The sequence below is a fragment of the Chaetodon trifascialis genome, chromosome 23 (genome assembly GCF_039877785.1).
Source record: "Chaetodon trifascialis isolate fChaTrf1 chromosome 23, fChaTrf1.hap1, whole genome shotgun sequence".
Taxonomy (NCBI): domain Eukaryota; kingdom Metazoa; phylum Chordata; class Actinopteri; order Chaetodontiformes; family Chaetodontidae; genus Chaetodon; species Chaetodon trifascialis.
This window is the reverse complement of record NC_092078.1, coordinates 17351631-17630811: the sequence shown is the minus strand read 5'-3', so window position 1 is coordinate 17630811 and position 279181 is coordinate 17351631. Positions and strand designations below refer to the sequence as shown.

Here is a 279181-nt window from a genome sequence, read left to right as displayed (position 1 = left end):
GAAACAGCTCTTATTAATGTTTTTGGTTCATTTTGTGTACGTTTATGTGCACTGTTGAAATAATTAATGAGTTTCTTTTGAATGTCAATCTGACTGTGATACACAGGTCAGTTGTTTTTTTTTTTGTTTTTTGTTTATGTATGATCCGGGTCCAGTCCAAAGATGGCGAGTCACCATTCCAGGATCCTCTGAGATGATGATGGATGTTAGGAAGATTTGAGATTCTTTGGATGGACTATGAACTCTGCCGATTCTGCTTGAGCGGTAGGACAAAATTAGACTTTGCTGCTCCTCTGTATATCCTACAAGGAGTAAAGGACATTTTGACACTGGACCAAGTTAAGGGTGTTGACTGACACTGCAAAGACTAAATTAGGTACCACGGGGTGTATCCTGTTTTCTTAATTTTCACGGACTTGGGCCCTTTCTCTCTCTTTTTTTTTGTAATATTGTTTTTCTTTAGTGTAATTGTGTACTTACAAGTTGAGGTTGTGCCATATTTGAAATATTTTCAATACATGTTATGAAACAAATTTTGGTTAGTATGTCTCATTTATCAGCCATCGTGCTCCAGCAGTCGAATCTTAGAATCTGGCCTATTCATCTATAGAATTAGGACGTTACAAACAACAATTAATAAACAATTCTTTAAAAAAAAAAAAAACCTTTCTTTTTAACAGGACCACGGCCCCTCGCAGAGGTACGCACAAATCAATAATAATATGCCTATCCTGACCACATTCTTTTCTGGAGCGGAGCTGAAACCAGCCTTCAGGCTATCCAGGAATAGAATCACCATGCTGCTCCAGATGCTGCCCTGGGAAAAAGCCCATGGATGGAGCCATAAAGTTGAGGTGCTGGTCACGCTCTACTGGCTTGCCTGTGGAGCCTCCTACAGAGTAACCGCAGACATATTTGACATGCCACTCACCACAGTGCGCAGGACTGCCCACAAAGTCTCTGATGACCATCCTCCACAGAGTTGTCCATTTCCCGAAAGAAGAGCAGATGGAGGAGGTGGGGGCTAGCTTTGCTCACCTTGCTGGCCATGATGGTTTTCGGTCTGCTGCTGGTGCCATTGATGGGTGCCATGTGCGGATCCTTCCTCCTGCAGAGCCACAGAAGAGAAGCTACATAAACAGAAAGCTTTTCCCCTCTATTATCCTGCAGGGCATCTGTGACGCTAAAGGCACATTCCTTGATGTGTTTATCAGCCAACCAGGATCAGTGCATGATGCACTTGTCCTCAGAAGATCACCGATGTACCACCAGGCCCTGTATCCACCAGCTGGGTACTTCCTGTTGGGAGATGGAGGGTACCCGTGCCTGCAGTGTCCTGTTGCGATCATGACACCATATCGCCAGCCTGCAGCAAGTAAGAACACACTCTCACTCTCTCTCTCTCTCTCTCTCTCACACACACACACACACACACACACACACACACACACACACACACACACACACACACACACACACACACACACACACACACACACACACACACACACACACACAATGTTGTTACTTTGGTGACTTTGAACAACAACAATACATTTTCTACCTGGATTCTACATAACAGGCCAAGTTGAAGCCCAATACAACAGGCACCATGCACGGGCACGCAACATCATCAAGCGCACCTTTGGGGTCCTTAAAACAAGGTGGCCCTCAATATTCTTGAGGGCCCTTAAGATCCGGCCTTGATTTGCCCCAAAGGTGGTTGGTGCCTGCTGCATCCTGCACAATGTCTGCAGGGCAGCAGGTGACATCCTGGAGGAGGAAGAGGAAGAAGAGGAAGGCCCGGCCCCAGATGACGAGGATGACCCAGGCAACACTGAGATGGATGAGAGGGACCTGTCTGGGAATGGTGTCTGCAGAAGGCTTGCTGCCCAGCTCTCTGCTCTGAAGGAACTGCCTGCATGCCTGAGTGAACATGATTACATCTGGAGAAAAACCCTCTCCAGATGTAGTCATGTTCACTGGAGTTAAACAATATTAAAAACATAACTTAGATGCTATTATAGATACTGTATAGTATATATTCTTTTCTGGTTCTGGTTACATTAAATTCAACTTAAGTTCTTCCTTCTCTGCCATTTTCTTTCAAAAAATCCAGCAGTTCACTCTCCCTGGACCTCTTTCTGCTCTGCCTGGCCCTGCTCTCTCCTGCAGAAGGAGCAGAGGTAGGTGGTGCTCACCACACCACCTATAGTGGCAGTGAGGTTTGCTGCAACAACCAGGGGCGGACTAATTGAGTGCTGCCCCTGGGGTACAGCATCCATTTCACTATACCACTGCCAGGTGGCAGCGGTCACACTCCCGGCCTTTGACTGTTGGTGGGTCTCTTAGCTCCTGAAATAAAGTTTTTAAATATTAGATTGTAAAACTGATTGGCCTGGCAAACCTAAGTAAGTAATTTATTTAAAATAATTCTAAGAAAGGCTCTCAGAATAATATCAAGCACAGAAACAGGGATATTACCTTATATCTTTCAAATTATTCCTTTTTTTTTGTTTTTTTTTGCTTGCTTAGCCATTATGGCCAAGCCCAAAGTGGCAACAAAGTCCCTGGGAAAAACAAATACATGAATAAGTGAGGTGACAGACTACTTCAATAAAATACTAACCATTATGAATGAAGACTGTAAAAATCTGGCTCTAATCCTTGCCCAGCTATACAAGCAATGATACAAGCACTCAAAATCAATACTCACTCCCATCCTGACTTGGCCAAATTTCGTCGGCCAGTGAAAAGGGCCTTGTTTCCCACCCGCCACTGAATTAGGGCCCATGTTTCCTCAGTTGTCCCTCAATTAAAATATTTCTTATGATAGTCTGAATGTACAATGACGTTTGTACGTTTGTGCAGCATGGAAAATGGACAAGCAAACAAACATTTGGTCGAAAGCACAAAGATAGCGCTCTGGTAATAAAAATCATTCATCTTTATTTTGCCCTAAGCCAAACCAATTTCCCCTTGACAAATAATACATCAGTTTCCAAGACTAAAGATTGCCTGCTACATGTGCGGAAAATGAATTATATCCCATGTTTTACTACTACGGAGATATCAGAGCCAGAAGCAGATTTCAAAAGGTCATGCCGAGATAGGGCTGTTTTCAGCGGGGTAACATGTTACCTGCCGGTCATCTTGCTAGCTGGTGATGTATGCTGGCTTTTCCGTTAGCAGGACGACTCTCCAAATCTCTGAAAAACTTTGGAGCAAATTTGAAACTACACGCTATCATGATGAATCGACCACAGATTTAAAGTTTTAACATCCACTTTCTCACATAAAATAATCTTAAAACCACATTCCGTACTACTAAAACAGTAGTATTTTGAAACTTGTAGAAGAAGAAGAAAAAGAAGAAGAAATTATTTATCACACACAAAGGTTAGTTGCACACTACATGCACACACGCCATGCTTCCGTGAAATTATTTTCTCCGCCTTTAACCCATCCTTGGGCCGTCCTTCCTCCGCAGCAGACCAGGAGCAGTGGGCTGACAGCTGACAGCGGCGCCCAGGGACCCAACTCTGTTCGTCACCATTGGTCAGGTGGTGATCTTCTTGCATGTTTTTAGTGGGGGTTATTTAAGGAGGATACCCCGGGTGAACACGGGGAGAACATGCAAACTCCACACAGAAAGGCCCCCTTTTTCCACGAGCAGGAACCGAAGGCATGGTAAATAATCAGATGGAAACAAAATACTAATATTTTTTGTACAAAGTATTTTATATCTATTGCTCAGGTTACATTCCAAAATCAAACAAACCAAAAAATACACTCCCAGGCTAAAATGTTAGTGTGTGTTTACACAAGGTGTGTCCAAACTGTTTCAAAAGGCTGTATGCAGGTTTTTGTTCCAGCCACTCAAGAACACACAGTTTGACCAATCAACTTCTGAAGGCTGAGACCAGTTGAAAACTCTGGAACCCTGGAAAAGTCTGGTGTGCTGCTTCATGGTTGGAAAGAAAACCTGCAGCCACACTGGCCCTTTGTGGAACACTTTGGACATGCCTGCTTTCCACAGTCTGATGGATATAATTAATTGTTTTCAGTTGTGATTTTGTAAAATTATGCAGTGTAGTTTGTATGCTGACCTTAGTACAGTCCATTGATCATGGGTAAGATTTTCTTTAGATTTTTTTTTTCTTGTAATGCTGCTTACATTCTGCAAGCAGGAATACTTCAGTGTAAATTATCAATTACAAACTACAATAACTTAAATATATTTACATCGAAATAGGTTGCCACCCCTCAAAAATTCCTGCCCCCCTCTTGCAACGCGATATATATTTTTCTAGATCCGCCCCTGCTTATGGTAGATTAGGCAGGGAAATCTGTTGGTACACCAGCCCCACCAAGAATTTTCTTCACCAGCCGCCACTGCCAAATAGTAACAAAACACCGTTGGAGGCCTGAATCGTGGGAGCGTGGAGGCCTAAAACTGTAATGGCCGCGTCACTTGTTAACACAAGCACTGAAAATGCAATGAAAATAAAATGGCATGCTAATTTAACAGTACTCACGAATCCATAGACATTCAGCGGAGCAGGTGAGTGGAAACGTAGTAATGGACAGCAGTCAGAGCACAGAGGAAACAGCAGCGACAGACTAGGGCAGCACACCGGCAGGGGGGGAATTACTCTCCATAGTGGTCCATAGTCCATACACTATTTAATGCCGATCTAGCAATAACTTGTCTTCACCAATTTAAGCACATGCAACGCTAACAGTACGACAGCAGTGCTAATGGCAATTACGCTAATGCTATAGCTAATCGCGATTAGCGACACACTCACTTTGCACATGTAACATTTAGTCAGGGTATAAAAACAGTAGAAAACTCGTATTTACTTCGTGTAGATCACGATAAGTCCAACTGTAGGATAACTGGTGGTCAACCCTCGAGTTAGGAACTCACTCACTCACTCACTCACTCACTCACTCACAATACGTAACTTTCGCCCGTCGATAATAATTTGTTTCTGAGTGACTCCAAAACTAGAAAGTTATTCAGCCTACGACTAAGCCCCACCCCTTTCCCTAGTCACGCACCTGAATTGGCTGTTAACCTTACGACCTTCCAATTAAAATAAAGAAACACAGAGATTGACATTGGGCTGCGATCCAAGTTAGACTGTCATACTGGCTACACGTGCTGGTCATACTTATCAAACAAACTATGCTTATGCATGAACTCCAACATTTGACCTGTGAAGATTATGTCTTACATTTTTAAAAAACATAAAAGCATAAATATACATTCTAAACATTCATTTTGCCTTTCTTGAACTATTTACATCCTGTTGTCTAAATTAATTTTAGTCAGGGCTACACAATTCATTAGCATATATAAGTAAACTGCAAGACAAAACATGTAAGTTGTGGCATCAGTAAGCGTCTTTAGCCTCCATCATATCAGCTTGGACAATGGCCATAGTGCACAGGTTTCACTTCAAACTAACAGAGTAAGGTGCCTGGGATTTTTTTTTCCATGATTATGTTGTGTCTAGTTACTTTTGTTACTCACAGCTCTCAAGGGGGAAACTTGTGGTATAAATTACAAGGTCAGTGTCAGAGAAGCTCTGTCCTTACCAGTGAATAATCTCATTCCCAACACACACTCCAACAAAGACACACACTCTCCCCCACATCAGCTCTTCCATTAGCAGGCCTTGGGAGGGAAAGTGGTGGAAGTAATCTTCACACACTCGATGCTCTTGCTCTGTTTCTGCCTCCTGTTCGCTGAGGCAGAAAATCAAATCAGCATTCAGCCATTTCTCATCGCAATCAGATTCTTATTTTCACGCTATAAATCTGGGGATGTAAATGAGATGTTGACACCTGAACATGTCATGCACAAAAAGCGCCTCTTTACGTACAACATGACTCACTGAGAGGTGAAACATGTTTTCTCCTGCAGCATATTTGAGATAAAAACATCATCATCACAGACTCCAGGTCAAGGCCTTTCACATTCTCCACCATATACAGCTATCATGTGACCCAAGTTCTGTTTGTCTGTCTGTCTGGGTGCTGACTGGACTCTGAGTTAAAATTTTCTCTTCAAACAAATACTTATCGTTACTTTCCATGAAACAATACTGACTGTTCACAGTGAGAAGTGCAACCTCCTACTCAGCAGTTTCCACATGTTGGAGACCAGTTTAGTTGAGACACATGTTTATTAATGGTTTGGTCACAAATACAAGTCAAATGGATTTCAGCTGCTCAACACACTCATGCACAGCTGCACGCCTAATGCTCTGTAAAATTGAGGAATTATTGACCCTCTATCACACAGACACACATAATAACCAGGTTCAGTATGTCTTGACTGATCTCTCGATGGTTTCAGTGATAGTAGATTGCTGCCACTTTTTTGTATACTGTAATTTAAAAACTATGCATGGAACATGTATCCAAAATTCATATGAGTATATGCAATTATATAGAACATTTTACTTCTACAAAATAATTAAAGTATATAATTTGATATTGTTTATTATATCTCAATATAACTATTTCTTGTACGTTTGATTTTTCCATTGCCTGGGGCAGAGATCTCGACAAAAATGACCACTTTCAGTTTAAACAACATTTGAAATGAGTAGCATGTTCAGGCTCAGGTGGCCGATGGCTTTGTGAAATCAGCAGAGTCCTAAAAAAAAAGCCACAGATTGCCTGATCAAAGCACACAGCTGTAATGTGTCGCCCTGAAATCCATGCAGGCAGGGGGTCTGCCTGCTCTTAATAACACCTCATGGAGACCTCTGTGCTTTGCGTGAGGCTTCACTGCACTTCAACACACACACACACACACACACACACACACACACACACACACACACACACACACACACACACACACACACAAAATATGCATGCATGTGCACAAGGGAAAAAAACAAGTCAAGCTCTGCAGTCATGTTTTGTATAATAAATGTATTTGTCCAGTCTATATTCAGTGCCCATTCTTCACGTGTTGTTTGCCCAATTAGAGACCTGTTCATCTGTTGTTCCAGGCTGTTGAATGGATCTTGTATAAACCCGTCGACATATGGAGCTGTAATTGCTCTTTCATTGGACAAAAGCCCAGCTAGTGATCCATGCAGGCTGCAGTTTAACCTCGTCATTTCAACTATAAAAAATAGAATTGAAACCAGCTCATCACTCAGTTGCTTCAATCAGTAGTCCATTCAGTAGTTGATTTTTTTTTTAGCTTACTTTCGATCAGAGTGATCACATAATCATCAACAGACAGTTTGACCAGAAATCATGCAACTGCAGGGGTTTTAACTTGCATTTTTTGTGGCACTTTTTTCAGTTTCCTCATTTAAGAATAGATTTTAAATCAAATTTTGTTTCTTCATGACCAGAGTATGAAAAAGAGACAAAAACAAAAAACATCTAAAGTGTATGGGTGCAACAAATCTGGAGTGGAAGGAAGATCTCAACATAGTAGAATACAAAAGTATCAGGAAGAAAGAACCAGAACTGCCAATGCTGGTTCAAATAATGCTCCAAATAATGTATCTATTATCTATTCTACAATAAAAAAATGGCCTGGCTATTCTCTCGCAATACTCTCCCACCCAGAGTGTTTGGTGACCTGTCAAATACTTCTACTCGTGATGGCCGAGCAAAAACAAAGTAGTCTTTTACATCCCCAGTGCAGGAAGGAGCGCTACCACAGGTCATTCCTGCCCACAGCCATCAGACTGTAAGACAGTGCACAATAAATATCCACTCAAATACAAGTTGTACTGATAGCCTGATCACATCTCACATTTTTCCTGTTTTTCATGTGCAATTGTAATTCTTAAATAGGTGTGTACGTATTGTATATATTGTAAATTACCATAAGGTATATAACATTTGTGCAATATTTTTTATTCTTGTTATTTTTTTTGTCTTCTTGTCCTCTGACTTCTTGCAGTCTGTCTTGTTGCTGCTGTAACGTGAATTTCCCCCATTGTGGGGTAAATAAAATCTTATCTTATCTTATCTTATCTTTCATATTTGTCTGCATGGTTGACAGCCTGTTAGTTTTTGGTTTGTTTGTGTTCCTTCTCATTGTGGCTTTTCCTCCAGTTGCTCTGAAATCCATTTCGAAATATGAATTCATCAGAATGGAAAATGCAATTTGCAACAAATCAGTGGCCAAGTTCAAGTAAATTCTGTGAATTCCAATGTCATGAGCTCTCAAAACAATCAACAAAGACAAAATACAGCTTCAAAATCTTTTATTGCCAGCAGAACATTCCACTGCATGTGAATCAATGTTGCTGATTGACAGGAAATCAAGGAGAGCACTTGTATTCTTTCTACCTATCAAACAGGAATAAGGCCTGTTTTACAGTCGAAATTTTAAACTGATGTGAGTGGATTTGTGTGTGTATGTAATTGTGTGTGTGTGTCATTGGGATTTCTGTTTCTCCCACTGTTCTGGCGTGAGGGTCTTCTGTTCAAAAGCATGGATCTCTTTCAGCTCCTCGGCTAAGCACATGTTCACCATCCTGTTGAAACACAACACACAGGTCTGGACTGGAAACATGTTCAGTGGTCAAACCAACATTTTGGATCTGATATCAGGTGTGCTGTGCTCCTGTTGGTAACAAACAAACTTAGCTTACCTACAGGCAATTACATATTTTACCTGGGCTCACCTGACCTGTAAGCCAATCAAAATTGAGACAATAATCTTATTCATCTTACAAATATGTCTTTAAGGCTTTGTAACGTGTGTATTTTGCAATATTGTAGTTGAGCAATGGGGAAAAAAGGACATTTTTTAGTCCAGATGTTTTTTAAGGTGTAGTTCTGGGCAGTAGAATCTAAAACATTACAGCATAAGAGTCAATATTAATCATCATAATAATTAATTAATAATCATTTTGTTTTTTCCAGACAAATTTCTACAACATTCAATCAACAGACTTCAATCAACAGAAAAGCTTTAGCATTTCAGAAAAATAAAGCATGTTGGCCTTGATAAACCCTCAGCTTTGGGTAAGAAGTTTCCAAACTCTTAAATTCTTTGGAGCTACACAGCGGAAACATTTTCTGGATCAGTTTCAGTTATTATTATATTAAAATAAATGACCAGGAATGATATGGCTTACATGTTTAATGTATGTCCATCAAAATAGAGTCAAGTGAGGGCAAGACCCTGAAAATTCTGGGTTTTCAGGGTTCAGATTTGACAAGTGCTGACGTGGCAACTGAAGTCACACTCACACAGTGCTGACGTGAAGGCTTTCCTGTGATTAGATGTTAGGATTGCATGATATCTGTGTTTACATGTGATGCTGCATTAGTGCTGTTAGCAGTCAGTGATGCTGTTGTTTCCTAACCTGCTGTAACAGACTAGCTCTGCATGTATCCACACAAATATTATGTGATGTCATGTTGCATAGCTGTTATATAATAATTTATCAGAATAAATTATATACTGAGCTATATAGATAGATAATCTTAATCTTCTGAATCAAACTGATACCAAAGATCTGACCACAAACCAAACTGCAAACATGCTTTATGTAACAGTTACTGCAATGTGTCATACCTGTGTCTCTGTAACAGCTGCTTGCCCTCAAACTGGGACGACACCACCAGGACTTTGAAGCTGGCTGCACATCTGTTGGGTGAAGTGTCCTCCACATCCTAGAGAAGACATGTTCAATTTAGAACCAACAGTTAGCTTATTACTGTACGTATGATGATGTGCTCTACCTTCCTACCATACTTTAACAGACTGGCCTTTGTCTAAATGAGTCATATAAACCAATAAGACCACAGGCTGTTGACACTCTACCCAGTTTGGTGAGCTGGGGGCCTTCTTAGCACCATATAGCATATAGCTGAACCAACCTCCACTCAAAAATCATTCAATTTAGTGGTGGAGAACAAGCAATACAAATAATAGCCAGAAACCTACCACATGCACTGCCGCGAGCTCCTTTATTAGTTTATCCCGGATGTGATCAGCTGTTACAGCCATGTCTACATGAACAAAGCATACACCGTAACGTTAGGATCAGTTGTTAGTGAGACGCCGGCTATATTTTATAGATTCCTAACTGAGTCTTTTCAAAGAGACACAGACATGCTGACACCGGAAGTAGCGCAGTATTTTTCAAGACTAAAAATTATATATTTTTTTTAAGTATTACATCACCGTTGTGAACTCAAGTTTGAATTTAGATACTTATCATTACCAAAGGTGTGGTGTTGTATGGTGCTCTTCCTAATTTCTGTCAACATGCGTGATGAACATGCGTGAAGGTGTTGTCACAACCTAATAACTGACAGAAGAAATGTCCAATTGTATTAGGGCAATGAGGACTAAGGCCAATCAGATGGGGTATATACACATGATGGGTGGGACACATTTTTCAAAGTAGCGAATCATAATATTAGAGGTCCTTAGAGAAAGACGAACAAAATATTAATAATGATTAACGTAAACAAAAACATACGCTTAGAGTTCACGCAGTTTAAGATGTAGAGGTACTCATTAGTTTTTGTTTGTACTGGGAGCTCTTTTATTAGAGTCGCAGTGAGACACTTTGAGTCCTTTTGAAAGGCATTCTGTCAGGCAGTTTCATGGGCTACTAAGACATACACCGTTTACATGGTACCGGGATGGAGTGAGGGATGGAGAGAGTGATGGCGTTGTGCGTGAAAGTGTATGAAGCATTAATCTGTGAGAAAATTTTACTAGTAATATTGCTGTGAGAATGGTATTATTACCGTTATTAAATTCGCTGATATGTTCTAGTACTTTTAGCTTTCGCCTTTTTGTAACCCTGTACACTAGTCATACAGTCAACGTCATGCTTATACAAAGCTAGTAACTTAACGTTAGCTAATTTAGGATCTTCAGAACAACACTCCACTTGTTTTCCTCCACAATGGTTGTCGAGGTGGAAAGCTTCTTTGGTGTGTACATGCTGTACTGCACCAATCCTAAATTCAAAGGCCGTATTTATATCGGCTTCACTGTGAACCCTGAACGCAGGATCGGACAGCACAACGCAGGAAGGCACAGAGGGGGAGCCAAGAGGACCAGTGGAAGAGGACCATGGTGTGACACACTGCACTCACTGAATGATACACACGATGGACACTGTGTAGTCACATAATGAGTGATTTCTGCATATGTTTGTTTTGTTCAGGGAGATGGTCCTTATTATACACGGCTTTCCCTCTGATATTGCAGCCCTGAGGGTAAGTATGGCTTTTGAAGTGACTGCATAACGTTTTGTATCAAAGTGGATTATATTAAATGTGACGACATTCCATCCACAATATGAAGAATTGGTATTTACCTGAAATCTCTGTTGGTGTCACAGTGTGAAGGCCCCTGAAACAGAACTTTACCTGTGTTTGGAGAAGAGGAACCAAACTTCCTTGACATAGTTCCCCCTAAAAAGTCCCTGCTCTGAGTGATGTACTTTCCAGTGGGTGCTGTTTGAAGGATTGAATGTTGCTCACAGGTCAAAAGACTTTGCAGCTGCGTTAACATGTGTACAGTGTCATTTACACTGGTCTAATAAATGCCATAGGTGCCTCTAGAATCGATATGGATGCTCATTGTTAGTGCTCATGTTCTAAAGCAGAAATAAGTATAATCAAATACTCAGCTGATTGTCTACTATGAAAACATGTTGCAGAGTTTTAAGTCTCATTTACATCCAGTCATTACATCCACTGAAACATCATTCACTTCACAGCAAAGAACATTCTCATCAGTCTAGTGTGACTGATCTCCATGGATCAGTCAATGGACTTTAGTTCCAATGTTAGATTCTGAGTTAAGGTCTGTGGCTCAGCAGTTTCTGGAAATATTTGGTCCAAAAATAACTCCTCTTTTCATCCTGGAAAAAAAAAATGTCAGAACTCAAAAAGCAACGGCATCTACATGATGCAGGTTCATTCTTACTGATGCAGAATAGCAAGATCACCTCAACTACAGTCTTTTCACTCACACTTAATTTACTTCCATAAAAAGCAAATAAACCCTGTTTACTGTACAGATTTGCTCCTAAGTAGCTTTTTTGTCTGGTAGCCTTTAAACTATGAATAATTCCAACTATCATTGTTACATTTCTCAGTTTGAGTGGGCATGGCAGCACCCTCACTCCTCCAGACGTCTCTCCCATGTCTCACGGCGCTTCAGGAAAGAGTCAAGCCTGCAGTTCCACTGGCGCGTTGTCTCCAACATGCTACAGGTGGCGCCCTGGAACAGACTGCCGCTGACAACCCGCTGGCTGAAACAGGAGTACAGGATGGACTTTGAGCCCAGTCTGCAGCCTCCGCTGCACATCCCCATTGCTTTTGGGAGTGTGAGAGCCAAGAAGAAGCTGCCGCTGCAGCCTACAGGAGAGGAGGAGGAGACATCCAGGTGTTTCCTCTGTAAAGGGCAGCTGAAGGTAGAGCCTCTTCACATATCAATAAGAATTTTGTTCTGTCTAAAGATTTTTATAGCTTTTAACCCTTAACCTGTACATGAACAGACTGTAGTGTAAAATTAGCTATTTTAGGAGGGGATGATCATATAGAGCTCTTCTTCAACAATACTTGAACTTGATAGGCTCACTAGCAGCTCATGAGGCTGTAACTAGGCTGGACAACAAAAAACATTTGCTCCATCATTCAAGGGTTGAAAAACTGTTGTGGTTCTTACACTCTGACTTTGGCTCAAAGCACAGTTCAAAGAACATTACATAATGCTTGGATTCTTATGTATGTCATGTTACCATGTCACCAACTATTGGATGCCATCATGACATCTAACATACAAAATGTTGCATGGTAGCATGCTAGCATACTATTATTTGCATGTTAGCAAATTGCTATAACATGTTAGTTTGTTAGCTTGCTAAAATACTGATATTAGAATGTTAATATGACACAACACACCAAACAAACAAAACAGGTCAAATCCAATAAGATATAATATGAACTTAGAGCTCAGTTAGACATTTAATTTTACTTTGGGTTCACAGTTGAAAACTTGCTAGCACTCTCACTTGTACTGTCTGTGCTGTTTCTCTCTTCTTCTCCTTAGGTGTCAGAAAAGCTGACCTGCTTCCACCCGTCCTGTAGAATGAGCAGTCATGTGATCTGCCTTGCCAAACATTTTCTGAAGTCAGAGCTGTCCCACCTCCTGCCAGTGGAGGGTGAATGTCCGGCCTGCCGCTGCTCTCTGCTGTGGGGGAGTCTCATCCGACACAAACACGGCTGCTATGGAGACCTGGAGGAGATCGCGCTGTCCGCATCCCAAGTAAGTTATTGGCCACTTAAGTTACAGAGGGTGTGCAGCTCAATCTGTTCAATGCTCAGCCCAAATATGACCTGTCTGTGTCTGAACTTTTCCTACTTTGTACATATTGTACATTAAAAGGCTGTTTGGTAATCCAAATAAAAGGAAAATAGATCCATAGAGCCATCTGTACTAAAGCAAAGATTTATTTAAAAAATCTGATGTATTACAAGTGAATGCAGCTTTTGCTTTACTGTTTTTTTTCTTCTGATCTCCCACAGAGCCACTGGGCAGATGAACTGCTGATATGAAGGAGTGGAACCTTCAAAAATGAACTCCTATTTCCTTTTTAATGAACTGTGGTGACACATGACATGGAGAATTATTTATAAGGACTTAAAGCTAAACAAACATGTACAGTAGCTTCATAACGTCTGTCCTGAGGCAATGAGCACATGTCCAGCATCTCTCCAGGATGCTCCATTGTTGCAATTCTGATCATGAAGCCAGTTCTGTTCTAATATATGTTTAATAAAAGAAGATTGTTTTGTACTGTTCATGAAGTCTAGTTTTCTGTCACTACCTGAAAACAGTTAATATTTAGTTTTACTATGTGACAGTTATATGGAAGCCCTAAGAGGCAAATGAGAAAAAAGATCTGGTGACTCATTTTCTAAGTCTGGTCTCAATTGTTTATATCCTCTGTTTATGATTTAAGAACAGGTGAAAGAAAGGTTCCTTACCTTTTTTTCATCTGTGAAAACAGGTGAGAGAAAACAGTGTTTGTTGTAAAACCCATTTTTGCCACAAGGGGTTGAAGTGCACCACACATGGCAGAAGTTTGCTCTCAAGGCCTCCTGCCAGAGAGCTTTCTGGTAGAACGTCATTATTTCACCTGTTCTTAAATCAAGAACACAGTAGAGACAACAGCTTAGATTTCACTTGCCTCTCAGGGTTTCTGTACAGTTAGCCTTCAAATCTCTCAATGTGTAATTACAGATGGTAAGCTGCTCCTCAGGTGGTTAAAACCAGTGTTCCCACAGACAACACTGAGGACATGACCTCAGTGTCCTCAGTGTAACTACAGACCTGATATATTGTGGACCTGTCCAACCTGCCTCTGAGACACAGTGCAAACAGACAGAAAGGGTCAAAGTGGAGCAGCACATGGACAGAAGGTTAAATAATACCAGGGTCTCTGTAAAGTGTATGTGTGACAGTCTCGTTTTACTGTCCAGCGGCACCGCACCCTCTAAAAAGACCAAGAAAAATAACAACTCCTTCACATTTGTTAGCTTTTTATTATCAATGGTTGTTAGGTGCAGTGACAAAGAGAACAACAGTCAAGCATTATTCAGGTTATAATCATCATAAAGTAAGCAACAATCTGAAGAAAAACATTTTCAGAAAAGGATTAATGTGCGTCAGTGTGTGATTTCCCTCATGTTGCAAGTGGTAAAATGAAGTTTCATCTTTATACAGTTGAGCCTGTGTGATGTTCCTGAGTACATGTAAAAGTTTTACTGTGTACCACTGAAAGAAGAACTAATACAGTCTTCCTCTTCCAAAAGAAAAGGTGAGTTCAAAAGAAGTGAAATTCACAGTCCTCTTGGGGGTTTTGCTGCTCCGCTCTGGTCTGATGTGACCAGTGGCTTATGGTGGCTAATGTTCACAAACTCACGTCACAGACCTCTTCACTGCTACTCTTACATGCTATAGAGATGCTTTAATGTCCTTCTGTTCATGCATCAGGCATTTGTCCCTTGTGCCTACTGTGGCATTAACTGACAAAAACAGCCTTTGATTAAAGTGAACATTAGAGGAGCTCGTATAAAAACATATCTAATATATCAGTGTATATATACAGTAATATGCAAAGTGTGAAGACATTGTAACTGTACTAAACATCCTGTTCATTCTTAAAGCTGCATTCATTGCTTGGGTACAGTGGACCAAGCTGTAAACACAAATTGGACGTGTTTTCACCTTATGTTTTTATGGTGTGCGTGTTAGCAAAAATTTGCATATTTGTTCAGCAGACACAGAACAATATTAGCATTCAGTCATGTTCCTGTCAACGTGATTGGAAGTTCAATATTCACTCCTTTTAGCTCTTTTTTGGTCTCCTTTGGCTCCTGAGAAAAATGTCTGGCTCAATAAAACACTCCACTATGTTCACAGCTAGTCTCAGATCAGATCTGTGCTGTGTGGTGCTGGGCGGCTACTGTCCGGTGGCCAATAAGGAGGTTGATAAAAATGGACTTTCTGGGCCATACAACCAAACCAATGAGCTAAATGAGGCTAAAAAGATCTGCAGAGCGGAGGGGAACTGCAGAGTAGAACTCAGGGTGTGTCACTACTAGCAAACCCTTTCACATTACACATTTGTCATTTGATCCATCGTTAATATAAAAATACTGATTAGTATAGCTTTAACTTGATAGCATTTGTATGTAGCTGTCCATCTGTCTCCTCACTGTTGAGCAGGGGGGACTTGCACAGTGATCACCGGCTGAGAGGGACAGAAAACAAAGAAAAGAACAAATTGAAGCCATGGAAGCAGACTTGGTTGCTAGATTTGTAACACTGCGAGAAAGTCTTCGCAGCTCTGTTGCAACAGTTACTCACCATTTTGGGAGCCGGCAAACAGCAGTTGACCACCTTGCAGCAGTAGGCAGCCAGAGTGATAGAGATGGCCATGAGAGCAACCTGAATGAGCACACTCTCAGCAAAAAAGTGGGAGCGGGTGCTCTGTAAGGGCAGATTTAAGGGTCATTATGAATGTACGGTGTGTTATGACTCATCACTGAACAATACAATTTCATTACTGGCCCAATCCAAGCCTAAAACATGGAAATATTGTTCTTATAATGAGCAAACGTCACTCACCTCAATGTTATGACAGGTTTCACCGTAATGTAATGTGAAGTTGTCGTAGTAGTAGTTCCAGCAGAAAGAGATCGGCTCCCCCATTTTAATCAGGACTAAGACAATGTTAAAAGCGGAGGCACCACTGGCCACAATCTGCATCCCCAAGCAGGCCCTCAGCTGAGAGACGCAGGCGAAAACGGGACATTAAAAAGACATTTACAGACTGGACAAAAGAAAAGCAAACGGCAATTTGTTCGATTTTGTTGATATCTAAATCTTGAGATAATAATTACAATTGTAAATCATGTTCATCTTATATGTTGTGCTGTGCAGAGTCACAGCTAAGATGAATCACTGCTGGATCAGCAGGTTTGGGGCGCAGGGCAGACATTTGCAGCTGCTCACACATGCAGGCCGGTGTCACTTTGATCTGCGGCTGATGGAGTCTTTGAAACTCGTGCATTTAGCTTCTCGTCCCTGTTCCTTCACTACATGCTCCGCTCTGCTCCTGACAGCTGTGCTGTCTACCCCCCCGCCTGATGCCAATCACAGGAGCAGCACGGCTGAGTCTCAATCCACTGACAGGCTCAGTGAACTTGTGTAACAACCAGCTCAATTCAGCCTTCCTCAGCGACTGACGTGACTCATCTCACAGAGGAAGTGGCAAAGACTGACGGCAGCTCTTTTCTGTGGCACGGTGGGTCCATGCGTGCAACAGTCTTCATTTCTCATGGCAGCCATTTTGGTGAGTGATGTTAGTTTCTGTCTGCTGCTCTGAGGGCAGTAGGCCTGGATCTGTATGTGGTACTCGTTAATATTGCTTGTGTACTATTGGTGATCATTCTAGTGGCTCCTCTCCACCCAGGTCACTCACCGTTGGCAGATGGAGGTTCTGTGCTGCTATAGCCACGCTCCCAGCTATTGCCACCTGTGAAGAGAACACAAGTCTCAAACTCAGAACAAGCTCAACATCAGGACTAAGTCTGGAATTTCACGAAAAGCTGCCTGCTGAGGGTAAAATGGTCGTTTGAGCAGGAAATCATGAAGGGACAAATAAAGTGGTCTGAACACAATTTGTCATTGGAGAGTCAATCAACTGACAGTCCCAACATGCACCAGTGGAAAATTAAGAACTATGAAAATCAGCGGTGATCATTGTTGATTAGGAGTGACTAATGAGGAGAAAATCTGCTATCATGGTATGTGTAATTTGAAATCATCATGTCAACTTAAATACATTTTCTGGATTCTCCGTTGATTAAGTGTTTATGGATAAAATAGCCAGACAAGAATAATATTAGTATACTTAACATGATAGGTTCTACTCATCCTGTGAAAACAGTAGTGTTCTGCAGCTGATCATATTCACTGGTTCATTTATTTACGCAGGGCCCCATTAATCACGGTTACAGCAACATTTGGTACTTTTCCTGACGCTCACATGAATGAAAATTCTAATATTGTCAGTTAAATTAAATAAAGATGGTGAAAATGGTACAAACATCTAACATTCACAATAAAAGTAAGACTTATCAATATCAATAACAAACACTGAGACTAGTACAAAGGACAGCTCTACGTCATGTCATCACCTCTGAATTGAAGCCATCAGTGAAGCAAACGTACATCTCTTAATGACAAATAAAAGCAGAATGATTGGCTCTCTTCATCAACATCACATCTTTTAAGAACCAGACAGGTCCAGTATTTAGCTGCTGCACTTCTTGTGCAAACAGAATGAATTTAACATTTCAAACTTGAATTACCGCCTTGTGGAGGTCTGCCTCCACCAACCAGCCAAAGTGCAGCTTTCATCCATGACTGTCCAGACTCATACAATGTCTGTAGTGAAGACTTTGAAGGAATTTAATAAAAGGTATTGAGTGTGTTTTTTGTTGAAATGGAAGTTCTCACTTAGAGGCTGTTTTTCCAGAGGACTGACCGAGAGCTTCATCACATGGTGCAATGACAAACACCTCAAGCTTACTATCAGCAGAACCATTGAGCTTGTGGTGACAATGCTTCAAATATGGATGTTGCTGCAATGAAGGTACAAACTGTAAAACGTGGATGCTTCACACACATCTTCAACCCGACGGCACAGAAGATCTAAACAATCAGCACAGTGTGAAGGTTAGTGTCACCGATTCAGCACCTGTCCATATGTGAAATATGGTCTCAGTCTCCTTCTGTTCCTGAGTTATGGATAGAAAAGTGTTTCTGTAGAACATCATGATGTCACAATGAAGCTGACCTTTGACCTTTTGGATATAAAATGTTATCACATCATCATTTTATGCCATGAGACATTTGTGTGAATGTTTGGCATAATTAAAGTCAGAATTTCCTCTATTTGCTTGAGGCATCACATTCACCAGAACGGGACGTACGCACCTTCGCCTGGACGGACGGAAAATCTGGAAACATAATGCCTCCGGCTGCTTATCAAAACAACCTGCTAATGAATTCCATGCCAGCATTGCTCGATCCTCAAAAGTTTGCATAGTAAATAATGATGTTAGTGCAACAGCTTTCTTTGAGGTACCTGGAGTTTTGCTTAGAATGATATTTCTTAAAGGAGACAAGAACCTTGTTTTATTGCCACCAGTTGCATTATGGGAATTGTAGGATGCAGTCAGTGGTTTTGGAGTCCATACTAGAGTCTGTAAGTCAGCTTCTGCTGCTTGGATTTTGGTCATTTGTCTCCCAACTTTATGGAAGTCCAATACTCATTCAGTGGCCTGGAGCTTTAAAGACCTGACAAAACACTGATCCATCACATGATCTAAAAATCATTTGACTGTCAGTTTGCATCATTGTCTTACATATATTGTCACATCATCCAACCCTCCGTCTGATCTGAGGTTTAAGCTTTGACTGGGCCGTGTTCTTACCAGCAGAGATGAAATGAATAAAGGTATGTCACTCTCCATGTGAGTCAGGCCTTTGGACAGAAACACAGCCACACAGGTGATCTGAAAGGCGCTCAGGCCAATCTGAGTGATCTGGACAGCAGAGAGAAGAGATGCTAAGATCGCAAACCTGCTGTCAATTTCAGTTTGAAACACGCGCACACGCACGCACGCACACACTGTACCCCCAGAGCTTTGGGTTCACCCTCCAGATACTTCTCTTTCCTGTGGACGTTTCTCTGGAAGGTAACTGCGACCAGCGGGCTCTGAGCTGCACCGGTACCTTCTTCCATGACTCTTGGTTCATCTGAAACGGCCACAAACCAACTTAACTTCACGCATAAGTGGAGGCTGGAAAAGAGAAGCGCTTGCACTGCAGTCACATGTGCTGCGGAAGTTCAGCTTTAGCGTATCGAGCAGAACGCAACATCTGGATCTCATCAGCTCTGTACAAAACATGGATTTTCAAACACAGTTTTGTCAATATTAGCTCAGATAGGAAAAAACGGATAAACAAAGCGTCTCCGTACCTGCCATGGTCACGATCAGCCTGCTTCCACTTCTTGAACGGATGTCTTCGCTCTGTAAACGTCTTTAACCGCTAATCCCTGGCTGCAGATTGGAAGTTTTGCAACAATTTTGTGGATGTGGGTGATCAAGTCCCGCCCCTGTCCCTGCAACATGACTCCTGCTGCGCATTTCCTCTAACCCGGTCCATGAGCTGGCCTAAAGCAGAAGGCTGACAGCTGCTGTGACTGCAGACATGTTCGAGCCCAACAGCTGCAGCGCACTCAAGATTTGCGAGGACTCGTGCAAAGGTTTCGATGGAAGCTATGAAAGGGAAAGCTCACAGCAAAGCTTTCCTTCAGCAGGACAAATATTTGTTTTGAGGAGGCAGATTTGACCCACAGGCAGCTGAGCATCTGTCAGCCACACTGAAGGTCCACCGAGGCCCTCAGGCAAACGCTCCTGATGGAGACAAACTCTGGCTGTCCTGGGTCCAACTCCGACATTAGTGATCATTCTCAGATCTGTGCTTTAACCTCCTAAGACCCGAACTCTTGCATGGCATGCATATTTAATTTGTCTTTTCTATTTGGGCAGATTAGGACCTGATGAGTGTAATGTCCTTCTATGTGGACACCAGGCCCTTGTAGAGCAAAATTTAGTATTGTGGTCTAGACAACCCAAAATGTGATGTCCACACATGCGGACGCCAGGTCAAAGGAGGATAAATGTCATCTCAGACCACTGGTTATATACTCAGGGGCATTTTATTGATGCAACACTTTGATCATACACTTCAGCAAGTTTAGCTTCAGATATAAGCCTCAAGGTGAACTTCAGGAAAACCTCTTCATGTTTATTCTGGGACATTTCTAAACTGTGTTTAGTAAAACACGATACAAATAAAGGAATGAAAAGAAACAATAATACAATTCACAAAAACTCCTCTAGTACGGATACTTTGAGCAGCAGGGAAGTGGATTAGTGTAAACACTGAACACCTTCCCTGGGGATCAGAGGACACTTTCCCACATCCTGTTTTGTCCCCTCTTTATATATTGCTCCAGGTTGCTTTCTTAAGATAACACTTTATTAATCCCCCGCAGGGGACATTTGGGTGTTACAGGCAGCAGCAGCAGCAGCAGCAGCAGCAGTATCAAAAGTATAAAAAGTCTCTTACTAAAGACTCTTTCTTACTAGACTCTGTGATCTCACTGTTCTGCCACCACAGTTCAAATCAATCTGAGCTGATAAAAATGTTGATATGTTCATGTGAGCTGCCTTCACTTAATAACACTGTCATTCAGCATAAACTGAGGAGCAGCTTCAAGGGCTTACCAACATGTTTGCCCTCAGTTTTGACCCCTATAACAGACCCTGTTATATGTTTGAGGGTTGCTGGAGCTGTATGTAGCCTGGAAGGAAAACCTACAAAACAAACAAACAAACAAACAAACAAACAAACAAACAAACAAACAAACAAACAACTATTTATTCAGTTCATGTTCTGATTAGAAGATGCTAGAATTCAAGACCAGTCAAAGATAAAGCATGAAAGCACCTAGCTCTTTATAGCAAAGATGCAAATTCAACACCATCCATCAGAAAGTACAACAACCTTAATATGGAAGCTAAAAATGACTTAAGTAGGTTAGAACATTAACAACACAGAGCGTTCGACTTTTACAGTACAGCTCTGTTTGTTTTGTTATGCTGTTACACTATCATTATCCTCCTGAGAACCAAGGAAAAAAAGAATCTTTCAATTAAATTTTTTTTTTTTTTGTGATTTTCTGCCTCTTTGGAGCTAAAACATCAACTCACAATTTAGACTTTTGTAAAAATATTTTTAGTTTAGATTTTACAGCACGTCCATTGTAGTGGACTAACAGAACAATTTTACCATAACACAACGAAATCATAGAAGGCTGACAAAAAAACAAAAATGTCCATTTTTTAAATGAAACTGAACATTTGGCCTGTATCTTTTGTTGAACAAAAATGACAAATTGACATTATTAAACATCCATAACATTGCTATTATTTTTCCAAACAAAAAGTTTAACTGAACTCTGAGTCCAATTTTATGATTCCTGACATGTTCATAAACAAGAAAATATATGATTTCCAAAAAAACCCCAATATCTATTTGACTTATCTTTTCTCTTTTCCTGGCATTTGCGTTTTGCTGCAGTCTCCACTTTGTCTCAGCATGAAAACAAAGTTCCCCTCATCCCACCCAAACACATGAGATATCATTGGAAAGGCCAGGATGTCCTCTACTGAGGACACCAGGACTTAGTCGGGTAGCTCAAATGAATCAAAAGATAAAGACAAAAACCAAATGTCCACTACAGAGGACACAAATGAATAGGCTGGGTCTCAGGAGGATATATAGATTACACAGAAAGCACAAAAACCAACTTTAGATGGATTGAAATGTATAGAAATACATATAATAGCATATGTGTGCAGGTTAAGATGCAGGCTGCAGATCAAACAGGCACACGTTTAGAAATACATTGGTCTTTATTGGCACAAGAGGTTAAAAACAGGTAAAAGTGCTCACACTGTGGATAACTGTACAGACAGTAAGGTCCCTCATTTCTGTCCACTTGCTATCTTCACAGCATCACCTGATGGACGAAGTCTGGAACTGCAGCTGCGAGCTGCAGGTCTGATCTGTCATCAAATCAATAAATCCAACCGTACTGGTCTACAACTAGTGCAGAAGCTGAGTCACTGAGAGATGCTCACATGGGGATGGACTGGAACCAATATTTCAGACTGTGAAGAGAGACTCCTGCGATATGATGAATGTATGACCCATTATAAATCTACCTGTAATCAGACTAGACTCATTACTGACCTGCATGGATGGTCCATCCCTGCATTTCTATGAAAACACAGCATCAGCTACACATAATATGAAAAAGACAAAGATAATCAGTTGGGACAGCAATCAGTGCAATTATTGTTGACCAGGCAGAAATAATCCCTGACAAACATCCTTCTAATTTCCCTTTATTACGATTGATAATGTAAACACACTCAGAATGATCACCTTTAAAGGTACTGATTGGATTACTGCCCTTCTTTTTGAAAATAAAATCCCTGACAGAATACGCACGATTTGACCAAATAAAAAACACATAATAACGAAATATTTTGCTCCTTTCAATTGAACTGACTTAGTTTTGTCCTACTTCAACGATTCCACTGCGCAGTGACAGCATAAAGTCGGGTTAGCCGAATAAAAGGAGCCAATGTTAGCCTAACGTCAAAATACATCACAGGACTGCCAACGAATACATCTGCTGTTGAAGAGAAAACAATACAATGAACTGATTCTAATGAGACATTTTGGTCAGTTTGATGAATGGCCACGTCAGTCTGCACAGATGTGTCATGATTAGCATCATAATTGTTAGTGTCCCAGTGTAAAAATGCTGTTTCAGAGGCTTGTCCACCCTGAACAAAGAGAGTACAATTCTGGGGTCAAACTCTTGTGGTTTTGTAATTCTAAGGCATAAACGTTCTCACATAAAATGACTGGCTTTTGACATGTTAAATTTAAAGGCAACTTGTTTTAAATTGGCTTTTCAAAACTTGTGTGTATGGAGTCTCAAGAATGCCACCGAAATAATAATACAAGAGTGATTCTAAACTGACAAAATCTGACAATCACTAATGCCAATTCCTCGTTCTCTCCTTTAAGTAATGCTTAATAACAATAATTATTAATCATACCTTGTTAATTCATTATCAGTTAATGGATCAATTATTCCAGTGGCATTCTCCACATGTGGGACATCTCATTAAAACACTGTTAATACAGCAAACTGGGTAAACCAAAGACAACAGGACAGAAAAATGGCAGGTTAGGCTTTAGTGGAAGAGCCCTTTAGCCCCCGAGAAAGATCACAGCCTCACTGACTTTGGACAAATAATGGGAGTGACCTCTGGTTGACCTCTTGCCAGCCTCTCTCACAGAGTCTGGTAGCCATCGGTCCTCTTCCTGCGGCCCAGCAGGTAGGCCACCACCACGATGACGATGAGCACCAGCAATGTCACTCCCACCGCGATGGCCACACGGTAATCCGGCTGGTCAGCAGCGCAGCGGTCAGCTGGAAAACACACACACACACACACACACACACACACACACACACACACACACACAAATGACTTGCTTCTGATAACCAGTTAAACCAAGTCAATCATTCTATGTAATAAATACAAACACACAGGAGATGCGGACGCTTGGTGCGTGGAGTGGATAAACACTGAGATCAGACATCTTGTGTCTAGCAGTTAAACTTTTCTTCTTTGTTAAAGATTTCTTTTTTCAATTTCACTTCATTTTAAGGATTTTTTTTTGTGGAAAAACTATATCAGACACAATTTATTATTATAAATAAGGTTATTTTACAACATGTTTAAGGGGGATCTTTGGCAGCCACAGACTTCCACAACTGTTGATTCTGTATTATGAAAATTTACTTTACCTTCCACTAATTCAGATCTGTAATTGAAAAACTAAGCACATTTCTCCACCATGTTTAATGTCAATGCAGAGCAGTGTGCAACGCCGGGTTCAAAGTACAACAAACCACGACAACTTTTTCTGCACGCAGCCTGATGCATGCACGCGTCCAAAGATCAGTACTTTCCATGATGGCCCTGTGCTTTTATCTAACATGTAAGTTGAAGTGTATAGTATTGGTATTATAGTATTATTTTATCCAAAAAAAGCTCAAGGCTAAAGCATCTGCATGTAAACATCCCCCATCAGAGACATGTCATCAGACTGTAGTTAAACCTGCTATTCCGGTGCTGCAGCTGACTCGTGATACATGTTACTGAATGTGCTGACACCCGTGGGATTGAGAAGCGATTACTGCCCAGCCCTGCTATCTTTAAAGTACGAATAATTAGTAATGAGTTATAACTTTCATTTAATAATAAATCTACTTTCAATGTGAATTAGAGAAGACATTTCCCTCTGTCTGTGATTAAAGCTGTGTTCTCTTTGTCTTTCAAATCTAAGGGATTATGAGAGCACGGTTGGTCAATACTCAGAGCAACCAAATACACTGTTATGGATAACTGCAGTATGAGCAATCAGATGTGGAGGAAGTAAACAAAAAGCTGGATTTGCTTTACTGAAGTAAAGTAGTTTTACCAAAATGTAAATTCATATTCCAGCAGCATGGCCCTCTTATCATACTTTATACAGCTGTCAGACCAACGTACTGGAGAAACCAGTGAAATATTTCCCTCTGAAATACAGTGGAGAAGCATAAGAGGAAGGAACCGAGGAACCGACAGAAGGATTTGTGAACCACGAGGAACCGTGTTGCCGTCAGGACATTGTGATTTGTGAAAAGCTGTGAGATTGTGTCACAATCAGCACAAACACTTCAGTTCAAAAAGTGCTTACACAGCCCTAATGTGACACTTTATTTGAAGAAATTAAAATATGTTGAAGTGTGAATTCAGAGAGGGATTTCTGACACTCTGCACTGTTGGGAAGTCTGAGAGCTCATGGCATTCTTTGTGCATCAGTGTTGTGTGCTGTGCACCAATGAGATACCACTTGCCATTCATGCATACATACAGATATATCTACTGCTGTAGATGAAGCTTTTTTTAGCTGTGGCTGCTATTTATTCAGTAACCAAGAGACAAAAATCTGGAATTTGTTCATATTAAAAAGCTGTGAGTTATATAATCCTAATTAATGACTGACATTCACAGTGAGCCCTTCATATAGTATATGGAGTACTTCCTACATTAATGGATCTACCAGTGCATTTAAGAGACAGCTACATGTCTCAGCCAAAAATATGGATTGTTCCTCATGAAGACACTTACGCGAGCCAAAGTCGTTGCTCTTGGTCAGATTGAAGGCCTGCATCCTGTCTTGACTGACATCCAGGTACAGTCCACTCCCCATGTACAGTGATTCGCTCTTGCAGGAGTAGGAGTGTCCGACCTTTGCATTGAAGAGATGCACTGAATCGTTCTTGGCACTGTACTGGCTGTTACCTGCAACAGTTAAGCAAAGCAGCGTTCATGTCCCGTCAGGACACAAAAACAACTCCCAGAAGAACAAAAGTCGATGATTGGAACTAGGTCAAAACTTGTTAGACTGCATCGCACTGAAAGCAGGTTGGCTGTCAGTGGCATCACATGCTTCACAGCAGTTCTACAGGTCACTTTTATACCGAGTTGAACAAAGACAAACAAGGAAGCTGTCTGCTTAATATTATCAGTCTTGCGCAACCTGCAGCACTGTGCAGTGCACAAGCAGTGACCCAATTAGAGAACATGTTAATCAATAAAACGACTGTAAATCATATGTAGACTGGAGAAAAATGGGAGTATTCCAGACTTACCTCCTTTGCTTAAGGGGTAGGAGAGGACAAAAGACAGAGCATTAACGTAGACCATGTCTTCAGCAGTGCTCTGAGGACAGAAAAGAAATCAGTTTTCTCTAAGGTTGTTATCCACAGGTAGATGGTATTCAAGGCCTAAAATGTTATTTTATGAACAAACAAGGCCACGACAATGACTGTTTTTGAAACCACATTTGGACGGACTGACACTCAGTAACATAACTGATAGTTGGTTTTTATTGTTAACACACCCTTGTAAACATAATTTTTATAGTCACTGAGCTATAAAATGCAATGGGTCTCATTTTTCTCAGTTGGGTTGTTCTTTCAGTTTCATTGTTAGTTGTTTAGATCACTAAACCCTTGAAGATTCAGATTGAATGAGCAGATTTAGAGAAAGATCAACAAACGAATCGAATGAAATCAGAAACTATTGTGATTCCTGATGATCGTTTTCGTGCCCTTTCAAGCAAAAAGTTGTTGACTGGTTTCTGCTCCTCTGCTTTTCTCATGGTGAAATGAATATTTTTGGGTTTTGGACTATAAGGCAGACAAAACAAGACTTTCCACAATTCTTTGCCATTTGGTGCATTAAACGACTCATAGAGAAAATAACAGGCAGATTAATCCATAGTGATTTTGACACTGGATGCACATTTAGTAAAATGCTATACAACCCAAACCCTGATTCACAAGTCCTTCTGTCGTGGACAGTTATGGCAGCCGCTGTTGTTGTTGAGCCTTTGCAAATGTAATTAATGTGAGATAAAGGTTACCAGGCTGTATTTCTTAATAGCTAAATTATGTGGTTCGTTTGGCAGTAATACGTTAACACTCACAATGCGTTCATCTTGAGTGTCATTTAGAAAACAACTAAATAATCACACAAGTGCTGTGGTATGAGGTGCTGTTGTATGCTCTTAGAACAGGCTTGTCAACTAAACTTCCCTTTTTTAACACTTCTCTGATTCTGGTTTCTATGTGAGGTTACCAGTCAAACAAGCTGTTTGCATAAAGACTGAATTGTCTCAATGCCACAGTACTTAATAGCTCAAGCCTTTTAGTAAAATGCCTATCAGTGTGAGCTGATCAGAGATAAGGTACTGCGAAGATGAGGGCTAATGTTGTTGCATCCCCTATCGCCAGCTTTCAACATTATACTTACGTATTTGTGTCAAATCTTGAAAACAAAAGTACCTTGTTGAACATGAAGGTGATGAAACCCTCTTTGAAGACCAGGGTAAGGTTGGCCTTGGTTTCCTGACAACCTCCTTCTACTTTGGTCATATTTGGCTGAACAATGAAGGTTCCATTGCCCTGAAAGACAAACAGAGAGAATTTACCTGGATGGCCACCTTGTATAAGAAGATACCATGGCAACTACAGAGAAAACTAGTTCTTTAGGGAAACACTACCATCTTGTTGCGTAGAATTCGCAATTGTCATATGACACAAAGATGACACATATCTAACCTTCCACAGTCATCAAACACACCACAATGAGGAAATCAAAACTTGCATGAAACATTTTCTCAATTCCTGAAATTGTACTGCTGGAAGCTGAGTCACAGGCTCAGACACAAAGTTCTATCCAAGGCCAAGTTCTACATTTCTACAATCCAAGTTCAAGTGTGGAATCTGCTCAAACGACCAGCTGAACCTTCAAGTCTTTTCTGGGATTCTTCTTGACTCTATTTTAACTAATGAAACGTACCAGACGGATCTGTAGTGCCACCTGAGCCATCACGCAAATCTCTTTTTTGTCTGTCATCAGGGTGTAGTTTCCTGCAGTCAAGGTGGTGGAGGGAGTAGGTTTAGGAGGAGGTGGGGTTGTAGGCTTGGTGGTGGTGGTGGTGGTGGTGGTGGTTGTAGGTTTGGCAGTGGTGGTGGTTGTAGGCTTGGGGGCGGTGGTGGTGGTTGTAGGTTTGGGGGTGGTGGTGGTGGTTGTAGGTTTGGGGGTGGTTGTAGGCTTGGGGGGGGTGGTGGTGGTGGTTGTAGGCTTGGGGGGGGGGGTGGTGGTGGTGGCTGAGACGTCAAACTGACCAGCAGGGGACACGGTTACAGAAGGACTGGATTCCTTGTCTTCAGCCAATGATAACGCTTCATTCAAAAAGACAGAGAGGGAGAGACAAATCATTTTCAGTGTTCATACATGGACCACTGCCCCATTGCACAGCATCGTACCGACATCTTAATGGCTTAAATAAAATTGTTTTGGCTCCTGGGTTAGCAAGAAATGACCTATTTACACATCTAGCTTCTCAGAGCCATATTATAGGCCACATTTGGAGTTGTGCCACCTTCTGAATCTAAGTCCAATTTTCTCTGTTTAGCTTTGTTTGGATCGCCACCATCTCTTGAGAAAAACACTTCCTGTTTAACCACTCCATGTTTTTCACCAGCGAGTCACTGTGTCTGCCCTCTGCCTGCCACTGCTGGAAATGCAGCTGATGATAGCGGAATTTAGCTGAGATTGCTGACTGTAAAACCAAAACAAGATGCTAGAGCAGGCTAAAAAACACCCAAGAGCAGGGTTTTCATATTACAGTCATTTATTCCACTGTTTGCTTTAATGCCACCAGCAGCCTCGTCCTTCAAACAAACAGTAAACTTAGCAGACCGATTTCGATAGTGCGACTGTTTTTCATGTTGACCTAAGATGACACTACCATACTGTTTGTGAGCTCACAGCAGATTTATGACACTGTGACGTGCTTATCTGCAGCTTTAGAGACCAAATGACCCAAGATAGAAAAGATGACGACTTTCTAGACTTTGAAAAGAGGTTAGTGCTATCATGTTACCGGATGGATGGATGGGGGATTCAAGCAGGAATAAAAGTGTAAATACAAACTATGACCTCCACTCAGCATTAAGTAAACAACCAAGTGAACACGAACATTTCTCAAAAACCCTGATTTAACTGCCATTTTAGAACAATTAAAGAAGATTACTGATGCAAACAACTAATATTAATTCTACTCCCCAAAAGACTAATTCCTTGTTGTTTTTACAGTGGAGTTCGGGCTCATAGCAAGCTGCAGAATCATCCTGTCCTAAAAAAACACAGCAGACATGTGACTCAGACCTGCAACACTATCGAAAGACTGCGGAAATTTCTGTTCCCTAAACCATCCAGGAAGTCACACAGAGGACTCCTAAAAACATGCAGTGTCTCATTTCTACACCAAAGAAAGAACATCCAAACACTCTCTGATGAACTGAGCCTGAAGGCGACAGGCAGCTAGAACACCCGAGGGAAGCGACTCCATAGTGTTTAATAAAACGCTCATGAGAGTCAACAGAAGCGAAACTGTTTTTGTACAAGTCCTTCACTAAAGTGCTAAAACTAATTTCTACACCATGTTTGTATTTTCAGTTGGGCTCATTCGTCCACACAGACAGCGTCTTACCTGAGACAGCGCAGAAGGCTATAAAAAGGAAAACAACAGGCCCCTTCATGGTCACAGACTTCAGCTGAACTTCCTCTGACACTGCTTCACTCTGATGCACCCGTGCGGCGTCTCCGCTCATAAATACACAATCACGTCAAGCTGCCGCAGACACGGCACTTGACCGGAGAGACTGGATTTAAAAAACAAAAGCATCCTTAATTGTTAGTCGATGGTAGACAGGGGAGCCAAACGGCCTAAAAAAAAAGAAAAAAGAATAGGATATTATTAATACATTTTTATACATATATTTAAATTAAAAGCTATGTCATTACAATAGTATTTGTCATATTAATTGAATATTACATTAAAAATAATATTAATTTTTTTATTGGATTATAGTTTTTGTTAGTTTATGTTAGTAGTGCAAAATAATTACTTCGACTAATTCTTATGCAGCCTCCAGGTAGGTTTTCCCCAGCTTTGTGGTAACTTAATGGACTGTAATTTATTACAAGGTTGTAACGGTTTTCTGTATGGATTAAGTAGTCCTGAGGGTAAAACGATATATAATGGGGTGCTGATGGGCATGAGTCTAAAAAGAGTTTGTACCGTAATGTTTTAATTCAAGTGGAAATCCAGGGTCCACCTTTGACATTATGCAATTGAAAAATTATTAGTCACAATATTTTTTCTCAATTTATTAATATACAATATTTAAATGCAAATCTGGCTTTTAGCTTTCAAGATATCTCCTCAGTCAAGTGGTAATTTTTAATAAGTTAGTGGTGTTAGACAGAGGGAGAGTAAAAACAGTCTAATGTAGAATAAACAGAGGTGATGAATGAAAATAACCAAATTTTTACCATACTATTGAGTAAGGAGTTAGGATTAAGTATTAAGAATTTTCAAGAAGCGTTGCAGCGCGCTGTAGCGATTTTATTTTGAAAGCAATAACCGGAAAACCTAGTGTCGATTCCTATATGCTAAAGATTATTCTTAACATGCCAATTGATATCAATATCCAGGAAACGAAACCGATGTGACAATAGGGAGGGAACCGACGAAAGGTCGAATTCTGAACACACACACACAGACACACACACACACACACACACACACACACACACACACACACACACACACACACACACACACACACACACACACACACACACACTTTAGCCTTAGCAATACTTACGATCATTTGTCAGCTATCAACATGACATACATTTTCCTGGAGGGAGAAAATACTGTTAAAATACTGCTTTCTTGTACTAGGCACAAGCAGTACACTTTCAGTTGCAAGCAGTACTGTCAGCTTAAAGGTGGCGGCAATAGTAATTCTGGTTGTAACAGTAATAGTACCAGTAGTAGAAGTAATGCAATAGTAGTAGCCATAGTAGAGCTGCCATAGTCATAACAGTAGTAGTGTTAGTAGTGTTTATATTGCAGTAGGCTAGCAGTAATGTCATAGTACTTATAGTAGATATAGTACGTGACTCATAATAGTGGTAGGAGTGGTAGCAGTTAAAGTAGAAACAGTAGTATTAGTATAGGAGTAGTACTGTAGTTGTGACACTAGATGCAGCTGAAGTATAATAGTAGTAGCAATTGTAGGAGTAATAGTAGTAGTAGTAATTACAGTCTGGCAATATAGTACGTCTGGTAATCATAGTAGTGGTAGCTGTAGTTATAGTAGCAGGAGCTGTACTAGTTGTAGTTTTTGTAACATAGTTATAGAGGTAGTATTTATAGCAACAGGACTAGTAGTTATAGTGATTATAAAAATAATTCAATTGAATTCTATTTGTATAGCGCCAAATCACACCAAAAGTTGTCACAGGACACTTTCCATATAGAGTTGGTACAGCTCTAATAGTAGTGTTAGTAGAGTCTTTAGTAGTAGTAACACAATTAGTTGTAGTAGCTGTAGTAGTAAATGTGGCTGTAATGGTTGCAGCACTTGTAGTAACAGAAGAACAAGGAATGTAGTAGTTGTTCAGGTGCATGTAATGTGAGCTTGCTTTTAGCATCAGTAGACAGACCAGTGAGGATATTTCCTGACCTCATGTGACACAGAAAGAGGAAATAAGTCATTTCCCAAACGCACACAGACACAGCGAGCATGTGGTCGACAGTGATACTCTTTAATTATGAGCTTGGCTTTGACATGTGCAGCCAGTCAGGCCCTGCTCTCACCTCAACCATGTGACTGAGCGGATTAACAGGTGCGTCTGAAGTGCTTTCAATGTACCCAAACACGTGAAGGATTTAGATAAAGAGCAAAATTTATTACAGTAATAAATATGGCAAACAAAAGCGCACTCCAAAAGAGAGTGGGAAAAATGGGTCAGAGGCAAGGCACATGCTGACAGGGCAGGCAGGCAACTGAAACACAAAAACACACCTTGAGTAGCAGTTCATGGAAAGACATTAGCAAACTCACAAGGAGAGAAGGTGGTGTGTTCAGTACTCACACTAGTAGGAAACACGATCACGCCAAGAACTCAGGGGCAGGACAATCCAGCAACAGAGGAGGGAGCTCTCTCCTTTTACCCTGTGCCTTTAATCAGTGCCATGCACATCAGGTGTGCACCTGAGGAGGCGGAGCTGGCTGGGTGTAGTGTCATGAAGATAAGTAATGAATAAATTTGTCATAGCTGCTAGAAAGTCTATAAACTTTCTAAAAACTGGAGTGATTAGAGAGATCAAATGATTAAAAAAATCAGGTCTGGGTCAGCATCAAAATTATAAGAGTGAAGTGCGGATTGATCAAAGGGTTTAAAGATGTGGCCTTCACAATCTGATTTACTGTAGTCCACAGTGTGGAAGGGATTACGTGCTGTGGTGAAGTCATCAAAAGACTGTGGAAATGCTGAACGGTGGAGACTAATCAGCCAGACCCTGAGCTCTGGCCTGTCCTCATTGTGGTGGGTTTTGTGTGGGTGGATGGACAATACGTTTATCGTACTCAAATATGTGATGTCACCTCTCGCGAGCTGCCTTCATTTCTTGGAGCAGGACTTTCTTGCTTTGCTGATCGGTTTCAGGGAAGTCCTTGCTGATAAAGATGTTGGAGCGCTTCAGGTGTCAAGCTTTATCCAGAACAGCAAGTTTGTCCTGAAACCACAGAACTCACAACAGGGCAAGGATTTTCTGATGATGACATTAGCTTCCCAGACCTATGAGCCCAAAGCAACTCCATGTTCAAAACATCCACTTTTCTCACTTTTTCATCAAGCACACAAAACACTTTTCTTTCACCTTACTCTTTAAAGTCATCTGTAACAATATTATGGTGTCTTGACTGGCCTTCCAGACGCTGTCTGTACAAATCCATCCTGGTATCACTATGGCTGTCAAATTCAAAATTTCCAGACTCACTTAAAGATTACCGACTTTGAGGAATCAAGTATGATCTGTATGCGAATTTTGAAGCAATCTTCCTGTCGTTCAAGCAAAGTTCCATTGAAGTCTTTTTGCTGGTCCAGTAATTCATGCTCTGGAGCCATGGTGACATATTCCTCTGCCATTAGAAGCTAGAAGCTTTGGCTGACATCATTAAGTCATTAGCTACAACTAATCTCACAAAATATCCAAAACTTAAGTATTAAGTACTATGTGAAATGTATTCATCATTTCAGCTAAGTCACCAAACTCATCTCAGCAGCCACACTGAGGTGGAATGCGCTTCACCAAGTTTTTACATCAAAGTCAATTACTAGCCATAAGGAGTCCTACCCAGCCTGTGAAAACAGTCGTATAACATCCTCTGTGGCTCTGGAGGGAACTTTCTACAGTTTCAGAGAGTTATATTGAATTAGGATCAAGACTTCCAAAAATGTGAAGTCTCAGGCCAAAATCAAAATGACTCCTTCTTTTTAAGAACATGGACGTTTGCCAGGCTGGGAATACCTAATGACAGGCTGCCATAAGAGAAGTGTAGGGTCCATTTTTTTTGGAGCCTAAAAAACAATGCATATTAGCCATGCACATCCAAATACCTTAGAAAGGCAGGTGCTGAATCAGTGGAAGACAGCAATGAAAACATGAAAAAAGGTCCACGCACTGTAGCTCCCTTCAGTTACCACCCTGTCTGAAAACCTGGACCCAAACTGAAACTGGCCAGACAAGGAAGAAGTCAGGCAAACAGATGCAACTGCCAAGCAGACAATTATAACACTTCAACCACAACAACAGCTACCTTTGCTGAACCTGGGGGACAGTGTTCTCATGGAACTGGACAATGAGAAATAATGGACAACACCAGGGACTTTCCAAGGAGCCAGTTCCACTCCAAGATCTTATGTGGTGGACACTGCTCAAGGACAGTACAGGCTGAACCAACATCACCTGTTGAGTTCACCTACAGTCCTGACTCTCTCTCTCTCTCTCTCTCTCTCTCTCTCTCTCTCTCTCTCTCTCTCTCACACACACACACACACACACACACACACTGAGAGTTAGTTTGTTTTCTGGGTGGTGATAATGTACAGGACAGCATATATTTGATATAGCATTAAATGTCACTGAGGCAGACATTGCCTCATTTAATTTATGTCATGAGACTAATTAAACTATTCATAATGTACGAACGTGAATGAACCTCAGATATATAAGGTCAAACTTTGACTCATTGCTGCTGCTCTGCCTAATATGAAGCATAGACACAACGTGAAATTTGTTCTCCATTTGCGCGATGGCAGCTCTGTGTTTTCCATTTCTCCATTGGTTCAATTTCCCGGGAAAATGTTATGATAATGAGGACTCTCTCTGCCAATCCCGATGCCTCAAACCCATCTAGTCCCGCCTTCGATGACGACAAACGAGAGGAAACTGTACAATGCCATAAAAGGAAACTACTCCCGCATGCGCAGTGGCTTGAGTTTTGTTTGAAGTGAACTGCTGCCTGGGACTGCCCTACAAGCTGCAAAGTCGCCAAGCAATTGATTTTAACAGTATATTTTTCACATTTCCTCCATATTCTTTCAGCGCCTCTATGCATCGTAGAGACGATGTTAGGCCATCACTACCCAAATGCCGACAAGTCGCAACAACTGGTCAACTATGTGGAGGATTATCTGGAATGTGTGGAGTCCCTGCCTTTGGACATACAAAGAAATGTTTCTCTGCTTCGCGAAATTGATGCAAAGTATCAAGGTATTGTGTTAACATGTTTTTATCACTAATTACAACTGCGGGTATGAAACTGGCAAACATTAGCGCCAGTCTGACGGTGTGCTTAAATGGTGGAGCAGGCGCGAGCCTTGTGTTCCCTTTTGGCAGAAACCGAGCGCCCCTTGTTCATACCTGCTTCGATAAAACAGCTCTGTGACCAGCTGAAATGTGCTTAATTATATTGACGAGCCAAGTGTTAGTGAAACGAGTCAACCATCCGTCCATTAGCATAGCCCGGATACACTCCGTCCAGGTTCGAGTGTGTCACCGACCTCAATGGGGAAAATTGTGAAATTTGATATTTCTTTATCTCGGCAGTCGTACATGTAGATTTCGACCTAATATAAGAGCTGTTATGAATACTTTGTGTTAAATGGCAAATTCGGCATCGAAATTATTTAAAAAATAGTTCTGTGTAATGATAAAATCTCAACTTTTTTAATAGGTACACACTGCCGCCCACTACGGTGTTTCCGCGGTGGATTATTGTACGAATACCAGTAAAAACAAAGAATTAACTTAGGCATTTATTTGAATTAAACGCTGCCGTGTGTATTTAATGTATGCTGAAGCCCAGGACGTAAAATAAAGATGTGTAAAGGATCCTAAATTGTGTTCATTGAGGTGTGAACCCTTGCCCGATGACCGTGGTTAACAACACTGCCGTTTTTTTAACGTAACAGTCCTCATTGTTGCTTTCTGCTGACGCAGAGTGAGAAGTGGCTTACAGCCCATGTGTACAGCTAATGTTACCTACACGGACGATAAACGACGCGTTAAATGTAGGCTTTTAAAGCGAAGCACACGGCTGCGAGGGCTTGGACGATGTTGGACGCTCTGAGCAGGTTACCCCGTCGACTATGAGCCGCAGAGCCAGATGGCTCCTCTTCTAGGCAACCCCCTTCAACACGTGACGGTCGTCACTTCCTGTAGGCAGGAGCTGACTGCGGCTCAGCCCGCCTCCTCTTCCTCCTGCTCTGAGGCGTTTTGAACGTTGCCTCACTGGTTACTTGTGGTTTCTCCACTTGCCCTCTTTTCCGTAATTGTGTGAATATCACTTTTCTTTCTTCTGTATATTTTCCAGGTCTGTCTGCACAGCTGTTTGTTCCTTCCTGTTAGTTAGTTGCCATGTCTCGCTGCTATCAGTGGTGTGAGTGAGCGAGCGTGCGTGCGTGTGTGTGTGTCTGTGTATAGTTCTGGGTGTGTATATGTACATATGGAGAGTGGGAGGGATGGGTTTGTGTTTTTCTGTTTTCCTTTATAATATTAACTGTACTGTAAGCACCTTGTGTTGCATTTTATTATGCATGAAAAGTGCTATATACATATGGTTTGATTTGATTTGATTTGATTTGATTCCTGTCCTTACCCTACCATTACTTTCGACAGAGTGGAGATGTTGTCCACCTGTTACATTTTTCCAATACTGTTGCTGTGCTTTTCCCCTCTGATTTTGAGAAGTCTAATATTAATTTTGTCAATTTCTCTTTTGAGCAGTTGTTTTACTAAATTGTGTGCTTTTTGCTGAATGTGATTTTCCCTTGACTAACTGTTATTGAATTGATGAACAATAGTTCTTAAAGCATACTAATATCTGTATCTGTTGTAAACACAGCTGATGCGGTCTATAATCTGACTGTATACTGGTTGATGAGCCTCAAATGAAATTAATGTGTCTCCTACTTCACTTAATGGTCCATGATCAGTGTGTGTGTGCTGGAGGCTTGAAGCTTCCACGTTACTCTTGTGAAAGTTACATGCTGGATGACCGCTGGCTCACAGACGAAGTGTGATGTCACAAAGTCTTGCTGGTACATCCAGGTGTTACAGTGTGATTTAAGATCAGCACAAAGAAACTCTCCCCATCAGCAGATGAATGTACATACACACATAATTCTGTCATAGACAAATAAAAAAAACAAGTTTTTTTTTTGTTTTTTAGTGCAGGGGGTTTTATATTTTTTAATGCTTATTAAGTCATGGGGTCAATAATGAGTAAAAATCTGCCCGTTTGTTTTTTTTTTTTGCAGAGGTGCTGAAGGAGGTTGATGAAGTATTTGAGAAGTACAAAGGTGAGCAGGATGCAACACAGAGAAAGCGGCTGCAGATCCAGCTGCAGAGAGCGCTCATCATCAGCCAGGAGCTGGGTGACGAGAAGATCCACGTCGTGACCCAAATGACGGAACTGGTGGAGAACCGCTCCCGCCAGATGGACTCCCACTCCCTTTGCCTCCAGGAGCCCAGCGAGGCCGAGCGTCTTACTACGGAACGACGCTCCAGTGTCCAAGACTCCCCGGCCCCTGAACGTACCTCAGCCCGGCGCCCACGCCGCCAACGCAACAGTGAGAGCCGTGACTCCAGCCACCCGTCAGCCAACGGCTCTCTGGTGGATGACCCCGTGGAGGAGCTGTCCATCCCTCCACCCAGAGAGAAGAAGTCCAAGTCTGCGAAGAAGAAGAAGCGCAAGGCCAAACAGGAGCGAGATGCCTCGCCGGTCGACTTCGCCATCGACCCCAATGAGCCCACTTACTGCCTCTGCGAACAGGTGTCGTACGGCGAGATGATCGGCTGCGATAATGACCAGTGCCCCATCGAGTGGTTCCACTTCTCCTGCGTGGGGCTGACCTACAAGCCTAAGGGCAAGTGGTACTGCCCCAAATGCAGAGGGGATAATGAAAAGACCATGGACAAAAGCTTAGACAAAAACAGAAAAGACCGCAGATCCAGGTAGTGACCGGTTTTCAGTCAGCCCTCTCTCATCTGGAACATGTCTTCAGTGCGAGGGTCAAGACTGTCAGTAGTTGATAACGTACTCGTGATGTTGTAAGAGCACAATCGAAAACCATTAGTAGCAGCGCTTATTATTAATCAATGACGAGTTGTGATTGAACTTGTGCTGTTACATCACTGATTGTTCCCACTGGCTATAACTGTATTGTAGTCTGCAGGGAGTCCAGCTGCTGCAAGAATCATCAGCTTGATGCTGCCATCTTCCTCAAGTGTTTTGCTCTTTGTGAGACTTTAATTTTTATTTTGACTTTCGAGAAAAAATGAAAGCATCTTTTGGTTTACTGTCCCTTTTCATTCTGGACAAGATCTTAATAAAAAATATGGTATTCCTGCTAATGGTCATTATTTTCGTCAGTTTTGGCCTCAGTTTTTTCTTTATTTTAACTTTCTTAATTGTACCCAATTCTTTGAAATCGGTGTCTGTCTTTATACAGTGATGGCTTGTGGAGAATAACCTACACATGTAATTTGTTTACAAGAGGTAAATATTTAATTGAGGAGATGATTGTTGATGGGACACTGGAATAGGATGTCATGTTTGTGGACTTAATGTTTTCACTGGTTCACTATCACTATTGTGTAATTTTCTTTTTATATTCATTAAAACAAAGTATAGTCATTCAGTTACTATTCAGCTCTCTTTTCTCTTTCAGCATGAAGGGTGCAACAAAGTCCCTGAAGCAAGCTGGTCCAGTCTGCTGTGCCTGAGCAAAGACTGTCTGTTGCCCTTCACTTTACGCCTGGACAGACCGTGTGTTTGTCATTGGTCAAACATTTGGTCCAGAGTGAAGTGGCTCCTTGAGCATTTAATAAATTGCTATAAAATTTCAAATAGACATTGATGCTCCAGAGATTAAATCCTGTAGACACTGGAGATCCTCTGACTTTTCATGTTGCACATTTATCTGGTTCGAGTTTCCTGCTGTCCACCATCAGAACAATAACTGCGATCCATCAGTCTCGGCTCTACTTTGACATCAGGGCTAACGTGTGTAGCATGCTAAATTTAAACATGTTGACACGTTAACATAAACATGTAAACATGCTCAAAGTCTTTCAGTTAGCGTCTGATCCAAATGAGAATGTTAGCAGCCTTATGGAAACTTTTACCTCGAAGCACAACTGAGCTTCAGTCCAGCTGAGGCTGACAAACAAATGCATGTAGAACAATGTGAAAGCTACTACACAACAAGCGCTGCATTCAAAGCTCTACATAAGTGAAAGCACAGAAGTGTTATCAGTCTCAAGGTAAAAGTACTGGTTCAGCAGTGAGTGATGTGTGATTCTATTTGATATTATTAGATTTTTAATATTGATGTATTCATGTTTCAGCAGCATTTTACTGTTGGAGCTGCTTGAGGTGGAACTAGTAAATTGTTTTAGATTCAACTTTGTCATTTTGGGGACTGTTGAATGTGCAGAATGATACTAAGATGTGTATAATATTTAGTTTACACTCAGTGATACAAAAAACAAACAAACAAACAAACTGGTCTGTAGCTAGTGGATCATGTTGGAGCTAACTATGAGTATTGTCCCTCAGATCCAGTCGATCAGTGTCATGCACATCAGAACTTGAACATTTGCTGATGTTCATGAACTTTCATGGACATGATAGAATTTGTCATGTCCAGGTTTGATATTAGGACATCTTTGTTACCTTAAACAGCAACTTTTCATGTTAATGTATCTTAAGAACATAAATAATAATTACAGAAATGATTGGGTAGCAAATGGAATACAGAAACATTCATAGGTTATGACACAAATATATCAGTTTAATGGTGTTTATCAGCACAACAATGAATATATTTTTATTGAGTTTTGTTCTGTCATGTAGTTCACTTCACACTCTGATGTCTGTCCATCACGTGAGCAGGACAACACTGAGTGTTCCCTATGAGTCCTCCTCCTCCTCTTCACTGCTGCTGGACTCTCCAAACAGGTCTCCATCGGCAGAGACTGGACTTGCTGAGCTGCCAGTCCTGCATGCTGGCCTGACGCTGATGAGGGCCGGGCTGTGGCTGAGGCCGAGCAGGACGCAGGCGTCACGTCCACAAAGCAGCCTCAGACAGCGGACATGTGCATCCAGAGAGAGCACCGACAGGACGCTGCATGCCTCCAGGTCCCACAGGCTCAACTGTCCTGGATTATTACAGCAACATAAACAGTCACATGGACACATTCTGCTGTGTGTGATATGACAGTGAAGATGTTTCCTAAGGTAGTAATGGGCATACTTTTATTCTTAGGCTGATTTTTAGTAGATTTTTAGTGGTGATGTGCGGTAATTCTGAAGGTTTCAGTTCTAGATGATTAGGCAGCACCTGGTCACTGCTGGTAACAGCAAGTCTGTTTTAACAATACCGTTCCCAGAGTTCTTTCAACCTGACAGCTCGACCGGTTCAGGGTGTACCCCGCCATAGATAGATAGATTCTTTATTGTCTGTCTCGAGTAAAAACAGAAATGCATCTTTAAAACAGCTCACTGAAGCATTAAAACATAATTAAGAACCACACTCAAGCACATTGACTAAAACACATTCAACAACAGTAAAAAACAAACAAATGCAAAAAACAAGGAAAAAGTCTATGAGTTCTTATTAAGGGCAGTTATTGCAGATGGGATGAAGGATTTTTGTAAATGTTTTTCCGGGCCAGTGGGGTTCTGTAGCGTCTGCCTGATGGCAGCAGCATGAAGGAGTGGTGGAGGGGATGGGAGGGATCCCCAGTGATGAGGGTGGCTTTCCTCATCACTGAGCGCCTGTACAGTTCACAGAGAGGATGTTGAGATGTTTCAGTTATTTTGCTGGCTTGATTTATTGTCCGGGAGAGTTTTGCTTTATGTTTGGCAGTGAGAAAGTTGAACCAAGATGAGATGTTATAACTGAGAATGGATTCAATGAGTGATCTATATACCAGTGTTAAAATGTCTTTGCTGATGTTAAAACTTCTCAATTTCCTGAGCAGGTGGAGACGCTGTTGTGCCTTTTTGTAGACAGAGTCAGCATGTTGTGTGAAGGACAGGCAGGTGTCGATTTCTGTTCCGATATCTAAAACTCTGTACCTGTTCCACTAGCTGACCCTGGATGTTGAGTGGTACAAGTAGATCCACTGGGTTTTTCCCCATGGACCCACAGCAGAGCTCCTTGGTTTTTGTGATGTTCAGCTCAAGTGAGCTTTCGGCAAAGGTTTGGACCAGGGTATGGACTTCCTGCTGGTATTGCGTCAGGGACAAGGTGTCAGTGAGGTGGGCTACCAGGGCCATATCATCTGCGTACTTAAAAAGTGTTATTGTATAATGGTTACAGCTGGAATTGCAAGTCACTCTAAAATAACTAGTTCGATCTTTGAAGGATGCACACTCATAGTATACACTCAGATCTTCAGGTCAAAGTTGATTAATCTCAATTTCACCAACGTCGCAGTCTAGCGGTCTTCATCAGAGCATGGAGGAGTAAGCAGATTATTAAATGAAAAGGTCACATTGTAATTAACTCCCTAAGGTGACATATACATGACTGTGGGACCTGATGAAGGCCAAGGGGACAAAATGTCTGAGCGGGTCAGCATGTTTGTTGACGTGGCCAAAATAAATTGATAAAACTGAGATGAATCAATATTGTCCTGAAGATCTGTGTGTGTGCTACTGTTTGACCTTTGGATGTTCAACTTTGAAACTCTGAAATATCTCCTTGTATTTTCAGAAATTAAGCCTTTGGTTCCAAAAAAAAAAAAAGAACTGAAAACATTGCAAAGAGGCATAACAGTAAATTATTTTCATGCCATTCATGTGGCAAGTCAGCAGGCAGTCAACTGGCTCAGCTGCACAGAGAACATAAAAGGACTCCAGGGCCGTGGTTAGACCAGCTTTGTCTCTGCATGGAAAAACACAGGCCTCTCATTCATTTGAATGAGACCAGTCCAGCAGCACAGCGGGGGTGCCAATGCAGGGGGCTAAGGCACAGAAGTGCAGGGTTGTCCTGTAAAGAAGTTGAACCAGGCTCAACTTTTGCTGCGACACAGTGTGATCCGGTGTTGGTCACATGGTCCTCAATAAATCTCTGCCCACCTTCCTTCTGAGGATAGTTCTAATCAGGGCCTTTAAGTGTTAGTTGGCCACCGTTGATTTAAGCAGCTTTAATAACAGCTGTCAGCTGTAGCTAATAGATGTTTCTGTGAGATGCACAAATGATTTAGGTGGTCGCCTCACATCAATAACAATTTCCTGTTAAACCTCAGCACATCATGTCATCATTTTAAGCTAATCAGCCTCAAAGATCTGAAGCTCTGAAGTGTTCGTCTGAACACACAGGCCACTGTGTTATCTCGTCTGATTCTGTACATGCGGACGCATGATTAATTTACCGATATTCTTGGCACAGGACAATCAGTGCCTTGTTTAAAATGATGTAAACCACGAATGTTGGCCTGGAGTTGAATTTATAGAAAATACTTGCAATTTAAATCACAATCATTAAAAAAAAAACCCTGAAATAATGGCAATTTGAATCCCCTCCAGGAGAGGCGGCTCTGCCAGTAACAATGAAAATTACTATATACAGAGGCAATTCTTTTCATTCACACACCTCTTAATGCTGCCGGGAATAAGAATCAGAGAAAAACTGATTCCAACTCTTTTGTAATTACTTTAGCATGAATGACTCAGTTCACCCAAATTAAAATAAACTTGGAATTCTCCATGATTTGTTCTTAGAAATGTGGGTCAATCAACCCTTTAATGTGATCAATTACAAATATAATAAAGCATAACAGCACATAAATCGTAAATGGCCTGTTGGCAGCTTCATTAACTTAAAATAGCTGTATATATCAGGCTGATGTTTTCTTTCTACAAAAATATGGCTCAATCAACCCTTTAAAGCTGCAGTAGGTAACTTGTATAAAGTAATTTTTGTCATATTTGCTAAAACTGTCCCTATGCCCAGACAGCAGTGCATGAAACATGTAATCTGTGAAAAAAAAACAAAAAAAACCCCGGCTCTATTGGTCCCACCTACTGCTCAGTGGCGTAGCCACATAAGGGCCAATGTGGGCCAGTGCCACTATGATTGACAGCTGGCCAACCCTATCAGAAGTGCCCGGTATTAACTTGAAATTCAAAGAATGAAAAAACAGCCAATAATAATATCATACAAAATTGTGTGAGATCAATTTTGTTTCAATAAAGTATCATTATGTTACAAATATTTACAGAAATGCTCTTTTGTCCATTTTTAATATTATGTGCTTCATTATGATTGGGTAAAGCTATGTGGGTGGCTGCTATGTGGGCATCTCTCTCTCTCCACCCTCCCCATTTTCTTCCCAATTCAGTTGCCATCGGGACGGATTTAGCTCCGAGTTCATCTCTCTCTCTCGCTCCCACACACACACACACACACACACACACACACACACACACACACACACACACACACACACACACACACACGCACGTACTCACGCACGCTCTCACGCACAGCACTCACAATCAGCCACACACACACCGAATTGAACAACCCTGAAATGTTTGTTGAACTTGTTTTGTAGAACTAGAATCCATGTTTTGGGTTCAGGCTGTCTGACTGTTTTTTTTTTTTTTACATGTTTACAAAGCACTGACAATCACCTACAACGTTAGTCTGGTGTACGTGTTTTTGCCCAGGCTACTTTATATGGTTCTCTTCTCCATGGTCTTGACTAGCTATTTGACAAGTCTTTATGTTCGATGTTAAAATCACATGCATGCATGTATGTCGTGCCTTAAATTTCCCCCGGGATGAATAAAGTATAATCTACTTATCAATGTAGCCCATTATTGTTTGCCATTAATCGTCTGATCTGTGATGAAATGACGTGTTGTTTATTTTTGAGTCAATTGCTGTAGGCCTACTGCCTATATTGGAATAAAAAAATATGTAAAAAAAAATAATAGTGGCCCATACTACTTCACAAAAGTCCACCCGCAAAAATCCTGGCTATGCCACTGCTTCTGCTCCTACAGCGATTTGCAAGAATCCACCGTGCCTAACAAAAAACAACCAATCAGAGCCACAGGAGCGTCTGGGGGAGTGTCTGAGATCTGTCAATCACTACTCACACACGCTGTGAACCGCCCCCTCCCTCTGCTCATACTGCAGGCTGCTGCTCAGTCAAACAGCTCTGTGAGTGGCGTCAGGAAACTGCCCATACCGCCACTGCCAACAACAGCATAAATAACCATAAAGCTAATATGGTGATTGTTACAGTAACACTCCGCAGCACGTAGGTTATGTTAGCGACTGTGATGTAGCGGCTGGGCAGAGTTAGCTTGTTTCCGATGCTAAGGCTAATGTTACTGGTTGTCACGGTAGCCGTGCAGACGCTGCAGGGAGGAGGGGCTTGGAGGCAGGGCATGAGTGCATTGGAGAGGGAGGGGGAGTGACGTGAACTTGTGTTGGTTCAAATTTTCAGGCTAAGTCTGCTCTCTACTCCATCTTACATGCTGCAGCTTTAATGTGATTTGTTTCAAATAGAGTAAAATCATAACAGTATGTAAATGAGCTGTTGGGAGGTCCATTAAATTAAAATAACTGTACATATCAGGCTGGGACGGCACTGATACTCACATGCTGTAAAATGGCACCTTAATGTGAAAGAGCCTTGAGGAAACAGTTGGTTTTTAGCACCAGAGGGTGAAGACAAACACACACCTCAGTCACAGGTAGTTCACATAAATCTTTAAATTGCCTTAAAGGAGCTATTGATAACTCTTAGTCGTGTTTCCTACCTGACAGCAGAATGGCTTTGCTTCCTCCCTCCGTCATGTACAGCTTACTGGAGACTTCTATCGTCAGGTTCCCATAGCCACAGATGCTCCTGCAGCTTCTGTTGATGGTATCCCAGACTTTTAGCCTGTCAGAGCAAACATGGAGTACACTAATTCTTACAAACAAGACAGCATTTCCACATGCAAACAATTAAAATTGAGTACAGAATTACTATTGGGTTTATCTGATTAGCAAACTGCTGCAGTGCCTGCATGATTAGCATGATTACAATCAAGATGGCACCGCGGACAGCTGCCTCGGTGTGTTGGTGCGTGTTGTTTTGTTTTGTGCTTTAATTCTCTTTTTTGCATTCATCAAAACAAATTTCTGGTATGTGTAAAATCGTACTTGTCAATAAAGCTTTTTCTGATTCTGTGATTACCATCTCAGACAACAGTAGGTGTTTGGACTGTGGTGTGAAAAGTAACAGAGTGTGAAAGGTGACCGCAGGGCGGGATTTACCCAATGGAGGGCCTGGAGGAAAATTAACTGCAGGCCCTTATTCACCAATAGAGAGTATAACAAGTGGATGGAGCTTCCGGGTCTCAAAAAAGATGGCAAAATGGTAGTCCACAAACTATCGGGTGACATCACAGTGGTTCCATCCACTGTTTATTACACAGTCTATGGAACCACCTTGAAGCTTTTACCATTTTAGTAATTAAAAGTCCATTTATCAAATTACCAGTCATTGCCACACAACAGCTGACATCTCAGTATGTACAATATTTGGTATAAGCTCATAGATTTCATTGTCAGTGAATAAGTTTTCAGTAAACTCGTCTTCCAGTTTAGCAACAAACAACAACAAATGGCCCACTTACTAGCCTTTTCCAAAGCTTTCAACTGCATCGCACAGTCCACAGCTTGCGTATTTGTCCTGAAGGTATGTCAGCTGCCACCACCTGACCATGATAGAATCTTGGTTACGTGAGCCACTGTCACTGTTAGATGCAGTCAAATGCTCCAGATAAAGCTACAGTAGTGAATGGACCTTCAGTTAACATTGTTTTTATTCTTTAAAATATTGCCGTCATGGTCAAGAATAAAGTTTTATGCTGAAAACATTCTCCACATTTGATCTTTGTTCAGATATGTCAGTGTTGCAAGCAGCCCAGCAGCTTCACACTGCAGTCGACCTTTGTTTCCCCTGCAGCAGCTGTGAACACACATCAGCTGTTGTGTGGAATTCATTATCTGAGTAAATGTTGCTGTTGAGCACAATGTCCCTGTGAAGAACTACAGTAGCATGCAAAGTGGAGCTGGATAATCCTCTGATATATTAGAACGCTTTGAAGAAATGAAACGAAATACAGGGCACGCGAGGGACAGCATAACATTACTGGGATGGGGAGTAGGGCTGAATTTTATACTTCACTTTATACTTCAAAAATAAGAAAGAGGTGAAAATACAGCCACTCTCAAATCTCAAAATTGCAAAATAAATGATTTAACAGCTACCAAATTTGGTAAGAATTGCCTGAAAATAAATAGGATTTCTATCAGATGATGTTGGAGCCTGATGTGTATGATATCAGATGTCAGACTGTCATCATCAGAGTGATATGATTCCAGGTTGTGTGGCCAGTCCTGTCGGAGACCTTTCATCCAGACAGCTGTTCCAAAGAGCACACAGTTAAATATCGATATGCATGTTAATACTGTCAATAGCTCTTACACATGCTAACATAAACAGGTGTTGGCTCTGTAACTGAATGAGAAAAATACAGACAGGTGACAAATTAGGGTAAAGGAAAAACCTGAATAAAGGAATGGAGAAACATAATGAATGCAGATGCTTGCACACACAGGTGCTCTGCATGGTGCAATTAAGCACTTAACATTCGTCCATGCTCTGTGGCATGTATAAAAATGCTGAGTGGGCCCCAATTTATTCTTATTTTGTATCAAGATGGCAAGAGGAAAAGATCTAAGTGCCTAAGAGGGGTCATTGTTGGGGCACAGATGGCAGGAGCTTCAGCTGCAGAGACTACTCAACTCACCGTTCTTGACATCTGCATTTAAATCTAGAAAACATCAGTCAATAGGGTCGGACACTGTGGTCAGCAGCGCACATTTGATGGCTGTGGTGCTTGTGCGTTAGTGCGATGTGTCAGGAAGAACAGAAGAGCAAGTCTTCCTCAGGTGACTGAGAATGTCAATGCAGGACGTGATCAGACTGTGTCAGTAAGAAGAGTCAATCACAGAGAGAGGGATAATGTAGCAGAGCTGCAGTGCATGAATCCCTCATTCCAAAGATGAATACACATTTGAGAGTTCAGTGGTGCAAAATCCATCGAAGTGATATGGTCAGATGTGTCATCATATTCTCCACAAGTGGGTGAGTGCATGTGTGGTGTAGAGAGATCAGCACAGGCCTGAATGAGCCCAACAGACCACGAGACCGTTTGATCAGGCTTCTGAGCTAATTCATAAATACAAAAAAGAAAAAAAGAAAATCTCAAGACAGCAATCAAATTTTTTCTGCAATAAAAGAAAATAACATAAACTGGAACAGTGGTTCCAAACCTGGGGTGGGGGTGGCGGGGGGCGCCAGGGATTGCAGGGGGTGCACATAATTCTGTCTGCACTGAGGTTGTGAGGTTACAAAAATTATATTTGCAAAAGAAAGAAAACTGTGTGTGTGTGTGTGTGTGTGTGTGTGTGTGTGTGTGTGTGTGTGTGTGAGATATACCTGATGACATAAAAAGGGAAGAAATATGTCTATATACAGTGTAAAACAAGGAGGATAAGAACAGAAACCTACAACTGCTGTTTTTTTTATTTCTTTTTTCTTTATTATTTTTGCAAATAAAAGTTTGTAGTTAATCACTTTATTCTTTTAGTGCGTGCATGCGGGTAGGAGTTGGGGGGCCTGCCTTGTCTTGGACAAAGGCAAGGAGGCTTCAAGGAAAAAAGGTTGGGAACCACTGAACAGGAAGACTAACACATCCCTCTGGATCAAGTAACCACATTCTGACAGAAACTGTTATCCAGGCAAAGAGCTAAGAAGCTGAGACCTCATTCAGATGGAGAGTGGGTGAAGGAGAGCCTTGTTGCAGCTACGGAGCTGCTCAAACTTGACAACATAAAATTGTTCCAAAGTGTCGGTTCATCTCTGAGAATTCATGGAAATGACGGAAAAACCCTAACGTGAACAGTTAGTGATATCAGGCACCTGAGTGATTTACATACCTGTCAACACTGGGATTTGAAAATAAGCTTTCAAAATGTGAAACCATTTGAAGCTAAATTAAAGCTGTGACAAGTGCAGCTGGAAAGAGGAAACCCTGTGCATTTTCCTACTCCTGCTATGACATCTGAATATGTTAAGAAAAAAAAAAGAAAAATTAAAACTCCTTCAGCCATTTGGTGAGAGCTTTAAGGACATGGAAAGCAAACAAACACAAACTCATTGAGCTGTGAGGCAAAGACGACCTCAAAGCTCTGCACCACAACCTGTTCAATGACACATTTCATCAGCCATGAGCCTCTTTCACACATTGTTCTCTGAGGTGACTGGGGTAACCTTCCAGGCACCTCTAGTGATTTTCACTATTCATACATGCAGCTGCATTCAGGAACATTATCATCTGGTATGTTTCCACACATGCCATGACAATGCTGGAGTAGATGGAGCAACATGTAGCAGTAATGCAACAGTTTTATATGCTGTTTTTCTGATGTCACGTGTTTTAAGTGTCGAGGATTTGTGTGTATCAGTGTGTGACTGTCTGATCACTGAGTTGTCTTATCTTACTTGTAAAGGATGAATCAGAGGTAAATCTTACAGGAGTTCCTCATTTGTACAAGTTAGAACCAAATTTGTGTGTACAAGTGTTTTGATTTGTCAGTGGTCCAAAGCTCAGTCTTATCTGTTCAGTTGCAGGAAGATAGAGGCTGTTAAGTCTTTGCTGTGGCTCAGGAGGTTGAGTGGTTGTCTGCCAATTAGGAGGTCAGCAGTTCGATCCCTGGCCTCGGCAGTCCACATGCTGAAGTATCCTTGGGCGAGATACTGAACCCCAAAATGCCCCCGATACTCGGTGTGTGAATTCACATGTACATCGCTTTGGATAAAAGCGTCTGCCAAATGACTAATTGTAATACAACTGAAAGACTAAATGTCGCACATACTGTACCTGTTGCTTCCTGTGACCCCAAAGACAACTCTGTCTGCACTGTCTGTGATAGCAACGCAACAAACTCCAGCCTCGTTCCTCAGTCTTTTCCTCACCTAAAAGAATTTGTGTAAAACATAACATGCAGTTAATACGAGATCTCAAATCATCCACAAGGCCATCACAAATTGCTGATTTTGGTCATGCATTAATTTAAAACAGAACAGTTGAAGTTCAAGCAAACTGAAACCAACAGTGACAACCCACTGCTCCTTTGTGCAGGTCCCACAGGGTGATACAAGGGCTCCTCTGCTCTTGCTTGTAGTTGGTCAGCACCAGGTGGCTGCCAGTGTAGGTAAGAGCTGAAGTGTGGAGGCTCAGCAGGGATGTTTTATCCTCCAGAGTGTAGAGGTGTTCCTGCGAGACCACGCTGAAGACATTGAGGTGGTGAGCAAAATAGGAGCACACCACCACCTACAAAACAAAGGAGTGGTACAACTACTTGATGTAATAAAGACAACAATCTCCAAATCTATGTATCTATCTAAAACACATCAAGTGAATAAGTAGAAACCACATGCTGGTTGGGGCAGCACTGATACCACATAACGTCCATCACACTGATGGGTCTAGGTTTTAGGTCCATTTTCAATCATCTCAACAGTAAAGTGTCCAGAAATATTATGTTGGTTGCCATCGCTTTTTCTCTTCCTGCATTTCCTGTCATCTTTCTACTGTTGATATCAAATAAAGGCAGAAATGTCTTAAAACACAGTTTCAAGTGTGCAGAATAATACAAATATACAATGCCCCTTTACCAGCCTAACAACATGGCAATATTCTCTGCAGATAAGAGTTTAGATACTTGTTCGTCTCCACTGAGGAGGTATTGGTCGATGCAGTTGTATTTCTCTCTGTCCAGCCTTCTCATCGCCTCTTTCTCCCTCTGTGCCTCCCTCTCCAGCCTCCTCTTCTTTGCAGACTGGCTCTCTGTCCGAATGTCCCACGGCATCACTGTGGCAGAGCAAGAGCACTCAAACTCACATAGCACGACAGGCAGAATGTGACCCATCCAGACCCGTGCTATCATCTAACCAGATATTAGAGACTGATTCTGCAAGAAGTTTTTATAGCAGCAGAGCATCCATTATTTAGTTCTTCAAATTAAAGAATGGGTTGACGATTTTTATATCCCCACAGTTCACTAATGGAAGGGATATTATCATGGCACTAAATACTTACTATTAAAGTGATCTAGGGGCTGTAGATACTGATTCTGCACTCTATAAAATATCCCACAGTAAAAACTGAGCATTAAAGAGTCAGATTTTTCCATCGTCACCATGACGACAAATATCTGTCTACAGAGGGAGGATGAGGCAGCTCACATGTTGCCTTCCTGTGTGGTGTCATATCAGGCTGCAGGTCCAGGACAGTGCTGCTGTTCACAAGTGACTCTCTGTGGGATGGTTTGATCTTATGTTTGACAGAGCCAGAGTGCAGATCCCAAAGGATCAGCTGATCTCTACGGAAACACAGAACAGACGCAAATTTAACTGAGGTTTTGCTAAAATGGGTTTTTGAAGGGCCACATGATGAATATGCCTGTAATTGAAGACTTTCCATGCTCCCTGTGTGTCTCACATGAACTCTCACCTGTTCTCTGATAGGCCCAGAAGAGTCCGCCCATCCTCCAGAAGACGGTACTCGTGCTGAGGACAGGGAATAACTGTGATCCCAGTCAGCCTCCTCACATAGCTCCTCGTAATCAAATCATACACCAGAAGGGTCTGGAGGTCAGACATGATGTATCAGTGTTACTCTGAGAGGAGGTATGGTTCAGTAGCTCAGAACCGACTGAACACGTGTACTTAATATTAGTAGATAAAAATAACAGAATTAACATCAAGGTCTGACCTGGAAACCATAGGAGGGGGTGTCCATGTTGTGGGCTGTGCCTTTGTTTGTCAGGATATAAAGTTTGAACTCATGGGCGAGCACCACATCAGCACTGCTGTAGAGGCCGTGCTCCACTCTGACTGGTCGGCAGATGAAACGCCGTCTGGTCAAGTTCCACACATACACCGTCCCAGCTCTGATGGAGCGGCACACAGCATACCTGCCAGCAGAGGGAGCCAGAGTCCAGCAAAGGAGGATAACGCCACAAATGTGGACTGTATGGCACATCAGGTGTCAGTTTTGATGGAAAGCAATGATCCTGATATTAATACTACACAGTTCAATGCAGAAGAAATATTTCATTCTCCTCAGGTTGGAAAATTCCCGTGAGAAAACAGAAAATTCATGTTCCCCACTGATGCAAAGCGCATACAGCAGGTTTGGGGTCAGACTTGGAGCAGAGCATAATTAAATTATTTAGTCTCATGGCATCCTTACTGAATATTGAGATAATGTTTTCTGCATTTCACCTTGGAATTACGACAATTGGAATTTTGGTGTTTTTTTGTCTCACAATGAACAAACTATTACCCTATCAATAAGTAAATACTAATATTTTCTATACTACAAAAATATAGTTAATAGCTGTTGTTATAGCATAATTAACAGTGTGCACAGCACAGTGTGAACTTAATATTCAGCGATAATCACAATTCATAAGTTTGTTAATGGAGTATGTCTTGTATTAAACCCATAGCGGACATGTGGTTATGTAATGCAGATAAAGTTTAATGATATTTAAAGATGTTGTTACTTGTCACTTTATTGTAAATCAATGCTTTTGTCCATGCTGACTGAGTGTGTGCCATTTTGGCCAGCCAGACCCAAGTAGATAAGGTGGCAACCTAAAGGTGCAGTCACTTTAGCCTTCAGTACAACAAAACTGGCCTACAGAAAAAAGTGATGTCACCAATCTACCGTGGATAATAAATATTGAATACTGTGAATGGTCTAAGAGTACGATGAGTTGTATGTGATATTCTATACAACAAAACAGTGATGGAACATTGCTAACAAAATTTCTCAATTTCAAAACACAGTCTATCACTGTTTCTATGGGTTACTGCAAAAGTGAAGCTTCCACGAAATCTCTGAAAAAGTAGCATTTGAAACAGACAAGTGTATGAGTGGGCAGTAAACTCCATCCAAACCCAGGACACTAATGACATTAATTCTAATAATAACCATCATCATTATGACTAGCGATGAGATCAGGCTAACTGTCACGTCTGTCAACATGCTGACATTCCAACCAGACCGTATAAAACAGGTTCCAACCCATGAGTACTCAGTGGTGATTGCTAATATTTTTACATAAGTACTCAGTACTCAACAGACAGACCACAACCACAACCAGCTTCAAATTTGGCCTTCATTTTGATCTCAGCTACACACCTGTGAAACTTGCACAGTTGTGATGCAATCGTGTTGACAAAATCACACACACACACACACACACACACACACACACACACACACACACACACACACACACACACACACACACACACACACACACAAGCACACATTTGTGCAGCTATCCTTGTAAGGTGTACCCCTGTTAGTGTTAGAGTTTCATTCATTGTGAAATGATGATGATCTGTGACATAAAATACATGTGGGCCAGAAACGTCCAGTGCCCTTGATTGAGTATAGGTTACTCAAAAATGCATTGCAGATAGAAGGAAGCCATCATCATAGTGGACCAGAAGCTTCATGAAATGAAAAGACAAAGCGGCGACTGTCAGTGGTGTCAATATGTACCTCTGGCTTTTCCCCATAGGGATGACCTCCTCTGTGCCGTCACTTCGGAGCTTATGAATGTTATAGGTAAGAGTCTGGTCACTGATCCTGGAGGTCAGATCCCATAGGCGAAGGTACTTCTCTCCACGGCAGACCCCCACACAGAAGCGCAGATCAAAGCACAGGCCTGAAGGGAAAGGAAAATGTCAGGACCTTTGGGGTGGAGGAAAAACAAAGCTGCACTGACCTCTATAGTCTGAAAGGTTCAGGCCTGGTGCACCTCTGACCACATCCAGCTGTGATGTCCTATGGGACATTAGCAGCTACACTGTGGCCCCACTCTCAGTGTAGGAAATGGGGTCAAAGCATCTAGCACCCACAAAGTGGCAGTTCCAGCAGGATTGTTGAGTGCAGTGACTGATGAAAATAAAGGAATGTGTATTATCTGCACATCGTTTCAGTGCTCCCCAAAACAGCTCTGCCTTTTCACTTGAGTCAGTGATGCAGTGATAATGGTGCCAGATTCAAAACTCAAAAGTCATTGTTACTTTTGAAACAATGAGCCTTTGAATTCAGACAGAAGCACCTTCTCTTTGATTGGGCAAATGCTGATTTGGCAAAGGAATTAGAGAATGACTTATTGATCATTCTGTCCTGGGTATCTGCATGCCACACTTTGACTGCTGCTGTACACACTAACCTTTCATCAGTACTGCGGGGAAACGAGTGATGTGCTTGTGGTCCTCTGTCTCCAGGTTCCAGGTGACTAGCTCAGTGATGCCAGTACGAGGGGAGGGGCAAAAGGCCACAACGTGAGTCCCTGCCTGGTTGACAGTGATCTGGGAAATAGAGTCCTGGCTGCAGCCCAGTACAGACCTCATGTAGAGGAAGGAGACAGTACTGAAGAGCTCGATGTGAATGATTTCACCGCCCTTCTTGTATGGGTATCTGACAAAGTACAAATTGATGGTTGTAAGAGGATGATGATGTGATGAAGTGTCACTGATTGTCAGAACGAAGTCAGGAGACATCAACACATCTCAAGGGAGGCACCACAGGTCCCAAAGTGTTCAAGTTTTGCTTTTATCCTGCTAAGCATTTTACCCCTCAAACAGTATTTGGTTAGAGTTGCAAGCCTTTCAGTACCCTGCACCCCATCCTCCCAAGTATTTCAGAAACATCAACATCTCCTATGATATACAGCATTTTTTGACAAATATGTGCCTTTTTGTACTTTGTACGAGACACAATGCAGACACAAACAAATTCACAGAGAGCTGCTGGATTTTATAACAAATGCAGGAGTTGTACCTGCATTTACCCTGCAGGATGTTTGTGGTGTGTGTACCTGCAGAAGAGCAGCAGGTAGTCTTCTGTCATCTCCACAGCTTGTATAGAGGCAGCACCTTGCTGAGCAGATAGGACAGACATCACAGTGCCCCCCCTGGCGCTGAATACTGCTGCCTCACCACCAGACCTCAAACACAGAGAGGTATCAAATGTTCCCACTTCAAATGATATACTCTAAAGCAGACTAGCACTTGACAGCACACTGTTGTGGCAGATGATTTATCTGAATCTGTTGTCTAATTTACTCTTCATTTCATTTCATCACATCATTTTAGACATCTGAGATGTTACTGGTGCCTCATACCTCCATGTACACATGTTTCACTTTCTATTGGCTGTGAGCAATGGTGTTCACACAATCCTAAAAATCAGCAATTTTAGTTTGCATCCTGGCTTATTCAAAGGTCCATTTTATTTTTTAACAGCATAAATTTGAAGTACATGTAAACACAATTGAAGGAATAACAGGTTAATGGTAAATGCTGTAATGTAGTGTGACAAGTAGAGCAGAGTTGTAAAGTCAGTAAACTTATTTAGTAATGTCAGTTACACAGCAGCATATCTACCTAATGTTTGCAAACATCAGCTAGTATGAGCCACCTTAAGATACTGGTCATACCAGACCAAGGTTACAGCAGTAAAACCTCTGAGTTTATTCAAATGACCCAATGTCTGAGTAACAACAGGCTCCAACCCTGTACTTCTGAAGTTTGGTAGTTGTCTTGTGTTGTGTTGAAACCCTGTGCTGACTTTTGGATCAAAAATTGTGTATTTATATATTTCAGCTTTTTGTTTTCCTCATGTAAATACAGAACAAAATATGGTGAGAATTACTACACTGTATGCAACAAGGCAAGCTGCCCCAGAGGTGGATGCATTTAGCTACAACATGTAACTCAGGAGCAACTTCTAGTCCGACCTAGAGACAAGTATCAGTTATGTAAAACTGAAGTTTATTTTGAAAGCTTTGAGAGGCTTGCACTACTTGGCCCAATATACATGTTTTACCAGATCTTGAATCTCTACGATTGTGAACACAAAGTTGGTGAGATCCAGGATGAAAAACACCTGTAGATCACCGCAGGGCGGAGATCCCTTTAAAAAAAAAAAAAAAATCTGTGGGACATTGCAAGTCATTTGTGAGAAATGTGTAAATGAGCTAATGCTGAGGTGTTCCATATTATTACCATCCCTCTTGTCTCATATTACCACCAACAGTGACCTCGTTTGTTGTTTATCTGATACCTCTTCAGGTCAGGTGTGAAGGAATGGCCTCTGCTAATTACTCTGAAAGCATCCATGCCAGGGCTTTTGATGCAGTTTTAATTAGATGGTAACAGAATGAAGAAAACTTGTACTGTATGATCTTGTTATCAGCTGGCCATTAGCTTCAGTATCATTTATCTATGCCACAGGAGCAAAGACATGAAGGCATCACCACTGTGCTACATTATACTGGTGAGGCACATGAGTGGTGGCCTGTCTTAATAATTCACAGCTGTTTCCAAACCCACTGGTGAAATCTGTCTGGTTACTATGGTGGCCTGATTTCACAGCCTGTTAACAGATATGTGATCTATGTGTTTATTTAAAAACAAGGTCACTCGTAGTGACACTTGTGGCTCATGCATTGTGAATGTGATGCTGCTGAGATCACCATCACTTGTCAGAAGCTCCTTTTACACAGCTTGTTCAAGGCAGGAACGTTGCACCCCTATTCTGCATCACCGTGTTTTAAAAAGTACCAACACGGAAAGGGGGGCATTGTTCCGATCTTAATCCGGCAGAGGAGGTAGTAGCAAAACCAAGATGACATCTGCGTAAGATGGGGTCCCGGCAGGATGGGACACACAGCCGTCACTGTTACATTTTGACTCAGAATTTCTGTGGACTGTGTTCTTACTGTCTTCATAGTACAGCTGAGGGAATTTCTGAGCTGATACATACATTGGTACATTTGGATTTCCTGCAGTTATTACTGTACTCTTGCAGTGTGGTGAGAGTGTGGTGTTTTGTTTTTTTTGACCTATGTTTTGCCTTTCAGGACGGGCCTCTCTGATTTTATTTGATGTAAACTGTTTTTCAGTCCTGAGGTGCTTTCAGACAGCAAGCAGTTGTGCCACCGTCTCCACTGTAGACAAACATGTAGACAGGAAGAAATTGTTAATTCTAATTAGCTTGTTGCTACGTTAATTTGAGCATGGTGTCGAGTTCCAGGTGCAGAACATCATCACAGGTCACCTTCATATTACTCAGTATATTGCAAATGACCGAATGTCCTGAGGTGGTCAAGCCTGATTCTGTCTTACCTGTAGGCAAACAGTACATAGTCACTGATGGAGTTGTTGGACAGCAGAATGGAGCGGTCTTTGTGGATTGCCTCACACTCCATGTGAATATTAACACAGTGCAGCAGAGAACAGGAGGAGGCCAGGTCAAAAACCTAACAAACACACACAAGACACACATACCAGTTTTGTCCACTAAACAGAATATCTGGCTCTTTAGCTACTAAATGCTCCACTATGTTCACCAGCTAGTCGTGGGTTGTGTCTGTCTGCTGTGAGGTGATGAGCAGGTAGTGTACAGCTCTAGGTGTCAGTACCTTGACTACATGACTCCCATCATAGAAGACCACCAGCAGCTGTCCTTTACAAGCAGTGGTGACTATGGGAATGTCCACTGAATCACTCTCTGAATACACAACTCGCCCGGATTCAACTTCTCTCACCTGGAACAGAGTCGCAACTTATACATCCCAACATTTCATCTAACAACTAAACTCTCAGTATTTTATACAATACAAAGATGGTTTTTTTTTTCCTAGAGTGCTACATATCAAAATGATCTCAATGTTTGGATCCTATGGATCCTAAACGCTAGCAGGTTATTTTTAAAATGTTATTACCATAGTTTGTAATTACAATGTGGTTACAAGCTTCTTTGATGTGATAAGGCAGGAACATTGTAGTTCCTCTATATCAGACACAGACTATATCCACTGAAACCAAGCAGTGAAGCAAATCTTGTCCAACCTGCAGACTTTGTCCCATGCAGACTATAAGCATCCTATCATCCAGACCCAGGGTGACTGAATCTCCCACAAGTCCTCCAACTGGGTCCAGGCTCCTGATGATCCGCCTCTGTTGCAGATCCCAAAACCTCAGGCTTCCATCTGATTCACTAGTCACACACAAAGGTCCACTCTGGCCCCCTCCCAGGGCAATCACATTGTTCAGGTGACCTGGTTAGTAAACACACCATCATTCCATTTAAATACTTCATTATACATTTATAACAAGCAGCTGCATTTACACTTACATGCACATCAAAAATGTAGCAACATTATGTACTTTAGCTAAATCAGGTGTAGAGTGGACAAGAATAAATCTTAAGTACTGAGTGTATTCATCAAGTAAGGTCAGGTAAATATAATTTATTATAGCCCAGCATCACAAATCACAAGGCAGGCACAATGGCAGGGTATGACACACTGTAATGATAGACCCTTGAAAAACTCCCCCAAAAACCAACAAAAATTAAAAGGCAAAGGCAAGGCAGTATATTTGTAACATGTTACCAGCCAGCAGGATGGGTTGGAGGCTTCCTGGGGGCAGCAAATAGGTGGAGGAGGGCAGCAACACAGGCAGGGAGGAGTGAGTACACTGATCCAGTAGAGCATGGAGATAGCTGAATGTCAGCAGGTCACCTGGGTCAGACACAAGGCTTAGAGATCAGAAACATTCATATAATGTAGCATAATATACTCTGTAGAGCTACTGAGGGCTGATACATAAACCTTCAGAAAAAAAGTTAATGGTTAGCTCACCTGCTACAATAGTTGGCGGATGAGCCCTGTAAGTATTCACTGTCACCGAACTTCTAGCACCATGTATTTCATGAAGACCTCTGAATGCTGTGTCACCTTTTGGTGTGACCACAGCTTACGGAAAGTTTACCAAAGGTGTATTTGACACAAATGATGTACTATTTAAAATGCTGGTGTAGCCGGGCCTTTAGAAATATAGAATTCTTAGTGGATAACCAATCTTTAAGGTAGCCTAAAGCAGGTTTCACTGCAGATTTCAGAGACGAACTCCCCATACCAGTGATTATGTATGTAAGACCAATTTACCCCATATATTTACAGGACCTGTGGCCATAGACATTTGTAAATCCTCCTGAACCCTCTTGATTCATGTAGTACCTCAGGGCTCAGTCCTTGGGCCTGCTATTCTCCATCTACACGCTACCTCAATCAGCGTTCAGTTCTATGCCAATGACTGCCAGATCTACCTTTGATTTTAACAAGACCACTCATGCATCTCAGCAAATCTATGCACCCTTACAGAAGCTGAACTGGCCATCTCAAAATTTCTGCAATTAAATTCTGATAAATCAGAAATTATTGTCAAAGCTCTTGCTGTATCTTCTCTGTTTATTTGTTGAATTCATTTTATTTTATTATATCTTACAGCATTTAATCTGTATTTCATTCATCAATGCATTTTCATTTTTTATTTCTTTTTGTATAACACTTAGTACCACCTTTTTCTCCTTCCTCACCTGATTCACAGGCACAGGTCGAATATCATATACTGTACATTTTATGATATATGACAGACACTGTGAATAAATACTGACTTGCATAATTTAGAGGCAGATTGTGTCAAAGTATACCTTTAGCAACAGGGCGGTCCTCAATAATCATTTGTCCCAGTCGACCCACAAGTTGAGAGGCCAGCTGACAGGGGTCCTGCAGCAGTACTTCTCTGGACATTTCCAGAGCAGCTGACATCACCTCCACATCCACCAACTTCCTAGAGAGAGATACAGCGTATTTACAATGACAAACTAACAGAGGAATGACCGCTATATATATATGTGTGTGTGTGTGTGTGTGCGTGTGTATATATAGACACACACACACACACACACACACACACACACACACACACACACACACATATATACACGTGTGTGTGTATAATCAGCGTTCATATATATATATATACACACACACACACACACACACACGCATATATAAATATATCATTTATGTTATGTTCTGTCTGTCCTCTCGTAGGACCTACTTGTCTGGTAGCACAGCCTTGTTCAGGTCCTCCTCGATGTCCAGGACAGACAGACCCCAGGCCTTATGGAGCAGGAACTCGTAGTTGAAAATGCATTCAGACAGGAAGAGCAGAATTTGGCCTGAGTGGACCAGGTGGTAGGGCAACCCATGAAGCTTTCTCAGGTTGAATCTGTAACTTTTAGTCTTACCCTCACCACAGTTTTGCTCATCCAGTGTCCATGCCAGAGGTTGAAATATGTGTTTGTGTTGTGACTTCTCTCTATAGTAGTCAGCGTAGTCTGCATGCACAGCCTTGCGAGAGTCTTCTGTTTTTAAATAGTGGTTTATGCAAACGTGGCTCAGCTTAGAATGTGTCCAGCGGTACACCCATGTCCCATCTGTACTGACTTCAGTTAGGTGACAACCGAGGTCACGTTTCAGTCGCGCCCACAAGACATAAGGCACTCTGGGGTGGCCGGAAGAGGACTGACATGAGGTCACTTCCTGGAGTACTTCCCCATCTTTGGCCAGCAGGTCCAGTAGCTCCTGATGATGGACACAAACATGACTTGAATCAGAATTTGGGACATAACACTGTCTTTCTGAGATTGAGATGAGAAGGTATCAATCTTATGTCTGCAGGGTTGGACGTAGGACATTATTAGCCTACTTTAGCATAAAGACTGGAAACAGGGGCCAGCTACTGTACATATGGCAGGTAGCCTGGCTTTGTGTCATCTTTGGGTCATCTGCATAACAATGCAGGCAAGGTACAGCATATAGCAGTTCTTGATCATAGCATGGGAACAAGATGGGAGTCCAAGCCAGGATGGCCTGCATATTATCACTGGTACAGATTTTACCCACGTCACATTATCAGCCTGAAAGCTATAAATGTTGACTGTAATAAATTACATACCTCAAAAAAGGCTGAAATATCTTTAAGTTGATTTTCATTGTGCACTACAGGAATCCTGAACCAGTAGCTGCTTGTAAGGTGGCAAATCAATCTAAAAACATATGCTGTGCTGTGGAATGTAATTAGTGATAATGTGTATATGCAGGTTATAGTTAAATGTAGCTTCCCCCACCTGTTCAGTGACACCCCAACGTGAGATGGATATCAGAGATGCAGCCCGTCTCACCAGTTGCCTCCCCAGCTCTCTCTCCAGGCGAGCCAGCATGCCAAGGTAAAGGCCCTCCAGGCTAGATGGAAGGCTGAGGCTGGCCTGGGAGGAGTGGGAGGTCCAGAGCATGCTCTCAGAGTAGGCTGCTTCCAGGTACAGAGGACAGGGACAGGACAGACAGGCCTGGACCAGCAGCTGCCACTGCTGCTCTTGCAGACACCGCTGGTCAGTCCACAGCTTGCTCTCTAATGCGTCTGTGATGTCACCTGGACTGAGTGGAGGGAGGGACAGGACTATGGGATGGGCTGACTGTGAGAGAGAGAGAAAAGTCTGTGTAATCTATACTGTAAATCACATATTTATTTATGAGTATTTAATAGTGCTGCAAGTATCATTTTAATAAGCAATATGTAAAAAATGTGTATGTGGACATTTCTAATTAGCTGGTTCAGCTGCCTCCCCCACATCCATCACTAACAAGAGCACAGAAAGCTCACAGAAAGGAATCTGCAAATACTGAAGTCAGTGGTGTAGTGCAGTGTATATGCAGGTATACGGCGTATACCCATTTTTCGGTCAGCCTTGCGTATATCCACTTACAAATCCCCTCTGACCATTTAGTAGTGTGCTGCAATTATTTTTTCCTAGAATAGCAAAGACATGACCCACCTTACTCTGCCTCTGATTGGCTACTACTCATTGTTGCCTTGGTTGGTTGGTTCAGTAAGAATATCAACATATCCAATCACAGCAGAGTAGGGCGGGTCATATGTTGCCAATGCCATCCTAGGAAAATAAATGTGGTGTGTGGTTTACCTGCTTGCTCTGTTGGATAACAAATTCATCCATCCATTTTCTATGCCGCTTATCCCTTTCGGGGTCGCGGGGGGGCCGGAGCCTATCTCGGCTGTCAACGGGCGAGAGGCGGGGTACACCCTGGACCGGTCGCCAGTCGATCGCAGGGCACATACACACAACCATTCACACTCACTCCCGCATGCACGGGAAGAACATGCAAACTTCACACAGAAAGGCCCGACCCGGGAATCGAACCTGCGACCTTCTTGCTGTGAGGCAAGTAATGACAGAATGAATTTGTCCCGAGGCCTTTCTGTGTGGAGTTTGCATGTTCTCCCCGTGTTCACCTGGGGTGTCCTCCACAAAAACCCCCACTAAAGACATGCAAGAAGATCACCACCTGATCGAATGGTGACAACAAGGAACTGGTCCCCGGGTGCCACTGATGGCAGCCCACCACTCCTGGTCTGCCGTGGAGGAAGGACTGACCAGGATGGGTCAAACGCGGAGGAATAATTTCACCAAAAAGCATGACGTGCATCTTGTGTGTGCTGTTGTGTTCACTGATGCATGGCATGTTGTGTGGTGATTAATAAAGCATGGATCTTAAATCTCTTTTGAGTGTGCCTTATCTGTGTGTTTTTTGTTGTTTCACCTCTCGTGTTTAAAATAAATTGTATTCGTTGTTATATCTTTGTCTCTGTTCAGCATCTTTGGGTCCAAACAAATTACTCAGGCAAAAAGCCTAACAGAGTAATGATCCTTACTCCCCGAAGTCAAGCAGCAGAAATGACAATGTGCAAATACTACTGCCACATTTTTGGGTGAACTAAATATGCAAAAGTAGTTTTACATGTCAGTGTTAATAACAAAGAGCATTTATCCTTTGCTGGATGGGTCGCTTTCAAAAACAAAAACAAAAACAAAAACAAAAACAAAAACAAAAACAAAAAACAATTAAGAATGCTTCTTCAGGCACCACTGCACTTCAGCCTTGCGTAAGAATGGCTTGTCCTTGGTTTCTCACTGCCCAATTCCAAAGCAAACTAACTGTTCATCCATAGCTTCATGACATGACCAGAGACTTAAATAGAGCAGTGTGAAGAGCGATAATCCTTTTGCTGCAGCACACAGAGAGACATTAGACAATGTGCTATCTTCACCAGCTACAAGCCAGGGGTGGATCATGCATTTGGTTGTGTGCCTGTGTGTGTATCTGTCTGTAGCTAATCTTGCATACTACTGAACTTACTGTATGTAAGGACCTCTCATGGTTGTTGTGAATGACAGGATTTGACTTTTGGACTGCTTTGTTTTGTACCATCCTTGCTGCCGACTCCTCTCTCCTCTTGACCAGCCAGTGGGGCCGCGATTGATTAACAACTGCCTGAGTTTGTAATCTTGTTTCCACTCGGGACAATATAGCAAAATCACAGCATCTCTGACTATAGCATAAGTTTTAATATTGTTGCGATCCTACAGACCTGTTCTAGTCCTAGTAGTTCTTTTTCCTGTTCCCCAGTATTATTGTTGCCTGTCTGTTCTCCTCTGTCTGTCTAACTGGGTGTTCACCTACACCCAGCCAGCTCCGCCCCCTCAGGTGCACACCTGACACGCATGATCCTGATTAAGGCACAGAATAAAAGGGGAGAGCTCTCTCCTACCTGTGCTGAATTGTCCTGAATCCCTGGTGGTGTCTTTGTTTGTGTTTTGTAAGTACTATGCTCTGCTTTCTCCTCTCCTTGTGAGTTGCTAATGCTAACTGTCTTGCTTCAAACCTGCTTTGTCTGAGCTTCCTTAGTTTCTCCCCACTCCTTTTAAGTGCGCCTTTTGTTTATTTCTGTATCCACTGCGTATAAGTGCACTTTGTGTTTCACCCGTTGTGTTTAAAATAAATTGTGTTTTTTTTTATATCTCAGTCTCTGGTCTGCATCTTTGGGTCCAAAACAAATTCTCAAGCATTAGCCTAACAAATACAGGACTCTACACAGGAACAATGGCTCCAAACCTGGTAACCTCGATGTAAAGACCAGACACTGGGAAGCTAAGCATAGTAACCACAGCTAGCCACAGATTTTCATTTGTACATTTCTGTTTGTGTACAGATACAGATGTCCCAATGTTTCCTGTAAGCTTAGCCATAAGTTCAATTTTACACTGCCTTCACGTATGGTCATTCAGAACACCTTTGCCTTTTGACCTTTCACATACTATTCCTTTCCTTTGACCTACTGCTATTATTCTGTGCACATGCCTGAAACTCACATTTGATTGTGTATATATATATTAATACATAAACTAATGTGCATTTCCTATTTGTTCTGTTTTTATGTTTCTTTGCTATATCATCCTTCCTGTTGCCAAAGTGAAATCTAAAATTTCATCTACTTCAGTTCAGCTCTACTAACCTGCAGAGTGTGAGAGCAGGGGGAGTCAGTGGTTGCAGATAAGATGAGATGGACATTTGGAGGTAGCGGGGTTGAGATCCAGGAGAGGTCTGCACCATGTTCGTCTGACAGTTCATCTAACCCATCCAGCAGGACCACTAGGGGCCTCTCTGCTTCGACCAGGCCCAACAAAGAGTGGAACTCACTTATCAGCTGAGGAAGGCCCTGGAAGAGCCAAATAACCTTTAGGACATAGAATCTACATGTATACCTTCCAAAATCTTGTTCAGTGTGGTAAAATATGATGAAGCCGTGTTTATTAGAGATGGGCCAGCACCTCTGACAGCTGTGTGTGAGGACAATAGGTTACAGCCAGCTGGACACAAAGACTCTGCAGGATGAGACGAATATTCCTGCTCTCACCAGTGAAGCCAATGAAGTGCACCAACGTCTTCACAGCTCTGAACCAATGAGGCATAAAAAAAGGAATGGTTCAATCAATCATACTCGGATGATTCATTTATTTGATTTTGTTTGCACTTGAATGTATATTATCTATATCTGTCAATTTTTGGTTTTAGATGTCTGTCTGCAAATCCATATATTGAAGACTACAGACCAAAATACTTTGCTGATACCATGAGATCTGCTCAACTAGCATCTCACCCAGGCAGCCAAGAGGGTGCTAGCTGTGCTACTGCAGCGATGGTGGTGCTCTTTCCCCAGCCTGGTGGTCCTAACAGGAGGATGGGTCTGGTTCTTGACTGCCCCACTGCCTTCTGCACATCATCTAAGAATGTGTGCCTCAAAGTGCAGCCCTTCCACCTGAGGAACAGAGGCAAATCTCAGTGTGCCACTTTCTGGTGTGACCAGGCCTTAACATTCTTTGTTAAAGTACTTTACAATAACATTGAATATTCATGAATAAATAAGCAACAGTCAAAGTTTTCAAAGAAACATCTTTTGCCATAATTTATTAAGACTGACTTCAATCTAGTGGGGAGAGCACAAACAAAAACAGAAAGACAGATTATGGTGTGCTAATGTATCACTCATAGTAAGAAACTGACTGAAAAATGTTTTGAGGAGCTTGAAAATAACCTCACTTTTAAAACCACTATGTGAAGAATTGGAAGCGAAACAATGACACCTTCCAAAATATTGTCTAAGAGTATGGTGGATATTCAGCTGTACAGACCGGTAGTGGACAAGAAAGGCAATGACCTACTCACAGATGGACTCCATAGCTGACATGACGCTGTATCTCCTCCTGTATCTGCACTCTGACAGCTTCTCTCCTCACAGTGTCGAACGGGCCCTCAGTTTTGGTGACCTTCATTGCTCTGGAAAAGAAAAAGCACATAATGTATATGTAGTTGACCAATACAGTACAGAGACATTCAGTAGTTTAGAAAAAGTTTATGTGTTGTACTTGTTGAGGGAGTTGATAACAGTCCGTTGAAAGTGGGAGGAGATTTGCTCAGTGTAGAACTGGTGTGACCGATGGTGTTTGGGACTCAAGCCTTTCTGTCCCCATCCCACATTACGCTCATAGATGTTGGTGTGACGCAGCTTCATGATGTAGACATAAGACATAAGAAATGAAAGACAAAGAACCAAATCTATAAAGTGACCAAAAAATCCATCTGGGGAAAACTGCATCGCTACCAGAATCTTGCAGGCTAGATACCCATTAGTGTCCCCACGTCATTTTGATGGGGCTTAAGCCTTGACGGGTTGCCCAAGTGGCAACCTCCCACTGAATGAAGCCAACGTTTTATCAAAGTATCAAGAGATAATTGATAAGATAGATGTTAAGTTACACATTATTGCACATAGGGAATATTGTTATTACACAGTTTATTATTCACTGATATTGCACATGAGTGAGTTTATCAGTTTTGGTATGTGTGGTCTGTGGGGAGCAGTGTTGATTGTAAAGTGTAACAGCAGCAGGAAGGAAGGACCATGTCACTCAAACAGCTCAGCAAAAGTTTGTGCAAGTATCTCACCGAAATCAGAGGAGGCTCATTCGTACATCTGTCAAAGCCACGTGGATTTTACTTACCACACATAGGGAAAATCAATATGCCAATAATAATAATAAATAATAGTAATAATGTATAAGTGATGTGTACATATCCTTCAAGTAATACATAAATAAAGTGCTTTGGTGTTTTTACATGGATGTTCAAAGTGTTCTGATTCTGACCACCTAACTGTAGTCACTTCATGCACAAACTAGTTAACCTCATCCGTGTTGCTCTGATATTTTAAAGAAAGTGGTTGTCTAGTGGTGAGTTTAGGATTCACTGTGTGTCCTTGTTTAAATGTAAGGGGCATGTGGACAGTTTTTCTGAAAAAAAGCATGACTAAATGTGATATCAGCTGGAGTTTATAGCAACAGCAACCATATGTTTGCTTGCCCTTATAGTGAAAATACCTTTTCATGGAGCCGGCTCATAAACTGCTCATGTGCTGCATTGAGTATTGGATCAAGCTGAGTTCGTCCCCTCAGGAGGTCGATGTACTGAGCGACGTGTTCATTCTTCAGGTTGTGGTAAAGATCTGGGATCAGTCTCTTATAGCAATGGCAGTGCTCCTCCGGCGGAGCCTCATCAACAGACTGCAGACCTGTCTCTACTTCCCAGTCAAGAACTTAGCATAGAAAAAGAGATAAAGATAATGCTGACCACTGTTATTTGTCACAATAGTCATTATCATGCAATTGAAAAGTTTCATGTAAGTCTGCTGAAACCCATAAATCTGATTGAAGACCTGATTTGTATCTACTATTTAAAGGTCTTACCCATAATCCATCTATGTTGGATTTAACTGATTTAACTGCTCCTGTGAAAACCAACCCAACACCACAGTGGAGTGGTTTCTGTGGTCAGAAGGATTAAGGAGAAACCTCCATTATATAACAGTGTATGTTTCCATCTCCACCTGTTCTGAGTAACACTGATGCCTCCTCTTGCCCAAGTGCCTCAACCGCGGTACGTTGTAGTATTCCCCAAAGTCTGAGGCTGATAGCGCTCCAGTCCTTCCTGGCCTGCCTCCTGTGCTCCTTGTTCATGCTCAACACGTCAGGATGGTGAGAGCTGTGAACGTGACCATGACACAATGAATGGGGTTGTTAAATCTATGTTCATGTTCATCAGATCAGATCCATGTTATAAGACTGAACATCTACAGTCATGCTAGTGCCTCTGTGAGGGCGTACTTTGGCACAGCAGTGCTATGAGCTAAAGGCTAATCAGCACGCTAACATACTCACAATGACAATAACAGCTATAGTGTTTACCACTGTCACCATCTTAGTTGACATTGGTATTAAACATGAAGTACAGCTGAGGTTGATGGGAATATCACTGATTTTGAAGGTATTTATTCATGAGTCAGAGTATTGGACATTCTGAAATTTTGTCCTGCTGGAGGTGCATGATGAAAGTTCAGGGGATCATCAAATTTATTACAGGTTTGTCTGTGGGGAACAGGAATGTCTGGACCAAGTTTCATTGCAATCCATTCAATAGCTCTCGACACATTTTGGTCTGAGACAAAATGGTGGTGCTGATTAAAAAGAGATCAATAAAGTTATTAACATGCATCCTCTAGGGCCAGAGAATGTCTCAAAGTTTCTGGCTGATTTAATAGCTGTTGAGATTCAGCATGGACCATAAACTAACTGACATTGCAATTATTTTATAGAAATTAGAAAAAAAAAATATTACAGAGTACAATGTCACACCATAAACTGTCATCAGCAAGTTTGTTTTCACCTGATGGGCAGTAAGCGGTAGACAGGAGGGAGACAATTCTCATCCAGCTTGTAGTACATCTGGAGTAATGTTAGGTCTTTGTCCAAATCCCCACAGCTCCTTCCACCCACAGGGCTGAGTCTGGCCTCCTCTCCTTCTGAAAATGAGTCCACGGAGGTCTGGCTCAGCAGTCCAGAGTTTGTGGCCTGATCTGCGAAACTCAGATAATTTCTGTAAATGGGATCCTGGATGAAACTGCCAGAGCTGCTGTCTGAACTGATGCTGGACTGGGAGCCTGAGGCAGGAAAGTCCACCACGGGTTTGTTCCTGGATATCTGCTGTCGGTCTCTCTCCACCGCGCTAACTATGGCCTCAAAGGCTTCTCTGGTGATGGTAGAGGGAAGGCTCTGGACCTCATACTTCTGTCCTACAAACACCTGACCAACAGAACAGAGACTCATACATGAATTCATCATCTGAATACAAAGATGCTCTTTGTTAAAAATCTGCACTATTATATTCTGTATAATAATACTACAGGGTGAAATCTTACAATGAAGTTGGGACCCTGGCTTTTCTGACATTGCCGGAGAGTCTCCACATGTAGCTCGACAGTGTCGTGGCGTTCAGAAACAGGTGTTCCAACGCCCCAGCGAAGGTCAACCATCCTGAAGTCATAGCCCCTCTGCTTACAGTGCAGATACAGCCTGGGATAAACGTTCTCCATGAGCGCACTTCTCTCTGCAACTGTGTCTGAGTAACACACACACACACACACACACACACACACACACACACACACACACACACACACACACACACACACACACACACACACACACACACATGTAGAAAACAACTGTTACATGTTTTGGTTGTGGGGAGTATGTTCAGAACTATTAGCACTCGAGAAGTGATGATAGGCAGGTTTTGTTACCGTTAGACACAACCAGGCAAGCTGTAACCCCCTTTTTCTAGCCTTCATGTTAAGCTAAGCTAACTGCCTGCTGGATCCAGCTTCATATTTATTATGCAGTCATGAGAGAGAGATCAGTCTTCTCATCCAACTCCACACCACAAATAAGGAGTAAGGAATAAGTATTCCATTGATTTCACATGAAAACTGACTTCAAACAGTGAGTGATCTCAAAATATGCTTTTGACAAACCCTTGACAGTTATTCAGAAAAAGGTATCTTTAATGAAATAAACCTGTCAGATTTGTTCATTCTTACCTTTGTATCCACCACATATGTAGACCATGAATCTCTTCTCCTCAATGAGAGATGGAGGCGCCTCCTTTCTTTGAACTTCATCCGTCTTTGTACCGCACAAGTTTGCCTCTGGGATTATCACCACATCATCTCTGTTTGAACAAACAGAGAGATGAGTCCTGCTGTCTGTCTGTCTCTCCTCCTTGATACAATATTTGTCCTTTCCCTTTCTTTCTTCTCCATCTTCGTCTTCTCTAACAAGTCCGTCCATGGTCTTTGGTAGCTTTGGTGAGTCCTCAGCTGATCTCCCATATCCATGCTGGTCTCGAAAGGCCTTGGCAGCCTTAACCTGTTAAAAAAACATTAGGTCTGTATGATGAGAGCTTGGCAGGTAATTTGAGTTGAGCACTACTCTGTACTCTGACAAATTACAAAGAACCTCCCTCAGGCTTACAGCTTCATGTTTTCTATTATATTTTCACTCAGACTCATTGCAAGTCCGTAAAGGACGGACCTTGCAAAAATGGTCCTGTTGTAGTACGTCAGTTATTCTGTCTTCGAAGTGAAGATCACTTTGGATTTGGCCTTTTTGCTGTGGCTGTAGTTGATAATGAAGACAAACAGCATAAATCAGCTGCTAAACTGGGTTTAGGGATTGTTTTTGTCGAGAATGAATGAACAAAGACCAAAAAATACATCTGCAGACAGGTAGTGCTTCAGTGTTGGGTTTTGGCCAGAAGCCCTTACTCTGAGGTGATTTGAAATATTGCACTCCTCCTTCAGTTTAGGCTCATACTCCTTCCTGTTTGTCCTCTGCAAAATAAGAGCACCAGAGAAGCACAGTGTGTCTATGTTAAGGCCTGATAACTGTTTTACTAAAGCTTCTAAACAATAGCTTTTTCACTCTGCAAATAAAATGATTCTCCAGTGATTCAGTATTGAACGTTTTGAAAGTCTGGCCGTCTGCTGGGTCGCTAACTGAATCAATAAACCTTCATTCTGAGGGAGTAGTGTACTTAAGGATCTCCATGATTTGATGAGGAATAAATCTTTTGTACTCTGTGTCGACAGTTCTGTCTACATTGTCCTTGCTAGTTGGGCTCTGGTGAGAGCAGCACACAATGCTAAATGGGGAATAGCGATGTGCAATCTCAGTGCCAGCACTGAACAGGCTGTGATAAAAGAGACATGAACTTGCCTGATCAAGTCCACCGCTCTCATACCCAACAGAGCCATAACACACTCCAGATTTGTTGCAGAACACATCAATTCTCTGGTCGCTGAAAGGTCCTCAGTGGGTGTAACACTTTGTGTGTCTGATTTTGTCAAAATGTGGAAGTTACCTTTCCCATAACATTCGAGCTCTCACAGAGACTTCAGGAAGGCATGGGTCATCCCATTCCCACTTTCCAGACTGGTTTGAGGTGAATGGGATGATGAAACCAAGTGGATCATACTAATCTGGCCAGTATCCTATACTCATTGCAAAGGTTAAGTACTCAGTAGGTCAATGCAACAGCCAGTGTCCCTCTCCATGCGTCAGTGCAGTCTTGGCTAAGCCACAGTCTGGTGCACTCTGATTGAGGTTTTGAAAGATGATGGACCACTAAGGGGAGGTTAATGGTTCATTGTTGGATCTCAGAAGCACCAGAAGCCAGCGATGCTCACAGACAGGCTGGACTGCACCTCAGTGGGTCATCTCTACAAAGAGTTGTCCACATGGAAGGACAGTTGGACCGAAGTCATTCTGACGCACTTGGTCGTCCCTCACATGTCACTGAAGGACTTATGTGACACAACAAGAGCTGCATGTGCTACCAAATGGAATTTAAGCTGCTTCCCCCCAAAGCCCTCGAAGCACTTGCATCACGTTGTCTGGAAATACAGCGTTTTCTCTTGCATTTGTTTTCAGAGTGATAGATTGTATTTTAGACTTTTCACTGTTTCCGTATTTGCAGCATAGTTGATTTTAATGTATTTGTTTTGGCTTTTGCAGCACGGTTTTTCATTTGCGGCACATTTCCATTGTTCTTCTTTTGGATTTTCTGAGGCTCTGTCGACCCCCGCACCACTGCGACGTGGTGAAAAACAGAAAAGGTAACTGCCAGCTTTATTTAGTGCATAAAGGGCAGATGAGCATTACCTTGGGAACATCACTGTCATTCACTTGACATGGAGCTAAAATTAAAATCAAATTGCGTTAAATGTTTGCTGAATGAGTTAGTGTATGTTTATACACCATAAGAAATGATAAATCATGTTTTTGAAGGACTAGATGTGGACCATGACCTCATTAAATGAAACATTTTTTTAATGGAGCAAGGCAAGATAATCACAGCCTGAATCCACAAAGAACTCTGAACTTCACTACCTAACTTTAGTCCTGAAAGGGAATTAACATAAATACGTTTTCAAATTAATTAACATACATCATTGACATTTACCTTCGCAGACAGTGCAGAATGGTATGTCTTCAGGTGTCTTTTTAAATTGGTTGTATTCTTAGTGCTCATAACACATCCATGACATTCACAGTGTGGGACAAATTAAACCATTCAGTAAATAAGATGCATGGAGGCAATAAGAATTTGCACTTGCACTTCAAATCAATAATTGCTTTGAGATACTGTGAGCTAATTTAGATTGTCTGCCCGAACAGAAGCAATTATTTGTCTCAGCTTTATTGGTCAGGGCACAATGATCAGAGATCTCCCCATCATTTTTGTTGTCAATATTTTTTTTTATTATTATTGTTGCCTGAGAGCTAAGCCTCGTCACATATCCACAATCTGGCAACTTGTTGATCTCATGAATATAAATGGCTCCTTGCTCAGGATTTTTTAACAGCTTCCTTTCAGTGGCTGGAAGGACTGATTCCTTTTGAGCCTGCAGTTTAGGTGCATTCATTCATCTTCATTAACCTCCTCTCTTATTGTTTGGCTTTCAGGACAAGCAAGTGCCTCCTTGTCCTTGTCCTTGTCCTCCAAATACCTGGGTGGTTTTTGAGAATGTGTTGGCTCCATCTCACCATCCAGAGAGCAGAGAGAGGCAGGTGGAGGATGGTTAGAATGGGAGGGGATTTCCCACAGTGGGGATGCCCTTTTTTAAAAAAAAAAATAAAAAAATTACAGTCATGATGCATGATTATCATGACTGTGAGTATCATGACCACTGGAGTAATTGGATTCATGGTGCAGGTATGATGAATGTCAAATGTTACAACAATCCATCCAATAGTTGTTGAGATATTTTAGTGCGCACCAAACTGGTGGATGGATGCTCATTCGCTCTCTCTCTCTCTTCAAAGTAGTTTCCTACAATCACACAGCTCCTACCTAACAATACCTGTAATGTACATAGATCACCTGACACAGTGAAGTTGGGCCATTGTTTATAGGTGGAAATGTTACAGCCTCTTTGTACTCCTGCAACACAGAGAGTGTACAATATCTCATCATTACCATGTAGACTGAAATTCAGCTTTTCTACATGATCTATGATACAAATTACAACATAATGATATATATATATATTTGCATCCAGTATTCCCCCAACAATAAATAAGCAATGAAATATAACAATCATCCATTTTTACCAGTATTGGCTCACTAGAAACTTTTTTCACTCATCCAGGTGTTGTATAGTCATATATTCTGCACTTTCTTCAGATTGCTTTTAGCTGCAGTGTTGCAGTTTATTACTTATAAAAGCCTCAGTGAAATGAAGTATGTAGTTTTCAAGCAAAGAGCCAGAATGAATTATTGTTGACAATTCAAACTCTATCATTTGTGGTAAAAAACACTTACTTTCGTCTTCTTTCTGGGAAAAAGCTCGTCTCTGTAATAGGTCCACATTCTGTCACCTTCGGCCGCTTTGACAGACATCCATCTGTCAAGTAAGAAAGAAAGTGCCCAACTTCCTGTCGTACATTTCAAAATAAGACGTCTAAAAGGGATAATTTAGAGACCGTCTAACAAGTATTTTCCCCCATATATATGCTCATGCCAAATGAAATAGGCGTCATTACTTTAGTTTACAGTGTTACAGTTTACAGTGTTTGTCTGTTGAGTATGTGCACAAATAAGTAGACATTTAGATTTGGTTAGCACAGATATGCTGATGATATATGCAAGTAGAGAAACAGGTAGGTTTACACTGTAGACAACATCAGATGTTCTCCTACACGTGTTGTCTGTTCAACTGGTGCATTCAGCTAACACAGCCTTTCATGCTGACTTCACACTAATTTTACATGTAATCTGCTTTTCTCATCTGAACCAGGAGAGTAGTTAATTAGTTCAAATTTCCTTCGTGCTGAAAAAATACTGAAAACTGTTCTTCACATTTTATTTATTCACTCACCCTTTGGTTGTACTTTCTGTAAAATTCTATATACACATTTGTTCCAATAACAGTCAAAATTTATAATGGAGTCTGTGAAGAAATAATACCCCACTCTGTTGAACATAGTGTTACCTGTAAAAATTACATCTTCTGGGTAAAATCCTTGTAAAACATGTATAAAATTCTAATAAATGTAGAATTTCAACTACTCATACCTCATTAAACTTTCAAATATTACTGTGGCGCTGACCTCTGTGTTAATATACACCAAACTACTTAGGCACTACTTGCCAATTACCCAATTGTTCTATTTTGAAGGCAAAAATCAGTCAACAACGCCTGTACAATTTTGGTACTTCACACTTTAAGCCCAGTGGCAAGAAATATAGACCATACTGCGGCTGGAAAACAGTCACCGCCTGTAAATTCAATATAAGTGCTGGTGAATTATGTTATACGATTAAGTGCTTGACTTTGAAGACAGCTGTTGTCAATCTTTGTTAGCCAAAGTTCATACACAAAACTGTTACTGGAATTTATCAAAGCAGTGGTTAAAAGAAATCATTAGACAAGCCGTACACCAAATATGGTTTTATTTATATATAAAAACTCTGAGGTTTTCAATTCATAGGGAGCAGGAAACGTCAAAATAAGAAAATGGGGACAGGAGTAACATTTTGTGTTCTTAAAAATTTCTCTGCCTTCACAAAGTAACAGGATAGCCTACAGTCACAGCAGGATGCTACCTCACACTTTGACGCATCCATTTTGAACTGCACTCCAACATTTATGGCTCAAGTGCGTGGCAGCTGGGCTTATCTGACAGCCTGGAAACATGGCAGTGACAGCAAATACTTCAAGCACACTCCACCCTGACCAACATCTGAGCGCTGTGTGACAAACAAAACCCGACGCTGTGGTCCTCTTCACCTGGCTGCATCCCACAGACACAGAAAACACAGCAAGGGCTTTTACAAAGCAGCTCAAAGTCTCGGTTTAGCTACAAGTGTGTGTGTGCATCTAAAAGTCCACCATTATCGAGCCAGCTTTGGTTCTCAGGGTGGAAGCGGCCATGCTGAGTGTTAAACATTGAAGATGAAGGATGTGAAGGCATCCAGACAGGAGTGGCAGCAGCATCGACAGGCTGCAGCGACTTCACTGCACTTCTGTGTACAAAGCAGCACCAGATCTCCGCCTGCAGGCCTAATCATCGTCCTTTCCTCCCGTTTTGCTCAGCTGCAACAGAAACACAGAGGAAAACAGTGAGACGTGGCAGCGTGTGAAGGGTTTTAAATGGGTTTTAATGTTGGCGCCTTTTCACTTACATGCTGGAGGATTGGGACGTGGGGATGGCGAGAAAGAAAAGGAACACGGAAAGGTTGATGAAATGTCACTTCAGGCTGATTAAGTGCATCATTTTGAGAAGAAAAGATAAAATGCACCTACTTTAATAACGTCAACCCAGTTCCATCCTCTTGGCAGTTCCCCTTTGTTATCTGAAAGCAGAAATCACTGTGACGTGTGCTTGTTACACCTGTCTTTAAAATACAGGCTGTCAGCTTCAAACTGCTGAGACCTCAGAATCCTGCAACACTGCTAGAAGAGGTCCTACAGGCTGAGTGAAGGATCAGGCTGGATGTAAGTTAATCCACTTTATCTAAGCCACTTTATTTGGAGGTAAACCTAAAAGTGAAATGACCTAAAATGCTGCTGATAAAAAATGTATTTGTAGCTGATTGGCTGAATCACACACAGACCGTCTGACTCACGTACCTGTTCTGCTGATGATCCTCCTCTTCTGAGCTTTCGTCAGCTGCTCCTTCCTCTCCTTCTTCTTGGCCGTCGAGGTGGTCGTGGTCACCTCACTACTGGACGTCATCGTCTGCAACAAGAAGAAATAATCACCTGTGTGTATGTTCAAACCTGATGACCCCGGCTATTAATTCAACAATCGTTTAAACATTAAGTGATCAGGCTTTTCGAATTTTGGCAGAAGATATTCCACATGTAACTGTAGAAAATCTACATAAAAGTGAAAATCCTGCAGTACTTCTTCTTTGCTGTGAATATTACAATAAGACACAGGACTTGAGTCAGAGTAGTGAAATATGCTGACCACAGCAGTGACTACAGGCTTGTGGTTCTCCATGAGGGCCTCCTGGTTCTCCTTGGCCCACTCAAACAGAGTGTACATCATTGCAGTGCCCAGGTTAGCCTCCACCTGCTCATCCAGCTTTGACAGGATCTGCTGCTTTGTCTCTGCAGAGCTGTTATTAAATGAACAGAAAGGAAAGAAACAACATGGCCATCAGGAAACATTAATACTCTACATATTCTAATCTCCTACAACCACATAAGCGTGGAGTGTCAACAGATAATGGCATTGACACTCCTTAAAGCTACATCTGTTAATGGTCATGCAGTCATACGGGTTAGAGGCCTGCAAAAGCCACAAAGAGTTGTCATCCTCTCACATACCATCAGTGCTTCCAATGTAAGCTAATGCATGTTTTAAGAAGGATATTTCAATACAGCACCAGGCTCACAACTTACATTCTGTTGTTGAAAAAGGCATCAAGGGAGATTTGTGGCGCCGTCTCAGGGTATGTCTCTGGCCATGTGGCGTCCAGGATGAATGCTTTGGTGTCCTCGAGGTCTCCTATCTGTTGTGTAACATTAAAATACAGTAGAGGGCGAGACCATGTGTTACTGAGTGAATCCTCACAGTTTGTCAAAGGCCAGAAAGTACAAGCGAAAAAGCATCTAGACCTGATTTGATCTGATGTGTATCCTGTTGATAGTACTCACCCTAAACTGAAAAGACACTGGACTAATTTCCTTGAAACACTCATCCCCTTCATAGATGGAGCGAAGAGCCTCCAACTCCATCTGTGAGTGAAGAAGAGAAGGAGTGACGGTTTGTTAGTGAAACAGCTTCAGGAATATGGTAATTTCAACCGGACAAAGGTATGCAAAATAGAACCAGGACTAATGGCCTGTCACAAGATAATGTTGACTTATTTTTCAAATCGGCATCCATGTAAACCTCTAAACAGTAATGGACTTCCACCAAATTCAGCTTTTGACTTAAGAGAGCTAGTGTCTACCGTTTGGCCATTAACGTTAACGTTACTGTATATGACTTCGGTAAAACACCATTATTGACTGATATATGACGTTAATGCTGCTGTTTGATGGATAACACACACACCGAATATCTTCGAGCACATTTTGTCATCGGAAATGGTCTTGACTTGTGGTTTAGGTGGAACGCACTCTTCCTAATAATCAAACCCCATAATTTGGCAGACTTTTGAATAGAGTGTGGCGTGACATTTTCTGCGTTATGAAAGGCTCTTATCAAGGCTGCTTAACAACAGCTAGACAGACACTGGACTCTCTGGTCTGACTGTTTTAGCTTCACGTAGGTATTTGCACACTGAATATAAGCTGCCAAGTCAAGCTTTTGCTGTGTAGTTTACAGAAAAGCTGTGAAATGAGCTCGTCAACACTCACTAACATATTAGTAGTCACGCTACTGTCAAGTGATTAGCATTTAACCGCTAACAGCAGCTAGCCGACTACTGCACCATCATCCATTCATACCTCTTGATCCTCGTTCGCTGTCATGATTTTCCTTCAGTCTCTGTGTGACACACTCTGTGTAAACTTTCAAATGTATAAAGATTCCAGAGTCAACAACCCATTTCTATCGTTAAAACTTTACTATGTAATATTCTCCCAACTTCCCCAGCTGGTACCACTGAGAGTGCCACCATGATAATTCACGCATGCGCAGTTGGACACTCCACGTGAACTTTGAACCACATCATTAGTTGAGGCAGTTTCTATTTATTTATATTAAATTATATATATAAAAAAACCCTGTCTCTTAGCAGTAATATAGTTTTTACTTAAACGTGGCTGCAAATATCTAATTTAAATAAACAAGTAACATGAATCACGTATTCAGGAGGCCGACAAAAATATCTCAATTAGAATTGGCTTTATAGACCAAGTGTGTGTACATATACGCAAGGATTTTGACTTTCTGTCAATTTTCAGGAAGATACAAAAACACATACAGCAAAAAAAAAACAAAACAAAAAACAAAACAAAACAAGGACAACACAGCTGAACATAAACATTCACGTATAATGTACATGTGAATATGTGAAAAAAAAAAAAAATCTTGTCATGCTCTGTATAATGGCATTATATGAATTGAACGTGTAATGTCTGTATTTAATTTACCTGGCCCACAAAGATAATAAGATTAAGATTCTCTGTCCAGGCGTTTGCTAGTTTCTTAGAAATTCTAAATCCAGTGGTTCAGCTTCAGATACATTGGACTTCAGATATATATATATATATATATATATATATATATATATATATATATATATATATATATATATATATATATATATATATATATATATATATATATATATATTACAGCGAAATCTCAGTTCATCATGCCCTGACGACTAAAGACGAGACGAAAAGTTGTCTCTGTTCAGGAGGACAACCTGGTTGTGTTTTCATTTTTAACCAATCACTTCTGCAAGCGCAAGTCAAATTCTCTCACAGCTCCATCTCACTGGATGTTTTTTCCACCTGCTTGGTCCATGCCAGGTGCATGCCAGGTGCATGCCAGGTGCATGCCAGGTGCATGCCAGGTGCATGCCAGGTGCATGCCAGGTGCATGCCAGGTGCATGCCAGGTGCATGCCAGGTGCATGCCAGGTGCATGCCAGGTGCCCGCTGATAGATAACAGCAAGACAAGGTAACGTTCACATGTCGTCTAAGCTAGCTAGCTTAAAGCCAAAAGAGCCTATTTTAGCTGCTGCTGGCCGCTCAAAAGTCAGTGCCTCATCTTCACCAGCATGTCAGGTGGGAGGGAAGAGGAGAGACGACCCCTCCAGTCAATGAGTAGGAATATTAGTTGGACCAAATCATTTGACAGTATTCCTCCAGGTCGTATGCAAATGAAGACGGGGGTGTGCCATGTCTGCAGGGTCTGCTTCTCTTTTACTGTACTTCCAGTCACAGTGCCATGTATGCAGAAAATAAATAGATGACCTGTGAGGAAACAGAATTGTTTTATTGCACTTTATCGAGCACAATTTAGGCATCCATTTTTAAATACTAAAGACTAAAGAAGACTAAAACATTTGACTAAAATTAAACAAAAACTGGATTCCACGGACTAAATCTTGATGAAAACAAAATCAAAGACTAAAATGTGACTTAAACCAAGTACAGTTTTCAGTTAAGCGACTAAGACTAAAACTAATTTTAAAATGATTTTCAATAAGCCACTAAGACTAAAACAAAATTTAAAAGTCAAAATTAACACTGACTTGATATGTTCACCTGTTCACCTTTACATACATTTATACTAGAGTCAATTGATTAAAATATTTAATCGCGATTAATCTCATGAATGTCATAGTTTTCACACATTTTTATCTATTCTAAATGTCCCATTAATTATCATTTTAATACTCTTGTCAACATGGAAAAGTGGATAGGCTTGCTTTGTGCAAATGTTTTTTATTGGAAAAAAAAACAACAACGTGTAGTGTTATATTTCACACTAACATTCTCACTTTGAGCAGTCACTCACATTTGAAGCAAAATCTCACACAATTTAACACTGTCAATAAACAGATGACACAAAAATATATATTACAAAAAAGCCCCTTCAACAACCCTTTCTAAGGGATCAAAACAGGGTGATACAAGATAAAGTTACAAAGTGCACATCATTGCAAACTAGGACTCAGGCTATAGTGCACTGAAACCATGGCTTAAACTTTCCTTTCTTAAGTTTTCTTTGAACATACAAGCGGTCAGACTATGATGCTCTTCTGTTTATTCACCAGAGGCTTATCAACACAGCCTCTTATTTCTCTCCAGAAACAATGAACATTACTTGGCTATGACTGCAGTAAGCTTGTTCTTAGTTGCGGTATCCATATGATTCTGTCGAAAGCCATCCATTGTTGTCTGGTTTTGACAAGGAGGCGGTGGAGAATTTGCATTAGCCATGTGTTTAGCCATCAAGTGGTATTTCAGACTGGATGTGCTACGGCAATAACTCAGTTCACACCAACAATACACACAGATAACTTTGGTCTTGTCAGTCGACCCATCTGGCAACTTTTTCAAACTAAACTTTCCATTCAGAATCTATTTTGGCGTTTAGCACTTGACATCCACACATAGGCGTGCCTATTGTTTTGGTTCCAGTTTACAATTGGATCCTGTAGTTTTTCTAACGTTACTAGCAGTGGCCACAGCTCAGAAAAAATGTTCAAAAAAGTTCACTAGGTCACAAAGAGCGTTAATCTTGCAATAAAAAAAAATGACGCTGTTCAAATTGATTTGCCTTAACACGTTAATAACGCGATATTTTTGACAGCACTAATTTATACACATACTGTCTTCCCAACTTAAATATTATAAATATTGTATCATCACTTTGTTGTCCTTGTTTTAGCTGGATGCCTTTTTCTGCCTCCCTGTGAATTGTTCTGGGAACTGTGTGAACAGACCACCAGAAAAAAACCAAATACATTTCCTGTGTGTGTACTCATACTCAGCCGGTAAAGCTGCTCCTTATGTTGTGTGATACTTCCACTTGAAACACACTGGTTTGAAAGTCTTGCTGAGTGTCAAGAAAAAAATGGAAACTTGGTGTCTGTGTATGTCACTCCTATACAAACTGCCCTGAGACTGTATTGCTCAGTATGACTCAGTATTATCACAGCATCAGTTTGTCTGCCCAAGTGTTTTCCTAGAATATGTATGTGGGTTTCTATGCCTAACTGGCAACATTGCACTCAACAGTCAGCTTTTTCAGTAAGGGCATCTCATACATGGAACAGTTTGCCAACATCTATCAGAAACAATGACACATATCATTCATTCAAAATGGAGTTAAAATCGTGGTTAAAAGACAATCAAGTGTGTGACCATACTCTGCGACCTGCTCATATAACTTGAAGCGTGCTTTATTTGTTCAATGTTTTATGTATTTATTGTCTTTATTATGTATTTTATGTGTGCTTATGAAGTGTACAGTATTGTTGTCCTTGTTTTAATGTATTCTTAAGTCCTGTAGTTGCCATCACACCTGCCCAGGGACTGCGGTTTAAAATTAGCCAGGATGGCTAAACTGGCACATTTACAGAAATGTTTATTAATGTGCATTGTCCCTGTAATTTTAAACCAAATAAATAAAATAAATAAACCATGGGAGGCGCATTGACCTATAAAAGGGGTGATCCCCACCTGCTAGTTCTCTCTGTCTCTGCTTCGTTTGTGTTGGTATAACCCCACTTAATCCCCCTTTTTTTTTTCCTCTTTTAGTTGCTGAGGTCCGGTGGTGGTGCTGGTGATCTGGTGGCGGGATCCCCCCTTTCGTGTGCTGTGCTCCTCTGGGTTTGGGGTTTCCTCACAGAGTGTATACGTGTGTGACTGTCATGAGTGTCTGGGTGCTTATAGTTTTGGTTGGGTTTTCCCCACACCAATCAGTAGCCCCTACACCCTGGTAAGCCTCAGCCTTAATTCAGTTCCCCTCTTTCTTTGGCCCTGTGTGCATGGTGTTTTATTGTTGTTTTTAAATTGCATGTTTGTAATGATGCATATGTTCCTCTTTTAAAGTGGAATCATGTCTCATCTGCCTTGAGTAAGCCTTACCCGTGTGCCTTAATGGTGGCTTAGGTTTAAACATACTTCCTGGGGTGAAATTCCCCAGGCGGTGTTGTTGGCAACAATTCAGTCAGTGCAAGTTGCAACTAAATTTACAAAAACTTCCTATACCGACCGACTCCCCTCACATCGCCACATGTAGCAGAGAGTACTGTAGGGTATTTAGTAGTATATGATTGGGCAAACATAGAGCAGGTGGTAGTTTGCTCTCATCAAAGTTTTTCTAAGATGTACCACAATATGCTATAACACTACATGGAAACATTGTGTGTTAGCATCCAAACCACTCTGACAAAGACAACTGGTACAATAGTCACATGAAGTTACAGTAAGTCTGCTTAATTCAAGCCACAGTGTGAGAGTGAATTAGTTTTGATGTAATAATCCAATAGTACACAGACTGATGAGAGTGTAAGGTTAAATTCCCGCAGCACTATGGAGTGTGGGGGAAGCTGTGATAATTTCCACTGTGCAGCTGAGAATGACACATGGTGTGTGACTTGTGATTATGTTGATCCTCTGAGTTATTCCCCTCAGGTGAAGAAGACAGCTGTAGTGGAGGAGGAGGATCAAGAGAGATGAAGAGGGAGGAGGTTGCTGAGAAGGATCTAGCTTTTAGTGTGAAGTGAATTCAGTTATTGCACTCCTCTGAAAAGATGGAGAGGTTTACTTCATCAAATAAGGCTGAAAAATAGAAGCGAGCTTGTTCTCTTCCGCAATAATTGTTAGTTAAAGGACAAGGCTGGTATTTCTTTTTAAAAAACATTTTTCTTATTGTCAGAAAATCCCACGTAAAGAACAAAACTAACAATGTTAGTCCGTCTCTCTGTGCGCTCTGATTCCCCACTCTGTCTGTGGCATCACTTGTTTCCTACTGAGGATTTAAATCTTTAAAAAGGTCTAACAAATGTTTTCATTACAATAAAAGACTAGTTTCCACAGCTGGTTGCTGTAGTTCTTATCAAACGTTACTCAATCAGGAGAAAAGAGTGCACTTGTTAGGGACTATTTTCAGCAGCGGATTAATCTACATTTGGTGCTCCTCTGAGTATTTGGGGCAGCAGGATGGTTTTGTGTGGGACTGAATCAAAATGAACTACAGTGTGTGTGTGTGTGTGTGTGTGTGTGTGTGTGTGTGTGTGTGTGTGTGTGTGTGTGTGTGTGTGTGTGTGTGTGTGTTTTCACACTCCAGTGCAACAGTGTGGCTTATTGATGTTTTTAAGAGGAAGAAGATATATCAGGCTTTGAGAAACACACAGGTCTTGTTAATAGGACCAGTCCATTGTTGTTTGGCTCTGCACATGAAATTTCAAGAAAAATACAGACTCACAAGATTTATCCTTTAAGTCACAATAAGTTTGTGGCTTTGGTTATTGTTGGGTTACATTCACATGTTAATACAATCCTCACATGCCTACTTGTGCAGTGAAAAAGTAACTGATTGCTGTCAGTATTCACCTGTCGATACAGACCTTAAAGTGACTCCTAAATAACTTATTGGAAGGCACAGGGACAAAACCAACATTCCTTGCTCTGTGTCAAAATTGCTTCTAAAGTTCAGCATAAATGAGGCTTCAGCAGTTTGAGTTTTCCATGTTGAATTGGTATAGCAAAGCCGTCGCTGCAATCCTGTTTTCAGCAGGATTTTAGAATTACTGAGGCTATGAGTTCTCCAACATATCCCTCCCAACCTTCAGGAAAATGTGACCTAAACCAAGTTAACACTTTTTAAAATGATTATTTGGACTTTTTAGTTTTCATTTATCCAGTTAACTGTTCAATGGTACTTTCTGAAAATGTAATTTAGCTTCACAAAGAGGGGAATTTGTTAAAGAAACATTAACTACAGAAGGTGTCCACTTGATTTGCTTGCCTCAGATGTGTGAGGCCTCACAAGCTTCAGTGGATCTTTTGAATGCATTCTTACATAAAGCAGCAACTACAGACTTTGTCCCCATCACTTATATTGGAAGCGCTTTAAGCAGGGATTTCACAGGAGGAACAAGTGCAACTATGTCAGAGTACATAGGGGTATGTGACTGCTGTTTGAAGATAAGTCATTTTTTAAAATTGAACTTGCTGTAGAGATTTTAATTGTTCTTTTCTTCTTCTTTATTATCAAATTCTTCCCCTTATTATTACTCTCTGTGTTTCCTGTCAGAAAATCAATCATCTGTTGCAAAGTGCTATTAAAAGTGCAAAATCTTTTTTCCGCTGCCAAGGAATTAATCAAATGTGTGCTCGTTTGCCTTCTTGAACCCCTGGAATGAGTGTTTCAGAAACCCAACTTGACTCTTGAATATAAAATGCATTGTAACAGCCTGATATCAGCTTGAATTTGCTTTGTTCACACTGCAACAGAATGGTGTTTAATCAACTTCATTGTCAGTTCTGAGGCTGTTTGTGGTGCTGTTGTATGGAAGACATTACAGTAAAAACCTGAATAAAGGAATGGAGAAGCATAATGAAAGCAGATGCTTGCACACACAGGTGCTCTGTATGACACAATTAAGCACTTAACATTCGTCCATGCTCTGTGGCATGTATAAAAACGCTGAGTGGGCCCCAATTTATTCTTATTTTGTATCAAGATGGCAAGAGGAAAAGATCAAGTGCCTTTGAAAGAGGGTTCAACTGTCTGTTTTTTCAGTGGCTAAAGTAACATCTGCATTTAAATCTATGGGAAGGAAAACATTAGTCAATAGGGTCGGACACTGTGGTCAACAGCGCACATTTGATGGCTGTGGTGCTTGTGCGTTAGTGCGATGTGTCAGGAAGAACAGAAGAGCAAGTCTTCCTCAGGTGACTGAGAATGTCAATGCAGGACGTGATCAGACTGTGTCAGTAAGAAGAGTCAATCACAGAGAGAGGGATAATGTAGCAGAGCTGCAGTGCATGAATCCCTCATTCCAAAGATGAATACACATTTGAGAGTTCAGTGGTGCAAAATCCATCGAAGTGATATGGTCAGATGTGTCACCCTTCATCATATTCTCCACAAGTGGGTGAGTGCATGTGTGGTGTACCAAGAGATCAGCACAGGCCTGAATGCTTGACAGTGAGGGCACCCAGTGACTGCTGTGCTGTGGGGGGCATGATTTGGCATGGTTTCTTAGAGGGGTTTCATATGAGGCAGTATCTTTAGGAAAAACGGTGTTCCATCCCTCCAGTGAAGCTCCAGAGACTTGTAGAATCAATGCAAGGCACCCAACATCTTACTAAGACATGTGTCTTACTGTTTATGTGTACATATGTTTTTTTTTCTTTAATCTTTTAACCTTCTGGATATGCTTTTGTCTGCATGTACAGATTGTATTCTCCGCCTTGATAGGAAAGTACCTTTCAGTGACACAAGGGGGCGCCTAGAGCTTAATTTTCAGAAGGTTTACACAGTTTAGAGGACCGGCTGCCTGGTGCTGTGTTTTTTGTCCTAGTTGAATATTTTCATGGCCACAGAACCTCCAATCTGTCCATCATTACAAACTGTGTGGTCAAGCATTGTTCAAACCAATTAAAGGTCATTTTAAATTCTGAATTCAAATTCAGAAATTGTGATGGCATGGCTTATGAGATATCTTGTCAGAAATTAACAAGCGAGAGCTGCGAAATACTGCAGAAACCAGGCACTTACTGTAGCACCAGAGATGCGCACATTTATAGACGTTTGCATTCAGTGTGTAACCTGTAGTGTGTGATGCTGAATGCAGATATAGAAAGGGGAGTGACCCAAATGTATGTGGATAAGTCCAAGGCTCCACAGGTCAAAACCGACTGTTTACCAATGTTAACAATCCTACTGGGATGTAGTATATGTGTACAAATGGGTGTGGGCTTATGAAAAATAATAATTACGATAAGGTACATTTTTCACAAAGGCAGTGGTGACACAGTAAACAGACTTTTTATGTTTGAGCCACCACATTTCTTATTGAGAAGTTACTAAAAAAGCTCACAAAAACCAGCTAGACTGCTTGTAACACTAAATATTAATTAAACATTCGGACAACAATAATTACATAGTATTAAAAGAAACGTTTTTGCAAAATAAGTAGTTGTTTCAATACTTAACTCTGCGTTCACTGATTTTTTAGTGGAACAAGCTGTAAACAGAACACAGTATGATCACCTCATAAATTATGGTGAACGTGACAGAAAATAGCTGCTTATTTACACAGAAATATAAACACAGACCAACATCAGAATTTGCTGGGAGCTGTGTTTCCACTCTGATGAGTCCAGTATTATGTTTTGGTCTCCAAGAGCGCCACCAATATGTATCTTTATACGGTGGTCTTACATGGTCTGCGTGCATGCTGATTCCAATTGGCTGCACAGTGTTCAGAATTCCTGACACCTACTAAGAAGTTCCAGAGCAACTGGCTCTTCATCATTCTAGATTATAGTGCTGACTATAGAGTAGCACCAAAATGAGTAACCATTACAACAGGGAGACAGTCACAGCTTCCATTTACAATTCATCGCAACATGTTAACAAGTCCTCTGCATAAGAAAGACATGAAATGGAAAAAAAAAAAAAAGAGTGAATATCTTATTGGCAACACTGAGTGAAGTCCTTCAGAGCCTCATCATCAGAGATTCATAGGCTCCTTGCCATCCATTAATCCCTGATAAAGGACACTTGTTCAGGCATTATCCATTACAAACAGAGATATTTAGCGCAGCTTTAAAAGTCTTATTCATGGAAACGTCTGAATTGACTTTCAAAGCTGCATTACTTTAAAAAGCTAAAACGCTGACATGTTATCGGCTTTTAAAGTTGCTTTGATGAAACTGTTAGCATAGAGTTGCCTCTTCACATATCCAACTTATTTTTACAGCAGCTTTAATTTGTAATGTTTCTACATGCTCTTATTAACCATCTCATGTCCCATGAAAAGCTCTTTCTCATCATGCAATCCTTGGACCCATGTATAGTGTTGTGATGGCCAGTGACTTATTTTGTCTGACGTCTCTATTACTGCGGATCTTACTGGAAAGAAATGCATAACCAGACGAGTCCAGTCTTTGCTGCTACCCCCCTCAGTTGAGATCAATTGGTTTGGTCAGACCAAATCAACCTCAGCAAGCCTGAGTGCCTCGCTTTACTCCTCAATATTAACATTTACATGAGAGAAGATATGGCGCAAGCTTTCATGTCAATTTCAGTAAGATTGGATTCACTGGGAGAGGTAATTGAAGAGAAAGCCAGTGTTTGTTTTTGTTTTTTTTCCTGAAGCAGATAGTGAGAGAGAATACCTTCTATCCTCCATCCTCTCCATACTAATGTGTTTGCACTGCCTGTACCAATGAAAGCTCCAGCTTTACTACGTGTTGATGTCCATGATAAGATCTGCCTTCTACAAAACAGAGTGTGTGCAGTGGACACACACATCAACATTTTTGTAATGGACTTCTGATAACCAGTGTTTCATGTATATGTATTACAACGCATCCTCATACCTGAATGACTCAATAGGTCTGACCTCCAAAATGACATATGTCATGGTTGAGAGTTGGAGGTGAACCTCTGTTGTACTGGACCTTTGCCCCTGGTTAACGCTTTGGTGGTTGCAGTTTGCTTAGGAACAAAATAAGTGTATTACTGTTACGTACATGAGCATAAGAATGTTGGCAACGTTGACTTTCACAGAGGAATTCACACAAATGGTCTCCTGAATGAAAGTCATGTGTTTGTTTGACTCATCCATGCTCATAAATCCTCTAAATGTGGGCTCTCTTGCTCTTTATATTACATCATCTAACTTCCTTCTTTGCTACTGTCATAGTTACCATGGGCACTTGAAGTTGTCACAGAACAATACATGTAAATATGGGTCATAATAACCTGCTTACAAAGGTTGTTTTAAGGTTTCCTTTGAACTGGCTCATGTCAAAAATGTAGCTTGTATGTATGCACAAACATGGTAAGACAGGAAAATACTGATATTTTCAGATATGTTTTCGCTGTTGAAATCATGTAAACTTTGGTATGTGGATGCGATTGGAGCCATCTTCCTCTCTGGTGTCTCCCAACTAAACAAAGCATACTTCAGGATGCTTTGTGTGGGATGATCTAACTTTATGACGATCTAAGGTGTGAAAGTAAGCTTGGTTTGAACTTCACTCTCAAGCTCTCTTTTCCATCCTTCAAACAGCCCCCTCTGTCAACTTTTGTGTGAACAAAAGAGTGCAGCATCATACGGATGTGTTTGAAGAGAGACTGTTTGAGAGTGTGCAGCGTTAAAACCATTTACATGACTCGATGCATCTCGTACCTCTCTATGATGGCGGATTGTCGTGTGTTGTGTGGCCATTCAGAACAGCTGTTAAGACTTTTGCCATTAGATGTGTTTGGCATCATGTTGTACAGCCCAGTTTTAACTTTATCTGAAAGTGTTAAACACACTGTACTCCATACCATCAAGACAACAGAACTACAGCAACGGACAAGTAGACACTTTAAGGGGAACTCCACTGATTTTAACATGCAAGTGTGTTTCCAAATGTACTGAATATGTTAAAAAAGTTGTATAAAGCCTCTAGTGTCTGCAGAGGGAGCTTTGAGGAGACTGCATCTTGTTCTGCTTGTGCCATGACTCCAGCATATCTCTGCCAGGGTTCAAATATCCATATTAATGCATGGTCCCCTGAAGATGAACCCTAAGGACATTGGTGAGTCCCTGACTTTTCCTATAGTGGAAAGGGTCAATTTGTGACACAACTGGAACACAACAAAGCTACAAGTGGTGGACATTGAGCTTTGGTGGGAGGAGGTGGAGAATGATATTTGCATCCTGTTTCCTACCAGCAGTCAGTGTTGGTTTATTTTCACCATGACAATAATCTTTCCCTGACCTTAATCAAGCAGTTTTTGGGGCAGAACTTAAACCAAACCTGAGCTGGAAGGGGAAGTTAAAAAACAATTACATGAGCAGTTTTTATTGGGGCCATTTGTAACGTTTTCAGAAGGCACTGACAAACAATGCTGTCCTGCTGATAGGGCCAAATCAGAAAACACTCTATATGAGCCTTCCTGGAGCGCAGTGACAAATGACCTTGTTATTGTTTAGGTTGGAGGGCTTGTTGCAACCGTTCCACCTCCTCCCTTCAACGATGAAGGCCACTATAACCTCATGATGCCTCCACCTTTGCCTCTCATCCACATTAGTCATGATTAGCATTAGCACAAGAGGTCAGCTGTCAGAAAAATGTTAACATTGTCCGAAATGTTTGAACAAATGACAAACACTGTGGGTTTTCCGGGGGGAACAATCTCACCCTCCAGCTTCAGCTGCTATTTGAAAATCATTCATGTACATTCACAGGTTGTTTTAGGTGTAAACAAAAATCAGGTAGGACTTACCGTTGAAAGCCAATGTAAACAGGTCAAAAAAAGAGGGGGATTGTGCACCTGATGTGTAAATTTAGCATGAGACTCTGGGGTACATTACACTTTAAAATGAAGCATTACCCTATGAAACAAAAACACATTTGCTAGTTGATTAAAACATTCAAATAAAAATTATTTTAGAAATTAATGCACTATGGTTGGCTTTATATTTGATAAATGTAGTAAACTCCAAAGTCATGTCAACGTATTTGTAAGCCACCATAAGTCTAAGTCTGCTATGATTTAATGCTGACAGGCCTCACTGGTCATAGCCTTTCTCGTGCCATTTCCTTCAAAGCAAATCATAGTCAATAATAAAAGCACTGGGCCCATCTGCTTTAGAGACAAAGACATTTCAGAGATTTGTCAGTCAGTTGGCTCTGTTCCACTCTGCTCTTGTACAATAATGATGTGTTTTTATCTTCTTAGAGTGTGGTCCTCTGATACACAATGACCCCCTGCCACAAAAACTGGGTATGAAATGCAATTATTGTACAGCAGGAGCAGAATACAAGGCCATTATCATCCCTTCACTGTTCTTAATTAACTTATCCACTCTGCAAAAGATTTCTGGCCTATAGGGCAAATTCCAAATTGGCTGAGGGAGGCATGCTTCCTCTTGAGATGTGATAATCCAAATAAACATCTCTCTCACCAGGATACCTCAGAATAACTCTGCGTTTTTGTGCTCTGCAGCGGAGAAAAGAGTAAGGAGCAGAGCTTTGTTCTTGTGTTTTAGCAAAGGAGGGGTAAACTTTAGGCAGACTTTCTGCCATTTGGGGATCCAGCTAAACCCTGATTGATAAAACTGGGCCTGTGTTGTGAGAAGTGTGTCATGCTCCCCAGACAGGTTTGCTAATAACATTAGTAGAGAGGAAGGAAACATTTGACTCTATCTTTCACACACAGGATGTCACTCGCACATTTGAATCCTCTTCAGAGAAAACAAAGCGAATACACAGAACGCTGTGAAACCATATGGCATGTATAAATAAGTCATTTGGTGGAGAAAGAGCATTTTCTCCAGGCTACATTCACATAACAGCTTTATGTTAGCAGATTTCAACTGCCAACCCTGTAATGAGATGGTGCCTGCAGCTCACACCCAGTGTTCGATGGTTTCTTCCTGCTGGATACAGCAGCTAAGAAAGCTGTGTGCTTGGAAACAACCTTGTTGTCCCAACCATTGGGGTTTACTGAGGCTGATTCAATGTGTGTGCCAACACATGAGGCAAAACTGCTGTTTTATTAAAGAAAGAGTTCAGTTTGAGGGGAAATAGTTTGTCAACTTTCTTTCTGACAGTATGAGATTATTGATATCAGCTGGAGTCAGGGCAGTTAGTTTAGCTTAGCAAAAAGACAAAGCATGCAAAGAAACACACCTAGCAACACCTCTAAAACTGTGAGTAACACTTTGAGTCTGATTTGTGTAATCTGTACACAAACAGCAATGTGAAAACGACCTAGTATTTCTTGGCAAACAAGAGCATGTCCTGAAGTCTTGTCATTACAGAGAGGTTGTAAGGTCTGTTAACACTGTTCCTGCATGCAGTGTATGGCAGATAATCACAGCAAAACTTGTGGTGCATTAGAGATGCCTGCAGGCACGGTTTCACTTTGGAATGGGTCAGACTCGCTGTAGCTCATTGCTTCCAGTCTTAAGGTAGATTAACTTCCTGATAAATGTGAATCCTCATCTAAGGTTTTTTTTTTTTTAACATTAGACATATGTGGGCTGCACGGTGGCACAGCAGGTAGTGCGCGTGCCTCACAGCAAGAAGCTTGCTGGTTCGATCCCTGGGCCGGGCCTTTCTGTGTGAAGTTTGCATGTTCTTCCCGTGCATGCGTGGGTTCTCTCCCACTGGGCACTCCGGCTTCCTCCCACAGACCAAAAACATGCTCATTAGGTTAGTTGGTGACTCTAAAATTGCCCCTAGGTGTGAGTTTGTGTGTGAATGGTTGTTTGTCATGTGTGTTTCCCTGCGATCGACTGGCGACTGGTCCAGGGTGTACTCCGCCTCTTGCCCGTTGACAGCTGGGATAGGCTCCAGCCCCCCCCACAACCCTGAAAGGGATAGGCGGTATAGAAAATGGATGGATAGACATATGTTGGAGCTTAATATAAGAAAACATATCCTAGTGCTTTGTAAGAGGCTTTTACAAAATAGTAAACAATTTCAACTAATGTAACAGGTCAGGTAGTGGGAGCGCTGTAAACCAGACTTAGACAGCCGAGCTAAACTCCAATGGACAGAAAGGGAATCTATCAAATGCCTTTTTAATGGTTAGCATTCAGAGACCTGCAGCTACAGTTGTTGCACACTTGTCTCTACTAACCTGATGACCTCTTCCCCATCATTTAAAAACAGCTGTCTAATGGTAAAGACGTGTAACAGGTTTTGTTGAAAGGACCAGTCTTGATGTCATAGCCAAGCTAGCCACGGTGCCTCTGTGTGTCTTTACTCTGCGTACTTTCTATGGCATTTGATACAGAAACTCAGCAGTGGTTAAGGAATCCAAAAAATACTAATGAAGACATTTATAGCTCCTGTGACGTTTTTGATTTAATAATTTAATCACGATACCTCATTTTAATTGCTGGTTTTATTTCAAATGTGATTTTAAAACGGAAGATTCTGATTTTACTTTGACTCTCTATAACTTTCATTAATAGCTCCAAATTTCCATCAGCTCTCTCAGCCCGAGCTACTGGGTGCTAAAGGCATTAGAATGTCATTAAATGCCCTTTAGCCAGCTTTGTCTTGAATTCCTTGGACAGCAGAGAGACACCCACAGCCTCAGAATGCAAACAGCTTAGTTTTGGTTGGTTTACTGCTGAATCAGTTGTTGTCTTGTTGTCTGAGAACTGGACATAATAGCCAAGCATGTCAAATCTGTACCCTTATTTCCTGTTTTTCCTTTTAGCCCCAGCTAACTTCTAACTAAGCATAAATGGAGTTGTGCAGCGTTCACTGGTAAACAGCTGAAGGACTTCCAGTGGAACAGATGCTACTTATCTGGTGTCAAACAAACCAGTTCTGAGCCGTTTTGTCTGTAATGACAGGGTGTCTGTTCACCCCACAGGCCTCCTGACAGCTTCATCCTCCTCCCCATGTACCGCCTTAACGAAACTGGCTGTATTCCATCCATCCCACCATCTTTGAAGACAAGTATTTTTTTTGACATACATACATTCGTTTCATAAGGAAGTAAACAGCTGCCCCCATTTTTCTTTGGCTGCTTTTGTCTTTTTGTTTTGTTGTGGTTGGATCTTTTTGTTTCTGTGGACTGTTAGTGTTATGTTCTGTTTGATGAAAAGCTTTGGGCTTTCTTTTGCAGTTTGTTCTTTTCAAGAGCTAATAATTCAGCAAAATGGACTTTGGCTTTAAATTTAAATTTAAATTAAAATTGAAAAACTCTGGGGGTGAAAGGGAAGCATATAGGATAATTCTATGAAAAATAATTTCATTTAAGATTGTAATTTTACTTTATTAAATGGCTACTGCTATACTCAGAGCATCAGGGACAATAATAACAAAGAGCTGTTGAATGAAGTTCAATTCAATTCAATTCAATTTTATTTGTATAGCGCCAAATCACAACAGAAGTTGTCTCAGGACACTTTCCATATAGAGCTGGTACAGACCAAGCTCTTTTATCTACAGAGAACCAACAATTCCCCCATGAGCAAGCACTTGGCGACAGTGGCGAGGAAAAACTTCCTTTTAACAGGCAGAAACCTCGAGCAGAACCAAACTCTGGGTGGGCGGCCATCTGCCTCGACCGGTTGGGTGAGAGAGGAAGAGCAAGAGAGGGAGAGTGAGTGAGACAGACAGACAGACAGACAGACAGACAGACAGACAGACAGACAGACAGACAGACAGACAGACAGACAGACAGACAGACAGAAAAGCAGTCAGAGAGAGAGAGAGAGAGACAGAGAGACAGACATGCAGTCACAGTAACAGTGACAGTGGATGTAATAACAGCAGTAGCAGTTTCAGTGGATGTCAGGCAGGGCCAAGGCAGGAGACGCAGCTTCAATCCACAATCCAGATTCAGCCACTGTCCATGGGAACCTGCAAGACGACAAAGCACAGAGACTCCGGGGAAGGAGCTAAGTTAGTAACACGCCGTGGTGGGACATGAGAGCGTGCGGATGGAGAGGGACAGAAGGACGGAGGAGCTCGGTGTATCTTTGGATGTCCCCCGACAGTCTAATCCTATAGCAGCATAACTAGGGGCTGGTCCAAGACAAGCCTGAGCCAGCCCTAACTATAAGCTTTATCAAAAAGGAAAGTTTTAAGCCTACTCTTAAATGTAGAGACAGTGTCTGCCTCCCGGACAAAGACTGGAAGATGGTTCCACAGGAGAGGAGCTTGATAGCTAAATGCTCTGACTCCTGTTCTGCTTTTTGAGACTTTAGGAACCATAAGTAGACCTGCATTCTGGGAACGCAGTGTTCGAGTGGGGCAATAAGGTACTATGAGCTCTTTAAGATAAGAAGGTGCCTGGCCATTGTAAGTAAGGAGGAGAATTTTAAACTCTATTCTAAACTTTACAGGGAGCCAGTGCAAAGTGGCGAGTATTGGAGAAATATGATCTCGCTTCCTGGTTTTTGTCAGAACACGTGCTGCAGCGTTCTGGAGCAACTGGAGAATATTCAGCAGCGAAGTAAACAATATACTCATGATTTTCTATTCTTTTAACCTTGTTGGGCTGGAAATGCCATGAGGTCATTAAAATCAAAGGCTGTCTCCCTATGGGAATATGAACATACTCAGAAAGTTTCATGAGATATACAGTGTATATTAGAAAGGTTAGCCCTGAGTATCCCTGATACTTTGAGTGGATGGTTAAATAACATGCCTCATGTGCCAAGTCTGCTTTCTTTGCTTTTATTAATTCACTTCCTCAGTCAAGCATTAAAACATTTAATGGTTAGCATTCAGAGACCTGCAGCTACAGTTGTTGCACACTTGTCTCTACTAACCTGATGACCTGATAACCACATAAAAACAGGATGGAAATGTGCTTGTTATGAAGGTGCATCCTCTTGCTGGGATGTAAGACACGGCTTGTTGTGCTTACGCACAGTGAACTTGGAATTCAGACAGATCATCACAGTATGAAAATTCAATTTGTATTAAATCTGGCTGGTAGCTGTCAAGATATTTTGGCTTCCTAACCAACCCTTCTGCCAGCAGGACATGTCACCATGCTCGGTGATGTACATTTGGTTAGCTAGCTAGTTGTTGACCAGTTGACCTCAAGAAATTCCACAACTGTGCTAAAGAATAACTAAAAAGGAAACTTTTCCCAACCTACTGAAATGAATTCTTCATGGCTGGGGTCCACAACATGCTATTATGGCTTTGTTCCACACGTTTCTTTCCCTCCAACTGTGGCTTCCTATTTATTCCTGTTTAAAAAAACACTTGGCAATCACAGAATGATGAAACCTGCTATTTGAATTTTCCTTTTTGAAAATACTTGGTTCATATCTGTCAACACAAAAGGGTTGCACATGCCTTTCATGTCTTCCAGAAGTAATTGAAATAGAAAAAGCAACTTTAGAAATGAAACATGAGGATAGGCTTTAAACTTTTAGAGCATGGAGTGGTGAAACATAATCAACAGTCACATCAGTGTAGAGGAAAAACAATTTAGCCACAGAAAGCCTCGCTCTGGTCTTTCAAGCAGAGGGATGCTCTCAAATACATGAAAAAGTGCAGGAGTTGGGGTTATTTTTAATCTTCATGACCTGTGCAAGCGAAAGCCAGGTGAGGCTGATGTGACATGAGTCAGACCGCTTCCTTCCCTATGTCCTTGATTTTAACATCTGAGAAGCGCTAGAGGGAAACTTCTCATACACCACCAATCCCCCTGTGTGTGATCAGCTAAATGAGCTTCATAACATTACAGGCATAATTATCTGCTGCCAGCCACTAAAACCACAAGAGAGTACAGAAAAACACCTGGAGAAAGCAGAGAGAAACAGTACTTGGAACAAATGAGGACCTCATGGCCTGTAAAACAAAGAGGGGACTGGTTAACCACGAGATGCTTGACACCTTGTTACTTGACAGCAATATGTCCTGGTCATACATGCATCAGTAGGCATGTGTCAGTGTTTGGTTGCACACCAGAAATTCACAGTGTTATCAACTTTAAGCTACACTTTTAGATCCTCAGTATCTTCTATGTGTATATGTGATAGTTCTCAGTTTATATATTTGGTTTGGTGGCAGGGTGGTGCAGCAGGTAGTGCGCGTGTCTCACAGCAAGAAGGGCGCCGGTTCAATCCCTGGTCGGGCAGGGCCTTTCTGTGTGAAGTTTGCATGTTCTCTCCGGGTACTCCGGCTTCCTCCCACAGACCAAAAACATGCTCATTAGGTTCATTGGTGACTCTAAAATTGTCCTTAGGTGTGAACGTGAATGGTTGTTTTTGTCTGCAATCGACTGGCAACCGGCTCAGGTATGTATATACACACACACACACATATATACACACACACACAGATACAACGTGTGTGTGTGTGTGTGTGTGTGTGTGTGTGTGTGTGTGTGTATACATACATACATACATATATATACATACATACATTTACCATGGACCTGAGCCGGTCGCCAGTCGATCGCAGACAACAGACAACCATTGTCTGTATATATATATATATATATATATATATATATATATATATATATATATATATATATATATATATATATATATATATATATATATATATATATATATATATATATATATATATATATATTCTAATTGCACTACATGTTACATCTCTTCTCTCTCTTCTATTCTTGTAAGGAGCACCTGTAACGAAAACAATTTCCCATCGGGGATCAATAAAGTATTTCTGATTCTGATTACCTCTATGTTATAACAAGGTAAAAGATTTCACTGATCATATGTTCACATCTGAAGGTTACTAGACTGCTTCAACTGTTGCTGCTAGCTTGGCTAGGCTTGTTTTTATCCGAGTGGTTAAGCTCTAGCCGGTCACTTTTATTGAGTCTTATTTGAGCTTTTAGCACTTTCAAGGATTTTTATTCTTTACTCCTCTCTACCTTATCTCAAACTTTGATTACTTTTGGGCTAAATCAAGCCTGTACAGAGTGGACGGTGTGCAAACTAACCAAAAGGGGATGAAGCAGTTGACTAATGTTGCAAATTTTACTCTGTGTATAGCTTTTAACTTGTTCTGATGTGGACCACAAAAGGACTTGATCCAGACCTGTGTGTCTCCCTCTGTCACATCCAGTTCTAACAGTTTGGGTCCTGCTGTTGTGTGCTCAAACTCTCAAACACTGTACCTGACAAACTAGAGCCATCTTCGGCCTGACTCTTCTACAGCTGGCAAGTCCATCTATGGCTCCAGAGGTTGATTTGAATTTGGAAGAAAGTTATTATGTTGATTTCAGCATGCATTGCTACTTGCATCACAACATCTTGGATATTGTCCATATGAACGTACGTAGCATCACATCCAGACTGAATTATGTTAAGGTTTGGGCACAGTTTATGTTCATGCCCATTTTATTGACTAATTTGATACTGTCGACAATCAAATTCTTTTGAAACATTTGGATTCTATTGGATTTGATGAAAAATCATGTAATTAGTTTATAAATGACCTCAGTGGTACAACACAAGCTGTTGATGCATACAAAGGTGTGCCACAAGGTTCTATTTTTGGACTGTTTTTATTCACAACTTGGGTAAATTAATCAGGCATTAAAGCTAGAAATGGTAGAATGTATCTGTATGTGCATGGCATCATTCTATATACAACAGCGCCCTCTCTTGTTGAGGCAGTTGAACATGTGCATTTTGATTTTTGAACTGTACAGAAAACTTTGATTGATCTTAAATTATTGTCAAACCCAGATAAAACATGATGCATGCTAGTAGCTAGAACTGACTAATAGTCCCACTGAAATGAATATTATTAGACTTATTGACATTGGACTAAAATTGGACTAATAAATACGCTGGTGTCTTTAAAAGCACAGCTTGCCATGACTAAGGCCTTGTTCACAGTCAGTAGTCAGTTCACATAAAAATGTCTTTAAAAGGAAAAAAGGACATTTTCTTAGGTAAACAAGACTTGTATTGGTAAAAAAAAAAAAAAAAAGAGAAAGAGAAAGAGAGACAGAGAGTACTTGAGCAAAACACTGCGGCCTTCATTCAGCATGACTGAGCTGCAAGGTAAGTACGTGATTTTTTTTCTCTTCATTAATTCATGTTCACTTAGAGATTCATGATCTTATTCTTAATTTGATTATTTGTAATCAAATTGTGACCCAAAATATCCTCTTTCAAAAGCAGTGCACAAGCTAAAGAGCCCCTTCATCATCAATTTCAACCACATATTAACTTCAGAAGCCTAACAGCTAGAATTGCAAACATTCTTTACAGTTTGCATACTTAAACTCACTGTAGTGGTGCACACACAGTTTTGCTAAGGTGCATATATATATAATAATAATAATAATATATAATTTGGTGGATTATGGATCATATTCACCCTCAATGTTTTTACCAATCCGTGAAGTGCTGAATTCTTGGACTGCACAGAGGTTGTAGAGAGATAGTTGTGGTGGATGAAACCCCACCCCGCTGCCACCATGACCAGAGACAGTGCAGGGCTGAGGCTACATACCATTCTACTTGTTGAACAAATGCGGTCCTTGGTCATTCATCATTTCAGACCATTAACCTGCAGTCGTAGTCACTATTCTTACAAAATATCAATATTCTAAAAGTACACCCATCATGAATGGCTTAAAAAGTTTCACATCTAGTTTCAATCAAACTGGTCAAGTTTAGCCTCATCAAGCACAAGGAGGACAATGAGTTGGCCTATGGGAAAACTGTGCCACACTGGTGTACTGATAATAACCTGGAGCTCATTGTCAGCAAGACAGTGGAGATGGTCATGGACTTCCAGAAACACCCACCTTCACATCCCTCTCTACTCATCAACAATGTAGCTGTGAAGGTGGTGGAGTCTGTTAAGTTTCTAGGTACCACAGTCACATTCAGTGGCCTGGAATGGAGACATAATCATTTCATGTCACCAGAGGAGTTTCTTCAAACATCTGCCTGGAAATTCACACCCAGTCATACAAAGCCACCATTTAGTGTCCTTACCTCTTCCATCACTGTGTGGTACCCTGCATCCCCTACCCACAGCAAACACAGACTGGAATGCCTCATGCAGGCAGTTCACAGGACAGGATCAAGTGTCCGAGTGTGTTCTGTATAATCCCAGAGCCAAACAGTGGGCTAGAAGGATAGTGGCAGACCCATCACACCTGACTTGCTCCCATCTCAGAAGGTTCCCATCCAGCACGTTCAGGTCATCAATGTCAATAACCCATCCTACCTGCCTCCCTCATCTCTGACCACCAACCACACATCGAAGGTAATCCCCCCCCCCCCCCCCCACACACACATGGACTTCCATTTTTTCTTGTTCACTGAGCTGTCCCTCTAAGTCACATTCCTGTGTACATTGTGCATTTGGTGATTAAAGCGATTCTGATTCTTTGCTCAGTGTTGGATCAAACATCACCAAATTATTTAATAATACACCTGGAACCAGGAGAATGACGTGATTTTTTGGGAGTTATTTAAAGCAACACTTTTGACTGTTTTAAGTTTAAACAGACAAAAATACCCCAGTCTGGTGCATGTTGCAAGTCCCCTTTACTGGGTTACAAAGCCCCTTTTAGATCCAAAGGCTGTAAGTTTGAATCCTGCTCAGGGCTGCAAAAATGTAGATGCACCCATGTGCTCCCAGTTGGTTGATGGAACTCATTCTTACGCGCAGTATTCATCCAATTGGGACATATGACTTCATCATAACATTGTGCCTTGACCTTTGACCCTCTTGCTCATACATCTGTTGCGGTCCATAACACAATATGTTTGAACTAAAAAGAAAAACTATGCCATGATGATGTGAAATATCTTCCACTGCACAGAGGATTGTGGGTAAGAACAGCCAGAAAGGCATGGTGGCTTACATATGGCAATATGTGAGTGGATACAGTAGGATATCCTCGATTTTTCTCCACACTGTTACATACTAAATCTCCTCCTGGTATACTTGATATGGTAGTATGGGTATTGGAACTCAGCAAATGTCCTTCTGATGAGAGCCTTCTCTATATATTTCTCTGTTTTTAACTGTTAATCACATGAAACCTTCAGCTTTACAGTATTGCAGTGAAAACTTCCAGAAATCATTTCGAGTTCACCATAGGTCCAAGAGCGCTGACGTTTCCTCAGCTCATCCATTGATGTTCGACAAATGTTTGTCTCATTGACCTATGGTCAATGTATTAAGGGACATTCTGTGACATTATGCTCACTGAAGCACATATTTCTGTGTAACGTTCATGCAGATTATATCCATCACAGAGGGATGTTTTCAAGCCCTTTTGCAGTGAGTGTTTTGGGTCGCATGAAGACGCTGGAAAGACATGCCTGCTTCATTATGTCATGCTTCACTGCAAGCTTGATTACATCCAGTGCGGTTTACTTCCAGAATTAAATGTGTCCAAGAGTGTGTGTGTTGATATTTTAGAATAAATTAACACCTCTCCTATTGCATCATGTAACACTATGAAACGGTGACGTTAACTGGGAAGTGGCTGAATGCAAACATTATGTCTGGCTGTATGACATTATGCTTTATGATAACAGAATTGGCGCTTCCCACCCTGAGCATGATGTCAGAGGAAAATGGCTGCCATCTGAATATGGTTTATTGGGAACAGTCTGCAATACCTCTCCTAGAAATAAACATTTTTAGGATTCGTATACAGGGTTTATTTAGTTGCTCTTATTGTGCACAGAGTATGAATAGTTTGGCTTTCTGATTTTTAATGGTGACATACATTTCTTTTTTGCTCAAAACATCTTAAACTGAATCTGCCCTGAATTTCTTCCTCTCCAGTTGAAACGCTGCAATCATATATTAACTATAGTGGGCGTCCCTATGACTCAGCGTTCTACCATGTAATCACAGCATTTCTGGCTCTGTTGCAGTAAAAGTCCTTTGTTGCATGTCGTCCCCTTCACACTCTCCCCAATTTCCCGTCTTTCTCTGCTGTCAACTATCCATTAGGCAGAATGTCAAAAGAAAAAAACAGCCTATGATTATCCACTGCATCCTTTCAACTACATTTACAGCTCATTCATCAATGAACGCTGTCTTATACCGACAGTAATGCCTACTACCACAAATAGCCAGAATAAATGAGAACATGTCTGACGTCAAAAGCACCTCTGTAAGCACACAATTGTTATTCTTTTTTTCCCCAAACCCCCAGTTTGACCACAAAATCACTACTTTCTATTTTCAAATTAAATGTGCTTCTGAAACAAACACAGCCTATAATACTAACCCGAAACTGAAACTTTGAGGTCAACGTAAGCCCATTGGGGCCATAATTGAGAATGTCTGGGAGGATAAGTCAGAACATGGAATAGTTAAATCTGTGCTAAATCCAACAATATTGTTGTAAATGCAGATACCCTTGAAGGCTTGGTTTTATCCCACTAACATAACCTCTTAGTGATAAACTGATGTTGTTCATGTATGCAGATGACATGGCCCTAGAGGCACAGCTGAATGGCATGAATATCTTGGCATACCACCAGTATGTAGATCCCCTGATCACACTCGCAAATGAGAGCTCTTTGGCGCTCTTCAAGAACTTCAAAACAGCTGTGTTGTGGGGGGAGACTGGTGATCTTGTAATGCTGCCCGTCCACTTTCTGGGTCCTTGGGACTGGGAGGGCAGGTGGTGGAGCAGTTGGAGGCTTTAAGATACTTGAACAGTGAGGTCTGTCCTCTTCTCTAACTCTGTGTACAAGAAGCTAGTCTTTACTTTAAATATCACATTCTGCTGCAACTTTCTCTCTGTTAAAAACAATCCAAGCTTGCAAGATTGATTTTGCATAGTTGATGATGTCATCAACTATGCAAAATCAATCTTGCACTAAACCCAAGTCAGTCTAACATTTGCCTTCTGGTTCCTTTGGTTGACACAGCACTTTTCTATCCCTGGGCAGCATGAATGGGATGATGCTTTTGACCTATCAGTGTAACAAGTGGTGGTGACAATATCCCCCCAAACAGAGCTGAGCAACAACAAAAAAACAAGCCATTTGTGCTACGGCTCAGTGAACAAACGCAATGTCCACTCTCCCACTGGCAGGATAAAGAGTCACTGAAGTGGTCGTATGGCAGAGGAGACATTTTCCAGATGAGGTGAAATAAATCCGTCTTATCCAGCAACCCCCCCTGCCAGCTAAGTCTAAATCCTTGCCATAATTCCAAAGTCAAAGAGAGTGAGCATGACACCAGCACGCTGCTGTAGCAGGGGAATGGATAGACAATGACTCTGAGCTTCATCCTGGCCTGCCGGCATGCTCTGAGTGCTACACATGCACTCATTATAGAGTAAGCAGCTCGCCAGCACATGATCTGAGTCCTCTGGAAGAAACAGATAGCTTTTCTGAACTAGACCAAGCTGTGGATGTCATTTTGTGCTGGGCCAGATATGACAGAACAGAGGGCACAGCAGCCAGTAAGCTGATGTGAGAGCTGAAGCTTTTCAGATTGTTTGATTTTGCATTAGGCTGAGAGATGCAGTGGGCAGAGGGGGGGAACACCACTGAGAGGAAGGAAGATAAAATTGGAGTTGCACAAAATGTTTATACTCAGTGTTGCTACGGGCATAAAGCTCAGTGCTTGAATTAATATTGAATAGGTCCACTAACTGTGCTGGTAAGTCAGGCAAAAGAAAGCTGAGATGCAGTCTGCATTACAGTACTGAACGCCCTCCCGCACAGCTATGAGCTTATAAACAGCCAAACTGTGTAACAAATAGGTGGGACAGAGTACTATGAGGCCAAATAACATTCCAAAACAACAAAGAAGGAATTAGTATGGAGACTACAAAGTTCTAAAAGGAATAATAATAATAAAAATGTATTGTTTTGTCAGCAGTTTATCTTGTTCGCACATCTTGTGAACTTGTTTGCTTAAGATGTAATGTTGCTGCACAGCTTGATATCTTGTCCAAGCCTGGTCTCTGCATGAGGGTGGCAAGCTGCTGAGGAACCATGATGGACAGGGATTGATAAAGCTCATCCATTAAGTATTTTGGTTTAGGTTCTGTCTGCATTTATTTACCAAACTACATGAAATGAATCTAACACCGAGCTCAGTGCACAGTGGGCAACACCAACCCGGTCGAGTGAGTGATGTTGTGGAGTGACTGTGGAAAGCAAGTTGACCTCACAGCAGGACACCAGAGCACGGAAAGCCATGATGCATTTATGGTGAAACAGTTAAGAAACCCAGGTTAAGATTAAAACAGTTTTATTATGTGCAGAGAACTACGCCACCTCTATAATAAAAAAGACAGGGAAGTATAACTTTGTTTCCCAAAGACACACGCGATGTCAATGAGAATGAATGTGTTACGATCCCACTAACCTGTTCTCTCCCGGTGTGTCTCCTTGTCCTTTCCCTGGAGTTACTGTTGCCTGTCTGTTCTCCCCTGTCTGTGCAGCTGGGTGTTCCCCTACACCCAGCCAGCTCCGCCTTCTCAGGGGTTCACCAAACATGTTTCTGATTAGGCACAGTACTTAAGGAGAGAGCTCTCCTACCTGTGCCGGATTATCCTGAATCCATGGCGGTGTCTGGTTGTTCTCATTGTGAGTACTGCGCTTCATTCTCTCCTCGTGAGGTTTGCTAACGCTAAGTGTCTTTAAACTGCCACTAATGGTGTGCTCCTCTGTTACAGTGTCTACCTGCTGCGTCAGTGCGAGCCTTGCCTCAAACCCGCTTTGTCGGAGCTCCCTTTGTTCTCTGCCTCTCCTTATGAGTGCGTCTTCTGTTGCAATTTTTGTATTAATAAATTCTATTTAACTGTATTATACTGTCTCGGGTCTGCATCCTTGGGTCCAAACAAATTTACTGGGCAAAAGCCTAACAGAATGTCGTGATCAGCATCAGTTTAGAGAATGAGCACTCTGCTGAAGCTGTGTCACTGACAATGTGGCATTTATTTTGAGGAGCTTGGTCAGGGTGGGAAAAATGGTGTCCACATCATTGACTTCAAGGAACCTTAACATAGCTAACACATTGCTGGCTGGAAGAATAAGTGGAACACCTTGAGTTCAGTGACAATGTTTTCTTCCTCCACATCATAAAACAAACAGCAAACACCTCTAACAAAGAGAGCAGCTCTGTCATCTGTGAAACGCAGTCCATGTGCATCAGTAAGATGGAATCTTTGCACTGCTTTAAACGTAAAAAATATTGCTGTGTAACCTTCCTCACATACATCGAAGGATATGAAGGTTAGGAGCTCATTCTGTACTAAACCCACAGACAGCTAAACACAGGATGGTGTTGCTGAGTGTGTGAGGAGTCTACAAAAATAAAGGGCTACTCCACCAAAACAGGATTCTACCTCTTTTTCACCCTCTGTGAGAACCAATAAACAGATGTAGACAGGCAGAAGTGAAGTGAATAGTTTGTGCACACAACTTATTTTTTTTGCTCAAGAATAAAGTGAATAATAATTTTGGGGACGCTCAACATTCAGTGGGCTCTTTGGATGTGAGTAACTGGCAACCAAATTGAAAATGGAACTGCAAGTGGTGACCTGCGATGCATTATTCATTCGCTCTCATTTTCAGGACTTTATGCAAACTGATGCGCAATAATTCATACACATTAGGAGGGGGTGGTCGTGCTGTGTTTCCGACATCCCTCCATCCTCCACCCACCTTTCACACTGTGCTGGCTTCCACCTTTAAACCAGACTACACACCTTCCAGCAGGTGATATGGTCTTCAGCACACAAAGATTTGCATATTTGGGATTAAAATAGAGCTCCAGCTGCCTCAAGCTACAGATTAAGCTTCATGTGTCAATCTGGCCATTTTTTAAACTTTGGGTTTGCCAGATACAGCCTCTGGAAAGAAGATTCTGATCTGAAGAAGATTCTGGTCCCGGTACAGGCATGGTGGTCCAGAATGTGGCAACTTCAGTGTGATGATAAGACTTTGGGAGGCTGCATTGTAACGGGCGGTTGATTCCCAAGAAATAGCTTCATGGCAAAATGCTGATTTAACATTTCTGTTTGTGTGCGGATTCAACATACGAGACAAATAGAATTACTGAACTGTTGAACTGTTGGTATATTTAACCTCTGGACAGAGTTGTGGTCGATGTTTCCTCCTGCGTCCATTTTTTATGCTAAGCTAGGCTAACCACACCCTGATTCATCCTTCTTCTCATCGCGCTCTTGGACAGAAAGCAATTCACAAAACGTTGCTCAATTATGATGATTATTTCAAGCAATATTACTCTCATAAATGCTCACGTAATGACACAATATTTTAAAACTTAAGATTCTTAACATTTCCAATACACTGTAGAGCATGTTTTAAGCAGAATTTAATTTATTTGTGCCACTTTTAGTTTAATTGATTGACTTCTGAAACATTAAAACAACGTCTTTTAATTATTTTATAACCTTGATAGTTCATGCAGATTGTTACAATTTGCGGCCAAAACGAACACGAGTCCCAGATAAGTGTGTCTGCATTAAGGCGTGTTCAAGGAAACGTGAAAGCAACATTAATCAAGTCCATACCTTGTTTTCTCAAGCGCCAAGAGCCGTCAAGTTACAGGCTGTGAGATTATTACCGGATGATAGTTGATTTTGGCTTCAAAATAAAAGTCTAAAATTAAAAAAAAAAACAAAAACAAAAACGTGGCACACAAGTCAGATAACGTGTATGCAGGCTCACACAGTTAGTGAAATCATTATAAATTACATCAGACACTCGCTAGTAAGTTGACTTTAAAGCGTGTTAATATTGCAGTTGATGGTATTTAAGTGCCTGTCCAGTTTCTTTTTCTGAGGAGCTGCAGCTGCGGCATGCAGCAGTCTGCAACAGCAGGTGTGACAGCTGCGTGTTATCAGACTGATTAGCTGGCTGATAATTAGGCCCGGAAATAGGAGCTTACTCTCTTGAGCTTTGCAGTGAGTTTCAAGAATACACAGCAGAAAGACACACAGGTGCAGGTTAAACTGCACTTTTTCTGACATGGAAAGTGTGGACATTTTATCCTTTTACCAGTCAAGAAAAATAGAGTGGGGGGAAATACAGTATAAATTTTGAATAGTGTAAAAATGGAGTGGAAAATTAGGCAATTTGATCTGAAAAATGTCAGTCCAGTCATTGCCATTCAGCTTTTACCTCAGATTTTGCTGAGAGAAAATGTAATTTCCAATATTTGGCTGCTGAAGGGCGCTGTTTAATGTCAATGGTCCATTTGCAGTCTCTTGGGTGTGTTTTGTAATTGGCTGTATTCCACACAGAGCTGAGCTTTTGAATTCACTGCGTCACATTTCAGATGTCCCTTAACAATACCCAGATACTTATATCCAATAAGTATCTGATACTTCTGTCCAATAAGTATTTGAATATTTGAATACCCAGATACTTATTGGAGTCCTCCAAATGTGCGTGATCTTGTTAGTTATAGTTATTACGATAGGCAAATATAGTTCAAGAAGACAGACATGAAGTGAAGGAAATGCTTTGTTGATCCACTGAGAGCACAGACTGGTTTGGATGGCCTGCTGATGTGGTGCATGTACAGTTCTTTGTAGGAGGCTGTGATACCTGAGCTTTGAGAGATTGTTCAGCACTTTCAGCAACAGGCAACCTAGATGTATGACCGGTTGTTACATCACAGGAAAATTACTGGCACCGACATGTGAAGAGAATCCTCCTTCAGTAATACATAATGAAATGCATATAGTAAACTGTTTTTGCAGATGGTATACAGGAAGTCAGCATACTGAAATGACAGGAACTGAGTAGGTAGTGACACAAGACTGGAGCTGATGCACAGCAGTCACTCTGTGACTTTAGGAGTGGTTCTGCTAATTGACGTTGACGAGGAGGTAAAATGTTTTCCCAAACATGAGTATTCCATGTTTCCTGTGGTGTTCCTAGAGCACCATGGCCTCTCAACAGGCTCATGTCCACAGCACACTCTTCTGCATCAACTTTCTTGGAATTATGCCAGCCAACTAAAATTGGTCTCAATGTGTAAGCAGCTCAAGGTTGATTCTGAGGTTTCTAAATAAAGAAATAATCTTTTATGATGTTTTTTTTCTTGAGATTGCGGTTTTATTTTGATGAGTCACACAGGAAGTGCTGTATTTTACTGCCTTGTGTCTGATGCTCAGCGGAGTCAGAAAGAGAGGCAGAGTTGAACAACGGCGAGGAAAGGGAGGACGGTCGGCGGCACCGAGGGCCACAGGGATGTACAGTAAACACAGGCAGAAAAATGCCCAAATATCACCGGCAAAATGTGGACGTTTGCTCGTTTTTCTTTCTTTTCTGCTGCTGAACGGCACACTGGAACGAGCCAGCGGAAACACTGGAGAACAAGGTAAAGAAGAGAGCGGACATGCTGTAAAACTTCTTTTAGCATCTACCAGTTGCGTGTTGAAGCGTTGAAGCTCAGCAGTTAAACACGTATGACAGCTTTAAAGTGTGTCTTTCAGGAACACGGGTTTCAGATGAAGCAGGAAAGGTTTGGTGTGACAGCGCTGAAACTTTTCTTAGAGTAATTTGCCCTCATACGAAGAAGAAGGCTGCGTACACCAAAACCCATTTAAAAATCTGACAATTTAATACCGCGTTTCTTATCGGGCCAAGGCGCAAGCCACACATCACCCGCTACATGTAAATGAAATGGTAAATAGCACGGATTTAATTTTCGTCTTGTCATAAGCTACATCCAAAACACGAATCCATCCATCCATCCATCCATCCATGACCCTGTGATAACATGAATATCTCCGGGTCGGTGGGTGCTCCTACAGCTCCCCCCTCATCAGATTGAAAGGTGTCGGGCTTTCGGGGGGAATAAGAGCAAACTACTGGAAAAGTTTATTTGACTGAGTAGCAGCCTTAATGCCGAAGTTAACGGAGGACGTTAGTTATTCAAAAAACAAGGACTAACCTTTTTTCTAACACGCTCATATTTCAATGTATCCAGAGCAACTTACAATTCAAAGAGTTTTCAAACTTGTTTCGGGTGAGTGTGTCTGATCCAAGCCCGCATCGAGGCGAGCGCCTTCCCCTGAACCACTTTTAAAAAAAGACTCATTTTTCAGTTTTTATACTTTGGTATCGTGGACGATCAAAGTTGTAAAATGTATTTAAGCTCATTTGTTACTTGTGTATGTATGTGATTTGTTCAGTCGGAGTACAGACTCAGCTCCGTCCTCTGTGTGTTGTCCATAAAAGGCAGTTTAAAGAAACAGCAGAGTGGTACAGCAGCACACACCTCACACACACATGTCACAGAAAGCCTGCTCTTTATGGGCTATGAATGAAACCACAGCAGACACTCCTGCTTGAATTGTCTGTCCCATCCTGGCTGTGAAGGCTCTGTCCTGGTGGCACAGTGTGTTGGGCATGACATGAAATGAACGTGTTCAGCAGCTTCCTGCTCTGAGCCGGACAAAGGTCAGCTCGTGTGATAGGAGCCGGTCTGAGGATGCACCACCCCGTCCAGTCATGTGGACTGATCCACGCCAGGGCGAAGTTAGACTCCAACAATACCTCCATTGAAAAAGATGTTCCAAGTTAATGTAGTTTGCGAAGCGTGTGTGTGTTTGGCGTCTCGACTGTCAGATAACAGCAGCCCTGCAGACAGTCTGGTTTGGTGTGATCTCTGGTGTTCAGACCTGGACTGGCTGCGGGGTGCAGCGGGAGAATTCAAGCTGATTTCTGCCTTTAGTGTCAGGCCAGCTGTCGTGCGTTTGGAGGCTGAAGTTAGTGGCAGTGTTGCATTGGTCTTCCTCCACTGTTTGTAATATGACTTACATCACACACTGTCTTATATCTGTATGATGAGTTGATCCTTTGAGTTCTACCCTGTTAGTTTAATAACTTACAGTCAGTGTAGACAAACTAGCAGATGAGATGCAAAATTCATGACCTACCCTCTCAAAAATCATTGAAACAAATGGCAGATAATTGTGCAGCAGTCTAATCATGTCGTGGATGAAGCCAGTTCAGTGAATTTGATGTAACACACACGCCTCCATATGCAGCTCGATCACACCGGGGGGAAGGGGTCCGCTGTCAGTCTGGGCAGTGCCTCTTTACAACGCCTGACCATAAATGGACGTACATTTTTCATGTTTTTCCTCCAGAATATTTGAATCAGCACTTACAGCCACAAAGTCTTCAGCTGGCTTACAGGTTATGATCTGTCAGTGTGGTCGCACTTCTGAGAGTGTGTTGAAGTGATGAGCTCTTGCTAGCAGACTGCTTTTCCCTCTCAGAGACCTCTTCAGCATGACTCTGTGTGTGTGTGTGTGTGTGTGTGTGTGTGTGTGTGTGTGTGTGTGTGTGTGTGTGTGTGTGTGTGTGTGTGTGTGTGTGTGTGTGCGTGTGTGTGCATGCTTCACACCAAACACAGCAGTATACTTCTTTTCTGTCTGTTTGGCTTAGGTGTTGTGAAAAAATGTTTATCATGGCAGGCGCCTGCCTTGTCCCACAATGCAAAGCGCCGCTCTCTCATCACTAAAAGTCACTTCTGAGAATTTCTGATGAGAGAAATCAACTCTGTAGGTTTAGAAAATGGCACTTTAACAAAAACTGATGTTGAACTGAAAGGTTTTTGGAGTTGAGGAGCTCCATGAGCAGCTAGTGGCGAGGAAGCAGTTAATTTGTGCTACTTGTTATGTTTGATATAACACCACATGTCCCACATTTGTTTCCCGTTGCTGGAAGCAGGCAGCCGGTCCAACAGAAGAGGACTGTGCCACTTTTCCTCTCTGCTCCCCGACCAGTCTGTCGCCCTCCTCCCGTTATGTTTTAACCATATTGTGTCATTTTTTTTGTTGATCTGTTACTTGTATCAGCATTTTCTTCTGCAGCACGGTGCCAGCCCGTACTGCGCCAGTTAATTGGCCGCAGATCATAACTGGCCAAAAAACACTAACTAGAACAGTGATAACTGCCTGTTGGTCTGTTCCAACTGCCTGCTTTAAAGTACCCTCCAAAAAAACAATGTGGACATCAGCAAAGTAGTGATTGTGTGCCATTAAAACTGGGAGCTGATTCGCAGCAGTCAGCAGAACCACAGCCATCAACCATCACATCATCCATCTGCCATCAACAGTCCATCTCTGAACGCAGCCTGTGATTATCTGAAGTCCAGAGAATCAGCTGCCACAGTGAAAAGCACACGGCGCTGTCAAGGTTCCTCAACTCAGTCATCAGCAGCGTAGCAACATTTAATAACTAGACAATACCAGTGTTGATATATGAGTTGATAATGACAAATTCAGTATGAGATCTTTTTATTAACAAAAACAAAACTGCACAATATAAATACCCAGAATGCACAGCAGGTGAACTGCATGCAGAGGAGGCGTGTTGTTAATGATGTAGCCTATCAAAACGCTCAAAGCTAACTTAGTTCTGAATGACCACGAAATACCATCTACAACTGGCAACATTATGATTTTGAGGTGCAGTTCATGTTTTTGCCCACTTGGGGGCAGCAGAACAACCTGAAAACACAGATTTATTACTGAGCTAGCAAACAGTCGCGTGGTTACACGTCCAGCAGACATCGTTAGCATTCGTTTAGAGTTGTGCTTGTGTGATTAATGTAAGAACAACATTCACTCTCCTTTTAGCTCTGCTTTGGTCTCCACCAACTCCTGAGGAAAATATTCTGTTTACGCTCTTCAGCAGCGACTCTCTAACTGTCTGCCTGCTGTCTTGTACCTGGATTTTGTGATTTGTGTACCATTATTCATCTCCGTAGATGTACTGTTTTCTGTATTTATCGTGCATCCTTTTGTACAAATATACGTTAATACACACATATCTTGGTAATTTAATCTTGAATGTATGCATTCTCAAGCTTAATGCTTGTAATGGGAAAGGTAGGCTTCCCATTTGTGTTCAGCTCATCAGTGCTGAATGTAGTATGCACATCCATTAAAAAATGATTATTCAGTATCATTCCCCTTCTGTGCAGCTTTCTGTACGCTCCCCTGAGCACAGCCTTTTTTTTTTTTTTTTCTTTACTAACGGCACATAGTCGGGTAATCCAAGATGAAAACATTTTTATCTGCATCATGATATTTGATTTGACTAACCATGCTCACGCATCTCATTCTCATTCTTTACTGTGGCAAGCAGCAGCTCGAAGAAGCATGCGTCATAATATATGGAAGCTGACATCAGCTGTGGCTGATAATGAGCTTTTAGGACCTGTTATCTGGAGCTCCTGCCTTGTTTATCTGTATTAAGATAAGAAATGGTCCCATATTTAGATTTTTAAGCCTGCTGCCTGAGGGAATTATGGAACATTGACATTGTTCTGACATATCATACATTGTTTTCTTGTAATCGCTTCTTAAATGTCTCAGTGTTCATTATTTTGATGTAATTGTGGTCTGTCCAAGTCATTTGTGTCCACTTTGGGAGAAAGACGTGACTAGAAGAGATGAGCGCAGAAATAAAGGGCTGTAAAGGAAGGAATCTCACACCTTCACTGATATTAAAGGACAGTATTTGCTTTCTTGAGATGAGATGTGCTAGAGGTGACCACAGCAACGTTTTACCTTGGACAAATATTATGTTTGTTTGTGAAAAAAGTACTATAGCACCAAAAACAGGGTTTCTAGGTAAACTTAGAGAAGTAAGCTGTGCTCACTACATGTTATCTTATTTTAAAATGCCTATGTGTAGATTATGTAGCAAAGTTTTTTGGGTGGCGTAAGTTTGTAAAGCAGTCTTATAGAAAATTGGGGCTGTGTGTTGTTTTCAGCCCATTCATCTGTGCATTGCTTCCTGCTGTACTGTCTTTTGAAAATAAAATTTAGATAATTTAAGACAAACCCTTAGAGAAGCATCACCTGATTCTACAGTTCTCTTTAGCTCTGTTGAGCATTTTAGTGCTTTTCAAACTCACTATTTTGATTTTGACCTTCCAGATGTGTTCTTCTGTCCAGGCCTTGACTGCATGTACACGGATATCTTCCATGATGTTTTCCTCTGTATTTAGGCCTCTTGTTTATGCACCAACAGCATTTTAGGCCACTGGAACGGAGATTTGTACGCATGCCCATTGTTGCTTTGTGACATGAGCATGCCTCTGAAACAACCACAGCGGTGGACCAGTGGTTAGTTTAGGCCTAGTTAGCAATACTAGGTCATATAAATAATTGGCATCAAGAGCTGATGTGACTAAAATGCTTTGAAAAACGCTTTTTTGTCTGCCCTCCCGCTCACTCCTATCCCGATTCTGTGGATTAAGTTTTTATTATAATTGAGTTTATTTTAACCAAACCAGAGTTGGTGGTAATTGTTGGAACAGTGTAAGAATGAACCAAGATGGTTTTGGTGAGTTTTAGTTTGTTTTTGTCAAGTTTGAATGAGGTGCGTCTGGTTGCTTTGGGGAAAGTGATACAGTGGCTGTCTCTGGTTAAATAAAGAGGATGCTACTCGTTAACGAAAGGTATCTCGGGATCTGTTCTCTAATATTGTCAGACACATAGAATAACAGTCTGAGCCTGTCAGTGGCAATACTGGACCAATTTGAAAAATGGTTGTCCCCATTAGTTAGATACAAAAACATGTGAAATAGAGTCCATAAACACAGAATATATTTTTCCCATTTGTTCAGGACATCGAAATCTTCCAGGTAATGAATGAATGTGTGCTCCTCAATGCAGAATTAACTGGTGTGTTACCGGTTAATGGCTGTTGGGCTAGAGAAAGCGAAATTAAAAAAACATACATGCATGAGAGACTGACCAGCACTGATCAGTAGTCCAGTCATGCAGATTAGGGATGCGCTGGTCTGATGTTGGAATCAGTATCGGTCCCGATATTAAAGAAAATTCTAGATTGGGTATCGGTGACAATGGAACCGATACATAGGGGCTGATCTATTCAGTCTAACGCTATGCTATAGGCGCTGTGAGTGGGGTCATGTGCGAGCAACATGCAGTGCTGAAGCGCACATAATGTGGAGCGCAGTGTTTTCAAAATACAGCGAGTGAAAGGATCGGCTATATGGAACTTTTTAAACTATCTCAGCCTACAAACCCGATGGCTACTTGCTATACCTGCGCAGTAAATGTTCCAAGGGCCGGTGGTAAAATGTCAAGTTATAACACGACCAACTTAATCAAGCACCTACAGAGATTTCACAGCAGGAAGCACGCTGAGTTCATAGAACTGAATAAACAAAATGGAGGCAGTATGACGCAGCTAACTTTGAAGGAGATGAAGGAAAGAGGTGAAAAATTTAAACCTAATAGTGTGCAGGCAACAAAAAGAAAAACAGGAAAGAAAGAAATGTTAAAGTCAAGTCTGATGCACAAAAGAATGATCCCAGTCTTTTCCACACAATGAGACATACCATTTGTTAGGTAATTCAGCGCTGTTTTTCTGGATTACTGATTCGGCTGATTACTAAACCTTAGATATCGGTATTGGAGGTGAAAAAAGTGGATCAGTGCATCCCTGATGCAGATAGCTGAGAGAAAAATTGAGTTGAGGACTCTTAAAAACATCACAGTTCAGTCTTGTTCCCCCCACTAATAGGCTTTAACTAATGCATTTTAAAATTGAAACTGATATTATCTCCATTTCTTTTGTCAATGCACCGCTTCTTTGTGCATGTTGTGTCTCGGTCAAGCACACATTGACTCCTTATCCCGCAGATTGTCCTTCTCTTTTGTGATGTTTTACACTGTTTCTAGCCTCAAGGGCTATATATAATATAGTACAGTACATCTCAGCGGATACCGCGTTGTGCCTTAGCAGAACTGACGAGAGTTTTCATTTACTTGTTTATATTGGCCCAGTTAGACGAATATGTGGGTGGAGTTTGCAATGTAGACATCTTTCAGTTGAGTTCAATTTGAGTGGCATTCTCAACCAGTCACAGATGTGTTTGAAAGGATTTTAGATTCCTACAAATCCAGTGACATCCTGACAACTTCAGGGAGGGTTCATTCTGTTATCAGTAAAAGATACCAAATGTTCGTTATCATTGTGATTGTCGTGATGTGATGTGATGTGATGTGATGTGATGTGATGTGATGTACTGTAGTGCATCACGGAGTTAAAAGCTCAAATCTGATGTTGTGACATCATAAACCAGTGTCATAACCTTTTAGATGAGTTGGCTGATCGATGGTGCTGCCTCATGGTCCAGATGATGCCAGCTGTGGTCACAGGTTGGGTTAATATGTAGGTTTGTGTGAGTTCTTACTCTGCAGCTCAGTGGATTGTTACCTCTCTCCACGCAGCTTCTTGTTATTAACATGCCCTGCACCCTCCCTGGTTTCTCTCCTTGTCAGTTTTCTCACACTCTCAATTTCAGACATGTCATCAATAGGTTAAAAAAGCCCTCAAAACTCCTAATGCACATTTGCTCTGCCGGGATTCAAATAAACCGTGCTCAGCAGTTTTGCCTGCAACACGGCCCATTTACCAGGCACTGAGAGCAGCCTGCCCGGAGTCTGTGCGCCATATGCTTTCACGATGCAAGGCCTGTTCCCTGAGCCTAGAGGAAACTGTAAGCAATGATTTGAGAGCTCTTGAAAATGTCGGCTGTTTCTTCTGCTGAGTAGTCGGCAGAACTGTTGTGGCTCGACATCCAAACAGGCGAACTTTCATTCGTGACACGTTCCCCGACAATGCCCAGCTCACCTATTCCCACCACCTCATTTTCTAACTGCAAACACCAGGCCGGCGTGACGGAGAGGTTGCACCCTTGAAGAATATTTTGTTTGAAATCTAACAGGATTGCGGGGTTGTTATTTGTAACGCCCACAGAAATACTGTGCAGGGTCCTCTCTGGTCTGCTGTGTGGGCTTCTTTTTAGTCATTATTCATTTTCCAAGTGTTATGTTTATGCTTTGCAGGTCTGCGGTGTGTAGGTGAGGGGCTGCCAGAGAGCACTGTGTTTGTGAGAGCTTCCCGTTCCAGTCTAATGCTATCAGTCTCCATGCCAGGATAGAGTGTAATGTAGTTCTACAACATATGAAGTTTGTAACCCCTTTTATGATGAACTGAGGAAAGAGCCCCTCCTCCACAACAGATCGCTGAATTGCCTCTTCTCTGAGGGCACCTGTCAGACACTATTAAGATTATTGCATAACATAAAGGAGAACGTTGATACTGCTTAGTTTTATATCACTATCAAGTATACATTTCTCTAAATGTTTGCTCAAAGAATATCAATATCAAACACTTTTTCTTCTACCATTACTTTTAGCAGTGTATTTCTGCATGTCAGCCTGCATGTTAACTGATCTAAAGTCTATATGGCAGCATGCAGTATTCAGGTTACAGCTGACAGGTTAGTTGGCTGACGGGGGCAGCGCTCTTGTTACTAAAAAAGGTTAAAAAATTGTTGTCTACATTAGTCACTTGGACACAGTAAAGATGGGAAAATGGGGTCCATTGTTAGATAATATTGACCGGACTTTGTCTCGTTTGTCCAGGACATTAAAATCTTCAAGGTTGATTAAGAATGAAATGTAGGTCAAGATGATATGAATGAATAATTCATCACATGATAGAGGACTTTCTTTTATGTGTTTATTTCATAATTTGTAGATGTGTAAATCTTTTAAATCATATGTTTATGTTGAAGTGATATACAAGTAGCATTTCTCTCTGGTTTAAGAAATCAAACATAATTTTTGCCCAATTTCGACCACCTTACTCCAAATTGAGGTGTGCCCACTGCCATCTGCTGAAGGTAAAAAATGATTATTGAACATTTTCCTACATTAAAAGTTTATGATAGCAAAACTCCACAAACCCTGCAAATGCTTTCGCTATTTCAGTCGTTGACAGGAAATTAAAGTGAAATCGCGCTAAAACGACTGGTGTGAAATAGGTGTTCAGAGCGCGTTTGAATGGCTGCTATATTGAATCACTTGGCGATGAAGACGAGCAAAACCCACACTTATTTATATGTAAAAGCCACAGCTTTTCAGGAATTGCAGGCATAATTTGTGGCGTGTCATTGGATCTGGTAATTATTCTGTCTCACACATTCTAACGGCGGCTCTCATTCTGCCAGGTGTGAGGAAAGGCGATGGGAGCCTCTAACAATCAGATAGGCAACTACTTTCCCCTTGGAGAGCACTCAGACTGATAAGTCCCTCTGCTTCTGTTCTGTGGAAAAACTAGGAAGAGAGAGCGAGAAGGGAGGGAAGCACCCTCACTGTGCGCCTCATTAAGACTCGGTCGAGCTCAGGAATACTCGAACTGGGAGGGAGAGAGCGATAAAGAGGGGAAGAGATGAAGTCTGCTGGGATTTAGGATATAGGAAATATAAGAGTAAGCTGTTTATGGGGGTATTGGGTTGCAATGGCATGGCACTCCAACACTGTGGAGAGCGCTAGTTCATCACTGCCAGGTCCTACTGCTCGCATCTGCCACATGGCCCCGTGTTTTTTAAATCAACCCATTGTCCTTTGATTTGGGTCAAAGCAGCTTTTGCAGTTGTTATTTTACTGCATTCACACATTGACATTGTTAAAAGTCCTGCTCTGTCTTAAACCCCTGTGTTCTTCTGTCCTTATTTTTTCATTCTGCAAAGGTGTAAGTCCACAGCTAGCTCTGTTTGGGACTGTCTGAGTGCATGAGAGACAGTTGCAGTTACTTCTCATTGACCAACTACTGAGGCCTCGTCCTTGAAGTTTCTTCTTGTGCAAAACTGAAAGAAACTTTTTGAGAACACCTCAGACGAAGCATAAATATCACCTTTGTTTATTTTCGAGTGCAGCTGGAATCGTTTCATTGCTGAGCGTTAAATCCTACAGGGAAAACAAACCGAATTCGGCACAGCATTCGCTTCACACAAACTTTACGGAGAACAATGAGGACAAAACAGCATCACCGATCTATTGAAACCGAACATTTTCTGGTCTCACTCAGCTAAAAAACATTTGTTGGTGAGTGCTGAATTCCAACTTGAGGCATTTCAACTACGTTTAAATGTTGGATCAAATCTCCTTCATCAACATTCCCTCTGTCTTTCCAGCTGTGTCATTTGTCTCTCATTGCCACCACAAAAGCTGTTGTGGCGTGTACAAACCACTGGAAACAATGGGTTTTGGAGTGCAGTTGTCGCGTTGTGTCTGAAAGGGGGATGCAGATGTCAGTGTGTGTCGCACTCCAGTTTTAGTCTAGTCCGGACATATTTTTTGGGTTTGTTAAAGGCCCAGGGACTTTACTTAGCGTTCCTGTGTTCTGTCAGCTTTAAAAAGCATTCTTGCTCTTACTGAAACGGATGCTGCCTGTCCATGTTTGCAGTGGTTTGGACTCAAGGGGGCAGTCAATAGATGACAACCTGGTGACCTTGGAGGTCAAGAGTGGTTCATGGTAACAGAGAGATGTATTTTGGTCCACGGCAACAGACAGATTTATAGACAAGCAGCAGTCATTGAAACTGTATTCTGTCTCACTCTGGAAGAAAAAGTCCTGAGAACTTGTTGAGATACGTTCACTTTTCTTTTGTGTTGAGCCTTTTTGGGAAGACCTAACAAAGGCTCCTTGCTGGAACCTACAGTTCAGTGTGGACAACAGATCCAGCAGTACTGAGATTTTGCCTGAATGTAGATAAATATTATTCAGTACCTGAATAAAGGCTCAGTATTGTTCTCATTTATCCAGATGTTAAGCCAAATAATCCTGTAATCATTTCAATATCTGCTCTTTATCTGAATCATCATATTAATGACTTTTAGATATCTTGCCTTTTAGTTAAGTACTCATACACAATGATGATGTATAATTCGCGATGATAATTCAAATGCAAGGTTCTGGTCAGTGGTAACAGAATCCACTAAAAGCAAAGTACGGAAACTCAGAAATATCTCTTTCCAGCGTCAACAATAAAGACACACATACAGGGTATTACACAACAAAGTTATGAAAGACTTGGACAGTTGCTGATTGGATACGACAGGAGAGTTCGATGATTGGCTCTTGCTGCGACTGTTGTCTTTCCTCCAGCCCCTCGGCTCACCCTTCAGAAGACAGAGATCACAAAAATGAGTTCCTACTTTGTGCAGGATCTTTCTTTAATGAGGCTGCTCGCTGTATTAGAAGTAAGTGTCCTCAATGGCCAGTGAAAAGGAAGCAGCCACTCTGGCAAACACAGCCAACCTTCAGCGCTGGTTTGCACTGCACGAGTTTGGAATACAGTTGATCAAGTTTCTCAGTGTTCAATCTCAGTTTGGGGGAAATTGACACCCCTTCCCGTCTCTCCATCTAACTTTGTCTGTTGCCGTCCTACAAACTTTCCACCATCATCCCCAGTTTCAGAAAAAGTCCCCAAAGTGGGTTACAGCAAGAAAACAAAAAAAGGAAGAATAAGTATTATCCATTCACATTGTGTCTGGCACTGGATGGCGGAGAATGCATACACTGTGCCATCTCAGTTCTCTGTGGTTACGCACTGGGCATTAACCCCCAGGGGAAAGAAGAAAAGGAAAGGATTCAACACTTCAGTGGGACTGGGTGTGCATGATATGAACCAGGAGAACAGCAGCAATGCAAACAGTCCAGAGCTGTCATTATAGGCAGTGCCTGTTGTCAGTGACAGCACAAGGATAGATGCTAATAGTCCAAACAGAGGTGGGTTTGAATCCGATAGCATAAAGCTGCTGATTGCCCCCCTCCATTGAAATTACCCACTTTATCTCTTCCCGTTTTTGTCTCCCGAGAGAATCCTCTCCTCTCCACTTTACAAAGTGAATCCATACAGTCATTTCTCAAGAAGATAAAGTATTTGCTGTGTATTATTCCTTCTTTCTCTGCCCACCCCTCTTCCCCATTCTCTCTGTCTTTCAGCCACTGGAGTAGCTGTCAGATATAGATCATGCCTCTCATTGTTTTTCCCCAGCACCCTGCAGTGATAGCTCGGCGGGCGAGTGTGTGAGCGCCGGCTGTGAGTGTGGATCCTCTGGCTTTCTCTCTTGATGTCGGCTGAGATTCCCTCAGGGTTCACAGAGGAAAAGAGAGTGAATAAAAAAAATGAGTGTGACAGGTGTGTGTGTGAGGCATGAAGGACATTAGTACTTGAATAGATACACAAAGGATTGCTCCCCAATCCCCACAGAATGAACTGAGAGGACTGTACTTTGGCATGTGCCTTGGTGATGATATTAAACCTCAGTAGATTAACATGTTACCCTTTCTAATTGCACAGCACTGCCACACACATCTCCTAACACTTTGATGTTTACAGCTCGATAAAGCCTGTAGGAAAAAAACAACCTGTACTTTGAAACCACCCTCTGGGCCAGGGGTGTCAAACTCAAATACACAGTGGGCCAAAATTAAAAAAATGGTTCCAAGTCGAGGGTCGGACTGGTTCAGTGTTTATTGAAAACTGATTGAAATGACCTTATTGCACATACTGAACCTGGAACCAACACAGCCTATAAGTTACTGCCTATAAAACAACATTAATCATTAAATAAATGAAAACTCAGATGCATTCATTTCTTCTGGCTTTATCTGCAGCTTTCCACAGTAATTTCAAATGAAAACATTTTCCCACAGGCCAACAACAGCCAAAAAATAATTTCCTTCAAACAAAAACCAAAAATGTCCAAAGAGTGCAAAAATTCAACATATATTAAACCTGAGTGTGCTGCTCTCTGAGGCGCACTAGTTTGCCAGATACTTGAACCTGGAACTAAGACCGTTTTTATCTATAAACAACAACATTGACATGCCAATGCACTGGCGGTGCATTGTGGGACTTGTAGTGCTAGTGATGCATGCAATATACCGGCAGGCCAGCTCTAATAATAATTAGATATTATCATGCGGGCCAAAGATAATTTGGGCCTTGAGTTTGACATACAGTATGTACGCTGGGCAGTTTTTACATTTACCTACTGTGACTGCTAAGGATCAGAAACAAACAGTGTTGCTTTCTGACACGTATCAAAACACCCGAACCCATTTGCTTCTATTTAAGCCTGCACACCAGCAACAACTTATTAATGTATCTTTAATCATTTTTGTTCCATGTGGAAAATGCTGAGAGATGCTGCTATTTGATTTTTTTTTTTTGTATGTGTGTGTGTGTTGTAATTTTTCAATGCCGCAATTGAAATTGCGGTACAGGCACATCTTAGAGACGGATGCAGTATCTAAAAAGAATATCTTTGTGTAATTTTGTGAAATGATGTGTCACTGCCAAACTGATGTGCCTGTTGACTTTGAGTGTGAGAGAAAAGTTGAAGTCTTTCACGCGCTCCAGCCGTGCCTGGTCACATCTGGTGTTGTGAGGCTGTCAGAGCACAGCGCTCTGTCAGCCCATGTCATGCTTCCTAAAACTAGCTGCTGTCATGCACTTTTGTATAGTGGACAGTTTTGCGTGGCTGATTATGTTGACGTTTTTCTGAGCTATAGTAGCTGACATATGATCGGGACTCTGTTCTGGGTGTTTTAGCTTGAAGATGAACAATCCTGTGCCTGACTTCCTGCCCGGTTCGATCTGTTCTGTACAGCTCGACGCAGCTTCTGTTAAAAACACACTAGCATGCATTTTCAGTGGAGATTCTGGGACGCTTCTGAGACCTGCTGTGGCGTTTCTGACGGAATCAAAAGCATTGCCTGGAATGGCCGCGATCAGCTGTGCCACACGCGTTGCAGCTGGAATGCGACGCAGCCGCTACGTGACGCAGCTGGGGTTAAGTTCTACAATACAGCACAGTTCATACGTTCCTTGCAGTATTCAAAGGCATTGGCATGTGGCTATTACTGACCAGCACTTAACATATTTATAGCAAATAATGAATTCCTTAGAATAAACTGGCAGGCAAAACACCAGCCAGCAAAACTAGTTGAAACAATGTGAAATCCTGTCTATAGAAATAATCTCTGCTGTGCGTTGGCCTTTATTTTACATATTTGCTGCTCTAGAGTCATGTTGTTATCTATATGCTATTGTCTGCTGCTGCAGTTATCCACTTTGCTCATGGGGACTTTCATCTAATTTACAGGAGCTTCTCCTCCATGAAGCTGAAAACTGCATCATGCAGTATGCTCCAGTGCAGAAATGACGTAAATACCTTGTGTCTGCTGCTTATGCAGACAAAAGACAAAACACATTAGCTCCACGTGATTCATTATTACAAAACAACGTTTAAATCATCTCATATAGCTGATAGGATTAAAGTACTATACAGAAAGTTAATGCCATATAATGAACAAAGACCATGCTGTGTCGTATTAGCTCAATGACGGGCTTCCATTGAAATGACTTCATTTCATTATAATTGTATTCATGATTTTTCATGGAGAGAAATTTCGGCACAGTTGGAACAAATAGCCTGATGCAGAGGAAGATGGTGTTTTTGCCGTTTTAGATTGCATTGTTTTTTTAAATAGTTCAATGCCCAAAGATGCAGGAACATCTGGAACAGACGGCGTGGTGGCATGACCTTAAAAGTCCAGGCCTGGCTTTGAAGCTTTGCATTTACATAGTATGCACCCCAGCTCAGTAATCCAGACGGATGTCTTAAAGCTTAACTGAGTTATTCTTTAGTTAAATAACCTTAGAGGGACAAATTTAAAAGAGAATTGTAAAAAGAGGCCAATTGATACTGGGTTGTTTTAGACTGATACGTATCAGCTAATATTCATTTTTAGCATAGCTTTAATACATGTCTCTGAAGAATGTGCCGAAGATACAGAATGTACTGAGCTGTTGATGAATAATACTGTGCGTCCTCTCTGGTCTCTCTGTCATTTCTAAGTAATCATATCTTTGATGTTTCCGTACTGTATTTATTTAGTTTAGCATGCTGATGTATAGTATATGTATACCGCCAATTCCAGTTTATCTGTCTTGACTTTTAAGTCTGTAGTACAGGTCAAATGTCAAACACTGAATCCCAGAATCCCCATACTGAAAGTGCAAATAGAGTTTTAAGGTCAGTGCTTGTCAGATCGTTGAACAGCATGTGAAACCTCCTGACAATTTTTGTTATTATCTGAAACTGACAGTGTCCACCCAGCTTTTGCCTTCAGACACTTTTGAAAGACACATTGAACAAACCAGTTGCCTTCAAGCATAGCGAGGCCTTGAGGTATTTTCTGTCTTGTAAATGCCCACATCTTTTCTGGCTTTCTGTCAAAAAGTTGTCATCTCCAAGCCCAGGCTGAGATGTTATTATACCTGACTTGACAAAGTTCCTCCAGAGCCACAGAAAACATTATACAACTGTTTTCAGAACTCCCAGTGACTAATAAATTTCCTTTGACAAAAACTGGTCAAGTGCTTTCTAGAATTAGTGATGCCACTTACAGAAAGTCACAGCACAAACAGGAAATCTGGGTCAAATATGTCACAGCTCTGCATGCTGTTTGCTTGAAAGGTGATCGCAAGGAAGCGGAGTGCAGAAACACCACCACAGTATGTGCTTCGTAGTAAGATGGAGAAGGAGAAGTTAAAGGAGCTGACAGTCTGATGATGGAGGTGGAGGAATAACTGAGTTTACTTCTCAGTTTAAGTTCAGAATGGGTGTAATATGGCAAAGACACCGACCTAATCAGTAGCACACTTGCTTTAATGACTCCCCAAAGTCCAGTGTGGATTATATCATGCAGTACAATTTGTCAGAGCCCTCTGGTTTTGTCAATGTTCTGCCTTTAGACTGTGTTCAGAGCTTGTTCCACTATAAATTTTAAACCTAGCAAAGTGGGCTGTTGTTCTTTAGGGAGTGTGAGAGGCTCAGCTTCACCTCTTAACCCTGTTCCATCATAAGATGTTCAGTTTATGGTGGTACCAGCTTGTAGAAGAGCTGAAAATCTCAGTGTATAGAGTATAACACCTTCTTAAACATAAATTGATTTTCTTTGGACCCGGGGGCAGCCGTTTTGGAAGATATGCTGAACTGCCTCTCTCAAACTTTGTCCAACTCATCATTCTCCTTCTGCCTCAGAGTCGTTGTAGAGGTCAGAATTCTGTGAAACTTTGAAACTACTCGGTGGCCTGCAGCCTCCGCTTCTCCACACAAGCAGACGTAAAACTATCCAGCACCACTAACAGAGCTGTAATAGGAGACAAGACGGAGAGGAGTGTGAGGAACAAGACATGAAAGGAAGCATTTAAAAGATCATTTACCATAGAAAGCTCTATCTCTGTCTCTGACTGTGAACGGATGCCCCGAGGTTGGCGTTTGAGCAGGCGGATAAGACGGTGTATCCAATGAGCTCTTTGCTAAACTGGGGAATGAGGTTTAGGATCTTGGTTAGAGGAGCGGCCCATCTCATCCTTTTTGCCTTTCCTTATCCTCTTTCTTCCATCCATCCATCCATCCATCCATCCATCCATCCATCCATCCATCCATCCATCCATCCATCCATCCATCCATCCATCCATCCCCCTGCAGAATGGGGGAGATCGGCTTACCCAGCACACATGTCCCACCTGACAGATACACTCACACACACTGTCACACAAAGTGATTTTGTAATTGAAAAGCTCGGAGAGACTCTGTGGAAGTGCTGGAGCCACGAGAAGTGAAGCAAAGAACAGCAGTGATTTGTTGACTTGGAGGTTTGGTATCACATCTGCCTGGTGTTTATTAAGCGCCCCAAAGCCTCGTCAAGCCACAGTCGATCATTCAGGAGGAGTGGCGTGATGGAGAGCCTCATCCCTTCCAACCTCTAATGCCTCTGCTGAAGCTATTAGCCAGCCTTAATGTTTCCTGCACAGAGGATACCGTAATGACAGAGCAGACCAGTGTGTCATTTGTTGATTTTGGCAGAGAATGAATATTGAATACAGATGTTCATGTTTTCTGGGTCACATCTCGGGCACTACCCCAAACACTCCTGACCCTATTTTCAAGTAGGGAGCTAAAGATGAAGTGAGAGGTGAAATGTGCTCAAGCCTGGAAAGCTTGGAAATGTCAAAACTGCAAGCTCTTGGTTTGGAGGTGGATTTACACAGCCAGGCGACAGATCCTGTAACTACAGGTGGAAAGCAAATTAGTGCAGCAGCCACAGCATGGACCTAACATAGACCACTCTATCTGATCAAAGCTCCCTTTTTTCTAGTCTCAGATCACTGCCATAACTGTGCAATTGGACTACTTTTATAAGCCAAGTGAACACTGCAATAACCATTATTTTCCATATAAGCTCAAGTGGAATGAGTGGGCATTCTTGTTCCCCGAGCTATATGCAGCGGTGGGGGCTTGGGGAGCACTGCATTGTGGGAGGAGAGTGGAGCTCCGCTGAAGCTTAAGAGCATTTACAAATGTTGAATTTCCATTAAATTGGAACACACATCTGTATCAGCACCGTGCTGCACTGTATGCAACCAAAGTGTGGGCGGTATGACCTACAATTTATATCACAGCAGTTATTATTATTAGATTTTTTTACCCTGATGATATTATATCACAAAAATAAAAGGATATGATTCTACCTCTTTTCACTCACTTAAAATTTAACAAGTTGATTAAAAAATGGATGGTGACTCCAAATAAGAATGAGGTGTAAGCAAGTCAGTGCATCAGTGATCAATAAAACTGTCAGTCAAAAAGATAAGGCTGACAAAAAATGATGAGTTCAATTGCTAGTTAAGTAGTAAGATGTGTTCTCCGCTCTCACTCCAAAACCAAGCGTGTGTGTGTGTGTGTGTGTGTGTGTGTGTGTGTGTGTGTGTGTGTGTGTGTGTGTGTGTGTGTGTGTGTGTGTGTGTGTGTGTGTGTGTGTGTGTGTGCGCTCCTGTGCTTGCATGGCTGTGCTCAATTACGCCAGTATGGGTGTGATACGTCCCTGTTCCTGGTACTAGTTCGTAGTCCAGTTGCAAGCCAGGCAAGGATGATTAAAGAGCGTTGCAGTGATCTAGCTGAGAGTGAATGACGGCATTTGTGACAATCATCAGGTCATTTAATGAGATGAAAAGTGAGTGAGTTTTTGGCAATGTTTCTGGGCTGGCTCAAAGATAATACCAAGACTAATGCCTGGTGCACACTGGAGGATTTTGGAAATCTTAAGTGATTTTGAAAACGTGGGAAACCACAGATGTAACCAACAGATTAAACAGATTCTTTTAGATTTTATTCCTTTGAACACACACGCCAGGCGATTCAGTTGAGACGCAGGACCACACACTTTCTGTTTATCCTGAACTATTTCAGAGGGGTAATTCAGAACTTCAGAAAAAAACAAACATGGAGGCGGACTGTCATCAGCCGGTTGCACTTGTGTGTGCTTTGTTTTACTCTGAAACACAAAAGAGAAAAAAACACTGGACAAAATCATGGCTAAGAAGACAGAAGCAGCATGGCTTGTGCATTGTGAGCTGGAGGCGAGTTGGAGATAAAGCTTTATTGTTAACATGTGGTTGGTGACGCTTCGTGGTTAGCTGGCTCTCATTGGCTGCTGTGGGTTGATGCTCTCCAAATCCAGGTCAATAATTCATCAGAATTCTACAACTAAAATAAATAATGCTAATAAAGAGATAAAAAGCCAACACTGTCTGACACATTGTATATCAGAGGTGGTGGAGTTAATAACAACAGTGCTATTGTTGCTGTTTTTTCCCACTTGTCTTCTGCAGTATTTTCTTTGGTGGCAAAAAAAGCACAGAAACCAATATCCAGATCTAGATGCAGAACAGCTTCTACTGAATGAGCAGTTATCAGGCGTCTGGTTGTTTGCCAGTGGAAGGATTCTGTTGTTAAGCAATAGCAAGACTGGAGTTTGCATTAACAGCAGCAGTTTACGGCAGTAGTAGCAATAACACAACAAAGGACTTGATCACAGCCTTGCACAGTAGAGGAGAGCCAGGTACCAGGGAGGCATCCATCTGTAAAAAGAGGAAAGGTGGGGCAAAACCAAACTGTGATTTCTGCTTTCCACCGGGGACATGAAACTGCTCAAAGCTCCTGAAGGCATAGTTAGTCTTTTGAAAATGGCTGCATCTTTCTAGCTGCTTCTCTTTTTTCTTGAAATACAAATGGCCACAGCTTGCCACACCATAGACGCGGCGTGTACTACCTCAGCAGAGGGCGGAAAACAATCCACATCTCAGACACCCACTTCTTTCCATTCTGCTCTACTCATTATTTTGCTTGCCCCTTTTCTGAAATCCTCAAATGTCACAGAAATGTTTCTCTCTCCATGTCTGTAGCAATTTCAGCCCAAGTGCTGCTGGCATTTTATGGATTCCCTTCAGTGGTGTGAGCGATTAATGGTGACCTTTGCTTGGAGGGTAAAGGATTTGATCTTCCCCAACCTGAAGAAACTAGGCTATCAGCATTTGATTTCAAGTCAAATCCACGTCGGGTTGCTTTTTTGATATGGAGCTCACGTCATGGCATATTCTATGGCTTACTACGCTCGCTTTGTGGAACCGCACAATACACAAAGCACACAAAGCTTGACAGTCGGAGAGCCTAATGGATTACTGTACAGAGAGAGTGACGTGTGCCTTTCAGGGCCTGCTGGGAATCCGGTGCTTTTTCGAAGCATTTCTGACAAGAACATAGCAGAGGCCTGTAGTGACCAGTGAGGGGCCCTTGCTGGGATATATCAGTGTGATGGACTTTCTCAGTGGGGTCTTGGATGCTAGCTTAAAGGATAAATGGCTCAGATAGTTTGTTTTTGCAATCTAAGATTTGGTGCCATTGACGCTCAGGGCCACTGAGAAACATTTGTAATGCCAATGGAAAAGGAGTTCTTCAGCTTTGATTTAAACTCCAGTTGAATCCCCTAATGAGCACATTTAAGTTAAGAATCGGTATCGGTGCGGTCGGCTAAAATAAAGCTGATCCAAATGCGATCCTCTCTTTACTGAACTGTACTGTGTTTCGTCGGGCTCTCCTTAGCCACAGTGCGAAGGCTCTGCTGCACACCCAGGTGAAAATTGGTATGTGAATGTGAAAAATGATGATGATGAGTGAGTCCAGACACAGATGCTATGCAAAATACCCATATTCGCTTAACTACAGCACTAATTTTCTGTAATGTGGAAACCAGTCAGCTGGCAGCTTCTCATTTCAGTGTTAATTCTGTGAGAAACCTGATAACAGAGCAAAATTAAACTTGTTTGATTAAAGTACTCTCTTCAAGCTGTTGCTCTGCTAAGAAGAGGAAACATCACAATGACATCACTGCACAACCCTGAACGTGTCTACAGTGTTTCTGTAGTTTCAACAAGTCCAGCAGAGTGAGACCTCTTCTCTCCAGCTGATTCCATCACGTCGGTTTCATCCTCATTGTATCGCTAAGCTAAGCTAAGCTAAGCTTATTTACTCAGTGGTTTTGACTCAGGTCCTTCAGTATTTGGATAAAGCTTCTGAAAAAGAGCATGTGCCAGATTTAATAGTTGTGGCTGTTATTTCAATGTGAAAGATATGTCTAGTGAACATTGAAGTAAAGTTCGATCAAATCAGAGTGTTAAAAGGCTCAGCTCAGGATCAGGGTAATCCCCAGCTGTAAACAAGCTAGAACATTACTGAAAGACCTTGCTATGTTTTTCAGCTCAGTGCTACCAAAATGTTGTGTGCATTTTTTGCCAACAAAGAAAGATATTTAAAGATTAACAGACACTGCAAAGGAACCCACATTTAATGATGTTGAAGGTTTTGTAATAATAAGAAACCCTGTGGACTCCCCCATGCCACGTGATCATATGTCTGAACAACATCTTACAGAATAATGTACCTTTGGACACACAATCACTTCTTCCATCGTGTTCTTGACGGGGGTACCTGAGACACATTACGGTACCTGAGACATAATGTATCTCAGGTACCCGACAGCCTGAACTGCACTGCTCATTTTACCATTAGTGTCATGAAGAGTAAAGATCATTTTCATGTTTCTGTGTTTGGCTCCTCATTAGCTGCTTTGGGTGAGTTGATTGGGTCCTTTGGGAAATCCAAAAGTTAGAGATGGGAGGAAGCATTGTTCCAGAGACAAATAATTCACACACACACACAGTACACATGCACCACTGCCCTCGTGCTGACGGCTTAATAACCTAGTTTGTGTACATAGCTCATCATCTCCTCACTGGCTTTGGGAAAGGAAACTCAGTTTGTCCTTCTCATTTCTCAGACAGTCCTTGTTGCTTCCTGGTTTAAAAGCCTTCTCTGAAGTTCATTTGGTAAACATGGAATGGGAGATCGTTACAGAACCCTGTCTTGCTCTCTGTCTTTGTGCTTGCAGAGTGTGTTCATTTGATTCAGATGCTTGGTAAACCGCAGACCGAGGTCTTTGTAAGTCTAGTACACCCCACCCTTACATTGCGTCTTGTTCTGTCTTTCTGTCCAGATGATAATCTGCTAAATGTTCCCCAGAGTTGAAATGAAAGTTCTAAAAAGCACTTTGTCTGTTCTGTTCATTGTTATTCTGTTGAAATTAAACGGTGATGTTCCAATGCTATCTGTGATGGAATGTATAGCCGGCCCGGGCCGACATGTATAAATCACTCTCTTTTTAAAATCAGCATCCTGAGAAGTGTTTTTGTCAATTTGAAGTGAGCTCATGATTCATCTGAGCTAATCTAGTCATCCTGTTGAGATCCTTGCTTGGTGAAAATAGGAACCATTATTCCACAGAACTGCACTGATGCATTGACTTGAATCAAGCCGGAGAGACAAATGCTGAAACAGAAGCAGACAAAATAGTTTTCCAGTGATTGTGGCATGTTTATGTTCAGTTTTTAATTAGCTTTTATGAAGATGGATTGTTGATGGTGGGCCATTGTTGTGTGTAGGCGTGAGAAATCTGACTTGAATTATAGGTTTTTCTGCACTTGCAACACCTGAACTGGACTCCATCAGCAGGAGCCACTTGTATAAAATAGTGTCCACGTAAAGAACAAGTGTGCACATGTGGACTCGGACATATTTCAAACATACTGCAGATCATGGAACACTGGCTTTTCTAAATTGAGCAGACCCTCTTATGAAAGAGCTATAAAAGAATAATAATATGACGGAGATGAAAAATCAAAGAAGAGAGATAGAATTAGAGTTTCACATATTCAGATTTATTTTTACAGTCCACACATCTGTAAAATTCCAGTCAAAGGCATTTTCAACGTAAAGTATCTGTAATGGATATGTTTCTGATAACAGTTTATCGAATGCCAACGTGAAACAGTTTGACAGTGTGAAAGGCGTTGCTTATAATGATGAATATGCTGTATAGACAATCACTATGTAAACGTGGCGCTCTCCTGGGCTTCACAGGGCTCTGTAGTGAATTTCAGCCCATTGTTTAGCTGTCCGCCACACAGTTCACTGTTTCGGTTGGCTCTTCCTGCTCTCATAGCGTGTTTTGCAGCCATAGCAGGTGGATTTGGATGGATACTGTCAAATGCATTGGCTTCCCCTGGAAAAACATCCAAACAACTGCCTGAAACACCGTGTTTATTACTATTTTCACATCGACACGCTTTATAAGTGTATGGGTCACGGTGACGTTATTATAACGTTGATTGCTTTTTCGTCATTGACCTGGGGACCTTACTCACAGCTCTTTCTAACCTCTTATGTGTAAACATTTCCTATCTACATTGACCTGCATCACATGTAATGTCACACTCTGTGTACACACACCTACATCCAGTTAATCTCCCTCCTGCTTTGTGTCCTCCAGGGCTGCGGGGGAGAAGGACGGTGACGGCGCAGTGGCTTTCTCAAGGCCGAACCAAGAGGGAGGCATGGACGTCGACGCAGGTCAGATATCTCATCAACCTTTCTCTGATATTTGTTTCGCTGACACTGACCCTGTCACATCAAAAGCGACTAAACACTGACTTCCTTTGGCCATCGGTTCGACTGTTTATGATTAGACCGATTATACCTGACTGGTAATGAGAAAGGTCTGAAGTCTGCTTGTGGCTCCAAGAGCTTGCAGTGCTTATTACATGTAGCAAGATTAAAATGTTCAAAGTAATGTACAAAGCCAGCAACACACAGTCATTTTTCATATTGCTACAGCCTCACTGGTGATGACACCTAAAAATAAAAGTTGTGGAAAGGCCATGGAGGCATAAAGATCCTAAGGGTTCGTCCATCCTCTAAAAGATGTCTAAACATGTGGCTACATAAGGACACAGATTTCTAATGACATCATCTCTCAGTACTTCTGTGGCCTTGGTAGCTTACAAATTTAAGCATCACAGATGACCTTAGCTGCAAGGTGCTTTTGGGGGTGGGGGTTTATGGATGAATGAAGATGGTCTTATGGTTCTCTACTTGTATCCTGAGGGCACGCTTGACTCTGTGGTGTGATTATAGATATGGACCCTTTTTACTACCCTCATTTTCAGTCCACAAAACACCCTCCTCACTGGTTCGTATCCAGTTTCGGGTGCACACATTAATACTGTGCTTTACATACACATGCACACACAGGTGGGAGCAAGCATATTAAAGACTATGTGCCCTTTAGAAAAATGATGAGAAGGAAAGGAGTTGCTCACAAGAACAGTCAAAAGAACAAATGCTTTAAGTTAGCACAGCATATTCAATAAAGATTAACTGCAGGACATTTACAATAGAGGGCTTAGTTGTAAAACTGGGAATGGGCTAGTTAGAACAGCATGGTGTTCTTTCTTAAGCCTGAAAATGTCGTACAGTCCTGACAGTGATGTGACATCATGGGGATTCTGATAGGGAGCACACAGTAACTCAGACATGCCTGATAGCCAGCGAACAGTTTGATTGAATGTTGATGAATGTTGCCAATGAAAAGCTTTAGGAAACACAAAAGCAGCACTGATGGCTAGAGGTACATAACAGAGGTTACATTGTACAGGCAGTAAAATGCAAGCAATGAAGGATTTACATCATTGAGATTGCTGGGTTGAATTAAAAAAAAACTGATTGGAAAACATGGCTGGTGAAAGGAAACCAGTTCCACTCCACTCTGCTGTCCAGACAGCAAGCTTGTCCTACTAATTCTTGAATTCCCAACCATTTATATCTCATAAATGGATAAAATGGCAAATAAATACATAAATAGGCCAAATTCTTATCTAAACCAAGAAGTATCTGATCAGCGAATAATTAAACAAGATTTCATTTGATGCCATCTTTCTGATATGTACATATTTTGGTTGGTACCAAAGAAGTATTGATGTTTGATACCCATGCCTAGTCAAAATAAAGAATACAACCAGTCAGTCCTCATCCTGTAGCTGCACCAGTACAAATTTAATAGTAGTAGTAGTAGTAGTAGTAGTAGTAGCAGTAAAGAGCTCTATGGTTCATCTCTATTCATCTCTATGGTCATTTGGATTTACAAGTCTAACCTACGTCTTTGTCAACCAACTGTCCAAACCCAAAGATATTCAGTTTATAAAGATATAAAAGCTGGAAATCCTCACATTTCACCACCAGCAGACAAGCAGATCTTCCAGGATCAGGTATTGTTTACTGTACCCCCTGTGGCTGGATGCACATGCAGTTTTACGCTGCAACAGATGATTATAATAGACATTTTGTATATGTTCACCTCTGGTTTAACTTATATGTAAGGGCTTTTGATAATAGATTAATCTGGGAGTTTATGTTCCTGCCTTATGAGACTCTGTTTTAATGTTGTGAAGCAGATTCACTGTGTCCCCAGAACCCATCAAAGAAGTACGCTGAAGTGAAACTAATACATTAAGATCCAGTTTCTAAAAAACTGCATTGACTTCTAGGGCCACACTTAAGTTAATGAATCCTTGGTTTGGATCAAAGTATTTGGAAATATATTTTTTTCCAATTTAATTTGATTTCATAATTGCTGTCCTGACACATGAAGTAACGTGAAATTACTGCTTTCAGTTGAAGCACAAACCTCAAAGTGTCTAACTGTAGCTGCACACCAGGCCTTTGTTATTTCATCCACATTTTGCTGTTGTTGATTTGCTGACAGGCGCAGGCCAGCTCCCCCGATTGGCACCATGTAATTGTCGGTGATCACAGGAGGCGCCCAACTGCCTCTTGTGAATCTTAATGCCTCTGATAATGAGAAAGTGGAGCCCTGCTGAGAAACATAACCACACAGAATGATTCAGACCCATGCATTCATCTGCATACCGCAGTCCTAGCGCTAACCAGAATGCTAACGAGTGGATATTGATGCTCGGCTGGCCGGTGTCATCATTAGAGGGAATGAAGAGGGTTAGCGTCAGTACAGGAGGGATCAACAGGATTATAAAGCACTGACAAAGCAAAGTTGAGGCTTTGAGATGGTTGGGGACACATTTCCTAGATGAGAATGTTTGTCCCTCCTCCATGTGGTTGAGTTGTCATCACTTGATTTGATCATGTGTTTTTGAGAGTGTCTGAATTTGAATCTTTGTGTCTTAAAACATGTTGTAGTCCATGCACCTTGGATGGTAAGTGAGGGGGCAGAGGATTAGTTTTTTGTCTCATGGCTCAAAGGCCAACTAGATTGCACTGTTCCTGGAGATCGAGGTTTAAGGGTTTAGTGTGATTGAAACAGTGGACGGCTAACACCATGCTAACAGTAACAATAACGGTTATTAACACAGGAAATGGATAAATAGTCACAGAATATGTTCAGTGTTGGATAATGGATTTATTTTTTGTCTTGTGTGATTGAAGACTGGATTACAAAGCTTCTGAAAGGGATGCTTCCTTCTGGGTGAAAAACAATGTGAGTGTCTGGCATGCAGCATTCACAGATATTTAATATATCGTATAGCGTTATAACATATGTTGATCTGACCTGTCACCCCTCCCACTTTTCCATAATTTACATTTCTCTCTGGCTGTTGTCCCTTGTAGATATTTTTCTGTAAACCTCCCAGATGTTGACAGGCCTATTTGATGTGTTTCCTACATTGTCCTCTGGTAACACAGGTCTCAGGAGGTAGAACATTATCTAGTGTCTTAAGGGAGTAGCTGCCAAAAAAGGTAAAAAAAAAAAAAATGTGTGGAGGATCACCCTCACCTACCAGTTGTCTCACTTGTCAGTAGCATCTCTCAAAATTGCACTCATATCAAACATAATAAATATATTGAATACATACGTTGTAATAAAAATCACAATATAATGTGTAAGTGATGTGTAGATGTCCTTCAAGTAATACATATTTAATCTAAGTGCTGAAGTAATATGTCCTTTTGCATTTTCATTTATTTAATCACTTAATCAAGGAAGTAGTTAGGGGTGTACCCATGTCCAAATGTAAGGGGTATGTGGACAGTGATGAGGGTGGTGGGATTGAAAATTTCGCTTATTTATCAGATCGCAATGACAACAGTATTACTTTGACGCTGTATACAACATTGTGGACCCATGGAGGTTAATCACGTTATTTTTTGGTTATTACTACTGTCATAAAAGTTTGATTTAGCGCTGCACAGGTTCCTGATGTTGCCAGAATGTGGGATTGAGAAAACTACTCAGTTGGTTTGCATAAAATCAACTGATTTAAACCTGTACATTGGACTGAACCGGCAAAACTGGAAACCAACCGACCTACCCCAAGTTTGTATGACCACTCGGCCCACCGTGTCTAAGGTCTTAATTCATCCTTGTTGGGGCAGCTGTGGCTCAGGAGGTAGAGTGGTGCTTTACCTATCATATGGTCGGTGGTTTGATCCCTGGCCTCGGCATTCTACATGTCAAAGTATCTTTGGTTAATGTATGTGTTTAGCTTCGCCACTATCGTAAGAAATGTGTGTGTGAATGGGTGAATCCAGGCTTGTGTTGTAAAGGCACCGTGAGTGGTCATCAGACTAGAAAAGTGCTATATAGAAACATTTGTTCTGAATAGCCACACTCAAAGGTGAGCCTGCCAGACATAGTGGCTGCATCACCCTGCCTGCCTCCTCTCTCGCTTGGAAAATGTCTTTTGTGCCCTTGCTGTTTTGACACTGTACAGATGTGGATAATGGTGTTCACTTTCAGACCGTCTGTCCTTGAATGGTTGCACTCTATTGTTGACGTGAAAACTGACTAAAGTAGTTGTGTGAAGAATGAAAATTTCAGACATTGGAAAGGTGTGAGGAAGGGTGTTTCAGATGCTGTTAGACAATCCAAAATTAGCACCATGCGTTAGGGGACTTAAGTGGACTTTTAAAAGCTGATATACAGTAATAGCAGTAGTTTGGAACAGGGAAAAGCCAGTAGCTGCTTAATTGACCAATATCATCCCAGCCCCCATACATTTTGGTATCTGGAGTGCCTACCAACCCACAAAAAGTGAAACCAGACAGTTTTCTTTTTGGGCTGACTCGACAGCGTTTTGTTCTTACAAGCACCAGATCTGCCAGCATTATGTCAAAGCTAAGCGCTAAGCACTGGAACTACTCTTTTGCTGACTGCACACACCAGCACAAATTGCATTGACCCACAGCCTCAGAGGACAGACGAGCTGTGTGGATTAACTTTATTTTTGATGGAAATGCCCCTTAACAACAAGGAAACTCTTAAATGTGCATGCAAACCATTTTACTAGTGCAAAGGATTAATGAAGCCTGAGGATGGATCGATACCGACTTCACACTTTGAAGCTGTACGTTTTACAGTTTTTACATTGCTTTGCTACTTATTTTGTGCATGTTAGCCTATTGCACTTGTGTTAGCATGTTGCGTGGCCATTGTAAGCCCACACACTGGAAGAACATTGAAGTATTTAGTATTGAGGCACAGTCTAGAGAAGCTGTGAACATTAAGCCTAATTTGTTTCAGTGTTGCCCTTTCAATCAATTTTTTTTGTTAGTAAGTAAAAACCAAGGAAGTGCTTTGATGGAGTTTGGGTGCCAAACAAACAGCTCTCACAAGATCACGTCGTGACACAGTGCTATGCAGGCAGGTCTTGTAGTGAGTGAGCTAATAGCTAAGAAGGTGAAACCTCATTCAGAAGTAGAATTTGTGAAGGAGTGCCTTGTTCTGCTTGTTCCAAAGTGTCAGTTTGTCTTGAGGAATTAGCAGATGAAGGAAAACCTGAGCTGGAAACTTAGCCGACTAGCAATGTCTTGTGCGTGTACGTGTGTGTGCTTTGGCCTTCATGGTGGACATTACACCAAGTACCTCTCAGAGCTGAACATCAAGCTCCAGCCAGCTTCCCATCTCTGCTTTCAAATGTGAAATCATCTGAAGCGAAAGTAAAGCTGTGGCAAACAGAAGTGCAAAGTGCTAACACTGTGCACTTTCCTACTCTGCAAGATCAAAAGCCCGCTATGACATCTGAATATGTTGGTGACTGTGAGAACTCCTTCAGGCATTTGGTGAGAGGTTTCAGGACATGGAAAGTAAACAGAAGGAACTCAACATACTGGCTATCCCTTTTAATGTGGAACCAGCCGATGTGTCTGACAACCTACAACACGAGCTCACTGAGCCACTACTGAGCGCAGTTTTTTCCTCAAAACTGACTGCAAAGATTTGGTTCCTGTCAAGACTGACTGACCCAAACCTGGAAAACCGGCTGCGAATCATCATTACTTCTATCTGACATCAGATGTCTCTCCAAAGAGAAGTTGTCCCATCAGTTACAGTCTGAGATATGTGTTCGTGAATTTAGTATGGCTCTCAGGGATTTGAAATTGAAATGGAAGAATTGAAATGGCTCTTGACAGGAAAAAGGTTGCCCACCACAGGTATACGGTACATAAAAACCATAACTCCATGTGGGACATTGACAGTTTACATAAAACCTATGACTTTGCTTCTTTGTGCTTTATATATGTCCAATTTATCTTTCCGTTTCATTGACTTTGAATAAGGAGCTTTATTTTTACTGCAGGCTTCAGTTCTTTTTAAATTTAGTAGTAAGGATCATAATCTGCAGCTTTGAGAGACATTTTAAAGCAGAAACACGGTAATGATATTCTGACAACTAAAAACATATCTATTGAAAAGATCCTAGTTATGTGCACAGTGCAGTCCTCGTGCTCGTTTCATTTTTCTTGTTATACAGGAAACAAAGGAAATATTGCAGATTTAAAATGTGTTACATTTAAACTTGCCGACCCAGTTAAAGCTGGTTTATGGCAGGTTTCTGTTCCACAGCACATAAAGGACAATTACAATACAGAATAAAAAACTAATAAAAGGCAACTACAAAACAAAATGCATGTTTACGGCTGAGAGAGTTCATGCATAAACACTAAGCAAAGGAGAAGTGACAGACACACATAAATTTACCTGAGGAAATGTCACCTGTGACCTGTGATCTAATTTACAGATATTGTTAATTTCTCCTTGATTTGAATGTGCCAACGGCATGTGTGAACATGCAGACACAAAACAGACCTGGAGCACTTCTGCTGTCCAAGTCTGCGCCCGTCCTGTACGTCCAGCATGTACGTGTCATTGTTCAAGGATACTTTGACACGTGTGGCCACATGGGGGAATGAACCCAGCCCCTCCAGTTGGGCTTGAGCTTACTAATTGCATGTCCAGTAAGATAAGCCTCAAAAAAGGTGTGACAGAGTCATTAAGTGGACATCTGTTAGGGTAGCATTCACCGTCTTTCATCATTTCACTGTCTTTCATTTTGTCATACACAGAGGAAGCAGCCCAATGTCAAAGATTTCATATATCGCCGTTTGTTGTTGAGGCTTTGTACTCTGACTTATGTCCTTCAATTATTTGTCAGGGGAGTTGAAAGATTCCTCGTGACCTCTGTCCTCCTGCTTGTTTTTTTCTTCTTCTTCTTTTTTTTTTTTTTTACCTCTCAGGGCTCTGCAGCATCTTCCCACCTAACCCACATCTGCATACTCTCTGTCTCCCTAGTGATTAGATTATCTCTCACCTCGCGAACGTGCTGGAGATGGCAATGACATTCACTTTGGCAAGATAAGGGAGTGCACACATGGATCCATGCCTGGTGCAGATGCTGTGTGTGTGTGTGTGTGTGTGTGTGTGTGTGTGTGTGTGTGTGTGTGTGTGTGTGTGTGTGTGTGTGTGTGTGTGTGTGTGTGTGTGTGTGTGTGTGTGTGTGGTGGGGGGGGTGTACATTGCATTTCGATAGCACTAGAATGCACCTGATATGATTTTGAAAAGCTACCCATTGATGCAGATTAAAATAAAATGAGACATTGATTTGAATTAATCAAAGCAAAAGCCTTCCATTAGACATCTGTGTTAGTATTGATCAGTCCATGGTTGTGATGTCACCAATCAATTAGCTTTATTTTTGCTGTATTTCTCTGGCCTGTACCCATCCCTGTGAACAAAGGTTCTGGACTGCCTGACCATGCCAGGTTTTCTGTGGATTGTTTCATAAAAAGAACTGAATGCCTGTTATTGATGGATTTTACATAACTGCCTCAGAGAACAGTTTTCTTAATTTTCAGTGTGGCCTGGCATTTCTCCCCTTGAGGCATTTGTAAGGGAAGCAGCATTTGGAGCTGTCGAAGCTGTGCTCAGTTTTCAGAGCAAAGGTTCCCGAGGCCACTTAAAGACCAGTGTCAAAGGAGATGACAGAGATTCGGGGGGTTTTGCACATGCTTTTATGCATGCTTCATATTTATTTGAGCAAACATTTGCTTGACACTGTGTGCACTTTCAGTGTGTGTGGATTATAAACCTATATTCATTTCTGCTGGCAAAAGAAACGCGTTTTGAATATTTATGATTTTGGTCCCAATTCATCACAGTGCACTTTGCTGTTAAGCCTAAATGGAATTTTGCCTCATCCAGAATGAAATGCAATTTAAGACATTAATTCTCAAGAGGTGGTTGTGAAGTGAAGTTCATGATTTCGGCAAATTATCCTGTATTTGATATATCATGTCACCTCAGTCATTTCTCCAGAAACCTTTCGTACATATGTTCAGCTCGCTCATGTGCACAGCCACATTACTGTATAACGAAGCTCAGAAGAGTCCAGATAAGTTCAGAAATATTAATGTGCACCAATGCCTGAGCATCCCCTCTGACATGATAAGCACTCATCCAGGTGCTTTGCTTTTTGAAATGTTTACTGTTAAAGGCAGAGTGAAAAGCTGGGATCCAAATACAGTCACGCATTCAGATGGATGTGATTAAAAAGGGGTTTATTGTAACAGGACAGGTGGTGGACGCAGAAGGGAGATGATCCTGAGACACGAAGAGGGCACAGTGTTAATCACAGGGAAAACAATCCAATACAAGAGCAAGGAACAAAACACTAGGAGATCCAAACGGCAGCGATGTGTCACCAGGCTGGCGAGGAGACTCAGGTATTTATCCTGTGGCTGGTCATTAGAGGATTGGCTGCAGCTGTGGTGGCTGATTGGCACATGGGTCAGGTGGAGGTGAGTCATGGTGGAGGATGAATCGCCCTGTCCAGACACACACACACACACACACACACACACACACACACACACACACACACACACACACACACACACACAGAGATAAACACAAGGAGGAGGAGGTGGAGGTTAATTTGCTTATTATAAAGTACACTTTTCTTGGTGAGTAAAACATTGAGTTAAGGTTGGAAAAAGATCAGGAAAACAAAGCCAACATTACTTGTTGGTTTGTCACACTGTGAGATCATGGACACAAACTTATGCACATGTACACCTGTACATTCCTCTTGCTATAGTAAAAACAGACAATGCTGCTTTCTGCATTTGTGTAAATTGCACTGCTGAATTCTTCAATATGAACATAATTTTACTGATGGTTAATCCCACATTGTCACACTGCAGTGTTCATGCTACTGTCCTATTCCCTAAACTGTCATCACACATAACACATGACTTTGTATGTTTAACTGAGACACTCAATCACTGCTGGGCTGTTCAAACGTCATACAGCATGTTTGAGGTCCCACCAAAGGGAGGTCATACACTGGGCTTGATGAGCTACACAGGTTCAATTTCCTCCCATCAGTGTGTGGATTTGCTACATCCAACGATAATGCCATCCACTTTGCTGTGCTGGACCCTTGCCCAGGTAGCACACGAAACACAGTGAGGGCAGCAGCCAAAACATAATCGTGCCTCATATTGTCCCAGATACCCCTGATACCACAGTGGAAGGACAGGTGACCACTCCAGTGCAGCCCAGTCCCTCAGCCATGACACCTTTCTCCTTCTCAGCACCTGGACTGTTTCCTTCTCCCACCCGGCCCCATGGTTCACCACCCAACACCCCACCATTAAAGCTAGGGGTTATCAGCTGGATCACATGGAGCCCTTTAAAGACCACGTGAGGATCTGTGAAGGAGTTCTTCTCTGGACCTAGACACAATACTTCTGCACTCTCATTGGCAACCAGCAAATATGAAATATGTCAGAAAAACCATGGACCCTTTTTCTGTCCAAATCTCCTTTATTAACATCAGGCTTGTTAATCAAAGCACTTTGTGAGGAAAATCATCAGCAGAAGTCAAAGAGTTTGCCGCACAACAAACAAAAAGCAGCAGTGTCTCAGCTGTGGCGTTGTGTAAGTGTCACAGAGTTACAGGGGTAGTGAGCTGAAGGGGAGAACAGAGGTCACATGTGTCTCTGGGGTGCTGCAGTAATTCTGGGCTGCTGTCCTGCTGTTCCTGGCCCTTTGGACCTGACCTGATTGATGGTCACTGCTGCCTCAGGCACTGACTCAATGTTAGCGAGGTGGGAGCAGAGGTGAGAGAAAATGAGTTTATGAGAGGTTATGGAGGTGTCAACCTTTTAAGATATTAAACAGTGATCTCCGTATTTCACCATTCCACCATCCTGCCTGAATTGTCAGTTGGGCATTCAGGCTACAGAGTGACAATTGCTTGTTTTTGTGAACAGAAAAATGTTTGAAAAACGGTTTAATCGTGCCAGTGTGCAAAAGCAGGCTAATATGAATAGACAGAACCAAATGACGTGTTTGCTGTGAATGCTGTTCATCACATTGTCCTGGACTGTCGCTGACAGGAAGGAGCTGCGTTACAGTCTGCTCAGTGTTGCTACGTTCGCTTTTTCTCTCTCCTTCCTTTGTGTACATCTGGCACTGGTACGCTTCCCTGCTTTTCTGCTTTGTGTGTATTGAGCGAAGTCAGCAATAAGCTGCTATCTGTATTGCTGCCAAGCCCACCTTCCCACTGCTGCGTACCATGGTTTTACTTTCAGCTCAGAGCGATATATATTTAAATTGGGACTGTGTGCTGATATCGTTGTATGTTTGTATGTATGTTAAGCACTTCAGCCTTCAAAACTGGCAAAAACAAAAATTCTGTGCAATGTACTCTTTCCTGGTGATAAAGCCTCTGCAGCAACATGAGGCGACATGGCATGAGAAGAGAGCTGTAGCCAGGATAGCCCCCTCCATCCCCACCGCAATCTGTTTAATTATATTTTCTGTAAGTTTTAATAAAATGTTCTTCCAATTTCCAAGGACATTCTGAAAATCTGCTTATACACTCAGCACAACTAACTCTACCCTAACTATAACAATTCTTATTTCAGTTTTCCATATAATTAGTACCAGATTAAATAGTTGATTCCAGGAAGTGTGTCGAATTTGTTAGGAAACTATGGACCCATAAAGTAAGGCATTACCATTTTATTTTCCAATAAGACAAATGAGGTTTCAAATCCCTCTCCCACACTGCCAGGAAGAAAACTCTGGTGGAGCAAAACTGAGCCTAAATATATGCAAGTTTTCTGAATGTTGAACTAAGGGACAAATGAAGCAGGACGTTTGTGGAACTGAACGTTGCACTGGGAAGGCTGGCAGTATGGAGAGGCCTGATGAAGCTTTGTGGACATGGTTAATGTTGAACCTTGCCCAGGCTGGTCATTCCTCGGGGCCAGTGCACTCGCCAAACTACAGGAGGCAACTCCAGAGTTGTTTGAGGCTCACTAAGCTTGTCTAATAGGCGCATGAAGCGTCACAAGGGACAGGTAGACGAGGACAACAGCAGGGACATGAAGTGTCAACAGTAAGCTTTGATCACTTTCTACTGCCTTTCAGTTCCTCTCTCTCTGTATCATCCAGGGTCAGGCTGCAGGGTCAGCAGTGTGAAAGCTGTAAGAAGCGTATGTCTGTTTAGTACTTAAATGTGTGTTTGCTTCTTTTTTTACTCCTAAATCCAGATATTGTCCCAACCTTGGCATTCGACAAACCAAACAAAATTGAAACCATCATTTCTCCGCACTAATCCAAGCTGTCAGTCTTCATTTGAAATGTTGCAGCACAATAATGTAGGCTGTGTGGGGGCAGGAGAGCACTGGAAAATATTCAGCGGGAGGAATAACATCGCTAGAAAAAAAAGGAAAAAGTCTGCAGCACTTCAAAGCACCAGATTGTGTTATACAAATCTAAATTCATATTGCTTGAGGAAATGTCAAAATTTTATTACAGTCCTATTATGAATACTTTTGCAGCTGCACGTCTGCAATAAAAGGCAAATTATAGTAGTGGGTTTATTAGATATTAATTCACATGCAATGGGGAATTGGATGCATTTGAAATGCATGCTTAAGGTGTGTTTCATGTTTTTCCACATCACTGAGCAATGCATCTTCGCTTTAAGGACATTCTTAGTCATGTTATTGACCTGGAGGAGTAAGTATGGAGGGGGCGTCTCTATTTGTATGATACCTCGCTCAGATTCTGTGATACCTTTGCCAAACCCTAACCATGACTGCAGTGGCAGTAATACAACCTACAGCATCTCTTGTGTCGTATTAAATCCAGTTATTCACTGGAATCAAACATGCCAATACAGTGAGAGCTTCCATTTCACCAAAGAATACACGTAATACCTTCTCGTTCTAGTCACTTAATTCGTTTTCTAGTCAGTATGTTGCCCAAATATGTACATTTCTCCTTATTCTGAACCAGGAAAAGCTGTGGAGATCTTCGTCACTGCGGACATTTTTGACTTGACCTGGCTTGACATTGACTTTGACTGTCACTGTAGCCTTAGGTGTGTCAGGAAACCATTGCATTGACTGCAGCAGCAGTACAACTGACTGGTGGCATACTTAAATGTAATGCAGACATTATTAATGCTTCCACTTACGTCTGTGTTTGACACTTCAAAATGTCCACCATCACAAAGGTCTATTTAGGGGAAGATCAGACAAAGCAAAGTGTGTCACGAACCAAAACAAACTCAAATAGAGCATCAAAGGGAAGAGACTTCACAGTGCTGCCTACACTGTTTGATTGACAGCTGATCAAAATACAAAAGCAGCGTGCAAAGTGAAAATGCTAATTCAATGGCTTAAAAACTGAAGATTCCACAGATTATCACGTTAGCTAAAAACTACTGTTATGTTTCTTGATATTTTTCAGTCTGATTCTCGAGCGTTGACTGCTACTAAGAGTTCAGTAGTCTATAATAGACATTTTCTGTCCACAAGTCAATTGTATTGCATGGGCATACGGCAGTAAATGAATTTAAATGGAATTGACCCTCAGTGCTTCCCTTTGCCAAGTGCTGGAGACACAGCTGTGCTGAGTGCACTTTTTGTGCAGTTTGTTTTCCTGCCTGATTGACAATGAGATGTTAAGCAGTGCTGGAACTGCTCATCCCCAGTGTGCATCTGGTTCCTCCCCCATATGACTATTGTTGAGCAATAAATTGGCAAACCATCTACAATAAACCTCCATCTGGAAGCAAAAACATGATACCAGTGGCCAGATGCACAAATGACTCTGAGATAACAAAACTGGCCTTTTCCTTTGCAACTCAAGTCTAAAGCTCTGCTACCGGGCCTTACAGGCTGCAATTTTGATTACATTCTACACCTCCAGAGCCTTATCAGCAGGCTGGCCAAAAATGAAAAAAAGTTATCCTGAGGGTGGTACTAGAGGAAAGGCAGTGAGGTCACATTGGGGGTCGACTGTGGTCAACTGGTACCGGTCAACAGAAAGGATGAAGGTGGTGAGCAAAGAAACTGTTTGTATTATTCGTAAAGCCATAGCTGTGTTTCTAAGTAAATCCTGTTGGCACTTCAGTGGTGTAAGTGTAACAAATGAAAAATTGGTTTTGAGCAGTAAATTATGGCGAAGAACTGCCATATGAACGTAGCCAATAATGGCCAGGCTGATTATCGATCAACCCATAGTTTATATGGTCTGTCCCTTCAGGAGGATAAATATACTTTTGTATGATAATCTGTATTTAGATGTTGGTATTTCTGTGGTACAAGTGGAGGTTTTGCTCTGACATTTGTAGTAGAGGAAAGATCTGTGGAGATCTATCTGACATTCATTCCTTTGGGATGATGAATATCCAGCAGATTTCACAGAATACTGCCATTAGACCCATGTGCAAAGGTGGCAGATTGAACTCAGCGTGGCACCAAAGAAAAGCTGGCAGTTACAGTAGTTCACAGGTGTCAAGAAACAAAGAACAATTTTGACAAAGGCTGACAACGATCTCTGTGGGATTGAGATGCTCCAATTAAATGTCTTGGTAGCTGTCTCAAATGAAGAGCTTGATGGACCTGCTATGGCTGCATTCAGACTGACTTTAGCCACTTCATCGACACAACATGGGTCCAGCAGAGTCATCCAGCAGAAAGTTCAACCTGGCTCACCTTTTGCTGGTTTGAACTTTTCTTTCTTCACACAGCCACTTCCATCGCTTTTCAGCGGATCCTAACACCATGAATTCTGACAGAGGGTGTGCTCCATTGTCCCCACTGGTATGATTGACATCTTGGCCCAGTCTCTTGTTTTGAGCATACTGAATCCTTTAGTTCAGTCTGTGGATGTTAGATCTGATTTCTTCAGCTATCATCCTTTAGAAACCACCAAGATCTGCGTTGAACATCTGTTCAGGTAGTTTTCAAGGTAGCTTACTGTGGCAGAAAATCTGGCTCTTTTTCTTAAAAGTGTTAATACATTCTGTCATTCATATGATTTGTTGTTATTTTCATGCGTGGGCTGACTGATAATGAACATGATATGACCATATGCTCGATCAATACCCTTTTCTGGGAAAATGAATACAGGTCGTGCTCCTTGGACTGAGTCATCCGTCTGCACAGTGCTCATCAGTAAACCTGACAGCAGCAGATGCATTTCAGAAACGACATTTACATTGTTTTCTCTGTCGTCCAGGAATAAACATTTGTCACTCGATGTTTATCAGATCCACCAACAATGGGATCTTTTAGGCATCTCCAACTGTGCTTAAGAAAGTTTGAATTAATGCTTATCACCACCCAGTCTGGTCATGAGTTTCAGAAAAACACAGCTGTTGCGTGCAACTGCAGCTGCCAGTGCAGTATCCATAAATCCTCCTCTAATGTTTTTTCAACATTGAGATCATATCTTCTAAATCCCTCGTGCTGTTTGCGTCTTGCTGGCTTGTGGGTCTGATTCTCAGAAGAGATGCTGTAAAAGAGATCAGTGACTCTCAAAATTGGGTCCAGAGGGCTCCTGAGGGGGGACTCGAACAACCTGATGAATATTTAGCTCTAATTTAATTCTGTAGAAATGATCTCAGTCACACAGCATATTAAGATTTGCCATTGTAATCATATTATAGGTTTTACTCTCCCCAGTGTAGAGTCTGAATGATCGAATCTTCCCCGTCTGTTCTAAGACAAAATGCTATCAGCTGGTGGCTTGTGTCCATGTGTATCTGTGAGTCTCTGATATGAGAACAGTTAAGAATGTCTCTCTATGGCAACAGATACAGTCATTTAGTCATTCACAGGTCATCATGTCAGCATTACTTCAAATGAGATCATTTTTTCCAGCCCCAATTGAGAAACCGTTGCTTTTCTTGGTCGTACATTGTAATAAATTGCATATTTTGGAGTTTTGGATCATTGGTCGGACGAAATAAGATAAACAATGGACACTTTTTCTCACGTGTTATGGAAACGTAAGAAAAGGTCTGCACACTGTAACTTCCTTAAGTACAATTTAATTGTACACCAGTGAGATTTCAAGCTCCTGCTAGCCTTCAGATGGTGGTCCAGCACCTGCCTTTTAAGGTATTTGGATGTGCATGACCATGATGAATTGTTTGATTTTTGAATGGCTCAGATGATTAATCACGGAAGTAATCAGTAGAAAATAAGTGTTACTTGCAGTGAAGTGAAATTTAAAACAATAAAAGCAGAGAAAAAGATGGCTTTAGAAGAAAATAAATAGCTAGTTTACCTGATCCTCCTTCTGGCAGGTCTTTCCAGAGTCGAGGTGCCCTAATTGCAAAATCCCTATGGTCTTCTAGCCTTCAACCATGAACCTCTAATTAAGACCTACCTGAGGACCTCAGGCTTCACTTAGATCACATGGGATTAGCAGGTCCGAAATACAGTGAGGGATCAATCCTGTGCCCTTTCTAAAGTTTTCACCCAAGTGGAATTACAGGAATTAAGTGTTGCTGTTTGCATTGTGTTGTAGTGAGTTTTCTTCTGGTAAGTATCAGGCAGGTATGCTGTGATCTGCCTTGTTTGTGATACTGCCCACCACCTATTTGAAGTCAATAGAAGAAGCCAAGTGACGTTTGGACCGACTGCTTCAGATATTAATATTCCTCTATGCTACTAATCACTTGTTATTGGCATTTAACTTAAAAATAAAGTATAAAGAATGCCTTCAGGACCTCAAAGGAAGCTTTTAAAAGCAATCTCAGCTATTTATTTTGCTGTGCTGATCTTCTTGTCATTCAAGGTAGATTGAAGCTAGCTCAGAGGATAAAAGGGTTTACAGTTTATATATAATTATGTGTTTTGGGTAGAGAAAGGTAGGGACGGAAGGCATTAACAGACGTACTAGGCACTAAAAGAGAGCATGGATAGATCCATTGGGAGTCTTGTTTTGATCGCAGCGGGGTCGGCTTTCTGAACGGCATGGAGGGAGAGTCTACAGCTGTGCTGTTCCAATAGGAGGCTGCTTTGATCAGGCTCTCTTTAGAATACAGAGACATCTTCGACAATGAGCAGGGAGATGTCAGTCTGCTGGGGTTTAGGGATATTTCAAGGAGCACAAATGGGATATGACTTGTTTTCAAAGCAAATTTTTAGTTTGAATAGTGAGCAGCACTTTTTTTTTCTTCAAGCAGATGCCAGCTCGCACACAACCGTGACACACAGGCGAAGACATGGGGAATGACACGGGCATATCACAGCGCGAAACATACACAAACACTCACTTCAAAAGCACTTCTTTGTTACATTCACCATGACAACCAGCAGAAATCAGATCCCATTTCTCAGGAAAAGTGTCTTCCTAAACCATCTATCTTGTCCTTCAAGATAAGGGTGCCGGCTTTCTGTGAACAAACAGGCAACACATTAAAACACCGTCAGCATGAACAGGAGTCATATTTAAAAAGAGCCTACCTCCATTTCCTCCTAACCATTCATCTTTGTCCTCAATGAGATGTGATTGAGCTGTCTTGGTGATATCATGAACAAACTCAGTTGCCTAAAAATTAGTTTCATGTAAAACAAATTTGCATTAGGCAATACCTGTACATGCTGAAGAAAAGCCAAATGTAAATACCAAGCATGTCTGCGAAACGTTTTGTCAACAGTATGTGCTTCTGGCAGCTAAAATATTAGCTGAAGTTCTGTTTCAAATACAAAGCACTTTTTAGGGGAAAGATGGTGGTTTTTCCAAAAGTCAATGCTGATTTGATGCAGTGGTGTAACATTTAAGCAAAACCACCATATTTCTCTCAACCTCACCAGGAGCTTTGAGCTGCCAAAGCAGAACTTTAAAAATGTTTCTGAGAATGTATTATAGGGAAAACAACCAAAATGACATGTGGGGATGCAAACCTCAGTCTTCTGAAGTCCAAAGTGCATAAATTCATTTTCAAAAAAGAAAAAAAAAAAAGACCCAAACGGAAAAGGATGCAAGGATAGCCACCAGACCTAAACAGAATAGACCCGGAGGTAATTAGTCTGGATCCAAAATGTGGCTGACAAGTAGACAGAGAACACCAACCGTGGCAGCAGCGTGGTGCTCCATCAGTTAAAGATGAGCAGCAGTTCATGTCAGTTTTCCTGCATCACTCTCTCAGTCTCACATTAAAAACATTATATTTCCGTCTCTTAGAAAATGACGCAAAAATACAAACAAAAAGATAACAACCTCTACACTCAACCAACCTCTGTCTAAAAAACAACCACAAGTAGTGCAGTTCATCACTTAAACAGCCATGTGACTGGGACAAGACATTAATACTGCAGACAGGACACCATCCAAACCTTAACAAGAAGTATTTCAAACATTTTCTTTATTTGATCATAATGAAAAATTACAGTACAAAACATCCATCTTACACTTCAAATGAGCAGAACAGATCTCAGTGAAGTTATGCCATCACACAATATCATCTATATTATATCTATATTGATCATATCTATAAATCTGTTAAGTGTTTTTGTTGTCTTATTAGTGACTGACACAAACATGGGAAGCTGTGCAACAACTAAAAACTAGAATTTTTTTGTGAAAACTCACTTATTTAATGTAACGTTTTAAGTATCCTGTATCATAAATGCGTCTTTCATTTGCAACAAACTAAACCACTTGCAAATCTGTTGTAAATTCAGCCTCCCTTAACAGACTGCGCTGTATCAATATGACGGTGGTCCCTATGACTTGTGGGAATTGGTATTGGATGTAGTGCATGATGGACTCCAACTACAAAGCAGTACTCACATACAAACAGGCGGCTCTGTTTCACATGTGCACAGGTGCTAATGTGGTAAATTCATTCAGCACACAGACAGGGAATCTGATAAACATGCAGCTTTTGTGGAGAGTCGAAGCGCTTTGATGTGTGGAAATAGGACCTTCAGGTGTCGTGACAGGCTGTGTTGAATGCACCAGTGTGTGTTGAGCATCTCACTTACTGGATTGAAAAAGACGCTGCCAGTAGAGTTCATTCCAGCAGCAATTCCATTTCCGTCTAAGTTCATTTCCCTAAGCGCATTAATATGTGTTGTACAGGAGACAAGGTTGCATGAGGTGATCATACATTAAGCAGTCTTGAATTCATCAGTCAAAGCTTTGGTGAAGAGAGTTCCCAGGATCTGAAAGTGAGCCGAACAGACGGAGGATCTCTTATATCCCTTTTCCAAGAAGTCGGCCAACTGCGCGGAGAGCTCAGAGTCTGTCACACCAGGGTCCTTTCTGCTTCCAAATTCTGCTCTCTAGTCACTTTCCTGAAAATTGAGAAACATTTGGAGCGCACATGCAGCCAGTGGAAAGTGAATTTGCAGATAGCCTGCGCTGGCTGAAGCCTGATAATCCTGTCATGTTGCATTTGGGCTCAGTTATGACGACCAAGTTTGGGTTTTGTCCCAGTCCCTCAGTGAGAACCGGAAGCAGTGATCAGACAGCATGAGCACTCAACAGATGTAAAAGGGATTGTGACGCTTTTCAAATGTCTTGTTAGCTGTTTTTGGCCAGAAATTATGCCCTGATTTGTTCGTCCTTCTCCAGAGTACAGCACACATTTTTCTTGGACAGCATTGTTTGAAAATGAAATGGAGAGCCCTCAAAGGTCTTTTGTATGATAGGAAATTGATTGCCATTGGCATTGTGTGGCTGGTATTCAGCTGTAGAATACAGAAATGGAAGAAAGAAGTAGAAAAGGTAAGGCAGAGTGATGTGAATGCTGGCCCTTGTTAGAGCACACTGAGTTGGAGGTAATTACAATTGGCCTCTCTTTCTACAGAATGGATTAGATAAAGACTGATACTGTAATAGTGCTTTCATTTCAGTTGACTGTGTGCGTGTGCCAGTTCTTTTCGTGTTGGTTTGAAAGTGATTTTGTGTATGAATTGTCTGACGTGGGGAACGAGTGTGCGCATATGGATGTGTGAATCAGTAAATGGTTTCACGGTGGAGCTCGATGAAAAGGAGGCATCAGGGAATCTATCGTAACGATGAAATGAGGTTAGAAGAGAGATGGAAGCAGCAAATTTGGCAGGAAGTCTCTGAGAAATGAATAGCGCTGTATTTAATTTTGGGACGGTACTCTGTCAAAGCCTGAGTCAGTGACAGCGAGTTGGACGGGGGTCGACTCCTCTCTGTGTTCACACGGGGGGTTGGTGGGGGAGGTTGGAACTCACTTAGCACAGGTCATTCACCGACCCATATGTGCTCCATAATGCATGTGTTCATCCGTCACACTGTAAATTTTCAGTGTGTGCGTGTGTTTCATTAGGACTTATTGACAGAACACTACAGAAGACAAAAGGTTTCTATCTTTGTCTCTTTCTTTTAAGGGTGTCGCAATCATGCGGCACAGATCCCTTTTAAATAACAAAAACATGTGATCCACTGTGAAATGCATGTGAAGAAAAACAGAATGCAGTCGTTGCTGAGTCCATGTAGTAATCTCCTTCATACAATCACGTGTTCACAAAGTGGTGAAAGTGGTGAACCTCGCTCCCTCATTTGATTCGAGTCTAATTGATTTTTTTATGGTGAACTAGTTCCCATCTACAAACAAAATCCAACAGAATAAGGGTAATGCATCAGTTTTTCTGGGCGTGGTGGAAACTTTGCATCTTAGTTTGAATGGAAGGAATCTAAAATTCCATTCAAAAATAACTAAATACTATAAATCAGTTTGCCAGTAAGGTTGATCAAATAATGGTTAAATGGATATGATCAGATAAGATGGTTAGCTATTGATGCGGTCTTTTTTTTTATTTTTTTAAATTGTAAATTACTTGTTTGGAACTAGTAGTAAATCTAGTAGTTACTTAAAACACGAAAAGCACCTTCATGATGAACTGGTCCAGAACTCCACTTTCTATATACTGTAGCAAGACAACCAAGGAACTTTAGCCAATGTTTGGGTGGTGAGAGACATGAATAGTCCATCGAGTCCATAGATAAGCTTTTTTAAGTCATGTCAGTCTGCTTTTTTACACCACCATAAGTTCACCAGAGGCATTTAAAGTCAGTAAAGGTCTAACTGTTTACATAAAATGACAAGAAATGGAGTTCATGCATGGAAAATTATTTGTCTGGGCTGCCAAGTTATGAGGAGGCGTGACTGAGACTGCACACATCTCCACAACAGTGCACAGAGGCTTCTGACATCTGAGATGTTGTGGCGTTTTTGTTTGTTTCGCTGTCTTGAGAATGAATTAATCATGGACAATATATCATAGAATCCTGGTACTTAAAAACCACAGGTGGCCCTATTGTAGCATATCTGAAAAACCATGGATCTCCTGGCTGCAAGAATTCTATTTCCTGGCAACAAAGACAGGACATTAATCCAACACAAAGGCATCATTTAATTTGATTTTCTATTATCTACAGCAGCAAGTTGCAATCACATTTATTACTGCAGCTTGGGTTGAAACGGACCACGACACACTGTAGATGCAAGGCAAACCAAGTCCCTTGCATTGTTGGCACTCTCGTGCGGAGCAGTCAAAGTTGAATTTCATGGATCCATCCGCAGCCCCAGCAGCCTAACGCTGCTCTGTGAAGACCGTCCTGCCACAGGCTGTGATAGGCTCGTAAATACTTGGCTTAGATTGGCAATAAAACAGCACAACTGTATTTTGAAGTGGGAAAAACTACTTTTCCCACAGCTTAAAGTGCCTGAGTGGGTCTAGGTTGGTGCAGCGCTGCTATCAAAAGATAATGAAGTGCTAACCAACCAAAAACTGTGACTCACTTCATGCTAATGAGCAGTATCCTCACAACGTTCATATACAGCGTGTTGTTTAACAAGATTAAACAGCATACAGTTTTAATGTCCTGTTTTCCTGTTTACTTGTGGAGTAATTATTGCTAATACACTGCTCTTCAGCCAGCATGGACATTAATGAGCAGTGCTGCCAGTGGAATATAGCTTTGGTCCAACGCAGGTCACGCTTGAATGTGCAAAGAAGGAATCATTTTATTCTTTTTAACAAATCTTCTTTTGCAATGGCAGTTAATCCGGTTGTTTTCAGGACCCAGTATGAATCACAGCCACACTGAACACAAGTGTGACACAAGTAAAACAACAATAATTAAAAGATATCCTTTTAAAAGGAATAAAAGGAAACATAAAAACCAAAGTGAAGCTTTGATTTCTTTCCCTTTCGTGACTTTCAAGTCTTTTGGATGAGGAAAAACGTACCTGGTTACATTATCAGGACAAAAGATGAGCAGATAAGATAGAAAATCATCATCTTCAGCTTTGACCAGTGTTTGGAGTAACATGTCACTGTAATTTCACTACTTTTGGCAGTAAGTGTAAATATATGTAATTACTTCCATCCATCCATTTTCTATGCCCTATCTCGGCTGTCAACGGGCGAGAGGCGGGGTACTTACTTACTTAAACACATTAAATGATGTAATTACAGTTGCTGAAATTGAAATAAAGCTGTGGTGACAGTTCAACCAGGACTGTTCTTTTGCATGCTTATGCCTGTTCCTCAAACTGTCTGTCACATGGACGTGGTTGAGATGAAAAGTCCGACACAACTATAGTTACCTTTTTTTTGTTTACACATGAATATTTTATATATTGTTACAAACTTGATTGAAAACTTACACAAAGGTTCTGATTGATAAGAGAAAAATTACCCATCACATATGAGTAAGTACCTATAGAAAAAAAATGAACTGACTCGTATTGGATATGCACAGCACAATTATGAATGGCAGCATTTCAAAGTAAACAGTTAAAAAGTAACTAAAAAGTTACTTCACAGTCACAGTCTTGCATTACTTTTTGGTGGAAGTAACCAGTAAGGTAAGTTAGTTACTCTTTCATGAGGTAACTAGTAATTGCAACCAATTGCTGTTTCCAGTAACAAGCGCCACGCTGGCCTTGACTTCCACACTGACCACAGTTTTGTGCACTCATGCTTTCCTGTGCAGTGACAGATTGATAACCACATGAATGCTTTTGTCAGTGTCTTTGTCTCTGAACGCTCTTGTATTTTGACCTGCACCAAAGAGGATGAATGAGGATCAAATACTTGCCTCTATGATTAAAAAGTCAGTGGTACGAGCCTGTGCACATAAAAACGTAGTGAGGAAGGTCAGCTATGACTCCTCTGAGCTTGAAATTCTGTTGTGCCACTAATGCATCCTCTTTGCAGCTCTTATAGCCATTAACTGAAAAAGCATTTCAGAATGTGACAACATCAGTAAAAATATGTCCAGCAGTTTTCAATGATGGATAGTCAGCAGCATTTTGGGTTCACTCACTTCCTCCAGACAAAGTAAAAGCTAATCAGGTGATGAAATCCAGAAGATTGTTTCATTGTTGAGGATATCGTTAAAATAAATCTCTTACATGCTCAAATAGTGTCCTGAATCTGGTCTCATGATTCCTCGCAGTACAATAAAGACATGGTTTAGTCTGCTGTGATATCAGCCTGTCCACCATGATGAAGCTAGTCTATCAGGACATAAACACTGGTAATGTAAAATTAGTAAGATGGCTTCATAAATGCGCTGTTAGTATGAGTAGTGTGTTTATGTGCTAATCACCACTGTTAAGCTATATTATTGTCAGCTGTGTCCCTGCTGAAGGTTAATGAGGTGTTACATATTTAACAACCACCATAATTAGCCATGCGTGGAAGCACAATGGATCACCAAATCCCTCGTGAGCTGGGAAAAGCTTTTGAAATGGGCCTTCACCAAATGAGATTGTGGACCCTAACCCATTGCCCAACGAGGGGTCCGTGGGTCAAAAGTGGTCGGGTTTGATTTAGCCCAGCAGACACTTCTTACAAAAAAAACAACATATTTTTTCAGAATATAAATTGCTGTTCATGCTTTGTGAGGTAAACATGCTCTTTAAATATGTAGGATCCCTAATTACGAGCTGTTTTTCATGATCTGAGCAGGGTGCACAGTGACACTGTGTGCAGGAAGTCAGTCAATTAAGGAACTTGGGCTCCTTCCATATCTCTGCCTACCTGTAGCTGGTGGAACTTGTTTTGAAGCCATGTGTTGCTAATCATCAGAAGGAGTTACTGCGTGAGCTAATGTGGTGAGTTATCAGTGAGAGACAGGAAATGAGTTGAATCAATTAAATAAATGACAGACTGAAGAGTATTCATGGGGATTGTTATCCTCAGGAAGACTCCAGCTCTGCTGAGGGTTTTTGTGTTTTTGGATGGTGGGCTGGAAGCTGCCACCTGTCGGGAAAGCAGGCCTCCCTCTCTGCAGCTGGAGCCCTTCCCTCTTAACCAGTCAAGTCTGAAATGTATTACTTTTTGGAAAAATGCTTGCTTTCGCCTTGTGTGTATGTGTCTTGTGTGTTTGTCTCTGTGTGTATTTGTGCGTTTGCACCAGGCACAAATGTAATTTGTGAGAGTGTACTACCTCCCCATTTTCATTGCTTCCTTAATAACTTGGTGAAACGTTCATCTGCATGGGGAAGAATAAACAAAGAAAGGCTAATTAAGCACACAGTTTTGAGCAGGGCCTCTAATAACTAATATGGTAACTGATTATTGATTTATGCCTCGCTGTAGCTTGAGCAGACCCCGTTCACATATTCAAAAAGTGCATTTAAATCCCGGGATTACTGCTGACAGTTACACCACATGTGTGCCATGTTCTCAGTTGCCTTAGTTTTACTCATACAGTTGTCTACACCTTCTCCTCGTCATTTTGATGGCGCTGTTCAGGGGCTGTCAACAATTTAGTTGAACATGTGCAGTTGTATTCGTGTCACATTTACCTCTGCGATGGCTGGAGCTGCTTCTCTTTGACGAGGCGTCTGCTCGGAGAAGGTGGTAATGATGGTGGCACTCGCAGCTGGTTTTCTGTGTTTGGATAACTCAGCTTTGAACAAAACTGCTAACAGGAGCAGGTTGTGCCAAACAGATGCAAGCTAGGGATGAGAATTTGACGCAGAATGCTGTTCCATATTCACTGGGTAATTCTGTAATTTGGTTCAATACTTAAATTTTCCTGGTTTGGGATTTCGATTGAGGGTTTTTTATTTTATTTAGGGTGATGACTGCTGAAGATATGGTGAAAGACATTTAAAGCTTCATTCAAAAACCTCAATGAAGCTTGAAATGTAAAAAAAATCACACTGGGTAGAGCAATATTCAGAAGATATGAGCTGTGAGGAAACTGGTGGAACAAGAACCATCAAAAACTGAGACATTTTGGAGGCGTAAGATCTGAATAAAGGTTTTGTCCTTACAGTTATGTCCTTTAAAATGCTCAGAGAAGCAGCCTCAAAATGTTTTATCATACGAGCTCATGAACACTGATTCTATTTTTTCTGTTAAACTTAAAAGATGTTCTCTAATAAGTAAAGGAACCGCTGAAAAGTTGCAGCTTCCAGTACTTCCAGTACCAGTGTAAATATGTTACGTGAAAAGTATTATATAAGCATGTTGTCGTTAACCTCTTCACCCGCACGGACGGTCAGGGCATTACATGTTGAGAAGTTGTAAGACGGTATGGTTGTTAGTGCATTACCCATAGCTGCAGGCGCCCCCTTCTCCACTCTGCACCCCCTCCATGTTTCTCTCCAAACTCTGGAGGTCTGTTTTGGGGATTAGTGGCTTTTTAGGAGCTCAGCGCTTGCAGCAAGGTAACAATTCACCATGCAATCCGCGAGAAACACACAGAGGACATGTTTTAATTTGTCACCTCACCAGCTCTCCGCCCGCCGTCAGTGCAAGCCAAAGCTACCCCGGAAGAAACTCCTTTACTCTCTGTTCCATTTCACAGGCTTTTATGTTCTAATCCACCGTCGGCTTCACTCATACATCTGATCTGGGCTCAGGGTTCAGGAGTGTGTGTGAATCTGTGTGTGCTTGTTATTGTGCTTGGACCTAATGTCCTCATGAGGACAGAAAGATGATGAAAATCCTCCAGAGTGAGAAGATTTTACCGCTCCTCATTTGGTCCTCAGAGCTCGTTTAGGATTAGGACTGTGGTTTCAGATAGACAGTAGAGTCAGGATTAGGTTTAAAGTTAGCTCAGCCTGCCCTGAAGGACTTGGTTTGAAATCAAGTTTGAGTGTATTTTGTTGACACTGTGTGTAATTGACCCTTGTTTGTTGATCAATGAATGAATGATAAATATGTACTTTACATACTTTTTTCTTGGATTTTCACTTCATTTTTCAGGCACTGTGGATGGTCTCGCTCATCCTAACTACTTTCTTTCTTCCAAATTCCTGCTCAGACGTACCTGTGCAGGAGAAACCCAGCTATGTAGGCACGTGTTTGTATCATTCCATCTCAAAAATGTGTTAAAAAGTAATCACTTCGAGCATTAAAGGGCAAATCTGCTGTTATTCTATTTCTGTGCCTCCATGCAGGCGACAGTCGTGGCCAGAGGCTTCATATTTTGGGTTGTCTGTCTGTCCCTTTCCTATGAACGCAATGTCTCAGGAATGTCTTGAGGGAATTTCTTCACATTTGGCACAAACATCCACTTGGACTCAAAGATGAACTGATTAGATTTTGATGGTCAAAGGTCAAGAGGTCAGGGTCATAGTGACCTCATGTCTGTCTGAATGCCACCATGTGATGAAGCTCTCTATACTCTGTAAAAATAGTGCAGACAGCATGTTTCCCACTGTGATGTCAATATAGTGATAACTTTAATTTTTGCCAAAAAATACACTTCATACCTTTTTCTAAATTCCTTCAAAGTCTTCGCTGCATAGAGTCTGGACACACGTGGATGTAAACTGCAGCTTGGCTGGTTCATGGAGGCATGCAGAGCACAGTGGCTGTCATGAGGAATGAGATATTTCAGGCTGTGGATGCACAGAAACTGTTTCTTAATACGATAAATTCAGTCTTGGTTTCATGGGATTTGTTGACACTAATAAAAACAGGATATTGCCAGTCTGACCTGAAACACGCCAACTGTTAAAGCTGTCTTTTATTAACTGTACCCACAAACCTTCTTTAGTCCTAACCAAAGTGTTTTCATCGCTTAACCTTGAACATTTTTCATTTTGCGGTTTGAACCACACCCTTGTCTCTCTAAAGTAAACCACAGGACAGCGGACACACAGAGTGCAGTCCAACCACATCTAAAGGCAAAAGTGTTTATAGCAGCTCTGAGCGGCCACACTTGAAATCAGGGTGAAAAGCCTGCCGTCGTGGAGACGCAGCGAATCCTGCAGCACACTTTCAAACAGTCTGCCTGAGGCGCTCATAGTGTTGCACTCGGTTGTTTACGTGAAAACTGACAGAAATAGTTGTGTAATGACTGAAAAAAGAGAGCTTCGTAGAAGTTCAACGACTGCTTTCAAACCTCTGCACAGCCGGCCAATCCCTGCGCAGAGTAGGCGTGATTGCCAGGCGGTTGACTTCAGAAAATTGTCAGATGCAGCCCCCGCCCCAAGTCTCATGTTGGAAAGGCGTGGGGTGAGGGGGTTTCAGACACTGTCAAAGATACAACAAGCATTTCATTTGATGCACACACCTTTAGCACCACAGAGTGAGCTCTGCAGCATCTGAGCCAAACAACAAACTATTTCCAGACCTCATATTTTAAATATAAAACCTCCTGACAAAAAGCAGATGTGTGTTTCACTTGTTCTGCCTCGTCTCTGATGTGTACATGCTGGATGTGTCTGTGCAGTGGAGCGGTAAGCTCCAGTGGAAGTCCAAGTCCGGCCCTGTAACGGTGGCTCATTAGTGGCTAAGCTGCCGCTGTAACACGACACCCGAAACACGGCGGCCATTTGTTCTTGGAAAGAAGCTGCAGACGGAGAATCATTAAAACCGTCACTAATGGATTTCAACCAGGGAAAACTCACAGATGCTTATCACAGGCAGCAGGTTGTAACGCTGAAAACGGATGAAAGAGAAAGATTCAAGAGTTACATGTACTGAAGGTTCACACAAGCATAGTAACAATCGCACGCACACACTCACACACACGCACATGACTCATCCCTTTTATCCCTACTGTTAACAGTCAGGCCTGTTTGACACGTCCGTGGCCAAAGCATGGCAGCCAAACACTGATTTGAGTTTGCCTCATTTAGCTGCTCGACAAAGGCCAGGCCTGTGTGTGTGTGCGTGTGTGTTAGTGGCGGTCATGTGTGTTTAATTAGCACACAACACCTGCCTCCATTACAGGGCAATTAGCCTCCACATCACATTCACACACATTACTGGTAAGCTTTCACTTGATGTCTCTGTCCCTGCAGCGCTCCCTCTGTATTGCATGCAGCTTTGCGTGGGCTGTCTGCATTTACGCCAGTACGCTTCTGTTTGTTCCTCTCTGAATCTGGCCTTTTCACTCTTTTCAGTGTCCCCTTTTTTTCCTTTCATTGCCCATTTATCTTCGGCTTTCCACGCATTTCTAATTTTTCATGCCCCATACTGCTTTTACCTCTGCCCTTGTTGCAGTCGGACTTGTTCATTTCTCTGGCTGGCTGGTTTGAAAATGAGAACCTGCAGGAAATTAGCATAAACCATCAGACTGAGAGAAGGGAAGGAGACAGAATGATTTAATAGACAGAATGCAGAAAATCTAGTCTAAAATCTCATTCCTCCAGCAGATGCTCCTTGTTACATGTGCTGAATTAACTTTTTTAAGTAAATTGTACTTATCGGAGTAGCTTTAATGCAGCGTGCTCTTTACTCTTACTTGAGTAGATTTTTAGAGAGAAGTCATTACTTTTTATTATTGAAGCATTCACGCTCATTCCGTTAAGTACTTCAGAGAGCTGTGCTGACACTCTGCTGGCAGAGAGCAGGAAGTGTGCCTGTTGTGTAAATGCTGATGTGTTTAATAATATATACACAGTTCATGGTAAAGGGACTGCATTTATATTGTGCTTTGTGCCCACTCAAAATGCTTTACAACACACACTCACAGACTGATAGCTGAACTGTGGGGAGCCACTCGGTATCTTGCCCAAGGACACTTGGACATGCACACGAGGAGCAGAGAATCCAATCACAGACCTTCTGATTGGTGGACAGCCTCTCTACCTCCTGAGCCACAGCCCCACTTCAAGCCTTCCGCTGCTCCTTCTCTCTGCTGTAAGGTAAATATTGAAGCTAACGGTGTGCAAGCGGCGTGAATTTAACTCGCCGTGCTCATCAGAGCAGCCTGATGAAGATAGACAGAAAAGTAGAGGCCAAATTATTGGACGTGACTGATGTAACGTTTCCACCACAGATGGCTGAAGTGAAAAAGTGAAAACAGCTTTTCCTAATGGGCCGTTGAAGACGGCAAACATCACAGCATCAGTGTAAATGAGTCATCTGATGTGGGAAATGTGCAGAAAGATAAGAGGCCGATGTGGCCACTTCTCTGATCGTCTGCATGTGGTTGCAGAGACCTGGATGTGGAGGGGCTCACACCTGATCTGCAGCTGTCTGCCACTGTCCCGCTCTCACCTGAACCGCCAGACTCCAGTTCCAAAAACAGTCGCTCCACCACCCTGAAACACTTGCGCTCTTAATTCATAGAATTGGAAGACTGAGAGAGAGGGCTGACATCAGGGAATATGTCAGACTTCAACAAATTCTCCTGGTAAAAAAAGGTCTTTTGTGGATATTGGAAACTCTGCTCTCAGTCAGCATGCATGAAATGACAGCTGGCTCACCGTCCAGCAGTCGGTGGTCCAAACTAGCATGTCTGCTCTGGCTAGCTTAACTTTCAGCCCGTCATTCTTCTCCTCAGTTTCGTCACAGTAACCATCAGCGGTTAATGGTCAGTAGTTAATGGATTAACCACTGACATCCCTACCTGGTGTGTATGTGGCAGGTTATCAAATCAGGAGATGATGACTCATTTCATCACAAGTAAATACTATGTTCACTTATTCACCGTTACCTGAGGAAGACCATCTGTGGTTGAAATGATCGCAGTCAGTTTTTGGCTACTCTATCTACCTCTGAGTCTGTGGTCCACACAGTCTGTGGTCCTGATTCCACTCAGTCCCGCCTGGAAACCAGCGCCTGCACAGTAACTAAAGCAGGACCGAAACAGACTCATCAGATGAGGATTGCTCCTCTGTGTTTCCACGTGGTGTCTGAATCAGTTTTAGCTGTGAGCAGCTCACTGAAGTGACACTGCTACTACAAGCTGTCACATAAAAAGGACGTCGTGAAGAACATGTTTGCCTTTAGCTTTTGAAAGTCTGAAATGCAACACGCGTCAGCGCCATCACACAGCGCTTTGTGTTTTCATGTGCTTCAGCTCGTACTGCAGCACACACCGACTGGGCCTCACAGCACAGCGGCACAGCAGCTGGGATGTGGCAGACCTGGGGAGTGAAGGTGATGATATTTGTCCTTCTCTGGAGACAGTCGTGCTGTCAAAGCTGGCCTCGATTATCCCCTTGAACAACACGTAGGTTTGAGCCATTTGAATGTCTATTTTTGCACATTATGAAACAAATGAACGGCATTTCATTTTCAATCAAGTAAAGTAACAGGATAAATTCCAGTGAAATATTCCCTCTGGCGTGATTCAGGTTTTTGCGGCACTGAGTGAGCGCTGCAGCCGACAGCTGCCAAACAGACTGCACTGTAATCCCCACAACGTCCCACTAAGAGTGTTTGTTTTCGCCACTGACAGCCCCAGATTGTTATTTAGTGTCTGATGACATTATGCAAAGGATCCCGACAGAGATAGACCTTTTTGTGAAACAGTGTTTTCAGCAATCATCACCAACTGTGGTTTTGGTCGATCGTTAATTCATTAAATTGAGAGCGGAGTGCGGGGGGGGGGGGGGGGAGAGAGAGAGCATCAGTGAAGGATCTCACTTATGTTCAGCAGGCACTGAAACCAGAAACATTTCAGTGTCAGACAGACTTTGTCTCATAATTTCAAAGTTCTCAGTTTGCTATTGAGTGTGTCTCAAGGACAGTAGTGGAAGTGTCCTCTGGTGCTGCTGCAGGATTGGTGGTGGTCTTGCATGTCTCAGTGAATTCAGTCCCTTCCTCTGTTTCTCTCATTCTTTCTCCCTCTACTCCCCCGCTCCCTGCTTTCTCTCCCTCATGTCATACAGGAGAAAACCTTTAACGTCTCCAATCAGGACGCTCTCTCCCTCTCTCTTCCTGCCCATGCTCATCTACTATTGGTGCGGCATCAGCCGTGTGGCCCCAGACTAACCTCCTCAGGTTCATTCCTTTCATGGTCAAATGTCCGTATTTCTTTTCCTAACCAATCCAATGCAGCAGGAAGAGCTGGACTAAGCTAAACTTTGGGTGGTTTCTTTGCTCGTCCTTTGTCTGCTTGCTCCATAAGTATAGGTTGAGCCTCTGTGAATTCTCTCAAGTGGGCATGAGAGTGTCTTGTTTACAAGTATCCTTTCTGTGGAGAGGAATGATAGTGATTTTTATGCTCACTGCACACACACACACTTACTCCACCACCACCATCAGTAGCATTAAAACCACCAACAAACCTACTTTCAGCTGCACTCATAATGCTCAGGGGTCTCACGCAGCCTGGAAAACCTGGGAAACGTGGTAAAGGAGAGAAAAAGTGAAGCATATTGGAAAATCTGTTGTGTCCTGGACAGTTTCAACATCAAATGACAGTTTATGGTCAGATGTATTGTCAGTATTCAACATTAAAGGCTAATATTTGTGTTATTGGTGTTCAGGCAGCAGTGGTTCATATAGATGGGAAAGGGATTCAGGTTATGAATTAATAATAATAATGATGATACATTTTACTTACAAAGCATGTGCCAAGCATGGAGCACATAGAGCTTTCCACTAGAAACAACACGACAGACGATTATGAAAACATAATAGAAAATGAAATGATCATCCTTCATCTTAAGGTTATGCCCATGTACTCTTCAAACCACATTTCCACAGAGAGGAACATATTAGTGGTGTAGTGTCATGTCAGTTACATGATCCCTGAAAATGTCCTGGAAAATCTGAAAAGGATCTCTAGAAAAGAGTCCTGTTTTTTTTGTTATTTTTTTAAACTTGTGTGGAATCACTGTAATTTCATGGCCAAACCACACAGCACTGGTTTTTATCGTTCTCTCAGGAGGTGGGGGCGGGGAGGGAAACGAAGAAAGAGAGAGAGAGAGAGAGGGAGAGAAAGAGAAGAGGAGAAAATGAGGGAAAAAGCCAACCACTGCTGACCTAAATGTGGCTCTCATTAAGATGGCCTGCACATGAGGGGAGGAGGAGTGCGAGCCAACAAATGTCCTCTTTCTCTCTTTTTCCTCCTGATTTCTTTACCTCTTTACCCCTCTCACAGGTCTGACTCTCTCACCTCCTCTGTTGTCTCTCCGTATTCTAGTTTCCCTCTTTGTCCTCACCCTTTTCTCTTTTCTTCGTGTCGGCGATCCACCCCCCCTCCTCTTTTTTTCCTTTGTTTCCTCTTTCTATTTTCTTTCTATTTCTAAAGAGGCCCAGTGTTTATATGTATCAAAGTCAGAACAGGGGAAGGTTTGCAGCCAGCGAGGAAAAAAACTTGCTATCCATCATGTTCTTTCTCCTTTCCTCGTCCTGCAAATTCGACGGAGTAACTTTTAACCGTTTCACCTGCTGCCTAATGCAATGCTTGCAATCCCAGCCGCAGAATGTGATTTACTATTAACATGAATATTAAAGTCGCCTGACCTACTTTTTTTTCAGCCTCTGCAGCAAAAAATCTATACAAAACAACAGTAACATAATGAAAGAGGCGACAATGTGGTCCTCCGCCTCTAAGCCCGAGTAATAACATGACGAGCAGAAAGCAAGACGGAGCAAAGGCAAATCAAAAAAGGGGCATAACAATCTGTGTTCTGGGTTCGGCTTGAAGTCTTATAACGTCCAGGCAGACGGAGAATACCCAAACAGGCTATTAACATTAGAGAATGATGCATGCAGCGTGCACACAGAACAGGGTGGCTGGAGGAGCAACAAAAGCAGAAAACATGGCTTTCTTCTGCCCCTCTGTTACTCAGCGCGTAATAAATGGATGGTGGATGGGCGTCTTGTGTTGCACTGTGATGTATGGATGTGTATTAACCAAGATACTGGATGGTGTCCACAATGACTATCTAATGTACCGTAGCTATTGCATCTGGAGATGATATCCATAAGTTAGTGTTTATGCTGTCTGACAGCCTCTCTCTCTCTCTCTCTCTCTCTCTCTCTCTCTCTCTCTCTCTCTCTCTCTCTCTCTCTCTCTCTCTCTCTCTCTCTCTCTCTCTCTCTCTTGTCTGTTCATGTGTCTCTCTGCCTGGAGATGACTAAGTCTTTGTGCTCAGTCAGGGCCAGCGTCAAAAGGCAGAAACGAGTTCAGCCTGAACGAGCCATGAACATTTTAATCTCCATCCACAGCAGTTGTGCAGTTGTGTATCATTTAATCTGCTGATTATTTTCTCTTATTTGGCTGATTACTTGTTTGCTGCATAAAAAATTAGCAAATTGTCCAAAATGCCCAGGACCCAAAGTAAAAGCTTTGCATGTTAGATTAAGTGTAGCAGAGAACCACAACAAGCATGGCTAAGGGTATAGAGGACCTGATAATGGAAAAATGTAATCACATATTCCAGCAAAGAAAACAACTCTGTTTACTTGTATGTGCTTATCAAGGCATGGATTCTGAGAGCTCTCACACTGCAACCCTTAATGCTCTGTTCCAAGTTATTGTGAGCTCAGACTGTTTGCCACAATCTAAAGCTGCTCTAAAGAGATTGCTTTCTGAAACTTACTTGCAAGCTCAAAAGAACAAAAACACCCAGAATGATCATGAATAAGTACACTATATAGTATTATAATAATGGTATATATTTTTAACAAACATTGATACATATGGTGCTGTGAATCCTGCCATTTGTTACAAAAATGATAATAAAGACAGCCAGGACCTTAATTCTGGCCTTTTATGGCACAGTGACAGTTGCTTATGTGCAGAGGGATTCTTGGATGGGAGATCCAGGATTCATGAGGTGGGATTGTTACCTGGAAGCTTCTCAGAATCAGAATTCATACAGGGTTTCAGGTTGCTGAGGGGCATTTGTAAGTACTACTGTCAGTGACTCGGTATAATGTTCTTGGAATGACACTCACTTACAATGACCCATATCACAGAGAAAGCATGCAGGCCATACTTGTGTCATACTGCATGAATTCCACCATGACTGCTGGACTGCGGTCACGTTGGCAGAAATCACGCACGCATATTTGGACAGCAGCACATTATCAGCTTACACTCCAGCACAATTGATGTGTAATGAAACAATGGCTGTGTGGTTTAAGTGCTGGCTCTCTGCTCCATTGGCAGAAATGTAATAATATTCAATTATGTTTTCATTAGTGTTTGATCACCTTAAAATAAGAATATTTGTGTTTTCGTTACCTTAAAATAAGCTCTTTATATACAGAGGGAATGGGTCCACCGTGTTGCGCCACAATGTTTGTGCAGGCCACCAAAGGAACATCACCACTGGATGCTTAACCCCACACACTGGACTTTTAACATCACTTCTTTTTTCCTCACAGCCAGTTTTAGCAGAACCAAAGTAAATGGTCAGCTGAACGCAAACTTCACTAAAGTCAGCATGTTTAAAAGGTGGTTGCAATTACAATCAATGAGAGACCGAAGCAGGCACCATATTTCCCATAGGATGCATTCTGCTGACTGTGGTGATCCTCTGACTTACTTTCTAGTGCCACCGTGAGATTGACATTTTTGGTTTTTAATGAATTATCTCCATAACTATAGAGTGGATTGTCATGGCGTGTGGTACTGACATTCATGGTGTTCAGACGCTGAATTTTAGAGCAGACACTCTCATCCCTTGACCTTTCATCTAACACCACCATCATGTCGATTTCTGTTTGTCCACTACTTTTGTGACCAAATACCTGAAAACTAATGGCATTCCCATCAGCCTCAGCTGTAGTTTGTGGTTGCTGGTAATTAGCTTGTTGTGCAGTACACTAAGATGGTAAACATCATACCTGCTAAATATCAACATGCTAGCATTGTAAGCATTTTAACTTGCTGACATTAGCGTTTAGCTCAAAGCACCGCTGTGTCTAAGTACACCCTCAGAGAGTCACTAGCATGTCTGTAGACTCTTGGTCTAGCTTGTTTTTGTGGCATTTCAGTTGGTTGTACAAATTTGTTGTGTTACATTTGCTTGCAAATTAAAGTAGGTGTTTCTGACTGTCAAGTTCCACACAACAGTATTAGTATTAGCTTTTACTGTGCAAGTACAGCACAGTGTTTTTTCAGCTGTTTGGGATTGGTTGCATTTATTTGTTCTTCCCCATTATTTTTATTCCCTCTCTTCCTGTACACATTTTGTCATGTGGTGGTGAGGGACTCTTACCATTTGTTAATACAGTTTTGTGCTTGATTTGAAGCAGGGGATTCTGTCTGTGCAGCAAAAAAATCATGTAAAGCTGAGATTGTGTAGCGGCATGAATCAACATTGCAATTTTACTATAATTTATGGTGCAGCCCTACTTCTGTATGTTTAGTTTCATCATCATTGCTGTGTTGTTCCAAAATTAATGAACACTGTATAAAGAGAGCTAAGATTGCAATGCATTTCACACAATATGAATGTGAACACCGTTAAGCAGATCTGGAGCATAACACGACAGGAAAAAATGCACAACCAGTTTTAAAACGACTTCTATAGACTTTGAACTGAAAAATAGCTTTGTCCCATTATCTTATATTAGAAATCATTTTCAGCTTAGGTCAGTTTCACAGGATTTATAATGCATATCATTACCACCTCCATCCAAGCTACAAGCAATAATTTGAGATAGCTCCTTTAAGCCTCACCAAAAGTTCTTCAGAACAACTCACACACACGCAAAAATGAACACTAATCAAGTTGTAATGGGACAAAAGGAGCTGCAGAAATTCAGGCCTACAGACAGAGAGGGTGTAAAGCTTTTGAGTGTGCATGTTTGTGCATATTTAAATTGAGACACTCAATCATTTTCATCCTCTCTTTGCCTTACAAGTGTCTACAACCTGTGTTGTGGGAGTGTGAGTGGAAGCCCAACTTTGGGCTTTTGGATACTGGTAGGAGGACATAATTGCTGGTCACTCCTGTTGGATGTCAAGTCCAATAAGTAAGATAATGGTTGTGTGTGCCATCTGTTTGGACATGGTGCAAAGTGACCGGAATGGAGATTGAGATGGACTTCTTCGTGGCCCCAAAAGCAATCAGCAAGCCGGGTTCTTCGCCTCTACATGCCACAATGTCAGCACCTGGGAATTGAGCCTGCCGCTCTCCGATAAGGGCTCAGCTGACTCCTTAACCACGCCAGTGCCCATTACCTCATGCGAGATCAAATCCCCAATGGCCCTCAGCTTCCCTCCCAATCCCTCTTTACAGCCCTCAGGCGACTCATTTAGAAATGAAAGTCACTGGTGAAGTGAAGCTGCAGGTGGAAGGAATGGCTGAGTAACCGTACCATCTTCACTCGTCCAGTATCTCAGGCCTTCATTTTCCAGTTTTTTTGCACACTTTCTCACAATATCCTTTCATCTCATTCTTTTTTTTTTTTTAAATTCAGCACTTCTGTTCTTTTCTATTGGTATATTCTGTGCAAGTGAATAAGGTTTCAGAGTTTTTCAAAATTTCATAAAGCAGCTCTTGCCTTGAGACCTTGACCCTATAGGGAAGGAGCTTTAAAGCAGTGTCCACCTCCTGTACATCAGCTCTGTATTATAAACCTGAGATAAACTGAACTAAGGAAGATATGAGGCCCAGTGTACATGTCAAGAAAATTGTCTTTTTCCCTGAGGGAGCAAGAATTTTTAGCAGAATAATTGAGTCTTTTTGTTCTGCCTCTTACAAGCAATTTTGGCTACAGCAGACTGTATCAGTTTAAGCTCAATGTACTGGCTTAACGAGGAATCACATTACTGCGTGCAATGAGGAAGTAGTTGCTGAAAGTGATGAACACACTAGAGGTCCTCTCGAACTGGTTGTCTCTGGTCCTAGCAACCCAAAGTCAAACCCAGGACCTAAGTCACCCACTGTTACCACTGTACACTGCCTGCTCAGCTCCAAACAGCAGACATAGCAACCAGCTGGTGAACATAGTTGAACATTTAGCAGCTAAAAAGCCAGATATTTTTCTCAGAAGTTGGTGGAGACCAAACCAGGGCTGAAAGTAGGATTTAGATTTGTCAAACACAACTACAAATGAATGCTGCTTTGAGCGTGCTGAATGTGTAAATAGGCAGTTCTTTGCTTTTTTTTCAGCTACAGCATCCAAATTCATCCAATTTGTGGTTAAACTTGCAGCTGTTCTTCTCAGTCATAACTCAGTCAATTTGCAACACACCGATCCTCAATGTCCAAGCAAAAGAAAAACAGAAGTGACAGAATTAATGGCATTCCAATATTAAGGCAACACAGTCCTTAACACTGACACTCCCCTCTTTCCCATTATGTACAAATACTTGTGTGTTGAAAACCTGTAGTACAAGCAAAAAGATCTGCATGATATCAAATTGTGTAAGGCTCAGAGTCAGTGTATAGCACCACTGATATGCTAATTGATGGTGTTTTGAAGAAGTCCATCTTCCTTAAAAGTTGGGCAGTCCTGAAAATAGCGATATGTGGCATGCCTGTCGAAGACATGTAACTGTACCATAAGCCTGTCAGCAAGAGCAAAAAAAAAGGCAAGGTTTCAAAGAGTTAAAGCAAAATGTGATCCAGCATCAACTTTCCAACCAAAGTGCTATCAGCCAAGCTTGCTGCTTGCTCATTTAAGACCAGCGCTGTTGAGGAAATGGAAAACGTGTCTATCTTTGGGGTTGTAGTAGCAGTTGGTAATGCAGTTCGCTGTAAGTAGGCCACATTATTGATTGGTAAATTTGTTCAAGGCAACAGTAGAGGGGTGTGTTCGGATAAAGTAAACAGGCCGAAGGACAGCACAGATATTTTCATATTAGGCTGAATGCAGAATGCTCTGTCAATTGCTCACACTTAGTTTTCCTAACAGGCTTTTTATTTCTAAATGGCTTCTGAGGAGTGCTGTTTATGGGGCCTGGCTCCAGGTGAATATTAAATAGGTAAACACAGGAGCTTTTCAGCAAAGATAAAATACCAAAGTTGCAAACGAGAGCCCTCCATTTCTCATATCAACATTCATCCAGCCACCCACGTCCATTTCCAAAAACATTTCATGCTGCCGAAGAGTGAGGCAAGATGCTAAGCGCTATGAGTGGGGAGCCACTCACTTCATAGCTGATAAATTACCTTGAGGAGTTCATCTTAACTTCTTTTTTTATAGTGCTCCGGCAGCTGAGCACACAACACAAACAACTGAAGTCTTTATAGACGAGACAATACACTCTGCCACAATTTTTGTTTTTTAGATTTGTATTGTTTCTGCATTTTTTTGTACACTCTGAGTCACTTCTTCAGGAGCTCATTTCGCCATGGTGCCTTAATCCTACAATGCTCTCAATGTAAAAAAGTTGTGTGGCCTGATGTACAGTATGATTAATCACAAGTTGCAGGTGCCTAAAAACTATCTGGAAACTTTACCCTTACTGTAAATATCTCCATCAGCTCTGATTGGATATATTTGTTGCTTCTTTGGAAGTGTGATTGTTTTCTCTGAACCATTAGTAATATAAAAAGGGATTTTCAGTTTCCTGTGAATCATGCTGTGAAGTTTCCCAGTGAAATATTATGTACTGAGCCATACACAGAGTTGGCTATCCGAGGGAAGAGGGAGGAAAAAGCATGTCTTTTGGGCTCCTGTGGATTTGATTTGTATGGAAATTATTTTGTATAATATTATACTTCTGTATAACCTGTTTTGAAGTAAAGCTGTTTTGACTATTGAGGCTTGAACTTATACAGCGCTAATACAACGTTAGTATGATAAACTGACTTTACAATGGAGCTGCAAATCACACATATGCTCACAAAATCAGCCCTTGTAAGCACTGTTAGATAGTATGCTAATGATGAACAGATCAGTCTTTCGTCTTTGCCCTTTGTGGAGATCAGGGACGCATGATGCCTTGACTTCTAGCTTTTCACGATTGTTTCTGAGGACTTTTAACGCCTGAGATATTCCAACCCAGTTGTGATGACAAATGACACATGTCTTTTTTTGAGGGAATCCAGACTTAGCTGTGTTTGATGTCATTTAAATGCCATGTCAGTGGCAGCGGGTTTGTGTGTCTGACGGTAGAGTAGTTTGGAGCATAAAGCTGTTGGTATACTAATTTCAAAATCAAATTTGACTTATTCTCAAAGGTTGCTGATTATGCATTGCTGGGTGCAAATACTCAGTGTACCAGAAGATTGGTCTGTCCACAGAAAGGTGGAATTGCGATGAAGGGCATGATGGTGGGAATAATCTAAAAGTTAGAACTGCTAGTACAAGAGGAAAATGATTAAAACCCTGTTACTGATCCTACGACACCAAAGAAAAGGAGAGTGTGTGAAGAGATTGCTGTCTTCTAGCAACAGATAGAGGTGGTTGAAGAGGTGAATGTTTGGTTTTGATGATCCTTGAAATAGCTTTCATTATGAATCTTCTTCCATCCAAAAGCAGGCTGCCACATTGGAAAAACAACTTGGTATCATATTTTCATTTACATTGTGTTTCAGACTCTGCACCTATGTATCTTATGCATGGGCCGCTGTTCAAAACATCTGATAACTGCAGGTTATCAGACGCTTTGCAAGAACTTTTCCCCCAAACTGGAAAGATAGTGTCAAGAGCAAAAAGAAGAGTTGATGCTGAGCAGCTGCATTTTAATCCTCTTCACAAAGGAGTGCGTGTGGAGCGACAGCCATGAAAAATGTGCTGCAGCATTTGATAACCGTAATTTCACTGTCTACTTGAAACTGTGTACAGGTACTGGTCAGCTGTGGCCTTGCTTCAGCACTTCTGCGTGGCCTTTATTTGTTGAGTTTCCATGTTCCCCATATTGGTGTGGATGTCTCTTGGGGTTGTGGTTTTTGGAAAGTGCCTGTGCACTCAAGAAACTGATTCATAGGATGGACTTCTTTCTATCATGTTGAAATGATAGTCCAGAAAAGTTAATCAACACATGATGTTGTTAGCCAGGAGTGTACATTTTGACTGTTCCACCTGGATGCCTGTGCACACTGCTGCAATCGCAGTCCCGTCGTATTGGAGAACTCTTTATTGCTCGACTGTAACATGCTGTTGGCTTTGTTGTGAATGAAATGTGTATTCTTCCCAAGTGGCTTGTATTGTTGTCCAGCCTCACAATAGCTTTTTCACATCTTACTCAAAGACTTACTTTGATTGGAGTTTGTTCTGTCCATAAATAAAAGTACTGTGGATAAGTCAGGCTCTTCAGAAATGCAGGTGCAGTCTCGCTGCACTTTTGTTGTGTGGACTGGACTGCGGTTATGAGCAGTCGTGGTCAGAGCAGAGGGAGGGAAGGAACTTATCAAAATGTATGAAGTGTTCTAATCTTCATTCCATCATAGCTGTGCGAGGGTTTAATCAGTGCTAAATTCTTCTTCATAGCGCTTTCCAGGGACTCGTCCCTGGACGCGGCCACTGATTCGTCTTCTTCCTTTCTGTCCCCTGCATCGTTGTCATCTGTGTGACGGAAAGTGGCACAGACTGGAAATGCTTTGGTTGTCACTTGCTGTTACAGCAGAGGCCAAATAGTCGTTCATAACGAATGCTGACAAATTTTCATTGGGAATACTCTACTTTTGAAAGCATCAGGATCACACAACAAGCCTTTCAAAAATACAGCCTCTCCCATGCTTTAATAAGAAAACTCTGCTGTTTAGCCCTTTTAGTTTGACACAGATATCCAGCTGTGCCATCACAAAACATGCATTCTGAATTCCTTCTTAGATGGATTTCGCAGCAATTAAGCAGGTCATTAGCTTTTGTTGTAGTTTGTTGTGTGGGAAATTCTACGATGTGAATTCATTGAGTGGATCTGGGTGCTGTGATGCATGTGATTAGCCTGGATACCATGTCTGTCACAGCATGAGGTAGCATCAGAGCCAGGAGATCCTGACAAACATCAACACATTCTCAAACAAGCTGGAATCAGAACAGCCACAGCCGTTGACTTGTGTTAGGGGCTGATATGTGATGCTGTTTGTTGGACAATGAAGCGAGGATGGCGTATTGCTTTTTAACGAGGCCTTTTTAAACATTAATTGAATGGCAAATCAATTGATACGTTATACGTATCATACTGTAAACAAATGAGACCGACCATGATTGAGAAAGACAGAAGGTAGATAGGTAGGTCAGAAGGGATGTGGATAGAAGGGGTCGCATCTGTTTATGATCCAATATGGTCCAATACAGAATGGCACAGATTGATTTGTAACAACCAGTGTGGTTCCAAGTTCATTTTAATTTATGATAATACAAGATTTATATAACGGATTTAAGAAAACACACGTATTAGTATTATTGTTTTTGGCAGCATCCACTGAATGCATTGACCTTTGTAGATTAAGCATCATTACCTCAACAGAAGAAGCCAATTATGGCGCTTTTCCATTACACAGTTCCAGCTCTACTCGACTCGGTTCTACTCTACTCTACTTGGTTTGGTTGAGTTTCCATTACAATTGAGGGGGCGGGATTGTTTTTCCGGTGTTGGATGTCGCAGACCAATGACGACACTCTCCAGCCAATCAGTGGCCGACAGGCTGTTGACGTCACACATATAGTATCGCATCTACTCGCTTGGAACCTCGCCAGAGCAGGTACTAAAAATAGTATCGGGTACCAGGTACTATCCCTAATGGAAACACAAAACAACCGGGTAGAGTAGAGTCGAGTCGAGCCGCGCTAGTGGAAATGTGGCATTAGTATGCCTCGGCTAGGTCAGACTGGGCTGGAACGACAGCAGCAGAGACTACAGCTACACATTTAGGAAATGAGTTTCAACTATAGCCCAGAAAATGCTGGATTCATTTGGGCGATACTGGTATCGATATTGGGCATCTTAAAAAGTCCTTAGTCTTGGTGCTATATTGATCAAGCTAGCTCTCATCAACCTCATTCGTCTTTGAGGCACTTATAACAAAAGATAAGAAAATAGCAAGTATCATGGGTTTTTTTCTCCCAGTAATGTCAGGGCTGTCTGCTATCATTACAGTTTTCAAAGACACAAAAATGGAAGTGAGGGGTATTCTGCTGAAAAACTGATACCTTGCCCCAGTTGCTTTTTTGGCCTGACAGATCACTGGAAGCTGTCGACACCCCACTTTGGCTCAGGAGGGGATTGACGGGAGCAGTAATGAGTACCTCGCTGTATGTGCCCGTACTCATCCACCCTCCGCCTCCACCTCTCCACGCTGCTCTCCACTGCCTCTCAGATCAAGACTTGTTTAATTTGAGCAGTTTTGACGCACATATGACATAGATTAATTATAGAGGCTCTTCATGTCATTTAGCGAGTCACATACGAACACACACACACACACACACACACACACACACACACACACACACACACACACACACACACACACACCAGCAGAAACGGTTATTCAGGGCACCGTTTCTTCCGCGGTAAATCGACTTCATCCTCAGCAAACCACAGCAGCCGCCCCTGCCTCAGCTCTCACATCTCCTCCGCCGTCCTCAGCGTCCCTCCGTCCTCCTCCGCCCTCGTTCTCCAAGCCCTCTCGGGTCTCAGACGTGATTGCCTCCTCCTGTAAAGCTCCATCCACTCACACCTTTCCTGGCCCTTCTCCATGCTGCTTCACTGATCGGGAGAAATTGCACTGGAGATGACTAGAGCTCCTTCAACTATTTCATGGCCTAGTTTCACTCAGATAAGAAAAACAGTCAAAAAAGGAAGGAATAAGCGAATGGTTCACACTCAGTCAGTCATCACTGTAAATGGAAAGCGCAATCCTGGAAGCATTTTTTCTTTAATTTACTATCCAATATTTGGTTGTTAGCAGATACTCTGTGATTGACATGACACTGACAAACCTTTTTCCATGTATCGTTTAATACAATTTATCTGAGGGGGTTTAGGATTTCTGGGTAATGGTTAGTGTTACAACTGAATATGTTGATGTTGATTTGATAGAAATAGAATAAATGAATAACCACATTAATGTTCAGGTCTCAGGTATAGTCAGTTGGAAGGAACTTCATTGCAAAATGATGAAACTTAAAGCAATGCTTCTCTACAACAATTAAATTATTAACAATAGTCAATTATTACTGATAGTCAGAGGAGAGGTCCCTTGTCATCCCAAAGGCGGAGGGGAAAGCTGGAATTGTAGTAGTATGTAGTATTTTAATGTCTACATATAGGCAAACTTTGGTCCTTACCTCTGCCAGTGAAGATAAGGCTGAAGTTGTCTTGGGAGTTTACAGTAGTTTAACCAATCACCACCTGGCATGTAAACTGCGGTAGCTGTTTCCTGATGATTGAAGATGATTTCTCTTTTTTTTTTACAAAGTTCTACAACCTCCTAAGTCACTTTTCTTTAACTGGGGAAGACAGCTGTCTGTGATCACACTGCTGAACAACGGGCAGTGGTTCAGACATCTGGAACTCTGTGTTCAGGGTGTTCATTTGAAAGGTAAATTCAGGTTTCATAAAACTTGGATCTTACTTTTGTAGTTTGGGCCATCATTGCTATCTGTAATGGTAACATTGTACTCCTCCAATACTGGCAATGAACTCCTTGGGAGTCAGACAACGAACAAAGCCCCAGGTTAGCTAAACTTAGTTGGAAGAGAAAACAAAGCTGAGGGCTGAAATTATTACCCAAACTGTCTATTCATTGTGGTTTGCAGACCCACTTCTCACTGCAAGTTTGACCTACTGTCACTTGCTCCTGTTTCTTGCCTCATCTGGCTTCACTGAGTACAGTGTCACCATGTTCTCAACTTAGTCAGTACAATAAACCTATGAAAGTAAGACCCAAGTTAAAGCAAACCTGAATCATCAAAGGTCTTGTGGGGCCATTTTGGGGCAACCATTGTGCAAAATGGCAATTTAAAGTGTGTTTTTGTGTCATTAATGAGCACACAATAACTGCCACTGAAGAGGGTTACCTGGCATCTTGAAATGAATGAGATGAGCCTTAATAGAGTATAGTTATTGTCACTGTGGCAACCCACAGCCACATCAAAGATCTGAAGAGCACATACATCATCACGTCTTTTTATGTTTACTGTTCACACCCCTGTATAATAATCACTGCCTCTCAGGAGGACGGGGGGATTGTCAGGGCCCTCGTCGTATTCTTAGCATGTAGATTAGACAAGCTTTGATCCATCTAATAAGCCGTCCTCTGGCACAGTGTGTGTTTGCTCTGCCTCACTGGAGCACAGAGAGGGCCCAGACTGGGAGCTCCATCTGATGCATGGATGCTGCTGTCTTCATCCCCCTCCACGTCTATCCACAGCCCCTAGCAGATAAGCATCAGCGGCACGCCTGAATTCAACGACTGTCGTCTTCCTTCTTGTGCTGTCTTTGGCTTCCTCTTTTGTCTTTTCCTGTTGTTTCTCACCATCGATTTGTCTTTTCCTGTTTCTTTGTTGTGTGGCTTCTCCCTCTGTTTCAGTGTCTGTTTGTGTCTCTCCAGCTGTCTCTTTTCATCAAGTGAGCCTCTTGAGCAGGACTCTTCTAACTTCAAGTGACTTCTCAAACTCTTCATCCCTCTTAATCGCCCCAGCCCAGTTTTCCTTCTCTATCTTAACCTTTAGGATGTGGTATACTGAGAAAATCCAAACTGACTCACAGTGAAACATGCAACTAGACACAGTTTAAATCTGTGTACTTAATGCAGCTTTACAATGTATGTTTATTTGCTCTTTAAGCAAGTGAGGGTACGACATGAAGATTTAAGCTGTGTAACCGTAACCTCAAGAAATCAGGAGAAGCAGCCCAAACACCAATGGCCGCTGTGGGATGGTAAAACCTCGCCAGTACTAAAAGATTAAGATTAAGATTTACTTTATTAATCACAGCACACACATGCTACAGGGAGGAGGAGACTGTACACACGCCATGCTTTATGTGAAATAGTTTTTTCTGCGTTTGACCCATCTTCGGTCCGTCGTTCCTCCGCGGCAGATCTGGAGCAGTGGGCTGCCAGCTGCCAGCCAATGCCGGTGCCCGCGCCCGGGGACCCATCCTTCTTCGTCACCGTTGGTCAGGCTGTGATCTTCTTGCATGTTTTTAGTTTATTTAAGGAGGAAACCCCGGGTGAACACGGGGAGAACATGCAAACTCCACACAGAAAGTCGCCCTTTTTCCTCGAGCAGCAGGCACCGAAGGCATGGTGGAGGACACGCCACCAGCGCCCACAGCGGGATTCGAACCAGGGACCTTCTAGCTGTGAGGCGACAGTGTTACCACTTGTGCCACCGTGCTACCCTAACCTATGGGGGGCAGCGGTAGGCCCGAGAGGTGTCGAGCCTCTGTCAAATGTCCGCAGAAGAAGAGGAGCAGCTGCAGCTCAAAGTATACTACTGGGTCTCACCAGTGGTTTCCCTTCTCACCTTGTTTTCTTTGTCACACTTGCCACTTCCCCCCCACCCCCACCCCCCCACTGTCACCCCACCATGACCAAGTGTGTTCTTTAAGCTAGAGCAGGGGAAGTTTCACAACTGAACAGCTGAAAATTATGCAAGAGAAGTGGAAGTGCATCTGCTGAGCATGTGTCACTTGATGTTGGAAAGACCTTAGAAGTTAGAAGTTTAATGATGTGGGAAAAGATGGCGTTGAATTCACATTGGGTTGTTTTGTTTACTCAGAGATGGCTGATAGAATACAGATAAGACCTGTCATCTCTCAGTTAATCCCTCTTGATTGTTCTGTTGTACATAGAAAATGATTTTGCTGCATTCTCACATTAATAGAGAGAGGTAACGCTTTATCTGTCATGTGCAGAGTTTTACCTCAGCCTGTAGTGTTTGGGACTGTCAGAAGTCCTAAACTGGTGTGTAAGACCACCGCAAACAGCTTTTTTTATATTCACTGTCATTGCTCTCCACATTATGCGAACATTAGAAAAATTCTACATGTCCATCCACCTCCCTAAACTCCACACTCTAACTTTTCTCTTTGCTGCATAAAGAGGGACTAATTCCTGCATTGGCATTGAAGGTTGGCATTGAACGCTAATCAAGGTGAGGTGAGGTTGTCAATGACATCCCTTTTAAAAAGCTGAATATACAAACCTCTCAAACAGCGAGGTTAATATACTGCGAAATGAGCATCAGTTAAGACAAGATGCTTTCACACAGGCGCATGTTGGGCACAGAACTGCTTCACTGTCACTCATGACAAAGGAGTGAGGTGCAGGCGCTCAGTGAGGCAGTGTCTGAAAAACAAGATGAAGGAGAGGCATTCCTGGAATTAGGGAGGAACATCAGGAAGCCGGCGCAATTTTCAAATAATTCCGTTTCACCTTGAAAGAAGATTTCTTTTTCACAGACAGAAATACTGTGTTGCCTTTTCATTTCAGAGCACAGAGCTGCTGTTTGAGGTGAAACTCACTTGAAGATGATGGATCATCAAATATGTCATTTGTTCTGCAGCAACACTTGGTCTAATATTTCTTTCTATAATAATTGTCAATCTGTCTGTTTTGCTCATATGACTGAAAAGACTAGCCAACAGGAGCTGTTGTTGTTTTGGTTTACCCACAATTATAGCTGTCCAGTAGAGGTTTCTTAATTTGTATGGCCAGGAGGGGTTTTAAATGTACACACATTGTCAGCCACATAAAGAAATGGATAAATCCCATCTGTCAGTGGAACTCAGCACACGTACGGCTCACACACAAAACTGCATAAGCACGGTTGATAAATGACATTCACAATCTGTCATCCCGAACTTCGAATGGTTAGACGTGGAGGGCAAGAAAATGTGAGAGATTCTGACATTTAAATCTGACAGGACAGTGGCTGCAGTGACTGGCAGAACACTCAGTGTGGGAGGTGCAGTTCAGGCGTGATGGCCGTGTGCCGTCATGGCATCAAACACCACCCCAACTCTGAGCTCCTAGCATGTTAGGAAACTGTATGGTTTAGGTCTCTTTGATACTGTTGTAGGACTAGCAGGCGTGCAGTGTCACTTCACATCAGTCTGACAGACACACAGTTGCACTCTTCCTCGTTTTTAAAGGGATTTTCTCAGTTGAGACAAGTGTAATGATTTCACGGTGCTCGTGAAGTTAATGGTGTTTGAGCCTGTTGTCGGCTGTACTGCAGCGAACTTGAAGCAAAGGATGTCGCACAGATCATGTTCTTCAAGCATTTGGACAGGACTGGTTTTACTTGGGAATGTTTGTGATGTCATTTCATTGCTAATTGTTCTTAGTGTGCAGTATTTCTTTCTATAGACCCAGAAGGCTTCTATGCATGAGGAAACAAAACTTAAACCACTTCAAGTTGTTTTCTTGCGAGTGGGATTTGACAGCTTCCTATGGATCACTGTTATTCTGCAGAACTGCTGTCAGTCAGCAAAAAACAACACAATTCAACAAAATTCAATTGTTCAAATGTAATTTCCTCTTGTCGGTGGCACTTATGTCTGTGTTCAATAAGATTCATCCCAGTGAACACACAAGAAAAAAAGCTTTCTGTTTGGAAAAATGCATGTTAAGACTATAGCCACCACGTGCTTTAAAGACTTCATACCTCATTATTGGAGCTGAAATGATTGCTCAAGTAACTAGTTTGATAATTGATGAATCATTTCTCTACTTTCACAAGCAAAAACACAGCTTCTTACATTTAAGGATTCTGAAATGACTTTAAGGAATTAGATGTGTCAAATGTGTTGATCCTCTCAGGTTCCATGGTTACGCAGCTTGAAATTAACTACCTTCGGGCAGCTTGTTGACTGTTACCTGCAGGCTGAAATGGTGCTGTAAAAGCACTTTGATGCTTTTAAATCACGTTAAGTAAAGTGTTCCTGGTCAGGCCTCCTGCTGCTATGACCTGATCTGATCTCTCTTCTTAACCCGACAGAAGGACTACCCAGTCAGAGGGGAAATAGTGCTCTCATCCAGTGACCTCCAACTGGTGCTACAAGTGGAACGTAATCAGTGAGTATTCCTTCTCCCTACCATCGTGCCTGCCTCAACACCTTTAATAACCTGCTCTGCCTTCCACCTCAGAGAGAGGAATTAATTGGGAAGTGATAATAGGAGGAGATATCAGAAAGCTCCGACCGTGTCTGTTCTCTCTCGCCTTTGTCTCGACTTTCTTCGACCAATCTGTGCTTTAAGATGGAAGCTCAAGGTTACAAAATTTTTCCACGTCTTGAAAGCTGATTAAAGATTGAATGGATGGCCTTAGGATATGGATGTGCTACTCGTAATGGCAGTTGGTAGCTCAGTAATCCTAAAGCTCCAAATGTGAGCTCTTTTAAAAGAAATGTTGAGAATTTTTTGTGAGGTTAGTTGTCAACAAAGAAAGCTGTGAATGACTGATTCTGAAAAAGACAGCTAATTATGACACATTATTTGATGGTCATGATAGTTGATAGTCTATGATCATGAAAGCGATGTTCAACCAATGGCAACTGGAGAGATTAATGACATGCTCTTGAATCATTGCTTTAGCTACTTTCTGCTTCTTTGTAATGGGAGCAGGGAGTGTGTAAGTGACACACATCAGGGTGCAAAGAGAAACAAGGCTAATCAGAATGAGTCCCGTGAAGGGCATGTGGAACAGGGTTCAAGGCCAGCAGAGGTTGTGATGTTCCTGTGATAACATCAAGGGGAGCTCTGTCGGGTGTGTGCACATTAGTCGGAGACGTGCAGAGACTCCCAAGGTGGACCACTTAGCATGCTCATAAAGCCTGGAGGTGGAGAGAACATGTCTGAACACCTCCCGTCTGTTCATCCGAGCAGGGATCTCTAACCTAACAAATAGATCCTCATTAGACCATGGACATGAGGACTGCGTTTAGGAATCCTAGTTCTAATAATAAGGCTTTACATTGAATATGTTTAATTATCATATCACATGGTTACCTCATGTACCAGAGATGTTGTTTCAGGAGGAGCTTTGTCAAGTCTAAGAAAAGAACCCGGGTGGTGTCATCAGGCTTGACGATGACTCTGAGCTGGATGTGTTTGAAAGACATTCACCAGGCAGTCCACCAGAAGACATTATTAAGTTGCATTATGGGACGAGTAGGATCCAGTGTTTGACCCATATTAGTAACTAAAAGTCAGGATATGTCTATCTTTGCTGCTTGACCACTCCTTCCTCAACCTGTCCCCTGCACATCAACACTAAACACACTAAATCGCTTAAATAGACTTTTAAAACTGCACTCCTTCATCAGTGTTTTCCAACAGCCTTGAATCTACATGTAATATGTGTAAAATTATGCTCTTTTTAGCTGTTGTTGTTCTTAGCCATTACAATACAAACTTAAATTATCATACACTGCAAAAATCTACCTCATATTTAATCATTTTAATTAGCCTTTTATTGAAAATGGAAAATGGACCAAGATGGCGGCGCATGCACAATGCGAGGCTCAGCGTCTTACTAGAACTCGTAATATAGTTGTTATTTTCTTACTGGTTTCGAGTCTGTTTACTCATAACAGCTTTGCGAACACTTCCTACACCCCACTTATTGCTGGTCACCTGTTTACATACCGTGTTGCACATGTCACCTGTTTACATACCGTGTTGCACATGTAACCTGTTGACATACCGTGTTGCACATGTCACCTGTTTACATACCGTGTTGCACATGTAACCTGTTTACATACCGTGTTGCACATGTAACCTGTTTACATACCGTGTTGCACATCACCTGTTTACATACCGTGTTGCACATGTCACCTGTTTACATACCGTGTTGCACATGTCACCTGTTGACATACCGTGTTGCACATGTAACCTGTTTACATACCGTGTTGCACATGTCACCTATTTACATACCGTGTTGCACATGTTTTTATGATTTAATAGAAATCACTAGCACTACATGCACCTACCTCATACTGATTATACTGTATATACTGTTTATACCTCATGCCACTCGCACTAAACATGTATTTATACTTTTTTGGATAGGGTTTGACTGTTTGCACTTCTGGTTAGATGCTGACCTGCATTTCGTTGTTTCTGTGTTGCACTCTGACGATGACAGTAAAGCTGAATCTAATCTAATTTAATATTAAAAGTTTGGTTTTAAACCAGATCATTTACACCTGTTCACAAAAGAGAAAGAAACTCCCAGCATTGTTATTTTGTTGTGTATTTTAGTCCAAGTCACGCTCACATACTGGATACATAGCACTTCAGTTGCTTGGAAACAGATTGATGACTTAAAGTAAGAGGAGAGAAATGGAGGATCTGATAGAGACAGTTAGGCAGGAAAAGAAGCGCTGAGACAATGGTAGCATACATGAAGCAGACAGGCAGCGATGAATGAGATGGCGAGGCCGCTGAAGCCTACAGAGAGTTGACTGGTGACGGCACACTAAGTCTGGGCCAGGGAGCCACAGTGTGTGATACGAGACAGCGAGTTGGCAGAGTCTGTGCTTATTTTAAACCGGGAGTTGAGTCCCAGCGAAGCGCTCGAGTTTGGTCTGGACTCGAGAATGTAGGTCAGAGAAGGAGGGACACATTCTGGGGAAGCAGTCACTCTGCTGATGGAGGAGTCACTGGGAATATTACAGGAAACAGAGTTTATTTTATCTACTGGGCCTCCTCCACTGGGACAGGGCTGGAACTGTCCAGGAAGAGGCAGGGTGTGAGCCGGCCAAGACCATTACTTCTGCACTTATGAAAGAAGGAGCAAATGTATGTGGTAGTAATAGAACAACATGTACTGCATGTTAAACAAGGCTGTGGTGAGAGAGCACTTTCCTGGAAAAGCATTTTATTCCAGAGATGAAAAACACAGTCGTGTTATTGTGCTAATGATGTTGATGATAAAAATCATTTCTGTAATGAATATTTTGTTAGAATAAAAGTATCTTGTTTTCATTGTATTGATCGGAGCATTATCACGACAGTGCATCTTGTTAATAGGAGAAAATGAGATTTTGTTCAAATTTTAAAAAAAGTGCTTTGTTACCAAATCAAAGGAAATCAAAAATCTCATCATGTCAGACGTATGTTGGCATTGTTGCAAAGATATCTTTTTGTTTTTATGAAAGAAATCCCAACAGTGTTACTGCCATCGTCTCATTTTGGAAAACAATATCACATCATATCAATTTCACAATGTCAGTATGAGGAGAAAAGGTGTTGACTGTGTCTTCTTATAATGACAAAAGTATGCTGTAAAAAAAAAAAAAAGAACCTATTATTCCAACAAAATATCTCACTGGAAACAGAAAGTATAATACAGTATAATGAGAAGTAACTTATCCCAACAAAGCATGGCTTTACTATTAGGAACAATATCTTCTTATGAGAAATGGATCAGAACAAAGTGTCTTCTTATTAGAGGAGAATATATCTTTATAGTAATAACTTAATTGTTCCAGAAGACAACAACTGCAATAAAACAATAAAATACCTCTTTAAAATCCTAAAAACCTCATAAAAGATGTATTATTATGTCCTCACACCAACAAACCATCACAACAAAGCACCTTATCATAAAGAGGAATAAAGCCACCAGACAACAGCAGCACAACAGCAGCACAACAGCACATCTCCTTGGAATGAACGCAATGTTATTATACTTTAAGCACCTTATTATCAGCACAGATGATCTCATTAGGACTAAAAACATTTTCCTAATGACAGAACTCCCTTTATCACAACAGTATATCTCATAATGAAATATCACAAAATCTCCTCCAAAGATAAAACATGAGAATAAAATGATCCTCTTAAAACGTGAAATTAGTTCTCTATAAGGACTGAAAAGGAAAACTTTAGCTGGAGTGCTCCAGTCACTTTTATTTTATTGTCATTTTGTTAAATTGACTGGATTGTAATTAGTGTTCACACTGCAGCAACATTTGCTGAAGAAGCTTGTTCTGTTGTGTTTTGTCTGTTTTTCTAACCTTCAGCCGCCCGCAGCTTCTCCTGTCCGTCCTCCTCGCCGTCCTCTCAGCGGCGGGGGGGAACCTTCAGGTGGATGCCACACCTGAGACGTGCTAAATCAGAGCGATAGACTGGTCTCACAGAGTGTGACTCATTCATGTCGTGTAGTTTAAGCAGACATGAGGGAGGAGGAGCGCAGGGGGAAGGAATGAGAATGAGCCGGGAGTGTGCTGAGGGGTAGCTGACCTTCACACACACCCTGAGAATAGACTGAGGAGACAGAGCATGAGAGTGGGGAAGCCTCTTTGTGGTGTGTGTGTGTGTGTGTGTGTGTGTGTGTGTGTGTGTGTGTGTGTGTGTGTGTGTGTGTGTGTGTGTGTGTGTGTGTGTGTGTGTGTGTGTGTGTGTGTGTGTGTGTGGTGGGTCCTGGAATGCCAGCTGACCTAAGGCAGGACATGCCTGTGCTGGCTGAGTTATTCAGAGCAGACAGATGACGGAGAATGTGCTGCTGGTTCATCTGTGAATCACACGTTTCAAACTGATGGAATGAGTGAAACACCGACACCATCGTTTGCAAGCCGGCAGCTAAGATTGACTGAGTCCCAGCTCTTTATTACACACTCATTTTAAGCAAGTGACTAAATTAATTACAGTAGTACTGAAGTAGACTGAAGTTTCTGAATGGAAGTTGAGTCAGCATGATGTGTAGTGTAGGATTTCAGAGAGGCTCGCACAATGCATAGACACTGTAACCTTAAAAGTAGGGAAGCGGTGATCTGAAAGGACAGGTAGACTCGGTCAAGCATGTGGCCACAAGGGTGAGTGGGTACATCAACATGCTGTAAAACCACGATGAGATCGAGGAAAGCTTCACTGAACGACTCTGATCAACAGTATTAAAGAATACAAGAGTATTAAAATCCCCGTAGTTAAAAGAAAGGTAAAAATCTCTGGTGAAAAATGTAAGGCCCTGGTGGTCGATATGAGATTGCAATCTAAAATTATTGCAGCGAAGAAGTACATCAAATGATGCAAAAACAATGCTGTCGACTGGGTTTATCATTAGCGATCTGGAGTCATGTATAGCAGCCGCCCCCTCTCCATGAGTCACATGACACTTGTAAACCAGTGTGATTTGGGAGTGATGCCATGCTTTACTGAGCCAAGTCCTGCCCGGTTCCTCATTAAAATATTCATGTGATGTCCTGAAAAGTATGACAGAGTGGTTCAGACTCTGCTAGTGATAGCTGTCAGTTAGCACTTGACTTCTATCCAGCTTGAAAATTCTGGCTGGGATGCTTAGTACAGATGGACCTATCCACTCGCAGACTTTCAGATATGGACAGCCAGCAGCTCATGAAATGTAATGCTAATTTGACCACAGCTGTAGACAGTGGGGCATATTATGTTTTCAGGAGCTAAGTGTTGTAATAGCATGTGCTGGATCAAACCCGGAGATCTATTCCCCCATCAATAATTATTTCATGGATAGCAGTGCTATGAAGAAAGCAATTTCCTCATCCAATAGGAAATAATCTCATAACAGGAAAAGTAATTCTTAAACAGACAAAATGAAACGGCTTTCGAGGGAAAAAATACAGAATGTAATAAAAATCAGTTTCAAACTGAACCGGCATAGTTTCCCTTTATGGAATCAAGAAAAGTTTCTTCAAATCAGAAAGTGAGGAACTCTCTTTTACTAATGGTACAGGTGACACTGTTTAAACAGCTGCATATCTGTGTGTGTGTGTGTGTGTGTGTGTGTGTGTGTGTGTGTGTGTGTGTGTGTGTGCACTGAGCTTGTACAAGCAAGCAAAACAAATTAAGCAAACGTACATTATTAAAGAACTGCCAGCAGGGTAATCATCATGTATGAAATATTAATAGCATCAAAACAATTGACCATATCATTCAATTAGTTTGCACAGGCTGGCGGTGCTCAGCGGCTTTATCTCCTTGCCTCAGTATATCTCGCACGCACAGCTCAGGATGTTGGCATTGCACTTAAAGAGCACATTTAATTGTAATTGCAGATTTTCTGTTGAGGGTTACTAGATGAAGTGTAAGCTCTCTTTATGTTAATGAAAGTCTTGATTACACTGCCACCCTGGGATGATATGTAATGAAATGGGCAATGCATGCTATTCATTGTACATAATGATGAGGTGGACCCTTGCAAATGTGTCTAGTTCAGCTAAATGTATTGCTGTACTGCAGGTGGCAGACCTGACAAGGTGTTAATAAGGACTCGATTCCTCTGAGAGACTGACTTCGCAAAGACAAGTTGAGAGGAAACGGCACTTTTTAAGCACTGTTCTGGCAACAGCTTTTATTATCCCAGTTCCTTCATCGATTTTCCCCAGGAGATACTAGTTTGTTTGAACTTGGCTGCAGCCCTGCAGTGTCTCCACTTTAATAGTGATTAAAATCAATAATGAGCTTTGTTCTGTTAATCTGCCCTAATCCAGCTCTGGTTGTCAGCTCAGAGGATGACTGGCAGCTCCGAGCCCGGCGCGCCCGCCTCCTTTTTGCAAAGGAAAATCCCAAGAAAACCACTCTGATTTGGAGCCACTTCAGCTGGCAGGATGAAGGGATGAAGGGAGTGAAGGGGATGATGGGGGGGTGACGTATGTCAGTACCAGGAAATGTCCTTCAAAGGCTCTGTGGAGTGTGGGAAAGGCAGAGACTCTACGGAGTTAGAGAAGCTCACAGGAAACAGAATAAACCTTCAGTGAAAGTTCTGGAGGTCAAGAAGGGTAAGGATCTGGAAGAGGAGAGTTAGATGTAAAGACGGAGTGAGACAGAGAACAGGTGGTGGTGTTAGGGTGATGTGAGCCTTGGCCTGCCAGACCTGTATACCCTGCAGACTCTGTAGTGCTTCCTGTTTGGCATGGGCAGAGGAAGTCCTGCTCGAACAGCTGTGCAGCCTTGAAACGTAATATATTTACTTCACAGTTCTGCATGCTTGTGTGTGTGTATGTGTGTGTGTGTGTGTGCGCGCACACACACTCTCTGACATCTTATGCGTGCATTGTACAGTCCTGTTCACCATTGTGTTTGTATCCCTAAAGACAGCGTAGCCTCATCTGTCAGAGTGTGACCTTCTGAAGCTGAATGTCTGAGACAGACCACGACCGAGGCTCAGTCCTGCAGGGCTTTGTTGCCATCTCTCATTTCACTTCACGCCTAAAATCCAGGATGACTGATGGCTGGCACAAATCACGCTTCACCCACCTTTTCCATGCCCTCAGATAGAAAATGATACACCACAGTCCATTTGTACACAGTCAGGAGGTTCTTGAAGTCACTAAAATGTCTTTAAGTTTTAATCTTTGTTCAAAACCTGGAAAGGTTTTAATTCCAATAAAGCATGCAGCTGTTTTCAATTTGACGAATGATTTTAGCTTTCCGTGTCAGGGTTTTTCTGTAATGAGTCCATTCAGTTGGTGTATATTTAATATGTTAATACAGGCAGCATTTCAGGCTAATTGTTCCAATGAAAATGACCTTAAATGTTCATTTGAACCGGATCTAGAAAGGCTGAGCCAAATTCAGTTGATTCAGTCTCTTTGAAATTAAACTTTCAGCTCTCACATCGTCCCTGCATGGCATTCCCCACATCCAATTTCTGCTTCAGTCTTTTCAGTTTTGAAAAATCATGCGAAGAATTTAGCTGGCAGCCAGCCAGCTTGGCCTTCCTGATGTTAACATATGACCACTGTATGTTTGATTCTCTGCCATTTGTCTGAGATTTTGTCCTCAGTGCTAATTCTAATGATGCTGCTAAATGCTACAGAATGCACATGGCTTTATCACATTCACTCGTTGGTGCGACCCACCCGCTTCAACTTGATGATTCTTCTGTGTGTAACGCTCATCCAGTGTGTGCTGCAGCATTTAATTATGTTTTTCAGATGACGGAAGATGTGACCAATGTGTGTTGCCCTTAGTATATTCTCAGTGCCACAAGGCCTTCCAAGAAATGCTTAGAGCTTCGCTTAAGCTTGTTATTCGCAGATGAACATGATGTCTGCAGAAAGCTGAGAGACTTGCATTCTTTCTGTCTCATGCAGTAAATCGCAGAGGTCAGAGGTCGTGATTTAGGCAGTGTGGAAGTTGATTTCATTCTGTAGTTCATTCAGCAGCTTAAATTGCACTCGGATGAATCAACAGAGCTAAGACAAAGATAAATGTTTACACCAGCAAATCAGCATCACAAATGATGTTATTTGTAAGATGAACTGTTAAAACTGTGAACATTAGCGTCCACATTTGCACAAGGGGTCACAAAGTCTCCCATTTTACTGGCACCAACATACAACCCTGATTCCAAAAAAAGTTTGCACGCTGTGTAAAACATAAACAAAACAGACTGTGATCATTTGTTAATCCAATCAGAACAAAGACAATATATTTAATGCTTGACCTCATCAACTGCATTGATTTTTCTAAACATCTGCTTATTCTGAATTTGATGCCAGCAACACATTTCAAACAAGTTGGGATCAGAGCAGCTAAAGGCTCAGTCGTTCACAAGCAAGGATGGAGCGAGGTTCACCACTTTGTGAACACATGATTGTAGAAAGGAGATGACTTCATAAAACCATTGTTAGTACACACAGTTCCTTTGCAAATGACTGCATGCTGTTTTTTTTGCCGTTTGCACAGCGTTTGGAATAGTGCTTGTATATTTGCCCTGAGGGATCATTGCTTCTTTTGTTTTCAACAGAACATTAGCCTCGATCCTGTGACAGGGGTTGAGGGAGCTGACAGCACACTTCACAGATGGGTGATGGTCCATGAACAGACACTGGGGCCAATTAGAGCCCGTGTGACAAACATAGTGCTTCCTGGTTGTCCGAGCTAAACAATGTGACCGTGGCATATTGTCAGGTTGAGGTTGGCTGTGAGACGTGTCTGTCAGGTCATCCTTGACTTTGCTGGATGTGTTACTGAAAAGGAGAAGATAACTGAGCCTTTTTTAAACCTGCTTTACGTTGTCTTCGCTTTCAACAGTCTCCAGCAGCACCATCGCTGCCATAGCCATGGTGTGCACATTTTCGAGCAGGTCGATGTCCGTTAGTGTAGCTGTGGTGACCACGAGCGCACGCTCTGACGCTACATCCCCTCAGTGCTCCACTATGAACACCACTTCAGCTTTTGTGTTGCTGGCTGCCAAACATCAAATGATCAAACTTGAAGCTGCATCTCTTTTATTTCTTGGCCAATTTTGGGCCGGCGGAGCGAGCTGAAAGCACATCTGACATAATAAGACCTTTAAAGCCATGTTTAACAGGAAGCATACAGCATTGGTTGTTCATTTACAGATCTAGTTGAATCTGATCGAGTCTTTAGCTGCTAAGCGTTGAGCTTTCTTCACCAGATGTTTGCTGTTTGGTGCTGAACAGGTAGGGCGCAGTGGCTTTATCAGAGCTTCTTCGCTGAGAACAGCTGCCCTCTGCAGCTGGTGATCAGGTTGATAAGAGTGCAGTTTACAGGCGTAAAAACCAACCAATGGGCTGAAAGAGGCCAGAGAGCTCTTTAGAGCTGAGAGGAACTGCAGAGTTGGTGAATAATGTGTGTGTATTGAATAATGCAGCTTTAATATATGAACTATTGGCTGTACAGTATACCATCACACCCTGCTTTGTATGAGTAATCATTTAGCTTTGCTCGCTGCCACTCGCCTCTTGTCTGGTAACAATCATGCGTTTGATCATTGATTGAGTCAGGTAGTCAGTGTGTAATCCCCTCATCAGGCCCCAGATGCTACCTCTGTTTTTCCAGATGTCTCTAAGAGGACCTGGGAGGGCATAATTACATTAACTGCAGCTCTACCATTGATTTTTTTCTTTTTTCTCCTCAAAGCTATTAAGTTAGTTCAACACTGTAATTACTATTAAGTATTTATGTTCTCTGCAGTGTACAATAAAGGGGATAGCAGTGTTTTGATGTCGCGTTGGGAAGCAGCACCTGAAACCTGGCTGTTATCATTTCTTTGTTGCCTTATCACCACTGCTCCTTCCTCCAACAGCGCTCAACCCTTCCTGCCGACATGATGAATGTCCTCTCTCAGCCCTCCTGTGTTTCTGTCTTTGAGGCTCAGCACAATCTGCTCAATTCAGACATGCACAAATGTTCAATTACCCCCTTTTTTTTTTGCTTTTCTGTTTTTCTTGTTAGGCACTGAGTCGTTTTTCTTCTGATAACAATGTTTGCTTACCATCCCTTTCAGCCCTCTTATAGAGAGGCGTGTGGTTGGCCTTAATTTAATTTAGGTTGTGGAAGGTATGTTGTGTGTTGGTATAATCCATTATGATATGATAATGCAAGCGAAAGATGCTGTTTTGGGGACCGTTATCTTTTTCTGTATAGTGCTTGCTGCCACAAGAGAGGAGCCAAGAGAGGCCAACCTCGCTGTGCACCCCCTCCCCATGCTGTCAGATGTTTATCAGCCCATCTCAATGCTGTTGGTGCTGTGAACGCTCCCTGGGGCAGGGGGCAGGTAGCCAGTCAAGTGGACTGAAGGAGTTCTGTGTCTCCATGGTCAGCAGAAGATGTTATTCTTAATCTAGCTTGTTTGGGGTATGTGTGGGACGGGACGGGAGAAGTGGACAAAGAGAGATGATTAACAACAGATGGCAATACTTAACGAGTGAGAATGTGTGTGAGCAAAAGGAAAATGTGTGTTTGCACATTTTCTTTTTGTTCCCTCATGTCTTCATCTGTTAGTAGGGCAATGGGTCACTTTGTCTCCCCCCCCCCCCCGTTATCTGCTGATAACTGTCTCTCTGCCAACTCTTGGCAGTAGTTCATTTGTAGACATAACTAACAGCTGGCTGGGCTCTTGGGCTTGTTGTGTTGTTTCAGCTGCCCAATAAATGTTCTGTTTCCATAACAAAGCTAAAAGACACAGAGGCATTCAGTCAGGGTGGAGCACTGGGCAGTGGAAACATGGTGAATATCCCCGTAGTTCAGCATTAGGTAGAATGACCTTAGAACGTGCCCTGCAAAAGAAGATAAACTGCTGTCGACTCTCCTCTGCCTGACCTATGTTTGCATTTTCCTGTCAGGCGCCCTCTTGTGGCAGTGCAAATAATTACGTAAGGCAGAAGCAGCATGACAATGCTACTGGGCATTCTGCATTTCGACAAAGAGGAAGTGCTCTGCTATTTTGTCTTTCAGCTTGTCTACCCCAGAGGTGGCAGTGTGTGTGGGGTGTGTACATTGACATCTGCTGCTTGTGTCTGATCAGTCTAATAATATAAAGTACCACGTTAAAGAGTGACAGAGCTTGAAGAAAATGAGAGATTTTCTGTTACAACAGTCTGACAAACATCAGCTGTTGTTTGCGTAGCTGCAGTAATTACATCAGTTGTCTTCCACTGCTCTGGAATCAGTAGGGTTGGGTATCATTTGGCCTTTTCTCACGCTGATGCTAAAACGACACTTTAAAAATGGTTCCTGGTGCCTGAATGGTGGAAGATGGAATCCTTCCAAGTGAAATACAGCGACTCTAGCTTAAGGCATTTTAACCATGTCAAAGGTTCTGCTGCCAGAACCTTGTAGAGAGAGTGCTGTGATCAGAGCTAGTTTATCGTTAGCTACCAATGGCATGTGTGTCTTCTGTCGCCTGTAATGTCAGTTTCAGAAAACCAGAGGGCAACAACTTCAATAGACAGCTGAGGCATTTAAGTGGGACTAAGACAGGGCACCAAACCCTGCATTGTGGGTCAGTCTGGTAGATAGTCGTATAGGAAGCAGTACTATGGTGCATCAGGTTTTGGCACCCATCTGTAGGGATCAGCTGGCCATGTTACTGTTATAATAGTCATGGTTATTGGTCAGAATGCGTTAGTCACAGTGGAGACTCATTAGTTACATTATTACACACAGTCCAGGTTTCAATGGCATGTTTTAGTTTCCTTCCTAACTAAACGTCAACCTTAGAGGTGCAGACCAGAAAAAAGTCAAGGTAACCTCTTTGTCATGGTCATAGAAGTTATGTAAGGCACAGCTGGAGTGTGACGCAGCTGTGCGTGGTGGAATCAAGCTGTTAGTCATCAAAATCCAGAGGAAGCCAAAGGAAAGGTGGTCTGACCAAGAGTGTTTGAATGAGAGACAACTACTGTCAAAGCAAAGACATGCTGTACACATCCGGAGAAATGGTAAATGGATGCTCTGCATTTGTTCAGTACTTTTCTACTCTACCAACCACTCAAGGTGCTTTGCAATGCATTACACATTCATCCATACACACACACACACACACTCGCTCACACACTCACTGGCACAGTTAAGTAGAACAATTTGGGGTTCAGTGTCCCAAGGACACTTTGACACTTCTATTCTGCAGATACCTATCTCCTATATCAATATGCGAAATTACACCTTTCTGATGAAAGGGCTAAAAAAAACAAAACTCAAGCAAGGCCATAAATCAAGAGTCATTCTGGTACATGCTGAAAAACTACATGACGAGAGAGAGAGAATACCAATATATGAAAGACAATGAACCCCTGAAATTATATATGTGTAATCACTCATAGGCAATACTGTTTTGTAGCATCCTAAATTCCCTAATACAATTCTTTCTAAATGAAAATAAACAGTAGAATTCCCCTAAATACATAACAACTGTATAAATACTCTCCACACTATCGTACAAGATGTGCAACAAGGCTAAAATATTTTTTTGTTTAATCGATTACAATAAAGCTTTTCACTCTAATTGAAAAGAGTCTGGTCGTCTGAATACCTCAAACTGCTGACAGATGCAGTCATGATTAATGCAATTCATAGCAAAGAAAAGAAAAATGCTGCTTTCAAATAGATAACAAAAACACAAAAGCTTTAGTCAGAACGGAGCTATAAGTCAAGGATGCTGTCTGAGCCCCACATAATTCAACATTTATATTAATGAGTTGGCAGCAACAACGCTGCAGTCATCTGCATCACCTGCTCACTGTAGGAGACCAAGAAAAAAATGACTTCTAATGCAGACAACCTTGTCATAGTGTTGCTACAAGGACTGCAGCAAAATCTGTCCTTGTTGGAGAAAACTGCGAGGATTGTGAAGTACCAATAAAAGCAGAAAAGAAAAGCTTTGATTTCTTGGTTAAGGAAGAAAGATAATCAAGTAATCCTAAATTGGCTTGACCGTAAGATCATCTGGGTGGGTTTATGTTGCATAAAATAGAACTGAGAGATTTCCTGTCCAGCCAGAAAATGAGAAAATCCAATCAAATGAAATATTGTCAGAATTCTGTCATTTAAGGGAGCATAACTCGTGTCTCAGAGCACATGATATGCAGAATGCAGGAAAACAACTTAGCACAACCCAGAGTGCAGTCACAGCCTTTGGCAGTGGGTTAGTCAGGCGGTTAAAGAGCATGACATCCCCGGCGTGATTCCTTTTGTGACATGCCTTTCCACCAGTGCCCTTCAGCAGGGGGTGGCTGAGCCACACCATGGTGCTGTGGTTCTGCTTGGTGGCAAGGCCGACCCTGGCTGACCGTGACGGTCGCCTCCTCTTAGCTCCGTCTGCAGCAGCTAAACTGTGTCTATGCTGCAGGCTACAGAGAAAGCTTTCTTATCAAAACTCTGTGGTTAGCTCTCTGTGTCTTGACTTTAGTGTCACTTGTGCGTTCCTGTTTATTTTGCTGTTTACTGATTGCTTTCAGCCATATTGGAGTGGGAAGTTTCTGTCAATGCAAGTCAAATCGAGGGTTCATGGCTAGCACAGACATGTCTTTAAGCAGCACAAAGTGAGGAGTGAATCGTGTTAAAGGTGACATAAGAGTGTAAACCATCCACAATGATGCTGTGCATGTCAAATTTCAAGCTTACATTTTTTGTATACTCATGAACTTTGTTAACATCATGAAGGTCATCTTGTTTTGGAGTTTTTCATTGGATCACGTGGTCTTTTTTAACAGTACTCATTGTTATCATTTTTGTTCTAAGTACTCCATACTGCCACAGGAACACAAAAAGGAGCTTAATTATTCTGACAAAATAGCTATCTGAAGCTAATAGATATGCCATTGTTGCCATAAGTCTTACCAAGGCACTGCAGGGTGAATAACAATATATAAAGTCTGATGGAATGGTTTAATGGGTTTCAAAATTAGTTTTGAGTTATAAAGAAAAACATATTTAGAAAATGTGGCTTCATCTGAATCCTTTTTCAAAACTCCTGCTTTACTTCTTCCTTCTCCACAATCCCTGAGGCCCAAACAAAGGACACAGCAGGAAAAGACAAACTGTCCTCTCCCCACAACTGTAATCTGCAGCTCCAAAGCACACCATAAAATCCTGTCAGCCGTCATCGTGACTTCATGTGTTCTAAAACCTCAGCTGCACTGAAAAGTACAGGATCACTTCGAAAATGGAGAAGGAAGAAAATACCAAAAGATGAGGAAGACAGGAAGAGCTGGAAGATGTGGCTGCATTCTTCCTGAAGCTCTTGTCCAGCCCAAGCATGATTCAGCTGGTTCAACAGGATCTGTTTCAGTAACAAATGGACCTGTCATTACAAGGTCAGCGACTCACCCAAACATGGAGTGACCACCAGAGAAAGTGTTTCACCTTGTCCAGATTTTGATCATAACTTGTTGTAAAGCTGGTTTTTGAAAGGAGGTGATTCCAGGCCCTGACACCCTTTGCCTTTTGTACATTTTACATTTGTGTGCTTTATTTTTGTGCGATTATTGATTGGCCTTGTGGAGAGCAACATTTTGGACCAATTACTGGTTAATTGTCAGTTCACTGTGGAGGATTTCAAAGCAATTACAGGTTTTTGTTGTGCTGAAGCTACATAAAAACATGTAATACATTCCCTGGCCCAGCAGGAAAAAGCTCAGTGATTGAACAGCCATCATGACTAACTCTGCTCTTAAAAACATAAAGAAAGAGGCCAATTATTTTTGCAGCAGCTTTAGTAAGATGTGCTTCAGTACCTCAGTTTAGTCAGTTTGAATTGCAAAATTAACGTCGAGCACCACCTCTCCAACACACCTTGCTTTATCCCCCCGAAATGTTCTGCCTCTTGTCCTCATCAGGGTGGTATGTGAGTCATGCTACCAGCGTTGTTCCATGGATGACAGTCTCAGTGAGCCCATCAGTCAAGTGAACCGCTGTGGTCCAGACTGAAATATCTCAACTATTGGATGGATTGCAGGGAAATCTGGGACACACATTCATCCAGAGGAAGCATGACGATGACATTGGTGACCCATGACTTTTCCCATAGTACCAGCATGATGAAGACAGGTTTTGTTTTAAGTGGAATGTGTTGACAACTAGTTTATGGATTGCCTGACACTTGGAGCAGACATTCATGCTCCCTGTATGCCAGTAACTCAAGTGATTTCCTGGTTTTTCATCAGGTAAAAAGTGTGATTTATATGATATTTAAGTTTGGTAATTGGTATATATTAGCATGCTAACATCACAGATAGTAAACACAGTGTATGTTAGCTTTGTCATTGTGAGTGTGTTAGCATGTTGATGTTAGCAATTAGCTCAAAGCTGAAACTGCTACCTCTTTGTCCAGCCTTACAGAGCTGCGAGCATAGCTGTAAACTCTTAGGCTTGTTCATATGTAATACATCAATTAGTCTCTGACTTTATGAGAATATAACTGATGCACTCCAGTTTTAGCTTGTCACAGATTAGACATTTTTGACAATCAAATAATTAAGTCATTTTTAAGCAAAAATGTCACTGTTCACTGTTTTCAGATCCTCAGAGGTGAATAAATTAAAAGAAGTTTTCATCATTTGCAATGATGTCCAGATACAGAGAAATATGCAGTTAAAAAAAAAGACAGTACCCAGCAAAAACAATTGCACCCAGAGGTGAAGTGGCTTGAGATCATCATCTCGAATTGTCCAGGGGCAGTGAGAGTGCCGATCTTGAGAATGTGTCGCAGATAATTCCATATGTTTGATGCACAAAAGCCTCGGTACTGTGGACAGGAGAGCAAGTTTGGTCGGGTCCTGTGGTCCAGTACAGCATGGATGTTATATAGAATGGTGAATGTCCATTAAGGGATTTATGTATGAAAAGATGCGAGTGGCTATCAAGTGGTTATCATGGCTGTGTGACAGAGGGCCAGTCTCCGGGAATGAATCTCAGGACTAGATGATAATCTGAGTCTAGGGGTTTGAGAGAGGAAGCAGCAGCAGGTCTGTTGATTATGTATATCACCATAATCAAGGACTGATGGAATGACTGCATTGACTATGCTTTCCTTACAATTCAAAGGCAAGCTGGAGCTCTTCCTGCACAACAGTTTTAGTTTGTGCCATGATTTGGTGGTAGGATTTCTAATTTGATGGGTAAATGATCATTAAGCCAAATAGTGTGCATAGATATTTATACTCTGTGGATCTCTCAGTATTGCTACCATTGAGTGTGGATAGGTGTTGACTGTTAAAATCAATACCTCTTTCTCTAGAAGCTTGAACTTTGGCCTGCATTCAGTGTTAGCGTAAGGTTGATGTGTGCATCTCGAAGAGCTTTAAAAAAGTTGTAAGGTTTCAACGGGAAGTTGTACAGAGTCAGCAAAACTAGAAAGAATAGTGTCAGCCATGTAAAGATGGACATTAGAGTCACTTAGAGAAAATAATAGATATGGCAAACAAGTCTTTTGGGAACACTTTTAGTTGGTGGTAAAACTTTGGATTGGATAATTTTGATGTACTGAAATCTTTCAGAAGGGTAATTCTGACACCATCTCAAAGCAAATGAATCAAACCCAATATTAAATAGTGTCTGAACAAGCTGAGAATGATCAACTGTATGGATAGCTTTTGACAAGGTAATAGCAGCACAGTGCTTCCTTTTGTCCAGAAGAAACTGTCCTTTACAGCTAACAGCAGAGATGGCACCGTGCACAGGACTTCAGCTGCACTGGTGCAGGCTCAAAACACAATGTTTAGACAGAAATACTTGGAGCTGGTTATTCACCAGTGATTCCAGGATTTTTTCCAGACAGGGAAGTTTGGATATTGGCCGATGATTAATGAGATTGCTGTTTTCTCCTCCCTTATTCAAAGGAATCACATGAGCAGACTTCCAGATGCTGGGAGTTATACCAGATGAAATATGTGTATTATGTGCTCAGTGATAAAGGGAGTGGAAACAGAAGGAATCAAGTTTGTTTGCTTCAGTTGATTTCCCGGGATCAGTGATTTGGAATGCATGAGCTATATCACTATAGAAATAGGTTGTGATGTGAGCTGAGGAGCAGTGGAGTCCTCAACTCCAAGTAAAATATCCTGGTGTCGGCCATGGCTCTTAAACAGCCACTTTTAAGAAATACCTTTAAAAATCTTTCTATAAACAACCAGGTAATAGATTATTAAACCCTCAAATACTGATATTGGAATCAGTCCAGTAATGGTGAGACCATGAAAAATTACAGCCGCCTTTTCAAACAAAACTCATTATTTACAAGATCAATATAAATCACCGTAAATACAAGACATGTAAAGCTTTGACCTACCTTTCATTGGAAATATTTAATGTAGTCTTCAAGTCAATATAGATAATAGTCATAGTCGCTTTCAATCACAAAATAATCAATGAAATGTCAAGAAGAGATGACACTAACCACAAAGGTGTAGGTGAAAGTATATAGGCACACAAAAATCACACACACACACACACACACACACACGCGCACACACACACACGCACACACGCACACACACGCACACACGATTACAGTACATACTTATGTAGTGTACATACACACATACATAGAAACTGTGTGTATGGTCTATGAATAGATAGTTTTCATGCAGACTGCAGGGAAACGTCGTCTATCTCTTCTATGAAGTTGTAACAGTTACTTCCTGCACACACATGCACGGAAATGACAGCTAATCTCTAATTTGCACCCGAGACAGGAGACTCCACACAAACTCACAAGCACAGACTCCACTGAACTCTTCAAATCTAGTTTCTCCGGAATAAAGCGTATTTGTTTTTCACAGAGGAGTTGTGTTTAGTCTTGGTGGACTTTATTGAAACCCACACTGATCTGCATGTTGCTGTGGATGCAAAATTAAAGCCTGCAGTTATTACCCCTCGAGAGACTGTGGTTTACGGGGATTTTAATAACTGCCATCACAATCATAAAAGGTCCCAAAGTCTGTAGTTGCATTCATGATATTATGTTGTTATTTTGAAATACATAACGGCTCATTTTGTCTTTTTAAATAGTCATCATTAAAGGTGTTTCCACCTTAAATGGCATAGACACTACTGTACTTATGGTGCAAGTGGTGATTTTCTGTTTGCACTTAAAAATAAGATTATCTGATAATCTGTGTTCAAAGGTCGTCACAGTTTTACATGTGTCTCAGCCTATCACGTCTTTAGAACTGTTTTACACGGCCGGCTTCATAAACCATGTCAGGGCTTGTGGTTAACCTCATCCTTGCTGAGATAGTGTCACACTTTAACCAGGCTGGCACATCTGCTCTGTTTCAGAGAAGTGCAGCATCGCTCCGAAGCAGCACAGCAGAGATATTAAAGACGTTGTTCTAACACATGCAGGCGAGCGTGTTGACACTTCCTGCGACTCAGCATCAAGCAGTTTCTAAAGACAACAGCAACTCAACAGCAAGCGGAGTCGGTTAGTGACTCAAAAAAGGAACAACACCCTTCAGCCGCTCAGTTCTCACTTCCTTTATGTCTTAGCGGCATGATTTCATTTTTCAGTGGCAGCATCAGTTCCTGTGTGAGACTTCTGTTGTTCCTCTAAATCTGTTCTTAAAGATACATGGAACAGAAACTGCTTTATCAAACCTAATGTCCATTTTGTTTTTGCATGCATATGATCAAGAGCTTGGGGTGGTTATGATTTGGTTGAAGGTTGTTGACAGTCAGGAGGTGTAGTGGTTGATTGATTTTAAGAAAGGCAACCATTTGCTGGTTTCAGCTTCTCAGATGAGAGGATTTGCTTCTTTTTTTGTCATTTATTTCTGGGTTAGAGCTGTTAGCAATTCACTGTGGCGTTGTATGGACCAAAGGACTAATCAAGAAAATAATCCACAGATTAACTAATAGTGAAAATGATAATTTGACAGCAGAGTGATGACTGGGAGGGACATGAGATGAACTAAGGCAAGCTGATATCACTGAGCCCTCACTGTAGGCTCACAGTATTTAATCTTGTCTACAGTACAGGACTAAATGCCAAAGTGGTACAGTCCTAATTTTATGTGCCCTTGCTGCTGTATTTCTACAGTACTGTATTCAGATGTAGAGCAAAAAGATAAAGGAAGGAAAGGAAATGGGTAGTTTCCAAAAAAATGTGCATTAAAAAGAAATAAATACTGCAGCAGCATGCAGCCGACTGCACTAAAACAACCGCACTCCTGCAGGTGGGCAAGTCATACAGTACAAATGTTAGAGCAGTGATTTGAGAGTCTGTTAAGGGCTTTATGTTATTTTTCAGAACGTGTTGTACTCGATTTGTTAATGTAGTCATGTACATGTTTTAGTTTGTTGGGGCTGCTTCAAATGATTATTTCCTGAGTGAGGTGAACCGCTCTGCCGTTCAGCCTGAGCGTGAGACTCGCTCCACCCTTTGGCTGTTTTTATGTATTTGCAGTTTGCATGTTCTCAGTTTTATACAAAGGTCACACGTCTCTCTTTTTTTTTTTTTCAACAAGTACAAGGCGTATGAATCAGTGCATCTCGCCAGTTAACTGAGAACTGAACACCAAGAGCCGTCCTTTGAATATGAACACGTGCGCGTTTCAGCTGGAGCACCTGCTGTGGAACAAATAAGCCACGTTTGGCAGCACATGTACACAGACGCCGCCGTCGTGCCCGTTCGCTCTGCCTGTTCTCTTCAACTGTTGCTTCTCGTTCTCCCCTCTCACTCCTCAACAGTTGACTGGCGTCATGACTGGGAAGACGCTTTTCTCAGTATCTTGTCATAAATGTTTTGCAAGAAGCTAGTTTTTAGAAAACAGTGGAAGAGATGAAAAAAAAAATAATTTCACAGCTGCAACAACCCCCGTTAGCCTTCTCTCACCTAGTTCAACGTGTCCCTTGATGTCGACCCTGTTATCCCTGCTGTGGGTGACCAGGGTCCAACATTCACTTCAAGTCACCCATTTCATGGCTAATGCTACCCTGTGATACGCTAATCTGACACAGTGACCGAGGAATATTGTGTCGTCTGATCCCAGAATTAAAGAAGCAAAAACGCAGTTTTTGGGCCCTGTTTGTGTAGCGGCGCAATGATCAAAACAAATAGCACAACAGCATTTTGGTGTCAAGTGCAGAGCGCACGGTGCACAGGTGGGAGCTGAGGAACGAGCAGGTGGGAGGTTCATTCAAGCGAAGCAGTTTGATAGTTTGGTGGAAAATATGCCTTAAATGGTTTGCTTAGTGTCTCAAAAGCTGCCATTTATGTGATTTTATCAACAGAAACAAACTGAATAGTTGGATCAGACTGCAAAAATGAAATAATGCTTAAGACATAAACAAACTAATTTACAGCAGTCCCGGCCAGTAGACGTGTTTAAAGAACTGTTAATGTGGTAGAAGCAGGAATGATAAATCTGCATGTATCTATAACTGAGTAACTCTTCCAGTACGGTTCATTCATTCCACGCGGTTGTCCAGTGTTAAATCACATGCAAACCACACATCAGACTGCTGGGTTATAACTTGTTTTCCTCTGAGAGACGTCAGATTATCAGAGCTCATTGATCCTGTGCATCACAGCCTCTTTTTTTAAGAATCAGGTTTCACTCTTGAAATGTTTTACAGTGTAAACGCTGCTGTGCCACATTTTAAGGTCTGATGGAAGAATTCCCAAAGAGAAATACAGCAAATTCTGACTGATCAGTTGGATGCCTTCATATAACGCTGTGATTGGCTCAGCTGTGTTGGAGCGATGAGACCAGCGATGTGATTGGCTGAGAGTGTACTCATTAATCACCACAGCCTCCATCTATTCTCCACCCAGCTCTTTGCCCTTTGCGCTGCTAACTTGCGTTCTTCCGTTCGTCTGTGCTCTCCCTCCTGCTCGCTCTCTGTATGCTGACATTCAAATGGAAACGCTTTCAGTCCACGACATAACTCTGCAATAATAACTCCAACGATAGCTCAAATGTCAGTGGTGGTCTGTCTGTGTGTTTTTCATTGTATTCCTCACCCTGACCCTTTGTGTGTTTATTGCTGGAGAGACTTTCTGTCTAAAACATCTGGAAGCTTTGCTGCTTACCTGCACCGTCACTGCACCAGGCCATTTGTAAGCTGTTAGCCCAGAAATAACAATGAGTAATGCTGCATGCTTTGTATCAGTGTACATAGAGGAGATGCTGCTGTCTGTGTCTGTCCACGGCCTGTATAGTCTCTGGAAGAACAGACTTAACATTTTCTCTTCATTCTTCAGCCACGTCAGACGTCAGCTACAGAAAACAATGCATCACTTTGTTTGGGCTGTTGGAGAACCCAGCTGTAAACATGGTTAGATCTTCATCTGCTCTGCAGCTGTCATTGTCGTTGACTTTGCTGGGTCATGATCAGGCCATCCTGTTTGTTTTCAATATACATTCCAGACAAAATGAGTGTATATATGTTCATGCACAGCCTGTATAATGTGTGAAACATGAAGTATTTACTGCTTTGGTTTAGTAACAGTGCTTTATATCATTTCTGTGTATTGTCACCTTCATCACATGCACAAGCTCTGTTTGTGGCAAAGGGAAGGCTAACCTTTTTTAAACTTTCGACATATAAAAGAAAATGCTTAGAGAAAGAATTGGTTGATTTTGCAGTCAGTAAAGTCAACGTGAGCAGCACCACCACCTGATGGGGTACCGATCAGAGCCAGGGAACATGTGCTAGTGTTCCTTTACATGTTTTCATTTTGTTTTTTTGGAGCTTTGCATGATTTAGAAACATCTACAATCCTTTCTGCTTAACACTTAATGACATGATGATTAAATATAGAAATACTTCATCAGAAAGCTGAAAACAAAGGCCGCAGTGATTGATAATGGATGGTCCCTGGAGACTGATCCTCAGTGATCACAATGTGTGTCTGTGTCTCTTTCTGCCTGTGTGAAGGACAAAGACACACGTCAGGCTAAAGCTAAGTTGCAGTAGCAGTTTCCTATAGCTTTAACAGCAGCGTGACTTGTTGTTAGTAACATTCCAGAAAGCTTCATTTGAGAGCAACTATGCCCCGAGCACTTACTGTATTTAATATTCAGCATGTGATAGTTCCATTCAGCAACTCAGTACAGAAATGAAGAGGTTTACTTCAATGGAGCCATTCACTGACTCTGGTATTCCCTGTTTTCCTATCAGTCCCAGCAGCCTGTAGGCATGACTGTTAAATAAGACCTTCTCAGACAGCAGAATGCTTTAGCTTTATTAGTCATTTCCATGTGACGTGTTTATTTAGACAGCCGCTGGATAACACTGGTCGCATGGAGCTGTGTTTGCTTCTGAAATCTGGTGATGCTGGAAGTCTGTTTATCTCGCATCTCAAATGGACAAAGGTGAGCTCTGTGTGTTGTGGACTGCTGACATTTGGGTCTGTGCAGGATCGTGTGCGGGACTGGTGGTGTTCTACCCATCCTGACTAAACACTCACAGGCAGTGGGTGATACTTGGGCAGCACAGAAGAAAAAAACAATATGGCCGATATTCCTAAACAAGACAATGCAACAAGGACAACTTATTTTCAATGAAGAAGTGTATCAACCACATAAAGGTTCACAGATTATCAAACTGGGCAAAACATGAAAAATCAATTTTTAATACACGTCACAACAGCATTTATCAGCAGATAGCAGCGCCTTGATTCAGAGGCACAACACACACCTGTAAACTGAAATAAATGAAGAATGTTCGTGCACACCGCGGCAGCCTGCAGCATCTCTTTGTTTCTGGTGCCTATTAACATCTTTTTAACACTAATGCATTATTCACCTGAACGCAGGAAATAAAGAACGTGCACTGACGTGACATTTCCTGTCTAATTGGCCTCATGAGCGCAGGTATCAGCTGACGCTGATCATCACAGAATGGCAGATAGAAAATGCCACTGGAAGCTTCTATCAATACTGCTTATTGGTTCCTTTTGATTATTGAGCTCATAAAAGATTTGATAAATAGAAAGAAATGTCAAGGGATTTTGTGCTGAGCACGTATCACTGACGGACTGAGGACTGGCTGCTGGTCTGTTCAGAGTCATGGTTAGTTAGGTCAGACACTTATGTACAGCCTATCAAACCAACGCATCGCCTGCTTTTCTCTGTTTTATGTTGTTAATTGTAGAAAACAAAAAACTGAGGACCTCATCTTGGCTTCTGGAAGATTGTAATGGGTATTTGCTTTTACTATTCTCTGACATTTTCTAGATTACATGAATAATTGACGATCAAAGCCGACCCAAACCGTCAAATGGACCTGTAGTTATTGTTCTTGTTGAACAGTGTTGTCTGTTGAATGATCACTCACACAAACAGCAGCTGACATCCATGTGGACGATTTCTGCATCAACATGTTCGGAGCAGCAGATGTGAGAAACAGCCTCCCTGTTGGTTTTTCTGAGAGTAACATCCCTCCTTTCACTCATCACACCTCCATCGCTTGTTTTGCTTCTCCTCTCCCCTCCCCTTGTGGTTTCTTCTAGCGCTTGTTTAACCAAGACGTGGAAGGTTTGCTGACCAATCAGAAGCCAAAAGTGGAAAAATCCTGAGTGTAAAAACACAGATCTCTGCTGTACGTCCACACTCACGGCTGTGTCCAGTTGCTCGTCCTCTCGGCCTGCTCATTAGAGCAGATTTTATCAGTGCCAAAGCCAAGCTGCCTGTCTGCTTTCCCTCTGCCTTGAAGAGAGCCCATTACTTATATTCTTAGAGGTAGCACAGTGGTTTGACCCCAGCTACACTGTGTGGCTTCGCAGCTGACGCTCTGAGGGAGAGAAAAAGGCTGGGTATGTTTATGTAATTATTCAGTGTCAGGGCTGCTGATGAGTTGCTCCACATCCACTGGCATTTTTTTAATGAGCATTCATGTAGAGGACAGTGCTCAGCGCAGTATGTGGCAGAGTGAGATGTGCGCACTTCCGTCCTTCGAGAAATGAGGGTTTGTATCTGGAAGGGAAAACAAGAAGAATGAACCACAATGAGTGCACGAGGCTGGTCAACTTCAAGAAATCAGCACATTTTCTCAGTAGTGACTCAACTTCATACTAAAAGCCGTCCTGACCGGACCTGAGAGATGGTCTGTTGTGTTGCCCCAGAATAAGATAAAAGAATAATAGAATAGAGGAAATGGAATATTATTTACGCATCAGTTTCATCATGCTTTCATCATCTCATTTCCTCTGTTGGACAGCAGGACAGGAAACACATAAATCAAATACATCCACCATCAACACTGATGTACGGAACCTGACCTGATTCCTTCAGGCCCGAGCATGAAGACGCGCTCCGGAGGCACAGACTGATGTGCTGATCACAGTAGCAGTAGTGTTTATAGGTGCACAGTAAATTGATTACCCACACTGTCTATTTTACTAAACAAATCACAGTTCGCAGACTGATGTCCTGGTTCAGCGCTCACCGCCAAACGTTTCTTCTGTGCACCGAGGCGTTGTTTGCATCATTATGGGTGCAGTCACTTTTGGTGTCATTGCATTAGATTTGTCTGGCTAAACTGCTGGCTTGCTTACAACCAGTCATCGGACCTATTTGTAGAGATGCTGCAGTGGTTCAACATCTCACAGTGCTGTCATAACTGATAGAACCACCCCAGTAACCGTAGTTTCCTTCAAGACATAAACCATGTTGCTCCAGCTGCCATCAACATCAGTGATCTGACCATCACTCACACTCAACCAGTACAAAAACTCTTTGAACAGAAGCTCCAGAACCTGCCTTTAAACTCTTATTCAAAGGCACTTTAGAAGGCAGCCTGCCGTGTGCAGGTGAGTATTAGCCAAACCGAGCCTGACAGCTTTAATCAAGCTTGGGCTGCTGGAGCTGAAGACCTTTACACTGATCACACACACATCCTGATCAATGTCTGTTGTGTTTCTCCAGGAACATGAAAGGTAATTTGTAATAAACAGTGGGTGGTCAATCTGGGTGAACTTTTCACCGGTGTTTGCTCAGTGTCAAGGTTTTCAGAGTTAATCACACCCTTTACCCGTTTTTAATTAAGCCATAGGAGATATTTGACAGTGATGGCAGTGTCTACATCATCCCTCCAGCTTGAAAAACAGTCACCTGCCATGAAAAGCAATCAGCTTTTTTCCTCTTTCTCCCACTGATAAAAATGCTGTGTAAATACTGTCCTGAATAAGATGGAGCTGAATTTCAAACACTGCTGTCTGCACCAGCTTCAATCAAATTAACTTTAGGGGACTGCCACGTAAGACAGTCTTTTTATATTGCAGAGCAAATTGTCTGCAGTAAAAGGGGTGAGAAAGCTGGATTATGTTCCATTACGATCTCCCTCAATGAATAATACAATAGGGCCCCCGAGACCAAATGGAGATTGGGCTCATCTTTTCATGTCCGTCTTCCATTTGCCCATTTCTGCCCAGGGATCTGCTGCCAGAGTGTGTCCTGCCTGGTCAGTGATTCAGCCACACACAGAGGCAGAATGAGGCCAGAAGTCCTCATGATACCACTGATCCATACATCTGTAACACTGAAGCGTCTGGCTGGGGACATCTTGGCATTTGACAACCGACTCGTTCGTCCCCAGACACGACAAATGTCACCTTTTCCTCTTGCAGGCTAAAATGGAACCAGTGCATTTTTGTTGTAAGGTGACCTTTTAGGAGACATCAAACAATAATCTCTTTTCTTTTTCTTTCGTCTGACTCTTTTAGCAGAGCGGGAACAAAAATGCAGATAAAGAAAAGTTTGGTTGCACCAGATAAGAATATGCATGAGATAAGTAAGTGCTAGATGAATCAAATATGATACAATCGCAGTGAAGGCACTGGGATAGTTTTCCTCCCTCTCTGTCTCTTTTTGTTATCAATGCCCAACTCCATCAACATGAAAGACTCCAGTCCTGCTGATCCAACATTTAATTTAAAGGAGATTATGCTTTTTGCAATCAAGCTTGGCAATATCAAAAAAAATCATACAGGGAGCACGAAAAGAAAGAAGTTATGAATATCATTGAAGCTTTGTCTGACTTTGCACTTTCTTCAAAGCCGACATTCAGTAGGCAAGCCTAGTATGAGATGGAATGAGGCCTTGCACATCAAGCAAGTACTGTCATTACTTTGAGCGTGCATGGTGATGGTGAATGAGCTTACTGGTTCCTGTGAGACATATTTATAGAGATTGTGTGATGTCTATTCGTGGCACTCTGGAGCACAGTTTTAAAGATCACCTGCTGCGATCTCCACGTTTTTCAATCATGTAATCAACCAGTTGAATTCAGCGTGCACAGAGAGCCAATGAGGCGAAGCCGCAGTGGAAGTCGAACGTTTTGGGCCATGCTCTCACTGTGCAGACTAACACAGAGTAATGTGTGGGCGTCTCCAAGCCCACCTGCTGTTTTGGTTCATGTAAATGCAGCAGAACAAAGTGCAATTGAGCTGGGTGGAGTGGAGTATAGACTGGAGGTCTGTGATTAATAAATACACTCTCAGCCAATCACATCACTTGTCTCATTTCTCAGAAACGACTGAGCAAATCACAGTGACAGCATCTCGCCAACTGAAGAATCAGCTTCATCAGTAGATTGTATTGGTATCTAGACGGAACATTTTTAATTGTATTTCTTAAATGCTGGATCCTACATTTCCCATAATGCAATTAGTAACATCTTTTCATGAGGCTCTCCCTTCTTCCTCTTCAAATTTGGAGCCTTCGAGGCCAAGCCAAGATTAATCCATGGAGTGCTTATTTCGGTGTTGACAGTGTAAAACCCTACAGTGATGGAAAACACTCGCCACTCCCTAATCACTGAATCGCGGTTGACCAGACTCTGTGGTTGACGAGGCAACATGCTTTCATTTGTCATTGCAGAGAAGGCAGCAGTTTGGGTTTTTTTTAGTTAAAATCATTTATCATCCACTTATTCTTAATAAATAAAGGAGTAAGATATAAAATGTATGGTGATGAATGGCAAGAATGAAAAACTTCAGTTATCATGGAATGGTCTTTAATTTGTAATGCTGCATTATGCTTTGCAGTATATATGAGCATATCATTGTTACGTTTTGGATAATTAGCCAGGACCCAAAAATAGAGCACAGATCATGTAAAAGTTCAAGCAAGAGCTGTTTCTTAGATTAGTCAGTGGTGGAAAAGGAGCGGGACTGGTCAGGTTGTGTATTGTGAATGAGAGGCAGACAGCAGAGCAGGGCAGGCAGTGGCTGGAGTCCTCAGGGAAGACACTGGAGACTGACGGGGATCAGGCTGTAGCAGGCAAGCTGGGAGGGCAGGAGACAATGGACCTGAAGCACAGGTGGAATAGGATTAGGCAGGTTCAAAGACAGCAAGAGGAAATTGTATAGAACTAGCGGCGGCCAAATGTAGCATCAGTATGACACAGAGAAGAATGTGGTGAAGAGCAGAGTGTAGCCCCAGACTATTCTTCTTTGTTCCGGCCGATTTCTACCTGCTGCTCCTCAGACCTAAATGACACAGGCATCATTAAAGCTCATTCTTGTCTAATCACCTGCCCCCTTATCCTCTTCTCTTTTTCTTTCACAGGGAGCTTTTGGGTCCAGACTTCACTGAGACCTACTACACAGAAGATGGGCAGCCAGTGACTGTGACCAATAACAATTACACTGTAAGTATGAAGTAAGAGCTTTAAGTGAATGTGGCTGCCGCTTACAGGCACACTCCTCCATTAAGGGTTTTCATCCTGTTATTGATTTCTTTTTTACATTTGTTGATTTCAGTCATTTCTTAAACCTGAAACAGTGTTTTAATTCTAACATACCCTAATTTATACCTTAACCTAAACCTTTAACCCTAATTCTAATCTTAATCCCAGTTCCAGATTTGAAGACCTTTGAAGGGCCATACCATGTTTCTTGCACATAACTGCCAACTCGTTTGCAAAGCGCATGTTTTTTGATTAGCTTATCCTCCCTACTCGATCCTCCGGTAGCCTTTGGTTGCCATGTGTTTAAATTGGTTATCGGTAATTTTAAAATTAATCCGCTTGCAGGCGTAAAACCTCTTACATATGTATGTGATCTGGCATTTCATGTGGAATTTAATGACATTTAAAAGGATTGCATACTGTATGTCCACACATCAGGATTTACATTTGAAATAATCCCTTCATGATCACATTATTGCAGAGATTTGTCGAGCCATGATCTTACCTCTGAATATTTGTATTAATATTTTATTTTGTACTTTTATTTTGTGCTATTTTCTACCTAGTTTCTTAGTTTTGGAAGAAAGAAAGAAATTAATCTGTAATATTTTGTGATGTTTCACAAAACTCATTATTATTATTATTATTATTATTATTATTATTATTATTATTATTATTATTATTATTACCTGTATGGAAGTATTTTGCTGCCAATATTAAAATAAAATAATTTAATCAAATTTAATTTCCAATTCCACGTATTTAAATATTAGTTTAAATATTTGAACAGTAATATTTTTATTTTCAGCTTAATTGTAACTGTCCCACAGTAAGGAGAAAGTGTGGTGAATGTTCAGAACAAAATACCTCCAGGGTGCTTTGAACGCTGCAGAGTGAAACTCTACACTGTAAAAAAGTGGATTTTGTTCTTCTGACCACACGTCATAGCAGCACAAGGCTGCTGCCATAAGTGATACATAAATTATGAAGCACTTCATTAACACTGTCAGACAGGCTGTGTGCGGCACATTTGGAAGTGAAGGCTGAAAGTGTGTTAAAGGAAATAGAAGCTGAATGAAAGACTGAGAGCTTCTGCTAGAGCTCGAAACCAGCATCCTGTAAGTGGTTACTCACTAAAACATGAACACACACAGGCACACACACCCTTGCATAGCACAACATAAAATCAAACTTTCATAGACACAGCGCTCAACATGATGAACAACCCATAGTGGAGGGTGTACTGCATATGTGGCAGTCAGCAATGTGTTGTGCGATGGTGCAAGTCGCATTGTAACGTCACAAAAAATCTGAAACCTGATATATTTAATACAAACAAACAAGCATGCTTTTGAGCTTCAGACTTAGTGAAACTAAATGTCAAAATCCACTCCTGTAATGTTTTAACTCAAGGGTCTGAAGCCTTCTGTTAATTTACTCTTTAGACTGTTAAAAAAAACAGTGGCATCATCCTGCAGTCAAACCAGGTTAATCTTGATAGAAAACAGAAAATGTTTGCTCTTTGTCTCGACCTTACTTTAGCTCAGAAAAACAACCTGGATGGTGTCTTTTTAAACGCAAAGGCATTTTCTGATATGTTTAACTTCAAGTCAGCATAAATGCACAAGTATTTGTGAGGTCGTTGTGTATTGTCTTGGTTTTACTGATGTTGAGATTTAAAATTGAAGTAAAAAGAAAAAACCTTTGGTGACTGCCTCTTTGGTCTTTCATCAACAGCATTTAGCAAGTCACAGTTTTCTTCATGCAGCGTCCATTGAAGCCACTATCTTTAAAGAGTCAGATTATTAGGATCTTTGCAGACGTTTCACATCTCAAGAGTTTTTGATGATCAGAGATGGCTGAGCACCCTGATTGGCCCTTTGATCAACTTAGCTGTTAAGTACTACATCATAGGAACCAAATCATCCAATTTCCTCAGTAGACTTTTGGCTGCAGTACTGTTGTGTCGGGTTATGCTCAGTTAAATGATGAATAAGGCATTAAAATAAAAAAAAATAAATAAAAGCTGATTAAAATTCAATGATTAGTTTAGTTTTGGAGCTGCTACGAGCTCAGTTTATCATATTTGAGGTCATGCAAATGGACTACCTCCCACCTTTGCTTGCTTTGCAAGCAGTAGCATAGAGCACACTGAAGTGTTAGCATCCATGTGCTGGTGGACAAACTCTGTGAAGGGGGCCGTGTGTCTAAATGAGCTCAAACATAACTTTTGCATTTCTGTGCTGCAGTTGTATCTGTAATAAGCTAATATCAGCTGGTCAAGTACTTCAGCTTGGACAAGTTATCAGGCAGGCTAAAGTGTCAGTGTATTTATGGAAAGGCTTTTACTGACTAGAAGTACTCAGTTAATCAACAAAAGGTACTTCAAGAAATCAATTAAATTCTCATTTTAAGAGTTTGACAAGTAAACACATTTCTTTATTCTGCTGCAGCACAATGATGTAATCTTCCTATAGATCTCACTTTAGCCTGTTTTATATTATAAAGAGAGCTTGGAACATCTAAGCTTCCGCCTTCGTACGTACATGTGGTGTAAATACTGACACCTTGAATCTGCCCACGCTGCTGAGTTGACTGATTTGTGTGGCATCATGACATGAAACAGCGGTTTCTCATCTGAAAAACAGACCATCTGCTAAGCATCACAAGGGACAGTTAGCCAGTCAGCACCGTGGGCGGGACTAAAGCTGTTGTCACACTGCTGTCAAGTGTCATTCAGCTGTGTGCTATAATCAAGGAGGAGTAATAACAATAATGGCAGCTGCTATAGAAAAGATCCACCGTGCTATTGAGGCTGCATCACAGTTTGTTTTTGCTTTACTTCCCTCCGCTCTTAAAACCCTGTCAAAACAAGTATATTGGCACATCAGTGCGGACTTAAATGGTGTTATATTCAGGCACATACGTTGTCAATGTCACACTGAAGATGGAACCAGAGTGCAACAAGTTTACAGTTCTGTCTGATATCAGGCAATTGGAAATAAGCTGTCAGATTAAGAGGACTGCTGTGCAAAGTTATACGTCGCAACAAATAAATCAATAAAATTAGCAATGTCAAGTTGAGCTGTGCCTGTCAGCGATCTGCACACAAACCTCTTTCAACCATCATGTGATACATGCGTTGTTTTTGATGAGCAAAAAGCACACACGCTGGGACAACTTTCAGATGAGAATGAAGCAAACAGCTCAACGCAGTACGAGGTGTCAGCAAAAAGACAGAGCAGTTCCATGAAACAACATCTGCAACATCTGCCTGAAGTTACAGCAAGATCAGTTTGCATGATGTGAACGTTCTCCAGCAGCTTTGCTTGTGTTGTGATTCACAGAGCCTGACCGTCTCACCTCACTAGCCCTGTCCATGCTGCAGAGAATAAATTGAGGCTTTGCTCTGTGGTTCAGGTCGTAGCAAAACGTATTTCTGTCCCTCTAATCAGAATATAAACCAATAAAGATATTCTTCCCCGCACGGCACTGGGATTAGTCTGAATCTCTTGTATCTTAATATAGAAACAATTAATATGCAGTGATATTTTCTGCTAATTGGTCAGTTGAATTCAAATGACTAACTGTGGATGTGATCTTTTAATACCTTTGGTTATCTTTGTAGTGAACTCCAAAGAACGCCTTTGGCTCATTCAGTTTCTCTGCTGAGCAAACCAGAGCTGCTCCAAAGACTCGTCACGTAGCTTTTTTACTGGACATGGTTCGATGAGCTTCTGTCGCACCATCCGCAGGGTCGGGATGCAGTCAAATCTCATTTCAGATGATTCCTATTTGATGTTTCTTTAAATGTGATGACGAAAGTGTTGGCCATATGAATGATGGTCCTCAGAATGTATTTGCTGACCCTGAGAGCTGGGAGATCGTGTCAGGGCTTGGAAAGCTAAAACATTTGCCGTTTTATATCCAGCTATGTTTCTATGCAGACAATGGTTGGAAACAAATCTATTTGGTGAGCTGCCCAGATAAATTAAGGATTCACTAAAAGCTATCCCTGTAAACTCTTTATCCCTTGTGTTTTGGTTCTGCCCAACAATGAATTGTTGAACTATTCCTTTAAGTATGTAAGACAGGATATGGTTAGCCTAGCTTAGCATAAAGACTGAAAGCAGGAAGATTCTCTGTTCTCACTTCCCCGAGTGCCCCGTGTTCAAACTGGCATTATTTACAATAAAACATAACTGAATATCTTACACCACACAGATCTGTACATCCATCCATCCATCCATCCATCCATTTTCTATACCGTCTATCCTTTTTGGGGTCGCCAGCCGATCGCAGGGAAACACAAACAAGACAAACAACCATTCACGCTCACACTCACACCTAGGGGCAATTTTAGAGTCACCAATTAACCTAATGAGCATGTTTTTGGTCTGTGGGAGGAAGCCGGAGTACCTGGAGAGAACCCATGCGTGCACGGGAAGAACATGCAAACTTCACACAGAAAGGACCCGCCCGGGGATCGAACCAGCAACCTTCTTGCTGTGAGGCGTGCTGCCCAGATCTGTACATATAACAAGCAAAAAGTACAGCAAGGCAGCTGCCCCATGAAAACATCAACACTAACGTTACCTTCAAACAAACTGTTTTTGCAGTAATAAATATTAGATTTAAACTCTGAGAGCAAAGTCAATCCTCCAGAAGGATTTATATCATGTTTAAAATGCTAATGCTGTGGGGTCATCAGTGAGACTGATAGCTCCTGAGATGACCGGCACAGCTCGATATATGGTGATAAAATAACCACGTGTGTATATATATATGTATGTGTGTGTGTGTGTGTGTGTGTGTGTGTGTGTGTGTGATGCATGTATATGCATACATGTATGTATAAATACATACACACACACACACACACACACACACACACACACACACACATATATTTTTTTATTTTATTTTATTTTATTTATTTTTCCACACGCTGCTGTCAGTGATATAGACAAATACCCAAATGGACAAAAAGGCCTAATGTGTATCAACAGCCTCTTGAGTTCAAATGTCTCGGTTCCATCCTGGTCAGTCTGAACTAAATCTGTCCACCCTCCAGAGTGAAATAACCTGCAAACATATTTGATGCGCCACCATTGGTCACACAGCTTGACCTGCAGATCAAATCCAGCCTCTGTATGCGGCAGTGTTTTTCTGCACAGTGAGCTCTCACAGATAACAGGTTATTCTCCACGCAGTTCAAACAAGGCCAAGCGGGCCAGTCTCTTGAACTGCATCCACATCACATCCTCTAACCAGACTGTAAGCAGGCTAATTGCTGAGGGTTGGCAGGGAGAGTTCTCACTGACAGTTGATTTGGGTACGTTGGCTCTAATAGAGCACTCACCGCTGCAGCTGCTGTTCAAATGAAAGAGCTCACTTCACTCTCTGATGAGTTGACAGAGGCTTTTGAATAGTCAAAAATCGACATGCAGGCATAATTTAAATATTGTGGTGATAAAGCCCTTTTCAACATGAACAATAGGTCCTGAGGCCTGAAGCAGAGCTGCTTTTAAAAATCATGAAAGGTATGAAAGGTTCTTTTAAAGGTTAAAAGTGTTTGTGTATAATCATTCTTCAACCTGTATTTAAGCAGGACTAAGTCTAATTGCAGTCACTTTGAAGAGTGTCCTGGCCAAGACAGGCAGACATAGAACAAACATAACAATGTAGGATGACAGTACAGAACAAATCAAAGAATCAGAAAACACCTAAAAACTGTCGACATCTGCAGCCTGATGTCCTCAAATTCAAGTCATTTAGAATCACTTTAAATGAGTTTAAATCCTGGGAAACCAGCTCCAGATTCAGATCTTTTTGCATGATTAAATGCTCTTTTTCCCAGTTCAGTGTGGACTTGTCCTTTTTTTTTTTTTGTAGTTAGAAAGTTAGAAAGTTAGAATACTGTACTGTAATATAGTCTGGCAGCTAGTCTGGTTTTAACTTCGGGGTATTAAAAAGTCTTTTGTTCCCTCAGTGAGCTGAATTCTAAGGTTCCACATGCACCACGGCTTTGTGTTTACAGTTCATTTGGGGTATAACGGCACACAAATAGGTACCTACCTTGGCTTTGTGATGACAGTCCCACAACTAATTGCTAAAGCCTTATCTTTAAAAATGGAATCTCTAACTAGGCTGCCATAATTTTCCCTGTATAGTTATGGCATTCAAACATGGACATTTGGTGAGTAAGAATATAAAATATTAAACAGAAATAATAATGTAAAATGTAAAAAACGAAGCATGTCAGTAACACTTCACAAATTTTACATAGCCTCTTTATCAGGTACAGTGGATAATTCCTGGATGAGTGCAGTTTATGCTCATTTAAACAGGGCAAGGGATAATTCCTGTAGAACATCATGCTGAGCTCATTAATACAAATTGTTAATGATTCCCTGAAAGCTGAAGCTTGGATCTGTTTATACAGGGGAATGGATAATTCCTGGACAATGCAGATTGAGCCCGTTTATGCAGGGCATAGGGTAATTCCTGGGTGACTGCTGCATTTGTAAAAATACAGTGTATAAAGGGCGGGCACGGCGAACTGACTGACTGAAATAGAATAAATGGCCAAAAGAGTAGTATAGGATGCTCCAAAACAGTTGGCTGATGGAATGCTGATTGCTATGCTCTCATTCTGAATATTGCACATACTGCTGACCAGTATTTTGTTGTTTGAGTTTTTAAAATACTTATAGCATAGTATAGCCTACTTACATTTTATGTTTTGAATACTACATGCGCAATTTGACTGTATTTTGTTGTTATAGTAAGTAACATTCGAAATGATATTTTGATCAAACAGATTCAAAACTTTGCAGGTTTATTTCACTTCCCTTCTTAAAAGCAACTAGAAACAAGCATTTAAAAGGTCATTTCCCTACTTTTTGTCTGTTTCTCTACCCCAAAACACTTTGTTACGTGAAGACTAACATCAGAAGAGATGTGTTCCTGTAGATACCTGAGGTGAATGAAGAGATTGCACAGGAATACTTAATTATTCTTTAGTTTTCTGTACACACACTCCTGCTTATCTGGACGGAAGATTATGCCTCTGCACCGGCGACAGCTAACGCCGGAGGCATAATGTTTTTGGGTTGTCTGTTCTTTATATAGGCACAGTATGTGCGTCCATCCGTCCCATTCTCTTGAATATATATCACAGGAACACTTGGTTCTCCATCTGATACAAATGTTCACTTGGAGTCAAAGATGAACGGATAAGAATTAGATCATCAAAGGTCACTGTGACCACACAAAACACATTTTTGGCAATAACACAATAAATCATGTGCTAATCATCACAAACTTTTACACAAATGTCTAGTAGCATACAATGATGAAGTGATGACATTTTGTATCCAAAAGGTCAAAGGTCAGCTTCACTTCACATCATAAAGTTCTGCAGAAACACTTTTCTGTCCATTATTCAACACCATAACTCAGTAACAGGAGACTGTGACCAAATAATTGGTGACACTAATCTTCAAACTGTGCTGATTGTTTAAATCTTCTGTGCTGTCAGGTTGAAGATGTGTGTGAAGCATCCACATTTTACAATTTGTAGCGTCATTGGAGCAACATCCAGATTTGAAGCATTGCAGTCACCATAAGTTCACCGGTTCTGCTGATTTTGAGCTTCAGGTGATCGTTGTACCATGTGATGAAGCTCTCCGTCAGTCCTCTGTCTGTCATTCATACCAATATCATGAGAACTTCCATTTCACCAGAAAACACATTTAATATCTTTAATTAAATTCCTCCCAAGTCTTCACTACATATATTTATTATATATATTCTTATTTTTTAAAATGGCCCCTGCAGTCATTGAGTTTGATACTCCTGATCTGGAGGCTAACTCAATGAGCATGTTTTAGCTAACACACTGTCCCACTACTAAAGCTTTCCAGATGGAACACTTAAGAATTTATGTTCATGTAGCTGCAGGTGCTGACCTGATCATATCAATAAATGTATTAAGCTGGTTGGTTAAGAAGGTGTGCAGGCTGTTTCGAGCAGTTTAGGATCGGTACATGAACCATTACTCTGCTACAGTTCATCAAGTCTTTGTGATTAGTAGAATGAAATGACAACTTTTATTTGTTGTGCCTGAAAGGAAAAATTAAATAACAGATCAGCTGCCATGTGACATCCACTATCTCTGACAAAGGAGTGTGCAGCAGTCTGTTTGCATGTTTATGTTGCTTGTCAGGCCAGTGGCTGATAAGACTCCAGCAGTGAGTCACTCCAATGCCACCTGAACAGCTTTGAATTCCCACGTGTCTCTCACACCCCCAAGCAGTCTGCCTTCTTATTATCAAAGTTATTCAAATTTAGCTTCTTTTGTTACTGCTCTTGTGAATTAATTTCAAATCCTCATCGGGATGTTTGAGTGGCCGAGCTCCAGCCTTCACACAAACACAGTCACGCAGTAAGGAGCTTTGCATATCTTTACTGATTCGTCATACTCATTGTTCACATACAGTGGGCAGTGTTTTTACCGGCAGCTGTACTCATGTAGCAGGAGCACGTTGCCTGCTTTATGGACACTTGCACCGCCAAGTCGATCCAGCAGATCGATTCATTGCTGGCTGCACCGGAGCCATGTCTGCATAAACATTATCATTGCTTTTTAAAGCTTTCCTCTGAGTGAAATATTAAGTATTGATTGTAATTGCTTTCTCTTTCAGGATCACTGTTTCTACCATGGCCATGTAAGAGGACATCCAGAGTCCTGGGTGGCTCTCAGCACATGTTCAGGAGTCAGGTACAAGAAACAAGATTCTTTTTGACAAATATACATGACAATAGACCGCTCACACCAAGGAAAGTAAAGATGACTGCTGACATGCTACTATCTTTTTGATTGAGCTCATCTGTGTTGATATCAGCACCAATGTTTGCTCTAACTGAGGTTATTTTGTTATTGTAAAATGATGCAAGCTCTTCAAATTTTCATGTAGATAACCATGGGGAGATTCTGTAATTTGACCTCTTTTTCACCTTTAGTGGATCAACAGCATTTAAAGCAGACAACATGATATTGTTGAAATGTTGAACCATGTCATGTAAAAAGCAGTTGTAGCTGTGGGACTCAGATGATCTCATAATGTTACAGAGCTTCAGCTTTGTCATCTAGGAATCAATTTTCAAACAAAAATTCCATTTTATTCTTAGTTTGGATTATGATTGCATTAAAAACACACAGTGATAGGTTATTCTTATACTGAAACATTGCAGTGTTTAAGTTCCATAGCTTTGGAGTCCTTCTTGTTCATATGAATATTCAGGTCTCCATTCAAGAATAATCTAACAAGTGAAACCACATGCAATCAGCTCTGAGAATTGCTGCATTAAACAGTGATGGATAGCTTGGTGGCTGATACGTCAGATCAAGTCCTGGCTGGAGTTGAGGCTTTCGTTCTAGTGCTGGTGCTGTGTCAGTAAGAAGCGTCATTAGGGAAGGCTTGTTTGGAGCCTCAGCAGCTTATCCAGTGGCGTTAGGACATATCCAGGGCAGTGTGTCAGCCAAATCTGTGACAGGATGCTCTGCAGCTGATGTACTTCTATGTATAAAAGTCTGTCCGTCTTCTGCACCTTGTGCAGCAGCTGCTACAGAGTCAATGAATTGCTCATTCTCACACATTTGATGCAATGCTTCAGTCTTATTTATAAGCTGTGCAGTTCTCTCAATCAGTCGCTCACACTCAACCCACAGAAGTTGCCATCTTGTCTCCATCTTGACATCCAGGTTTCCCGTCACAAATACAGCAATAATAATAATAAATGATAATAATGAAAAAAATGAAAATAATGATAAAAAATCTGGTGGTAGCCTTTTGTGTCTTTCATAATTTCTCAGTGATTTAACCAAGAAGCTGTTGAGTTTAACACACAGTTCTATTAACTTCATAAGATTTGTTAATCAGATAATTTCATTTATTCATTTATTTTTTCAAAGGCCTGATCTCAAGAGAAAAAAGTGATGTTTCTCTTGTAGTACCAGAGAGAAGCTGGGGAGAGTTGACCTGCCTACCATACCAGCTGTATTTGAACAACACAGACAGCATGATGCAAACTCAAATCAAGCAAAGAAACTGAACAGAGCTGTAGCAGAGCATTTATGCATGGGTCAGGTCCATCTGTACACTGTTGAGAAACCTTGGTCCAGACTTCAACTTACTGAATAGTATTTTACCAGTTTTGCCCCTTCAGGTAATAATTTCATGTCCACTGAAATCCCTGCCCTGTACAGCACGATGAAACAAAAGATAGAACTATGGAGCATCTTCTGGTGTTGGGGCTGAACTCAGAGGACAGAGGAGACTGCTTGAGGGAGGCATTGGAGGAGATGGTACCGAAACATGGACGTTGGACACGTCAGATATGGCTGGTGTCACCACTGATAATGCCTCAGCAAATAAGAAAGCATATCAGGGTCCTCCGCTTTGGACATAACTAGCAATTAGGGCTGTCAGTTTAACGCGTTAATTAGATTAATTAATTACGCTGCAAATTATCGCGCTATAAAAATTAACGCAATTAATCATGAGTGGCAAGTCAATGCGCAAGCATTTTAAATTTGGCCCTTTGAGTGACCCGTAGGCTGCAGTGGCAGGTAAGCAGGGTGACAACAGACATGGATGCGACACCGGAGAGCGAGGCAAGCCTACGTGGACCTTTGAACGGCAAGTTTATTTATAAAAAGATCAAAGACGGGACTGTTAACAAGAACGCAGTGATTTGTACCTTGTGTAAAAAAGAATTTTCCTATCACCGTAGCCGCTCCAGCCTGAATTATCATTTAAACGCTAAACATGTAGTTGCTGCTAGTGCCGCTAGTGCTACCGTGAGCTCACTCCGCCAACCCACACTTGCTAAGTTAGGAAAACGAATGAGCAGAGCCACGACAGAAAAACTGACAAACTCAATCGCAAAGTGGGTTGCTGCTGATTGCAGGCCGATTTCAGTCGTGGAAGACGAGGGCCTAAAAGAGGCGTTTCAGATAGCGTCATCTGAATTTAATTTATGAAGCACACTTCACCAATAAAAATGTGGATATCAAATCTTCTCTTCTTGGTGTATTCAATTGATTAGTCATGCACTACAATTTTGTAATGTCCTAGAATTCAAATTTTATTTAATTTTATTATTTGGGGACCTTTAGCAGATATGAGATTAAAATGCGATTAATTAGATTAATTAATTACAAATCCTGTAATTAATTAGATTAATTTTTTTAATCGCCTGACAGCACTACTAGCAATTAACAAGAGCTTGGATATAGAATGTGTTTCTTGAGCACTGTCAAGGCTAAGACAGTGTCTGCTTTTAGAAAGTCACCATAGATGATTTAACAGCAGAAGAAGAAACAAAAAGATTTGCAACTGTCTGAACATAGACTGATCCATAATGAGCCCACATGCTGGGATGCTTTCCCATGCTGGGAAATCGTGGAGATATTTCTAGAACAGCAGCAAGTGGTGTGTTGACTTCTCACCAATGATCTAAAGAAATGGCACCTCATGCCTAAAGATTCAGACATTACAGTTGTAGAGGCTATAAAAGAGGCACTGAGCCCTGTCAGCTCTTTCACAGATGCCTTTAGTGGTGAAAAACATACCACTCCCCTCTGATCTGCCCCAAAATTGGAAGATATTTTCTTGACAGTTGAGGAAAGTGACAGTAATGTAAAATGTCCACATAAAGCAAATATTGGTGGTGATCTGAGACAAAGATATGAGGGCAGGCATCTGCAGCTGATACTTAACACAGGCAAGCTTCAAGGACAGTTCTGTTACTTTAAGAGTGGATGTTAAACAGAATCTTATGAGCAATGTCCATTTGCTGGAAACAGGTCGGCAAATGCCCTCTCCAGGTGCCAGTAAAGACAATTAAAACAGTTCTGAAGGGGGATACAGTACAGTACAAATATGCTCTCAGACCTTAAGGAGGGGAGGGGTATATGCAAATTCATTTGCAAGAGGAAAAATTAGGAAGTGACGAAAAAGGTGACCCAGCCTTCCTTCCCTACATCACCCATTCCAGAGAGAACAATCAGAGTGCACCGAATGAAGCTCCAGCTGCCAGGGACAGGTCGGAGAACAACGTATTGGAGTGGAAGGGATATATATATTGGGGGAGTGAGTTGGGGAAGTTGTGGATGTGTCTTTGCCAGTTTTTGATAATAATAATAATCATAATGATTTCCTTACTGATACTGTAAATGCTCTCATTAATAATAACAGTGACATAAAACATGTGAGATCAGAGAAGAAGAATGAAAGAATATATTTTTTTGTCCTTTTTTCCCGTGTTGTTTATCGTTTTCACTGGAGTTGTAGACACTACTGTGTGTTCAAGTTCATTGTTGGACGGGCAAAAAAGGAAATGGAATCATGTTTGCACATTATAAAGGAGGGGTAACCAGAAGCGGTGAGGTTCTGTTACAGTGTTTATGAATAAGCCGGATACATTTTCCATAGTAATATAATCTGTATATTTTTTCTCTGTGTGGTGTTCCTTGAGTTCCTCCAGTTTGTGATGAGAGTTTTCTGCTGACAGGGCTACGAGGAGTAATCTGCTGTTTGATTTGTTTAGGTTGATTGCTGACATGTCTAATAGTCTGCATACTATTAGTGATGGGGATGATGGGATGTGGCAGCCCAGGAAGACACAATGACTTTTGTGTGCAATTTGAACAGATTTCTGAGGATAATCAGTGAAATGAAGTCTGTGGAACATCTTATGTTGGATGAGTTGTAGTTTGGCATTTTTTGTCATGAGGAAGATGTTTTTGCAAATTTGGCTCCAGAAGTCAGCATCAGGAGATGCAGAACTTGATTGGCTTCTTGTTACCTCAGGATTGTTCCCGATTGGAGGAAAATTAGATGGTATTTGTGATTTTGTGGAATTTCCACCATTGTCATTTTAACTGTGGCTATTCTGCCATTTAAGGACGGTGGAGGTTACATCCAGTGGTGGAGGTTGTCATTTATTGTTTTGAAGAGTGGGGTGAAGTTGAGTCCAAAAAGCTGACATCCTGGGAACATGTTGCTCCCTAAATACATGAGGTGACCTGTGCATAATGGGATAGGTGGTTTGTGAGCTGCCACATCCCAGCTGTTGCTATGAAGAAAGAAAGAATAGATGGCTTTGTTCAAGTTGAGTTTTCTTCAGTGAGTGTTATTTATTCTTGTAGCTATGGGTGTGGGTTTTGTAGAACCTGTCAAACATCATCTGCATAGAGATTGATCTTATAGTGTGTGTTGGGTGTTTGGATTCCTTTTATGTTGGCGTTCTGATAAATGGCTGCAGCTAACAGTTGAATGAAAATTGTGAATGGGGAAGGACAGAGTGGGCATCCTTGTCATCCCAGCTTTGTGAGGTTTGTCCATTGGTGTTAACAGTGGCTAAATGCGAAGTATACAGAATGTTAACCAGTTAATAAATGATTCCCAAAAGTCAAATCTTTGCAATGTGGTTAAGGGGAATGACCAGTTTACTCTGTCAAAGGGTTTTTCGGCATCTAAGGTAGCTATGATGGTTCCTGCCTCTTGTAATGATGAGTGATCGATTAAATTAAAAAGTCTGCATGTTACTGGATGAGTGTCGTCCTTGGATGAAGCTGGTTTGAACTGGGTATATTATGGATGAAATGACTTTGTGTACTCTGTGACTAGTGCTTTGGTGACAATTCCATCTACACTGAGGAGAGAAGTGGAGCGGTAAGTTGATGATAAGGTTGTGTCTTTGTTCGGTTTGAGTAGGAGTGAAAGTGGAGCTGTGCTGGCAGTCTTGAATTTTATTTCAGTTATCTGTCTGTTGAAGAGCAGAGCTCAAACTGATATATGCGAGTATAGATTGTCATAAAATTGTCTGAAGATTTTGTTTATCTTCTCAGGTGAATGTGGGGGCTTCCCTGCTGAGTCTTTAATGGTGGAGATTTTTCTCTATTTTGTTTAATTTGATTTCCAAAGTATTTACCTGATTTATTATTGAGGTGGAAATTTTATGAAATTTTCTTGTCCAATAAATTGAGTTTTCTTATTCATAATTTCATTTATTGGACTTCATACTTTCATTCTGGTTTTCTGGTTTATTGGATTACTCTCATGAATGTCTTCAAATTGTTTGATTTTTTTTTTTTGTTCAGCTTCTGGTGTTTTGTTTTGTTTTGTTTTGTTTTGATTTTTTTGCTTCTGTATTAACAGAAATGCAATTATTATACCTATTAAAACTGCTTTTCCTGTTTCCCACAGAAGACTTGATGATGACTTTGCAGAATCATTCATGTCTTGGAAGGATGCCCACACCTTTTTAATGAGACTGTCAGTCTGGTTGAAGAGATATGTTAAAGTGCCATCTGGTGTTGGCTTTATGTACACTGGCTTCATTCCATCTAAGTGTTATGGGGGAATGGTCGCTTATAATGATGAGGTGGATCTTTGAGTCTGAAATATTTGATATGATTAATTTGCTGGTAAGGAAGTCAGTGTGCTCATGCACTGTTTTACTGTTTCTCTGGACTGCCAGATTAGTGCATTGTTTGAAATGCTATGTGGTCTACTGAAGGGCTGACAACTGTGTTAAAGTCACCTCCTATGACAATTGAAGATGATTGAGATGAGAGAAAAAAAAGGTTGTAAAGTGTGGGTTGACAGTATTTGGGTCATACATTACAGATGAGGTGGATCTTTGAGTCTTAAATATTAGGTATGATTTACTGAGCTGTTACTGAACTGTTGATTGATACATTTATGACAGTACCATTTCCTTCAGGATCAGTGATGGTGGTGGAATGGACAATATATATTCAGGATCATATTGCATTCAGCGGTTTTGCAAATAAATCAGCAGTCGCTGGTTGTTGGGCTGACGGTGGCAATTTTAACACATTGTCCAACCCTAGTCTACTATTAGATGTTATTGTCTTTTATCACAGGAAAAAGTAATTGCTGTCTAGAGAATTTTGAGAGAATTTCCTAAATAAAATAAAATAACATTAAGTTGAATTAAAACAGCAGGATAAGACAAAATAAAACAGTTAAGTACAAAGAAAAGACGTGATGTGATAGAACTGTAGTGATTTGGGCTTTCGGACATTTATAGCTTGGTATTGTCTGCTTAATTATTGCCAAGTGGCAACATATATGGTCTGAAAAGAACTGGACCTAAGATAGAGGCCTGTGGAATACCACATGTCAGGTGTATTTTATCAGAGGAAAGATCATGACTCAGGGCGACTGTGGCCCAGGAGGTAGAGCAGTTGTCTGCCATTCAGGAAGTTGGTGGTTCGATCCCTGGCCTTGATAGTTCACATGCTGAAGTATCCTTGGGCAAGATACTGCACCCTGCGGTGCCTATGGTGTGTGAATTCATATGTATGTTGCTTTGGATGAAAGTGTCTGCCAAATTACTAATTATAATTGTAATTGTAATCATTTACGATCTGTGTCAGAGAGACCAACCCAGTGCTCATGTCTGTCCAGCACAATATTCTGAGCTACAGTATGGAATGCCGCACTGACATGTAACAGTCATTCACAACTTTGACTAGAGCTGTTTTTATAATGTAATTTTTCAAACATCTTGTCACAGAGGAGCTAATACAGCTCTTTATATATATAGAGTCTTAAAGGTTTGTGATTCAGCTCTGGCTAAGAGCAATGGTTTCAAAAGTGTGTTGAGTTGTTGATACAGGGGGGTGTGAGTGTGTGTACCAGTGCATGTGTATGTGTGTGCATAGTACAGGAGGACCTTCAGACATAAAACACATATAGGCACAAAAACACAACAACATAATACATTACACAAAAACAGAACAAGATGCAGAGGAGAGTCAGCCTTATTGAGTTTAGTAGTTAATGCTTGATATTTGTGACATCAGAAGAATGGAGACAGACGGATTGTGGAGGTAGAGATTGACTAATTTCCAATGATTGGCCCTGATCAGCTGCTGGTGTTTTTCGGTCCCAGATGCTGTACATGGTGAAATGTGATGTTGTTGACAGTCTCAGGAGGCATTTTAAGCTGTTTAGTCATGAATTCCTTGATTGATTTTTCTGGGTCGTCTGTGGTTTGTTCAGGAATGCCGTTTCTTTCATGGCTTTATTGTCAGCAGTGACAGAGCTGATCTGGGTGGTAAGTGTGCTGACAGAGTGTTATGAGTTGAGTGATTTGTTTGCCTTAGTGTGAGTGTCTATTTACCCCTGACTGAATTGCAGGCTGTGGCACTGTGCCTTCCCTGTGCAGCACGTCACTGAGTGTGATTCTGGCATCAAGTCCGGAAATTTTTTTTCCAATAGAAATGTGGATGGTGTTGAACTGGAGCTGCAGAGTGAACCTGACCGGAGTCTCTTCACTCTCTATGGAGTGAAGATGGCTTTGCCCATTTTCATGTTGTTGTCTGTATCACCCTGATTCATGATGCAGATTGATACAGAAATGTTATAAAGGGCTTGAAATGGTGAAATATGATGGTTGCTCTCTGGAACAAAAATGTGATTTTAAAACCGTATTTTTATTATATTATACATTTAAGTTTTATCAGGTGACTCTCAATTGCTGCCACCTTCTTACTTCTTACACTACCGCATCCCTTCGCCTGGCTCACTGGGATTTTGACCTCTGCACTCAGGGAAGCTATTTGTTTATTTCAATATCAATAAAAGTCTGATGTTTGCCACTTAGCATGGAACTGTCCCTCAACACATTTGGAGAAAGTTTTGTCCAAACACGGAAAGTTCAGCTTGCACTCTCAGAACTCCTTTTTTCTTCAGATTGTACTGAAAATGACTAATTTGATCCTCTTTGGGGATCCAGGCAGCAGTTTTAAAGTCTTAAATTTTCACTGCCTCAGACAGATTTGAATGTGAAACGCCTTGCATATTGAAGGCTCAGATTGAAGCTTTCTCCTGGCAAAGATGTTGCACGTCCTGAGGACTTGTGTCCCAAAAAATATATTCATGAATTTGATCCAATAAAAGAGGCATCAAGTTATAGCTCAGTGGGGCTTTAGCAGGAATTAATTCCAAAGTCTGTTCGGTAAATCTAAACCGATAAAGAGTTTGAGGAAGTTTTTCATTAGGTTGCAAGAAAATCTTTATATTTTTCTGTCCAATAGAAGCTGGTTCAATGCTGGTTCAGAGCTGACACGTCTGTCGACAGTCTTCAGTCCCTCTGTCCTGATCTGGGAAGGTAGCCAGATGCTGCTTGTTGACAGCAGCTTTGATGGCAACAGAGCAGACGTGGGGTTGAATAGAGATCTGGAAGCCAACAGAATGTAAATGCTTTCTAAATGTCTCGTCATTCACAGAGCTGTCCAAATGTGAGCTGATCAACAAAAGTTTGTTCTTGGACTCAAAAACAAGCTGAGGTCAAATGAAGCATTTTACTTTCAGTCCGGGATGCATAAATGAATTAAAGCTGTGACAGGCAGTTTATTTTTGGCATCATTGGGCAAAAATCCCATAAGAACCTTTCAGCGTATTGTAATTCAAATGGTCTGAGAAAAAAAGAAAAAACTCTGTGAAGTGCTGGAAGGACATCCTTGAGAAGACAAGTCAGGGCGAGAGGGACTGCAGGTTGAGGTTTCTCAGGTCAACTGAGTCCTACTTAAATTCACCAGAACACAGAAAAACTGTCATTTTATTCAAGGTAATGGTGCGTTTCATTTGGTCACCTGTTGGTGTCGTAGGAAGGATTGATTGAGAGAGCACCTAGGGTGTTTTAGAACACAGATGCAATCATTCTAGTTATTATATATGTGTATTCCCACGATTCATTAAACAGTCATAAACACAGGGTAACAGTGTGAGCAGTTTTACCTTAAAATGGGTGATTATTTGTAACATTTCTTCATAAAACCCAATGCTTCATCCAGATCACTGGAGTGAATAGCTAATTCTGCACTCTCATTACTTTTAGGATTTGAACATTTTAAGGTACAAGAGCAACTTCACGTGTTGTCATTCCTGTTTGTTTTCTACACCTATTGTGCTTTATAAAATAATCTTAAAATCCATTTACAAGCAACCTCTAACATCTATCTACGACCTCAGTTATCTGACAGTGAGTGATGGTCCTTCATTTAGAAAGTGAGATGTGGGTGAAAGCTCTAGAAAAGGTTTGTGTATGCACACTTTCTGGACCAGGTCACACACAGAGAACACTATCAGTTGTTTTCCTGCTTGCTATAACTGCATATATTGTCTCAGTGGAGTCTCTGTCAAGATGCAAGGTGGCCTCATATTTTTGATGAATCATTGTGTTGCTAAAGCAATCGACGTTTTGCTTTTTCTAAAGCCAATTTGAGCCTTTTTTTATTATTATTATTGGCCAGAAAACACTAAAAACACTCTCCAGATATGCAACAGGTCACAGTTATCACTCATGTTTCATGCCTCCATGCAGACCATCTGATGCTGTGAAACTTTCCCAGCTTCAGAAAGGGGATTCTTTTCTCTTCATACAACTTCTTCAGCATGGCAGTATTTTTTTTTTTTTTTTTTTTTTTTTTTTGCTCCACCTTTTGTAAATAAAACTGCAGTAGCTTGACAAAAGAGCAATTAAATGTCTCACAGTGAAGAACCTTGCAATCAGCTGATTTCATGCAGTTCTTGAGTTTTGGTAAAATGCTGTTGTACATGCTAGTGTTGACAGCAGCCAACTCTGTCGTCCAGTCATCATGGAAGAGTTTCACTAATCCACCCATTATATCTGTCAGCAGCTTATTCAGACAATTTGAGGAAGCCTGAGGTATACAACCTCACATATGCACGGTACACAAAGGCAGATTTTGAAACAACAGACTGTTAAGTACATTTTACTTAGGTCTACTTACTGCATACCAGTCATATGCACCTCTGCCTATTAACAAGCCTGCTGATCAGTGGTACATTACAGTGAATCTTGGCAACAACTGAGAGGAAGACAAAGACAATGATTTTTTTCTGACACAGAAATGGAGGTGCTTGTGAGGTTGAGGTCAGAAAGCACATATTTTTTAGTGGCCACAGCAGCAGGGTCACAAAAGAAAGTGCAGCAAGTGGCTACAGTTAATGTACTGAAAGCGGCAGATGGGACAGCACCAGAAATGTAAAAGAAATTGGTCAAATCTGAAGTTTGAGGCAAAAGAAATTACTTCCCGCTGTCAGAGCACATCTGCTCCTGGTAGGGGCAAGGGCACACCTGAGCTCACACCGCTTGATACACAAATAGCCCATTTACTCCAGGAAGCAAGTGTGTGTGGCAGCCACTGCAGTATCTCTAGTGTGCTCTCATGTTAAATGCATTGACTTTACACACAAAAACTACGTAACAATGAAAATTGTACCGTAATAGTTATATGTTTATATTTCTCTGACACCACAGGACCCTTAAATGACCAAAATGAAAATATAAATTGGTCATACAAGTTTTCTTATCCAGTCTGCATGTGTTTTGTGGACTTGGAGAAGGCTTATGACAATATTTCCTGGGGAGTCCTGTCAGGGGTGTTATGGGAGTATGTGGTACTGGGACCATTACCATGAGCCACCTGGCCCTTCTATAACCATAGTAAGAGTATTCTCAGCATAAAGTCAAACACATTTCCAGTGGGTGTTGGCCTCTGCCAAGGTTCCCCCTGTTTCCAGTGATGTATGTGATATTCATGGACAGGATCTCAAGGTGCAGCCAAGGTGAGGAGGGTGTCCGTTTTTGGAACCAAGAATCGCATGTCTGCTTTTTGCAGATGACGTGTTGTTGGCTTCATCAGATTGTGATCTTGGGGTGGATTGCAGCTGAGTGTGAAGCAGCCGGGATGAGAGTCAGCACTTCTAAATCTTAGGCCTTGGTTCTCTGCTGGAAAAGAGTGGATTGCTCCTGTCAGCTTGGGAGTGAATTGCTGGCCCAAGTGAAGGAATTCAAATATCTCGGTATCTTGTTCAAGAGTAGTGGTAAAATGGCGCGTGAGATGGACCAGCGGATTGGTGTGGCGTCACTAGTAATGCAGGGTTGGACCGGACTGTTGTGGTCAAGAGAGAGCTGAGCCAGAAGCTTTCGAATTGCCAGTTATTCCATATTATCTCTCTGTATCATATTATATCTCTGAGATTTTCCTGGCATGTCCAACCAGTAGGAGACTGTGGAGTTGACCAGAACATGCTGGAGGGATTCGCATAACATGATAATGTCAGAAAAATGTGAAAGGAAACAAATAAAATCAGCAGAACGATGAAAGAAGTTTGGTGTTATTCGGCTGGGAAAAGAATGATGTGCTCTTCCAGAAGCCATAATGAAAGTGTTCTGTCATCTGGATTGGTGAAACTTTTTGGTATATGCAATGGATGTGTTGGCAAAGATAAAAGAGTTAGAAATTTACCTTGATGATACTTTTTTACTATGTTCCAGCTGCAGTGTTGTATGAAATATCCTCATCAGTTTCTCGGTGGATTTTCATTTTCTTTGGAATGGACAAACTGCGCAACCCTGCAGTACTTACAGGGAAATGATGATTATGCAAAAGAAAAATCTCATGATTGCAAAAAAAAAAGTGAGTTACCGGAGGTCCCTGCTGCCAGGATAACAAAGTTTCTAATCAGAACTTTTGTTCAGGTTTCAGCATTGACCTTCTCTGTCCATATCTGCAGTCCTCCAGCAGTTCTGTGTGTTTTCATTTGCACTTCTGCCTGCAGTTCCCAGCTCATTTTCCCTGCCAGCAACTTTCATGCCATAATGAGGTGCTTTGTATTGACTCAGGATGAATTACATGGTTTTAAGGGAAATTGTTAAACAGCCTTGGACACATAATTACTTAAGAACAAAGGGAAAAAACTACTGTATTTTCTCAGAAAGCATGGCTTCGAGCTCATCTGTGCCCATATGGTCAGCAGTGTGGATGAACACAATAGCCAGCACAGCCCATCTCACAAAAACCAATTTGATTCCCTTTGTGCCTATTGTGTCTGCTGTGAAATGAATAGTAACTTTGACAAAATCTTCGCAGACAAGGTGAAATAGTTTTCATACTAACTTCAAATGCATATTGAACCACGGGGAGTAGAGTCTGCATGAATCATTATTTCTCAGTGTCAGGACAGTGATGGATATCCACGAAGGGCACTTCAACATTCCTTAGAATCTGTTTGGTTTCACAGTAACACTTCATTTATAAATACAGACATCAAAATTAAAATGGTCCTTAGAATTGTATAATTATACTGTTTTTATATGGATGTAAAGTTTTTAATAAATGTTTGAATGACCAATTATAAGCTATTTATACTGTTGATATTAGAGTCTTACTGGTATTAATTACTATTATGAGACTGATAACAGTATTGATACTTGAAAGTTAAAAAGTATGATAGCAATATAGATGTTTCAAGCCCACTTTCTTGATAGTAAAAACATTTTGGGTAGGACTGTGATTTCGGGTCTCATTTGTGTAAATAGTTGAATTGAAATCAGGATACCAGCTGTGGAAAACAGTAGTTTAGCCCTGAAGTCAAATGAAAGATGGATGGACACAGGTGAAGATGTCAGAGGTCAGGGGACTTAACTTTGCTGGAGACTTTGGAGGGTTGAAGTTTAGGCTGAAGGTGATAGAGGGTTAGGGTTATGAGTCACAAGTGAAGAGTCACATGTCAGAGGTCAGACACCAACTTCTGTGATCGAGGCAGAGTAATTGGATGAGGGTTTAGTGAGGAAATGTAGACAGTAGAAGATCTTCATAATAACAAAAGTGCAAGCAGGGCTTCATTTGAACTTGACCCTGTTGGAGCAGAATCCAAGACCTTCTAGATCTGATCTGGCAGCTCCTTTGTCACTATCAAAATCTGTAGATAAATTTTGCATAATAATTAATGTTACAGCCCCACAGCTAAGTAAGTCAGCATGTGTGTTGTGAAATGGTAAAACACGTATACTAAGTGCATGTACAGCACTGTCCATTGTACTGAAATGGAGTGGAGGAGATCGATAGACACACAGAACAGTTTAGTTTCTTCACCTGCTTGCTTTTGTGGTTGTCAATAGAACTTTTGGCCCTAATTCTATTCTCTCTCAATTGCAGCAATCAAAAAGCACAGACAGAGGGTAAACAATAGGAAGTGAGACAGGCAGGCAGGCAGGCAGGCAGGCAGGCAGGCAGGCAGGCAGGCAGGCAGGCAGGCAGACAGACAGACAGACAGACAGGCAGGCAGGCAGGCAGGCAGGCAGGCAGGCAGGCAGACAGACAGGCAGGCAGGCAGGCAGGCAGGCAGGCAGGCAGGCAGGCAGGCAGACAGACAGGCAGGCAGGCAGGCAGGCAGGCAGGCAGACAGGCAGGCAGGCAGGCAGGCAGGCAGATAGAGAAAACCCTAAACAGCTGTTTCTACGTCCCTTCCCTGCTGATTTTGAGTGATTGTTCTGAATGTTCTGATCAATAAAGATGAATAAATAATGCTTTGTTTGTGGTGACAGTTTTGTTTACTTTTAACAGCTAGCACCTAGCCATTATCCAATGCGTTTTATGACTTTCTCTCTCCCCCTCACCCTCCGGATCAGCACCTGCTCTGTGTTCCAGGGCTCCCTGATATACAAATTAATCACTGAGTATAAAAGTATGTGTCTGTCTGGATGAACTAAGAGGCTCCATCTCTTCCACAGTCTCTCTCACACACACTCATACACACTTACACACATAGTTTGGATATTCCCCCAGACAGTAACTGTTGCAGAATGACACTCTTTGCTTGAAATTGCCTTTAGCAGCCTTGTGTTGTCTGGGACAACAAATCTTGCTCATCATCATGGCTTTTCTGTAAGAAAATATAGAGGACTAAACTTCAAACATATGACTGAATCATTGTCTCATATTTCAACTTCCCCCTGCGTAGATCATTTTTCATAGATCATAGATGCTGTCAACATGTTATGTGTGTCTGTAGGAGCTTGAGCAGGTTGTCCATCAATCACAAGGTTGGTGGTTGAATCCCCGGCTCCTTCAGCCGGCATGTTGAAGTGTCCCTGGACACATACTGAGCCCCATATTTGGTCCCTATGCCGTGTCACTGTGTGTATGTGAATGGGTGAATGTGCCATGTGTTGTAAAGCGCTGTGACTGGTCAAACGTAGACTAGAAAAGCACCACAAATGCCGTCCATTTACAGTTTATCAGGATACATTAACTCAGAGGTTTTCAAACTGAGGGGCGTGGAAGAAGACAAGTGAGTATTATGACAAAGACAGGTGCGTGCCGGTGTTCTAAAAAGGAAGTAAATAGTTTGCCAAAATGTAAATAAAGTCAGGCTTAAAGGGTGGGAGGTGGGGTTGTAGCCCACAGCAAGAAAAACAATAAGTGAGAAAAATCAATCAGTTTTTCAGTGTTGCACTGGCAATATGTTTTGACATTAATAAGACTGAGACTGACACCCTCGTCTAGACATTCATGTACAGATATTTGCAGTGTGCTGAAGCCATACTAGGAGCAGCTCAGTTCTATCTGAGGTGGGCATCAGACTTGCATTATCTGGATAATTTCATTCCTCAAAGATCTTCACAATGTCTCCTGGTATCATAGGTGCTCCTGGAATTCTTTTCACATCGATTCTGCCCACAGTGTGATTTGATCTCTGTATAGAAATTGGGTAGGTGGAGCTGGCACTATGAGAAGTAATGTGGGGCACTCAAGTCTGGATCATGTACAGCTGGAGACAGCCGAAGGCATCTGTTGCCTCCGTTTAGGTTGTCTTGCCAGGAAGGTTATGCTTGAATAGAACTAGTTTGTACAAAGTGTCATCCAACCACATCAAAAGACCTCTTCCAGATGTCCACATTGGAAGGTGGGCCAAAAAGCACTGCGTCATCGAGAGAAGCAAGACGGGATTAATTGTCCAAGTGGCGATAATGGTAATGATAATGCAGAGTTTCAGACACTCTCTTCTCGGAAGCAGTATTGATGGTGCACTCTGTTGTACGCACGAGAAGTGACAGGAGTAGTTTTAAAGAATGAAAAGAGCTTGATAAAGAAGTCCATGTCCTCCCTCCTCTCACTCATCCTCAGACACCCTCCATCAGTTCCAACAGAGCGAGGTTTTGACAATCCAACTAACACTGTTTGAAGCACACTGAAAAAAACACAGATTTAAGATTTCTTAGAAGTCCATTTTAGATTAGTTGATTACGCTGTGACCTCCATTCAGAGATCATGAAATGGTGAATTGCATCTTAAAGGTTGTGTGCTCTCAAACAATAGCTCCAAGAAAGAATGGCCAGTGTTGTATCAAACTTTCTTTTCTTAACCTTTCCACGAAAACTTCTTTATTCCATTTATTAACCCTTTTTTTCTGTCTTCACATGCTCACAAGCATTTCTTCTCTCCATTTCTTCTTCCTCACACAGGGGCCTGATATCCTTGAATTCTAGTGACACCTACTACCTTGAGCCAATCAGCGGTGTGGATCCTCTGTCCCACTCACTGTTGAGTGCAGAGGAGCTGCCAGTTAAAGGTGGAAACTGCGGCCACCACCATCAGACCACACAGTCCAACCACATCTCAGACCTGCTCAGATCATTTCATTCACGGGTGAGTTTCCCCACACACCACTCATTTGCTCCAAAACATGGTTAGACACTATTAGGTTGTTTTCCTGGTGAAAATAAGTAGTGCTGCAACACTAGAATTTTTCCTTCAACCCGAAACTGTACCTCAAGACAAACAAGTGAATTTCCCAAAACACTGTTCTGTTCCAAAAAAAATCAGAAAAATGATTACTGATTACTCCCACAAAACCATGGCAAAAAAATAAAAAATAAAAAGGTCTCAACACATTTGCAGTAGACAGCTTTGAAACAACTTCTGTTCATGGGTTTTGATCCTCATTTAGCTGCAAAGGATATCCACATTCCCCTCTTGGTTCCAGTTTTGGTGGACTAGGGTTCATTTGCAGTCAGTCAGAGTGTTGTCACATCAGACTCCTCGTGAGGGTAAGTCAGTGGGTTGAGTTAAGTCTCAAGGCTACAGCTCTGGTATCAACTTTGAGAAACATATGCAGCATGAGGCTGTTTTGATGAGTGCTCTCGCTGTATATCATTGTGTGATGGCTTCACACAGAGCAGAGGGAACTTTACCTGATATTCTCTGCAACAAACAGTCAATTCTTTTTTCTGATAATTTCCTGACATCCATGGCAGCCCTAAGATGGATTCAATTCCAAAGCTCAAACCTGCACCACCAAATACCTTTGACAGAACCCTGGCTTCAAAAAGATCTGTAACCTGTATCCTGTAACCCAAGATCTGTAACTTTCAGATACTGAAGACAGCATCAGAATGTCAGTATAGAATAATTGAAAGCCATTTGAACAGTCGAGCAAGTGAGACGTGGATACACTCAATGCTGGTGTCTGCCATGTCCACTGAACACGGGTCTGCGACCCACCAGTTGAGAATAACTGAATTAGAGGATAATGGTGAATGCTCTTAGCAGTGTCTGTCTTTTAAGTTACTAAGCATTAGTCAACATTTGCCACCATAAGCTACTGCAGCAGCCGACCATGGAAGGCTGCAGCCGTCAAACCCCTCATTGTATTGAATGAAATGTCCAGTGTGTACGATTTAGTAACATCTAGCGGTGAGGTTGAATATCCCTCACCTCACCACTCCCCTTCCAAGTATGCAGGAGAATCTACGGTGGCCGTAAAACTCACCAAAAACACCAGTGTTTGGTCTGTCCGGTCTGGGCCACTGTAGAACAATGGTGTTACAACATGGCGGACTCCAATGAAGAGGACCCAGTCCCTCTACAGAGCTCATTGTAATGTAACGAAAACACATCGATTCTTATTCTCACACTAATGAAAACATAACTATGAATATTCTATTCCATTTCTGCCAGTAGATCCCAATAAATCATACAAACTGGACCTTTAAACAAAAATGCATTTAATGGATAGTCAACTGAGCTTTTGATTTAAGAGGAAGATTGTGGTATTTTATTTTTTCCAAAAGTGACACAGTCACAATTTGCCTTGAACACCTGAAATTCCTTGCTAACCCCATACAAACAGCAGAGGTTGGGAACTAATTGAGTGAAGCCTGTAAGCCAGTCAAGTCGAGTAGACAGCTCAGTCAGTGCTACAGTCACATGGCATCCTTCACGTGAACGATGAATCCAACACATGCTTTGCAATAAGGCCTTCACACCAGCATCCACCTGTAGGCTCTGACTGCATTTTCCTGTGATGTAGGGGTTCAGTTAGTCATTGTCAGTTTAAGGGTTCTTAAAGGCACGGTGGCGCAGCAGGTAGTGCACGTGCCTCACAGCAAGAGGGTTGCCGGTTTGATCCCCAGATGGGGCCTTTCTGTGTGAAGTTTGCATGTTCTTCCCGTGCATGTGTGGGTTCTCTCCGGGTACTCCGGCCTCCTCCCACAGACCAAAAACATGCTCATTAGGTTAATTGATGACTCTAAATTGTCCGTAGGTGTGAGTGTGAATGTTTGTCTGTCTTTGCATGTTGCCCTGCAATCGGCTGGCAACCAGTCCAGGGTGTACCCCGCCTCTCGCCCGTTGAAGCTGGGATAGGCTCCAGCCCCCCGCAACCCCAAAAGTGATAGGCGGTATAGAAAATGGATGGATGGGTTCTTAAAGGTTCTTAGTAGGGGATGCTGAGTTCAGAGACTAGTCAGCAAACACTACCAGACACATTCTCTATATTCATGTGCAGTAACACTGCGCCATTTGAGTTGGCTGACTGAAATCATCGAGCTCAATATGACCAACAGCTCAAATGTTCCTTACTCATCAGCTGTAGTCTAGCCATGACGCACACACATTTGAAATATTCATCATCACAACCTTTCAATGGGACCATTCAAGCTTTGTGTTGTTTGTAAAGAAACTGAATTTCACAGTGGGTACATAGAAATAGACACAAAAGTAGTTGTGATTCATTTGCCTCCTCTAAGGTGATGGACTGTCGTAACTCTCTTATGGTTTGGTTTATTACGCAACGAAATGAAATCACCAACCACATGGAAACATTTGGCTCTTTGTCTTAAGGAAACACAATATTGAATAGGTCTCTGTGCCATTTTAGTGTGCACAATTACTGTCACACCACCTGGAAATGAAGGGAATTGTGGCTTTCCAGGCCTGTTAAAGCCATGGCTATACAGTAAGTCAATTTCCTGAACCCTCATAGACAAGAAGAACTCAACACAAGTCTAGTTTGCTCATCTGCAGTTATAAATGATAAAAAGTCTCCTCAGTGGGTCATTTTGCCGTCATCTGTCTCCACTGCTGGGACAAACAGTCATTCCTTGGTTTTTCTTCTCATATTTCTTCCCATATTTATCATTTTCCCATTTACGTTCTCAGTCACTTTAAACTGTCCTCATCTTTCTCTCCTCCTCATATGCTAAAGCCCTCTTAGCTCTCCACCAGGGCATCATCCTTTTCCCCTATTTCTTTATCTTCCTCCTTCCTGCACCATACCCCTTGGCTCTCCCAATTCCCTCCTCTGCCACCCATTAATCCTGGGTTGTTATGCAGAAATGCCAGCCACAGCAGACTCCAGGCTGAGTCCAATGCCTTTGCCTTGCCACTATTTGCCTCTCAAATAAACATTGCAATGTGTTAATGCATTAGTTCAGAGTGTGTGTGTGTGTGTGTGTGTGTGTGTGTGTGTGTGTGTGTGTGTGTGTGTGTGTGTGTGTGTGTGTGTGTGTGCGTGTGTGTGAACTCCACAGGCTGCCATCACAACGTCACAGATTCCCCAACAATCCGCAATATTGGTGTTATGTCCAGACCGAGCCAAGTAATAGTCCCCCCCGCACATAAATCAATTACAGCAGAGCCTTTCCTTAATGGCTGTAATCAAGTATTAGCAGGGTGGAGACTTAATGATGGAGGGACACAAGGAGTCGTAAAGCTTTGTAAAACAGCATGGATTGCTAAAAGGCTACTCATACATATTGGGATTTCACCTCTTTGTGTACCCCTTTCAGACTGTGTACTTTATTAGGTCAGATAATCGCACCTGGTGTCTTGTTTTGTTTGCAGTCCTATACTGACACCAGTACCTACCACGCTGCTTTAAATTCCACATTTTTCTATTCAGTTTGTCTCCCAGGATTGTACTCTTGTTAGTGTAGGACAACCTCTGCAGTATTCAAGACCATGGTACACTCAGACACTGGATGGTAATGGGGATCGAATTACAACATTCCACCAGGAAAACTGTAGATTAGACATTTTGTTTTGTTGTTCTGCTGCTGTGTCTGTACACTGCCGTATTGGTGGTGTTCTACAATGTTTAGATCTGAAATAAAATCATACTGAATAACAAACATAACAGCAAAAAGTAAAAATAGTTCTTGTCTTTCTCAAACAGCTGTAGTAGAACTAGTTCAATAAAAACTGCCAAAAAAAATGGAATAACTGATTCTAATGTGTTCGTTGTGTGTTTCATGTAATTTACAGGTTCTTGTTTTATTGTATTTTAATTCAATTCAAATTAATTTTATCTTTGTCGTCTATATTGCAAATATTTATGGCTCTGTCTGCTTGTGTATCATGTATATTTAACACGTGTTAAATGTTGTGTAGGTGCCGGTCTAACAGAAAAGATGTGCTGATAACATTCATCACTATGGCAGCAACATCCGTATTTTTATTCCACCGTACTATAAATAAAGCAGGCTATTGCTGATCATGTGCTCACAGTAGTAATGGGAAAAATGATGTTTTATACAGCAATTCTATTCTTACATGAATTCAGATAACAGTCAGATGAAGAGGAAATATTGACAGCACACATGTTTGTAAATTATGCTGACTCAACTTTACTCCATGACAGAAAAAACTGAATCTAATGGCCAGCTTCTGGTCGAGTTCTCTGGTTCTCAGAGCTCCTCACAGTGTCATGGTAGTTGTTAGTCTGAGTCACTTTAGAGTGAAGTGTAGTCCCAGGAATTGTCACATGAGGCCAAAGGTGAGTGGTGAATATTATTGAATATACTAATATACTATTCAAATGTGACTAGAATAATATAGTGTAGTAAGTATAGCATCAAGTAGCATAGCATAGAGGCCTGGCGTTCTGTGCATAACCATGTTCCCATCTGCCTTTGTCTACTGTCAGGTTAAAAGGAACACTTGGGGTACAACCAAGTACATGGAGCTGTACATAGTGGCTGACAACACACTGGTAAGTTGACAGTAACTCTCCAGCTACTCCATCCATGCCGCAGCAGAACATTCCCTGGTACATCAGTGCGAGCGCCACATTTGTCCACTGTCATCAGTCAACCAAAAAATGACACAGCGGGATGGAAACAGGGTCCGGATCTTAAACAATTATCCCACTGCAGCTAATGGAGCTCTTTCATACTGAGAGCTCAGAGCTGATATGATGAGGCAAACGCATGTGGAGACAAGGCGGAGGGATTTGTCTGCTTAATGAGGGAGAGAATTTAGGTGGAATCTAAAGGTGGAAGGGCTTTTAGATAGACACTAAGCTACAGTGATGAGATGCTATGTCTTCATAAAGGGCCGTTTAGGATTCGGCCTGCTACATAAATGCCATGGTAACAGCACATGGTGATGAATACGAGTCGGGTCCTCTCCTTCTGTAAATGGTATAATTATGATGATGGACCAGGGTAGAAGTGGTAAAACAGGGCTGGTCTGATTTAGCGTTGTTTTCATGAGTCATTAGTCTCTGCACAGAACTTAAAAAAGGATTGTCTCTAACATTTTATTTATTTTTCTGACCACTGACCTCATTCATGCGCTAATACTCCTCCATCTTCCCTGTCCTGCAGTTTAGACGGCAGAATAAGGACTATGAAAAGACCAAGACGAGGATAATGGAAATTGCCAATTACGTGGATAAGGTAAGGCTGATGGGTTCCTCTGCTGCGCTGCAGTTCTCCAGAGAACAAAACAGCTCCATTCAGCAACTGCTTGACACTGTACATTTGTCACATATTTTGATGTCATCTATTGCTAATCTGCTTTGAAGTCTGGTGTCTTTGATGTTCCACATAAATAATGAGTGAGCGAAAATTGTACACAAATATCTGCAGTCCAATGACGCCTCATCAGGATTTAATCATTAATGTCCTTCAACAACCCTTAAGAGGAGATTTAGGAGACATTGCCTTATGTGACCAGACTGTGTTATGGGAGCTTGTGAAAAGGTTGTGCGTGTGCAGGTACATATTTGTTGTTGTTTTCGTGTGTTCAGTTCTATAGGGCTCTGAACATCCGTGTGCCTCTGATTGGTCTGGAGGTTTGGACCGACAGGGATCAGTGTATTGTCAAAGAGGAGCCAAATGCCACCCTCTGGTCCTTCCTCCAGTGGAGGCAGAAGCTGAAGTCCCGCAAGAAACATGACAACGCCCAGCTGCTGACGTAAGCAATGGACAGATGCACACACGCTGACACGCACACACCTAAGCTATGCCAGCCATGTGCCAAAGCAACACATGAGCAACACATGAGTCCACTGTCAGTGTCTGCACTGAATCTGTTCAGTCACAGTTCTGCTGTGAATGTGCTCACAGCCCAAAACACTGTCAGTGTGTCCACACACATACTAAAAGTTGATTTGCCTTCATGCCTATTTGGTTCTTTTGATCCAAACCAAAGAAAAAAATAAAGTTAGTAAAAGCTTTTTAGTTCAGGTCACACCTTTTCAGATGGTCTCAGTCTGATTATTTAAATAAAGTGACATTGTTTACAGTAGGGATGTGCGCACTTAGTCGAGTAGTTGATTAAACACATTTATATAATGGGGTAATCTGTTCACAATGCACAGCAGGGTGTCTGTTATCTGGTAATTAGATTCTTTTTTTTTCTGACATGTTAAAGTCTCTCCAGTCACAATGATGTTGAAAATAATGACAGAGTTGGATGTGAAAATATACTGCCTCCTCGCTGCTTCTCTCTACAGATTTGGTGAATTAAGGGTTTATTTTGACCAAACCAGAGTTGATAGTGATGGTTGTGGAACAGTGGAAACGCAGCAGGTAGTGCGCGTGCCTCACAGCAAGAAGGTCGCTGGTTCGATTCCCGGGTCAGGCCTTTCTGTGTGAAGTTTGCATGTTCTTCCCGTGCATGCGTGGGTTTTCTCCGGGCACTCCGGCTTCCTCACACAGACCAAAAACATGCTCATTAGGTTGATTGGTGACTCTAAATTGCCCGTAGGTGTGAGTGTGAATGGTTGTGTGTTTGTGCCCTGCGATCGGCGGGCGACCGGTCCAGGGTGTACCCCGCCTCCTGCCCGTTGACAGCCGAGATAGGCTCCGGCCCCCCCGCGACCCCAAAAGAGATAAGCGGCATAGAAAATGGATGGATGGATGGTTTTAGTGAAATGTTTTGCGATGATAAAATGACTGTTTCTGTAAATGGAGTCTGGTGGCTTTGGCCAAAGTGATATAGCAGCTGTTTCTGGTTAAACAGACACGATCTTTCTCTTTAACTAAAGAGAAAGTTTTGGCAATGAGCCAAAAAATCCTTATTTTATAGTTCACCTGCTCTGCAGAAACTCATAGAGACTCAAGCTAAGTTAAACTAAACTTATCTATTTGATGTAAGAGGCGTCACTTTGCAGGATTCAGGACTCATTCGTTGGTAGGTGAACTGTATTGAACACTGATTGCCTTCTTAATGGGAAACTGAGAGCATTTTCCAGTTAAGCATCTAGTTACCATTATTATTATTTTCCATGTTTGTTAGGAGTCTATTCACACTAACATCGGCTCATATCAATATCATTAATTTTGTAAGAAAGTCAAAATATTAAACAATAATCGCCTAATTGGGCGCACACCCCACAGTGTCTGCATGTGCACAATGTCTCCTGGACAAGGGGTCCTAACAAATGTAGTGTTATGAATAACTCTGGACAGCCCACAGTTTTATAACTCAGAGTATACAATTGATTTGGAAAGCTGTGTTTGCACTTGCACATCATGCATGACAAAAATAGTGATACTTACTATAGAATGTAATGTGCATGGATTTGTTTGCCAGGTTTTGTTTACAGTGTTCTACTAAAGGAGAGAGAGACAGAGAGAGAGAAAGAGAGAGAGAGAGAGAGAGAGAGAGAGAGAGAGAGAGAGAGAGAGAAGCAGAGTAAGAGATCAAGTGAGAGAGACATGGGAGACAAGGAGTTTCACATCCAGCCGTATTGTTCATTCACACCCAGGCACAGCTGCCAGCACCGTTCCTTTTTCTTTTTGGAAAACTGGAGACTCAAGGAATTTTTGCAGCCTGCATAAGCAGAATTCACCAAACAAATGGGAAAAAAATATCTAAACTAGAACTTGAAAACAAAAAAAATGAAGCCAGACTATGACAGCTGCCCAGACTCACTACCAACTGCTACCACCTTATGTGGCATCTGATGCAACTCAGAGACGTGGTCTAAACTACTTTGTCTGCCATTATGGCTTATAAAACATATAAAATCCTGTATATTCTTATCATTTCCATTATGCCTTCAGTATAAATTCGCCAAGAAATTCAGTCTACAAGTTGCTCTTTAAAATGCAGTACAGTGCGGCAGCAGCGCTGTGGCTAAACGAATCCAGTGTTGACATTGAAGAGGGACTGCAGCTGTTGCTACAGCTGCCTATAGGAGCCACTTAATGCTCACACTTTACATTCTTATCTATGACTATAAACTGGTTTGTGCACTTCAAGTCTAGTTTCTTCTGATTTAACTATGTGGCCTGTGTAGACAGGCTGTTAGACTCAGTGATAAGAAGAACATCAGCCCTGACTTAGCAGAGGAATTACCATTTGCAAATACTGTGCGCTTTTAGATAAGCCAACAGGGGTAACACGACCATCTGTAGCGCCTTACGGGGGCGTTCATAGTGACTTATAATGCATTCGTTCTGCTTTATGGCTACATTGATAAACACACAGAATGCTCTCTGATGCACTGTATCAACAGGAGAGCTGCCAGTGTCTGGTCTGGACTCTCCTCCTCGAGAAAATAAAGGAAAGTGCTTCTATAAACAACAGCAAAAGCCTGGGCTGAAATGAAATGAGTGCACATAATCTTGGTAAATAACATGCTGGGGATTGGACCCCTGCAACTGATTTGTTGGAAAATTAACCACCACAGGTCAGAGAACACGGAGTTGTCAGTCATTTATTTTGAAATAACAGTTCGTTTCTGCTTCCTTCTTTTTCGGTCTTGCTGTCTCTGCCGCCGTTACTGGTGCAGAAGTCACTCACAAGCAAGTCCAAGTCCTTATATGTGAGATGAGACTGAGGACAAAAGACTTGGCTTAAAGTTTGGTCTTTGAGAAGGACTTGATATTCATATACCTTAGACAGAAAAAGATAGAAGTTCAAACTGCAAAATTCACTCCGACAACATCCAAACTTCACAGCAGTCCAGATAACTCACCTAAGTAGATAAACATCTGTGTGTCTTAATCGATCATGCGGCATTAAGCACAGCATCCATCTGAAACTGTGAAGGTGTCTGTTCAGCAGGTACCGATGCAAAATACTGTCAGGGGAACTTGTTTTGGTGGAACTTTTGCAGGTATAAAGGCTAACTGTGCTATTAAAATGGCCCCATCCTGCAAAGAAAAGCTAACAGCTACTAGCTTGCTTACAGTCCTACCATTAGCAACCAGGCTAGGGTTAAGCTAACTTGCCACATTCAGCATAGATTGACAAGCAGGTTTCTAGCTCTGAGGTTGTTCTTGATTTCAACGGTAACATGCAAATAGCGGAAGGGTCCGCTATTAGCCGCCTGAAATAGGCAGCCAATTGCAGCTTATACCCACAGTTAACATGCAGTGAGTCAGACTACTTCTAATCACAAGTACTAGAGCTTTGTGACCGTCTCAATCATTTAACTTTTCATGGCTATTCATGCAGCCTGACGAAGAGAGAGAGAAGAGTGAGCAAGTTATACAGACATGAAAAGAAGACAGATGACTGATGTGGTCTTCCTCAGTGAAGAACGAAACACACCTGCATTTAATGCACATAATGAAACATCACATCGTTATCACTGCATCAGTCCCATTTGACTGGAGAGACCTGACATCACCAACAGACCATAAAAACAGGTCTGTTTTTACCTCTTTAGCTGAGGAAGGCCAGGCCAATTGAAATGATTTCATATCCACCTCAAATAAAGAAGTGAACTGGTATTTCAAGTTACACATTACTCAAGACATTTTACTTCCACTTGAGTAATTGTTTGAACAAAGTGTCTTTACTAGAGTACAGTTTCTGGTAACTCAACCCACCTCTGACTAACACTTACTCAACAATTACGCGTCATTCTTCCATTGTTATTCGCCTCAGGAGGAACTAATCAGTAAAACAAGCTGCATTCATCTTTGTTTGGCGTGAGAACCTGCAGACTCTCTGCCCTCCTGATGTTAGTACACAGGGACATAATCATCATTGTACCTCAGCTAATAACAAAGCTGATTAACTCCACATCCTCTCACATACGCCTCCTGTCCCCCGATGAGCTTCTGTGTGGCTCTAATGACAGAAGCACTCCCAGCATTGGGTCAGATAATTTCATATTTCGTTAGCGTTTCAATTGGCAAATGATTAGTTAAAGAGATTTTATTAAGCCGAAGATCTCGCTTCAGTTGCCTGTAATTAGACTGAACAATCCAGCATGCCAGCAGCATCGCAACTTGACTGCCGGCGTGCACACACTCTGATACACACACCTATACATTCATCCATAAGCAGTGAATTGTTGGCCCTTCTTGCTCCATAATTAGTTGTGCTGTTTTGTTTGGATTCATCAGACAAGGCTTGATTTTGTTTTTAGATGCTAAGTGACAACTGCCAGGATCCACAGGGTGGACTGAGGTTCCTCACAGGCCCTCTTCCACATCTGACAGGCTTGTCATTTCCGCCACTGTGCACTGCTATTGCAGCTGCAATCAATGTGCATTCACTGTGGAGCCTGAAAGTGAGCAAGGAGGCGATTAAGGTTAACTGATTTTTCGTTATGTGTGTGTTTGTGTGGCTCTCATAGCGGGGTGATTTTCAAGGGGACAACTATCGGAATGGCACCGCTGGAGGGGATGTGCAGTCTGGAGAACTCTGGAGGCATCAACGTGGTATGTGGGAATACATTTTTCCGTTTTTTCTTCCAGGCACTCATAAAGACCTGAACCCGAACCCCTTTTCTCACAGCTTGATTTCATCTTTCATTGATTGTCTTTGCTTTTGTGCGTGCTGAGTGTCCTCCACAGTATATACTTTTGGTCTTCACTTGTTCCTCTTTGCATTTCCTTTTGGTTTTTGTTTAGGGTCCATGTTAGAATTATAATTCATGAGGATTACTTTATTGTGCAGAGGTGAGATGTGAAATCAGTGTTTTAATTATCACCAGCTCTGCAGTACCCTTCAGCTCCATGGAGCTTTTTAGCCTCTTTCAGCTCATTGTTTTGGTTTTACAGCCAGACACTTCTCTACTTTGCTTCAGTCTCATGACTCTCAGCAGCAGCAGGCAGGCAGCTGTTTTCAGAGATAAAGCTCTGAAAAGCCACTGTGCACTACCTGCTCAGCAGCAAACAGCAGACAGACACATTAGAGACTAGCTGGTGAACGTAGTGCAGCGTTTAGTAGCTAAAGAGCCGGATATTTCCCTCAGAAGTTGCAAGAGATGCCCAGGAGTTGGTATGCTTACACTGGGATTATTATTTTCTTTATTTTTTCTATTCCGTCAACCTTTAAACTTAAATCTGGAACTTTGTGTTTCAGCTTTAAAAGTGCTATATGCATAATAAAGATACTAATTATTGTTGTTATTATTCTGTTATGTGAGGCTGCACTACTCTAAATGTACTAAAACCTCTAATTATCTGTATGATTATTAATCTGTCTTGATTAATCAATACATTTTTTTGTCCTTTAAAACATCAGAAAATTATTTTCTCTGAACAACAGTCCACAACCCAGTGATATTCAGATATCATAAAAGACTTAAGTCACAGAAACTTGCCCATTTATAGTAAGTGGTTATACAGTTAGATATGGAGAAAAAGATTCTGCAACAACGATTCTGCTGAGTGAGCTAATCCCCCCCAATAAACACCCTCAAGAGCATAAATCTTAAATCAACAACACGAAACACCGCATAGGAGGTTGGGATAGTGGAGGGAGCTGCAGCAGCAAACCGTGTTGGCCTGGGAATAGTCAGCAGAGTAACAGTGATAGTGTCAGATTATGATGTCCACGCTGTACACCTGCACGGCTATGATTGGACGTTAGTCTGACTGTACTAATACCATGTTTCATTTTAGTCAGAGACACGTCAAGGAATTGACAGTTTAAAGCAAATTCTCGTATAGTTTGATTCGTTAGAAAAGACTCTGCTGTTTGAGGAAGCTGTCAATCAATCGAGCAGCGACAAAGACTCTGCTGAGAAAGCTAATCCCCAAAACAAAGTGACTGCTCCTTGCTTACTAAGTGTTAGCAGAGAATGCATTAGAACCCCCAAAACAACAGAGCCACTGCGGTCCACCCTCCTAAATCCATGCAACAAACATGTTGCAATTTTCCTCCAATGCTAGCGAAGCCCTCCTCTGGGATGAAGCTCGGACAACATCCTAACTATCCTCAGATAAACATGCAACAGGATAGGTGAGAGTGTCATGATTTGGTATGAAAGGAGCATCCTGGAAAGGCTCGGTTGTTGACAAGCGAGAATGGATCGAGGTTCACCAGTGTGTGATATCACTGCATGGACTCAGGAACACTTTGGAAAACCACTGTCGGTAAACACCGTTCATTTGCTAATGATTGCATTCTGTTTACTTTTGTTTACTTTTTTCTCAGCCTCTCTTAATTGGAATTGGAGTTGTAGTTCAGACAGAATAAATCAAACGAACATTTAGCGGGATAGTTTCCTGATTCAAGGGAAATATTCTATACTGAATGAACCTGGCCTATGAGAATCAGAAAAAAAATGCTAGACAAATGCTACAACAGCGCTTCCCATCCAAGATATAACTCAATGATATTGATTACTCTCAGATGAACATAGGACAAGATACCAACAGTATTTTGATGGGAAATATTCCACAAATAAAATGTGCAGAGATCTGCAAAACACAAACTGCTGTAGGCAAGCCAGACCACCTCGCCTACAGATAACTATGTCTGTAGTGAGCAGGAGCCCAGCTGGACATTCCTTCATATTCCACATATACCCATAACACCCATAAACCAGTAAATGTCATGCATGAGAAAACCGAAAACCCCCTGAACAACTCGAAACCACAAAGGGAAAATATGTCCCAGACTCTGCAGCTTTGACAGAACCACTGAATTATTACATGAACATCATTTTTTTGTTTAATACCAATGTAATTGAATACACATACGTTGTGATTTTATTGGCAGAGATGCAGCAGCATAGCAAATTGAACAGCCAGCCCACATTGCACACAAGAGACCATGCAGAGCCATAAATGCCATTGATCCATGCTCATCACAAATTGTATCTGAACAACAGCACAGCAGCAGAGCTGAACCAGGAAAGAGCCAACAACAATGCAGCTACAGCTGCTGTGCCTTGCTGGCATTGCCAGCCAAACATAACCTGTACTGAGCTGAAGCACGCCAGGTTACTATCAATGAAATGAAAGCACAGGCAGAACAGCAGCAGATGCTAAGCTTGCAGCCTGGTACAATGGCGAGTCAAAAACATGTGAACAGGCCCCTGACGGAGTGGTCACAGTTCAACAGCAAACACAGGAAAACTCTGCTTCTGGCATCTGAAGAGATGACTGTTTGACAAGCAGCTGACCACTGCAGACAGCGCGCCGCAGGAGGCTCATGGCTCACTGTGCTCATAAAGATCAAGACGAGAAGCACAGATCACGTCAGGTCAGCTGCAGCAGCAAAGAGCGTTAGCGTGGGCAGAGTGAACAGTGATAGTCTCAGTTATAATATCCACGCTTTGCAACTGCATGATTGTGTCTCGCCACACAGCTGTTCTCTCTGCTTTCTCTCTTTATGCTAAACTTAAAAAGATTATTATTGTAGCTACAATAAGGACATGCACCTCAGTAAAAACTAAGGTCGGGAAAATTCAGTCTCTTCTAGACAAAGAGCTTCCTTCTGATTTGCTCATTTCTCAAAGTACCTAGCTTTTGACTAGTTGGCAATGGCGTGCGCCGTCAATAATTTCATTGGCTTATTAATAACTCCACTTCAAAATCTGGCCAATTTCAACAAAGTTCTGTTCTGAACATGCAGTGATCACGCTGTCTCATATTCCTGAACTCACAAACATGCACAAACACACAGAGAACATAGACCTCCCATTCTGTGTCTACCCATCACAGAACATGTTTTCCATCTGGTCTCATTCAGTGGGGCCACTGTGACACAGAAAATAGAGTGAGAGAATATATAGACCGAAGATGATGATAACTAATCATTTTACTTCCCCATTATCCCCTTTTTTACAATTTTACATGACAAAAATTTCAGTATAACTGGAGAAATGGGGTACAAGATTCATTGTAACTGAATAAGTTTCTTATACAGGGAAAAAAAACTTCAGGATTATAATATGAGGAAAAATCCAAAATACACTTGAGTATGTGAAATATATGAGCATATATCAGATTATTTCAAAATGAGTGAAATGAAAGGTAAATGCATTAACTTAAGTATGAAACTCAAAAGACAAACATGGGTCAACCAAACACAAATTACACTTTCCATCAGAAAAAAAATTATGTATATGATAATGATCAATGACAAATGAATGTAAACGGAATATAAACTTAAGTGGTTTTGTGGTAAAACATGCGCTCTTCTTGCATTTGGTAGACGTAATTTCCTCGTCGCTGAATGGAGCTGCTAGCTTTCTCCAGGTCACCAGCAGCTCTGTTCTGTAGCATAGCTCTCATGTAGGCGAACTCAGAGGACGCAGATATTTCCAGCATGCTAAAAGCACAACATCATTTGTAAGGGAAATCATCATGCAAGTAGAGCTATAATTGTTTCCATTACCTGTGTACCCACATTTATCATCAACCAGTAAATGTGAATGAGTATATTGATTAAGTGTATTAAGTAAGAGAACTTGCACTGAAGGCTGCACTGCTCTGGCAGTCAATGATGTAGTAACAATCCTGTGGTTCATAGCTTTGGCACAGCTCATGCTACACATAGCCATGAAGAAAAATGCCAATATAGCTCCAGTAAGAGGCAGGACTAACTGCAATATACCTGATCATTGTCAGCCAGCTATGATAAGGATCAGCTTAACTGGGCTTTGAATGCAAAGCAGATCTGAAATGTCTTAAAGCAGACATGATATCAGTCAAATTATCTGGAGCTTCTGTAATCAAAGTCATGCACGCTCTACCAGTCAAATTTAAAGCTGCACACAAACCCCCAGTTCTGACTTACAGAAAATACAAGGCTTTCTGATGTTTCGGCAAGGAACGAGACTTTAAAGTATCCTCAATGAGTGAAAAACTGTTCACGGTAGCATTTGCAAAAGATAAACTATCCTTATCCTTAACTAGGGTCCTTAACATAAATGTCATTTTGTGTTTGAGTGACTTTTCCACTTGACTTGTCATTGATTTGTCATTCAAATCAAACTGACTGACAGTGTGAGCATAATAACAGCATCCTGACCAATACCTTGGTCAATGATGATAGTAATTTGATCCCCACACGTAAAAACGTGATCTACTAAAAAAATGCTTTACTGTACACATGTTTAGGATCAACACAGTGTGGAAAAGCATTATTATTCTATTTTAAAGACCTGATGGATCTATATGAGGCAAATCCCGTTGCCTCAGTGAACGGACCCTCCTCTCTGCTGCAGCCTCTCTTGGTTTGTGCAGGGTTTCACATTCAAGTCTTGCCTTGTTGCCTGCAGCTTTGCTCAGCTTGTCTATATATAAGACTGTATGGCTTCGTATATGTGTGCAGCAGTGGACTGAGAGATCGATAGCTTTTCCAGGCTTGATTGGTTTCTAATAGGCTGTTACCTCTTCTTTGGGCAGAGGTGGCCTGTAGAGTCCACATGTCCTGTGGCTGAGCAGTGGAGGCACCGCTCACCACCACACAACCAGCACGTTGCCTCTGTGGTTTGGCCCTCTGAGTGCTAAAGAGCATGTGAGGGATTTCACTGCAGAATATCAGCTCTTCCACGCAGTTAACACCCCCTGTTTTATACAGTATGCATAATTCAGAGGCAGAGCTAAGAGTGAGTGACAGCTTTCAGCAGATCAAAGAGGAGCTAAATTCATCTCAATACTGTCACGACTGTGTTCATAAAGACGTTTTTTTACCCTCAGAACCAGGATGTTGTAGCTGTTCGTCCCTTCTGTGGGAGTTTAGCTTAAACTCTACTGTACATCCTCTTCAAACACATGTACTGGTGACTTTTTTCACTCATTTTCTTTTCTTCCTGTGTGTCCTCCTGAATGCCTCATATCAGCAAGCCATTTAGCAAGTCTCATCAAGTCATTTTTATCCAGTATCCTGTAGGAATCCGTGTAGATCAGTTGGGTGATGCACTGCTTTGGTCCAGACTGAAATATTTTGACAAATAATTTGATGGGTTGCTGTGAAATTTGATCCCCACAGGATGAATCCTAATGACTTTGGGGAGTCTGTTAACTTTTCATTGAAGGAGCATCATAAGGTCAACATTTCAAATTGTCCAATACTTGGATAAATGACCAAATAGACCAAATAAATACCAACATTCCCATCAGCCTCAGCTTGTGTTGTGTTAGTGATCATGATAAGCATTATATGTACCTGCTAAACATCAGCATGTTAGCTTTGTCGTTGTGAACTCAAATAATCCCTGTGATTGAATACAGCATCACGGTCGCTGGCCTGGCTCAATCAGTTACACTCCACCACGTTTACAAAAAGGCCATCTCATTTTTAAACACAATTTTTGTGTGAAAACAACTTCAGTGCTTCCAGGTCGTTTTTGCAAAGACCTCCGTCCACCTGAAGTGAAACACCTGAACAACAACTCTAAATCTCTTCTTCTTCTTTGCCATCTTTTGGCTGTGGTCAGGGACCAGCTGACCAAATCATTATTTTATAACAACTGACGAATTCACCATAAATACACGTTAATGACAACAGCTGTGCTGTATTATCCACTATATCGGTGTGTAAAATGAGTGATCGCAGACAAAGTTACAGGTGACAGAGTCCTTCTTAACTTGAGCGACACACAGTTCTGGACTTTCACTGGGCAGTTCACATCAAACATTTTGCGAAAGCTTCTTTTTGCCCATACACAGCGAGCAGCATTAAGCACTCTGGAGGCTGTTTAGGATAACCTCTGTTTTGAAGGGAGAAAAATACGGTTTTAGTCTGGACAGAGTGCTGAAACAGACAAAAAGGTGCTTTTACAGATTTACTCTGGCTGTACTCTGTATGCTGGTGAAGAGTGTGGGGTTTGTGGATGCTGAAACTAAGAATTGTTTTTAGTTAAATATTTTCATGGCTGAAAGCGCTGTTGTCTGACCCTGACTGCCACTATGTGAAGATGAATTACTGTAGAATAAAGGTAATCATGTTTTTTTTCCCCCCACTACAATCTTCCTTGTGAATGCATGGAAATCCCATCAGCGCTCTGTTTAAACCCTCCTTTCAGGCAGATCATTTTTCCCAACAACACTATCACAAATTGTGTTTACCTTTACCTTAGTGAATCCAGTGGAAGACATAATCAGTCTTTCTTAACATGTCTCATCTTACTTTGTGCAATCTTCCTTTCAATGCACACGCAATACGGAGAAGGCTGCACCATGCAAAAGATACACCCAAGTGTCCCTGAAGGCAGCGGGTTCACTGTGCCACTATGTGTTAGAATACTGTATGCACCACTAAAGCACCATATACACTGAAATAATAGAGGTCTTAAGGTGAAATCTGCATTATTACTTAATGCAGGCCTGTCCTTATGGCCTTAGGTTCATAAATGGCCTGATTGGCAGTTCCTGTGCTTACAACCTAACTGGGTGTTTGCGTTGATGCAGCCATGCCTATGAGTCAGTGATGTTGAGTCATATAAATGAGAGCTCTCTCTAATTCGCCCACAGGACCATTCAGAGTTGTCCATCGGCGCCGCAGCCACCATGGCCCACGAGATCGGCCACAACTTCGGTATGAGCCACGACCATGACGGCTGCTGCGTGGAGGCCACCGCCGAGCAGGGAGGCTGCGTAATGGCTGCTGCCACCGGGTGAGCCTCAGGCACCGCATCAGGCTTCAGCACAGAGCTGCTCACACTCAGCTGCTGCCGCTAACAGCGTGGCGTATGAATAACATTTTCATCAGCCGAAGGCAAAAACAAATTACATATTAATGCAGCTGCTTAAAGATAGATGTAAAAATGTGACCATCATAGATTTTTTAGCACCAGGTTTCATTGATATGTTCTCACACAACCCCTCAAAGCACCGCATAGAAACACAAGGAACTGTTGTTACATCTCAGCAAAGCAGCACAAGGAAAGAATCATTTGTGTAATATATTTTTTTGCAAATTTTGCTCCCATCCAGGCATCCGTTCCCACGTGTCTTCAGTCGCTGCAGCAAACGTGACCTGGACAGCTACTTCCAGAAGGGAGGGGGCATGTGTCTCTACAACATGCCCAACATGAAGGACCTGGTGGGGGGCAAGAAATGCGGTAACGGCTTCGTGGAGGACGGAGAGGAGTGTGACTGTGGAGAACCTGATGTGAGCATATTTGTTCCTTGACAGTTGTCCTCCATCAACCCTGTCCCTTCATATCAAATGATTTCTGTTGTTTGTGCCTTTTCACTCACACTGCGGTGTTTTAGAGCTTTAAATGTGTTTTGACACTTCGAAACAAGGTTTGATTTCCATTCACTTCCAAACGTTTTGATGGAGACTTGACATCTGTTGTGACACTGCACAGTGACATAACTTTGACACAAAAATAAGCCTATGTTTTGCTGTGATGTTGCCTTATATCAAGTAACAAAAGGTTGTTGTTTCACTCCGTACTGAAGTGCTTTACCTCAGTTTTCCCATTTATGACAATTAATACTTCTACCTCATGACATTTCAGAGGATAATATTGTACTCTAAGTAATTTTTAAGTACATATTATATATGCATATCATTTTACGTAGAAAAGCCTAAGATAACTTAATTAGTATTGTTAAAAATAGTTATGCAGTTAAAAATCATGTTTTGTATCCCTGTGAAATATGAGCTTTCTTTATATAATCTAAATTAATCAAAGTCATTTTCAGGCATCACTGGTGAAAACATGAGCTGTTTCTCAGGTTTTAGCCTTTGCATTAGCCTCAGCGTCATTGCAGCCTCATCATTTATGCGCTCCGCATTGCATTTGTGCAACTCTGCTGAAACTTTCGTCAAATCGGGATGAAGTGTTTGCGCTCAATAAACCCTGAGCTTAAGTAAACCTTCTTTAAGGTTCAGGCAGCAGAGCAAATTGAAAACAGAGGAAGCAAATTGGTAGCTGACAGCAGCAGCGCCGCTGATGGGGCTGTGTGTTATGACTCCCACTCAGAGTGGATCTGACAGTGGAGCTCAGGCTGCTGACAAGCCACCTGTTCTTAGCATTGCAAATGAGAGGAGCTACAGAAGGCTGCTTAATGGTCTCACCTTGTGATTTCCCCACCAGAGACAAACGTATGATGCTCATGACGCACGTAAAGGTGTGGACTTCCAGATTGTAAACTAAATGAAATTCTCATTTCCTTGTTTTCGGGAAGGGTAGTCACAATCCTTTCAAAGTCAAACCTTTTGCACCCATATTTTACAGTAAAGCTGAAAAGGCAAGAAGATCAAATAAGACCAGAACACAGGTGTGTGGAAAGTCACAAGAAAGACCACCTTCAGTTTTAGAATTCAAACATTGACTCCTCAGTCTTCCAATGAAAATCACTCTACAAACAAGCCAGCAGTGTTCTTGTTGTTCTTGTTCTTGTTCTTGTTGTTAATCCCCTCTCAGTTCCTTCCTGTTGGTATAATTGCCTTTTTTTCCTCTGGCTTGAGTCAACTCCCACATTTGTTTTGAGGGAAACTGTGGCTTGGCGGAGGGCACCATGGCGACGGGACATGTTGTTTTTGTGTACATGGTTTGACACAAGAGAAGCAGCAAAGTCACCTCTCGATTTTAATTATTTTTTTCTTTCTGCCAACATCGGTTGAAATCGTGATTTGCCAGCCGCAGTCATCAGTCGTCTGTCACCTTGGAACTGCTACACAGTAGTGTCTGATGAGAGTGTGTGTGTGTGTGTGTGTGTGTGTGTGTGTGTGTGTGTGTGTGTGTGTGTGTGTGTGTGTGTGTGTGTGCATGCTTGTACAGCTATCTTTGTGAGAATGGATTTGAGTTTTAGACCTTGGGGGTGAGGACAGTTTTGCAAAGTGAGACATTGACATTTAGGCCAGTCCTTACTTTCAGACAGAGCTTCAGAGGGCTGTTTGCGGGTTCAGACTTGGTTTTAACTGGTTAGATCTAGGGTTAGGGTTAGGGTTAGGGTTAGGGTTAGGCATTTAGTTTTGATGGATGAAGTTGGGGTAAGGGGCTCTGGAATTCATTATGTCAGTGAGTCTGCTCTCAAGGATAGATCGATACATATAGTTTTTAAAAAGCAACATTTCCAACTGCACACTGAACAAAAACCCTTTTCTTAATGACTTTGTCCCACTTATAACTGCTGCCTCGATGTCTTTTTACCTTTTATTCATGAGTTATTAACATTTAAAACTGAACTTCATGGAATTTTGATCCTCTCTTATTGACTTACTATCATTTAGAACTGCTGACTTATTTAACTGTTCATGTATTTTTAGGGTTCTGTTAATGTGCCAGTGTTAGCCAAAAGGCTCATTTTGACCAAATGTTCAATTATCCATCCACATGACATGATAAATTACTGCTGATTTCATGTTTATTTATGTTTATCTACATATAAATTATACTAACAGGTAAACGCTGTTCTCATAAAGGGTTTCTAACTGATTTATAAAGCACTTCTTAAATAATTTATTCCTCATTCATAAAGCTGTTAGTTACAAACCCTTAATAAAAGATGACTTAATGTGTTAGAGGTGTGTGTTTGAGCTGTGTTGACTTTGTGTTGTGTGTGTGTGGCTCTCTGTTTGTGTGCCTGTTTACAGGAGTGCACCAATGACTGCTGCAATGCCAATAATTGTACCTTGAAGGAGGAGGCACAGTGTGCTCATGGAGTGTGCTGCGAGGGCTGCAAAGTACGAAACACACACCAACACACACACACACACACACACACACACACACACACACACACACACACACACACACACACACTCACACGTGTGCAGGCAGAGTGGCAGAGGAGGGAGCTCACCTTGTTTGCAGTCGTAGCTCAGTATTATTAGTTCGCTGTCAGTCATCACGTCAGTGTGTTGACGCACTGTAGCCTCAACATGTATCAGCTCCCGTCACAGCAGAGCTTGTCGTCTTCACATCACACCGACGCTTTTCATCTCTGTTCTCATCTCACTATTCAAATACACATCCTGACATCCACAACTGTGAAGCCAAATTCTATTGAGCTTTGACCTGCAGAGGAGACAAAATGCTGAAGGTGTCAATAACTTCCGTGCTGTCTGCAGAAGAGGTCCTGTTCCTCCTCTGGTTCTGTTTGTTTTCTTCTCTTTGCAATATTCTCATCTTAGTATGCACCTGCTTCCATCTGTTTTACATGCTGTATGTTGAATATATTGATTTTCTTATACTCGCACAGGGGTAAATATTTCATATTTTAGCATGTTTTTCAGTTTTCCTGCCACTGCTGCTACTTTACATAGTATTACTTTTTTATGTTTTCATCTGTTTATTTTTACTTAGTCTCTTAAAGTCAGTTGCACTTCCTTTCAAAATGTCTAGCCTCATTGAACTCATTGTTTTGGTATCTATTTACCCACTGTACACTGTCTGCCCAGCACCTAACCGCAGACGGACACAGAGACTAGCTTGTGATCATAGTGGAGCATTTAGCAGCTGAAGAGATATTTGTTGGTGGAGACCAAGCCAGAGCTAAATGGGAGTGATATTCTCTAATTTTTGGCCAAGCAGCAAAAAAAATCTATGGTCACACTCCATATTAAGGTGCACATATTCAGCATAACAATTGGTTGGTTATTTGCATGCATATTAGTAGCATATTGGCTCTTATATATGATTATAAAGCACTTAGTCTCAGGGTTGTGAATGGTTGGGGTTAAGTCATGAAGATTTAATTCATGTACAACAACTTCCTTACTTACTATCAAAACGCTGTAATTAGGAGGTTTGTAAGGATACAACCATCCACCCACCTCACATCATTATATGCAAATTCTGTTTTCTTGCTCTTGTCCGTATATTTCTTCTTATGCTTAGTGTTAAGATTACTAGCTTTGTTATAATTGATCAAATACAAATTTATTTGGGGATAATCAATATTTAAACACACCAGCACCTGAAATGACTTTAAGCTTGATTTTACAACTAAATTTTGCTCCATTGTCTAGAAAGGGTCCACTATGAGTCAGCCCTCTAAGATTCACTCTTTCACTCCTTCAGACATGAGCCTCACATTGTTTCAGATGTCTTGTGCTCCCCCCTTCCTCCCCTCTCACCATTTGTTACCCGTCTGTGCCAGCTGAAGCAGGCAGGTACCATGTGCCGGGGCCCAGCGGGGGCGTGTGACCTGCCAGAGTACTGCACCGGGGCCTCTCCTTACTGTCCTGCCAACGTCTACCTGCTGGACGGCTCCTCCTGTCAGTACGGAGTGGCCTACTGCTACAACGGCATGTGCCTCACCCACGAACAGCAGTGCCTGCAGCTCTGGGGCTACGGTACTGAAAAGTCTTATTACCACACAATCCAGATCATACACTTAACCCATTCACTCAACATCAGAGGGACACACATGTCCTCAGACCAGTGTTAGGCCTTTATTTATGCTTTGGTTTTAAACAGTATTACTACTTAAAACAACAATCAACAGCAGTGTAACTGACGACAGATTTGACAGCATTTGTACTGCTGTGTATGTCAGAGTTGATTAATACAATGAATCACATGAACTGGGACTAGTCTGTCAAAATAAACACTCATGAAAGCCAGTTTTTGTTCTTTTCCCCTCTCAGATGAGGAAGCTGCATCCACGAGTGTGACAGTGTTTGTACAGCAGCACAAAAGAGCACAAGATAAAAGCAGCACGTTGGCTTTTATTGTGCATCATCTTATTTTACTGCATTTTTTTTCTTTTCACAGAGAGCTTTTCTTTGGCGGTAGTGCCACTGTTTGGAGAAAGCTGTGAGTTTTCTCATAAAGAAGAAAAAGTCCTAACATTATGAGGATCCATTTTCCAGAACTGAAAGAAGAGAAATAATAAACTAAATAGGATAAAAAAAAAACATGTTGCTGCAGCAAATTCAGGATAAGCACATATTTGCAATTGAGTATATGAGAAAGGATTAGCAGATTATCACATTGTGTTTTATATCTGTTTTACACAGCATCCCGCTTTATTGGAATTGGGGCTGTATTTATTTACCCTCATCAATATACAGTAAATGTGCCCACCCTCATGAAGGTAGTAATTATTTCAATAATGAAACCGTCCGTCTTCCAGCACGTACAAACCTTTCTTATTTATATGTTCATGCTGCTTTTGAACTCCCTCTTGACAAAGATGTGGGTGCAGTGATCTGAAAGTCCTGTCCTCATCGTGGGGTTGCCATGTTTTCGCTCTGTTGAAACTCCACTGTGAGCAAAACCCATCTGACTTTTGATTGAACATGAGACAACAAACATGCATATTTCCCAAAATGTCTGGCTGTTCCTCGAATCTCACATTTGCTAGACGTCTCTTAGCGTCTGTCACTGCAGCTGAGGGACAGTGTACGCTGTGTGTATGTTTGGCACTGTGATCTTCATGATCACGTCAGCAGTAGAAAAGCAGGTGGGTGAGATCAGCATTAGCTGCATCTATCTGTTGACTCACAAAGATCTTTGTGAGTCAGCTCATTAACATTTGTTTTCTGTGGAGGAGAACATTGCTAATATGGTTAGCCACAGATAAACAGCCTCCGGCCTCCAGTCTGGAGGGCTGATGGGATATGTTGTGTCTCCAGGAGCCCGACCAGCCCATGATGCCTGCTTTGAAGATGTGAATGCAGCAGGAAACACTTTTGGAAACTGTGGGACAGATGAACATGGCAACTTTATGAAGTGTGAGAAAAGGTAAGAGCTCCTGGTGATACATTGATATTTTTTATAGTCAATACTGGGACTATTATAATATTGTGGAAATGACCACATATCCAACTAAATTTCAGCATCACAGAAAACATCCTTTCATCCCTTACCAAAATAAAAGTGTGAACCAATGTCAATATCTAATGTTTCTTCTAGTTATTCCTAGTCATGATTTTTGTGTGCATTCACACAAGAGACCAGTCAAAGTCACCCCCAGTAATCAGCAAATATAGCTTTATCTGACACAACAGAAGAGAACTCTTGTCTGGGAAAACAAATGTTGTGTTATAATTAGGGATGTCCTGATCTCGTTTTTTTGCCCCCGAGTCCGAGTCATTTGATTTTGAGTATCTGCCGATACCGAGTCCCGAACTGATACTTCTATAAAACATTATGAAACGAACTAAGAGCAAAGAATAAGATGTCCCTTATTTTTTTTTTACCAATGGCTCTTATATTAACATGTAACACTTATGCACAATTGTGCATGCATGCAGTGCAGTGTATTGTAAACTTCTATGAGGTAGCTTGAATTGCAGTCTCAAGTCAGAAGGGAACACAGAAATAAAATAAAATTTAGGAATAGTGCAACATTAAGTAAGGGATAATGCCCGACGAGGTGTGCACCTCTTACCGCTTGTGTGTGTCCTCTACTGTCTTGCCGTTGTGATAAACTGTATGTACGTATGTTCTGAGTTTCTGTTGCCATGGTTACCAACTAGTGTTTGAGCCAGTGCAATTGTTCTCGTTGTTCATTTTGAAATATTTCCACACAGCAGACATAAACGTAGCAGCATATCACGCACCTCAGCCTCAAAACAAACTGCTGCGTGCTGCCGTGTTCCGCGCATGCGCTGTTCAGTGGCGTCTGTCACAGACACAGACCCGGCCTGTAAACGTTGGCAGTTAATAAATACTATTTCATTCTCATTTATTTTTAATCACTAGCCCATATATTGTAAATATGATTAAAAATAATGCTAAATACACATATGTATATATATTATTTATCCGATACCTGATCGGGACATAACGTCCGATCTGATCGAGTCTGCAGTCACGTAATCGGATCGGGACAACCCTAGTTATAGTAACACTTTTATGAGGCCTTATTCTGTCAGAATTTGTGTTTTCAGCTTGTTCTGTTGCCCCCAAGTGGCCGAAAATACGTGCTGCTTTAATGAAATGATAACACGAGTCCTATTCTGTCACCATCAAAGTTCATTTCTGCAGTCATAGTCGAGGTATGAACATGTGGTTCTTTTCAAACCTCTGCTGCTGTTAGCGAGGACACTCTTGCTGAAGTGAGTGTGTCATCATTTATCCCAAAACACACACACACACACACACACACACACACTTAGTCAGGCCCTCTGTACACTGTCAACACAGGCCTCTGAAAGACATTTTCCCTGGCACACTGCCAGAGATAATTAATGGAGCCAAATTAGCGACTTAGCTATGTAAATGAGGCTGTGGATTAAGGTGGTTGATGGCTGCATCGTGTAATCCACCACTGCCCAACTCATTATGGAGTCCCACAGGAGTCATTAGAGTCAGGGTTCCCATGCTTCTCAGAGAACCTTGAAAACCTGGAAAAGAGTTGACCAATTTTCCAGTCATGGAAAACAGAGTGAAACATTGTCCTTTTTTCCGTTATCTGAGAATGAACTACTAGCTAATCCATCACAGCTCCCCAAAACGGGTAACATTGTCATCTGATAGGCTCATTTATGTTCAGGATCATATTGATATTCAAATGTGGTTTATGGAGTGGAAATGCTGCGTGAGCTAAGTACTGGCAGTACATTTTTACCCGGGTATTTATGTGAACTGTAACATGTTTATGTTTTGTAGTGGTAGCTCACAATGGTTGTGGTGTGATTAGCTTTATCAAAACTCCACTTAATATTACTAGTAAAGAGTCTAAAGCACAGTGTGATAAACTGATTAGAGTCAGTGACAGGTAATAATCCAGGCGAACTCTACTTGTACGTTGAAGTTTGTGAAACCCAGTCTAGATTTGTCTGTAGTCTGAATTGTAGTCTGTTATTTGTGTTGTTGGTGTTCAGTCAGCAATGATTTATAAGAAGCAGACGAAGAAAAAAAGGGATTCAGGCTATGAATTAATAATAATGATAATGATGAATTTTATTTGCAAAGCTCTTGCCAAGCATGGAGCACAAAAAGCTTTCCAAAAGAAACTAAATCTTATCTCATCTCATCTTATTAACTGCCAGTTATTAAGACATATGAATAATCTAGTATTTGTCCATCATGCTCTCTTCCTCTCATTTGTTTTCCTCCAGATAAGCTGTGTGTGTGTGTGTGTGTGTGTGTGTGTGTGTGTGCGTGTGTGTGTGCGCGTGTGTGTGCGTGTGTGTGTGCGTGTGTGTGTGTGTGCGTGTGTGTGTGTGTGTGTGTGTGTGTGCGCGTGTGTGTGCGTGTGTGTGCGTGTGTGTGTGTGTGGGTGCGTGTGTGTGTGGGTGCGTGTGTGTGTGGGTGCGTGTGTGCGTGTGTGTGTGTGTGTGTGTGCGTGTGTGCGTGTGTGTGCGTGTGTGTGCGTGTGTGTGCGTGTGTGTGTGTGTGTGTGTGTTTACCGGTATAAATTTCCATCTTAATCAGGCTGTTGACCAAAAAAAAGAAAAAAAAACCTTTTTGCCCTCCTAACTAAATTTATTACATTTTGTGCTTCATAAAGGGGAAAACTATTAAGCTTACACCTGAGAATTTTGTTAGACACACAAAACACAAAAGGTGAAACAGAGAACGCACTTATAAAGGAGTGGGGAGTAACTAAGGAAGCTCTAATGAAGCAAGTTTGAGGCAAGACACGCACTGACGTGGCAGAAGACACTGAAAACACAAGAACACTCTAAGAGGCAGTCCAAAAACAGTTAGCATTAGCAACTCACTCAACCTACGTTTACACTTAGTGAAAACGCATGTTTTCATGCAGTTTGGCCTCTCGTTGACACGCAAACAGAGTTTTTTTCACGGAAAACGATCATTTTTAAAAACTCCAGCCAAAGTGGAGATTTGTGAAAACACCGGTTATGTGTTGGTGTGTAAACAGGGTTAAACGGCATTTTAGGTTCCAAAACGTCACAACATGTGACTGAAAATACTTAACGTCATGTGAGCGACCTGTGTTTACACTCGCGCCCATAGTTTGGTATAGTTATGATGCGCTCGACGACGTATTTATCCGGGTTCATGTAAACGACAACATTTTTGAAAATTATGTTGTGTGCACAATGTTATTTTTGAAAAAATATCCGTTTTCCAAAAGACACCGCCAGGGATTCAGGACGATCCAGCACAGGTAGAAGAGAGCTCTCCCCTTTTATTCTGTGCCTTAATCAGGATCATGCGTGTCAGGTGTGCACCTGAGGGGGCGGAGCTGGCTGGGTGTAGGTGAACACCCAGTTAGACAGACAGAGGAGAACAGACAGGCGGCAATAATACTGGGGAACAGGAAAAAAAGGACATACTTGGACTAGACAGATCTGTAGGATCGTAACAAAAACAGCAATAAAGACTATTTGGAAAATGATAACAATGTGTCTTTCAAGACTTGGTGTGTCACCTATGCTGCAGTACATTACAAACTCTTAAATGTTATCCACTATCCTCTCACATATACACCCTCATGTCTGCTCATATATTGTTCTCAGACACAAACACATTCCCACCGCTCATGCAAATATATTTATGGTGTTGGATACTGAGAGCAGAATGAATGTATGGCAGAGTGGAAATGAAAAGAGGTGCTTAGGTGTTTACCAAGACTAAACACAAAGCAAATTGCATTTACAGATGCTGCAAAGTGGATGCAGTTTCATCCTGGGTGGTGCACCCACACAACCAGTGTATTTGTTCCTACTTACAGCCAGCATCTGTGCAGTCAGTGCATTGGTGTTTGTGGCCACTAAACACTTAGAAATTCTTGTAAATAAAAAAAAAAAGCCAGGAGACAAAGCTCCACTCACACGCACTGCGGACACACCTTAAACACGAGGATGCTAATGTTAGAAACATGTTACAAACATTTCAGTTTAATAATGTTACTCAAACAGGGAGAAATAGTTCATGTGGGGACTATTTTCAGCTGCAGATTAATTGACATTTGGTGCTCCACTGAGTGTTTGCGCCAGCAGGACGGTGTGTGGGATTGAGTCAAAATGAACTGCAGTGTGTGTGTTCATGGTAATGAAGGAACATGTCACCAAGTGCACCAGTGTGGCTCATTGATGTTTTTAATAGTTTTTGGATAACGGTGGAGCTCTGTGGCACAGAGGAACAAGCTGTATCAGGCTTCGGATATATTCATTGCTGGTTTGACCTACTGGGATTTGGAGATAACTAGAAAAACATCGAATATTCCCAGAGTTGAATGATGAATTCTGGTTTGAACGGCTCTTTCAGTCAATCACATCAACATCGATACAAATGCATAAAAATAGCTGCTATTATGTGCCGGACCAGCAGATGATTTACAACCTAGATTCACTGACATAACTCCAAGTTTGGCTGATAAATACTGGCCAGCAGATAACACACCTCCACCCCCTGCTGCTCCACTGGAGCTGCTCAGTCGCTGCCCAGGCCCAAACCTGTCAACACTGTGATCTGAAAATAAGGGAAGTTTTCCAGCACTCCGCCCCTCCATGTGATACACTAAATCACTATTACACTAATCCTGATCAAAAGAAATGACCTTTAGAAAGGTTCAACATATGGAGGAATTGCAGGAAAATATTGAAACAGCCCGCTACCCTGAAAGGGATAAGCGGCATAGAAAATGGATGGATGGATAGATATTGAAACAGGAGGACAGCTGGAGAGAAGAGTAAAATATGGGAGAATCCTGGTAAAAACAGGAGCCTTGGCAGGTCTGACTCAGTGTGACTGTTGAGTTGCTTAATATTTACATGGAGATCTGTTGAGTTGGCCAGAAAAAGTAAAGGCTACACATTTCTTTGTGCTTGTTTCTCTTTCCAGTGATGCCAAATGCGGTAAGATCCAGTGCCACAGTGCTGCCAAGAAGCCCAAAGGCACCAATGCCGTGTCCATCGACACCACCATCAAGACAGGCGGCATCGAGGTGAAGTGCCGTGGCACCTACGTCTACAGCACCCAGGACGGCCAGGGCGACCTGCCCGACCCCGGCCTCGTCATGACTGGCACCAAGTGTGGAGAGGGCAAGGTGAGTCCACACCGGCTGTACTGCAGGAACATAATAAGTGAAGAACTTGTGCAGTATCATTATTATAGTAGTTGTCATAATATCATAACTGCATAATTGAATAGTCCAACAGTTCACATCAACAATGAATCCAGTTAGTTCCAAACATTATTCCAAGTAAATAACGAGGGTTTTTCCTGCAACGCAGCATGGAGTGACTGTACGGTTAACAGGGCTTCTGATAAATAGCAGCACTTGGCTCAACAGTTACTGTGTATGGCCGCCTGCTGAGAACATTAACACCTGCCTGGTGTTTTGAGCTGGCCTGCGATTGAAGAGGGTGCAGGGAGAAGGTAACTGGCAGCACAACACCTTTCAGTCACAAAGGATTTAAAGCCATGTTCTCAAGCCAGAAAACAAAAGCCAGAGCGGTGTGTCTGCAGAGCTCATGTCGTACCTCTTCACTTGACTAGTTCATTCACTAACGTCTTTGAGATCTCTGCTCAGGTTTGTCTCCTGACTCCTCATGTCTTTCAGCTCTCGTCACTCTGTATTATTGGCAAAGATCAGTGAACAAAACATTCAGGCTTCTCATTTTCAGCCGATGCTGACAGTTCCTCCTGCCAGTTAACATGACAAACATCAAGATATATCAGATGTCGCTGTGGGACAGACCTAAAGACGAGCTGAAAGCCTGTTTTATTTAAGTCACACACTGTAAGGCAGGTAGGCTTTGAGTACAGTTGTGTTACTAAGAAAATGCCAGAATCCTGTGAAAACACAGGGATGTGTCCCTTACCAAAACAGAAGCAGACATTCATAAAAAAAGAGCATTGGCCAGCAATGCAATAGCAATACGATCCATATGGAAAAGGCAAATAAATGAATTTGGAATCCTGCAACACTACACACTGTTCATCTGCCAGCTGTCAACAACTAACCCACATCCAGACTGGAACAGACGTGGTCTAACAAATATAATGATACAATCATAATGAGTGTTTCTGCCTGAACTTTCTGCCAGAATGAAACTTGGCTAATCTCTGGCTGACATGCTGTCCACAAGCACAAAGGATAGGACCACCGCTCTGCAGTCAGGCTGTGCATTCCTGCAGTTCAACAAAACCAAGTGCTGAATCTCTCCACTGGGACAATTAGCTCCTGTCAGTTTCTGGAGTCAGAAAGTTTTACCTGTTATGAAAATATGTTGAGTTTTTCAGCTTAATAGTTCTGAATCAGCACCACCGGACCACAGTATGTCACTTTTCAATTAGCATGTTATGCTGCTCATCTCATTTTCAGGCTGTAGCAACAGCTAATGGACATTATTTAGGCTGACACCTGTGAACTAAAAGGTGATGTCAGATCTCACCTGAATAATGAAACTGATGTTAAGTGAAAGGTCTCATTGTGAGTCCACAGAGGATGATCATCAGTTCCTCTTAGCTCTACTAAGCTTTTCAGCCTCTTTAAACTCATTGTTTTGGTTTTAACAATTTTACCACTTTGTTTCAGTCTCACAGCTCTCAGCAGTGTCATTTCCTGCAGCAGCAGGCAGCCGTTTTCCATGCACACCACCTACACCACCTACCAAGCACCTGCCAGCAGACGGACACAGTTAGAGACTAACTGGTGAACATAGTGGAGCATTTTGCTGCTAAAGACCCAGACTTTTTTCTCATGGTTACTATGCTCATTGATATTCTCAATTTGGGACAGTTCACCTGCCTGATGGAGAAAAAAGGACCCTCATGATGCCCGATCTTATGTGTACAAGTTCTCAGAGTTGGGCTGTGACATACTTTTAAGACATACCTTCATTTATTCCAAGTAAAGATAGCAGTCAGTGTTCTGTGTCTCCGTTGCTATTAGTCATGATATTCTCCTTCTGAATAAATTATTAGGGTTTTATATCAGCCCACTTCATCCAAAACTAAATGTCAGCGGGACCCAGGAGGTCTGTTGTGTGTCAGGTGTTTGTGTAAGGCAGTTTTTCTAATACTGATTGGGTTGCAAGTCAGATGCTAAATGGAATATAAATTTCTCAGTCAGTCCACATACAAAGCCACACAAAAATCATAGAAAATAAGGGCTGAATTATGCATGTGAGATGCCTGTATATGAAAATGCACAGACTCGCAGAGTAATATCTGCAGTCTCCTCCATTCCAGTAAATTCTATTTCTCTGTCTGTCTATATTGCTTTCCCTCTACAGCACATACCAAACACTTGAATTCCATTTCAGCTATTGTGCAGGCCACGCTGAAAGGACTGAATAGTGCTGCATGAGTAATATATTATAAATAGGCAGCAGAGAATATTGTGTGCCATCCAGCATGATGAATTTTGAGTCATCATATTGAACGGGCCTTTTCTCAGAAATAAATGCAAACTTAGCACAAAGCTGCTGCTTCTAATCACACCGTCACACATTCACCTACACGGAATTGATTGCCCTGTTAACAATAGTACAGCAACAACAACAGCAGGCAGAGCCAACGATGCAGTACTAATGCAGATATTAATGTGGGAGTAAATACAACTCAGTGATGGAGTGCTGCATCAGAAAGTGATGAGTTATGACAGACAGTTTGCAAGAGAAGCATCCAGCAGCACTTAAGTTACTTTCACTGCTTTTCTTTTTACATTAACTCACAGTGTATTTGAATGTCCACATCTAATGTTTTTCAAGCCAACAGTTTGGCTATTCTACACATCACACAGCAACTACAGTGCAGCATGGGTTAAAGGACCAGTGTAAAGGATTTTATGGCATCTGGTGGTGATGTTGCACATTGCAACCAAATGAGCACCCTTCACCTCCCCCTCCCTCATAGAAGACCCTACAGTGGTCGCTAAAAATGCCACTAGGGTCAGTGTTTGGTTTGTCCATTCTGGGATACTGTAGAAACATGGCGGTGCAACATGGCGGACTCCATGAAAGAGAGCACACTCCCTCTGTAGATATGAAGAGTTCATTCTAAAGTAACAAAAACACAACAGCACAACTTATTTTTAGGTGTTTGTAAACTAATGAAGATGGGATTCTAAATATTATATTCCATTTTTGCCAGTAAATCCACCTAAACCCTTTAAATCAGGCAACTTATTTAGCTTCTTTCTGAGACTGAGGTGAGAAGATTGATTTGATGTGTTAAGTACAGCACTGGAGTCAGAGCATGATTAGCCTAGCTTAGCATAAAGACTGGAGGCAGCTATACACCTAGCATTAACCTACTAATTACTAATTTAATTTGCATTACTTTTTCATTGTGGAAACTCCTTTGTATTGTAGTTTGGTTCTGTTTTGTTCCTTACATTTGTAGCAGAGGTGTAGACTCCAGTCACATGACTAAAATCCAGGTCAGACTCCGGTCACATATCTGTTGACTTCAGATTTCACTTGCTCAAATTAGAAATGACCTGAAACTCAACTTTGAATTCACAATCAGTTAAGTTAGGTTTTTCGTGTTTTAAGAACAAATATTATTAAGTGCTTTGTGCACAGCAAGCACTAAAAACTAAGAAACAGGAATTAAATCAAACCTCAGAAACCAGTGAACCAGAAATAAGATAAAAATCGAAAATGTGCAGCGTATAAAACAAAAAAGGAAGAAGTTGATGCCCACCCCAAGACCAAAAATGTCAAAATGATATTGGAATTGTGAGGGCAATGAACTCTAAATCATCCTGCCAATGGATAGACTGAGAGTCAATCCCTCAGCAGATAATCATGTGGTGTGAGCAGGAGGTAAAGGTGTCCTTGTCAGTGCAGGTCAGCAGACAGCAAGTGAAAACACGGCAAGTGAAACACTCAGCTCAGAATGACCAATGATTGTCGCTGTGTCACCTGATCAGTCTGGCTTTGGAATGTTAGAAAGTATTTTTTGCAAGCAATATATACATTTTTAAAAGCGTTTTAATGTAAAATTGGCCGTTTCAGACATTTCAGTTCAGTGAAGGAGCCACCATAAAACACACACTCATCAACCTGTCCTTCCTTCCCTCCCTTTTATTAGAGCTTTACTGTGGTGGTTTGGTGACATGCATTGCTGGCTGTTTGAGTGGAGTTAGTAAGAGCTTTTTCTTTTTTCAGCAGGCTCTATAATGTGTTTCTAACTCCTCCATCCCACCTCCTCTTCACAAAGCTGAAATGCAGAAACAAAGAGCTTCAGTCGAAGCTGTTGAAGTGTCTGGCCCAGTGTCACTGACTCATCCCTCACACCCCTGAAATCTGCTTCTACCTGTTCCCTCTATGTCTGTCTTTACACAGTATAGAAGTTACATGAGCTACAAAGTCCTTAGAAAACAAAACATCACTCCAACATGAATATAAATGGTTATTAAAATGAGTATTAGAGCAGCAGCGGAGACCAAATGTGTTAAGTAATAGAGCTTCAATAAACATCATTACAAGCTGTCGCAGCAAGTCTATAAAAGTTGTGGAGTGATATAAAACAGGATGCTGATGCTGCTTCCCCAATGTCCTCAGGCAGACAGGTTGTTCCAGAGCCCAAGGGCACTGACTGAAGGCCGATCAAAGTCTGCATACGTGTGTGTGTGTGTGTGTGTGTGTGTGTGTGTGTGTGTGTGTGTGTGTGTGTGTGTGTGTGTGTGTGTGTGTAATCTGTAATCTTTAGCACAGTATGTGATCATTCTGCTTTTGTTGCCACAGGTGTGCAGAGACCGCCGATGCCAGAATGTCTCTTTTACCGAGCTGGAGTCTTGCATCGCACGCTGCCACGGCAACGGGGTAGGCACACACACACACACACACACACACACACACACACACACTCACGAGTCATGCAACAGACCCAACTCACTTAGCTGCCAGGCACGGCTCCCTAATCTTATTGTCACACTGTGTCCTTGGGCAAAGGTAACACTTTGCAGCACTGTGACCAAGTCTGTCGTTAAAGGCAGGAAAATAAATGGCTGGAATACAACAGCACCTGACTTGATGAACTATTTATTGGAGCAGTACAAGCAAGCCCGAGGCAGATAAGGAGGAATCATACATAGTTTATAAGTCAGTAACCCAGCTCTGGAGTGGAGCGTTTGGGACCTAAACACTTGTTACTCTAAGAGAACACAGGGATGGAGATCGAAGTTGTTGATCTGGGAACTCTGAGTTTGACCTCTGACACATTGTTCAGTGGCAGAGCTCACTGGTATGGTGTTGATTCTATGAAAGTTCATGGAAACCTAACCACACATTTACAGGTGAAAACTAGAGATGGATGGACAGATAGCTAAAATATCCGGAGGATCTGTATCACAGACGGTACAGTATGGAGGACACAGTATGCTGTCCCTGCTTATGCTGCTCAGCGTAGATCAAACACTCCAGTTACTTCAAACAGCGCCAGAAAATGTTCCCATTGAATCACTACCAGTGACAAGGAGATTTAACCACTAAGGATTTGTTTTTTGGAAAATGCTTTTTTTTGTTTGTGCCAGTTTGGAAGGTCCTGTTCCCTCTGCTGTGCAGCATGTTGCTGCCCCGGGGGCAGGTGTAGACAGACATGCAGGGGGAAGGTATAATGTGTGGGGAGTTTGCCATCCCTCCCAGTTGCACCTCCCTCTGTGAAAGGGCCACTGCCATCCAGTGAGTCGCTGGTGCAGTGAGTAAGACATGATCCCTCACTGACCTCCCACTGGCAAACACAGTCAGCTGTGCTTGCTTGAGACACCACTACCATGATCAGAAAGGTGGTTTCTGCAGTTTTTTCCAGTGCAACCACTCAGATAACGTCTTTTGTGCTAACTTGGCTCAGGAAAGGATGCATCAGTGTAATGCTTTGTTCTAATGTTCCGCTCGTATGGCATCTTCATAGTTGAGGGGTTTCAGACCGAAGCTGCTGACGTGCTTTTGTCTGCAGTGTGATATTTGTCATTTCAGTGTCATGCGGTGTTACAGTTTTATTGCAAAGTACAAACGTTAAGTTCCAACTTGATTCGTTTGGTGAGTGGGCAAAATTATATTCAACTGTGTCATCTGTGGAGAATATAGCTTTTGTCTTAAAGTCATAGTTAGTCAAAAATCATGAAGGTATAGTAAAATTAGTTTTTTATCATTCAGAGGAAAATAAATGGTCTTTGTGGTATTTGTTCGTTCTAAAAAAAAGCCGCTAACCTTAGCATGCCTGGCTATTTAGCTCACTACCTACAATAGGAGGCTAGCATTGCACGAGTTAGCATATCATTACCTAACTACATTATTGAGCAGGGTAACAAGTGACGCTGTGTTCAGGACTCACACATCCGCTGGGCTAGCATCAGTATGACTGGTCCTGAGTGTTGTATTAGAGTTAGCAGCAGTGTTAAACTCTGGATTGTTTTTGGAGGAGCTTCCCTCAGATACTGTATATTTGCTGAAATCCAAGGCTGGTCTTTATCCCTTTACTTTTTCAAATGTGAAAGGAAACATATTGTCTGAAAATACTCACTAACAGAAGCAACGTTAAAAAGCTGCAGAGCTAAAGCTGATCAAATCTTCCAGTGACAGTCACCATCGCATCGGGACAAATCAACATTCACAGACTAAACATGAGAAACCCTTTTTGTGTACCTGGAAGGAATCAAGAACCCATTATTGTAAAATTTCAAAGGCTGCTATGAAGTAATTGCGAGTTGTAAATGTGCCACTGTTATCAGTGTAAACTGCACCTGAGCTCGCTGGAAAGCTTGACTGACTTAGCAGCAGTAAGTGGGGCTTAATGAGGGGTCACTTCTGAGTGTGAATGCACACACAGAGGGAGCTGCAAGGAAACCAAAGAATGAGTATAGATAAAAATAAATGAGTTTATATCTACACAAATTCACAATCTTTTTTTACTCAAAACAGACCACAGGATGTGTCATTCACAGAGAAAATGTCTATGCCAGAGCTGAAAAAACATGCAAATTCATTTTCAGGTGGACTCTGCTCTCCCAGAGCTTCATTTGCAAATCAAATCTGTTTATTAGCTGTGCTGCACCATCAGCCTTTACAGCACATAAGTGTGCTCTATGGGACTGCAAACTGCTTCACAACAGAGACATGGTGTGCAGACAGCAATGAGACAGGACTCTATTGTATCTCTTGAATGAATTACTATTGTGTGTTTAGTGAATGTGCCGCTGAGAGCTGTTGAGTGTTGAGCGCTAGCGTGTTGCTGGCGTGTTAGCAGTTACCTCAGCAGCAGTTCACCAGCAGTCACTCGGCACAAAACCTCGAACAACACCTACTGTATTGTCCTTCAACGTGCAACCAAAGTTTGTTGTCTCAGTTTCTAGTGTGACCAGGCCTTGAAAGTGAGACATTTCCAAAACCATCCATTTTTACTGAAAGGTCAGTTTCAGTATGAGTCTAACCCTCGTTGGCGGGACTTAGTTTATGTTTTGAACTGCTCTGTTGCTTCTTTTGACCCTGAGCGTTTGAAGCGAACCCGAGCCACGACAGAAATTTCACACTTCATAAGTTTTTAAAGACTCAAGTTTCTATTTACCCCCTCGACTGTATAAGAAATGCACTTACTGCTTGCCAGGCGCAGTTATTTGATTCGGATTTGACATATTATGAGCGAGAAGAAAAACAGCAGACATATCCTCTCCTCCTTTAATCCCCTTCTCTCTTCACTTTGTTGTTTTATGCTGTTTTTTTGTTTTTTTAACTCCTCTCAGTGTAACAGTAGATGGATAATGGAAGTGGCTTTGAGTCAGGATTATTCTAAATAGACCGTTTTGCCTTCCTCCCAGTTTAGGGTCTTCTCCTGTGTTCGGATGTGTTTTTTAATTCAGCATTATCGTTTGATTCATATTGATCCTCGGGCTTTTGGAGTGTGCTGGATGTTCATGCAAATAAACAAGAATAATGAGCAGGGGAAGCGCCGCTTGCTTCTGAGAACACTACGGGTTTGCATCAAAAACCTTACACTGGAGATTTTCATTAAAAAGGCTTAAAACATATTGCAAGTCGTGGAGATTCAGAAGGCTGAAGGATATGTAATATATCAATGATATTAAATCCAGGTCATGGCATTTCATTTCATACAGCTTTTCCCTTCTTATCTTTATTTGATGGAGAAGTGCCTTTATAATTTTCCCTTCAAAACAGCAGAAGAAATGTTCACAAAGAAACACAGCAGGCCTCTCGAATCCAAAGTAAGAGAGCAATAAGAATCAGAAAACAACTGTATGCCCTTCATGTCGACCGGCTGCTAATGGAGTAAATAGGCATGTTAATCACTGATAGGATAATTACATCTCGATGTAATTGGAGCATGGCAGTATATTCTCCTTCATTTAGGGGTGGTGAGTTACACAAGATGTCTGGAGATATTAATCAATCTAATGTCTAGATAAAAGTTTCTTTTCGCAAGTTAAAGACAAGTTAATTAAAAACTCTTTAATGGAATTTTCTCCCAAATATAGTGAAGTGAAGGTTTTTCCAGCTCAGGTCACATTTTGACTCCAAGTCTCAAAGTTAGCAGATTATTCATTATTCATTATTCATTCAAAGGTGCGTTTTAGTAAAACAGCTTGCAGGGAGTTGGGTTGAACTGTGTGTTTCACTTTATATAAAAGCTGAAATTGTAACACCTCCTCCCAACTAAAATATAACAGGACCAAATTGGTACCACTCAAGTGTGACAGCTCTAATTTCAATTAATTTATGCTTGGCTTTCTAGCTTACTGCCAGCACAGGTTACCTCCCAGGCAACTATTATTTTGCTTGTGCGATATACAGCAATGCAGGCAGCCATCAAGTGCATATTTAAGGCATATTTAAAAAGCATCAGCCAACTTGTAGCGTTATCACCCAACTCTCAGGGTTTAAGTTAATTAAGTAGCTAGAGTAGATAAAATCTACCAGTTGACATCACAGCCAGAAAAAAATGTTCATTTTCATTTATCTTTTAGGCGGGGCCTAGAAATAAGCTGTAGCTGTAAGCCAGAGTGTGTGTGCGTGAGTGTGCCCTGTTGCCTTTAAGGACCCATTAGGTACAGTGCACACAGCAGACTGCACATGGCACCTTCATTAGATTTTGCTTTGAGCTACTGAAACCAATCAGTACTGTGCTGTAATACCACATGCTTCAGGTTTGTTTCAGTTAGTTTGTCCTAAGTTGATTAATCAAAAAATAATCATGGAATATGCACTCCAGCACTGAAACAGTTAAACCAAATAATATAACTATTTAATGAATAGGTGAAGTAAAGCTGCACATACAAAGGTAGAGCATTATACACCTGACACGAATGTGAGATGTCATTGCTTATTATGTCAGTGTTCTGCAGTCTGTTCCATTTCTAAAGTGAAGATCTAAAGGTAGAGGAAGGAAAATCCCATTCTAACACACGCAGTGCCAGACTGTAGTAAGCGAGAAATTAGAGCTTCTAATTTGGCAGATAAACCTGCAGGCACACACATACGAGATTATACTGAGACCGAACAGCGAATCACATCAGCCCTCTGTGTGTGTGTGTGTGTGTGTGTGTGTGTGTGTGTGTGTGTGTGTGTGTGCGTGCGTGCGTGCGTGCGTGTGTGTGCGTGTGTGTGTACATGTGTGTCTGTGTCTACACAGGTGTGTAACAGTAATGGGAACTGCCACTGTAATGGTGGCTGGGCACCACCCTTCTGTGACAAGCCAGGACTTGGCGGCAGTGTGGACAGTGGACCTGTCCAGTATGACAGTGAGTACACACACACACACACATATGCACAAAGTGTGCTGTTGTGTCAAGCTGTCCCTGCCTCACATATGTGTAAATGTGACTCATATCGCAGCTTCTCCCTTGTGATTACTTTCTGAAACACTGCTTCCTCACTGACCCACCAGAACAGCATCATGTTCACACCTCACCTGCCACAGTTCATTTTAGATTAAAAGACAGGCAAACACTGGACATTACAGGACAATCATACATCAGTGTTTTTATCATTTATGTGTGTATTCTTAAACTGTCATTCTGTTGTCTCAGATTTGTATTTTATGGTCACAAATTGCATTTCATTCCATATAAAGTGAGCAGTAGAGATGTTCTTTTAGATACTGTCTTGATAAGACAGCTTCATCTCAATAAGATAATGCACTAAGTGTCCAGTCAGCCGTACTTCAACATAAGGTGATCCTCACCTTTGAGTTAACTCCTGTAGAGGGGGTCAGTGGTACATCCCCTTCCCTCCCCTTGTATGTAAATAATAATTCTGTGCTTGTTTTCCTGTCTTCGTGTACCTTTGTCCTCCTTGATTTTTAGCCGTATGTCCGTTTCCATCTTCTTGAAAATTGTTCTTGGTGTAACATTGAGAGAAGTGAAAAATGAGTCAAATTCCCTGAATGTGAATTCATGCAGGCAGTCATTTGAAACCTGGTGACATGGTAACCACGTGCACATCTGTGAATAATATGATTACTCCACGAGCTGTGTAAGCATCACATCCAGATCTAACAGGATATGACTCACGTCAGGGATGCAACATGGACATGTAAACACACTCACTGTGTGTGTGTGTGTGTGTGTGTATCTGTCTCCACAGGTCAGGTGGGGCTGGTGGCCGGGCTGCTCTTTGCCTTCCTGGTGGTCCTGCCTGCAGTGCTGCTGCTCTTCTACTGCTACAGGATCAAGACTTCATATTACCATAAGTGGCTTTCCCAGAGAGAGAAGAACAAGAACAACAAGTACTGTGTCCTATCTGTCTGTCTGTCCAGATGTCTGTGTGTCTGCCTGCCTGCTAAAAACACATCCAGAACAGAGAGGAAAGCATGGAATTACATACGTTGAATAGGGCATTGAAGGTTATCATCTCATTATGTACTTGGCTGTAGCTCAAGAGGTAGAGCGGGTCATCCACCAATCTCTGGGTTGATGGTTCGATCTCCAGCCCCTCCTGTCCACATGTGTGTGTCCCCAATGGTCAGGCCAGCACCCTGCATGGAGCTCACTGCCAGGGTGTGTGTATGAATGAGTGAATGAGGGTCTAATTGTCAAGCGTTTTGTCCGCTGAGGTAGAAAAGCGCTACAGAAGTGCAGTCCATCAACATTCCCATGATTATTCAGACATTAAGTGAAAATAAATGACAGTGATTAGGTCAGAAAAAACAAGCTCATCAGTGGAATTCAGATTTTTATTCCCCCCTCACACCACTCTCTATCTTGGAACTCTTTTGTTTCTTGAAAAATAGCGTATTGCTATGCAGTAGAACCTTCACACATCACACTGTCTGCATGAGAAGGGAGGGTAACAACAGGTGAAAGGAGGGGGAAATGAATCATGCATGGGAGGAAGACAATATTTCAGAGAAGGAAGGAGCAAGGAAGGGAGAGGAAGGAAGGGGTGGAGAGAAGAACACAGGGAAAATGTGGCAGCAGAATGGATTTAAAAAGGTCATGGAGGAAATCGGGAAAGAAGGAAGGCAAAGAGGAAAGGTGTTGAATTCAAGAAAGGAAGGGAAGAAGGGAATGACTGCTCGTGCTCCAAAGAGATATGTAAACGCTGGAACTTTCCATCTCTATATCAGCATGAATTGCACCATTTTTTGCTGCAGCTCACCTCCACCAGAACCAAACAAAATCCATGTCCTCGTAAACCCCAGAGCTTCCTTTATGACCGCTGCCATATACCTCACCCGGAGAGACAGCCTCGTCATAACACTGGCTGAGTTAGTGCCTCTGAAAACACTCAAGTCTTCCACAGTGATTTACAGAGCAGAAATGTGTCTGGAAAGGATCCAGCGTCACAGCAGCCTTTTAAAGACCCTGACCTTCCAAATGAAGACAGAGAGGGGCTAAATAGAGCTGATATTGGGCCTCGGCAGGATTTCACGCTAACTGCAGCTAAAAGGAGACAGAGGGGAGACAACTGAATGAAAGGAAAATTGAGACGCTATGATAATTAAAAAGACTCTTAATGGCAACTGCAGCAATGAAAACCCTCTCCTTTTTTTTTTTTTGGTTTTGTGAGTTTGGGTTCATTTACAGTTCAACAGTGGGTGGCTGGAGCTGAGAAGGCCTTCGAAGCATTTACAGTATATATGCAGTATTAGCCAGTCATAGCCTTCTTATCAGCTAAGAGCCTGCAGGATATACACACACTGACTTAACAGTTTATGAACTACACCTACAGTATGGTACGATTCAATCCAATGCATCAGCCCTGCTGTAAACCTTTCCTTAATGATGCTTCTAATATTTAGGATCAGTTCAGTTCAGTTTTAGAGACTGTAGTTAGCCACATAGTTGAACTGGATTGCATGTGTGTGCACATATATGGTAGAAAGCATTTTGCCTCTTTTAGCTCATTATTTTGATTTTTGGACCTTTTGGACCTTTGGTTCTCACCACTGCCATCAACCCTGTTCCTAGAAGCAGCAGGTGGCTGTTTTCAGCCAACAAGCTCTGATGAACCCACCCTGCTCAGCACCAAACAGCAGACAGACACAGTTACAAACTAGCTGGTGAACACAGTGGAGCATTTTGTCAGAAAGCTGCATATTTTTGCTAATGTTGCTCTGTGTCTACTAGTTGTGTAAATAGGCAAATGTTTGTTAACACAGTAACCATATTAGCTTTATGAGGTGATAACATGTCAGTGTTGTATTTTCAGCTTCATTCCTCACCTCTCTATTTCCTCTCACATCATGCTATCTTTTCCCACCTGGGGCTCTAAAATCAATGCCAGATTGAGAAGAGTGATGAAGCAGGACAGCTTTCATGTGTCAGACTGTGGTTTATTTTTTGCCTGTCCTCATTTCTCTGCTCAGGATGGAGGCATCGGTGGAGAAGGGGAAGAATGGCCATCTGAATCCTGCCTTTCACCTGAAGGTGGTCGGACCAATCAACAAGGCTAGTGGCCACAAGGGGGTGAGTGGAGTGTGTGTGGCAAAGAAAGAAAAAAACAGGTAGGGGAGGGGGTGATGGCTGTTTCTCTTGCTGTGTTTCAGTGAATAATGGATCATCCATGAGGTTGACCTTCATATTAAATGGGCTCATTTTACAGCAGCTTGTTATACTTGTGACCACTTGGAGTCTGAATCCTCCCACGTCCACAACACTCCTCTCCACCGGTTCACTGTACTTCAGCATCATTTCATCATGTTGCTATTACCTTGTTTGAAGTCTTTATTCGATAAGATGGGCTACCAGCTCAAGGTTAGGATACATTTGTCAATGGAAAAGAAGGAGATATAAGAGGAGCAAAAAGAGAGAAAGAGAAAAGAGCAGAGAGAAGGAAGATGGAAAGGTGTAAGGACACCAATAATAATAATAATAAACATTGTTCCTGTAGAATCTTTGATAAACAAAATGCAGCTGAATACTATTTACATGAGAGAAACAGCTCAGATTGATGCCTAATTATAAACAGTTAACTAAATATATTTAATAAATGAGAACTGAGTATTGAACAGCAACTTTAGTGATTATATATGAAGAGGTTAACACTCAAAAAGCCAAGGTAATCAGCTTGATTAGGACTGTGATCAGGTTTAACTGACAGGGAGCAAACAACCAACCGATTGTGAAATTGAGGCTTTTAAAAACGAATTGAGCTTTGGTGACAAAGGGGGTGATAGATCAGAGCTGATGGATTTTAGGTCTCACGTATAACAAGATAGTGTGGTGAACTGTAGGCAATATCTTGGCTGATTTGGACCAGTAACTATGATTTCTGCTTGTCTGTTGCTCACCCATAGACTGATGTCAGACATTCAGTTTTGAGGTGAGGTCGTCAGATCAACGGCTCAGTCACTAAAAAGCAGCACTGCACATTTTGATGATCACCCCTAGTGGTCAGATATGATGACTGAAAAATAGTGAACCCAGGGAAGACTTCACATGGAATGCTCTTTGTGATGTAAACTTGCCGTTTTATAGGTGAGACTGAAATGAGCTGAGCATCAGTTGGAATGTTGTGATCAGGATCAGAGGCTGCACTGAGGTCCCAGAGTGGAACGAGCATGTAGATTAGATTTTCCAGGGTTATGCTGAGGACAGCATGATGGGAATCGGTTTGATGTCAATTTTTCTCTTGTTTTTGTTGTGATCCAGCTTCCTCACACCAGCAAAGAGGTTCTGCCTCTCAGACCAGGCCCCGCACCCAACGGCACCCAGCCGGTCAACATTGTGCGACCTCTGAGACCCGCTCCATCTCCCCAGGGTGGTCCCCGGGCCCTCAAGGTGGTTCGCCCACCTCTGCCAGCTGGCAAACCGCCAGCAGCTCCACCCAAATCCCCCCAGACCCCACAGAGACTCAGCCCACCCAAGAAACCTCTGCCGCTAAACCCTACACGATCTCCACTGGTAACGTCCTTTTGACCCTCTTCTGAACTGTAATTGAAAATAATTTCAAACTTAAGAGATCCATTTTAATATACAAGGACATAGAATTTAAATGACAGCTGGACCCGCAAGTTTGCTGAAAACAAGATATTCGCAGCAGCTGTAATTATTCCTGGGGTGACGGTGAACAATGACTCACTTACAGGAAGGACTCAAAATGGGATTAAAATCACTGACCAGTGCAGGTGATGTTAAAACGTCCCCCTCCTCTAGTGAAAGAAATCCAGCCCGGCTTTAAGGTCAAATTTAACAGCACAAGCAGTTTCAGGTCCTTCACTACAGTGATTCTTGTTGAGTGTCCTGCCATGGCACCAACATCTGTAAAACATCAGCTCAGGTTGGGTTCGGTCTCTCAACATGTACTGCATGTACACAGGTGAGGAGCCTAAACAGGGATTTGATCAGAAACAGGTGCCTTCCACAATCACAGAGCATGTGCACACACGTCTGGATTGTAGAATTATAGCTGAGCTTCATTGTCCTGACAAAGCTTTCAGTGTGTGGTTCACTTAGGACACGGTGTCAGACTGAAAAGCCCTGAAAGAACTAAAAGAACTTCACATTGCTCCTGACTGCAGCTAAATGCAGAATTTGTCAATGTATTTCAGTCCTATTGGCAAACACACAGAGCTAATGAGAAAACTATTGGGCTGTCTTTGTCAGACTACTTTGTAGATGAATTTCAGAGATTTCTTCTGAACCCTGAAGAAATAATGAATATAAGTGCAGTATGATTCTTATCTGATTGCTTTCTTATTGATTGAGCCTCCAAACGGCTCTCATCAGTGCTCTTCTGTGAAGTGTAAAATGCCTTTAAATTAGATCATGTGTTGAATGGCATATTGCTTTTTCTTGTTTGTGTCAAATATCCAATATTTCATGTGAGTTTACTTTGTGATCTGATCTCAGAGCTGCGCTGTAGTGGTTATTTTAATCTGCTATCTGTGTGAAGTGGGACAAAAGTTCCTCTTATCAGTTAGCTGAACCGTTTCCAGAGACAACCTGGATCCAGTCCAGCAAGAAACTGGAATGGAATTGTCCCTGCTGTGTCCATGTGCCATGGATTTAGTGTTGAGCTCCATATTGGCGGTGATCCCACATAGAGAGACATCCTTTTTCTCCTGGTAGTCTACAGCAGTTTGCAAAATGATCGCAAATGTATCATAATCTCGGTTGCTGACGCTGTGCAGAAGTCCAGTCTGGCTGCTCTGCTTGCTGTCCAGTTGCATCTGAATGTTGAATAATCAAACTGTCAATAATCAATATTTCTGTTTGTTCTGTTCTAGTTAGTGTCTGAGCTGCAGCCCAGAACGTCCCCCTTCCCTCCTCAGAGGCCTCTCCCCCTCAGCCCAGCCAGAGGAGCCTCCCCCACCGTGAGTCCAGCCCAGACCCAGGTCTCCAAACCCTCCCCGGGTCTGCTCGTCATGATGCCCCCGGCAGTGGGACCCAAACCTGTGGGCAAAGTCTCCGCCATCCCCCCTCTCAGAGCTCTCAGGTGGGCAAACACACATCAGACACATTAGTTCTAAAGGCAGCAGCTGCACAAGGCAAAGCATGCAGAGAAAGGGGGGGGATGTGCTGCCATCTCAGATCAGTGTAATATTTATCTCAATCTTCATCTCTTATACACAAAGAAGATAACAATCAGCAGTTTGATAAACACGATGGGAGAGTTACGTTCAAGTAGCAGATGAACTATCAAACAGTCCCAACTTAACGTCAGTGCATGCCTGAAAACAGGCAGCAAAGTCACTCTCTAATAATGTTACATGATGGAAATGATATCAAATGCGCGGGTGGACTGACTATGTGAAGTGAGGAAAAGCACCCCTCATGCCCAAAACCGTAGCAAACCAAAGCTGTGGTTTTTCCTACAACAGATAGTGGATTTCAGCGGGAGCCCATTAGGGAGTAGAGGATGTTGGTAAGGAGGATGACAAAGCATATTGTCACCACGAGTTTTCTGGGCAAGCCAAATTACAAGAGTCTATTGCAGGGAGTGCAGCGCACCTGATTCTATCGAGATGAAGTAGCTCACAGCCTTCACTCCGTATGATTGAGCAGCGTGGTGGCTCAGTGGCTGCCACCCCACTGTCACCTCACAGCGAGAAGGTCCTGCCTTCAAATCCTGGGGAGTGTGTGTGCGGGTGTCCTCCAGGGGCCTCCGCTTTCCACCAGCATCAGACACATGCGTGTGAGGGTAATTGTCCTCAGCTCTTGGTTGGTCCCTGGGTGCAGCACGGTGGCTGCTGCTGCTGAGGGCGGGTGAAGTCAAAAATAATGGAACTGCTCAAGGTAGTTTTTGATTGAACAGCATGCTGTACAGCTCGGTAAGCAACCACAGAACATCTTTACTGTAAAAGAATCACTCGGCACGGTTTGTTCCTCCTCTGGCTTTACCTTCTCTTGATGCTTTCTAATAACTGATGAAAGAATTCTTGTTCATAAAGCAGCTATTGCCTGTGTTTTTTTTTCACATCCTAGAATGCCAAGGTCTTTATCAGAGGCCTTTTACGACCCAGCGATAAAAGGCTTTATTTGTGAGAAATACTGCCTCACAATATTCCTCTCTTTTCATCTGATGCTGTTTTCTGTTCAGGGTTGGTGTCGGCACATCAATGCTCCAAGTTTACAAACCACGCAAAGCATGGACATGTGATATACATGACAGGCCACCAGTCTAAAGGCTTGGACTTGCTTCTTCAGATACAGTCATGCTTTTAGTTCCAAGCAGTTTACCTGTAAATGTAGTCAGGCAGGGAAACCTCAAGGTGATTGTTCAGCTTTTATGGTTCCTCTGCTCCTCTAATGTAGCAGATGGATCAAAATATCTCTACATCTGGTTCTTTCTGGCAGTATCACAATCTGATCTCACATCAGATTTCACACTTAACACCAGCTGTTGGCGTAAATCTGGTCAGTTCAAAGACTTGATGAGAGTGAAGAGCAGGAGCAGCCTGTGTCAGACCTGAGGAATCCACAGAAAAACATGTACGAGTGATGCAAGCAGCTCTCACCATGTTCTGTTCTCTGGAATAAAAACGTTCATACAGGCAAGCAGACTGACATGTCATCTCATCAGAACTTTACATTAAATATCTGATCTTCACACTTACATGAATCTTTCCTTATTGACCTCAATCTGCACCTTGATACTTTCTGCCTGTGGCTCCGAGCCCACTGGATCCTGCTGAAGACAAACAGAAATCTTTCAAAACAGCTAACAAAAATATGCCAATTTCTGCCAGGAAAAGAAGAAAATTGATGAAGTTAGAAATGCTAAATATAAAAATACTCCTGGCAAATCAAAATTATGAGCCACCAGGACAAAGAGACACGGGAGTGGGGTTCATACTTGATGAAGGGTTGAACAGAGGTGACGCTGCTGGTATCGACAGAATAGTTCAGTGCTGGCTTTCACCGCCACAACACTATGGGCTATGAAATGTTCCATTTTAGAGGAGGGGCATGCCAGCTATGACACAGCTATGGTAGCTGCACTGGTAGGCTCCAGTGTTACACCATAACCCCTTAAAGCACATTTATAAATACAGGTTAAGGTTAATACAGGTTAATTTTGACTAAAATAAAATAAGAAATAGCCAAATGCTTTCATGGACATCCCAGCCAAGCACAATGCTGATGTTTCAGTACTAGCTGAGGACCTGTGCTACATATCATTACCCTCTCTCCCTATCCCCCTCTTGTTTCCTGTCTGCTCCCTCAAAAAAACTCAAGTGTCTATAATTATGGTGACTTTTGTCTCACACCATCATCACGTGAAAGGAAAAGTTCACATTTTTTCAAGTCTGTCTTACTGTAACACTGTCATCGCATGCCGCTGCTTACGTTGAAATAGTCAGTAGTTGCTGTAATAATTCCTACTGTTCATTGTGTCTGTGAAGTGAAGAGAGGACAAAGTCTTCATTCTAATGTTCAGCTGAAGCTAATGTGAGGCTTTAGCAGTCTGATACGAATGAAGTGGATTATAGGAAGCTTTATGTTATCATATTCATATCTTCAGCTGAAGTAAAGAATGCATTTTCACACAGAACGCGGCCTGTGGATTTCTTTCATTAGAGGCATGTTAGGAGGGGCTGGTGCGGTCAGAAAGAACAGTCTTCAAACAATGTGAGCCTTTATTCTTTAGACTTTCAGCTTGTCCAGATACCCCCTCAGCCTCAGGGCTTTGTGTTCACTGCTATTTAGCATATGCCAACATGTCAGACCACGTCACCACACTCACCATCTTTGTTTATGTCTTCTAATTTTGTTACAGAATTTCACCACATTTATTCTAAAACATCAGGAAGTCAGTATGCTTTAGCAGTTTAATCTTATCCTACAATCTCCTCTTTTTTCTTTCTCTTTACAGACCAGTCCCAGGTGCCAAACCAAACACAGCCTCGCCTCCACCACGAAAATGACCTTCTCCTGCCCCCTCCCACCTCCGTGGAGGCAGCAGCTGACAGCTTATTTGCACTAAAGAGACTTTGGCTGGTGAACCACAGAGCTGTCGCACATACCAGAGAAGGACAAACACAAAGTTAAAAACGGAGACACGAAAGAACAAACAGGATTCGTACCAGTTCAGACTTCAAAATGAAACTTTTCCCCCCTCTCCCTTCGATTTTGACCCCTCCACCCCCCTCCTCCCAGCGCATTAACATTAACCACAATGACGCGGTTTTGCACGGAGGCCTTGCAGACTGAGACAAGTGTTATCGCTGGGGGGCGGTCACATTTGCCAAATCAATTTTTTTAGGATTATTGTTTGTTTTGTTTTTTTTTCAAACTGTTAATGTTGTCTGTGGAAAAAAAAATGCATTTTGTAATGACTGTTGTTTTGTTTACAGTTTGTTTTATGTCACGTTTTATGATTTGTGTTACGTGCCAAAGAGGTCTCTTCATAGCTGGGGTGTGTCCCGAACGCTTTAAATCTTCTTATGTCACGTTAAGTTTACCACAAGTCAACTCCTCCATCTTTTTAGGTTTTATAATTTATTTTCTTGTACGAGGAATGTCTAAAATACAAATCTGGAGATACGGTAGCCTATCAGGAGGAAGGAGAGCCAATCACACAGCAGCTTCTTTTCAGCACTGTTTACATGGTGGAGGATTTGATGGATGCTTGGGGCTTGCAGGACACACCCCACGCGCTCATGTTGATTTTAATGTCTTTTGCTGTGTTATGACTTTTCAATTGTTACATAAAATATTTTTACAAAACGATCAAGTTTCTTTCATTCCATCTTTTTTTTCATTGCAACTTCAGTAATTTCATGGAAATTTATATGCGATGACACCGTGTGGATGTGCTCGAAGAGGACAAACAGGATGCAAATGAATGAGCTACTGCAAGTCAGGTAAAATTAAATCTGTCATGTAATCTTGAGGCCAAAGTCTTTCAAACCACCCGGTCCAAAATATGGGACGTGGTGTTTGTTGAAAGTCCTGAGTTTCTCAGACACTTCAGACACGTATGGAATGACGATGTTGTTGCGTTTGCTCTTTTCTTCACCTCCTTAGTGTTGGTGTTTTCTCAAAGGTCCAGTTGGGGTATCCACAAGCTTCAAGTGTATCCCTCAGATATTTGTGCTTCTTCTCTTGGGTCTGGACACTTGTTGGTACACTATCAGCTCAGTGTTCTGGGTTCTGATAACTCCTAACTTGTGCTCTGGTGTGCAATGAGAGTCAAAGAGTAAGTATTGGTCCGTGTGTGGGTTTCCTGTATACTTCAGTGTGGAGGCTCCTCCTCTTCAGTGAGTACAGCACCATCCAAAAAGACCAAACTGCTGTCCCTGACGTCCTCTAATGTGAGTTTGATGTTAGTGTCCACTGAGTTGGTGTGTGACGGGTTGCACTTCCTGGGTTTTGGAAGCACAACACTAAATTGTTGGAGTGATCGATTAAAACAAACATTTTGAGAATTTGAGAGCACTTTGTGCCAATGTTTTAAATCTTTTAATTGAATATAACAAAACAACAATCCACTGTGCTGGACAATGAGCTCATTACAGCAATTCTCTGTTTCCTGTGAAACATTTGTTTCCTCTTGTTCATGGATAAACCTCCCACCTTTCCATACTTAAAGAGCAACTTGACACCAGGCTGAAAATCAGGGTTTGGCTGCCCTCTGAGGTTGAACATTTCAAGCCTGTGTGACCTCCAATCACAGCCAGCATCACTGTTAAGCATTAAACAGTTTTAAGGGTGTTCAGAAATGTGCTCTATTACAGCTGCCACTAGCATAACACACCCAAATCTCTATGACAAAACTGTTGGTGGTCGAGTTGCAGTGTGGGTAATGTAGGCGTCAGGTTTTGAAATGGAAGAAGAATTTATAGGTTCCAGAAGCAAAGCCAGAAGTTATCAGTCTATTGACTAGAGATACAATTCACCTAAAAGATCTTTGTGCTGTGTCTGACCACTGGATTAGAGACCCCGTTGTTTTTTGATGCAGGCCAGCCAACTGAAGTTCAGTGTTTTCTCTATGAGAAGGTTTTTGTTGGCATGGAGGTCTGAGGAACTGTAGGCTTTCAGTGTCTTACTCAAGGGCACCGGTGGAAAAACAAAATCCAGATCCTGTGGTTGAAGAACCGTCTCTCCTTATTCTTGCCTACAGCCTCATGAGCTATACCACTGCACAAAGAATAGAATAGGAAGTGGGATGTACAAGACCTCAGTAATTCCTGTAGGACTGAAGGCTGAGAAATGCCTCCTTTTAAGCCAGTCCTCATTATTATCTTAGTGCCAGTGTTCCTTTTGAAACAAAGAGTCACACTCATTTTGTCTCACAGTAGTGTTATGATGATCTTATAGTTTCTGGCTGATGAGCAAGTATGAAGGTTTTACATCATGGGGAGTCTCCACTCTCACCTTCTCTTAATGGATTTCACTCTGTTGGAAATGAGATATCTGCGAGAGGCAGCTCTCTTCTCCCTGGAGACTAATGCATTTGGAGAGTCCATGGTTCGAGAGGAACGCTATCGGACAGCAAGGAGGAATGGCCTCGTGGGGAGATATATCGATGTAGACGTTTTCCTAGCCCATTACCAGGGCACCCGGTGCCCAAATAAACCTGTGGGGTGGATTCTGTGCCAGACAGCAGACGTGATCTAAATGAAAAGAGCTGAGTTTTTCCAGGACCACTGTCTATAAATCAAGGTCTGTACAGCTGCAGGCCTGCAGGGAGTTGAATAAATACACTAATGTCTTTCCTCAGGCTAGCCTTCAGTCAATGAGTCACAGAAATGAAGTGTGGGGTTTCTAAAAACAGCAGCAGCAGCCAGCCAGGTGTTGGTGCTTCTACAGTATATTCAGGTTAACGGCAACAGAGAGAAAGTCCAGATGTCACATCCGAGCTAGCTGATGTTCCGCGACTTTCTTTTTAAAGACAGTAATGGGATTTCAAATCAATATCCTAAAATAAATGAGTATCTATAGCACTTGCTATTAAAATACTCTTTTGGAATTTTACAATATTCAATTCAACACCAAGCAAGGCATGTATCATTGCTTTTAAAAATGACATTCAAAACCAAAATCATCATCTCCTCATCTGCCGCCGCTATAGTCAAGGTTTGGTTAGATGTAGGCACATCAACTACTTGAAATTTCATGATTTGGGTCTCTTGTCAGTTAAATTTAAGTCATTGTGGACATTTGAGCAATTAACTGATGGTGCTGTTTGTCTTAGGAAGACAACCTCATTAATTTGTGTGCATTCAAAAAGCTGTAAAGCTCCCATGAAGCTTTACCAGTGTTGCACTCCATCCTTACTGTTTCGCTGTCATCAATGATCTCCATCAATGCTCTCATCTAACTTTTTATCTTTAATCACTACCATCTGAAATCTGCCTGTTACATATTTATAATTCCTATGCAGAATATATATATTACATGTATATATGTCGGTATATCAGTCTGATAATGACGAAATGTTTGAGGTCATCAAGAACTTTCATCCTATGCAGAGCATGAATCTCCACAGCATATTTTGTCGCAGTTTGGCTCATAAAGCAGAGGGACCTTGTGTCAGTCACAGGTATTATTTGTAGGGAGACCAGCTTCTTTGTTTTTAACTCCACAGTGAGCTGAGTTTAAAATTATTCAGTCTGTGCTCCATCATTTTCAGAGGACTGTTTTTGCTCCTTGATGGAACCTTTTGGCCCCTTGCATAAACTGTGTTAATGTTGTTGTCCCTCATTGACTCAGCCGACTAATAGCAGCTTTTATGCAGGCCTCAGATGAAAACAGTTCACAAATTGTCATGCTCAAAGCTTTATGAACCGAGAACACTCACAAAATCCAAACTGAGAGTCCTTTGACACTCACACAATCTCTCTGACTATGCTTCAGATCAAACTAAAGAAAAAACTACCGCAGACTTTTTCATCTCCTTGGCTGCAAGGCCATAGCCTGCGATGACACCACCAAAGAGGAGCCTCAGGGTGAGCTGGACTCATATCAGAGTGCATTTGCCTGACATGCCTCTTACTACTGTTTAGTTCATGTGTTTACCTCACACACACACACACACACACACACACACACACACACACAAAGAGAGAGAGAGAGCTGCAGCATGCAGTCAGAGAGTATTCAGCAAGTTTAAAGACCTTAAAATGTTCTTAGAAAGGACAAAACCAACTAGAATATGCATTTTGCATTTCCTGTAAAAATGCTGGAGAACTCAGGCACCCCATCTGCGTACCTTTGCTGAATTTTATTACCATGGAATATTACATTAAAGACATTTGGCAGTTAATAAGTAGTATGGTGGTGTTTTACTAATGGCCACATAGTGGGGCTATTTTGCAGTGGTTCAATTATGTCATGCACATTCAAGTTCCATTTTATTAAACAGAATTGTAGTACACGTGCCTCATAGCAAGAAGGTTTGCCGGTTCGATCCCTGGGTCGGGCATGGCCTTTCTGTGTGAAGTTTGCATGTTCTTCCCGTGCGTGCGCGGGTTCTCTCCGGGTACTCCGGCTTCCTCCCACAGACCAAAAAACATGCTCATTAGGTTAATTGGTGACTCTAAAATGTGTGTTGTCATGTGTGTTGCCCTGCAATCAACTTGCGACCAGTCCAGGGTGTACCCCGCCTCTCACCCGTTGACAGCTGGCATAGGCTCCAGACCCCCCGCAACCCCGAAAGGGATAGGCGGTATAGTGGATGGATGGTTGAAATCGAATTGGGGGTTGAATAGTTCTGACCTATTAAATCCATCAAGCCACATCGTAAAGAGTTTGGTAACCAGTACAAATGGAAAGTGGTACCCACAAACGATGTTGTTCAGGGCCATGTGCCAAAAAAAAAAAAATGCATTTATCAAAAAATCCATCATGGGTAGACTTTTAGATGTGCAAATGGGTGTGGCCAAAATCAGTCAACGCAGCATCACC

General features: G+C 41.8%; 8 protein-coding genes across 10 annotated transcripts; 3 read left to right on the top strand and 5 right to left on the bottom strand.

Moving 5' to 3' along the window:
• Positions 1-8241: 8241 nt before the first annotated feature.
• On the bottom strand, positions 8242-10278 carry LOC139351500 (bolA-like protein 2). The gene is made up of 4 exons (XM_070993433.1): positions 10233-10278; positions 9953-10017; positions 9581-9678; positions 8242-8531 (listed from the first exon to the last, which is right to left on the bottom strand). Exons 1-4 carry the CDS (start codon positions 10276-10278, stop codon positions 8432-8434), a joined length of 309 nt encoding a protein of 102 aa, XP_070849534.1. The 3' UTR covers positions 8242-8431.
• A 357-nt stretch (positions 10279-10635) lies between these two features.
• On the top strand, positions 10636-13839 carry slx1b (SLX1 homolog B, structure-specific endonuclease subunit). Its single transcript, XM_070993437.1, has 5 exons — positions 10636-11101; positions 11193-11244; positions 12132-12449; positions 13088-13303; positions 13564-13839. The coding sequence occupies exons 1-5, from the start codon at positions 10929-10931 to the stop codon at positions 13591-13593; spliced, it is 789 nt and encodes a 262-aa protein (XP_070849538.1). The 5' UTR covers positions 10636-10928; the 3' UTR covers positions 13594-13839.
• Positions 13840-14565: 726 nt separating this feature from the next.
• LOC139351462 (membrane-spanning 4-domains subfamily A member 4A-like) lies at positions 14566-20207 on the bottom strand. Its single transcript, XM_070993386.1, has 7 exons — positions 19596-20207; positions 19251-19372; positions 19048-19158; positions 17028-17081; positions 16172-16330; positions 15911-16033; positions 14566-15794 (listed from the first exon to the last, which is right to left on the bottom strand). Exons 1-7 carry the CDS (start codon positions 19600-19602, stop codon positions 15756-15758), a joined length of 615 nt encoding a protein of 204 aa, XP_070849487.1. The 5' UTR covers positions 19603-20207; the 3' UTR covers positions 14566-15755.
• Positions 20208-23110: 2903 nt separating this feature from the next.
• On the bottom strand, positions 23111-29507 carry cd68 (CD68 molecule). 2 transcript variants are annotated; one of them, XM_070993715.1, is made up of 7 exons: positions 29387-29507; positions 27865-28073; positions 27688-27825; positions 27171-27290; positions 25974-26043; positions 25450-25623; positions 23111-23699 (listed from the first exon to the last, which is right to left on the bottom strand). In XM_070993715.1, the coding sequence occupies exons 1-7, from the start codon at positions 29505-29507 to the stop codon at positions 23560-23562; spliced, it is 972 nt and encodes a 323-aa protein (XP_070849816.1). In that variant the 3' UTR covers positions 23111-23559. The 2 variants fall into 2 exon arrangements, with proteins under 2 accessions (XP_070849816.1, XP_070849815.1); XM_070993714.1 differs by having other exon boundaries at positions 27688-28073.
• Positions 29508-34258: 4751 nt separating this feature from the next.
• ing2 (inhibitor of growth family, member 2) lies at positions 34259-37962 on the top strand. Its single transcript, XM_070993198.1, has 2 exons — positions 34259-34528; positions 36577-37962. The coding sequence occupies exons 1-2, from the start codon at positions 34384-34386 to the stop codon at positions 37275-37277; spliced, it is 846 nt and encodes a 281-aa protein (XP_070849299.1). The 5' UTR covers positions 34259-34383; the 3' UTR covers positions 37278-37962.
• Positions 37963-39198: 1236 nt separating this feature from the next.
• On the bottom strand, positions 39199-68258 carry LOC139351156 (uncharacterized). Its single transcript, XM_070992891.1, has 29 exons — positions 68196-68258; positions 67703-68030; positions 67022-67221; positions 66490-66905; positions 65654-65808; positions 65148-65362; positions 64137-64276; positions 63937-64047; positions 63371-63529; positions 63042-63165; positions 62726-62929; positions 59484-59828; positions 58412-58938; positions 57999-58138; positions 56899-57027; positions 56354-56562; positions 55924-56049; positions 55628-55761; positions 53317-53445; positions 52669-52916; positions 51990-52155; positions 50184-50385; positions 49923-50056; positions 49655-49791; positions 49132-49280; positions 48534-48740; positions 48288-48382; positions 44109-44233; positions 39199-39481 (listed from the first exon to the last, which is right to left on the bottom strand). Exons 2-29 carry the CDS (start codon positions 67950-67952, stop codon positions 39234-39236), a joined length of 5424 nt encoding a protein of 1807 aa, XP_070848992.1. The 5' UTR covers positions 67953-68030; positions 68196-68258; the 3' UTR covers positions 39199-39233.
• A 4343-nt stretch (positions 68259-72601) lies between these two features.
• rwdd (RWD domain containing 4) lies at positions 72602-75830 on the bottom strand. Of its 2 annotated transcripts, XR_011603578.1 has the most exons (7): positions 75632-75830; positions 74834-74914; positions 74579-74688; positions 74142-74292; positions 73799-73907; positions 73351-73521; positions 72602-73261 (listed from the first exon to the last, which is right to left on the bottom strand). XR_011603578.1 is itself a non-coding variant. In XM_070993292.1 (6 exons), exons 1-6 carry the CDS (start codon positions 75653-75655, stop codon positions 73439-73441), a joined length of 558 nt encoding a protein of 185 aa, XP_070849393.1. In that variant the 5' UTR covers positions 75656-75826; the 3' UTR covers positions 73319-73438. The 2 variants fall into 2 exon arrangements, 1 of the variants encoding a protein (XP_070849393.1); XM_070993292.1 differs by lacking the exon at positions 72602-73261 and having other exon boundaries at positions 73319-73521; positions 75632-75826.
• Positions 75831-104462: 28632 nt separating this feature from the next.
• adam19a (ADAM metallopeptidase domain 19a) lies at positions 104463-274995 on the top strand. Its single transcript, XM_070993711.1, has 23 exons — positions 104463-104671; positions 126946-127025; positions 174093-174169; positions 201838-201919; positions 210667-210743; positions 226343-226526; positions 231085-231150; positions 231767-231838; positions 232192-232358; positions 236986-237070; positions 244067-244209; positions 244529-244706; positions 247146-247235; positions 248654-248849; positions 250134-250242; positions 255262-255466; positions 260121-260198; positions 265018-265126; positions 265971-266112; positions 268195-268294; positions 269480-269731; positions 271057-271265; positions 274146-274995. The coding sequence occupies exons 1-23, from the start codon at positions 104542-104544 to the stop codon at positions 274195-274197; spliced, it is 2883 nt and encodes a 960-aa protein (XP_070849812.1). The 5' UTR covers positions 104463-104541; the 3' UTR covers positions 274198-274995.
• Positions 274996-279181: the final 4186 nt, after the last annotated feature.

Coding starts and splice junctions, on each gene's coding strand:
- cd68 (XM_070993714.1), bottom strand. CDS start 29,507: ATGAGCGGAGACGCCGCACGGGTGCATCAGAGTGAAGCAGTGTCAGAG. Junction 25,624..25,973: donor CTACCCCTTAAGCAAAGGAG/GTAAGTCTGGAA, acceptor TAACTGTTGCAG/GTAACAGCCAGTACAGTGCC. Junction 23,700..25,449: donor GAGCAACGACTTTGGCTCGC/GTAAGTGTCTTC, acceptor TGTGTTTTCCAG/CTGACCGCTGCGCTGCTGAC.
- slx1b (XM_070993437.1), top strand. CDS start 10,929: ATGGTTGTCGAGGTGGAAAGCTTCTTTGGTGTGTACATGCTGTACTGC. Junction 12,450..13,087: donor TCTGTAAAGGGCAGCTGAAG/GTAGAGCCTCTT, acceptor TCTTCTCCTTAG/GTGTCAGAAAAGCTGACCTG. Junction 13,304..13,563: donor TCGCGCTGTCCGCATCCCAA/GTAAGTTATTGG, acceptor GATCTCCCACAG/AGCCACTGGGCAGATGAACT.
- ing2 (XM_070993198.1), top strand. CDS start 34,384: ATGTTAGGCCATCACTACCCAAATGCCGACAAGTCGCAACAACTGGTC. Junction 34,529..36,576: donor AATTGATGCAAAGTATCAAG/GTATTGTGTTAA, acceptor TTTTTTTTGCAG/AGGTGCTGAAGGAGGTTGAT.
- rwdd (XM_070993292.1), bottom strand. CDS start 75,655: ATGACAGCGAACGAGGATCAAGAG. Junction 74,293..74,578: donor GCCTTTTTCAACAACAGAAT/GTAAGTTGTGAG, acceptor ATTTAATAACAG/CTCTGCAGAGACAAAGCAGC. Junction 73,908..74,141: donor AGCCTGTAGTCACTGCTGTG/GTCAGCATATTT, acceptor TTCTTGTTGCAG/ACGATGACGTCCAGTAGTGA.
- LOC139351156 (XM_070992891.1), bottom strand. CDS start 67,952: ATGGACGGACTTGTTAGAGAAGACGAAGATGGAGAAGAAAGAAAGGGA. Junction 65,809..66,489: donor TACCGCTTACTGCCCATCAG/GTGAAAACAAAC, acceptor TCACGTTCACAG/CTCTCACCATCCTGACGTGT. Junction 50,057..50,183: donor CCCCCTCCTATGGTTTCCAG/GTCAGACCTTGA, acceptor TCTGACCTCCAG/ACCCTTCTGGTGTATGATTT.
- adam19a (XM_070993711.1), top strand. CDS start 104,542: ATGTACAGTAAACACAGGCAGAAAAATGCCCAAATATCACCGGCAAAA. Junction 255,467..260,120: donor CCAAGTGTGGAGAGGGCAAG/GTGAGTCCACAC, acceptor TTGTTGCCACAG/GTGTGCAGAGACCGCCGATG. Junction 269,732..271,056: donor ACCCTACACGATCTCCACTG/GTAACGTCCTTT, acceptor GTTCTGTTCTAG/TTAGTGTCTGAGCTGCAGCC.
- LOC139351462 (XM_070993386.1), bottom strand. Junction 19,159..19,250: donor GTGAACCCAAAGCTCTGGGG/GTACAGTGTGTG, acceptor TCTGCTGTCCAG/ATCACTCAGATTGGCCTGAG. Junction 15,795..15,910: donor GTTTGCCGGCTCCCAAAATG/GTGAGTAACTGT, acceptor TGTCCCTCTCAG/CCGGTGATCACTGTGCAAGT.
- LOC139351500 (XM_070993433.1), bottom strand. CDS start 10,278: ATGTTGACAGAAATTAGGAAGAGCACCATACAACACCACACCTTTG. Junction 10,018..10,232: donor CATACAACACCACACCTTTG/GTAATGATAAGT, acceptor TTGTTCATGTAG/ACATGGCTGTAACAGCTGAT. Junction 8,532..9,580: donor CAGCTGTTACAGAGACACAG/GTATGACACATT, acceptor GTGTTTCAACAG/GATGGTGAACATGTGCTTAG.